The sequence below is a fragment of the Xiphophorus couchianus genome, chromosome 19 (genome assembly GCF_001444195.1).
Source record: "Xiphophorus couchianus chromosome 19, X_couchianus-1.0, whole genome shotgun sequence".
NCBI classification, from domain to species: Eukaryota; Metazoa; Chordata; class Actinopteri; order Cyprinodontiformes; family Poeciliidae; genus Xiphophorus; species Xiphophorus couchianus.
Window position 1 is genome coordinate 19,401,609 of NC_040246.1, and position 284,468 is coordinate 19,686,076.

The following is a 284,468-nucleotide window of genomic DNA, read 5'->3' on the forward strand; positions in this document are numbered from 1 at the left end:
TTTATTTCCAGCTGACCTCAACTTTTTTATGTAAATATGTAAATAATAAGAGCTTGGTTTTATATATTTTATATACTCAAACTGGAACTTTATAGAAAAAATTTTATATTTAATTTTTCTTAAATGTTTACACATTTTACATATGCAAAAGTTTATGTATATAAAAGGCTAATAAAATTAAATAAATTGGAGGATAATAAGTCCATCTATGTGCGATCGAGTGTCACTCATCAATCAATCAATTAATTGAAAAATCTGTTTGATTAATTAGAAAAGAAAATGAAGCTTATTGATATTTTTTATATTGGTGGGAACTATTAGAGGGGAGACTAGAGATGTGGAGTTGTGTATAAAGTTTTGTTGACGCTTGATCAATTTATTTTGTGCCGTTATTCTCTGTTGTGACTGGAAGTCTTTTTCATTGGTTTTTTCTCACTAAATTTACATCAGGAGGTTCTAATATGCTCCATATGTGCTAAAACAGCAGAAGGCGGATTTATTTTAATGAAACTGTTCTTGTGGATGCGTCCCGATCTGAAAACAACAACTTTACTGACGTCCAACTACAGCAGCAAGTTTTAACTCTGCAAGTTGACTGCTAGCTGTTTAAAGCCAAATAATTAGCAATAACTCAAAGCAGATTTTTAAGACAAACCAGTTAAATTCACTCTTGGATTCTGTGATATTTAGCATGTTCAAATCAGAAAGAAATCATATGAGATGTGATAAAAATGATCAGAACTATTTGATAACCGTCAGGCAGACGGCTACAAAACTCACATGAAACATCAGCTGCAGATCTGTCAAAGGTCACATTTCTAAGAGCTACAGCAGCGTTTTTTTTTTTTTTTTTACAGCAGAGTAACTTCCATGTTCTTCAGACAGCTGCTATATCACTACAGGCCGTTCACACCGCCATATAACTCTGATGCATCACGCCAGATGACTGCCGAGCAAAATGCATGGTGTTCAAACATAAACAGTTCAAAGCTATTTAAATTCCCCGTAAGTAGCTGATTAAAACTCATGGAGGATGACAGTAAGGTCACACGATCCGGTCCTGTGCAGAGCCGCGTACTACTGCAGGTTCTTCAGGAGGCGTCCGTAGCGGAAGTCGTAGACGTGTCGACAGAACAGAACCAGCTCTGGGTCGACGTCATCGGGCACACAGTGGTGGGTGGGCATGGCGTTGCTAAGAACGGGCGGCACAACGAGGGAGGCGGCGCTGTCACGGACGCCCTCCTTGCGGCGCTTTACCAAGGCACAAAATCTGCACACAACAAACACGGGAAGGTTTCAGTGCACTGCAAAAACACAAAATGTTACGTATTTTTGTCCAGTTTCTACTTAGTTTAGAAATTAACTAGAAAGTAAGTTTAGTTCCTACTTTAAAAACTAATTTCTAGTTTCTAAATTCGTTTCTAGAATGAAACTTGGTAGGAAATTGTTTCTAGTTAGTGTAAAAGTTAACTAGAAAGTTAGTTTTGTTTCTAGTTTAAAACTGAAACAAGTTTCTAGTTTAAAAGCAAAACTAGTTTCTAAACTAGAAACTAGTCTGGAAACTAATTTCTAGAAACTAGTTTGGAAACTTTTTTATCCACAGTTTCTGTTTTTTATTTTGTGGCAAAACTTTAAACTGTTGCCGCGCAAATTACTCGGCAGGCTGTTGCTAGGTAACCACCAGTTACTCTCCATGTTGTTGCTAGGTAACCAAAGAATGAGTGAGTTAGTTGATTCCACAAACTTTTCTTAACTGGCTGTGAAAGGTTGAGGCTGAAACCTTTCCTCTTCCTAAATCTCCTATATTGTTATTGATTTATTGTCCAGAAAATTTTATTTTTTAATCAGCAGAATGTCTGAAATAGAAAAAATATACTAAAACACACAAAGATGACCTTCTTACCGACAATACTGTGCCAATGTTAGGACATAGCATTTGTCTTCAATACAGGCCACACTGTTGACATCTTGGTGACGGGATGCAAAGATCTCATTCTGCAGAGAGACACCCAGTTAGCACAAAGAAGGAAAGTCCAGCTTTTCCTTTTAGTTGCCACATTCTGCATGTTTCTTGACTGCCAGAGTGTCTTCTTCTGTCATGCAGTCATGCTCATCTTAGCTACTAGGTTTTATTTACTGTAACTGTAAACATGGCAGCCGTTTACCTCACAATGCAAGGCGGGGTTGTGCCCTCCCTGCGTGTGTTCTGGACGATAATACCAAAACAAACTCATCATCAGCTCTCCTGAGGAAACACAGGCGTCCATACTGGTCAGTTCTCCCTCATCAGTTCAGCTTCCTTCACCTGTGTGATCGTGACGTACCTGACTCTGGCTCCTCCCACAGCGCAGACACCTTGGCCACGTAAGGCAGAGACTTCTTTCTGGGCCCAGACTTCAGCAGAACAGTGTCTCTGACGCGAATCTCGTCGCTGTCCCTGCGGATTCCCTCAAAGCATTTCCTCAACACCGGAGCCTCCTCTCCCTGAAAACATGCAGAAAATACCCATGAACAAAAACACAGTGAGAACTTAGAGACAAGCTGCTGGTGATCCATCAAGTGTTTGGGAAATTTATCTTTTAAAGGAACATTCGGATAAACACTCGGTTTATTTAAAGAGGAACTATTTACATTTTGCACATTTTTGTACTTTTATTTGGATCTCAACTGCTTCTCAAAATAGCCCAAGCACTTAGAAAAACCCATCCAGCCATTTTATGGCAATAAAATAATGTTTTTTGGTGCCATTTCAAAAACCTTCTGATTTTTAAGTCACATTCCACAGGCGCTGCATCGTTACCAAGCAACCCAAGAAACCCAGGCCTATTACCTAGCAACCCAACTGGGATCCCAGCATGTTTGTTCAGCTGGTTTTACTGATGCATATGCTGTACAATGGCTGATGGAAAAGACAAAGTATTTTGTTGCTGACTTACTATCCTTAAACCACTTGATTCATTCTTGCTGGTTAAGCAGCAGGTTCCACTTCTGCTTTTCAAAGACGTGCAGTTGTATAATTGCGCATCTGTTTGCAGTCGTTTTCACATGCGAGTGTAAACGTTGAGTTTCGGGGCGGGGTCAGCTGAGCTTGTTTTGATTTAAAGTGACAGAGACTCTAAATCAGCTCAAAACAGGCAGAATTGACTAAACTCTCACTATCTAAGAATAATTAATCCAAAAAAAAAAATTAATGAACATGTTTGTATAGCATGTAAACTTATCCTATATTGTTCAAGGAAGTATAAAAGGTAACCTTTAAAACAATCATGACAAATATTTTGATTGAAAATACCCAGACAAAAATAAAATAATCTCCTCATTCCTTCTTTAAAATATAAGACAGTCCTCTAATCAGAAAGAACTAGAACTTTTTCATAATATTAAAAAAGTATTTACTTAACACAAGCTTGTAAATCTGGCTGAAAACTTACTTATAAGTCAATTTTGTCTTATTTCAAGCATCCTAAGATATTTGCAAGAGAAACTAAACCAAAAATACGTGGTAAGATTTTGTGTTTTTGCAGTGTTCAGGCTAATTTGTGAGTGGACACAAAACTGATCCGATTTATTTTACCAACATTTTTCCTCCAATTCGAAGAAAGAAAGCGAATTTGAATGTAATAGAGAATGTTTGAAAGATGCTAAAAGACTTTTGGCATGACTGTCTCTACTTACAACAACAAAAACCTCCTTCTCAAAGGGCTGGCCCAGCGACCTCCAGCCGTTGGTGGATTTTTGCCGGCTGTTCTTCGGCTGCTTGGGAACCGTTTGCCCTCCAACCGAGGCGGCGCTGAGCCTCTGGTTCTTGTCCCGGTTCAGAGGCGGGACGGCCAGGCCGCCGCGGGCTCCGGACCTCGAACCGCTTCTGGGCGGCCTGGCACTCTGCGGACACTCCTTCGCCACCTGCAGCGGCGGCTGTGGTCGGCTGGGGTTGGAGGGTGGCGTCTGGACGTGGGCCACGGATTGGCCGGCTGGAGGCACAGTGGGAACGGGGCAGCCAGTCAGAACTCTGGGGCTGGGACACATGGGGATGAAGGACGGGCCGTGGTGATCACCGAGACTCGGCGAGTATTCTTCTGCAGGGAGGAGCAGGAAAGGTGAAACGATTAATCGTTGGCAGAATACCCAAAAATGGTACTCAACTAACAGTAGCACTACTTCAACATATTTTTACTCAAAAGTAAAATGTAGCCATCCAAGAAATTACTTGAGTAAAAAAGTATTTGGTAAAAAGTCTATTCAAGTACTCATATTTAAACATTTCATAATCAGATTAACCAAAATATAAAGTTAAGTTGAATTTATTTTAAGGGCGAAAATGACAATAATTCAAATGAAAACAAAATCAGGCAAACGAAAATGTTTCCAAATTAGTTTCTTTCAATATTAAACTTATGAAATTTAACAAAAACTGCAGGTCTGTGTCTGGTGAATTTTTGGTTAAGATATGTTTATTTTTCATTCAGTGGATAGAAAAATTCAGAAATTTTACTCAAGTAAGAGTAGAAATACTTTATTATAAAATTACTCAAGTAAAAGTAAAAAGTACAGCATAGTAAAAATACTCATAAAAGTTTGTTTTTTTTCCAAAAAATGAGCTGTTCAAGAAATTTCTCAAGTAAAAGTGACAAAGTGTTTGGTAAAAGGTCTACTCAAGTACTGTGTAACTGTTCAAAACAATCAATTAATATTTAAAAATTACATTATCATTGTAAAGTTATGTGGAAATTTTGGTATTTTAAAGATCAAATTGAAAATAATTCATATCAATAATTATAAAACAACAAAATCAGGCAAAAGAATCAGTGAATTGAATTGTGTCTGGTGATTTTTTGTTTGTTTTTCCATTCAGTGGGTCGAGAATCCAGAAATTTTACTCAAGTATGAATAGAAATACTTCATAATAAAATGACTGTAGTAAAAGACAAAAGCACAGCATAATAAACATACTCATAAAAGTGTATTTTTTCCAAAAAATTATTCAAGTAAATGTAGTTACTGCTACTCCGTTTCAGATCAGTCGATATTGATAATTATTGATTAGGTGTTGAAATATCTGAAATACTGCCAGACTGGTGTTGTGACCTTTCCTGTTTGAGCCACAGTTTTCACTCCACACCGGTTGTTTTTATTATTACTATTATTATTAATATTATTTTTAAACAGCTATGAGACACAATGGTGGAACTCTGAAACTCCAGCTGTGCAAGTTACTCAACATGTCGTTGCTAGGTAACCATAGAATGAGTGAGTTGCTAGGTAACCAAAGAAAGAGCGAGTTGGCCGATTCCACCAACTTTGCTTAGCTAGTGGTGAGAGGCTAATTCTTTTCCTACATCCCCCAGAATGCCGTGCGGTTCTGGATCGAGGTTCAGTAAAATTATTGGACATTCTAGCAGACATATTGATCACGTCTGTATCGCTTTATATATCATTATTGTTTTATTGCCCAGCCCTAATTAATCATGATGAATGAATTTTTTAAATAATCTTCAACTAATTTAGTAATCGATTAATCGTTAACTGGAGTATGTAGACTCAAAAAAGGGCCATTTGCTGTAAAACAACGGTAATTAAGCCAAAACTGTACAACTCCTGACATTTTCCATTTATTAATAGACAAATAATTATGTTCTACCCAGAAGAAGAGTTGGTTTTTCAGAATAAAATTTTCAACCTTTGCATTCATACAAAGAATTAAAACAAAAAGCTTTTTATTCATGTAAAGAGTCCAGAGGTGCCACTAAACTGACAGGAAAGTTAAAGAAACATCTTCCAGAAAAGTTAGAATAAGAGGCGGTAAAGTGACACCGCAGCGTGGGCGGACCTCCAGCTATTTCCACAGCAGACATGTCAGAATATGAAAAGAAAAGGAATTACTAATGACATTTAAATAATATCTCATTTTCTATTTCTGTGCCCCAGTGTGACAGTAAGCCAACAGCCTCGACAGCGTGAAAATCTGCTGCGTAAAACTCAGGCATCATTACCTTTATTATTGCTCACACCTGTTCTTTCCAGTGTCTAAGCGTCTCATGAGAACAGGGCCAGAGATTTCCACTGAGATTAAAGCCGGGCCCTGCGGTAGACGACAGCGCGAGCGTTCACACACCGAGCCGCACAAAGTGACAAACGACTTCAGAGTTCAGAGGAAATAAGCCTGGTTTTTTTTGGTTTGCTTTTTTTTGAATGGATTTCACGTTCAGGTGCTTTAAAAACACACAAACGTTCACCTAAACATCCACCGTTTCTGTTCTGACTAATTTCTCGACTTGAGCTCATTCAGTCGGTTTCGGTTCAGTCTGCAGCCGCATGTATTCAATCCGAGACAAAAGAGGTCCTGCCCTGTTTCTGATTTTTTATGTTTTTGTTTTTTCTCTCTCTCTCACCAACTTCCCAGTTGACTGACATCCTATAATGGGTCAGATAAAGCTGCTATTCTTAGCGCACTGCACCGCTTTGGCTACCCAAACAGGAAATGCATTCAAAGTAACCTTGCAATTAAAACATGCAACATAAAAACACAATCCAACTGCGATGGGAGTGTTTTCTAAATGACTACTGCTTGCTTTTAAGAGCTTTTAAAGCACTTACACTGACTGTATCGCCTGATTTTTTATCAATTATAAATAACCAGTGAGATTTAAGTTGTCAAATGTGGAATAACTGCACCGAATTAAAGAGATAAATACCCACAAAAACATCATGATATGAGCGGCAGCACCTTTCTACCTCAGAGATGAGTTCAGTTTCACAAATTTTCATTTGCCACCATGAGTCATAATGTCCAACCACAACCAAGGTGCTTAAACAACTTTGTTAAAAGAATATTTCAGAGGCAGATAAGGGAATAAGGAGTTTAATTTGTATTTGTAAAAATGTAATTAGTTTATCCACTCCTAACAATCTGTGGTAAACATAATTTGTCTTAAATGCAAATTATTAGAAAAATCTTTTTCTGCAAGTGTAAAACAATAAAACATGAGGAATGTGCGGAAAAGGAATCAAATTATAACTAACTAATTTTTTTAAAATGTGGAAGACTTCTCTAGTTATAAACATAAAATACATGAAAATGAATCATAAGAAATACTGTAAATAATACTGTAAAGTAAAAGTGTATCTTTTTAGTAGGTGTAGATGGATAAATGGTTTTCTTGTAATTGTAAATAGTTTTTCTACTATTTCTACCAAAACTTTCTCCAGCTGAACAGAAACAAAACTGAAGTTATTATCTTTGGACCTAAAGAGGAACGATCTAGAGTCAATGCACAGCTTCAGTTATTACAACTAAAACCAAACTATCAGGCCCGAAACCTAGGAGTAGTGATGGACTCTGACCTGAACCTCCAGAGCCACATTAAGACAGTTACAAAGTCGGCCTTCTATCACCTGAAGAACATTTCCAGGATTAAAGGACTAATGACTCAGAAAGATCTAGAGAAACTCATCCATGGGTTTATCTTCAGTCGCTTTGATTAATGCAACAGTGTCTTCACAGGTCTGCCTAAAATGTCAGGCAGCTGCAGCCGATCCAGAAAGCTGCTGCTGGTGTTCTGACTAAAACCAGGAAGACAGAAAACATCACCCCAGTCCCTACTCTGGCTCCCTGGAGCTCAGAAAATAGACTTTAAAATACTTTTGTTAGTTTATAAATCACTGAATGGCTTAAAGATCTGCTTTTGTCATAGCAACCTTCCACACCTCTCAGGTCTTCTGGTTCTGGTTCTGCTCTGCATCCCCAGAACCAGAACCAAACATGGAGAAGCAGCATTCAGCTTCTATCTGGAACAAACTTCCAGAAAACTGCAAAACATTGAGTTCCTTTAAATCCAGACCAAAAACCCTCCTGTTCAGAGTTGCTTTTGAAACATAATCAATGAAACGGCAAAATGTAATGTTTACATTTTTAACTGTTTCTATGACTTTGTATTTTGTGTTTTTATGATGTAAAGCACCTTGAACTGCCTTGTTGTTGAAATGTGCTGTACAAATAAAATGTTATCGATTTTGATAGCGCATTATTGACATTCTGACGTCTGCCTACCTCTTTTGATGCCTTGGTTGCATTTGGCGCAGTCTTTGGGGGTGTAAGGGCACCCCCCTCTGGTGATGGCAGGAATTACACTGGGATAGGAGTAGCCATTGATTCTGCAGGGCTCTCCGTAACACGCCTCCACTGAAGTGCAGCAGTAAACCGGGTGTCTGATCCCTGAGGGTTGTGGACCGGCGCTGGGGTGCAGTTTCGGCCTCTTGCTGCTCCTTGGGCATAAAGCCAGGGGCGGCATCGGCGATGGCGGGCTGTCCGGATGGGTGAAGTGGACGTAGTAGCCCGGAAAGCAAGTGTACGTGTGCGGGCTGATGGTAATGGCGGCGGGGTGGGCGACAGAATGGGGCGACTGGAGGTGGTGGTGGTGGTGATGATGGTGATGGTGGTGGTGGTGGTGGTGGAACACGTCGGACATTGAGCCGTCCTCCGGCTCCTTAAAGGTCTTGTCCTCCAGGAAGAGGGCCAGTCTGTGACAGTACTCCACGCATCTCTCTTGGGAGCAGCAAAAGCAGGAAGTGGCTTCTGCCTCCATCTGCTCCTCTTTGATTGTTTTTAACGGGAATCCTAGCGACGAGCCGCGCTGGAAGCCGTGCCCCGCTGTGGTGCCCGGCTGACACTGACCACAGCAGTAGCTCATTTTGGACTGAGCCGGGAACTCTGCATCCGGTTTTCTGTGCTTCACTGGCTCGTTTGATTTGGCGTGCGGTTTTCTCGTTTTGGTCTGCGTTGGTCCTCCACAGACAGGGTCAACGTTTGAGCTGCCCTGATTGGACTCTGTCTTCTTCTGCCGTTTGGTTTTGTACTGGGAACCGGTGAGTTTGAGCAGCGTGGCGGCGGTGAGGCCTGCCTGACGTCGCGGCGTCGGTGCTAGCAAAGTCAGCCAGTCGATGCTCTCCGCCTGATCCTTCTGTTTTTTGGCTCTTTTCCCTCCTGCAGAAATATTTTTGGCTTTTGGATCCCCGTCTGCGTCTTCGCCTGAAGGCTGTGATTTCTTTGTGAGGTCGGCCATCATCGAGCCGTCTCTGTAGAGCAGCAAACTGTTGACGGCCTCGGCGTTCAGGGAGGCCATTCTCCGCCTGCGAGGCTCAACAACCGGGGAAGCTAGCATGAGTAAGGCGTCCTCTTGGTTGGTTTTTGGTTCTGGAGTTTGCTGATTGGCGGTGGAAACTGACATAAGTCCAGATTTGGTCGATCTTGAAACAGAGAGCTCTTTCTTTTTGTCTTTGACGCCCTTTTGCAGATTATATTTTGTATTCTTTTCTTTGTTGACTCGTTTCTCATCCAGACGGGTCAGCAGAACGCAACAGGAGAAGGACTTTCCTTTACCGAATCCTCCAGTCGTCTTCCCGTGATAAAAACCTCTTGGGTCCTTCTTTCGTTTTTTAATAATCTCATTCTTTCCCACATTTCCCTTCTGTTTGAGTTCCCCTTTCTTCTTGCAAGCATTCTTCTTCTGCAGTTTCCCGCGCTGCAACGGCTGGCTCTGTTGCGCTTTCACCATGGTCTCAGCATCAGTGAGCAGATGTGCCGAAATCTCGTCATCCAAAGGTTGTGCAGCAGATGGCGTCAGGTCGGCATTAATCTGTGGAGAGACACAGCACACGTGTAACTGAGAGCAATCAGTCACATGCAGTGAGCTTTTCCAGTTAGAGTAGAACATTAAATTACCAAAATATCACCAGAATTATAAAACCATGTAAAATAGAAAAGTTAGCACAACTGGCTTCTTCCAGGAGTCAGTAGTGTGTGATTTAGTCTCAGGATAAATGCAGCGGTCATGTGAAAACCCCGGAGGATTTTTTTTAGAGATTAATAGAGAGGAAAAAGCAGAGATGTTAACTGTGGAGGAGCTACAGAGAGGCACCGCTCAGATGGGAAAATCTGAGGACAGAGTTTAGTTTTACACTTCATATTGAATGGATGGATTAAAAAAGAGGACAAATGGATGGATGGATGGATTAATAAAAAAGAATGGATGGATGGTTAGATGAAAAAATTGGACAAATCAGATGATGATAAATAAAGGATCAATGATTTAAAAAAGAGGACGGAGGGATAATGGACGAATAAATGGATGGATAAATGATTACCCAAAAGAGGACAAATGGATGGATGGATGGATGGATGTTTCAGAAAGTGGGATTAGAGATAAAATCTGGAAAGACAAATAGTTTCCATGTTTTTTTTTCTACCCTTATTCATATGCAGAAAAAATCTTAAATCAAATTCCAGATTTTTCCAGAAAATGAAATGATCGTTAATCTGAATCATCCTGATGTTCCTGCAGTTCAAATTAAAAATATTTAGCATCTCAGTGTTTAATGAAAAGCGCAGGGTTTAATATTCACACATGAACATATTGAATCAGATTCTGTTCATCACAGATTTGTGGATCTTTTATCTTGAATTCAGCAGATTTCTAGATGATTTTCTGCCATGTTGGAACTTGAGCAGCAAATCTGCACCATTGGAAGCAAAAACAAGCCAGAAGCTCATTTCTACAAAAACTGGTGGCAGAAACGCTCGTCAGCGCAGCGGCCTCCTCGGTTTCCATGTCAACAAGCTGCTGTGGCACATCAAACCGTCTCTGGCAACTCCAGAGCTCCACCAAGCTCTTGATGCAATTCACTCATCTATCTGAGATCACAAAGGAACCCAACGCACCGACCCGAAGGCCTTCGCAGCTCCTGATGTTTCAGCTGATGCTGACCTTTATGTGTGGCAGCAGCAGGAGGAGACGAATTGCTCTTCCTGCCGTGGAGCAACACAATTATCCTGCTTGACCTCCAAGAAGTCAGTCAACATGCTTTTCTTTTAATATGAAGAGGCTCTTTAGCTGGGAAAGCACAGAGATTTCACAATAATGCCTTGAGTCAAGATGGAGAAACCTTAAAGGTGATCTGTTGTGGTTCCTTGAACGGGTTCTGATCGGTCTATGGGAGAAACAGAACTTCAGTTCTCAAAGCTATAGGCACTTCATTATGCCCGTAGTTGTACGGAAGATGATTACTGCCACTGGTAAAAAGGAATTTGGATTTTTTTCTTAGAGAAAAAAAATAAATCAGAAAAAAGATGATTATTAAAAGTCAGAATTCTTATAGAAACAATTTCTGATAAAAAAAAAATTCTGATAAAAAAAAAGTCTAAATTCGGGAAAAAAAGAGTTCTGAGAAAAAAGTCAGAATCCTTAAAGTAAGACTTCTGACAAAAACATAATTCTTAGAAGAAAAAGTCAAAATTCTGAGAAAGAAAATGAAAATTCTGAGAAAATAAGTAAAAATTCGGAGACAAAAATAATTCTTAGAATAACGTCAGAATTTTAGAAAAAGTCTAAACTCTTAGAAAGAATTCTAAAGAAATTAAAGCTGTTTTTCCTAATCCTCTTTCTTTAATCTGATCTCATTCGGCATGAGTTGTTTTAGGGCAGGGGTCTCAAACTCCAGTCCTCGAGGGCCGCAGTCCTGCTGTTTTTAGATGAGCCACAGGTAGAAAACGCTGGAATGAAATGACTTAATGACCTCCTCCTTGTGTAGATCAGTTCTCCAGAGCCTTAATGACCTAATTATTCTGTTCCGGTGGTGCAGCAGAGGCACATCTAAAAGTTGCAGGACTGCGGCCCTCGAGGACTGGTGTTTGAGACCCCTGTTTTAGGGTCTCTTGTCACTTTAAATCCAAATAGGCTGCTTTGCACATAAAAACGTACATCTTAGAAAAGCAGAGGTGGAGCCTTCTGCACAACCAACAAGAATGCAGCAGTTTGTTTCCGGGTTGCAAGTCAACAACAAAACACCTATCTTTTCCAGCGGTGCATACAGCGGTAAACCAGCTGACCAAACTTGCTGGAGCTCTACTTGGGTTGCTAGGTAACGGGATTGAGCTCAGCTGAGGTTGCTAGGTAACAGTTTAATGCCCATGGAATGTGACTTAGCAGTTTGGAGATTTTTGATACAGCTCATTTTCCAGACACCAAAAAACATTAACTTATTGCTGAAAAACGTCTAGGTGTTTCTTTTAAGCAGTTGGACTGTTTATATAAGCAGCTGAGACCCAAACAGAAGTACAAAAACGTGCAAAACGTTAACTTTGTATAAGTTTCTGTTGTCGTCATTGACTTTTTCTGCTTCATCACTTCAACATTTACCTTCAGCACTTAAGCCTTTCCATATTTGCAGCCGAGCACGCCCCATAAAAATGGATAATGTCAGGTTATTGCTGAAAACCTGTTGCTGTGACGCATAAAAACACATCTGACAGCCGACGAGCGGATTGAAGTGTCATACCACTTCATTTACTGACCAACTGAGCAGCAAATTGCTGTATTTTTATGATGACAGCTCGCAGTCGGGCGACACTAAATGAAGGGTTTGAAAACCAAAAACGAGCGTTGGCTTTGCCCTGAGTGTTTTTAAGATTACAGGACAGACAGCAGATATTTTCTCTCCATCACAGTGGAAAATGCTCAGACTTTCTCAAGACGCTTGAAAGCAACGGCCTGTTTCAATAAACATTATTCCCGATCACACAGAGGCACGCATGTAAACGAACGCAACCCCGTTTTAACTGCCTGTGGTGGACATTTCCAAACAATCTCACTGGCCCGTCTTCAGCCCTGACTGCCGAATAACTCGGTGAACCATGAAACACAATCTATGAGGGCGAAATTTAATTTCCACATAATAAGCACACAGAAGGAGCCTCGCATTGAGTTTCTGTCTGAGGATATCAAATCAAGTTGCTCCATTTGAATAGGACAAGCGTGCAGCTGAAGGACAGGAGCTCAGGGAGAGACTCAGCAGAAACAGCAACTACAGATTTTTAATTTTTACAAATTCCACGTTCACATGTTGGGATATTTGCTTTTGTTTTATTCGTATAAAAGAAAATATATTGCACAACAGTAAAACCTGCAGCTTTTTGCACTCAACCACACTTCATAACATTAACCATTAGTGGTGTGGTTAATTAATTAGCCTGTCAAAATTAGCAATAAGTCAATTATTTGCATGATAAATTAAAAAGAGCTCAAGAATGTCCATTTTCATGATTGATTGTTTTTCTCTTTCCCTTATCCTTCTACCACAAACTGGAGACTTAGTAATTACCGTATTTTTCAGACTATAAGCCGTTACTTTTTCCCCACACATTGAGCCGTGCGGCTTGTTGCCCGGTGCGACTTTTCTGTGGATGTTTCTTCAAACACCAGGGGGCTCTTTAGCAGGAAGTGAATCATTGGAAGTCAAAATTGGAAATCAAATAAGAAAGGGGCTGAATTTCATTTAGAACAAGCGCATGCTAGCAGCAGGCACGATGGAGAAAAGTTTTCAAACTCATATGATGCAGCTTTTAAGTTGTACAGGAGGGAAATGGAGCCGCTGCACGTAAGCTCGGCGTGAACAAATCCATGGTTCGGCGTTGGAGACGGAGGGCTGCGCCTTTAATAAATCCAGCCAATTTAAATCTGCTGGACTTATTAAGGACTCAGCCCTCTGCTGTGGAAAACCGAGAGCGGCGGAAATACCGACGGCTTATAGATGGTCCAGTTTTGTTTGTTTTTTATTGTAGGTGCGGTAATTTTATTTGCCTTTATTGTTGTTTTCTTTACTTATTTAATATATATAAAATGTCTTTCAGTACCAGTGTTAAATGTTCATTAAAGTTTGAACTTTATTAATCCTGGAAATGTTCTTCAGGTGAGAGAAGGCCGACTTTGTAACTGTCTTTATGTAGCTCTTAATGTTAAGGTCCATCATTACATCCAGATTTCAGAACTTATGAATAATTTCTAGCTGTACTTTCTAGTGAAGTTCTGTTTTATTGGTGCATATTTGTTTAAGGAATATAATTTAAATCTACTTATTAATATTGCCAGCAATTGACAACAAATGAATCCAGCTGAACAGAAACTAGACCTAAAGAGGAACGATCACACACCGGCATATTAGGGCAATTGTAAATAGAAAAAAAATAAATAAAAAGGAGGAGTAAAATTCATCTCTGAAATTTTCTTTTAAAAAAAAACCTTGAAATTTAGAAGTTTGAAAATTGGGAAAATTAGCTAGAAAAGCTAGAAAATGTTGATATTAATCTCAGAAATGTTCTAAAAAAAAAAAGCATATTTCTGAGTTTGAAAACTAAAAAATTTACTAGAAAAAAAAAAATCTGAAATTTTCCAGAAAGAAAAACTTGGGAGTTTTTTCAGTTTGAATAGTCGAAGAAATTTTACTTCAGAAATTCTGAAGTTTTTCAGGTTTTTCGGATTCTCAAATTCCTACGTTCTTCTATTCAATGTTTCAAGTTTTTTTCTAGAAATTTTTCAACTTTTCAAACTCAGAAATTTCTTTGCTTTTCTAGAAAATTTCTGAGATTAATCTAAAAATTTCTGAATGCTTTCTTGCAAATTTTCCTCCTTTCAAGCTGAGAAAACTCTTTGATTTTTCCAGAAAATTTATGTTGATCACAATTTCTGAATTTCTTTGGCAGAAACTTAGTCCCCCTTTCTTTTCTCATCTAATGGTCCTAATACACCTTTGTCAGCAGAGTCAGCACAAAGCTTCTGTGATTAAAAAAATTATATTTACATGGATTTTTTTAAAATTTAGCTTCACATTTCAGTCATTTGTAACAAAAGCATTCTCTTATTAGGGATGGAAAGTAAAGTAAAACCCCTAAATGCTCATGATTGAGCTCTTCTTTGGGTGATTAACCCTCAAGCTGAGAGCAACTGTAAGTAAATAAAGCCCCAATGACAGATGAATTAGCTCTCTCTCTCGATGGCGTATTAAACTGGCTGTAGCTTCATCTCCAGGAGGAAGAGGAAGGAAGGAAGGACATGGTGTAGAGCTGTCACCATGAGAGCAGGAAGCCCCGAGGCTGCAGCTCTCCTGCAGGAATCCGAGCCGATATCTCCACTTTTCTGGAGCGGATCAGCAGTTCAGCAACACCAATCGCCATCCGCCATCCTCCACGCTCCAGCCAGTCACAAACACACCCACATCCACGCAAGAATCCGAGTCACACCGAGCAAACCGTTTAAATCACAAGCCTGAGACCATAAAGAAATAAAGAGACTCGCCTCGGAAGAGCGCGTAGTTGTCAATCCGACAGCAAGCAGGATGTTACATGAGAAGTATCAGAAAGGCAGAAAGGGGGGTAAAACACCCGAAACATCTCGGTTCCGACGGACTTGAGGGAGTAAACCGCTCGGTACTAGCGGAACAGCAGCAGCTCGGATTACAGCAGAGTTGTTGCAGCAGACCGCGGTCATCTCCAGCTGGAACCGAATTCAAGCCGATTACCTCCTGCGTCCCGCCGGGTGACCCAGCCCGTCTTTAGTTCCGAACCTCGGCTCGGACCCGGAGCGAGGCGGACGGCGATCCACGGAGCGAGCAGCCGGCAGCAGCTGCAGACATGGTGCACGGATCGGCGGAGCGGTGACCTACTTCCGAAGCGGCATGCTGGAGATAGTATTCATGCGCTGTCTGCGTTCGCATGCGTGCGCCGGGACATCCCTCCGAACCCCGCGTACTGGTCCCTCTGGACCGAGCCGTCACCCACGGATTTTACTCTCAGCAGCACATTTTCAGTGTGTGATTTTGCTGATCTACTGGAATGGTCTATTTTAAGCCAGCAGTCAGCAAACTTTCTGCTAGAAAGTGATCACATGAGAAACAAGAAGTCAACAGCTGCGCTTCCAGTAAACATAAAATTTCCCAAATGGAAATTACGAAAATAAATTTGTTAAATTGAGGCACAAAAACTCTAAAGTTTTTTGAGCTTCCATTGCAGTTTTATTTCGAAACACTTTCAGTGTCATAGGAGTCACGTGATCAAAAGCCAGATGTTACTACTGGCGAAAACGCAAAAGAAGACAACAGGAAGTAGTAAGAGGAAAACTTTTTTTATGTTTTTGTTTTTTGAACAATTTATAAAAAGTTCGAAAAACAAACTTTTTATAAATTTGGGAAATTTCTGACTACAATTTCCCAAGTATAAGTGTTTTGTTGGCACGCCTGGATAAAATGCCAACTGATGGCTGCTAGATGATGAGCGCTAGCACCATTGCTAATGATTTATCTATGAACAACTTTATTCACATGTAATTTCATTTCATTTCTTATTTAGCTGAAACGCTGCAGTTGCAAAATGTTTTTTTTTTCCTACATTTGCAGAATATAAACACATATTTGCACACATTTGTAATGGAAAATGTTTGCATTTGTCCCTAAAGCAACAATAAAATGTATGAAAAAAAAAAACACATAAAACAGCAGAAACATAGATCTCAGATTCCATTAAATATTATATAGTTCATGTCCCGGCCCAAGGCTTTTCTGGACCCAAAGCAGATTTTTGTTTGGGCTCCTCCATGCCAACAAGTCAACACCATTTGCTTCATCATTGCTACTTTCATTAGCATCATGTGTAATTAGCATACATTTTATCTTTGTTATTGTGGATATAGATTTTAAACTAAAATTATTTGGATTTTAAAATGCAGAGTGGCGTTTAAGTGCCATATTATTTTAACTATTTGAAAGGAAGACAAACACTGAATTTACAATACACAAGTTTACAAGCCTAACATCTTAGTTATACTGTAGCTTGTATTTATGAAATATAAAAATAAAAAAGCTGAAAACTGAGATGTGATGAACTAGTTTCTGTCTTCTTTAGCAGCTTGTCAATTTCAGGGATGAAAAACAGTTGAAAACTTAAAGAAAACACTTTTATTTGAGTGGGGATTTTGCATTCAGCTTGTCGAAAACGATATTTTGCTAACAGCCGTAAGACATCCACACCCAGGCCTGGCACTAACAGCATCCTGCCATTTCCCTCACTTTAGCTGGAGAACCAACAGATGTTGCAAAAACCGACTTAGCAACGCAGAAAGTGCCAACTCTGCACACACGAGGCAACAAACGGAGCTCTTCAATGAACGTTTTCCTGCCTAAACTTAGGAAGTAAGGAGCTTGTAAAGTTCAAACCGCTTGTGCAGCTGGTCCTCGGTGATTATAGGTGCTGCTCCTGAAGCTTCCCTGGTTAATTAGCAGCTGTTTATTTGCTCCTAACGAGCATTACTAATTAGCAGCTTTGTGTTTCCTTCATTCCTGCCAACAACCTCATCTCTGTCTATTTCACTCCTAGTGAGATAAATATATGTAGACAATCACTAATAATCTCATGTCACTGACAGCAGAACATGGAGAGATGTGTCCCTTTGGATTAGGCTCATTTACTGCATCCTCTGCTCCTAATGACGCATTTAGTCCAATTATGAGCAATTAGTCTTTTATTTTCTGATATTTTTCCACAAAACATAAACCCAGTGCTAATGTGCAACATTGCGTTGATAAAACTCTCAGCTCATTGACTCACTCAAGCTGTTTAAATAGTTTCACCACTTAAAGGTCATTTTTTTCCATTTAAAACACATTGATGTAGTCAGTGGCGCCATGTTGGCGTGCCGTCAGAATTTAGCTTAATTGGTGTAAACGCTGATTGCCCTTATCAATATGAGCTTTACGATGTGTAATTAACAGCAGTAAAGGAGCCGAGTGTGTTGAGTTAATGAGGCGTGAATGCTGGGGGAGCGAGAGGAAAGGACAGGCAGCAGAGGGCTGACCTGTGCTGCAACAAACACAAGGCCACACGCTACTGAAAGCTACTGAAAGCTGCAGAAAGCTCTATAAAGCTGTAGAAAGCTGCAGAACTATACACAAATCTGCAGGAAGCTTATGGAAAGCAACAGGAAGCTGTAGAAAGCTGCAGAAAGTTGTAGGAAGCTGCAGGAATCTGCTGAAAGATTCTAAAAAAACTACAGGAAGCTGTTGAAAACTGCATGAAGCTGCAGAAAGCTGTAAAAGATGTAGAAATCTGCAGAAAGCTTTAGAAAATAAAAAGAAGCTACAGGTTTACCTGCTGGCTGAAGCTCACAATAATGATGCAAATAATCTGCTTAGCATCAGAAAGATCAATAGAAAACTGACTTTACCGGAGAGAGTTTAACATCTTCAATGGGCTGATGGTTTAAAAGAAGATGGATAAAAAGAGGAGTGATAGAAGAACAGATGTATAAATAGATCATGAAATGCTGCAAAGGGCTGGAAATGTGGAAACGCCTACAAAACTTTACTGGTTTCCAATGTTCCCATTAAAGAGACCAGATAGTTTTCTAGCAGCTCTTATTTCAGAGGAAAGACTCAGAAATAAAAAGAGCAAATAAAGAAAAACTGATCCCAGATCTGACCTTTATTTCTGGAAATAACATTTTCCTTTTGAGCGCTGTCTATTTGTTTTCAAGGCTCTGACTCATGTTCAGATGAATTTCCTCTGATTATGAGCTAAACTCCACACAGACTCTTCACCTAAAAGAAAACACAGATGAATTTGCTCACTGAGTTTTGTAAAAACTGACATCAGATATCTCCAGAATGTCCTACATTTATCTTCCGTTTGTATCTGACATGTCCTTTCCCCCAGAAACTCTGATGTGAGGAGATGTTTACTGACGATGATGAATTTTTCATTTCGGAGGAGGAGAGATAACATCAGGCAGAGAGAAATAACGGCGGGTTATTTTATTGATCTTTCTCTCGGCTCGTCGCTGCCTGAAAAGTCAGCGCTTCTGTTCGTTCAGTCCAAACAACTTCAGGTCTCGACTGATCAAAACCAGGGAAAGAATAAAAAGACAAGTAAATAAATGCAGATTTTGGGACTTTTTTTAGCTGAAAAGACAGTTTTAAATGTGAGGTGTCAATGCTTTATTAGAAAATATAGTTGATTGGAGATATGAATAAAAATATACATTTTTTGGTAAATTTTATCAGATTTTAAATGTAAAACTTGCTCTCCTCCTTGTACTTTCAAGTAAAATACTGACTTCTCAAACTAAGAAATGTTCTTGTTTTTTCTAAAGTATTTCTGAGAGTTTTTTGGCAGAAATTTTGCCATTTTTTTCTACATGTATAACGGTCCTAATACTTAGTCGTACATTTATAAACCTGTTTCCCTCCTCACCTGTGGTGGCGCTGCACTAAGAACCACTTAAGGAAATGACACAAAAACCCCAGAAGAAGACATTGAACGCAATTTCCTTCTTCACGAGATGTAAACATCAGATTTTACGATTTCTAGGTTTTTCTTTTGTCTTTGGTAAAAGGCCATGAGCCATTTCTCTTGCTAGCGATAGACTGGCACGTTTGTTCGGGTTGTTTTTACCCAGAATGCCCTGCGCTGTAGTCCACTTCCTGGTTTTGGAGGGGTCTTAACCAAGGTTTTTAGATGAACCAGAGTTTAATTTCACATTCACACCTAACAACCTAGGTGTTAGGTGGCCACCTTTGGCACCTAACACCTTTGGCTAGGTGTTATGATGATTTACTTTATCGAGATATTTGTGGGCTTAAGTTTCAGTTAAATGAAATTTATAACAAAAAAGTGGAATATTCTCTATTCAGGTTAAAAACTTCATTTTATGAGGGAGGGGAGAAAACGGGCAAATTATTAGCAAGACAAGTTAAAAAAGAGGATTTTTTGAACACAATCCCTGCCATTAAACAAGGAGATACTTTAGTAACCTTACCAAAAGACATAAACAATGGCTTCAAACAATATTATGAAACATTGTATACATCTTCAGTGTTTAGCGAGACAAACCAAAGAGAAAGTGATGCTTTTCTCTCCAAACTCAAGCTACCAAGGCTATCTCAAGAGCATGTAGAGTGGTTGGAAGCCCCAATTACAGAAGAGGAGATTAGGAAGGCAATCTCAGCGATGAAGATGGGGAAATCCCCCGGGTATGATGGTATTCCATCAGAATACTACAAGGAGTATATAGATATTCTTGCTCCAGTGTTACAAAAGGTCTATCAAGAGATCTTTGAGAGAGGACAGCTGCCTCCTACTTTTAATGAAGCTCTGATATCCTTGATTCCAAAAAAGGATAGGGATAGCACGGACCCGGCAAATTATAGGCCAATTAGCTTATTAATTGTAGACTGTAAAATATTAACCAAGGCGCTGGCTGTGCGCTTACAACAAGTACTTCCTAGTATTATCCATCAGAATCAGACAGGCTTTATGAAAACCCGCTCCTCCTCTGATAACATTAGAAAATTGTTACATCTGATGTGGTTGAGTCAGTCAAAGGAGGAGCCAGTCGTTGCTATCTCCTTAGATGCGGAGAAGGCGTTTGATAAAGTGGAATGGAGCTTTCTTTTTTCGGCTCTCTCAAATTTTGGATTTGGACCCTCTTTTATTAAATGGGTCAAAATATTGTATAAAGAACCAAAGGCTGCTGTCATAACCAATGGCACCATTTCATCCTTTTTTAACTTATCACGGGGGACCCGTCAGGGTTGTTCTCTCAGCCCATTATTATTCATCATGTTTATTGAAACTTTAGCAGTGAGCATTAGGATAAATAAGGACATCAAAGGAATATTATGGGGACAACAAGAACACAAACTGCTTTTATATGCAGACGATATTTTATCACTTATAACACATCCGCTTACATCTTTGCCGCACCTGATGGACACTATGCAGATGTATTCGACGGTTTCAGGGTACTCAATAAATTGGGCTAAATCTGAAGCCATGCCATTATCCTCTTTATGCAATTCACACATGGTTAAAGATTTTAAATTCAAATGGGTACCTGAAGGTATGAAGTATCTTGGGATTAGGCTCAGTAGGGAGTTGGAAGCGTTACCTTCACTAAATTTTGATCCGGTGCTCTCAAAAATTAAAACAAATTTTGAAAAGTGGGGGAAGATAAAACTAACATTATGGGGTAAGATTAATGTTATAAAAATGATTACCGCCCCTCAGTTTAATTATCTGCTTATGATGCTTCCTATTACAATTCCACTTGATATTTTTAAAAGGTATGAAAATTTAATTAAACATTTTTTGTGGGAAGGTAAAAGAGCGAGAATAAAATTAGAAAACTTATATGCTCCTAAGGAAAAGGGCGGCCTAGAACTTCCAGATCTTAAGCTCTATTGCTTGTCATTTGAAATGGCAAAATTAGTTAAATATTGGGAAGGTGAGAATGGGCAGGAATGGTTACATATTGAAAGGGATATATGTTTGCCGTTTGACCCTAAACACAAATTATCTCAAAAGATCGACACAACAAACCCAGTTTATGTTCATTCTTGTAAAGTTTGGTCAAAGGTACACAAACTGTTAAAGCTCCCACATCAGGTAGAGCAGTATGCATCTCTCTGGAATAATCCTGAGATATGTATTGGTAAAACACCTGTGTTTTGGAGGCAGTGGCATTCACGTGGCATATGCGTCATTGGTGATTTGTACAAAGATGGACAATTCATGTCCTTCAATGAACTTACTCACACATTTAATTTGGAAGGTAAAGCAAATTTTTGGAAATATCTACAGATGAGACATTGTGTTACCTCAAAATTTAAAAAGATTGTAGAAAATGATATATTGAATTATATTAAGATGCCGCGTGAACGACACACTGCCTCTCAATTTTATAGGCTGCTAAGTTGTAATCTGAGTGGTGAATCGTCAAATATTAAACTCCTATGGCAAAAAGATTTGAGAAAAGAGTATACAAAAGAAGGATGGTTGAGGGTAATGTCAGAGTGTGGTAAATATGTGAAAGAGGCCAGAAGCAAATTTATACAGTATAAGGTGCTACATAGATATTATCATACACCTACGAGGTTACATAGAATGAAAATAATGTCAAACAATAGATGTTGGAAATGTAAGAAAGAAGTGGGCACATATTTGCATTGTTTTTGGGACTGCTCTCTGGTTTCACCATTTTGGATTAAAATCTTGGAGGCTCTGAGTGCATGGCTTGGCTCAGAGATCTCTCAGACTCCAGAACTGTGTTTACTGGGAGACCGATCTCAAATGCCAAACACCCCAAAAGGAGCTTTTGCAGTTGTGATGGTCGGTCTGGTGACAGCCTGCAGGATCATCTTAAGACATTGGAAGACCACAAAGTGTCCCGAGCTGAATGAGTGGATTAAATCAATGACGGATACAGCTTCTTATGAAGTCATGCTCAACAACATGGATGGGAACAGGGACATGGAATGGGATAGCTTTTGGGACTCATTGAAAAGAACTATGGCTTCGAGTAATGTATCTGGATGAAGTCTGATTTTCCCAGACAATTACCTTTCTCTCAACGATTGAATGTTTTTGAATTGACACTGTAATATACATATAATATATGACTGTACCCTGGGTATTGGGGGGCGGGGGGTGGTGCACCAGCCTTTTTTGTTTTTGTTTTGTTTTTTGTTCTGTATTTGTGTTTTATGTGAGATAATTTTCAGAAAATCAATAAAAAATTTGAATTACAAAAAAAAAAAAAAGATTTTACGATTTCTAGGTTTTTCTTTTGTCTTTGGTAAAAGGCCATGAGCCATTTCTCTTGCTAGCGATAGACTGGCACGTTTGTTCGGGTTGTTTTTACCCAGAATGCCCTGCGCTGTAGTCCACTTCCTGGTTTTGGAGGGGTCTTAACCAAGGTTTTTAGATGAACCAGAGTTTAATTTCACATTCACACCTCCCCAAACAAACAGTACTGTCTAGGAAGACGAACTAGAGTTTGATTAAAACAAACCGAACAGCACCATTAAGACTTTGTGAGGATTTAAAAATCAAACCGTTTTTATTCTGTGACTGTTCTGCTTGCTGCAGTATAAAACTAATCTTCAGACAGAAGCCAGAGGGGTTTCAACAAAAGGCCATGAACTCATTTTAAGTCATAAAAGCAGCGTGTTTTTAGGTTGATGAATCATGCAGCAGTAAACAACTTAATCCCAGGAAATCGCTGTGTGAGTCTTTATCGCCTTCAGCTGCATGTCATGAAGCTGCAGTGAAGCTGCGTCTTCACATACGTCTCAAGTGACCACTCATGATGAGATATCATTACCCAGCCAAAACTGGATCATCACCCTTTATGCTTTTTACTTAAGTAGAGGGAAAACATGGAATCATAAAGCCAAAAAAAAAAACAACAACAAAACATTACGAGTCCTTTTATATTTGGAGAGGGACTATATGTTTTATTAGGATCGCACCAATTAAACATTCAAGCATCAGATTGAGGAAATTAGACTGTTTATAAAAGTTTTTAACATATCCCAAAGGCGCTCCAAAGTATTTCAAGTTATAAACGCAGATTTAAAAGCTGTGAGGTTTTTATGAACCACAGCACCAAAGAGAAAACAGCCATGGGTTAACGATGAGCTGGTAGAAAACACAAAGCCCCAGTTTGAGTATTTTTAAAGCTGCTAAATGAGATTTGTGAAGATATATCAGCTACATAAATGTTTACGGGATTACTTAGACACTCCATTAACTTTGTGCCTGCGACCTAATAAAATTAATTCAATCCATTTTAATTGGGGCTTGCCATAGCAAAGCATAGAAAACATGCTAGTTGCTCAAAGCCCTCATGCTAACATTAGCCTTAGAGTTAAAATAATTTAGGTAATTTTTTATATATTAGAAACATTTAGCATACTGAATGGAGTAAGTCAACATGCTTGTGAAATCCCACATCCTAATGGTAGTATCAACATGCTAGTCGCTCTACATGCTAGTGATAGCCCTCATGCTAATGTTAGCCTTACAACTAAAATAAGTATTTTAGTTTATTTGTTGTGTATTAGCTTCATGTAGCATGTTAAGTGAAGTAAGTCAATGTTGTGATAACCCACATCCTACTGGTAGGATGTAGCATGTCAACATGCTAGTCACTCAACGTGCTTATAATAGCCATCATGCTAACCTTAGTCTTACAGCTAAAATAAGCATTTTTGTTAACTTTTGTATATTAGCAACATTTAGCATGCTGAATGGAGTAAGTCAATGTACATCAGCATGCTTGTGATAACCCACATCATACTGGTAGTGTCAATATGTTAGTTGCTGTACATACTAGTGACTGCCCTCATGCTAACGTTAGCCTCACAATTAAAATAAGGATTTTGCTAATTTTTATATGTATATATGAGCAACTTTTATCATACTGAATGGAGTAAATCAATGTGCATCAACTAGCTAGTGATACCAAACATGCTACTAGCAGCATTTCAGCTAACCTTCACATTTTAGCTAATTTTAGCTTATACACTAATGTTTACATACTGAGTGAAGTCAATGATAGTCAACATGCTAGTGGAAACCCACATCCTACTGGTAGTGTCAACATGCTAGTTTTTGACACAACATGCTAGCATTAGTCTTGTAGCTAAAATGAGTATTTCAGCTAATATTTAAAATGATTATAGGTTTACCATCCTGAATGGAGTAAGTCAATGTTACGCAACATGCTAGTGATAGCCCACATGCTACTGATTACATTTCAGCTAACCATGCTTAGCATCGCTGCTAATTTTCAGCACCAAAACGCTGAACATGCATACATTTTATGGGTTAGACATTTTATAGTTTATTATTCATTTAATATCTAAATGAATAAAATTTAAAGGAGACGACTCAAATGAAAACTGCAGGTATTAAAATCAAGTCATTAGGAAATGTGGATTTATGGTGTCTATTACATTTTGAATAAATGGTTCTCTTTCCTTTGGAGTTGCACTCATAAATAAACTGACAACTTAAATATTCAGATAATATTTCTACATATTTTCTAAATTCAGAAACATTAATAACTTAATTTTATTTATATTTTTCTGTGTAAAGTGACGTCATCAGTATCTGCTACAACGTTAACTAAATCTGAAGTGAAGTTGATTGATTTTAGCAGCTGGTCTGTTCTCTTAACAGATGCTCTGTTGCAGCACGTTTTTACTGAGAAACGTCACAATCAGCTTTTGATCCAACATCCACCTCTATCTGTTCATTTCTGGTTTAATTACCTGTATGGATGTTAATGTCAGGTGTAAATATGTCTCTATTGGTCTTCACACAGTTTGCTCCTGTATACTGTTTGCAGGATAATTATATTGTGTTTGTTTAAACGACAAGTAGCATTTAAAAAAGAAACAAATCACATTTACTGCACCATTATTGAATCAACACATGCCAATACAACGGCAAATTAGGGGGAAAAAGAAACAGGAGGAGTACATTTACAGTAAAAATCTCAGGAATGTTCTAGAAAATTAATTAAAAATTAAATTAAAAAAATTATAAATAGCTTAATAAATTCATAAAAATTTAATCTAGTTTGAACAATTTAACTTTTGCTAGAAAAACAAATCAGAAAATTTCTAAAATTTTCTAGATATAAAGATGAAAATATTTGAGTTTGAAAAGTTGCAAGTTTGCTCAAAAAATAAGAAAAAACATGGAAATGTTTAAGTCTGAAAAGTTCTACATCTTCTGGAAAAAAACTCAAATTCTGAGATTAATCTCAGAAATTTTCTAGATAAACATTTTTGAATTTGAAAAGTTGCATTTGTGGGAAATGAACTGAGAAATGTTCTAAAAAATAAAAAAAAAATCTAGGAAATTTCTGAGTCCCAAAAGTTGAATTTAATTTTACTCTCAAATTTTCTTTTTTTTCTGACATTAATCTAAAAATTTCAGGGTTTTTTCAATCAGGTTTTGACTTTTGAATCTCAGAAATATTCAAGATTTTGTGGATAATTTCTGACATTAATCTAAAAACTTCTGATGTTTTTGGTTGTAATTCCCTCCTTATTTCTCTATAATGGCTGTAACACACCGTAATATCTAGTTCATTTACTTTGGATCAACATTATTAGCTTTTTCTTCTTTTGCTCTTTCCTTTGGTTTGTTATTTTGTTTGTATTTCCTTTTAATTCCTGTAACGCACTCTGTATTGCCTTGTTACTGAAAATGTGCTTTATAAATAAAATTTTCTTACCTAACTAATATTTTCCGGTGATGATCAACACTAGAGACAGGAGGTCTAATTATCTGCTTACTCTTCCTGATGCCAGACAGCCTGAATAACAACAACAGAAGAGGTAAGAGGAGAAAAGCATCTACAGGTGATGTCTGAAAGCATCTGAATTCAGGAAAATCTAAGAGAGATTTTCTTTTCCACATCCATCCTCCTGTTTTTCCTTCATTACTTCAGAGCACGAATCAGAAAAACAAGAAGGATTTGTGAGAAACGGCAACACAGCGGAGGAAAAGATAGAAGATTTAGCTTCTGCTGAACTGGAGGACACCTGGTGAAGGATGTTTCTCCGTCACACTGAAAGCTTCTGTTCAGTTCAGTCACAGCCAGGAACAACACATAAAACACACACACACACACACACTCCCACACACACACACACACACTGGGGCTCTTCATATCTGCTGCAAGAGAGAGCGAGTGTGTGTGTGTGGGTGTGTGTGTGTGTGTGTGTGTGTGCGTGTGTGTGTGTGTGAAGTGAGAAAGACCCCGGCTCTGAACGCGCTGCTACAGCTGTGGAGCGGCGGACAGCTGACGCCAGTCTGTGGGTCTCCTTGTCTCTCCTGCAGAACAAGCCCTGCCTCCTTTCTTCTCCTGTGATTCCACGAACCAGACCTGCACGTTTCCACAGCTGCGTCGGAAACACAGCAAAGCTTTTCCTGCCCCGATCCACACCGCCTGCCTCCCAATCCCACCAAATGTTGGGAAAACTTTCTCCGGTATCACAAAAGCTGAGAGTAAAATGTTTGTTTGGATGTTTTAGTCTTTACATTTTCATACCTGATAGTCCATAGAGGTGACCACCATTGCTACATTTGTTTCATTTTCAGCTGTTATGGTTCGTTTTCTATGGAAGCCCGTTTCCGACACTCTGTTAAAAAAATAATAAATTATCTCATTATAATGAGATACTAGTAACTCAAAATAATGAGATACTATTATTCATTATTTTGAGTTACTACAGAGTGGCGGAAACGGGCTTCCATAGTTTTCACACCGCACTGAATCAAACAAACCAAACGATTGAAAAACATGTTCCCCTCCTCGCCTGCAGGGGCGCTACACTAACAACACAAGTACCTCTGAAGAAGACATGAACGCAACTTCCTGCTTCACAAAACGGTTTTAAAAAATGAGTAGCGTCAGATTTATCGGTTGTCGAATATTTGTTTTGTCTTTCATTAAAGATCACGAGTCATTTCTCCGAATATTCAGGGCTGGTGTGAATCCAGGCATAATTTTAGCAAATTTCACTATAAAAGAATGCAAAATAAGGAGGGGAAAAAAACCATTCTTAATGTTTCAAAGATTTAAAAAACGAAAATCTGTTAAAATATGAACTGTCTCCATCTGTATCAAACACCTGCAGCCTGTGGGAGTGAATCTGAAATGACTAGCAGGTAACTCAGAACTCCAGTCATCAACAACCACTTTGTTAAAGCCACAAAATTGCTAAATTATGAAGCGTAGCCACTAAGAGTTACTCGCTCTTTCATTATAAATGAATGTATTTGGCTCTATGAGCGTCACAGACACAAAGAGGCATGCAAATCCAGCCTGGGGAGTTAAACTGGAGCTGCTGCATCAACATGCGGCCTGATAAAACAAATTGTTATTAAAAAATAACCAGACAGTAAGAATAACAAAAAACAGTCATGATGAGTTGTTAGTTTCTGTTGGGGAATATTTAAACTCCCTTTTCTGACAGGGAGGTGGCTGCTATTGTTTTATAACCTAGTTATATTTACTCAATTACATTTACTTGAGTAACATTTTTGAAAACATTTTTTTTTGCTATGTTGTACTTTTTACTTCTACTTTAGTAATTTTATTATGAAGTATCTCTACTCTTACTTGAGTAAAATTTCTAGATTTTCTACCCACTGAATTAAGAATAAACAAAAATTCACCAGACAGACACACACCTGCAGTTTTGTTAAAGTTTCATATGTTTTTATTATTATTATTATTATTATTACTATTATTGAAAGAAACTGATTTGGACAAAAACTTATTCAACTTGACTTTGTTATTTATTCGTTACCTTTATGAATGATTGTCATTTATATCCTTAAAATACTAAAATTTCCACATAACTTAATATTTCGGTCCATCTGATGATGTAATTTTTAAATATTAAATGATTGATAATTTGATTAATACATAGTGTACGTTTTTTAAAATTATTCCTCTACTGACACTTTGCACGTGACGTCATTATCTTCAAAACTCGGCCCGCTCCGCCATGACGGACGTCTAAACAACCTTTGCGCTCCTGTAAAATCTGTCAAAAATCGCACGTGTGGTGGCTTTATGTCGCTTTTAGTAAGTTTATTTCGCAGTAAAAATGGTCACAGGGTGCTGCACGGTCGGCTGCACAAACAGACAAGGATACAAACCAAACTTGTCATTTTATTGTATAACTTTTAATGAGGAAAGATACGGCAGCAGCAGCGTTAATCACAATGACTGTCATCCCTCGGTGTAACCGCGGATTTGCAGCGAACACTATTTACAAGGTAAGAAGATTAACGTTCATATACTTTATAAGTAAGTATTATTAGAAACATGTAAAATGTCTTATTATGGCAAATGTACCCGTCAGTAACCATGGAAACAGTGCCACACCGTCATGTAGCCTAGCATAAAAAAAACCTGGCTATGTCAAGCTTCTGTAAATACCGTCGTCTGTGAGCCCCAACCAAGTGAGTTACACTCAAAGACAAAATAGCTTGATTCGAAAAAGTAGAAGCCATGAATAAACTGACAAGAACAACTTTGGAAAAAATTTCTGTCGCTCTTTTCAATACTCCCGATCCTCACTTCCGACGTCCATCTTGGCGCCTCGAATGGTTTAGTGACGTCGTCGCAAACGGTGAGTTAAAGAATATCTCCCAGATTTTTTCCTGAAAACTGGACGTCTCGCTGTGCTGTCCCTTCCTCTGGGGACAGCTGGGAGGTCATTGTGTGTCTCCTTTCCTCTCTGAATGTGTGGCCACAGAGGAGAGCAGTTCATCAGGAATAATGGGATTATGTCCAGGATTGATAACCTGTTTTTTCTCATGTGTGAACCGGTGCGTCTCTGTTTAGCAAGCCGCATTCGGTCTGCTGCTGCGAGTAACTGATGGATTCATTGTCATTATGAGCGAAAAGGTCAACTCGAGTCTTTTATTTATACATTTTAAATCTTAAATGAGGGCTTGGGGTCAGGGTTCCCTCTGAATGTCATGAAGCAGTTTAAAAACTGGCCACTTTTGACACATTCTGCAAGAACAAGAAGATAATATTTACAAATATATTAAAAATAATATACTAGCTGCTGGTTTTCTGAGTCAACTTTTACCATTTTAGGTCATTTTCTATTCTGATGATTAATATTTTTTTGAAGGGCAATTTTGTTTACAGAGACATCACAAACCATTTTACTTATGGTTTCAGTGATTTATTGTTTTTGGTTGCTGGGTTTTATTTTGGATATTTAAAATATCTTCCACTGTAGAGATTCTGTGTAAAATTGAGAGAGTAAACTTGCATTATCAATATGAATATATTACTTAAAAATGGTCTCAAAACAGCAATATCATCATTTATCACAATAATTTCTTGGGTAATTTATCGTACTGCAATATTTGTTATTTAAAACTGCTATAAAACTAAACACAAAACAACGTAACATAATGGTAAGTTATGGAATAAACCATCTTGATTAGTAAAAGACAGCTAAAAGTTAAACTAAAGAGTTTATATTCTCACTTTTTGTTTATATTACTAGCAGATCTAATAAACATAAAAACACTTTAAAAATCAGTTTCAACATGAAGGTAGCCAAAGCCAAAACCGCAACAGAAAAACTGAAAGACGTCAAAAATGTAGATGGGATATTAAAGGTAAAGGAAGTTTGTTGATAAATTTAACTTAATGAACTTCAGCTTTTTTATTTTAAACTAATTTTAGCCGTTTGTTGCTGGACGTCATTCCCTCTGTCACAAGAAGAACATGTACTAAATCGAAAATTTAAGTTTTCAAAAACCACAGTAAGCATTAAATATCTTTGTACTCAGGATCAGAGTGTTTGCTTTAACACCACAATTAACCAAATGTTGACTTGAGTGTGACAGAAAGGGTTTCTGCTTCGAAATTATTATATTTACTTTCTTCTGCTTCTCTTAACTGCAAAAATACAAAATCTTACCACGTATTTTTAGACTAGTTTAAAGTGCAATTACATCAGTACACACTGAACTATGATTTTTGTGTGTGTGTGTGTGTGTGGTCATTCATGTTACTAAATGACTCAATCACAATAAAACTTCTGGTTTACAACACTAAAGCGACTCGGAAGTGCAGAAGAAGAACGGTGACGTCAAACAGCAGCGCATTATTTGCAGAAGTAATAATGAAAGGAGCCGTTTATGGATCGATTTTAAAGTTATTCAGCAATAGGAACCAACAATATTGTCACAAGATCATAAACTAATAAAAATAAAGCACAACTAACAGCAACAACCTTCTGTAGAGAAGTCTGTTTGGATGCGTAGACGGAACCAGAAGTGGAGAGATTGTGATGTGAGGCGCTTTAGTGACGCAGATTTTTTACTTAATTTAATCATTTTCAGCCATTGTTTATGTTCAGATTTATCATATCTGGCTTCTTCTGGTGCAGAATTATGATCCAATTATGATAAAATGCAGCATTACCATTCAGACTGCAGATGATATGAAATCTCAGATTAAGTATGGAGATATGGAAGTACCAAAAATCTGATTTTTTTAGCAGTTGAAAAGCTTGGAATCAGGCCGTTCAGACTGAAATGAAAAGGTTAGATATGGATTAAAAAAGAGGAAAAAACAGATTTTGGTCTTATTTGGCTGCTGTATGAACTGAAAGGAGGCTGTATAAAAATTTCATCCAGCATTACGCTGAAAAGACAAAAGTAATTGGTTTTGCTCCAAAAATAAAGGTTGTAGAGCGCTCAATTATCCTCAATAAAGCTAAAAATAAGAGTATGCAAGAAACAACACTGTGGTTATAAACTCAGATCTAAAGGAATAAATGGTTTCCTTTTGAAACAGGACACAAAGAATAACTCGGGCTCATCCCTAACACTAGAATGGCTTGAGTTAGGCCACTTTGACATATACCTATTTCGGCTTAGATAGTCCAACTGGCCTGAAGGATCTTATCTAGCAGGTGCTTTTGTTCAGTAAATAGGGCCATTACCTTATAATTACCCTGGTAATGGCCTCAACGCATCTCACAGTTGCACAATTGTTCCTTAGACTTAGACTGACTTTATTGTCATTTTCAATGCACAGGGTGTATACAGAACGAAATTTCGTTGCATACGGCTCAGGACAATGTTTGAGGTTCCAATGTTGTGAGGTTACTCCAGAATAAAATAAAATACAGTATAAAATATGAATATAAATCTAAATATAAAATATAAAGTGCAGGACTGACAGTAAAATAGAAGTTATTTAGCTCTGTACATGTGCAAGGTATAAAGTGGAGACCAGTTTTTGAGTGCAGTCCAGTTAAGAGCTCAGCAGTCTGATGGCAAGTGGGAAAAAGCTGTTTCGGAACCAGGTGGACCTGCACCGGATGCTGCAGAACCTCTTTCCAGAGGGCAGCAGGGAGAACAGTCCATGGTGGGGGTGTGAGGGGTCACTGATGATGTTTCGGCCTCAGGACACGCATCCTGCATCGATGGTTGACCTGACACTTCGCCCTTTTGCCTGAGCTGGGTGTGGAAGGTTGTTGCCGAAGCAGTTTCTCCTTGTGTGCCTTCTTCTCACTCACATGAGAGTTACCGAACTCTTTTGCAAGCTCAACCAGGAAGTCCACCCGTCTCTCCTGCACCCCAATGCATGCCTGATAAAGCACATGTGCATTCAGTGCTGCCATGTCAATCATGTTTGCCAGGTTTGCTGACCAGCTGTCACATAGTGATGGAACCTTGGTCACCCCCCCGCAAGATTATGACTGAAATAAATGCCATTAGTTCTTGTGAACTAAATAGGTGAAGCAGTCACCTATTTATCCTCCACAGCACAAAAGGCTGCATGCAAATTTGCATGTGCAAAGTCTCCCAGATTTCTTTTGCTTACACTTTTTGCATGATTTTTTTGAGGTGGATCAACACAATTAATTTGGTTAGTTTATTTCTAAACTGTCATTTTATACCCTCTTAGCTTTATTTCAAAGAGAAACATTACTAATTTCTTTTAGAAAAACCTTTGCATATTTTTTGAAACAGATTGTATGTTTTGCAAACTCTATGTACATTTGACAAAATGACCTGGATAATGCAGCACAACATCATGGATCAGCTGCAAAAGGTCACATCTCTCCAAAAACACTTCATGTATGCTTCAAAACTAAACTGAAGAGCACTACCTACAGGAGATCTGATCTCCTGCAGGTATCATAGATACTCACCCCCAACATGGACAATTCACACTCCCACCTTCTGGCCCGACGGTCAACGGCCACATTTACGATTGAAGAAGGGATGCTAATTTGAGCCATCAGAGTCGTCAGGGTGGACTCCGGCCTTTTGGCCCTGTTGAGCCGATATGGGAAGGACTCAAAAACCGTATCATCCTAGTACTAATGCTGCTGCCAGAGTCCTGACCAACACTTGTGGGTCAGATCAGGTCACAAACACACATTAAATCGCTGCACTGGCTTCTTGTTTGATCAAAAATATATAACGGATGATATAGATATTTCACATTTGAGAGTTTTAACCAAACATTCATCATTAACAAAACTTAGTTTCTATGCTTTTCAGTGCTGAAACCTGAGATGTTCAGAAAGTGTTGACTCCTCCAAATAAAGACAAAAAAAAAACACAATACTGTTTAGCTTTCCAACAATATTTCTGGTCAAAAAGGTTCCATCAAGCATTGCCATCCAAACAAAACACAATTCAAATCCTAAGCAATTATATGGCCACAAAGCATAAAAACCACAAAAACAACACATGTACAGTTTAGCATCTCTGCGAACTTTACCACTTCAAGCTAACAGCATGAGAAAGGTGGAGGCTAGCCTGCTGACTGAACCACAAAAACTGGAACGATAGGAGCCAAAGAACAGCAGGACAAAAACTCTAAGTCATGCAGCATGTTTTAACTTTGCTGTTTTGTGGTTAAGATTCAGAGTCAGACTCTAAATCGAGATCTACAGTATTTCAGCTTTTCCACTATGACTCTGCTGTAGTTTCACAAGGGAATCACAAAAAAGCTGCTTGTTTTCATAAAAAATGAGAGGATTTTAGACATTTTAAGTTTTATTTTTGTGTTTTGATGAGTAATAAATTCTATATAGGTGTACAATAATAAAAATAACAATAGAAAACTTATGTTGTATGGTCTTATTTGAATTAGAAAAAGAACAAACTAAAAATTAGAATAACAATATGTCTACTCAGATTTTATGAACAGATTCTCCATTAAGTGTTAATGGTCAAATGCCATACATAGAGACAAAATGTTTCCACATTGCATGTTTTCTTTTGTTCCTTGTAGAAATAGCTACCATCTCTGCAGACCACACACACCCTGGACACAAACTGTTCAGATTTTTACCTTTGTGTTGGAGCTACAGAGTGAAAACCAGCAGTTACAGAGACAGTTTCTTCCCCCAGGTTGTCTCTCTGATCAACATGATGAACATTACCTGCATACTCTGATACTTAACAGGAAAACTAAATTAAAAGAACAAAAAAAATCTACCTTTTGTTTTTTCTTTATAACTAAAAATACATGCACATACTGGTATCCTTTCATTTAGAAACCAAAGTCACAATCTGAAACTGAAAAGTGCCATTTAGGATGGAAATATAAAGTGTTAGAAATTAACCAAAACTGTTCGAGATCCATGGATATAAACCAATAAATACTAAAAACACTGCAAAAACACAAAATCTTACCCAGTATTTTGGCCTAGCTTATACTGTAAATTTCTTAGTACACTTAAAATAAGATAAAACTCATAAGTGAAATAATCTGCCAATAAAACTAGGACTTTTCCATAAATATTATTGGCTTACAATAAGCTCCCATGTCTTACTTGTAAGATAGTTTTCTTTTATTTCAAGCGTACTAAGGTATTTGCACCAAAAATACTTTGTAAGATCCGAATTAAAACGAATCAAATGTACATTTGGATCATTAATATTCTTGGTTTAGACAGACAGAAGCTCTCGGAGTGAACTTGCTGGAGTGGAGTGACATTTTCAGCGATCATGAGCCGGAGGATCAGCCGAGGCTCTGCCCACCGATCAGGCGACAAACCTGCGGACCTGTCCGAAAGTTTGGACCCGAACTGACAAATACTGACGGATTGTCGTTGTTTATAACAATTCTTATTATTCCAGCTGTCTGGACGCTCGATGGTCGCTCCTGTCCTGCTCGACACTTTCAGTTTTACTGATAAAGAGTTGTTGTTGTTGTTGTTGTTGACTTACCGCTTCGCAGCCCCGGAACACGCAGGAAAAGAGCGGATTGATCCTTTAACAATAAACCCACGATCGGTTCCAGGGGAAGGGGGGACGGAGATGCGTCAGGTGTAAGAGCTCCCCACAAACGAAGGAGGAAAACCGAGCCGAGGGCGACTCATGTTGAGCTGAGCTGAGCTGAAGCAGGCTGTTTTATTCCCTTCACCCGCTCCAAACTCCACGCTGCGAGGAATGGGGGGAAAAAAATACCAATAAATCCACCCGTGACGCTTCAAGCTGCAGCAGATGAGTTTAGAAAGCAGCCGAGGCCCTGAACGCAGATCCCGCAAACTCCGGCTGACTTTGGCATGTTTTACATAACAGCATCATCCGCTTTTTATGTTGACGCATCACGAAGCGACAACATGGAGCTCCTTAAAGGGCCACGCCGCAGCGCACAGGCACACGGCCCCCAGCAGCAGCAGCAGCAGCAGCGGCCCCGCTGGGCTGACAGATGGCTCCTGCACACATTATTACGTCTTTAAGAGCCTTTTATTCTGACACTGGAGGTAAGTGTGACAGCAGAGGCAGCAGGAACCTCTGCAGCGCCCGGGAGGGCTTCAGAAAACTAAACTTTGACTCATCTGGTCATTAAAAAGTTTATTTATTTCAGTAATTTATCTCAAAATGTCACATTTATTGGAAAATGGAAATCCATAATACAGTTTTTCATAACCTTAGAGTGAGATTTATCACAACATTTTATGGTAAAAGTAGGAATACAAACTATTATTATTTACGTAGCTGTATGGTTGTAGTAATTATGTTTCAACAACTTATTTGTGGATATATGTATTGTATTATATTTTAGATTTACTTATTGCGATTTGTATTGGTGTTGCTTATTCTTTTTCTCAAGAGGTTATCCCTGAAACAAATAAATACATATTCCACTAATGTAAAAAATAATAATTTTGCAATTGCAATATTTTCATTAACAAAGAAACGCAATTAAAATAAAACAGGTGTTTCATTTTTTAATCAAGTTATTAAAAAATATGCTTCTTTGCCATCATCCTCCTACTACTTCCTGTTTCGTCTTCTTCGTGGTTTACGCCAGTGGCCCGGTTGTTGATCACGTGACTCCTCTGAAGCATATAAAGTGTTTTCATTGCAGTTTTGAAATAAACCAATTTCAATATGGCCAAAACAACAACAACAAACAGTGGACAGTTTTAGGTTGTTTTTTTAACAGCCTTCAATAAATTGTTGACACATTTATTGTGTCAACAATGATTTAAAATCTTATCATGTGGAAATTATTGAGATAAATGATAAATAGTCAAGATACAATGAAAAATGGAAACCCAGAAACTCTATTTTTCAGAAAGTCTGAATATTAAATAACACAAATATTGGATGATTTCTCAATATTTTCTCGTAACTTTTATGCCCCAAACAATAATAATGCTGTTTTCTTATGACCTAGAACATATGTTTTAAAAAGTTTGTATTATGTGTGGGTAAATAGTTTTTTATTCTTTTTTTAGTCTCTTCATTGCGATAATAGGTTGCATTGTGATCTGTAGATGTTTATCAAGCAGAGAGGAAACAGGAAGTGACATCAGAACTTAAAACCATTTAAATACCTGTTTAGTCAGAGACAACCGTTCCTACAAAGTGCAACATTTAAAGCAACATTTTGACAATATGAGAGGATCAGTGGTTGAAAATGACAAAGTAAATGATGCAGAAATAAAACCAAAGCCAAAATGAACAAAATCAACTTCTTTTTCTATATAGAAATATATTTTAAAATACGTGAACGGATGATTTTGAAACACAACAAGCTGCATCCTTGTCATGACAAGAAAACATTACATTTTAGGAGTTTGGTGATTTTATAGATTTTTTTAGAGGGCTCAGCTGCAACACAACCCCCTCCACACTTACTGAAACCCCTGGTGAAAAGACCCTTAAATCAATAAATCAATACTTTTTTTGGGGGTCTAGCTTTAATGTAAACATCTTATTTCATTTGAAATAAGAAAAACTAACTAACAGCAGTAACAAAGTATTCCTTTAGTGATCATTTGTATGAAAGTTTGCATCTGCAAACTTTCATACAAGTTTGCAGATGCTGCAGCTAAAAACTACTTCTAACATCAATATGTGAAAATCTCAGCTCTTTCTGATTATTTTTGATTAACAGATCAATAATTTGATAGCAAAAAATTCTTAATAAAAGTTTTTTTAAACATAATTTCAATCAGGTGAAGCTAAAACTGCAACTTGAGGAGTTAACAGATTTACAGACATTTTTCTTTTCATCTTAAATCTAAAGGTTTACATTTTTTGCTTAATTACTGCTCTGAATGTGACGTTTCAGAAAATAGGTTTTTCAAGAATCTCTATGCTCCAGTTAATTAAATTAATTGACGATTATTTAAAAAAAATCAATTAATCTGATTAATTGTTTCAGCCGTAGTTTATACTACAGAAGTCCTGAACAAGAAATTCGCACCGAAAGTGACCTAATCCAGATTTTTTTGTCTTAATGCGACCTTTATCTGACCTTCTTTTCGTGAAGGTCTGAACAAGACAGCCCGCATTTCTTCCGAATGCGACCCAGGCCACTTGGATATCCGATATGTACCCGATCGTTTCTAATGGGACCTGAATCCTAACGGTCAGGTCCTGAACGTCATCGATACTCGACACTATTCTGCGTCCCGATACGCGCAAGCGGTAAGGAAAACAACAACGGCTGCGGTCGGACATCAACTTCGAAATCGTAAGCTATGCTCCACCGTTAGCATCCATGTTTACTTTCGCAAACTCAGAGCGCTTCTTTTCTGATGGCAGTTGGCAAAACAGTGACCAGGCTCTCTATGTGTGACGTTATTGCGCCCTCTACTGCGCATGAGAGACGTTTTCATGTCATTTGCAGTTCACATAGAGGTCGCATATAGTTGTAAGTGTGAACTACCGCGGCAAAAAAAATCCCGATTTGACAAAAAAATTAAAGAATCGGAATTGGGTCACTTCAGGCTGCAGTGTAAACGCAGCCCATTATGTCGTGTCTCCATGTTAAAGCTGCTGATGTTACCGTTTGCAGCTTGGAATCGTTTTAAGCTGCATGAAAACACAGCAGAAAAACCGTCAATCATTTTAACTTGCTCTGCCAGCTGCAACTTTTCAGTGATTTTACCATCTGAACCTCATTTGTTGGGTTTCCAGCCTGAAACTGAGTTTCCATGTATTATTCAAATGTGCTGGGATGGTTCCACCATTGTCTGGACTGCTGTCTCCTCTCTTGTCTGCAAACAAGAGGCTGAGTGTTCAGCACTCACTGAGGCGTCATGAGCACATTTTTATTAGTTTTTGTTTCCAATGCAGAGAGGCTTCTGCGTTTCAGAGTCAGCCTTTCCTTTAATCAGAACCAAAACTTCACTCTTTCATTTCTGGGGTTAGGATTAAAGATGAAGGCGGAGTTAAACTTTCAGTTTCCATCACAGAAAACTGAGCGGTGCCAAAAAACAGCTGATGGATAGAAACTACTTTAATGCTTGTTTAAAACTACAGAGTCTTTTAATGTGTTTTATTATTATTACCATTATCGGGTGAATCTCAAGAACAAATATTTTCCTGTTCCACTCCACCACATTCACTTAGCAGTTATGATTGACTTTTATGTGCGTGTAATTTAGGCTTTAGCCCATAAAACAATCCAGTATCAACACTCAGGTCAAAACGTATTTGGAATCAAATAAAACTTGGTAACTGCATTTTACACTGCAAAAACACTAAATCTTACCAAGTACTTAGTACACTTGAAACAAGATAAAACTAAAAAAACTAAATTAAAAGTATATTGTCAGTAAGATATACAAGCTTGTTTTACATGCTATTAGTTCCACTGGCTGATTATTTCACTTATAACAAGACATTTTCCCTAAATTTTAAGTGAAATGATGTAAATAACATCCAAATGGGACGGAAATGGTAACAGATTTTTTTTTTATAGCTTATGATTTTTTCCTTTCAAATTTCATTTTAAACACTATTACTCTGCAAAAACAAACTCTTACCAAGTATTTTCTGGTGCAAATATCTCAGTTAAAACTCAAAACTCCTCAATTAGAGATTATTCTACTCACTAATAAAACAGTGGTTTGGTTAAATAGTAGTTTATCCATCAGATCGAAGATTTTAACCATATGGTGCTACATCTATCAGTTCCTGCAGTTTTTGGTGCTAATGCATAATTGTCACTATTTCCCACAACAGTGACAAACATTGTGTTTATGCAATGCTACCTCCCACCTGCAGGTGGCAGTATGTCTTACTTCTGCTACTCTGCTGCCTCAGACTCGATGTCAAAATTTCACTCTTAGCGTCATATTTAAGCGCAAATATCTTTTCTTACAAAATCAATCATTTTGATTGTTCATAATATCCTGAAGGGACTGATCAATGTTATTTAATTTTAAGAGATGCTTATTGACAGCTATTTGTTAATATTTTAACAGTTTGTAAATGAATCAATATTTTCAGGCACAGACATTCATTATCTTAATTTGTATCTGTGTTGCAGCGTTACACAGACAAATGTTAGAAACTTATTGATTTATTGCAAACCTGGTATAGTTCATACACTTCTACATAATGATGACACCTACAATCAAGAAGAGACAAAATCTTCACAGACAAAAAAGTAAAATATGTTTGACAGTGTTTTGTTTACAGAAAAATATTCAATAACAGAATCAGCTTAGGGAAAACCTTCAATAATCTATTAGAGATGATTTTATCCAAATTGTTTTGAGTAAGAGTTTAAGCTTGAAATGTGGGAATCTGTTCATTACATTATTATCATCTCCCTCCAGCTAACAGGCAGCTAGCATAGCAAAACTTCAAGGCCGCTCGGCGAGGATCAATATGTAATTTGTTCATTTATCAGCTTATCGTCTGAATGGAAACAACAACAACTCATCCAGTAAGGTCCTGGGCGTGAGAAACGATGCAAACAACAAACCGAGCGACTGCTGCGTCTATCTGAACATGGAGTTGAAGGCTCGGCCGATGATGATCCGGCGGACTTCACTGGTTCCCGCCCCGATTTCGTACAGCTTCGCGTCTCGCAGGAATCTCCCCATCGGATAGTCGTTGATGTAGCCGTTCCCGCCTGACGGAACCAAACCAGACAACTTATTCAGAAAAAACACAAAACACTGCAAAAACACAAACTTACCAAGTAGATTTTAGTGAAAATGTCTTTGTTTTATCTAATTTAAAGTCTACCAACTTAAAAATAACTTTTCAGCAAGATATAGGTGCTTAATTTAATTAAATAATTCCTTAATATTGATGAAAAAATACTTGTTAGACACTAAGATTACTCTGCCTTTAAAATATGCGGGAAAACCCAGGTGACAATGCAAAATATGTGCATCAACACTCCAAAAACAAAATCCTACCACGTATTTTTGGTCTAGTTTTTAGTGCAAATTCCTTATTACCCTTGAAATAAGACAAAGTTAACTTACAAGTAACTTTTAACAAAATATAGGAGCTTAATTTAAGTAAATAATTCCTTAATATTGATGAAAAAGTAGCTTATAACACTAGAAAAATGTCCTGCCAATGAAACTAGAACTTTTTCACTCACCTAAACACTGAATGCCATCCAAGGCAACCTGAGTGGCATTCTCGGCACAGTACAGAATCACTCCAGCACAATCCTGGAAAAAAAGACACAAACCACATTTTTACCACATGTTACAGATTAAATTATGTAAAAAACACAAACTCAGCATCACAGAATGGATTATAGGTTGGTTAACAAGGAGAAAATAACACGAGAAATAAACAAAAATCTGACTTAAATGCTGAACAGTTCCTTGTATGCATATGTTTTAAATATATGTAGACAGCCAAAAATATTTTTTAAACAAGAAAACGGATTAAAGAATGCTAAATTTCCGACCTTTGCACTGAAATGCCCTTTGTCACAAGCTCTGGCGACGTTGTAGAGGTACTGCCGACAGGAGCTCAGTCTGGTGTACATGTCGGCCATCTTGCCCTGCATCAGCTGTGGAAAAAGTTTCAATTTTACCAGATTAAGATCTGTTAACTGGCGAGAGCTTTGTTCAAGGGAAAATCAGCAGTCAGACCTGAAAGTGTCCAATCTTCTGCCCAAATGCTTCTCTCACATGTAAGTAGGGGATCGCAGCATCCAGAACGGACTGCATTATGCTGAAAAACAAGATTTAGCACCAACATGTAGCTCCCTTTATGTTTGTTTTTACAACTTCCCAGCAGAGTTTCAACAAGATTTCACAGAATCTCTAACAATCACATTTAATTTTAATCTCAAATCCTTAAAATGAGACCAAGATTAATACACAAGCATATCATGCTAGCTTTCTTTTTGCTAACTTCTTCCCTTCACATTGTTCTTTAAATATCTCCTGACTTTTAATGTAGCTATTGTTAGCTTGAAGAATAAAATCTGTTATTTAAGAACCTTACCCAACAGGTCCAGCAGCCAACACCAGCCTCTCCATGTCTAAGCCGCTCATCATCACATAAACTCCTTTATTCAGCGAACCCAGAATGTTCTTCTCTGCCAAACAGGACAAATTCACAGAAAAACAATCAGTCTGAGTACCAACACTGCCAAAACATAAAATATTAAAGTTGTTTAGGTCTAGTTTATAGTGCAAAGACTTAAAATAAGACAAAAGTATCTTACAAGTAGCTCTTTAGCAACATAACAGAGTTTATTCCTTAATATTAATGAAAAAGTACTGAGATTATTTCACTTATATCCACATTTTCCCCCACATTACAGGTTAAATAATCAGCCAGTGGAGCTACAACTTTTACATCAATATTCAAAAATTGCCTTGCTAAAAATTACTTGTAAATTAGCAGTTTTTGCTCAACATGTACTATAAACTAGAGAAAAATACTTGGTAAGATTTTGTATTTTTGCAGCATAAACAAACAAATTTGATTGTTTTAACTTAGCTAAACACAGAAACAAATTCAGCCTTTTGGAGAAAAATACCATAAATTCAGTTCAAAATGACTTTTTTGTAATATGTTATCAATGGTTCAGCCTTACTTTAAAGGTGAAATAAAATCTTTAAAAACTTTTCATACCTGGGATTTTACAATCTTCAAAGATCAGTTCACAGGTGCTGGATCCCCTCATTCCCAGTTTGTCGAGTTTCTGCGCATTGGAAAATCCTGGCATTCCCTTTAGGAGGGGAAAATAAAAACATTTACTGATATTTTCAGGCTATCTTCCATCAGCAGTGCTGACCCACAGACAGGAAAAGAAGAGTCGGATTCACCTTTTCCACAATAAAAGCTGTGATTCCCTTCTGATGCGCCTCCGGGTCGGTCTTGGCGTACACGATGACGACATCGGCATCCGGCCCGTTGGTGATCCAGAACTTGTTGCCGTTTAGAACGTAATAGTCACCTGGAGAAAAGAAAATGCAGAAAGCAAGAAACGCAGAGGATCAAAAACAGAACCGATACCTCCGATGTTTTGTTTAAAACTGCACAGAAAGGAAGAAATAAAAGCAGCTCAGAGTTTTTTTTACACTTCTGTGAAAACCAAAACATTTAAAGTTTCTGCTTTGATTTCTGACAAACACAAAGAAAACCGATTATATTACTGTCCTCTGCTCAATGCTTCATATTGATCTATAAACTCATTATTCTTTTCCATCGGCTTTCATGAACAGATTCCTTTCTTAAATGGTAAGTTTGGCCTTTTTATGATTTATTTCTGATTTTAGCACCATATATAGACATTTGGAGAATAAATAAAACAAACAATAAATTACAAAACAAACACCAAAAATAAATCAAAGCACACAAAAAAGCCCAGCAATAAGTAGGTGGATAAAAAGTAGATAATTAAAAAATAAACAAACTTTAATCTAATACTAGATCTTTTCCAACAGTTTTTAAAATAAGAATCTTACAACAAATGCAGCTTTTTTAATTTCAATGAAACATAAAATACCAAACAAAGTAATAATTCAGAGCACTTAAATGCATGTCAAATTAATTTTCGTTTAAAATCAATTTCAAGTTTAAACAGTAATAAAAGTGCCATTATTTTGATGAGTGTCTGTAAAAAACCAAAAATAGTGATAGATAAACTTGTAAAATTTATATGTTAAACTAACACGGTATTGTGATAGAGTTAGTTTACAGTCAAAACAAAAAACTAAAAATTAGACACTTTTTTAAAAGAAAATGGTAGAAAAATTAACTTTCGTCATTAATACCGGGACCTGGAAAATGGAAAAAAGTGAATTGTTCTAAACTTTTAGTTTTTCTGTTCATTATTTTTTTCTCACATTTTCTGTCTTTGTAGAAGACAAAATAGCAAAACCTGTACAAATAACCAGAGGAAAGCAGACATGTAGATTCTAGAACAGTGTGGACCAAATAATTCAAAAAGGAAATTTAACAAGAAGATCTGAGAGATTATTTTGAACAAAAAGGTTCAAATGTAAGAAATTTGTCAGAGGACAAATGACTAACTGTGTTCACAACTTGGCCTTCTTTCTCTTGAAAGCTCGTTTCCTTATCAGAGCTCATCAGTGACATGATGAGTATGAAATCGCATCGACGTAAAAACAGACGCCACAGTTTGGTTTTTAAAACTCCTCCTGCTCAGATTTACAACTCTATAAATGTAGCTGGAAACTTTTTCTAAGTTATTTTTAAAAGCTGACACCAGCGGGAACTTTGTCATTAATAATCCATGACTTCCAGTTTCCCAGGGGTTTAAATATGATGCGACACAGAGATTAAAATCATGTTTAAAACAACTAGACTTCTGAAACATACGGGAAAAAATTCTGGAAAAAATAGGGCCAGTGATAAAAACAAAAACATTCTGACTTTTGATGTCAGAAGACAAAAGTCAGAACTCTGAGAAAAGAACAGAATTGTGAAATAAAAGTGAGAATTTGGAGGGGAAAAAAATTCAAAATTCAGACAAGAAAAAAAAATCTGAATGCATTTAATACTTTTTAAAGATGTGCAGATGCGCATCTTTAAAACTAAAAGGACAAATAGAAGCCATACAAGAGTTTTCTGAGAACCGTTTCTGTAGAAAATTGGAAAGGAAAGTGAAGACAATGAAAAAAACAATTAAAAAATAACAGTGTTCTCCATACTTGCCAAGAAGATGTCAATTAGTTTAACTTTGTTATGCATTCACATACATTTTATTTCAAACTTTTGCATTTATAACTACTTTATAGTACCTTTCTTAACAGCTTTGAGTTTCATGGAGACGACGTCGGATCCAGCGTTAGGTTCGCTCATGGCCAGCGCTCCAACGTGTTCACCTGTCAGCAACTACCAAAAACAAAATAAGATGGAAAAAAAAAATCTACTTCATGCTTTAAAATGCTAATTTTCCTATTTCACACAGTGCAGTCCTGACCTTTGGCATGTACTTCTCCTTCTGCTTCGGGTTGGCGTGACGCACCATCTGGTTGACACAGAGATTGGAGTGGGCGCCATAACTGAGAGCGATGGCTGCCGACACCCGAGACATTTCCTCCATGACGATGACGTGGTCCAGGTAACCCAGTCCCGTTCCCCCGTCTTCCACTGGCCGGAGAAAACGCAGGGCGAAGGTCAGAGAGGTCGAGATAAAGATTAAAACTAACACATGGTGATGGGGAACGTATTGTTGATTCTATGTTGCATTGTGTTTCTGTGTTTGATATGATGTAAAGCACTTTGAAATGAATTGCTGCTGAAATGTGCTTTACAAATAAAACTTGATTGATTTATTGATTTGCTCCCTGACAGACTTATTCAGTCACACTTAAATGTTTCAGATTGAGGAATTAATTTGCAATGAATGGTTTATTAGATTAAATTTAGTACCAATTGATTAAAAAAGTCCAATTACTCTTTTAGTGTTTAGTTTGGCTGCCATCCAGCAGAGGGCGCCACTTGCCCTTCCTAAGCAGAGTTGATACAGAAACAAAGATGGCGGGGATGTGCCACAACGGTCCAAACAGAGTTAGGTTTGACTTATTTCAAGTTTACTGAGGTATTTGCACAAGAAATTAGACCAAAAATATGATAGGTAAGATTTTGTGTTTTTGAAGTGTATATTTTATGCTGTTCAACACTGGAACAAGAGCTAATAAAAAAGTTCCACTAGATGTGAGACGGTCTTTGTGTTTTTTTGTGGTTGTGATCTTTTAAATCTAGCATGGAGGCCATCTTTTCCTTAATTTAATCATGAACTTTGACCTTAAATAAGACAAGTGAGGCCTTCAGAGCTTTAAATGTTGGTCTGGATTATTCTGTATATTGGAGTAATGTTGGTAGGTTGGCCAAATCTGAAACGTTTCATCACTGTTCCATGTTTTCTCCATTTGAAATGAAAATACTTACACAGCACAGCATGGTTCAAGCAAGAAAATGTAACTGTAAAAAACAAACAAACAAATAACACTTTTGTTTCATAGTTATACCTGGAGCAGTAATGCCCAGCAGTCCCATCTCCCCCATTGCTTTCCAGTAATCCTGGTTTAAAAACAACAACATTCCTCTCATTACCCAGAGTTAATTTTTACTGGATGTATCCTCAATAAACATACAAATGGTTTGGTATTAACCATGTTTAATTAAACACTAATGCATGAGTAATATATAAGGAAATCATTCAACTCACCCGCATTCCTGGGAACTCATTTTTCTTGTCAATCTCATCAGCATAAGGTGCAAGTTTCTCTGCACAGAATTTACGAACTGTGTGCCTAAGCTGCGGGAAAAAAAATAACAACAAAATAAAAATCAGAGATGCATAATATTAATATCGTCAACATAATATCTACTTGGACAAAATTTTTGGTAGACCATTATAATCAAAATGTTCTAAAAAGTCTAAACTTCTCACTCCTTTTCGAAAGGGTACTGTAGCTAAAATGATTGGTTCTCATGTTGTAAAACATTATTTTTGTATATGTATATATGTACAGAGATGGACAATAAATCAATAACACACATCTCAAAACACGTGATCAATATGAATAGTTATATCTGATAGAATATTCAATAAATTCACTGAATTCAACCCAACAACCTGCTGGGTAACAGTTTTAAGTTTGAGTGTTCTTTACAAAATTCAAGATTATTGGTATTTGAGAGCATGAACTTGCATTATTATTCCATTATCAACATATTACTTGAAAATGTTCTCCAAACAACAACATGACAGATTCCGTCATAACTTCAAGGACACCAAACCTGATGGTTTAAGCTTCCTGATTAAAGACAAAATGCGTCTGGATTCCAGAGGACAATAATCGATTAAAAGTGACCCGAAGAAGGAACTGGGATGAACTGGAGAAAGACTCATGGGAGGTTTCATCTGGTGGATGCAGCCCAATGCAACAGATGATGTGGTGGAGAGGCAACAGGACACAATACATTGTTTTTTATACAAGAAGCATGTTCTGAAAAACACGTCAGATCCATATTATAACTTCTAGTACCTAACAGGATCCAATAGAGTCAGCAAAGAGGAAATTAACCCACTAACAACCAGGTGGTCATAATGTTATGCTGGTACTAAATTACGAGGAAGAACCTTTTGTCCAATCAAATCGCCTCCATGAGACCCACCTCCTCCTCTATTTGTCGGTTCTTATATAAAATATCAGTGAAACTGCTGCAGAAAGCTGAACAATTACATACTAATTTATGAATCTGATAGTTTACAAACCTTTACTGTTGCAGTAAATCAGCTTTGAATCAAAACGTTTAGCCATAAAAAACTGATTGTTGCAGGAATTTTGTGTTTTTATGTTTACGGAAGTGTTTAGACATAACTTACCGGAATCAATAAACATTAATATTTATGTTTTGTTTATGTATTCCCTGCCAGTTAGCTAATGTTATGTCATGACGCCATGTCAGTTACGACCTTTCACCGACATCTTCTGAGTGGAAAACGTCTCTCAAGTTTGGTGCACAATGGAGTTAGTTTCCACATGATTATTGTTGATTTTTCTTTTTTAAACAGTTGTTGTTCCTGTCTGCACCCCAAGTTAACCCGTGATCCTAGCAGCAGCTAGCTAACCTGTATCTGCTCCTCCGTGAGTCCGTTCACCACGTCATCCACCTGGATAGCAGCACCGGAACATCCCCTCCGCGCCGCAGTGGGGACGGATAACCTGGAGCCGAGGCGGAGAGCGTTTCTGACCGCAAACATGACGCTGCTGGCGGGAGAAAACAAAAAGCTGGGCTTCAGGTGTGTTGGTGGGACTGTCCTTTTATCCCAGGACAAAGAAGAGGTCTCACTCCGATATTAATTCGGCGGAAAGACGAGGTCTCACTCTGACAGAATTCCACAGTACCGTTAGCGTCGAAGCATCCACCATTTTGTGTGTGGCAAGCTCCCAGTGAAACCAACAAATTTCTTCTTCTTCTTCTTGTTGAAATTAATTGGCGGTTGGCAAAAAACGTTGGGTGAGCATTACCGCCACCAACTGGTAAAACCAACAAATTTGCTTGGAAGTTTTATTTTTCAATGAAAGTTTACAATCAACTAATATTAATCTTTTTTTTTTTGCATGAATAGATTATATTAATTTTAGTATTCAAAATGACTGGAGGTTTTTTAGATAATGCATTTAGAAATGATAAAACACATGAGATAAGAAAATTAGAAATTGTGTCAAATTAAAGTATTATTTTGAGTTTAATAACAGGATCCTGATTAATATATCAATGTTAATCATTGATACTAACATTGATATGCTAACTATGCTTATAGTTAGCATTATAGTATGCTAACTATGAGATAAAAAAACACTCAAAAATGTGTAGACATAGCATAATCAGAATAATCAATGTACAATTTGTAACATACTAAAATCTAGTTATTTTCCATAAGAACTGCTTAATTTGCTGTAAAACCTATGAAAATGATACAGTTCATAATACAAATATGACATGTCATATGCCACTAACAACATGGCGGTGATATTGACGTACGACTTAGACCACGCGTTTGACGTCTACTCTTTTTCTTCTATGAATTTTCGTCAGTGAAATGTCTATTCTTCTTTGGTAAGTAGGTTGTTAGCGCCATCTGTTGGTGAAAGCTGGTAAAGCAACGCTTTTCAAAACATTAAAATACATTATTTATTCAAATTTCAACGCTAAATTCACATATAGTTCAGCTGAAGCTTAAAATGTGTTTCTATATAGTATTATAGCGTTATATTGTGTGTGTGGCTGCATTTTTTTATTGGAATATTTCCTGCACTGCTGAACCTCTTGGAGCAAACAAGACATGTGAAGCATTTAATTATATCTGGTCATTTGCTTAAATCAGATCAGTGAGCTTTTGGTGTTTTATAATAGCTTGTTTTATTAAATATACAATTTACATTTCTTTTTAGCTTCTATTTGTTTCAGAAGTCATTTGATTATTTAGCTGTTGAGGATTAATAAGGAAATATGGTGTTTAAAAAATTGTTTTAGTGGAGTACAATGTGTTTCCCAGTTTAACTCCAGGTTTTATTGACATGGAAGAAAATAGATTACAAATTTTCCACCTTGACTTAACATAACCATATGTTAACTGTAAAACAGCAACCAAAAATTGTTTTCTATATAAAGCTGTTATACCATGGTTACAAAGATGTCCATTTCTTTAAATATGAATTTTTTTATATATTTTTAATCATTCAGTCGTCCTTGGTAGGCATCCATCTTAGATTATGAGGATGGGACTTGTCTGAAAAGTTACTTGTAAGTTAATTTTGTCTTATTACAAGTGTACTAAGATATTTATACTAGAAACTAGACTAAAATTCCTTGGTAAGAGTTTGTGTGTTTGCAGAGTAGCACTACTTCAACGTGTTTTTACTCAAGTAAAAGTAGAAAAGTATTTGGTAAAAAGGCGATTCAAGTACAGCTGATCAAAACATCACAAATATTCGCTTTTGAAACTGCCACCACCATCTCTTGGTATTTTCTCCATTTTTAGAGAAACACCCAATTTATTTAATATCACTGATGTTTTAAACCCTTTATATCTTCTCTGCAAACTATGGCTTTAGCTAAATGATGCATATATGCAAATTATATGTAAGCTGAACTCTCTGTTTCATCAGTTTGATGTGCAAACAAGAGGACTAAATGTTAAAGCTGGAGCCAACTTCCCCAAAACAATGTAGGTCGACTGTGCTCACAGATTATGCATGCAGAATAAATGTTTCTTGGATTATTTTGGCTGGAAAATGTTTTAAAGTGATTAAAAACTTGACAATTTGACGTCTGAGATCCAGTGCAAAATGTAGCAGACAAGCAGCTGAAGGAGTGGAGTTTTTTGCTGAAGTGAGGCGGCAGAGAGCCTGAAACTATGTCAGCAGCTCTAAACTGTTCAGTCAGGAAGCGAGAGCGGCAATGCGGAAGATAATAAACAGCGGCGGGGTGTGTGAGCGTGTGTGAGAGAGTGTAAAACCGCGCAGAAGGGCGAGCCACGCCACGAAAGAGGGGTTCCCCTTACCAACAGCCAAAGAGCGCACAGGCTGCCAGAGGCGTTTCCCAGCTCAGAGCAACCAGCGGGGGACCCGGGGAGGATCGGCAGGACTCCCAGAGTACCGGGGAGACTCCGTGGGAACTCTCTCACAGTGAAATGACCAGATTTGAAGGCTGAGCCGAAGCGGAGTTTCGCTTCTCGTCGTTGCGCCTCTACGGCCAGATCTCAAATGCCTAAAGAGTGCCGGAGAAAGTCCTCCAAGGACTTCGGGTTTTCTGGGACTGGGATAAGCGATGGAGGCCGTGTAGAGAGAAGGACGGCCGGGAGATCTCCACAGATCTGCACGGAGCACATCCAGAAAGCCGCAATCGTCGCCGCGCCGCCCGCCGCGCCGGCGCTCATGGATGCGCCCTTGGTGCCGCAGGTCACCATCACTTCGGATGCAGGCGGCACCTCCAGGGAGATCCAGGAGGAAGACCTGGACGGGGCTGTGGACGGAACCCTGCGCAGGAAGCTGTCCAACTCGTCCATCTCCTCCACCGGATCCTCCGCGGTGGAGTCTGAGGATGATCTGCTGAGCGACACCGAGACTCAGAGCAAAGGCCTCGTCACTCTGGAGCACCTGGTGTGCGCAGAGGTGAGCGAGGTGAGAAGCTTCTTTGGTTTTTACCCCGCAGTTATCTTCAGAGGTGTAAGGGTACTCCAAAAACTGCACTCAAGTAAGAGTAGCACCGCAAAAATACAAAATCTTACCTAGTTTCTGGTCCAGTTTCTAGTTCAAATATCTTGGTAGACTTGAAATATGACAAAACTAACTTACAGCAAGTAACTTTTCGGCAAGTATGAGCTTTAAGCTCGTTTAAAGGCAGTAATTACTTAATATTGATGAAAAAGTGTTGGATCTGTTGGCAGATTATTTCACTTGCAGTATTGGAAAAACGCTTTGTTCAAAGTGAAATAATCTGCCAGTTTTCAATGAGCAGAGTAAGCATTAAATATCTTTGTACCCAGGATCAGAGTGTTTGGTTTTTGAACAAATGAACCAAATGTTAACTTGAGCGTGAAAACAGAGCAGAAGGTTTCTGCTTCATTTTTAATCTCAAAATTATTACATTTACTTTCTTCTGCTTCTGTTCACTGCAAAAGCACAACATCTTGCAAAGTATTTTTAGTTTAGTTTCTAGTGCAAATATCTTAGTACATTTGAAATAAGACAAAATTAAGATATTTGCACTAGAAACTAAACAAAAATAGTTGATAAGATTTTGTATGTTTGCAGTGTAGCAGTACTTCGACATATTTTTATTAAAGTAAAAGTAAAAAGTAGCCAAATTACTCAAGCAAGAGTGAAAAAGTATTTGATATTAAGACTACTCAAGTAAATAGTCTCACATTTAAGAACTGCATCATCAGACGGACCAAAATATAAAGTTGTGTGGAAACGTTGGTGTTTAAAATAACATAATTAGCAAATAGCAAAAGAAAATCAGGTAAAATAAGCAGTTTTCCAAATCAGTTTCTTTCAATTTACAACAAATAAAATGTCTGAATTTTTGATTAAAACAAGCTCAGCCTAAATTGATGTCAGATTATAGTCCATGATCTATACAGCGAGTAATAAAAAGTCACATTTACTGTCGTAAATAAGTAATATTGCAAATATTTCCAAATTAGTACCACAAACACTTTGATTTTTATTACAAAAAGTATCACAAAATCCCAGAGGAACTGAAAAGATGTTCACTAATATTATTTAATTTTAAAAATTCACTGATATTTTAAGTTTGTGAACAGGTTTTATCAACACATTCTGGCACAACCGGCCCTTTAAGAGCCTTCATGAACTTGATTTGGCCCAAAACGAAAATGAGTTTGACACCCTTGATCTAGAGCTTGGCTTTCCTTTCTTTAGCTGAACTGTATTAAACTTAGTTTAGCCAACAATGATCTAATCTTGTAAGATAAAAAGCATAATTTCCTGACTTTGAAAATGTTTTATTATTGTAGATATGAAACCTTGATGTAACTGATTTGGACTTTCTCATATGCGGTCAAACAAGGTGGAGGTCTCATTTCCTGAATCTTGTGTGTATGTTTCTTATCTGGTTGTAGTTAGGATGAAATAACTTCACAAATCAAGTTTGTGAATCTTTTCACCATCAGAGGAAGAACTCTGTTAACTGGATTATCTTAGAATAATTTTAAAATACTGGCTGAATAATAAGACACAGTTTCTCTCTTTATTGATACGTTAACCACAGCCATTGAACTCAGAACACTGCAAAAACACAAAACCTTACCAAGTTTTATCATAGTACACATGAAATAATACACTACTAACTTAAAAGTAACTTTGCAGCATAGTATAGGAGCTTGTTTTAAGTAAGTATTTCACTAATATTGCTGAAATATTTCTAGTTCCACCAATTATTTCACTTATAATGTGAAAAATGTGTTGTTGATGATGGAACATGTACCTTTTCACCAATACTAAGGAAATTTTTTTTAACTTAAATTAAGCTCCTACATCTTACTGGCAAGTTAGTTTTGTCTTTGTTTCACTAAGACATTTGCACCAGAAACTAGACCAAAACACTTGGTAAGAGTGTTTTTGTTGTGAAAGCTTTCACACTTTGGCGTATTATGACCATTGAGGGGGAAAAAAGGAGGATTCAATTTCCACCAAAAAACTCAGACATTGTCTTTAAAAAATTTGGACAATTCTGAGTTTCAAAATCTGAAGTTTTTTAATTTTTGTGACTCAGAAGTTTCTGAGATTAATCTCAACATTTCTGAGTTTTTTTCTAGCAAATCTTCGACCTTTGAAGTAAATACAAAACCAGTTGGCATGATATTCACCACTGGCTCACCATGCCATGTTACGTGGATTTTGTACAAAAAGCTCACCACTACTACATAAAATATGCTATTTTCTTTAGTACATTTCTGTCTCAAAGTCTTAAATTTTAGTTGATTGAACTAGCAGAAACCCTGAATGATTTTGACGTTTTTAATCAACTTAATTCTCAAAAGAAGAGATTGTTAGTTTTTATCTCCAATAAATTATGTACAGCTGAGACAAAGAAGCAAGTCTGAATTTATTTAGGTTGCTAATTACCAGTTTTCAATAGGGGATTATTATTGAAGGTGATTTTCTAATCTTTCTTTAAAGCTAAAAACAAAAAGAAACTGTTAAAGGAGACATATTATGCAAACTTCATATTTTGTAAGTTTTTGTACTTCCATTTGGGTTTTTACAGTTTCTAAAAATCAGCCCAAGCGCTTAAAGAAACACACCCAGCTGTTTTTCGGCAGTAAATTAATGTTTTTTAATTTGTGGAATAAGAGCTGTTTCAGAAAACTCCGGAATGTGCCGTTACCTAGCAACCCCAGCCAGCCCAGCCCGTTACCTAGCAACACAAGAAGAGCTCCAACACGTTTGGTCAGTTGTTTTACCACTGAATGTACAGCAGCTGCTGGAAAATACATCCAAGAATGATTTGTGTGAAAAATGAAATGAACATAGATCTGTCCTAACCTGTTTAAAGAAGCATAACATGTCACTTTAAAAACTTTCTGGGATGGCGTAAATTCATTCCTTACATTAATGAAATGTTACTGATAAGCTAGTCTTTTGGTAACCACCAGGTTGTTTAGACGATGGACAATAAAGGTCGTTTAAAATTGCCGATATTTGGAGCTTTCCGTCACAGGAAGGAGCTGGTTTTTAGAGCAGAAGCAGCTCTTAAACATCAGCCAGCGACGCGTTTCCTGACTGAAGACCTCTGGGAATTACTGGAGAATTACTGCAGACAAGACGCAACTACACAGCAATAACAGATTTCCTTTAAACAGTTCAGTTTATCTTTCAGTGGCATTAACTGATAAGTTCAGCTCACAGCAAGCATTTCTCATGGGGATGAGTTATTTTGGCAGCTCAGGAGTTATTTTGGGAGCTTTTGAATGAGATGGGCTCTGGAAGATTTCACATGAGATTATGTTCCCGTCACGTGTGAGTGTAAACGTTGAGTTGGGGGGCGTGGCCAGCTGAAGCTGGTTTGGATTTAAAGTGACAGGAGGCCCTTAAACAGCTCAATAGGCAGAACTGAGCAGACTGGAATCTTATTATCCAAGAATAATTTTATGCAAAAAATGTAATTAACATGTTTTGTATTGACCAGAGACCTAACCTAACTTTTTCAACTCTAAAAAAACAAAATAAAATTCCCTGCGTGGCTTAGTGAAAGCAAGAACTTAAACTCAACTGAAATGCCGTGGTGGCGTGACCTCCGAACTAATTATTCATGCTCTAAAACCCTCCAATGTGGGTGAATTAAGACAATTCTGCCAAGAAGAGTGGGTCAAAACTCCTCCGCAGACCCTTTGAAAGCCCAACCAGTCAGTTTTTGGAAGAGCTGGAACATTTAATTGTGACAAGAAAGCAAAAGCAGAAGAAAGATTTAAGGAGCTGACGGTGTTGAGCCTCGTTCTGCGAAAGCTGTAGGGAAGTTGAGCGTAATCACAGTGAGTCACCTGCAGGTTTCTGCCTCCGTCTGCACCATCAGACCGATTCTGCCACAAGGGCCACCACTTCTCCATGCCTGGAGCCAACGCCGTTTAAACTGTCTCAACAGGCACACTGTAAAACATCTGAGATGCATTTAGTTGTGTCTATCATCTTTTACTCTTTAAGTCAAGTAAATTTAGCCAGTTTTAGATTTGGAGCCTAAATGTGAGTTTGTGTAAGATAAACTTACAGCAGTGAGTTGTGCTCACTTTTTATTAATTTAATCAAACCTCCAAGAGTTGAATAAACTAGAGTTTTTAGGTCAGCACTTAAAAAATGAAAGAAGAAAAAGACAGGAGTGGGAACTATTTCCCAGAATGCTTAGCGGCATGTTTTTGTATCCTCAGATGGAAGTGCGCTACATTGATCTGACTCGTGTTTATTTTTTTGTCCTGTTCACACTAAATGTTTCTGAGCTGAATTCATTGCAACGTTTAATAAAATTCATTATCAGATCAGAAATGTTGTTAATGTAATCTGAAACAAGAATTTAAATTATTCTAACGTAAAATAAGTAGTTATTTTAACAACTAAAACTTGCTCATATGTTTTTAAATTCAAATCATTTTTATAGTTATAACATGATAAAAGGTTTAAAGGGTGAGAATTTTAAGCATTATATTTTCAGAGAACATAATTTGAAACTAATAAATAGTAGACCTTGTTTTAACGAGGACATAAGTTGTTTCTTTGTCACATTCAGCCTTTGGTTACGGATTGTGCTCATAAAATCCCTCTGTAACAAACTGTAGCAAATCAAATCAGTGTGAGAGTAAATCATCTGTTAAATCTGCTTGTACGAACTTTGACTTCAACAGACGGCTTTGTGCCCTCTGCTGATTTGCGGATTTTGACGCTGCTTTATTTTAAAGCACGAGACGTGCTGATCTGAGCAGTTACCGTAGCAACCGCACGCAGACTGAAGCCAAATTTTCAGGCTGACGGCGATAATTAATATGCTAGAAAGTCTTTCCTGACGCCGACCTGTTTTCTGCAGGCTTCTCTGTCTGTGTTTCTCTGAAAACGTCTTTGACTTGACTGTTCGACACAGCCGAAGCGTCAATGAGAAGAAGGCTAAAGCGGAGCCTGTCAAGTGTCTGACTTCCTGAAGCAGTTCTTTGTTAAATGTCAAAGGCCAAGACTAAAACTGGAAACCGACCGCAAAAGAAAACATGATTACACAAGAACATGTAAGCATGTGCTGAGCTCTGTGTGGGTTTTTGTTTTTTTGTTTGCTTGTTTTCCGTCAGAGCATCAAGGTGCGCATGTTGACATGATCGTCTTGTTTCCTTTCCAACTTGGAATTGGTTCAATGAGAGTAAAAACCGCTGAAAGATCGGCCTGGGTAGCGTCTGCTAAACGCTGCGCCTGTCAGGAGACATTGTGTCCTGCACTGTAAAACATTTGAAGCTGGTTTAACTTGAAAATGAAAGTTCACCTGCTGCCTGGAAAATGCATTTTAAGTCAACAAGAAAACTGTTTTGGTTTTAACTCAGAAATTAAAGTTCATACAGTTGATTTAACAACAAGAAACAAGTTGTCTAAACATTGTTTGTAAGTTAATTAATCTTGGTTTGACTTTAAACTTAAACCAAATAATTATTTCACATTATGCAAGAAAAAACTGCCTTCACCCAGTTAAAGAGCCACATTTTTCTATTGTTTCGCTCACAATATTAAGTTAAAGTACGGTAACATAATTTGTTTATCGTTGGTGAATAAATGCAAAATAAGTTCACTGAGTGTTTGCTTTGTCAGACTAACACAAAAAATTTAGTTAGTTCAACTGACTTCTCTTTTATCAATCCAAAGTGATTTGAAGTAGTTTTTAGTTAAGTCATTAATCTTTATCTTAGTTAAAAATAAGGTTATAACGTCAGATTACTATATCTTTTTTCCTTTCAAGTAACAAAATACAATCATGTGGAATCTGTTGAAATAAGAAAATTTTATTAAGTCAATGATTCGTTTCTTTGAGGCTTCTAACGTTTATTTTAATATCGATTAATCGGGTTAGAAAATTGGCACATTCTGCTAATTTACATTAAATACATTAAAAGATGCAAATAAACAACTTCATTCCTTTCTAAAATAAGAAAATAAAAATGTTATTTCCTAGAATGCAACAACATAGCATTCCATTAGAGAACGCCTGATCAGTTGGAGCAAAGGATGCATCTGCAGCTAAATAAAAACATCAACATGAGAACAGCTCAGCTCTTATTTATTTACTTTTATTTACTGATTAATAATTGGACAGTAAAAGCTGCCTAATAGCTGCAGAATTTGAACCAAGAGAAGCTAAAATTGACACTTGAGAATTTCTAGGTAGAACATTTTTGCAAACATTTTTATCTTTTATCAAAATTTATATATTTTTGTTCAGATTTGGCTTAATTACTGCTCTGAATGTGTTGTCATTTTTAAAAAAATCCCTTTTTTTGTTACTCCAGGTAACGATTAATTGTTTATTAAATTAGTTCAATAATCGACTAATCACAATTGATGTGATTAATCGTTTCATCCCGTGTTACAATCACAAATGTCAGTGTATATTACTGCAATATAAGTTTATTTGAATATAGGATATTTCACCAACAATGAACAAAAAAAGAAAAGAAGTAATAAAAGTTAGAATCTAGAACTAATCAATGGTCCAGTTATTATTAATCAAAGGCAGCTCTAAATAGGTCAGTTTTCACTTTTGGTTTCAAGGATCTCAGTGTTTCAGCAGTTTTGCAGTTTTCTGGAAGTTTGTAGCAGATTAGAGGAGAATAAAAACTGAAGTCTGCGTTTCTGATTAAAAAGTCGATCAGAAGTCTGACTGAGTTTTTAAACAGATGTGTGAAGACGCTGTTGTAGTAATCAATGTCACTAAAGATCAACACAGTGCCTGAGTTTAAGTTTCACAGATTTGGCTTTCATGGGACGAGATATGGAAAAGTTAAGAGGTGTGAACACTTTTAAAACCAGTAATTTCAAGACTAATATTTAAATATTAGCTCAATAGATATGTCCTGATCATGTTTACTAGTTCCTCTTATTCATATTAGCACTTAAGATCATTTCAATAAAAATTCTTTTTAGGGCTGAAACGATTAATCGGATTAATTATGATGAGTTGAAATAATCATCAACTAATTTGGTAATCGATTAATCGTTAACTGGACTCAAAAATAGATAATTTGGTGAAAACGCAACATATTCAGAGCAGTAATAATGCTAAAATTCAACAACATATACATTTTGCATTTAAAAAAGGCATTTTTTGTTATTTCTTCTATCAAATTGCAGGTTTAGCTTCACCTGGTTCAAATTCTGTGATAAAGCACCTTTTACTATCCAGTTATTAATTGGTTAATTAAAAAAAAAAAACTAAACAGATTATATATTACTGTACTGAAAGGGTTTAGCTTTTCACATGTTGATGTTAAAAGTATTTTTTGTGCTACAAATGCATCTTTTAATGTATTTATAATATTGTATAAAAATCTAGACTAGTCAATAACTAAAGTTATTTATCAACATTAAAGCTGCACCAGACAGAAACAGCAGCAGCAGCTCAGTAAATGTGAAAGTCTGTAGCGTGAAAACATTTGTGAAAGTCTGCCGCCTTTGGCAGAGCGATGCCGTCAGTAAACAAGCAAGTGAAGCGAATCATCTGACATTTAGGAGAAACCCGTTCTGCTCTTACTGATGGCCATGAAGAGTGATGAAGTGTTGCCTCACTGCCATCACAGTCCCCGTTTCATTTCCTGTTTTACTCACAGAAAATGACCACTCTAAAGCCCACGGGGGAGGACAGAAGAAACACTCTCCCATGACACACAATCTAGTTTTCAGATCATCGGCTTTATGGCTGATGAGCTTTTTATCTTTAGCGTAAACACAAAACTTTACCAAATATTTTTGGTCTAGTTTCTAGTGCAAATATTGCACTTGAAGTAAGTCAAAAGTACAAGTACTACTTCCACTGGAAGATTATTTAATTTATAACATGGAAAAATGTCTTGTTATAAATGAGACAATCTGGCAAAACAAGAACTTTTTCATGAATATTAAGGAATTGTTGACTTAAAACAAGCTCCTATATCTGTCTGAAAAGTTACTTGTAAGTTTGTTTTGTCTTATTTCAAATGTGCTAAAATATTTGCGCAAGAAACTAGGAAAAATGTTTTGGTAAGATTTTGTATTTTTGCAGTGCACAACTAAAACAGTACAATAATAGTAATGTATTATTGTACAATAGTATAATTGTACAATAATGATGTTAAAATTTATCAACAGTTCATTGGTTAATAAAAAGTCCAAGTGTTTTAGATCCTAGAATTAGGAGTTATAGCATTTAAAGTTTGTCTAAAAGGGGTAAGACTGTAAAAAGGAAGACAAATTTAATTCTCTGGGCCAACTTTGATCCCTTTTGTAACATCAGAACCAAATTGGACCAAAAATGCTTGGTAAGATTTTGAGTTTTTGCAGTGTATGTGTGCCTGTTCTTCGGTGTTTGCGCTTTATTGGTTCATCTCAGTAAAACAGAAAACCAGTAAATAAATTAAATCCATACTGACTAATATTACAACAGTCTTGACTAGAGACATGATGTGCTTCGCCGTGTAACTGGAATAATGACCATCATCTACAGTATTATGTATATTGCTAGGCCTATCGCAATAATCAGTAAATCACATGATAAATAAAACAAAGCCAATAATTTTCATTCTTTTTCCCTGATTTATTGTTTCCATTTGGTGCTTTGGTCTCAACTATCTCCTTTTGTTGAAGGACAGTTTTATTTGCAGAGACTCCATAATTAATTTTATTTGTTGTTTTGTTTATTTATTGTAGATATTTCCAGTTTTCCAGTTCCTGTGTTAAATGTTAATAAGAAATTAATTGGAGTTTATTGATCTTTGAGAATATGTTCTTGCATTATTATTATTATTATTACTTTAAAATTGTCTCCAAAGAACAATATTATCATTTATCTGGGATAATTTATCATCCAGACACATTTGTTATTATGACAGGCCTATATATTGCTTGATGATTTTGATAATATCTATTAAAATGTAATTTTTAATCGCTTGTTTCACAGTTGGTGACTGTATGATGTTTTTATCATAAGAAGCACTTTGAACTGCCTTTGTTGCTAAAATATACTATACAAATACAAATACACATGCTATCTTTCCTAAAGGCGGAGAACTCTGTGTTTGTGATAATAAAACAGGACGAGCCCAGCAGGCCACACTGGAGATGTTGAGCACAGATAGGAGTTTCCACAGAAATGGCATTTAGCTGACCCAGATTGGAAGCTTCACATCGGGGAAAACAGAAAGCCTGGCATCAGATTGGCTGGCCAGACCTGCCGATGTGATCAGATTTCCATTCAGATGCTGCAAAAAGGGCCTGAAGCTGTTTCCAACTATCGTACACTGCCTGCAAAAACACAAAGTTTATTTGTTGTATATAGTTTTCTAGTGCAGATATCCTACTACATGTGAAATAAGACAAAACTAACTTACAAGTAACTTTTCAGCAAGTTATAAGAGCTGGTTTTATGCAAATAATTCCTAAATATTGATGAAAAAGTTTTAGTTTCACTGGTAGAATATTCCAGTGTGCCGTTACCTAGCAACACCAGCCAAGCCATGCCCGTCGCCTAGCAACCCAGTTCCAATTCCACTGGCAGATAATTTCTCTTAAAAGAAGACATTTTTTTGATGCTATGAGTGAAATAATCTGACAGAGGAACTAGTTTGTTCTTTTTAATAATGGATAAAGGAATTATTGTCTCAAAACAAACTCCTATATCTTGTAAGTTACACTGCAAAACCACAAAATTTTACCAAGTATTTTTGATCTAGTATTTAGTGCAAATATTTTATTACACTTGAAATAAGACAGAACTAACTTATAAGTAACTTTTCTGCAAGTTATAAGAGCTTGTTTTATATAAATAATTCCTAAATATTGATGAAATAAGTACTAACTTCATTGGTAGATTATTTCACTTTTAATATCTATTTATCTTAAGGAATTATTTACATAAAACAGAAAAGTCACTTTTATGTTAGTTTTGTCTTATTTCAAGTGTACTGAGATATTTGGACAAGAAACTAGAGCAAATATACTTGGCAAGGTTTTGTGTGTTTGCAGTGTTTTGCTTGATGTTGAAGAAATAACAATTTATCTTTACAACATTTTAAATTTTGTTTTCTATGTTTTCAACAGAGTAAAGCTTGGAAGAAGCTGAAGACGTACATCCGCTGGCCCTTGCAAGCTTCCCAAAAGAAGAAAGTAAATTGGGTCCAGCTAGCTGGCCATAAGGGTGATTATAATTTATTAAAAATAATTTTTAACATTCCATTGAACAAAATTTGGCAGCTATAATAAGGTGAAAAAAGAGCAGAGAAAAGATCCATTTCATGCATTTCTAATGGAAATCCTCCTCTGTTCACGCTAAGGAACATTTCCAGGATTCCACCTTTATTTACTTTGAATATCTGCCAAGAACAAGAGCAACATTAACCAAGCATTTCTCTTTTCTATTCTTCACAAGTCAAAACAACCTGAAAGATGTTTCTCTAATGAAAAACCTTGAGCATGGAAGCAACACTTTGTTCACATTCCTCAGAATGAACTTGGTGTTTATAAGGAAGCTGAGCTACTGAAAGCAATAAAAAAGCTTTGGTGAAAATGGAGTCATCTGTTATGGGTGACAGAAAGTAAGCCAGTTGCTTTGCTTCATGGTCTACTTGTCTCAGCCTTGCAACATGTTTCAGGAATTCACATTCAGCTCTATTCAGCTATTGCACTTTTCTCCTTCCCTATGCAGGTATGTTCTTTGTCTAACATGAAGAATGAGAAACTGTGTTTATCTCATCTCAGGAAACTTCAAAGCTGCAGAAGAGGGCACCATTCTGAAAAAGCTATCAGAGAACGAGAAGAAGTGTTTTGAGGATCTGCAAAACGACGCGCTGGTCCATTTTGTGCCGCGCTACCAAGGAATTGTGGAAAACGACGGAGAGTTCTTCGTGCAGATGACCGACCTGCTGGCTGGCCTCGACCATCCAAACGTGATGGACTGCAAAATGGGAGTGAGGTAAGAAACCAGGCCTTTCAATCTGCAAACACTGGCTTTTCAGTTTTTAATCATTAATTATTCGTCATTTTGAGGTGTAGATGAACAACAAAAGCAGAGATCGGCGACAGCACAAGCTGCCTGTCTCGGCTTGCCTCTTTAAGGGAACACCTGTTGTAACTGCAGGCTGTATGCTTGGCTTCCTGCCACAGCGGGTGGAGGGCCTCACTGTTAGTCTGCACAACTCTACACATTCATATACGCTTGAATGCATGCATTAATTCATACATGCATGTATTTTTTGCATGCACGGACATGCAGATGCATGTGCAGCGTCTGACCAGACAGGTGAACGCTTATGCACAAAACTGCAGCAAAGCTATAGGCAGGCGAGAGACCAAGTACGTGCAACAGCGTTACAAATGTACATTACCGCATGCATGAACTATTTGTTTTACTTATCTACCTCTGTGAGAGTTTGTACATCTGAGATGTTTATACACACACGTTTGCACGCTCAGGGTGTCCCTGGAGACTCCCTTTGTCAAAACGCTCTCAACCACAAAGTTGCAAAACCACCAACTTGCACGAACACACACCCAGGCTTTCACATAGCGAAGTACTGCACACAGGAGTCTCCTCGTAGCTTCCCTCTTTAGCACAGAGGAAGTGGAGCTAGCAAACTGAAACTGAAATTCACATCTGTGTGCTCAGAACTATTTGCTGTGAATATAAAGACGGCAAGTCATCGACAGTGTGACTCCAAACATTGAAGATCATTTTATACACTGTAGTTTTCTGTCCTGCGTAAAGTAGCATCAACTGCAAAAACCTTTTGACTTTTGTGCAGCAAATGTAGAAATGAGTTCATTAAATGTCTCTGTAGAAATACAGGAAGCGCAGTTTTGGTTGACCTTCTGAATTTATGTCACACTCAAACGTTTCACATCAACAGACAAATTTTAAAATCAGAAAAAAGATAACTTGAGTCACTAAAAGGTGACCAGGTCCAAATTAGGGGACATTTTGATGTCCTCTTTAGCAAAATATCCTGAAGGAGGATGTTCAAGCATCGGTTTGGCACCTTCAGCTCAAACGTTCTTGTGTTACAGAAGTTTTAAACAAAACAAATAAAGGTTTGGAATGGACTTAATTCTGAGATACTGTGGCATGACTTTAGACAGGATATTTGTCACTGAAGCCCCAAAAACATCTAAACAGAAGAGTAGGCCAAAATTCTTCAACTAAGGTGTAAGACACTGATTTCTGTTTATGACAATGTTAGATGAAGTTTATCTGTGAATCCAGAAAAAGTCTTAAATTAAACTAAAACTAAAACGTTTTAAATTCATTACAAGAAATGTAAGGTGGCCTCAAATACTTACATTTTAGCCAATTTTCTGGTATGCGTGGTTTTCTAACAGGCAAAATCTTGAAGACATCTAGCTAGCCACTAGCTAGCCACTGGCTAGCCACTAGCTAGCTAGTTAGCATTTTGAACCTTTTGAAAATACTTGTCTGTTATTGGTTCTCACAAGTGCTGACTATATGAAGTATTTTATGTTTTCACGATCTAAAATACTGAAATGTGCTAAACAGGTTGAATGATTTATTGACATTCAGATGAGAAGCACAAACAGCAAACATTTCACATTTTCTTTGCTCTGCTTGACATCCAGTATCATCTTCCACCCATTTCCTATATCTATTGTTTTTAGGTCTTAAATTTAATTCAAGGTGGCATTAAGAAAGTCTTAAGCTTTACTTGCTGAAACCTGCAGAAACTCTGTGGCTGGGTGTTGTTGCCTGTAAGGCAAGTACAACTGGTTTAAAGGAATGTTGCCTTTTCACAACTGGGCAGACTGGTTTGTATAGTTTTACCCTCCAATTTACCATTTGGAAAATTTGCATGTTATTTTGGTCCATAATTCATTTTTGTGATGATTTCAAGCAACTAAATGCGGAAAGACGGCTGAATAAACTTTTATTTTGTGACTTTTTCACCTTGTGTCGAAGGACATACCTGGAGGAGGAGCTCGTCCGGGCGAGAGAGCGGCCCAAGCTTCGGGAGGACCTGTACAAGAAGATGATGGAGGTGGACAGGGAAGGTCCAACTCCTCAGGAGCATTTCCAGCGTGGCATCACCAAACCTTGCTACATGCAGTGGAGGGACAGCATGAGCTCCACCAACACTCTGGGCTTCAGGATAGAAGGCATCAAGGTGACACGTAATTCACGTCTTTACTGCAACAGACAGGAAAACCAGGCGACTAGCATGGCTGGATTAATTAAACAGGATTAACAGGACGGACATTAGAGATGAGTCAAACGGCCGGGGGCCAAATCCAGATTTTCCAAAAATTTAATCTTCAAAAAGCAAAAAAGTTTATTTATCACACAGCCCTACGTTTACTTTGCAAAAACAAAAACTTACTAAGTAATTTTTTATCTAGTTTCTAGTGCAATTATCTTCGGACACTTGAAATAAGATTAAACAATTAACTTTTCAACAAGATATAAAAGCTTTTTTAAGTCAATGTTTTCTTAATATTGATCAAAAATTACTTGTTACACTGGCAGGTTAGATTTCCCATGTTATAAGACAAATACTCTGCCAGTGGATCACCATCAATATTAAGGAACTATTTACTTAAAAAAGTTATTTGCTGAAAAATATAAGTTAGTTTTGTCTAATTTCAAGTGCACTAGAAACTGGACCAAAAATACTTGGTATGATTTTGTGTTTTTGCAGTGTAACTAATGTTGTTGAGGCCTTAAACGCAGCACATGTATGCAGGATGTTCAGACTAGCACTGATTTAATCCGACCGCTCGGTAATATCGTCCTTCTGCTTCTCTGCCCTCTTCAGAAATCCGACGGCACGTGTCGAACCGACTTCAAGAAAACCAGATCGAAGCAGGACATCATCAAACTGTTCAAGGAATTTGTCGAAGAGGACGTCAGCATCATTGTACGTGGCAGTCATTTAACTTCCTGCTGCTGTGAATTCAGTCATGCGAGGACTCAAGCTAACCTTCTTTACAGTTCTGTGCATATCCAAATAAACACTGCAAATGCCGCAGTAGGCGTCACCTTAATGTCCGTCTTCACCCACGCAAAGCACACAAGCTGTGCAAGCGTTTAGATCCGTGTTCAGAGTTTGAACAGTGCTGGAAAGAATCACTTTGTTGTTTCTGTGCTCACATTTCGGACGAGCTTAAGGATAAAATTGAAAAAGAAAACACATTGAAGGTGTTTAGATTGCAAGAAGAGAATGTAAATATTCACACTGCGAATCTGTTTGAGTTTTGGTTCAGAAACGGTTTCTGCCCCGCCTCGGTGTACAGTAGCTGTTTAAGTGATAAATTCAAACATTGTTTCCTGCTGTTTTCTCGTTGAAATGCAGAAGTCTTACCTGGAGAGGCTGAGGGCGATCCGGGACGCGCTGAAAATATCCGTCTTCTTCAAGAAACATGAGGTGACGACTGATTTTCACTCTGGAAATCAGACACAGTTTGATGGAAACAGAAAAAGTCCTACATAAAAAATTAACCAAAGTCTGTTTAAACTACCAGGTTGCTGAAATGTGCTATACAAATAATAAAAAAAAATAAAATAAAGTGTTATTTGTGCTCGTTTGCACACAATGCAATGCACTTTGTAAAGCTTCATATTACAAATATTGTCGTCTTTAACTTTATATTTCATTTAATTCAACTTTACTTATCCTAAAGTAACTTACAAATATGTTTTCAGCAAGATAAAAGCAGCTTGTTTTAAGTCAATAAGTCAGTAGTATTGATTTTTAAAAAGTATAGTTTCACTAGCAGATTATTTCTCTTATGACTAGTATGTTATCCTCAGTATCAAGGTATTATTTATTTAAACCAAATCCATTTATCTTACTGAAAAGTTATTTGTAAGTTAGTTTTGTCTTATTTCAAGTATGCTAAGATATTTACAGTCGAAACGAGCCCAAAATACTTGGTAAGACTTTGTGTTTTTGCAATACAGGATCCAAATGATCCTTTCTAAACTGCAAAAACACAAAATATCAAGTATTTTAGTCTAGTTTCTACTACAAATATTACTACCATTAAATAGTACTTCATCAAAATTAAAGAATGATTGACTTAAAATAAGCTCTTATATCTTGCTGAAAAGTTCATTGTAAGTCAGTTTTGTCTTATTTCAAGTGTACTAAGATATTTGCACTAAAATACTTGGGAAGACTGTATTTTTGCTGCGAAGAAGAGAAAAATAAAGCCTCATTTCAACTTCTCTGTTGTTTTCCCCACCAGGTCATTGGCAGCTCTCTCCTCTTCATCCATGTCTGCGGCCGTGCCAATGTCTGGATGATTGACTTTGGGAAGACTTCAGCTCTGCCTGAAGGTCAGACTTTAGGCCACGACGTTCCCTGGCAGGAAGGCAACCGAGAGGACGGATACCTGTGGGGTTTGGAAAACCTCATCCTCACGCTGGAGGCTGCTGGCAACGAAGGGAGCGGAGAAGAAACCGAAAACAACAGCCTAACTACAGACAGGGACTTTTAAAGGTGGAGGGAACTTCGGTTATTTTAAATGGACTCCTCAAAACGACTCTTCGGGTGGGGGTTGCGTACCTTGATTTGCTTATATTGTTCTTTTGCACGTGACGTCACGGTCTTCAGAAATCCGCCCGCTCCGCCATGATGAACGTCAAACGACCAATACGCTCCAGTAAACAGACATCTGTGGTCTAATATCGCTTTTATCTAGTTGATTAAACTTTAAAATGGTCGCTGTCGGCTGTACAGACACGCGTGAAAACCTAACTTGTCATTTTATTTATAACTTTTAATGAGGGAGGTCACGGCGGCGATGGATAGCAGCCGTTAATCATAATGACTCGGTGTAGCCGCCTAGCGTTACCTTCATATTCTTTATAAGTAAGTATGATTAGAAAGATGATATACAATGTCGCATTATGGAGAAGGTACTGGTCTAAACATTGGTAACCATGTTAACAGTGCCGCGCCGTAATGTAGCCTAGCATGTATGGGGGAAAAAACTGGTTAGCATCTCGTCTTGTCCGGTTTTCAGGTTTCTTCGGTGAAAGGGAAACGCCGTTCATGACGTAGTGACATAAATCATGTCGTGTGACGTCAGGCAAAGTCGACTTGAATTTGATCAACACGTCAAAGGAAGGAGGTATAAATCGGTTTCTAAGCTAGCTATTAGTTTGGCGTTACGTAAGCAGGCGTTGGTTACGTCTCGTTACGTAAGCAGACACGCCAAACAGACAAATTGGCCTTAGTTGCTTGCCATAAAAAAAAAGAAGACAAATTAGCCTTACTCGAACAAGTAGAAGCCATGAATAAACTGGCAAAAAACAACCTGGGATAACAATTCCAGTCGCTGTGTTCAATACTCCCATCTCTCACTTAAAAAACTCTCACTTCCGACGTCCATCATGGCGGCTCGAATAATTTAGTTACGCAGTTGCAAACGGTCATGTAACGGTTGGGCTCCGACCGCAGCAGAACTCGCTAAGTACCGACACTGACAGAAACGGGCACAATGGACGCAGAACAGAGGGAAGCAGAAATATTCTTACAAAAAGTTAATTATTGCTCCAATGCACTGACACTAATTCATCATCCTGTGAAGTGAAAGCGCGGAGTTCCTGCTTTCATTTCAACGGGATGAAAGGGAGAAAATCCAGACGAGAACCGGAGGAAAACGTTTGCCACCGCAAAAAGCCTTACGTGTAACATGAACTACTGACAGACCTCACAGTTACTACAGCATTACAGCACAGGGAGGCACTGAGCAGCTCATGAGTTGTCTTTTCAAACTCTTTTTGCATTTAATTCAATTTTGTAATAAGACTCCATCACTGGATACATCACCACATGTTGCAGCACATGGTTCATTTAACAAATTAATAATAAAAAAAAAGTATATGACTGTTGTGGAAATAAAATAAATCAGTATATATATTAAAATAAAAATTGACTTTTGGTTTGTTTTCTTGAAAATAAAACCAGCAGGTTGAATCCACTTTTTATTTGATATTATTAGGATCAAACCTACATTTAAGATAATGTTTTAAATAGTTAAATATCTATTTAACAGTTTTTTAAAAGAAGAAAGGGATGTACAAAAGGGATTTACGGGCACGTTTACAGATTCTTAAATACTTTATTTATGAGTCAGCAGCTGTAAATTAAGACACTAATATTAGCAAGCCTGAGCACAATTTATACAAAAGATCCAACAAACCTCAAAATTCAACAAATTATAACATACATGAAACAGTTGAGGCTATAAATGATAAAACTAATTAATTTGCCACATAAAACAAAAAATTCAAAAGGTAAATGGCAGTGATTCACTACAGTGTCAACATTAACAATAAAACGACGTACGAAATGTAAAGGGTTAGTCCAGTGTACAGAGGTGAGTATAAAAATAAAGATTTTCACAGCTGCATTAAGCTAACAAGAGACGCCTACTGGCCAAGACTAGGAAAAAAAACCATTAAAAATATTTTTATTATAAGTAAATTAATCTCTGCTCAGTTGCAGCATTCTTTGTTTTGAGGTTTTTGTTAATAATAATAATTAAAAATTACAATGAGACAATTGAAACAGTTTTGAATATCTTATAATAAAAATAGTCAACAAAAACTACAGCAGTTTACAATTAAAATGTGGTACAAAAAAAAAACAGAAAATAAAAATACTGACGTCATGTTAAAATATGAACACCTGCCGCCCCCTGCTGGATGATCGCAGGTGTTACACCCTCCACATTTCTAACGGCAGGAATTAAAACGTTCACAGCTGCAAAGTCCTAGTCAAAGTCCAGTCATTAATTTGTAAATCACAGAACAGTGAGCCAAGAAGGAGGAGCTCATTAAATATATTTCATTAATGGTTGAATAAATTTGTTATTTCCGGTCAAAGCCAACATTCTAATGTGAAGTTTTAAAAACAATGTTTACATTGTTTGAGTAATTATAAAGTTGACTTGACATTCTTTCAAGGCACCAGTAAAACCAGCAGTGACACAGTCTCACAGAATAATACTACCACTACCATGCTTGACTATTTTTAGGGTGTACTAAGCTTTTAAATATCAACTTTAACTTTTTAATTTTTTTTAAATAATCAGTTTCATGTCAGAAATTAAAAGCTCAGAATTAGCTGGACATCCCTGATGATAACAAGTGGATGTAAACATCTGACTGGAGGTGAAAAAAGGCTTTAACAGGAGGAAAAGCACCAAAATATAAACCCAGGTGCAGGTCTAAGTAGAGTTGCTTTCATAAACTTTATTCTTTCTGATTATAACATTATCTGAAACATTAATGGATCAAAAAATGACAAAAATAATCTTTAGGGAAAGAGTAAAAAGATGTGACTGCAGTCATCAAAAGTTCACATTATGTAAGGGAAAGGAGGCGAGAAGGAAGCTTGTAATTTATATAACGTAAAAATAAGAAATTAAGTTTGTGTTTATGTTGATTAAAATTAAACATAAAAAATAAATTTTCTCAAGTAACTTAAGGTAAAATGAATCAATAGAAAAAATAAAGAAAAGTTGAATTTTTTCTGGAATCTATTTGTTTAAAAAAAATAAAAAATAATTAACTTTTTCCATGATGCTGCTAGTTTTTTTTAGGGTATTTTTATTTGTGTTGAGATTAAAATCAATCAATCAATCAAAGTTGGGGCTAGATTGCATCAATCTCCTTTTTGGCCACTAGATGTCGGTATTTCCTAAAACAAATCTTCTTTAAAAAGTCCTTCGCTTGAGGTTAAACAGATATTAATATGAACACACTTCTTTCAAAGCATTCATGAAACTACAGCAGGATAAAAAGATAACAAGGTAGCAGTGAAAATATCTCTGCATCAGTGTTTGGCTACCTCTGCACCAGAAGCCCAAAAGGGGGCGCTAAGCACACAACGGACTCTGTACGAAAGGCGACCTGTTATGCTAACTTTAGTTTTTGCATGTTTTTACACTTCTGTTTGCTTCGAAGCACTTAAAAAATCCACAGAGCCATTTTTTGGAAATAAATTGTTATTTTTTGGTGTCTGGGAAGTGAGTTGTTTCAAAAAACCTCCCGAATGTCGAGTAGCAATCAACAGGCACTGTGCGGTTACCTAGCAACTGTATGGGCTGTACAATGGCTGCTGGAAAAGACAAGTGTTTTGTCGTTGACTTACCATCCAGAAACCACTTGCTACATTTTTATTGGTTGTGCAGGAGGCTCCACTTCTGCTTTTCAAACATGTACGGTTGTGTAATTGTGCCTCTGTTTGCAGCCTTTTCCATATCATTCTAAGAATCTAAGAATGATTTGGTGCAAAAAATGTAATGAACAAGTTTTGTATAGGCCATAGACCAATCATAACCTGTTCAAGGAAGTATAATAGGTCACCTTTTAGGTACAGAGATGTGTTTGTGTGAATGTCAGCATTTCATTGGGTTTTCCAGCATATCAGGAGCTGCAATCATTTCATCTTTGCAGAGCTCGTCGTCCAGCTGACGTATTTCATCAGATTCAAAGTCTGTTGCCACATGCTGATTTCTAGATGTGAGCGACACTCAGGTCCTCAGACAGAGAAAAGCCAGAGTCTCGGTCACGGCTGAGCTTCTCTGTTTTAGCGTGCCTCCTGACGTCCTCGTGTCCGTAGCTGGCGTGGCGTTTCAGCAGAAGTTTGGGCATACAGGCTGAGGCGGTGCTGAATCCCAGCGCCAGACCCAGGCCGGTTCCCGGTGAGACGCTCGGTGGACTGATGCTGCATGTGATGGCTTCTGAGGCTTTGGGCTTCGCCAGCGGCAGGCTCTCTGCCTCGTAGCTCTGCTCATCATAGGCAAAGTTGACGTTCCCACAGGGGAAGCTGTGGAGTTTAGCCAGGTCCAACCTGGCTTTAGAGCTGCCTCCTGTCAAGATGGTTGGAGCAGCTTGGACCTGACAAGCTGGGCTGAGGTAGGTGCTGCTGGTTCCGTCACAAACAGCTTTGTTGTTCTCCTCAGTCGAATTGCAAGAGAGTGGCATAGACTGAGTTTGAGCCAGCGTTTTCTTCGCCCGAAAGCTTTCGAGGACCCAGGAGCCGTATGTTGGGTTCCAAAGGTTCTTGGTCTTGTTTTTCAGCCTCTGGCTCCCCGAGGAGGAGCTGTTTCTGGAGCAGGGACGGTGATGAGGAGGTTCCGGATGCAGAGAGTTTGCTACGGATGACAAACCAGGAGCAGGAACGGTTTCAGCCCAGGATGGCTCCAGCATTTCACAGCAGGAAGTCACTTCCTGGTGGACCGGTTGGGTTCTCTGTAGCAGAAGGCGAGGTTTGGTGGGCTGCGGTGGAGGGACTGGGGGACTGAAGCCCTTGGGGGAGAAACCGAGCTGGGAGGGTGAGTCCTTGCAAACAGGGCGGGACACCAGTAAAGGAGTGAGACTGGTGGAGTTGGGGGCAGTGGGACGCATCACTGTTCCGCCATCATCGTCTGTGTTGGGGCCATATTCAACAGGCAGAGGGGTATTTATCACATCAGGGTCCTGAGAGAAAAATGATACATGCAGATCTAATTATTTAATCTAAATATCCATCCATCCATCTATTAATGAGTCTAGCTAGCCAGATAGCTGGCTACCTTGATAGATGAAGCAGATCTTCAAATGCATATTTATGCATGGTCTACTGGAACCAACAGTGATAGTTGGAGATAGGTACCTGCCCTCTTCATCGACGTCACTCTAGCTAGCTGGCTAGATAGACAGCTGCATAGCTAAATAGCTAGCTTTGTAGATAGCTAGATAGCTATGTAAGTACATAGTTATCTAGCTAGCTAGAGTGACATATTTCAGCTACATCACTCTAGCTAGATTAATAGAAAGCTACATAGCTATCTAATTAGCTATGTAGCTACACCACTCTATCTATCTATCTATCTATCTATCTATCTATCTATCTATCTATCTATCTATCTATCTATCTATCTATCTATCTATCTATCTATCGTATTTCAGCTACATCACGCTATCTAGCTAGCTATGTAAAGTTATTGATGGATGGTGGAGACTCATAGAACAATCAATAGATTGCTAAAAATATATTCATCATTTAAAATGCACAACTTTGGAAGTTACATTAAAAAGTCTGAGCGGCTTTGCCTTATGACCTCAGAGGAAAAGAAACTAACAAGTAATATGCTTAGAAGAAGAGATGTACCTGAGTGCAGTATTTAATTCTCTCCAGGATTGTGGCGAAATTGGGCCGGTGATCCGGACAATGCTGCCAACACTGGGTCATAAGCCGGTAGCTAAAAAACAAAAGACGCCAACTGATCAACTAAACTCAAAATGTTTCGTTCTTATCATTTTATGATTTTAAACTTCTTGTTCCTCATACTGAAATCTTCAGAATATACAGTGCTTTTGAAAAGTAAAGTATTTCTTCTGTTTTTACCTTTTTTCACATTTAAATGCTTCTATCTATCCCAACCAAACTGGTCCTGTGTGAAAATATAATTGCCCCTAAACCTAATAACTGTTTTTCCACCATAATCTGCCACTAAGTAATGCTCCAGTTGGCTATGAGTGATTTACATTAAAGTGGAGGAATTTTGGCCAACTCTTCTTTAAAGAAATGTTTTTTACTCAGCCATGTTGGAGGATTTTCAAGCACAGCATGTAATTCTGATTTAAGTACAAGCCTTGACCATGAAACAAACACTTTTTTAATAATATTCAACTCTCAGGATTTTACTTGCCCCCTGTGGCCAAAACTGGGAAATTTAAACTACTGGTGTGCCACAAAATTCAATAAATTGATAATAACATATTTATGAAAACAATAAATCCTTAATGATCCAAAACATAAAAAAACCGGTTGCATTATTAAAAGAAAAACAGACTATTTCCAAAGTTTTTGGGGTTATCAAATTTGTACCTTTCTAGACTTGTGATCGGGGGGCCGACCAAAATCGTTTCAAGGACCAGAAAATGGCCCCTGGGCCACACTTTGGACACCGCTGTATTAGAGTAAATTAGATTCTACTTCACACTTTTTTATTTATTTAGACCTAATAAAATTTGACATTTCTTATAAACTAAGGTTAAATTAAAACAAAAACCGTCAAACGTTGTTGAACTTGAGGCTTTTTCAGAGGAAAAATGAACTAAAATTGGAACCAAGAGATTTAATAATCATTTGGAAAGATCTTAAACGTACACAGGGCCTGGACAGCCCTTTGGCGGATCCATTCTGCCTCCGCTGGTGACAAACTCCAGAACCTCCTGGTTGGTTTTACAGGGGTAAGGCATGTAGCCCAGAGACAGGATTTCCCAGAGCAGTACTCCGAATGACCTGCAGGGGGAGACACAGATCATCAAGTGGGAGGATTGTCTTGATCTCAGAAACTTTTCCAGCTTCACTCTTCATTTAGACATTAAAGAAATCAGAAGTAAGTTTGAGTAGCTTATAAAAGTTGTCACTTCTTATGCCAGAATAAAAGGTTCAATCAGGAAATATAATGAGAATCTTTAAAGGGATTAAACCAATTAATCTAAGCCACTTCCTAAATTTAGAAGTGCAGCCAGCACTCATGATGGCAATTAAAAATAATTTTCAGAGCTTAAAGCTGCAGTATGTAACTTTAATTTATTTATTTAAAAAAAAGAAAATTTGTTAAAACTGTTACTGTGTCTGACAGTATGGTAAAAAAAAATTAAGCTCCTCTGCTAACTAAAAACAACCAATCAGAGTCAGGAGGAGGGTCTAGTCGCTGTCAATCAAGCTTGTTTACATGCCGCTCCCCATGCCTTACCCACCTCCTCTCTGCTGTCTGTTATGCTACTGATTCTTCTTGTTAGCAGAGCCTACCATGAATGCTAATCTTAGTTAGCATGGCGGATAAACCGTTTTCCTGGACTGGTAAGTTGTTTCTCCGTTGTTAGTACATTTAGCAGTATCTCCACATGGTTGATTGACAGCGCTAAGACCCTCCTCCTGGCTCTGATTGGTTGTTTTTGCGAGCAAGTGGAAGAGCTTGATCTTTTCACAGATTATAAGTTTCATTTTGTCTTGACTGGTGTCATTTAAATAATCAAAAAAAACATATTTTTAAATAAAAGTTACATACTGCAGCTTCAAGGAATTAAAGGTATTTAAATAATCCTGTTAGATCAATAATATATGTTTGCAAACTCCAGTAACACAATGCAACTCGGTTTAAAATAATTCACATAATTAGTTTTCAGCTTTGCGTAACCTTTTTTTTAAATCAATCTGACATAAAGGTGTGTTGCTCAGTGGATTCCTGCATACCAGGTGTCGGTCTTGCAGGTGAAGATTCCCTCCATGAAGGCCTCTGGTGGCATCCATTTGACTGGCAGCATGGCTCGGCCACCTTTCCTGTAGTAACTCGCCCTGAGAAAAACAGTTTTCTCTGTTTAGCATCAGTTTGAAGCACAAGGTCATGTACTCCACATTTGGCCCAATTGTGGGAAAATTAGATTTAGTTTCCAATTATTCCAACAAGGCCCCCATCAGGCTAATTTTTGCTCCCCGGAAACACATGATGGTGCTTTGCTGCATAATCAGAGTGGATCTTGCAGATTCAAACCTGTAAATGTCTCGGGCCATGCCAAAGTCTCCGATCTTAGCCACTCTGTCTGGCCCGGCGCAGGTAAGCAGGCAATTCCTGGCAGCGATGTCTCTGAAAAAACAACAAATGCAGTCAGAAGTTTAAAAATAAAAATACAATGTAGCAAAGCAATGGGCTCTTTGCACCTCAGCTTCCACGTTCGGGGAAAAGCGGCTCGATCGTTTCCGATCTATTGAAAATGGCTCTTTCCACTGGGTCTTTACAGGGCTTGTCCAAGGTAACAATTAATGATGTACATCGATCCGAAGCCCCAACAAGTAAACTGGAGAAAGGTTTTAAGATGTTTGCCTCGTTATACGTTCACATATACGAAGGTGAGTTTTACTTTCTTTACACTTTGTGGCTAACATTAGCTTTAGCTTATGCTAGTAGGCAATATTCTCTGACATTTTTCTTGTAAAAATGTGCCATTTAAGTATCTAAACATTTTTCATCATTCATTAACGGACAATGTTTTTACATTGTTTTCAAGTATATTACGTGGTTTATTGTCGTTAGTGTCAGAGACCAAGTAACGGTGATTTTACGGTTCAGGCTTTTTGCTTCTGAAGCCTGAGGAACAACAAGCCCATAGCTTAACAGTAGAGCAGCTCTGGTGTCAGAGTTCTAGTTCAGCTGACTGTTCAGGTTCAAAGTTGTTGCTTTTAGAAAAATATGGCCGTGTTCCTTAAGGTCTCCGCGTTATTTCGCTTTATTAGTTTTGCATGCTTCTTGTGAAGCAGGACGGTGTTTACAGCAGTGTATACAGGCGGATCAGTAGCTCGGCTGTCTGGCTCTGGTCTGCTCTCTCGTTCCCATAAACTCTTTCAGGCTGAATACAGAAGTGATTCCATGAAATAACACAGGAAGCTCCTTTACCTTCTGCTTTAGGCTGAAGAAGTTGATCCGGAGTGAAGTGAAGGCTGTAAACTTTGCTGTGCAGCGTTAGCTTTAACTGGTAGCGACGAATATTTACAAGCCACCGTCTTCTTAATTCAGGACTGTTTGGAAATCCATGAAAACTTAAAAGCCCATTATATTAGGAAGACAGCAATGTTCATAGTATTGTTTTATTTGTGGCTGAAATAAGACTTTGTCTTTTCTAGCTGTCATGGTAACTCAAAGCGGGGAAAAAAGAGAGCCGCATTTGCGCATGCGGTTGTGACATCAGCGCGGCAGGTGCAAAGAGCCCATTGAGTGGCAAATCAGTTTTAAAGTTTTGTGGGTCATAAATAAAATTTTCATAAATTACAATAAAAAGATAAATGCTTGATGGGTTTGACCCAAGACATGCAGTTTAAAACAGTTCTACCTGGTACTGACCAAATTGTATGTAAACCTTTGAATTCAAGAAAACTTTGAATTCGACAAAAAATTTCACTAAAAAACGAAAAATTTTCTCACTAAATTTTCTTTTCAAATATACATAATTTTGGTAATTCCAACTGACCTCAAACAAGAAAAGTTTGGTTTAACTTCAGACAGAGAGAAAAATACAACTTCCATTGGCAGATTATTTCACTTATAAAATGTCTTGTTAAAATTAAATAATCTGCCAAAGGAAGTAGTATTTTCTTTTATCAATATTAAGGAATTATCAACTTAAAACATGCTGAAACGTTACTTGCAAGTTAGTTTTGTTTTATTTCAAATGAAGTAAGATATTTGCACTAAAAACTAGACCAAAACTACTTTTTTTGTGAAATTGCTTATAAAAAGAGCGATTCAGATGAATCGATAAAAATTAACCAAATATTTAGGAGTGGATAGAAACTTCTGACAAGACTCATTACTCCTCTGCAACCTTCCTTACCCGTCTGTTTTATCAAAATATGACAGAAAATAATATTTTTTTTTGGTTTGAGTTTTTACTCTAACTGATCGTGAGTCTGGACCTGTGGATGAACTGGTTCTCCTCCAGGTATCGACACCCGCAGGCGATGTCTCTGGCCATCTGCAGCAGATCCCGCATGGTGAGAGAAAAGGTCTGGCCCTGGAAACGGCACAGCTCCGGTCAGCATGGGCCAAACGTACAGATAAAAACCATGCAGAGCTGCTGTACCGCTCGCGGCCTGTTCTGCCTCAGGAAGCTTTTCATGTCTCCGCCGGTCATCAGTTCCAGCAGAATGAAGCGAGGCAGGATGTTTAGACTGACGCCGACGCAGTGCACGATGTTCAGGTGGCTGAACTTACTGTGAGGACAAAAGGTGGAGAAAAAAAGGCGTTTGGTTGAGAAGAGGTACAGTAAGTGTGAGCAGAAGCTTTATTAGGGACTATTTAAATGATTTTGCTCAATACCTGAAATCGAAGCATGAAATGGATGTAAAATATACATTTTCTAATGTAAAAAAAATTAGACTAAAATGAAAAATGTGTTTAACATGTAACCTTTACAACCTTTTTTAAACCTATAAAGGGGAAAAACTAAAATTCTAAAGTTTGCATGAACACATTGGGCTAATTGTGGTGAGATCAAAATGAATCACCACATTCAAGTGGCACCGCTCCGTTTCACAGGAGTTTGGACCAAAGTTGTTCAAACGTTGAACAAAGTTGTTCAAAGTTGTTAATTGAACTTAAAAAAGGTCTGGTTTGATAGTTCTTACTTGCTTGATTGAAAAAAACCCCCCAGAAAACCAGATTGTTGATTGTTTTGTTGATTCTTATCAAAAAAGACAAAATGTTGGTCACTTGAAAACTATGAGGCCTGTTTACGGGGGAGCGGAGTTTGCCAAAAAAAACAAAACAAAACTATACATTTTTAGATTAATCTCAGAATTTTTCTAGAAATAACGTGGAAATGTTGGAAATGTGGGAAGGTTCAAAAGTCAAACATTTCTGAGTTTCTTTCTCACAAACTTTCTTTTGACTTTTGGAGCACAGAAATTTCCACATATTTTTCTTGAAAATTTCTGAGATTAATCAAAAAGATTTCTGAGGTTTTTGGTGGAAATTTCTTCCTTTTTTCTATCTACAATGGCCCTGCCATAGAAAACACTTCTTGTGTTTAGTCAAAGTCTATTAAAGTAAATAAAAGAAGACTTTTGTTAATTTGAGTAAAAGTCATTGGGTAGATGTGGTTCTACTTACTATGAAATTGATTTATTTTTATGTACAAAAATTATAGCATGAAGCATAATGTCAAACTTTTGTTTCACATATTCAAGGGAGGAAAGAGAACGCAAAAACATTTTTTGCTGCAATAATATTTCAATTTGTAAGGCTTTGCCTTAATTAAAAGAAAATCGGTAACTCTGGAAAAGTAAATAATGTCAATGAGTCGGAAAAGAACAGAATCCCTTAATAAAACAGAAAGGTGCTTTCATATTATTTCAATTAGCTGAATTTAATAAAATGTTGATAGTTATTGGTCAGAAACCAACAAATTATCATTGTCTTGATTATATTTTACAAGGATGACTACACTTTGTATTAGAATTATAGCTAGTTGATGATTTCTGGTCATAATATTAATAATACTGAATCAGTGCACTGTAAAAAAAAAACAACAACATTAAAATGCAGCGGCGCAGAGTGAAGTGAGTGATAAAGCTTTAACCTCAGTGGGCAAATGTTCTGCCAGGCTCACCTCATAATCAGAGCCTCCATCAGGAAGTCCATTTCGTCCTGCTCGGAGCAAATCTCTGGAAGCGTCTGTAGCCGACAGAATCAGAGCAGCATTACTGCTATTGTCAAAGGAGTCTGGATAACAGAACCTAATCAGCAGAGCGCAGAAAGGCTGGCAACATCCTGCAGAGACCAACTTCCCCCTTTCATTGCTCTGGACCTGAGTGGATATCTTGACAAATATTCACTCAGTTGGTGCACAACTGGGATTTTGTTTTACAAAATTCTTCCTAAAAACTTGTTGTTTTTTGGAGCATGTCCATGTGGATTTATCAAAGATAAACCTTCGGTTTGAGCTGACCTTTATTGCCACCTGCATGGGGCTGCCATCGGCGCTCATTCCAAGAATTTGTCCCTCGTAGACTTCACCGAAAGCGCCATGACCGAGAGCCCTGAGAGAACAAAACAAAAACTTTTAGAAGAAACTGAAACTAAAAATAATCAGTTGTTTTTAGAAGCAGCAGAGATCTACAGAAACACATGAACATGTGAATTTTGCATAATTAAAGCTAACTTCAAAGCAAAAAGAATGTATTTTCTTGTGAGTGTGTGAGATCAAGTCAATTGTCCAAAAGTAGCAATCAAAAATTTCCCACTTGAGCACCTGTCCCCCAAAATGTTGGTGTGTGGATCAGAACCTGAGCAGGGTGATGTTCTTGCGTGGAACCTCCTTCAGGTCGCTGAGCGACGCGGCCTTGCCTGCAAAGCAGTAGTTGGGGTTGTAGTCGGTCATGATGGTGGAGGAGCGGATCTTGCTCAGCTTGTACTCTGGGCTCTGCAGACGCCGCCTTACAGCATGCAGGTCGTTCTTCCTCCGGTGCCACACTGCGGACAGAAGCAGAACCAGACGATAAACGTCGTTACTTTTACTTCGGAGCTTTTAGAAAAGTCCAAACCCGGACTTTCTCTGGGAGCCCAGAGCTGCAGAGGCAGCCTCTGATCTGCCCGGGTAGGAGCGTTAACGCAAGGAGAAATCAAGCCACGTCGTAGAGACACAGGAGGGTATCAAGCCAATTTAACATCAAATACACTGCAAAAACACAAAATGCTACCAAGTTGTTTTGGTTAGATTTTAGTCCAAATACCTTATTACACTTGAAATAAGAGCAAAACTAACTTACAAGTAACTTTTCAGCAAGATATAGGAGCTTTTTAAGTTAGTTTAGATTAGGGGTGTCAAACTCATTTTCGTTTTGGGTCAAATCCAGATCATGAAGGCTCTTAAACGGCCGGTTGTGCCAGGATGTGTTGATAAAACCTGTTCACAAACTGTTAAAAATATCAATGAATTCTTAAAATGCAATATTATTATTAAACATCTTTTCAGTCCCTCCAGGATTTCATGATTTTTTGTAATAAAAATCAAAGTGTTTGTGGTACTAATTTGGAAATATTTGTGCTTATTTATGACAGTAAATGTGACTTTTTATCACTCGCTGAATAGGCGCCTATAATCTGAGGATGAGGCACCTTTGAGAAAAATCTGCAACAAACTCCCAATTATGTATTAGCGCTAAAAAGTGCAGGGATTTGGTGATACAGTTCCATGATAATTCGCAAGACGCTGGAGGAACTGATTGATATAATTTGGCAGTAAACACATAAAAACTAAGATTTAACTACACTTAGTGTTTAGTCTAGAATCTGTAGGGCCACATGGTTTAGATATTTCCTCTAGAATAAACCAAATATTTTGGTAATATTTTGTGTTTTTGCAGTGTAGAGAGCATTAGAGCTGCTGATGTGGGATGGTTTCTCCTCGGTTAGCGCTCCTACTCGCCTTCGTCCCTGTGAGGTTGGACTCACCCGCCGTGGAGGGGCAGCCCACGTCCCCGTTGCAGGTTGGTAGTCTGCCAGGGAGGGGGAGTGGCGTGCGGGAAAGGAGGAGCCGTCGAGCCATCGCCCGGTGCAGATGCTGGGGACTCGGGAGGAGGGATGGAGGTAAGGACGGGAAGGAGGTGAAATGAGGAGGAAAAGGCAGGAAGGGAGGAAGAGGAAGAGGAGGAGGAGGAGGAGCACCCAGGGCACAGACTACCTCCCTGCATGGGGGAGAGCTCAGGTGGAGAGACACCATAAAGCTTAAGGGAACGTGAGGATTTCCTGCTGCTTTTAACAGCCACTGATTCATAAAACGGCTCAAAACTTTAAAGAAATATCTGTCATTTACTCCCTGCTTTATTTACTTACAGGCGCACAGATTTACCCACAATGCAGCTGGTTAAAAACATCACTCAAACACTCAGTTTTCAATCAAACACCTCTTCCTGAAGCCCTCTTCAACCCATTTTTAATTTTAATTTCCAATTGTTCCAGTTTTAGCTGAACAAAATGAAGGATGGGTTTCTTTTTATTCATAAAATGATTTTTATAAACATATTGGACTAATTAAAAAAAAAACAACCTTGGTCTGGTACTTCTCAGTTTGCCGTGTTACAAACGCAAACTTCTGTGTGTTTTACAGAAAATGTAGTTGTGCATGATGGGTTTTTTTGCAAAATAAAAACAGAAAAGTGTGATGTAATTTTCCCCCTCAAGCCAATTTTAATCCATTAACAGCTGCAAGTTGTTAGGTTAAACTCCATTAAAAATATACATAATCTGGATTAAATTTCACAGTTTTGCTTTGAGATGTCTATGAAGTATTTAATCTGTTGTCTATTTGTTTTAAATGTAACTTTTCTTATAATATTTTATGTGAACACTGCAAAAATACAAAATCTTACCAGGTATTTTCACTCTAGTTTCTACTGCAAATATCTGGTAACTAGATAGAATTTATTTGAGTAAACTATTTTGAAAAAGTTACTTGTAGGAGTATTATTATGCTGTACTTTTTACTTTTACTTTAGTAATTTTATTATGAAATATTTCTACTCTTTCTTGGGTAAAATTTCTGGATTTTCTTCCCACTGAATGAAAAATAAACATGTTTTAACCAAAAATCCACCAGACACACACCTGCAGTTTTTGTTAAAGTTTCATCAGTTTTTTATTGAAAGAAACTGATTTGGAAAAATTTTTTGTTGCCTGATTTTGTTATTTTTTGTTACTTATATGAATTGTTGTCATTTTTGTCTTTAAAATACAACATTTCCACTTAATTTTATAATTTGATCCCTCTGTGTAATTTTTGAATATTAAGTGATTCATTTGATCAGTTACTCAATACTTGAGTAGACTTTTTACCAAGTACTTTTTGACTCTTACGGCTACTTTTTACTTTTACTTGAGTAAAAATATGTTGAAGTAGAGACACTCTTACTTGAGTACAATGTTGGGCTACAAGCAACTTTTCAACAAGCTGCAGGAACTTAAGTCAATAATTCCTTAATATTGATTAAAAATTACTAGTTATATGTGAAAATAATCTGCCAGTGGAACAAGACATTTTAAATTATTATATGGGAAAAATGTGTTGCTTCACTGACAGATTATTTCACTTATAACAAGTACCTTTTTAATCAATAATAAGAAATTATTATAATAAAACAAACCACAAATATCTTGCTGAAAAGTTACTTGTAATTTAGTTTTCTTTTATTTCAAGTGCACTAATGTATTTGCACTAAAAACTAGATCAGAAATACTTTGTGTTTTTGCAGTGTAGGCTGTAAGTTTAAGTAAAAGAGACAGAAAGACGTTCCCCCAGCAGAGCTGCTTAAAATTCACCCAGGTTGTTAGTAGGACAAGAGAGAGAGTCTGCTTTTCATGCAACCTGAAAATCACTCCTCTGAGAATCAGACGAGTCAAACTTCAGGCTCTACCTTCCGAGTTTCATGTTGCAGCTGTCAGAAAGTTGGTCTTATTTTCCCAATAATCCCTCACTGTCCTATTTTACTGCACATGGAGTTCTGTGCACAGCTGAATCTGCACTTAATAAAAGTCTCTACTGCGTAGCAGCTTGTGAAATCAGAGTTTTATAAGTCCGTGTCATGACGAATATTTACAGTGCGATGCAAATGTATTCATATCCTTCGAGCTTTGGCACATTTTGCTACATTCCAGCTGTAAAAAGAATTATATTTTGAATGGATTTTGTGTGATAGACCAACACAAAGTAATGTTTAATTATAAGGCGAAAGAAAAAACAATCTTTTATAAATAAAAATCTGGAACGCATGTCATGCATTTCAGTATTTAAGAACCACCTTTTGCTTCAGCTTTGACAGGTTTTGCTTTTTCATCCACATGATTTTCTCATTTTTCTTTGGAAATGCTCAGATTGGATGGAGAATGTTTATGAACTTTTTATTTCTGGGCTTTGACTAGGACATATGTTGATCCATGTTTCAGGTTGTTGTCCTGTTAGAACAGGAGTCTGCAATTTCTACACTCTAAATAATCATTTTTACTCCCAGGTCGGCCAAATAAAACTCGTTTTGAGCCGCAAAGATCAAACCTTAAAAAAATAAATAAATAAAACAGACAACTTACAATTTTTAAGATATATCTACTATAGGAAATGTGTTATTTTTAAAGATCTATCACTTTTTGTGTTTTTAGGATTTAAAATAAAGACAAACTGAATATTTAGCTAAAACAGGATGCATCTTATTTTACTGTAGAACAGAAAATTATGTAAAAAAGTTTTTAAAAGTACAAGAACAACAAATGTAAAACAAAATTCAATGTAACTTGTGAGTTAGTTTTGTCTTATTTGAAGTGTGCTAAACAGAATTACTTTGTAATATTTTGTGTTTTTGCAGTGTATGATGCTGGATATAGATCCATGTCATATTTTTTGGATTTTATGTACTTCCATTTGTTGGCTTAATCACATAAAATCCCCCCAAAATCTAACAAATTTCTAGTTGTAATATGAAAAAGTTCAAAATACAAGAAAATATTTGCTGAAAGTCAGATTCCTGTTATGGTAAAAACAATTTTATGCAATTTTTTAATATAATATACTGTCTAACCGGACCGGATATAACCCCCAACATAAAAATATATATTTTTAATATTCTGCCACTCCCTCTCCTGAACACTACATCACAATGTGCAATTAGTGCTATTTTGTGACACATTTTCAGGTTTCAGTTTCATTTTCCTTGTTCCAAAACAAGTGAGAAGTCAGCCTTTACTCTTTGGTTCTAATCTTTACGTCCTGATAATCATGATTATTTTTTCCACATATGACATTTACTGCTGTTTATTTTCAGGTTGTACGTAACCAGGAAACTCTTCGCAGTTAAATGTCAAAGCTTTCTGCTTTAAAGACATTTATAGCATGTCATGCTTTCATCAGAACAATCGCTAAACTACAGGCACTAAATAAGACTTTGGTTTTTAATCATCACCCTTTAATCTGCTGTTTACTCCTCCATTCTTTTTGGATTGTATTTACATTGAGTCAACATAAAAGAGAGCATCAGCAGATTGACATGCTGTAATAAAAAGGTTCAGACTGTTGGCATCCTTTAACTCAGAGCAAAAGCTTTCCGCTCCTTTAATCTTCTGGCCACTGAAAGGGTTGTTTTCAAAGTTTCTCAGCCCTTCCAGTTGTTAGTAACGTCTGAAAGCTCACGCGCTCACAGCCGGTGGAAAGAGGAGGGAACCGCCTGAGCGCAGAGCTGCAGGAGTCTCTTACTGAGGATGACGCCGGCGCAGACCAGAGCAACGCCGCTGACGATGATGGAGGCGACGACAGCCAGGATCAGCGACGTGGACAGCTGGCCTGGAGGAACAGGGCTTGGCGGGGCTGGAGAAACTGAAATAAAAAGGTTTTGCTTGTTAGTTTATAAGTTTATTTTCAGCCAAATACAATAAAAAGTAACAAACAAATAATACCGTATTTTCCGCACTATAAGGCGCACCACATTATAAGGCGCATCTTCAATGAATGACCTATTTTAAAACTTTTTTCATATATAAGGCGCACCGCATTATAAGGCACATAGAATAGACGCTACAGTAGAGGCTGGGGTTACGTTATGCATCCATTAGATCAGGGGTCTCAAACTCCAGTTCTCGAGGGCCGCAGACCTACAGTTTTTAGATGTGCCACAGGTACAAAACACTGAAATGAAATGGCTTAATTACCTCCTCCTTGTGTAGATCAGTTCTCCAGAGCCTTAATGACCTAATTATTCTATTCAAGTGTGGTGCAGCAGAGGCACATCTAAAAGTTGCAGGACTGGGGCGTGCCGTGGTGGCGGAGGGGTTAGCGCGACCCACATTCAGAGGCAACGTGGCCTCGACGCGGCTGTCGCGGGATCGACTCCTGGACCCGACGACGTTTACCGCATGTCTTCTCCCCTCTTCTTCCCCCTTTCCTGTCAGCCTACTTTGAAAAAGGGACACTAGAGCCCACAAAAAGACCCCTTGCAGGACGAAAAAAAAAAAAAAAAGTTGCAGGACTGCGGCCCTCGAGGACTGGAGTTTGAGACCCCTGCATTCCACATATCTTGCTAAATCTTGCTCTTATATCTTGCTGGAAACTTACTTGTCTGTTAGTTTTGTTTTATTTTAAGTGTACTAAGATGTTTGCAGTAGAATTATTTTTGTGTGCTTGTGCCGTAAAATCTCACCCGCAGCACTGACACACGTTACGTTGTCATTGGCCAGGAATTCATTGTCGTCGCAGAGGCAGAGGACGAGATGAGTGTCTTCTTCCCGTTTGCAGCTCTGCGTCCGACAGTGGCTGCAGTTCAGCTCCACCTTGATCTCACACTCACCGTGACCCTCCATGGCTGAAAGGAGCAAAAACGGCACAGATTAAATACCTGAGAAAAAACAGCACAGATTAAATACCTGCTTGTGTCCAGAGCGCTGAATAAAACAACCTGAAACAGTCCAGAGCCTACAACGGACTATTAAGGCCGGGATAAGAAAAATAAAATGAAAATATGAGAATAAAGTCATGATATTACCAGAATAAAGTTGTAATATTTTGAGAACGCTTGAGAATGTTGAGCCTCTTATGAAGTTAAACTATGGTATTTGTTTTACAGATAAGTAAATACATAATCTGTAAACACAACAGATTTAAGTATTTACTGATGTGTTTACTACAACTTTATTCTGGTAATATTATATTATTATTCCTGTAATATTATAATTTATTTATCCTATTGTTATGACTTTATACTAGACTTAGTTTGGCTTTATTCTCATACAACCTTTTTCTGGAAATATTACATTATTATTCTTGTAATATGACTTTATTATCATACTATTACAACTTTATTCTCATATTATTTTGACTTTATTCTTGTTTTACTTCTACAACTTAATCTGAAAATATTATGACTTTATTCTTGAAATATTAACTTTGTTCTCATATTATTACAACTTTATTTTCATAATTTTAAAACATTATTTTATTTTTTAAATCTTTTTTTCTTAGCCTGTCCCTAATAGTCCGTCATAAACACCAGACCTGTACCAAAGCAAAAGCAGCTTGGAGAAAGTCTGCTGTGTATTAACAAGCTGTGACGTTATTATGAGCTAAACTGGGTGTAAAGTGAGTAGAAATTAGAGATAAAGATGGATGTTAATTTGTTAATCTTAACTATCCTTGGACAGAAAAACTACTTCTGAAGTCTGATTTAATGGCAGACAGAGAGAAACCATGTTTATGTGTCTCTTTCTCCAGAATATGCTTGGTGGTTTCAGCTGCATGTTGTTTTCATTGTTTCTCTTCTGGTTTTACATTCTTATCTGAGATGTTGCCCGTTTCTCCGATTGTTTCCTTAACATGATGACAGATGCTCTGAGGTCCAGTGGTTTGGAGTTCCTGTATGAGGTTTTTCCACTCCACAGTTAGCTCAAAAAATGAAAACAGTCCAAAAAATAAAAATAATAAAAAAGATAAATAAATGAGTGGTGAACATGGTTTGTGGGAGCTGCAGCGATCAGGTTGCAGAATATTTGAAATCCACCATGACAGCCTGCTTCAAGTGGGGATTAATAGTTATTATATACAAGGATATCAAACAGCTTAGATAACAATTTATTTTGTTTTCTAATTCATTAAAAATTTACTTTGACCCTTTTAATGTGTAAATTGTAGCATTCATAACTTTGCTGTTACCTTTGGGGTTGTTTTGTTTTTAATAAATTCTTAGTACATATTTACAAAATTTCTGAGAAAATCATTTTTGACTTACTTTAAATATAATTCTGTGCACATAAAATAAAAATTATACTTTAATTTGAAGAATATATTGAAATCTTACTGCTTAATGTGGGATTAAAGTTATTTAAGTGGAAATGATTTGTTATTTTATTTTACTGCCCGGTTTATATATAATAATATAGTTGTGTTGTCATATAAAAGCACAGATCTTATTATATTTTATAAACAAATGGTTGCATATTAATGGTTAATATTTTTTACCTCTGCCAACAAAAATTATTTTGCTTAAGTTAGAATGAATTAACTTTTATCTTTTAGATATTTAACTGAACTTATCAGTGAATTTCTTTTCATGTAAGCTATACACTGTAAAAAAAACCTCTCTAATTTACAGTAAAATATGGGCATATACGGTAAAATCCGTATAGATATGATCAAATTCTGGCAATCACAGACGCAGGTATTTTAGTGTAGAAAAGAAACTTTAAAAAAAACATTTTTTTAACCATGTTCTTACTTATTTTAGGGTTTTTGGAGCGTTCATTTAGCATCTTTCGGTCTGCTGTTGGGGTAAATTTGTCTTCAGGGTCATGCCGGGGCATGTTTGCGATGTAAAAAAAATATTTTTTACTTCTAGACTATTTTCTGCACAGTTGTAAACTGCTGCAATCTCCTTTCTGAAGGCTCCAATCAGCTCTCTTATTCTCCAGATGGAAAACTGTAAGATTTGTTTTACAATTCTAATGTGAATAAATGTGGATGTGTCCTAATTTACAAAAAATGTCAAAAAATCTGTCTTAAAATGTTTAAATTTCATTTATTTTTATCTGTTTCAAATAGCCGACACCCTTTGATTGCAATTGCATTGTCTTTTTAAATCTTATTTTGTACCTAATCTTACTATGTATTTTAATTTTATGTTTGTTTTTATGTTAAATTATGTAAAGTGACGTTGAGTGTCGAGAAAGGTGGCTACAAATAAAACTTATTATGTACTGTTATTATTTTATTTAAATGTTTTTGTTCTTTTCTCTAATTTTACATACTTTTGTTTGTTAGTAATGTTTTTTGTATGCACTAATCTGTGAATTAATAATTATAATAATTTCTAAAAGTCTATTACAATTGAAATCAAATACCCATGTGTCCATTTATTTTACAAAATAAATGGACACATAAAATGAATATATGTTATATAAAGATTTAAAGCGTTTCTGAATATATTTCACCTCTTGCAGCATTTTATAACTAGTCATTTCTTTAAAAATAAATTTCCTCTGAAGGTTAAACTACTAATTGTTTGTGTTCCCTTTATTTGCCATTCATCCCAGTGACGTGCATTCATAGACATTTAAATCTAAAATTACAACAAAACAGAGCTTCATTGTTTCTCCACCAACAGAAGGGGAAATAAGCTTGTGTCTTGTGTCGTATTATAAACTTCACCCTAAATTACAGACAAGAGGACAACTGAACCACATGATAGATAAACATATTGGCTTTCAAATTGAATTATCATGATAACGACCCGCTTTTTTTCATATGAGGCGTTTTATGTTGCTGATCCAGTCGTTGTGTTTGGGAGCAGCGCTCAGCAGAACAACAACGTCTTTCAGGAGAGGAAGGACGTCTGTCTGCTGGCGCCGGGGGCAACCGGCTGCACGAGGCCGCGAATTAGCCGACCGTTTTCCTGTTCCTCAGCCGGACTTAATGAGAATCAGATGGCCACCGTTCTCAACATAAAGACATCCGACATACATTCACGCTGCTGCGTGCTTCAGATTTTACTGATAAAATGAGTTTACTTTTACAGGAAAATCTTCTGGAAGGATAAACTTCATATACAAAGTTTATTTTCACATATTGGGACATACAGTGTAAAGCATTTGAGCCGCATTTAGTTGTGTCTGCCATTTTCTACTCAAAGTCAAATAAATTTAGCGAGTTTTAGATTTTGAACCTAAATGAACACAGACGAGCAGGCACACATACACTGCAAAAAGTACTTTGACAAGTACTTCTGGTCTAATTTGGTTCTGATGTTACAGAAGGGATCAAAGTTGGCTCAATTAATTAAATTTGTCTTCCTTTTTCTAGTCTTACCCTAAACCTTAAGTGCTATAACTCCTTATTCTAGGCTCTAAAACGCCTTGGACTTCTTATTAACCAATAAACTGTTGATAAAAATTAAACTTTATTCAGTTTACATAATATTTTTTTATTTTACCCCTCAAACATCAAGTTTAAGCTGCACACTGCAAAAACACAAAATCTAACCAAAACATTTGTCTACACTGTAAAACATTTGAGCCGCATTTAGTTGCGTCTACTATCTTCTACTCTTTAAAGTCAAATAAGTTCAGCAAGTTTTAGATTTTTAATCTGAATGTGTGAGTTTGTGAAAGATAAACTTACAGCAGTAAGTAGTGTTAACTTTTTATTAATTGTAGTTGAATAAATTAGTTTTTAGGTTAGCACTTAAAAAACTGACAGAAGAAAAAGACAGGAGTGGGAACTATTTCCCAGAATGCTTAGCGGCATGTTTTTGTATCCTGAGATGGAAGTCCATTACATTGATCGGACTCTTGCTTGTTATTAAGGCAAATGTTTATTTTAATGTCCTGTTCACTCAAAATGTTTTTGAGCAGAATTCATTGTGACGTTTCAGAAAATTCATTGTCAGATCAGAAATTTTGTTCATGCAATTTGAAACAAGAATTTAAATTATTCTAAAGTAAAATGAGTCGTTATCTTAACTTCATATTGTGAGTAAAAATAATAGAGAAATTTGTGCTCTAACTTGGTGAAGGCAGTTTGTTTTCTCGCATATTGTGAAATAATTATTTGGTTTAAGTTTAAACTCACAATTCAAGATTAACGAACTTAAAAAACAATGTTTAGACAACTTGTTTCTTGTTGTTAAATCAACTTCATGAACTTTAATTTCTGAGTTAAAACCAAAACAATTTTCTTGTTGACTTAAATTTTATTTTCAATTTAAACCACCTTCAAATGTTTTAGTGTAAAAGAATTCCCAATGGTTCAAAGAACTGGTTTTTAATCCTAATTTAACAAGAAAGTTTTTTAAAATATATGCTGGAATAGTCTTTCCATATCCTACAAAGAGTTTTTATTTACAAACCGACAGTATGAATGGAATTTATTTGGGTTTCTCTGAAATATGCACTCAGATTGGTGGTTTTCCAGGAGAGGATATACAACTGTAATTATTTTTTTAAAGAAAAAATGTGAAAAAATATACATAAATATTTTTGTAAAAACTTCCAGTTTTACCCGCTCAATTTCTGTAGTCGTTACACTGCAAAAACACTAAATATTATCAATTTTTTTTTTACTCGTTCTTAATACACTTGATATAAGGCAAAAGTAACTTTTCTGAGAGATAGAAGAACTTGTTTTAAGTCAATAATTCTTGAATATTAAATCAAAATTGCACTAGTTCCATCGGCAGATTTTAACAAGACATTTTTCTTGTTTAAATGAAAAAATCTGCCAGTGGAACTAGTGGAATTATTATTTAATATTCAAGAATTATTGACTTAAAATACGTTCTTCTATCTCTCTGTACAGTTATGAACAATTTTTTATTATCTCCCAGCATTTCGGACTGAACTTATCTGTAGCTCTGCACTTATCAGGGAACGTTGGCATAATTACAGCTGTAATCAGAGAAGACGGGGACCTACGGTCGCCCGCAGTGTCACACAATTTTTTGTTTATTTCCCAGCTTTGTGACATTCTTTAACCTGCTGCCTTTTATGCCAGCTTTGCCTCTGTTTCCACTTACTAATATTTGCAATTTATTCACCAGGAAACTGGTGAATAAATGCACTCAATATCAACTTATCTCTGCAAGGTTTCGTTGTTAATATTTAGATATGCATTGACTTTATCGCTTTTTATGATTCTGACTCTTCAGCTTCATTTTAGGACAGACAAAAAGAACATAATAAAGAAATAAATAAAAATGAATACTAATTATTATTATTATTATTCTTAGAAAGTTGCAGGATGTCAGTTTGTGTCTCACCTGCCAAAGGTTGTAAGAAAATCTCTCCCATCGGATGAATGAAGGAAACGCCATTCTGGCCGTCGGCGGTGATGTCATCTGTCAGCGCAGCGTCGCCTCCTGTGAAGAAGAAAGTTCATATGGTGTGAGACTATTAGATTTAAAATGTAAGCTTCAGTACAGAAGCTGTCGTAATAATTAAACGTCCAGTTTCCATTTCACAACCAGCTTTTGTTTTTTTAATTGTCCCCCTGCCCGTCTCATTTTCTTACAACCGCAAACATTTTCCACCTCTGACCTCTTGGTACATTAATCATTCAGATTAATAATTCTCAGTTCTCCGCTTCCATCTGTTTTATTCCTTTGCTGAATTTTTTTGCACTCCTTAAACTTTTCCAAGTTTTATGACGATGCAATCAGTAACTTTAATGTCTAATTGTGACATGGAAGGACAGTTTAAAGGTGATCTATTATGCTTCTGTGGTCTATGGCCAATGCAAAACATGCTGATTGCATTTTTTTGCTCAAAATCATTCTTAGATCAAATTTTTATCTGCTTTGTTCTGCGTTTTGAGCTGTTTTAGCGCATATTGTTCCTTTTAATCCAAATAAGATGCAGCTGACCACGCCCCCCCAAAATCAATGTTTACACTTTTACATGAAAATAGCTGCCAACAGATGCATTATTATACAACTGTACATCTTTGAAAAGCATTAGTAGAGCCCCCTGCACAACTAACAAAAACGCAGCAAGTGGTTTCTGGATGGTAAGTTAACAACAAAACACTTCTCTTTTCCAGCAGCCATTGTACAGCGTATAGCGAAACCAGCTGACTAAATGTCCTAGTGCTCAGGTTGGGTTGCTACTCTGCTTAGGTTGCTAGGCAACGACAACAACTGGGAGGTTTTTGGAATGACTCATTTATCAGACACCAAAAGCCATCGACTGCCAGTCAATAGCTAGGGATTTGAGATGTTTTTATTCATCCGGATGAAAAACGGACAAAACAAAAAAAAATACTCAAATAGAGGCTCTGCTCACCTCTGTATCCGCCGCCACCACCTCCTGCTGTGCAGGCTCCTCCTCCTCCTCCAAACCCGCCATACGTTGACCAGCTGAGCTTTGACAGAGCCAGCGGACAGGAAGTCCCGCCCACTGCTCCTTCCACCAGTGATCTGCCGGCGCTCTGATGAAGACTGAGGATGTCCTTCCAACCACCTCCTCCACCTTTCAGGAAACAAAAACCCTTCATGACTCAACGAGTATACCCAAAACATTTACTCAAGTAAGAGTAACAGTACTTCAATATATTTTTACTAAACAAAAGTAAAAAGTAGCCAAGAGTAAAAAATAATTTAGTAAAAAGGCAAATCAGGTACTAAATAACTAATCAAAACATGTCAATTAATGGTAAAGGATTACATCAAACAAAGCAAAATGTGAACATTTTGGTATTTTAGAAAAATAATTTACATAAATAACAGCTATGAAATAAATTTTCCAAATCAGTTTCTTTCAATATATGAAACTTTAACAAAAACTGCAGGTGTCTGTCTGGTGAATTTTTGTTTAAAATATCAGATTTATTCATTCAGTGAAGTTACTCACAGTAATTGAACTCAAGTAAGTGTAGCGATAAATCATGGTAAAATTACTCGAGTAAAAAATTTGCAAATACTTTTTCTTTTATACAACAGTAATATTTTTGTTGTTGATCAAACAACAAAAACCCAATATTCAAAAATTAGATTTTTAAATATCTAATACTTAAAAAATCTACAAAACAACAATAAAAAACAAATAAAAAATATTGTTGTTCATCCAGTGAAGTAGAGAATCCAGAAACTTTACTCAAGTAAGAGTAAAAAGTAAAGCAAAGTAAAAAAAAAAAAAATTACAGTTTTTCAAAAAAAAAAAATACTCAAGTAGAAGTAACTGAGTAAATGTAACTAGTTCCAACTCTGAAGGTTTGCAAAATTCGCCTCTTTGTCTGTTTCCACTCCTGGTTAGTGAATCAGCAGTGGAGGCAATCAGAGAGCGAGAGTTTTTTCACTGAGGAATCAGCTTCTTTGTGCTTTGGTTGAATAAATGTGTCATAAGAGAAAATTACATTTTATATTGATATAAAAGAAGCCATCATCTTTTTTGAATATATTTCAGCAAGATGTGACCACAAGTTACAGAGCCGGAGCTTTAATTTTTTTTCTTTTTTTGTTTGTTTGTCTGTGTGATGACAAAAAAGCATCAGTCACTATTTTCTAACAAGAAACCAAAAACTTTATTTAGCCGATATACTTAAGAAAAAGTATTTAACTGTAGCCTTTTTAATAAATTGTAAAAACTCACTGGAGTGCAGCAGTTTTAAGAAATATCCACTAGGTTAGGCAAAAAAAATTTGTTTCCCCTTTTTGTTTTCTGCTAACTACCAGTTTACATCAAGAAAACAAGTTTGTTTAAACTAGTGAAGTGGATTAAAACTGTTTGTTTGGTTTAATAAAACCCTAGAAAGGAAGATTGGAATCAAAACAGCAGGAAACTTGAGATCAGTGAAATATGTCAAAAATCAGCAGGTTCTGAGAGAATGTGAGCAGAGATGGGTGCATGTGGGACCTGTCTGCTCTTTTACTCGTTTTTACTTTTACTACATAGGATAATAGAGCAAGGCTGATGCAAACAGGAGAGGCCTTTTCAGCCCAACTCTGTTTGCTCTTCAGTTGCTTTAGTATTTCCCATGCATGGCTCATCGCTGTGTGTCAGTATTCCTCAGCAGGAGCAATATTTAATCATTTATGTTGGAGCATTCAGTCATGCATGATGCAATGATAGCCCAGGATAAGGAGACTAAACAGCTGCACAGACTTGAGAAAAACACACAACATGAAGATGAATTGATAAAGTTCAGAGATTGTAATAAAACATTTTTATGTTGTGCTGAAAAGAAATGTAGGAAGGAAGTGGTTGCTCTCTTCTTTGTTCAATATAAGATCTTGGTTGTTTACAGTTCAGGTGTGGATCATCAAAAACACTCAGAATAAACGCAGTAAATGGTTGATTTTGACCCAATGCACTGACCCAGGTTTGTTATGACTGTGGCTTTTCCCTTTTTTCATTTTTCATAACGTTAAATATTTTTAAAGGTATAAAATTCAGATTAATTGGCGGTCTACCTGCTGCTCCAGTCTGACCGTTGGTACCGCGGGCTGCGGTGCTGTTCTCAAACTGCTCCGGAGGCATCTGGTCCAGACTGGACTCCGGGTCCTCCAGGTAGGCGTTTCCTCCCCCACCAGCTGCAATCAGCAAAGGAACCAGCTCACCACCCTCCATCTGGAACAACAAACCAGTAAGTCTACACCTATTCTGCACTGCAAAACATTTTAAGGTGGTTTAACTTGAAAATTAAATTCCACCTACTGCCTGTAAAATAAAGTTTTAAGTCAACAAGAAAATTGTTTTGGTTTTAACTCAGAAATGAAAGTTCATGAAGTTGATTTAACAACAAGAAGAAACAACTTGTCTAAAAATAGTTTTTTGAGTTCATTAATCTTGATTTGTGAGTTTTAACTTAGACCAAATAATTATTTCACAATATACAGGAAAGAATCTCATCTATTTAAAGAGCACACATTTCTCCATTGTTTTCACTCATAAAATCAAGTAAAAATAATGACTTATTTTACTTTAAAATAATTAAAACTTATGTTTCAAATTCCATTAACAAAATTTCACGAATTTTATTAAACATCACAGTGAATTCTGCTCAAAAACATTTAGTGAGAACAGGACATTAAAATAGACATTTGCCTTAATAAAACACAAAAGTCAGATCAATGTAACGGACTTCCATTTATTTGAAAGTCTTATATTATTTGTTTTTAAAAGTGGAACCTGTTAGGTTGATTGGTAACACTTTATTTGACGGGTGTGCATAAGACTGACATGACACTGTCATGAACATAAACGAGTCTTTATGAATATCTATGACTGGTGACATGAAGTGTCATTCAGTAAATAATGACACTTTTAATGCAAAGTTGCTCTAAAAGTTGCATTAAAAGTCCACTAAAAGTGCCAACTTTGCATTAAAGTGTCATTATTTACAAAATAATACTTTGACGCAGAAAGTAATTTAGAAGTCCACCACATACAAACAATCACAACAAGAGAGAGTAAAATGATTTGTGCCACCTTGAAGATGTAGGTGGCTCCTCCACCGCCGCCGCCTCCACCTGCACGCTCCGTGCTGGTCTCAGATCTGCGGTTGTCTTCGATCACAGACGACTCTCCCAGACATATTTTCTGTGTAAGTGGATTTCTCTGCCGTAGGAAGATGAGAATTAGACTTAAGGAGAAGGAGAAGGCGTTGTAACTGGGTCAGCCTGCAGTCTTTCCTCTGAACGGACGCATGTCAGCTTTTCCACTCACCCCGGGGCAGGCGTCCTCTCCCTGGTGCCCCACCAAAATGTGAAGTATTTCTCCTTTTTCCAGGGGAAATATGGCGGAGATAAACACCCCGTGGTTGCGTTTGTTGTGGTTTTTGGCTCCTTTTCCGCCTGCAGCGCCGTACGCTGAGATACTGAGGGAGATCGCAGCAACACAAAGGGATTAAACTCAGAAAGAAATTACACTTTGGCTCAAACCTAGCAAACAGCTGTGCAGACAATTTCTGTCACAGACACAAAATAAAGAATATTTTACCCTGAAGATTGTCTTAACCTTTTTACCTACAAATACAGAGCATGGGGATTGTGTAATTTAACCTACAAACCTTTTCTGTTCTCCTTTAATTTTTGTTCTTACCTCATGCTTTCTCTCATGAAGATAAGTCTTGAATGACAAATTAGATTTAGTGGAAAACTAGCTAATTATTTTGAGTATGACTAATAGGATCATAGTTTTTTACCTTTAGGTCATTAAAAACAAATATAAATGGTAACAACAGAGTAGAAATCATACTTTTACCAATATCAGTCTTCCATATGAATGGAGAACAGAAGTTTGTGAACTTTTTGGTAACTAATAGCAGTAAATCTAGGGGTAAAATGTGTAGTATAGTTAGGCCTGACATATATATATTCACTTATTAATACTACCAATTATTTTGTTTGAAAATCTCATGAAAAAATAAAAAGATCATGGGTAAAATGGGTTATAAAATGTACACATAATTAATAGGGATTTAGTTGCAGCACTGATTCTTATTAAAGTATTTTTTTTCTATTTTTTTAGACTGATTGAATGAAAAAAAAGAGTATTCATATTCTCTTTAATTTATATTTTCGAGATTGAATTTCAGGATTTGAGAGCATCCAGTTGGAAAAAAGTGGAAAATCCTCAACACACTCATATATTTACACAACATGAAACCGGTGATGTTTTTTCTTTCTTTTATCTTTCTAAAAGCACAAAAACATGTAAAAAAAAAAAACATAATTATGTCACGTCTTTGGATTTTTTCTTTCCTGGCATCACCTGAAATAAACCCAAAGTGACTCAAACTTAGCCACAAATGATCTCTTAGCCTTAATTTAGGCTAATTTTGTTATGTACATTATTCTAAAAAAGGTAAATGGGTTTGCTGTTGGACCTCAGATTTAAATAACAAAGTATGTGACGTGTTTCCAATAATAGGAACAAAGTGTTTTTGTGTCTAATAAAAAGATAAATGTTCTTCATTTTCACTCACTGGTATCGGTTGGTAGCAGGAACCTTCCACATTTGGACTCCTTTCAGGGGGCCCTCCTTCCCCACAGTGACGCTGACGTTTTTGTTCCTGTAGGTGCTGTCGCACTGGGCTTGGGTCGGGCCGTGAGGGCCGCTGGCACCGCATGAGTTAAACCACCATGTCATCAGAGAGACTTCTGTCAATATGGAGAAAATGAACAGTTGGAATCAGCTGGAATATTAAGGACATAATGTGAAAAAAACTGTGGGAGACTTCGGTAAGGTCTTCAGAGAGAACGCAGTGGCGCCCCCAAAAGGGGGAACAGAGGGGGACATGGCCACCACACAAAAATAAAAATACTAATTATTTATTCTGAACCACCCTGAGTCTAGTCTGGCCAACCCCAAGAAGTTTAAATGTTGACCAAAAATTAAAAAAAATTAAAGTTGCAGCATGTAACTTTTATAAAAAATATAGATTTTTTTTACAAATTTGTCCAAAATGTCATGACAGTATAGATCAGGGGTGGGCAATCCTGGTCCTCGAGGGCCGGTGTCCTGCAACTCTTAGATGTCTCCCTGGTCCAACACACCTGAATCCAACAGCTGAATCACCTCCTAAGTTCAGTCAAGTTCTCCAGAGTCCTGCTAATGACCTCATTATTTGACTCAGGTGTGTTGAAGTAGAGACGCATCTAAAAGTTGCAGGAGACCGGCCCTCCAGGCCTGGAGTTGCCCACCCCTGGTATAGATTGAGGCAGATAATCTATGAAAATAATTCAGCTGATTGCCTTTGCTCCGTGCTATCTAGAAACAACCAATCAGAGCCAGGAGGCCGGTCTTCGCGTTGTCAATCAGGCGGGAATGTGGCGCTGCTCATTCCCTCCTTTTCTCTCTGCTACGCTGCAGCTTCTTCCAGATAGCAGAGCCTGACATGAATGCTCAGGCTATTCAGCTTGGCGAAAAATGATGGCAGATAAATAGTTTTCTTGTAATATTATGTTGTTTCTCCATCACAGCACATTGCTAAATGTGCTGTGATGGAGAGCAAATGTGCTGTGATGCTGTGATGGTTGATTGACAGCGTTAATCAACCTCCTCCTGGATATGATTGGTTGTTTTTGTTTGGGAGCGGTGCATTTCACAGCATGTAAGGGAGGAGGAGGAAGAAATCGATCTTTTCATTTGTCTTGTACTCTTTTAACAAACATGTAGAAAACATATTTTTAATAAAAGTTACATAATGCAGCTTTAAGTCGTATTATCTGAAATGTGAGTTCTGTATATGTTATTCAATATTCAAGCTAAAATGTTAGATTTTGTGAATTCTCTAGATCACATGTGTCAAACTCAAGGCCCAGGGGCCAAATCCGGTTCATCCTAGCTTTTTATGTGGCCCTTTAGAGTCTAGACTAAACACCAAGTGTGATTAAATATCATGTTATCATTCAAATCAATGTAGTTTTTATCTGTTTACTGCCAAATTATATCAATCAATCCCTCCAGTTTCTTGAGAATTATTGTGGAAATCCACGCAAAATCACCAAATGCCTGCATTTTTTTGTGCTAATACATTATTGGGAGTTTATTGCAGACTTTTCACAGAAATTGTGAAAAACTTTCTTACTTGTACTAAAAAGCTGCCTCAGCTTTAATTGATGTCAGATTATAGTCCATGATTTATATGCGAGTAAATAAAAAGTCGCATTTATTATTAGTACCACAAAATCCTGGAGGGACTGAAAAGATGTTCAATAATATTATTTAATTTTAAGAATTCATTGACATATCAACAGTTTGTGAACAGGTTTTATCACCACATTCTGGCATCACTGGCCCTTTAAGACCATTCATGTTCTTGATTTGGCCCAAAACAAAAATGAGTACGACACACCTGACCCAGGTCTTTCCTGTACATACCTGTGACCGACGGCTCAGGAAGCTGACTCAGGAAATCAAAGTCAATTTGCTGCAGCGAGTTGAGATCTGAGGACAGACAGAAGCATCCAATTCTGACTGGACAATAGTCCAAAAGAACATGGCCTTATTAAAACAAATGTCGGATAATAAGAAAAGATGAAAAATAGATATTTTCTGAGTCTTTCTGAGCAGGAAAACAACATGGATGGGTGTTTATTTGTCCTCCGGTCTGCTTTTGCATGCCGGCTTAGAAATCTGCCCACTTAGTAGTGGGAATGTTTGTGTGTTTTTAAATTTGATTAGGAAAACAAGGGCTTCAGATATAAAAGCACAGTGTTGTCAAGCACAGAGCAGCAAAAATGTTCAATTTAGCAATATTCAGATTTACTCAGAGGTGGTAGAGTTCCCAAAATCTGAATTTGAGTAAGAATAGCACTACTTCAACATATTTTTACTCAAGAAAAAGTAAAAAGTCTAATCAAGTAATGAATAACTGATCAAAACAATCATTTAATATTTAAAAATTACATCAGAAAGACCAAAATATAAAGTTAAGTGTAAATTTAGTCATTTTAGAGAAAGTAATTCATATAAATAACAGTTACGAATTAACAAATCTTTCCAAATGAGTTTCTTTCAATATGAAACTTTAACAGATAATGCAGAAATTTTACTCAGGTGAGAGTAGCAAAACTTCAAAAATAAAATTACTCAAGTAAAATAAAAAGTACAGTTTAGTAAAAATAGTAATTTTTCCCCTAAAAAATTACTCAAGTAAATGCAACTAAGTTAGTGTTACTACCCAACTCTGCAAATGCTTACTGAGGAAAATAATGACTCTTATTTTCCGCTGTCATGTGTACAGTTGTCCCTTTTTAAAGGTTTTTATTGGCAGTTCTCTTAAATTATGCATAAGCAACAGCAGCCCCTTCACAGCTGAGCATAAAAAGGTTTTGTAAGTGTGGGAATTTAAACCCAGAGGACAAAAACTCAGAGCGAGGAATGCTGGCACACACTGTTGTCATACTGTGGTGAACGATTCGTAGCAAATCATTTTAGCGCTGGTGTCACAGTCAATCATTAAAACAAGGCATCAAACTGGAGACTTAACACATCACATTGACTTTATGAAGCACATTTATCATTTCTGAAAGTTTATGCTTTGCACAACCCTGTCATGACAACGGCGGCGTGTTTACGCCTACCTGTTTTGAAGCAGGCCGCGCCGATGGCGATGTTATCAAACGCGAGGTCAGCGTTGGAGTTTCGTCCCCACCCAGCTTTGATGTGGATGTGGAACCTGAAGGAAAGCAGAAATCAGAAAACAATTGAAGCTCTTACAAAGGAATAATTGTAACATGAGCAATGACAGACCAGAAAACAGAAACAGATGACATTTTGTCAGATCCGTAGTACTTTGCTTTGTTTTATTATGATTGTGTGACAGTTCAGAACAGTGTCTGCGGCTGACAAGTGGTGGGAAAATGAGACTGTTAGAATGATTATATTGTGTTATCACTCTTACATTGGTAGTTTATATTACTAGGCTGTTTTTAATTGAAAGGTTTAGTGTTCTAATCCTAGAGAAAAGGAACTTGGTAAACTGTGTGTAAGACATAACTAACCTTTCCTTTAACTTCAAGCATGTTTTTGCAGGTGGTGTCTTAATCTTCTTTAGGAGATCTTCCTGAGATACTCCTTACTTGTAAAACTGTCTGTGTGTAGAATTTAGTTTCTGTGTTCCCCCCTCCTTGTTATCAGGATATTCCTCCCCCTGTTAAGATCCCTCTCCCCATTCCATTCACTCCCTTCCCTGCTAATAAAAGACAAGCTCCTGCAGCAGGATGGCAGAACGTACGGTGATCGGTTCGTAGGAGCTGCTTCTCTGTGCCTTCCCTCTTGCAAGAGTTTGGTTGAAAACTAAGTAACGTTGTCTGTGGTTCTTTTTATACAGGTTGAAAAAAAAACTTACCAGAGACGTTGTCTCTACAAGCTTTGAGCATCAAAAGATTAAAGATTTTCTCTGTTTTTTTATGCAAAAAAGCTTAAAGTTGACCTTTAATGCTTCCTTGAACAGGTTAGGATAAGTCTATGGGCGATACGAAACATTTTCTTTACATTTTTTACACAAAATTATTCTTAGATAATGAGACTTTAGTACTTCACAGTTGTTTTAGGGCCTCATGTCACTTTACTTATACAAATAAGCTGCTGGCCACAAGAAAATGGCTGCAAACATATGCGCAATCATACAACCTCACATCTTTGAAAAGCACAAGTGGAGCCTCCTGCACAACAGACAAGAATGAAGAAAGTAGTTTCTGAATGGTAGGTCAACAACAAAACACTTTTTTTCCAGCAGCCATTGTACAGCACATACAGCTGTAAACCAGCTGACCAAACATATTGGAGCTTGGCTTGGGTTGCTAGGTAACGGTTCTGGGCTCAGCTAGATTTGCTGGGTAATGGGCAGTGTCCATCGAATATGACTTAATAATTGGGAGGTTTATGAAACGGCTCATCAAAAAGTAAAAAAAACAAAACAACAAACATCTGGTTGGATGTTTTTAAACACTTTTTTAGAACCGTTATTAGAAGCAGTCGAGACCCAAATGAAAGTATAAAAACGTACAAAATGTGAATTTGGCATAATATGTCCCTTTGATGCTCTGAAAACAGAACAAAACAGAATTCCAGACAGAATTTCAGTCAATAATCCACCAAAAAAATCCAACATTTCTATTAGATGTGATTTATTTCTATTAGCTTTCTTCTTCTTGTTATGATCTTGTGGCGATACAGCAGGCTCTCAATCGACTGAATAAATATTAATTATTAATACCAGGGTCTTCTTCAGTGTATTATAAGCCAGGCTTAGCATTGTTCATTTATCTTAGGTTTTATTAAATTATTGCCTTTTTTAAAGACTTTATAGTTGGTTCTTAGGTATTAAACTTCCAAAAATGCATAACTACCAAGTAATATTTTAACATTTTCTGTCAACTTTAAACATTTTTAACTCAAAAACATGGCAGCCGGTTGGATAACTGTCCTAATGTCCCAAGTACTGGGCTTAGCAAGTTTTCTGGGGGAAACCCTGGATACATAAACGTCTCCATCCATCATTACTTCCATAAACAGTGCGCTGTTAACCTGCTGAAAATGCAGGTTATTTCAGACATAGAACACAAAAAAATGTAAAAATCATAATTGGATTTTAGCAAAAAATAATTAAAATTTAGCATCAAGACGGATGGCAGGACTTGAACACCTGAATTTAATGATTTGGTGAGTGACTAAATACTTTGTTATTTTTCTACATACCCATGATTGAGGTCAGTCACTTCCAGTGCAACTGCTTCCCAGTCGTCCGTCGACTGGCCTTGTCTCTCCCAGATAAGAGGCGTATAACCGGTCCCGTTTTCCTCAATGGCAACTTGCAACGAGCCGTTAAACGATCCGTACAAGTAGAGAGAGAAACGCATCTGCACAACCACAACCAGAAGGTGTTTCAGAAATGACTTACAATAACAAAAGAAACAGAAAATAAATGTCTGTAAATGGATGACTTTACGAGTGTTTGGATGTGCTGACCTGGCATGCAGAAGTAGAGATCGGCGGAGGGAAGAAGGAGCTCTGAAAGGACGCTTCTTTAAAGGAACTACTCTCTCTAACCTGCAGGTACAAGAAGTGTCCTGCAGACATACAACAAAATGTCACAATGTGGAATTGTTACCATTTATTCATTCATTTGCTTAAATTATTTAAAAGCAAAAGGCAACGAAAGTGCTGCACAGTTCAATCAGAAAATACAAACACTGCAAAAACACAACATCTTGCCAAGTATTTTTGGACTAATTTATAGTGCAAATATCTTGAAATAAGACAAACTAACTTAAAAGTAGTTTTAAGCAAGATATAGAGGCTTGTTTTAAGAAAATAATTCCTTATTTTTGATGAAAATGTTGTCAAGAAAATCCGAGCTCATCCCACTTCCCCATGCTGGAGATTTTAGTTTAACAGTAATAATAAATAAAGTTATCTTTAAAATGAATCACTCAAGTGACATCAAGGCCCAGCAGTAGACTTAAGTGTCAATAAAGTTAGTTTAACAGTAATAATAAATAAAGTTATCTTTAAAATGAATCACTCAAGTGACATCAAGGCCCAACATTAGACTTAAGTGTCAATAAAATAAATCTAGTTGTATGTGTTGTTTTTGTCTCATGCAAACTTTGCTTTAATTCTACTTTTTTCTATCTAATCATAAGAAATCATAGTCAGTCAGAGAGAGTCATTAAACAGGAAAAGCAGGTTTCCTGGAAAAAGAGGAAGTTTCCAGCCTGCAGATTTATAAAAATAGCTGAGACTATTTTAAAGCATGAAAGTTTTAAAAAATTAAATCTAAACATTTTGAGTAATTTGATAAGATTCAAAGTAAAATACTTATATTAATATTGATTTACTTGTAATAATACTTACACTTATATTTGTGGGAACTACAAGAAAAACAAGTAACTGTAACTTTAGTAGTAAATAATTAGAATCATGTATTATTCTTGGTTTCTTTTCAGAAAAACATCTGTAATAACTCACATTAAGATCATAATAAGAGTAACTAATAAGTTATGGTTATAAAATCATAAATGAATGATAGATCAGAGAAGCTGAAGAAAATAAATGTGATATAAGTTATGGTTATAAAATTATAAATGAATGCTAAATCAGAGAAGCTAAAGAAAATAAATGTGATATAAATGTGATTTTGACATTGAACTTGAAATGGTGTAAAAGGTTGTAAAACTGCAATTAAACATCACTGATATGTTGGAGGTAGATGGTAGGTGAAAGGTGACAGGAAGGGAAAAAGGGGAACTAACAGGAGAGCCGAGATGATCAGCACCTTATATGGAAACAGGAGGTTGAGCAGCCCTGAGACATTGGCACAGACATCATGACATGATGTCTCTTAAGACAGTGACGGATATGAGATCATCTGTCTAAGCAGACAGATGAACCCTATATAAGGTGGGTGCAAAAGAGGAACCTTTCGTTGGATCCTCCGGGCAGCTTCGAGCCAAGATCGAGATGGACAAAGAACTCTGCAGCTGAAGAAGAGCCGGGGCCACGGAGCCGGAGACTGTCCTGCACATGGAGACCAACCCGTCTGGCCCACAATCTGTGGCTTCGAATCGCACTTCTCTCATCGGCTGGGTTCAGACTCCAAAGACAAAGATGAAGACAAAGACAAGGAAGAAGAACTGGTGCCTTTTTTCCTGCCAGCACCAAGTCCTGTGTGACCTCAGCATCCATGCGGAGAGGAGGCTCATCGGACCTGCGGAGATCCTGGCCTTCATCGATCAACATCTTCCTCCTGTTGCAACACCTTCTTCATCATCAAGCCAGGTCTGGGGTTCGAAACGCCAGGCTCCGTCCGTCTCTCTCAAAGGTTCCCTTTTTTAGTTCTCAGTGTCAGCAGTAGGGAAAGATAGACTAGATGACTGATTTTACTTATTTGATTATTTCTGCTACTGAATTAAGCTGTACTGATCCTTGCAAAAATGCCTTACTAATAAAATATTTAGCATAAAGAAAATCTAAAAGATGTTGTGGACATTCAGTTAATGAGTCACCTTAAAGTTCTTTGATGGTTGTAAAATAGCTATTATGTTTGATTCTGGAGAGGAAGAGGTGGAAAATGTTTTTAGGTTGCTGGTAGCCCATATTTAAAACCTCATCCTTGGGACTCGCCCGAGTCACTAAAACCTACCTGGTTCAATAACAAATGCAAGTTGCAAAATAGAGAACGAGCGACCGTTAACAGGTGTGCTCTGTGAAACTAGTTGGCTGTAGGCTGCTCAGTCTGGCTAATTCACAGGGGGAAGAAGGGTGGGACACCTGGATGTAGGCCGTCAGATAACCAGGCGAATCGTTTCTCGAAACCAGCTTAAACAGAGTTTACTTCAGTTCTGGACAGGGTAAATCCCAGCAGATTTAGGAAACTCAACGGACCCGTTAGACGGAGAGCTGGTAGCACATCTCCCCTCTCAGAAGAGGAAGTATGAGAGTGAGAGAGTAGAGACAGAAAGGAGGGGGGGGGTGTTGCGCAACAACAAGTGGCGCCCAACGTGGGGCCCAGTCCAACGGAGTAGGAGGGCCCTATGGCCAAGTTAGTAAAAACAGATGTGAGGATCTGAATAGCTCACTTGGCTTGTTAACTCTTAAGGAATAGAGTTAATGGTGACTGATAAGGCCGTCAGTCACAACCCTTGCAGTAACTGTATAGCATACAGGTGAGGGAAGGCTCCTACTGAGGATAAATGACCGGATCCAGACAGTGAAGCTAGTAGCCAACATAGTCTAGACCCATCCCTGCTCGAAGGCTAAAGAGAGGCTTTGGGGGATAGACAACTCGAACCGACAGAGAGACGGAGTGATGGATGATCACTTCGAGGAGGAAAATCTGGGGAAGAAACCGGAGGAAGCCGGCCGTCCAGATCGTTTGGAAAAGGAGGAGACCTCAACAGAACTGCATCAGCTTCTACACAGCTACTGTGACTCAGACCTGAAGCAAGTGGGGAAGTTGGTTCCAAGAATGAGGAACTGAAACATCAACCCCTGACAAAGGAAAGTTGGCTCACCCTTGCTGGAGTGGTTCGTGATGTAATGCTGACCAGACCAGCCAGCAAGCATGCACAGGAGACGGAGAAAGGTGTCATCAGCCGACGATGGATGAGGAAGCACACCGCGTCCTCCACTGCAGCCATCGAGAAGACATCCGGCAACAGAGGAACAAACACCAGCAGCTGACATCATCCCACAGACGCAGACATGGTTAAAGTCATCACGCAGACCCGAGAGAAGCAGCTTGAGAGTGCGAGAGAGAAACAAGTAGCTCATCACAACTTATGGAAGAAGAAAGCAGAACTGAGGCTCTGCCCGAAACTTGAGGTGCAGCGACAAGGCGCACACCTGAGAAGAAGCCCTATGGAGGGGCAAAGATGACGACCTTTCGTGCCACTAAGAAAGGTTGTCTCTGCCGGTGTCGAGGTGGGACAGAACACCTAAGGACAGGTGGTCCTAGAGTAGCACGGGGAGCAGGTAGTACGGTGCGTGCATAAGGCCCTCGAATATGCAGGCGTGCTACACCCCCGTGAAGAACTGAGCAAGCAGGACTGCTGGATGTCCCTTCAGCCCATCCGATGCAGCTGTGTGACTTTGAGGTATGTGGTCGATACGCAGGGCACCCAGGGCAGCGGATGGAAGGTTTGTTCATCAAGAGCACAGTCCCATGGGGTTCAGTCTGCATGGACGTAGCAGAGCCAATGGGGACAACAGGAAAGAGAGGTGAGAAGTACCTCTTGGTGCTGATGGACACAGTGACAACTGCTAGAAGAGCAGGTCTTCCCCTGCAGAGGAACTCCGTTCACGTCACAGAAAGCAGGGAGGCGAAGACACTTCTCCTTTTTGCTTAGAGAAGGAAAATGGAAGTTGCAGCTTGAAGTGTCACTGAAAACAGGGCAGAGAGTTTGGATTAAAGCTCAAGATCGGCCTGCAACTACGGTGATCAAGCTGAGATTCAACGCCCGAGATTTTGTAAAGTAAGTACTGAACTTCAACACAGTACTACTGATGAAGAAAGGGGTCCATGAGGAAGCAGTGCTCAAGCCAGTTCTTAGCTACAGTGAACCAGAACATTACAAGAAGATGGCCAGAGAATCAAGCACCATGCCATCCTACATTAGACTGGCCACTATTACAGGAAGGTTGCCGTTCAAAGAACAACTTCAAGGCTTTGGACTGGGAGGGCCGTGAAGAAATTGGACTATGCTAAAGAAGAACTCCTGTCACAACCTGATGGATTAAAATGGAAAAGGACCATGATTACGGATAAAGCGTCATGATGCTTATGCTTTTTGCTTTGCTCTGCTGAACAGCCAGAAAAGTTTTTTTTTTGAGGCCTTCTGTCTCAGCCCATCTTCCCTAAAGAACCATTCCACATCCTGAAGAACCGACAGTTCATCCAGCGAAGGTTCCTGTAGAAGAATCAGAGCGATCCAAGTTTTCTTCGACATTCATCACCTCATGGGGGAAATCAAAACTCCAAAGAGGGGGTGTCAAGAGAAGTGGAGTTTTGATGACTACACTGAGCCCTCTGTGAAAACTGAGGATGAAGAATCTGCATCTTCACATCCCAGACGAACCTCTTCTCTTTCTAGTGGATGAGGACGGCGAACTGCAGGAGGGTGATGGACTCCCAGCATGTGAAAGGTCTGACCTCGTGGAGGGGGTGTCAAGAAAATCCGAGCTCATCCCACTTCCCCATGCTGGAGATTTTAGTTTAACAGTAATAATAAATAAAGTTATCTTTAAAATGAATCACTCAAGTGACATCAAGGCCCAGCAGTAGACTTAAGTGTCAATAAAGTTAGTTTAACAGTAATAATAAATAAAGTTATCTTTAAAATGAATCACTCAAGTGACATCAAGGCCCAACATTAGACTTAAGTGTCAATAAAATAAATCTAGTTGTATGTGTTGTTTTTGTCTCATGCAAACTTTGCTTTAATTCTACTTTTTTCTATCTAATCATAAGAAATCATAGTCAGTCAGAGAGAGTCATTAAACAGGAAAAGCAGGTTTCCTGGAAAAAGAGGAAGTTTCCAGCCTGCAGATTTATAAAAATAGCTGAGACTATTTTAAAGCATGAAAGTTTTAAAGAATGAAATCTAAACATTTTGAGTAATTTGATAAGATTCAAAGTAAAATACTTATATTAATATTGATTTACTTGTAATAATACTTACACTTATATTTGTGGGAACTACAAGAAAAACAAGTAACTGTAACTTTAGTAGTAAATAATTAGAATCATGTATTATTCTTGGTTTCTTTTCAGAAAAACATCTGTAATAACTCACATTAAGATCATAATAAGAGTAACTAATAAGTTATGGTTATAAAATCATAAATGAATGATAGATCAGAGAAGCTGAAGAAAATAAATGTGATATAAGTTATGGTTATAAAATTATAAATGAATGCTAAATCAGAGAAGCTAAAGAAAATAAATGTGATATAAATGTGATTTTGACATTGAACTTGAAATGGTGTAAAAGGTTGTAAAACTGCAATTAAACATCACTGATATGTTGGAGGTAGATGGTAGGTGAAAGGTGACAGGAAGGGAAAAAGGGGAACTAACAGGAGAGCCGAGATGATCAGCACCTTATATGGAAACAGGAGGTTGAGCAGCCCTGAGACATTGGCACAGACATCATGACATGATGTCTCTTAAGACAGTGACGGATATGAGATCATCTGTCTAAGCAGACAGATGAACCCTATATAAGGTGGGTGCAAAAGAGGAACCTTTCGTTGGATCCTCCGGGCAGCTTCGAGCCAAGATCGAGATGGACAAAGAACTCTGCAGCTGAAGAAGAGCCGGGGCCACGGAGCCGGAGACTGTCCTGCACATGGAGACCAACCCGTCTGGCCCACAATCTGTGGCTTCGAATCGCACTTCTCTCATCGGCTGGGTTCAGACTCCAAAGACAAAGATGAAGACAAAGACAAGGAAGAAGAACTGGTGCCTTTTTTCCTGCCAGCACCAAGTCCTGTGTGACCTCAGCATCCATGCGGAGAGGAGGCTCATCGGACCTGCGGAGATCCTGGCCTTCATCGATCAACATCTTCCTCCTGTTGCAACACCTTCTTCATCATCAAGCCAGGTCTGGGGTTCGAAACGCCAGGCTCCGTCCGTCTCTCTCAAAGGTTCCCTTTTTTAGTTCTCAGTGTCAGCAGTAGGGAAAGATAGACTAGATGATTGATTTTACTTATTTGATTATTTCTGCTACTGAATTAAGCTGTACTGACCCTTGCAAAAATGCCTTACTAATAAAATATTTAGCATAAAGAAAATCTAAAAGATGTTGTGGACATTCAGTTAATGAGTCACCTTAAAGTTCTTTGATGGTTGTAAAATAGCTGTGATGTTTGATTCTGGAGAGGAAGAGGTGGAAAATGTTTTTAGGTTGCTGGTAGCCCATATTTAAAACCTCATCCTTGGGACTCGCCCGAGTCACTAAAACCTACCTGGTTCAATAACAAATGCAAGTTGTCATGAAGAGAACGAGCGACCGTTAACAGGTGTGCTCTGTGAAACTAGTTGGCTGTAGGCTGCTCAGTCTGGCTAATTCACAGGGGGAAGAAGGGTGGGACACCTGGATGTAGGCCGTCAGATAACCAGGCGAATCGTTTCTCGAAACCAGCTTAAACAGAGTTTACTTCAGTTCTGGACAGGGTAAATCCCAGCAGATTTAGGAAACTCAACGGACCCGTTAGACGGAGAGCTGGTAGCACATCTCCCCTCTCAGAAGAGGAAGTATGAGAGTGAGAGAGTAGAGACAGAAAGGAGGGGGGGGGTGTTGCGCAACAACAATGTACTTGTTCTATTGGCAGATTATATCACTTACAACTTCCCATGTTATAAGTTAATTTGCCTGCCAGTGGAACAAGCACTTTTTCTTCAATAATAAGGAATTATTTACTTAAGACAAGCCTCTATATCTTGCTGAAAAGTTACTTTTAAGTTAGTTTGTCTTATTTCAAGTGTATTAAGATATTTGCACTAGAAATTAGACCAAAAAAATACTTGGTTAAGATTTTGTGCTTTTGCAGTGTTGACAATAAACAGTCACCAAAAAAGTAAGAGTCAAAGGTTACCCAGAATGAATTACTTATTTAATTATTGCTGTTATTATTTTTAACAGGTATATTAATGCTTCTAAATAGACATGAATCAAAAAAAAAAGTTTGTCCTCTTTTAGTAAACCTGTATCTTGCAGCTTGAGTTAAGCGTCAGATAAATCCTTAAAAATAGTTCAAACTTGTCAAAGAAATGTATTGTCTTCTGACAAAAAGAGGAATGAACGGTGCAGAGAAAATTGGGTCATTTTTGACTGATTTCCTCAGTGCAATGATTCATTTTAATAGCAGAGGCACCAGAGGAGTACTCCTAAAATCAGGCTGTAAATCACATACGCAGAACACACACACACACACACCTGGTGTGCGCTGGAGAGTGACGCCCTGCATGTCTTGTTTCTGCAGAAGTTCATCTCCAGCGACTCTCCTCCATCCCGAGTGCTGACTGGACCTGGACCAACCGCATGAATCCGACTCAAACGAGCAGTACGAGCCAAAGGGAAGAGCGTCTGCCAGGGAAGCAGATTATTATATTTCACCGAGACGCTGAACACATCTGCAAGAACATCTACAGCACAAGATACGGTTTTACTAAAGCAACTAAATCTAAGTAGGACTTTTTGCTAAAAAAGGCAAAACTAAATAATCAAGATGAAGTATTGCAGCAACTAATTAAACACAAAAACATTTTAATATTCTTATTTTTACCTGCTTGACAATAAACCATGGAATATTTTTCTGTAGAAGAGTCATTTATTAATAACTGCAAATCCAAGATATAAAAAAATCTTGAATGTTTGCCTTATTAAAGAAAATAAATAACACATCTCTGGAAAAAACTAAGAGTCCACTGGACTGAACCCTCCTAGTTATTCCATGAAATATTGATTTCTGAACTCTGCCTGAGTTAAAACATTAGTATTGTTGTTTCTAAATGAATACGAACTTGTTTTCTTTGCATTATTTGAGGTCTGTAAACACTGCATATTTTTTGTTATTTTGACCATTTTTCATTTTCTGCAAATAAATACTAAATTTCTCTTTTGAATTTCAGAGACGTGTTGTCAGAAGTTCATAGAATAAAAAAATAATGTTCATTTTACTAAAACATAAACCTATAAAGAGCAAAATCAGAGAAACTGATAATTTTAAGTGGTCTCTTAGTTTTTTCCAGAGCTGTAGTTGCATTTCCATTGACCATATAATTCCTTATATTTGCACAATTTAACATTTTGAAAATACATTTGAAAACAGGGCAAAACGTTTTGGGGCTCGGATAATGGTTTCGAAATTGGTTTATTTTGCAAAACTACAATAGAAATACTTTATTCACATCACACGAGTCACATGATCAACAACCGGATGTTGCCACTGGCAAAACCCACGAAGAAGATGATGACAGGAAGTCGTCTGGTTTTTAATGACTTATCGGGCGAATAAACTGATCCACGTTTGAATTTAATTGCATTTTTTATTTAATGGAAACACCACAATTGTGAAATGTTTTGACGTTAGTAGAATATTGACAAACTTTTATTTTAATGTAAAATGTTCTGAAATGTTATATATCAAATTTTTTTGTCAACAAGAACAGAATGGAAAGACGTTTTTTTTAATGAATGGATGCACTCAAGTCAGCTCTAGAGAAAAAGTTGTTCAATGTTTGTCGTCTTATTAATAAGCAAAAAACACATTTAGTATTTCATTACAGGGCTGTCCAAAGTACAGCCACATGGCCGTTTTCAGCTCCTTTATTGAGTTTTGAGGCTCCTGACAGCAATTAAAGAATCCTACAAATTTTGTGCACTGCTTTTGTTGAGTTAATTAAACTTGGTTAACCACAGCCAGAATTTCTAAAGAAAGAGTAACCTAAATCTTGTAATTAGTGCTGAAAACAAACTTCATTTTTGTAACAAGGCAAAACAGTTTTTATCAAGCCAAAGGCCTTTCTTTCAATAAAAAAAAAAAAAAAAAATCTTTTAAGTTTTGGCTCTATGATGAGTTAAAAAACCCTTTCATACAAAACAGTTTGACTATTTTTGTTTAATTGAAATATGGTAAACTTAGTTTGTTGTTGGGCAGGTGAAATATTTACATGTTTTTGGCTTTATTTTCAACTTACCAGTCATGAAAAAAAAATTAAATATAGGAAACTGCCAGACCTCACATACAGTAATTAAATCTAACAGGCAGCTAAATTAATAAAACGATTATTGATAAATAATGAAACCAGTGATTACATGTAGATTAGCAACTGCTGCATATTCACCATGTGTTTTTAATTTTCTGTCTTGCATGTTTTGTCATTATTTCATTTATTGTTGTTTGCAGAAAAACAACACTGCATTGATGAACGATTTGAATGACACAATTACAGACAAGGCTGGCTGCCATTGTTTGTTTGCCAGATGGTGCAGGCTAAAAAAAAACCCGTAACTGTAATAAAATAAGCATTCAATCTAAAAAACAAACACATACAAAGAAAGAACTTAAATTCACATAAGGGGTACATGACATTGCATTATTTTTCAGGGTTTTGTAACTTAACAATCATGTGATTCATGTTTTAATCTTGTTTTTCAGCAGCAACTTGTCAAGAGCTGCAGCTGAATTTAGTAAAACAGACTAAAGCGCTCATCTTAAACAGCATAGTCCATTTTAAACAAACAAATAACACTTTCCATTTTATAAAAATTTAATTTAATTTGCCCTGAATCTTGTTTGAAAGGAACCCTGTTGCTTGAAATTTCACCTGAAATGAATTCATAGGCACAATCTGTACTTTTCCCAAATTATGGTCACTTAAAATAAAGTTTTATGTGAGACATGTGTGGGTATAACTCTGGGAGAGATAAGGAAGTAGAGGGAGTTTCCATTTTAAATGGAGACCAAAGTATTTGCATCAGCCATCTGGGATCATTATATTATTATCGGTGCACAACCTAAAGGAGTAATGCTGATCTTAGCTCATCAGAAACATCAGGGGCGTTTGGTCCACAATCAAAACAGAGAAGTGAGTCCAGTAATCTTGTAAATATGGGTGGGATTAATATCAGCAGATTAATTACATAGATTTTAATTTTAGAAGTAGTTAATTGTTGTCTTTTCCAAAGCTGGAACCTTTGTTGCGTGTTTCTGGTACGCAAGTAAATCTGACGGACACACTACGTCCGCAAAGCCGTGGATGAAAAAGCCTTTTTTTTGGGCCACTCGGGTTAATTATTGCTTCAAAAACAATCCGAAGGGACGCTGGAAAAGACTATTGTTGTGTTCATGTTTTGCTAAAAGGAGCTAGCATATCAGCGAAACTATTTAAGCCTAAAATAGCATCCCAATGCTAACCATGTTGTAGCAGCGCAAACGTCCAGCGCTAATGACAACAGTTTCACACATTAGTCCACATTTCTAAATAAATAATTTTAAATGAAGTTAAAATGGATTGTCAACATTCAAAAACTGAAAACTTTGCACCAATCTGATGGTTGAATAACAGAAACTATATTTGTTGTTGCGCTCACATGTCTATTCATTCAATAATTTTGCAGTAAAAAGCTTTTTTGATTCAAATATATGGTGTTCTATTAAAATTTTATTAACTTAAACAGGTTAAAAAACAATTATATTTGTTGCTCAGCTCATGTGTCTATTCAGTATTTCAGAAGCAAAAAGGGGTTTTAAATTATAAATGCTTATTTTGTCAAGAAACGGTTTTCAGTTAATGCAATTAATTTCGATTAAGAATTACAAACCCTGTAATTAACTCACTTAAAATTTTAAATCAAGTTTTTATACTCTTAATATTCATGCTCACGCTGTCTATTGTTCTAATGTATTCTCTTCTCGGCTGGACATTTTCTTGAATCTCAGTATGATATTTTTATGAACATCTTATCACAGAGTATTTTTTATATTTTTACATTTGTGTGAATCCACATGCTTTGGCATTTCCTTCACTTTGCTGCTGACACACTTGAATTTCTCCTCAATTACCGTATTTTCCGCACTATAAGGCGCATCACATTATAAGGCGCACCTTCAATGAATGACCTATTTAAAAATAATTTTCATATATAAGGCGCACCGCATTATAAGGCGCATAGAATAGACGCTACAGTAGAAGCTGGGGTTACGTTCTGCATCCATTAAATCAGGGGTCTCAAACTCCAGTCCTCGAGGGCCGCAGACCTACAGTTTTTAGATGTGCCACAGGTACAAAACACTGAAATGAAATGGCTTAATTACCTCCTCCTTGTGTAGATCAGTTCTCCAGAGCCTTAATGACCTAATTATTCTATTCAAGTGTGGTGCAGCAGAGGCACATCTAAAAGTTGCAGGACTGGGGCGTGCCGTGGTGGCGGAGGGGTTAGCGCGACCCACATTCAGAGGCAACGTGGCCTCGACGCGGCTGTCGCGGGATCGACTCCTGGACCCGACGACGTTTACCGCATGTCTTCTCCCCTCGTCTTCCCCCTTTCCTGTCAGCTTACTTTGAAAAAGGGACACTAGAGCCCACAAAAAGACCCCTTGTGGTACGATAAAAAAAAAAGAAAGTTGCAGGACTGCGGCCCTCGAGGACTGGAGTTTGAGACCCCTGCATTAGATGGAGCTGCGCTAAAGGGAATGTCAACAAAATAGTCAGATAGGTCAGTCAAACTTTATTAATAGACTAGAAACCAGCGTACTGAAAACTCCGTTCATTCCCAAAATGAATAAACAGCTGTTTTATTATTTTCCCCGAGGTAAAGTCAGTGACGTGGTATTTTCGTGACACAGTTTATCTTTTAACAACAGCAAGGTATAACATATAGTGGAGGGGAACCTTTCCTTGATTCAATAAACACGTAAAAAACAGTCTGATGCTGTTACAGTAAATCAAACGTTAGTGCAATCACAATATAGATCCACTTCCGCACCATTGATTCGTTCATGTTAAATTCTCTCGCTGCTGCTCTATTCCCGTGTTCTGCTGCGTGACTGATCGCCTTGAGCTTAAACTCTGCGTCGTAAGCGCGTGTCTTAATAGGAGCCATTTTGGGGTCTTTACACAAATCCCAGCTGCACCGCTGGCTGCATCGGCGGCTGCTTTCCCCCGTTTCTTCTTCTACGGGGAAAATGAAGTCGGTGTCTGCTTTCCTCCGTTTCTTCTTCTACGGGGGAAAATGAAGTCGGCATCTGCTTACCGTAGTTGCGAAACCTGTTGTGGCTCAATATTGGTCCATATATAAGGCGCACCGGATTATAAGGCGCACTGTTGGCTTTTGAGAAAATTGAAGGTTTTTAGGTGCGCCTTATAGTGCGGAAAATACGGTAGATGTTTTTTAATGAATGAAGTGTGTACATCTGTCATATTATTGTGTATAGCCAAAATTTAAAAAAAGGATTTTACATGTTTGTCTTATTAAAACATAGGCAACCAATTTGCAGATTTTGTTGGATGCCAACAAAATCTGGGAGAAGAAAACAAAAAGAAAAAGAAATTCAGCCATAAGAGCAGGATTTGGGTCACTTTTTGGATTATGTTTGGTGTATTTAGTCAGATTTAATTAATTAAAAGCAGATTTGGGTGGACCAAAGTTTGCTTTTGAGTAAAAGTCACTAAATAAATTAATTACTACTTGCAATGAATTTATAGGGAAAGGTTATTAAAATATAAATACTTTGTATTTCAACAAAATTTTTCTAACAAAACAAGATTTGAATTTGTTTGCAATAATTTTACACTAATAAAAAACAATTAATTGGTGTCAAACACCTTTGCTTGGCAGGCTGAATCTCTGTAATCTTTGAATTGTAGTTGGCGGCAACAAAAGAATCAGTTCAGGGGCCACATATGGCCCCCGGCCCGCAGTTTGGACACCCCTGATTTAAATGAAAATCTTTGTTTTGTTTGGAAACTCTCAGGATAAGTCTTGCAAAAGCTGTTGAGGCATAGAGAGTCAGAAAGTGGCGCTCACCACAGATCAACCCCTCGTCTTCTCCTAGTGGACAGTCGGTGTGGAAGTTACACACTTGGCTCTGATTGATGCAAACGTCCGAGTTTACGCAGTGGAAAGATTTTCCACACATGAGATTCAGGTCCATGGCCTCATCACCTGCAGTCACACAACAACTCCATGATTACTCAACTTTCAGGACAAACAAGGAAAACTTTCAGTCGGTAAATGTGATCTAAAATACAAGCGCTAAAACTCACCACTAAGATTATATTTGACCACATTTTATTAAATTTTAAGCTGGAAAAGAGCCGATGAGTGTTTGCATAGGTCCAAGGGTTGCATGAGGTGTTAGTTCTTCACACTAGATGAATAGACTTAAAGCTACATCATATAACTTTTATTAAAAAATGTTTTTTATATATATTTATTAAGACTGTCACCATGTTGTGACAGTATGGTATGAGGCAAATAATCCCAGTGCTAATATTGCGGTCTGCAAAAATGCACAACTTCCAGTCAAAAACAACCAATCAGAGCCAGGAGGCGGGACTTAGTGCTGTTAATCAACTTCCTGTATCATGCTCAATGTGCTAAAAGTGGAAAAACAACTTAAATGCTATGCATTAGCCTTTACGGCTGTAGCTTCTATTGCAAATATATTTGCAAAGCAGTTGGTAAGCAGTTGGTAAGATTCTGTTTTTACAGTGTAGAGAGACAAAAAAAGCAAAAGGATTTAGCAAACATTTATGTTGAAGAAGAAATTTCAGAAATCTTGTTTGTAGGGACACAATTATTTGAAAATTTGAGCCAATAACCAATATTTCCAGTTACAGGTCTGGAAAAAATTAAGAGACCACTTAAAATGATTAGTTTCTCTGATTTTACTTTTTATCGGCTTATGTTTGAGTGAAATGAACATTGTTCTTTTATTCTATGAACTACTGACAAAATGTCTCCGAAATTCAAAGCAAAAATTTAGTATTTATTTGCAGAAAATGAGAAATGGTCAAAATAACAAAAAAATGCAGTGCTTTCAGACATCAGTGCAAAGAACACAAGTTTATATTCATTTAGAAACAACAATACGAATGTTTTAACTCAGGAAGAGTTCAGAAATAAATATTTGGTGGAATAACTGAATCAGGTTTTCAATGGGGGCAGTGGGCTCTTCGTTTTTTCTTCCCAGCCTTTAAACAGTGAAAATAATTGATATATAACAATAAATAAATAATTAATTGATGTATAATAATGTATATTTGCTGTTTGAACCATTAAATTAAGCTGCTATAACTGTTTTTAGAGAATGTCGCAAGTATTTTGCCAGATCTAAACTGTGAGTTTAAATAAGCTGGAAAAAGAAAACTGCAATAAAATTATTATACATTTTGAACAAAAAAAAACTGAGCTGCAGAATAAACACAACTCACCTGAGCCACAGTCGATGAAATCCAGAGAGTCCAAAGCCACAGTGACTTCACCTTCACCCACACAGGAAGTGTAGAGCAGGGTCACTTGAATCGGTTCATCCATCTGACCAATCACAGCTTTATAAACCTGCCATTCATTCCTGGTCAAAGGATAACAATGAAAGCTTTTTAGTCATTCATTTCTGGAAACTTCTGTAGTTAAAGTTGAAAACATAAAAATATACCTAAGATTTTTTATTGTCCTGTTTTCAATCAGTTAGGATTACGAACATTTATTATAAATGTTTGTAATTTATAATAAATTAAATTATTATAATAAATAATTCTGTCACATTTATTACGTGACAGAATAATGACAGACAAATGACAGAATAGTAACCTTTCTTAGAGGTTTTCTCAATAGTTTGCTGGAGTCTTTAATAAACAGACATGGAGCAAGAACTGGGAAACTGTCAGAATAATGCTAAAAAAAAAAAAAAACCCATAGAAAACAATGCAAAAAGGAAGCTACACTGCAAAAATACAAATTATTACCAAGTATTGTCTAGTTTCTAGTGCAAATATCTTAAGAAACTTTCAATAAGACAAAATCAACTTACAAGTTACTTCTCAGCAAGATATAGGAGCTTAAATAAGTCTTTAATATTTATAAAAACGTTCTTCTTGAACTGGCAGATTGTTTTCACTTATAACAAGACAATTTTCCCATGTTACAATTGAAATAATCTGCCAATGTAACCAGTACCTTTTCATAAATATTAAAAATAATTCATAAATTATTGACTTAAAACAAGCTTGTGTCTTGTTGAAAAGTTACTTGTAAGTTAGTTTTTTCTTATTTCAAGTGTATTTGCACAAAAACTAGACCAGAAAAAAAACTGTGTTTTAACAGTTAGAGAATGGAAGAAGTGGAGAATGACTTGGGAACCGGAAGAGCTAATCACAGGTGAGTGGAGGCACCTGGAGAAGAGAGCTGGCAGAGGGAAATTAGGAGATGAGCAGCAGCGGAGGAAATATAAACAAAAGGAAAACCCTGAAACTAACAAACAGGAAAAAAAGAAAAGTTACTCAAAGGAAATAATTTTAAAACTCAAAAAATGATAATTACAAATGGTCTAATACAAGGAAAAGATTAAATCAACCAGATCAAAACATCCACAACATGATGTTGTCACCACTGTACCTTGTGTGAAGCTTTTTCCACCAAATGCAACACTGATTACTATGAGCAAAAACTTCAAGATTTTTGACCCTGAGTGCATTTTTAAATTGTAAACTGGTTTTTAATGTTGCTTTTTGAGTGACAGCTTCTTCCTCTTTGAGTGCCATTTCAGCCCATATCAGTGTCTTTTTATTTTGTCCATTTCATTCATGAACAATATGATGTCTGGAAATATTTACCTATTTGAGCAAATGAAAGAGGCACCTTCGGGTTTCTGGAAATTGACATTTTGCCTGATTTCCTTACATTTTTCCATTTACCTCAAATTCTGTGAAATAACGTACGTTTAAAAAGTTTCAGTAAGCGACGTCTGCTCACTTCTGTACGACATGAATGACGAGCTGAATAAATGGAAACGCTGTGTGTGGGGGGGTGTGTGCTTCATAATGAAATTGCAAGGTCCATTACCGCAGAGATATTAATAAAGCTAGCGTACCGACTTACTGTACAAGCCCATCCATCCTCTCTTCTGTCCTCACCAATTACATCTAAATAAATCTCCGGCCCACATCCACAGACATGAATGCTTTTAGCTGGTCTAAAAATGGCTGCACTACAGCATCGCATCAATAGGAAATACCTGCCCATGGTTTCCAAACAATACTCAAGGGTCTGTCTGCTGTTCCACAATATGCAGTTCTGCCTCAAATTAAATCTTCATTTTCTTAGCTCTGCTAGCATCTGTTGACCTTGCTCTCTCTGGAGGAATGTCACCTTTCATTTTCTGAATCTGGGCGTTGTTTACTTTTATTTTACTAGAGAAGCACAAAACAAACTAATGAGCTCAGAACAACATTATTGAGACAAAGACAGACTTGTTCATGGCTACCTGTGGGTGTCTGGTCTCCTCTGGTTGAGAACCTCAGAGTGAACGATCAAATCTGACAGAAGAGGTTTGATCAAGACTGTCAGGTTGCCCAAAGTCGGACCGGATTCATAGAGAGCAACCTGCAGAATGCACTGTCTGTTGCTCCCAGGCAAGACCGGACTTATTATTTGGTGCTCACATGTCTCTGCATCAGATGGACTCAGAAGAAGAAAATGCCCTGAAGGGACAAAACAAAGAAGAAGCACTATTATGAAAAACTTTGCATGTATTTGTACTTCCATTTGGGTTTCTACGTTGCAAAAATACAAACTTTTACCAAGCATTATGGTCTAGTTTCTAGTGCTCTTGAAATAAGACAAAACTACAAAACTTCTCAGCAAGATATGGAAGCTTGTTTTAGATCAATAATTCTTTAATATTTATGAAACACTCAAAGTAAAAAAAGAGATTTTAATTTTGATGTTTGAGTATCAGCTAATTTAGAGTAACTACACTGAAAAAACACAAAATCTTACCAAGTAATTTTGGTCTTGATTAGTGCAAATATATAGGATACTTGAAATAAGACAGAACTTAACTATTCAGCAAGTTATAGGAGCTAATTCTTTAATATTGATGAAAATGTTTTAGCTTCACTGACAAATTATTTCACTTATAACAAGACATTTTTCCTATAACATAAATAATCTGGCAATGGAACTAGCACTTTTTCATCAATGCTAAGGAATTGTTTACTTAAAATAAGACCCTATGTCTTGCTGAAAATGTATTTATAAGTTAGTTTTGTCTTATTTCAAATGTAATAAGATATTTGCTCTAGAAACTAGACCAAAAATATTTGGTAATATTTTGTGTTTTAATCATTAGAAATAAAATTTTACATTTCAATGGCTGTGTTCTGGAGGCTGAACCTTCTGCTGCATGTTTTCTTAGTCTTTTCTGGTTTTACTGAATGGCTTGAAATTGAACACTTGTGTGCTACTTAAATAAACGCACCCAGCTGGTTTTTTGGCATTAATTTCATGCTTTTTTTGGCATCTGGAAAATGCTTCAAAAACCTTCCAAATATAATGGCACAAATCAGCAGACACAGCCCGTTACCTAGCAACCACAGCGGAACTCTGCCCTGTTACCTAGCAACCCAAGATTTAAAGTGACAAGAGGCCCTAAAACAGCTCATTATGAAATGAGCTCAAATTGAGACTAAAATATAATTATCTAAGAATAATTATGTAAACAAATGTAATGAACATGTTAGTCCTATCCTAACCTGTTCAAGGAAGCATAATAGGCCACCTTTAAAATATCTTAGATCTTGCATTTGATTAAACTAAAATGAGTGAAATGCAAATCGATAATTCATCAGTGAGTCTCACCATCAGATCGACCCAGAGAGTGATCAATTTCAGGCGTCGTCCTGGCCCTAGTGCCTTTGAGCTGCTGAGGTGAAACCACTGACCAGTCACTGTGAGTGTTGTTGTATGTGAAAGTCCAGTAGCACAACGACTCAAAATCACAAGAGGTAACTGTAACATAATCAGAGGTTAGTCATTATCAGCATAAAACGCTTTAAACAAGCCTTCTATTTTCAAAGAGGAGTGATTATGCAATGAAAAACTGTGGTAAAAACAGAAAATTTATTATTTTCTCCCTGAAACAGAGGATCTAAACCACATGTGTCAAACTCAAGGCCCGGGGGACAAATCTGGCCCACAGTAGATTCTTATGTGGCCAAATTACATCAATAAGCCCCTCGAGTTTTTCACCAATTTGCAAAATTCACGCAAATTTCACACAAAATGAAAAGAGCCCCACATTTTTTCTGATTTTACTGCAAATTTTTCTCAAAATTGGTTAGAAACATTGGATTTAAATCACTGCTGCCTCAGCTTTACTTGATGTCAAATTATAGTCTGTGATCGATACGGCAGGTGATTAAAAAGTCACATTTAACATCATACATTAACACAAATATCGTAAAAAATTCCTTGCAATTTAATTTCTAAATTAAATTTCTAAATCAGCACCACAAAATCTGTGACTCTAAATGCAAAACTACACAAAAACAATCAAAATCCAGGAGGGACTGATCCCTCCTGGATCTGTGAAAAGATGTTCAATTTTATTTAATTTTAAGAAACACTTATTGAATGATAAAACAAACAGCTATTTATTAATATTTTTAATATTTTAATGGGTTTTATCAATACATTTTGGTACAACTGCACCTTTAAGAACATCCAGATTATTGATATGGCCCAAAATAAAAATGAGTTTGACTCCCATGATCCAAAGTATCTTTGGGTTTGGTCAACAAGTGACAGTATGATAAAGCAGGAGAGGAACAGAATAATTGAGGCAAAGTCTGTAGTGTTATGGGGAATATTTTGGTATGTTATGCTAAAAACAAATAGTTAAAAAGGATTTTAAAAAACACTTTACAACCCCCAACTGCTAGACAAAAATGTGTGTTTATTTGAGCAAATGTATGTATAATTCTGACCCTGATTGGTTTAGAGAAAATCTACAATAAATTCAAACTGAAGCACACAGTTTTTTTTTTGTTGTTGTTTAAAAAGTTTTCTCTCTCTTTCATCATTTAGTTCTGGAAAAAGGAAGATCAAGTTAGTTTGACATTCGTGCCTCTGATGAGTGAATGTAAACCTTTGACCACATCTGTAGCTAAAGTAAAAACAGAGAAAAGCACAAAAAGCAGAAGCAGTATCAAAACAGAGGTAAAATCTATGTTGGCAAAAGCAAAATAACAAATAAAAACAACTTGGTTCAACTCCACGGTGAGTGCAATACTTTAAAACATCAAAACATGTCAAAAACCTCATGATTAACTAATGTTTTACATAAGATGTGCGGTTTCACCCGACTTAAACTCAGTTTATAGCAGCCAGGCAGACAGGTCTGCTGTAAAGCCTGAGTGATTGTGAGTCTGTGGGGGGATGATGAACAGGATCAGAGGGAAGAACTCATTCAAGATGTAATGTGATTAATGAAGAGGAAACAGCCACCATAAAACTAACAACACTAAATCCCTATAGCTCCAAAAAAAACACAGAAATACAAGGCTTATCATTAAACTGTTGCTTCACAGATGCCCTCTGTCAACACTTGAAACGTCCTAAAAATATCCGCTCTGACTGAAAGTGTTTTTTTCTCTGCTGAGCAACTTCTGCGCTGAGTTTTCACTTAAATAAGAACTGAAACATTAACTTTTCATTCAAACCATGCATATTTTATTTGGTTTCTTGTTACTTAATCCCTAGATATGCATTTGGAATATATTTCAATGTTTTATCTCTTCATTTTATTAATTTATTCTTAATATTTCTGGGTCCCTGAATTTCAGGTCCCTTTTGATTGCATAAGGCACAAAAATGCCCTTCTAAAGGTAATATATTACACTTTTTATTTATTTTTTGATCAAATGTATTGTCATGAAAAGCATTCTTGATTTTTCTGAAATTTTTATTTTCAATTAATGCCATTAAAGCCTAAAAAGATTCTGGAGATTTCTCCTTAAATATGCAAAATAGACATTATAAGTATTTGGTTTTTCAGTTTCAAAACTTGATAAAACTTAGATGATCCAAACCCATTTGGTTTTTTACATTTTATTTAGTTTGTAAAAAGTTGCTAGATTATTAAATATACAATATTTATGTTGTAAATAACATTGTAAATTTCACTGTTTGACATTAAATCAGAATAAACTGACAGTAATATCAATAAATTTGAATATATATCACTATAAGTCCTGTTTTTCAGATTAGAAATACCTTAAAATAACAACATTTAAGCAGGTATTAAATACCCTTTTTATCAAGCCCACATTTCTGTAATAAAATGTGATTAAAATGTGACTGTAAGGGAAAAAAATTAAAAATGAACAGAAATAAAGGCTTTCAAACATCTATCGGTGTGTAAATAACCTATATAATATGCTTTATTTATTTAAGTTCTTGAAATAAATGAACTTTTAATAATATTTTAATTCATTGGATGTGTCTGTATGGAATAATCTAGTTTCAACACTATCCAAAATATTATGCATGTTGTGGCAAAAAAACATAAAAGACCAAATAAAAATGTGCATAAAAAATAATAAAAACACATTAATTAGAAACATCAAAAAGTCAATATAACAAAAAAAATGAAAATTACAAATATTGATAAAAAAAAAAGTAAAATCTACTAATATCAACACAACCAAAGTTACACAAAATAAAACGAGAAAAGACTAAAACAGTGCTGGAGCTTGGGGTCAAAACGCTCACATTCACATTCATATAATTATCTCAAATCATCGTCAAAATATTCAGTTCAACTGTCTGAACACATTAATCTTACTTTGGGTGTCATCCTCCAGGTGAGGCAGAAACTCATCTGAGAAGTTCTCATCAAAGGTGTAAGAAAACGTCTGCCAGGCGTTGCTTACTGTGAAAAGAAAAACAGAGAGGAAGAGATATATGCCACTGTTTTGCTTGGGTTAAAAAGACAAACAACATTCTGCCTGGTTGGAGGAGAAAATACTCAAGTCAGATAAGGACTAAAGAGACGGCGCATTGAAAAACATCATTTATTAGCTAAATATATGCACAAACAGACTGAGCGCAGGGTCAATCTTCCTTCTTCACTTCTTCCATTTCCTGCCAGTAAACAAAACCTTTCATAACCTTCATCTTCAATATTTGTGTATCACTTTATTTTCCTTTGTAAAGTTTTATTCAGATTTCCAGTTTAATTGAAGTTCATTTCAGTTCTGCTTTTTGCAACAACAAAAAAAAAGATTTCCAAACACTTTAAAACTACATGGAAGAGTAAAATAATAATCTCACATATACAAGAATAAAAAAATGCTTCAAGAAGTCACATCAAGATTATGAATGTTCTCAAAATGGCCATTAGTGGCTACATATACTGATAAAATTACATATAAAGCTGTTAAAATATGAATAAACAGCTTTCTCTGCATTTTATGAGTAGTTGGGTGTCCAAAGTGCGGTCCGAGGGCCATCTGTGGGCTTTGGAATGTGTTTGTGAGGCCCCTGAAAAATAGTTCAAATTTGGTCTTGGGCATATGGAGCCAAAGCTGATGATATGGACATTTTTTAAAACTGTTTTAGGGTGAGATTTCCATGGCACGTACACATCTTACAAAATGAATAATTTTTCTTTCATTAGCAGATAATAGCATGATGTCACGCCACAAACATCCAACAACTTTTCACTCAGAAACAAAAGTTTTAAAAGAAAATTCTCATTTTTTACTGCTGGAAATGAACCAAAAACAATTTATAGACCAATAAAATAGAGAATAATTGACTCGAAAAGTTAAATAAATGTAAGCATTACTGCTAATTTCACACTAATGTTAGTTTCAGTAAAAAAATTAAAATAAAAAATTACTTTTTCAATTTATTGTTGTGCAGGTAAGGGAGAAAGAATTCACATCAATATGATTTTTGCATGTTTTAATGGAGAGAAAAGACTAATTTTGTCCCCTGAAGATTTTCAACTTGGGGATTTTGGCCCTTGATACAAAAGTTTGGACACCACTTTCTTAAAGTTAAATACTATTAAACAATTTTTCATGTTAATGGAGTTTGGCAGAATGTAAAGAAATAGACACACAACTTTTTCTAAAGGCTCTATTTATGTGTCTCTCTACAGCCTAAAAGGCCAAATAAAAAGTTGAGTTTGAACTAAAATAGACATTTAAATCATTTAATGTGCATAAACAGACATGCAAACTAATCTTGCAGATTCAATCTTTCCTGCTAGACTGGTTAGAATTCCTAAAATTAATATTTTACATGTTGTTTAGCAAATTATACATTATAAACCCTCAAAAATGAGAAAAGCTTTGAGCTGCTGACTGAGAGTGATGGACTGGGCTCTGGACACATGATGTGACTTCGTCATGCTAACTAGCATGACAAATGGACCAAAGAGGACAGAGAGGATTACATCTCCATGCCGCTGCCACTTCAATCTGCCGCTGATCTCTGAATAGTAGCATGACTGTTTCTCTGCAGCCTGTAAGGCGAAGGTCAAACAAGTCAAGCAGAACAAACTGAGGTTTTCAAGAACAGCGGTTTTCCTTTTCATCCTAATCGGTTAGAGACGTAAATGATAAGGAGATAAGAGGCGGCCGAGCTATTTATTGACAAATATGGAATGAAAGCTCTCATACAGACTGCTGAATATCTTCAAAATAAACTGGAAAATTTCAAATATCTAAAAAAAGCGGGATAAACATTGACAGACTTGTATTGCCATAAAACCCTTTAGCAGTGAAGCTGCTCTACAACGTCTTTCTGTCTAACACTTTCAGTAGAAAAAAAACACTTTTATACAAAGATATCATTTACAACACCAACAAATGTGATGAGCACTCAAGACTTTTAAAAAGTGAACAAACATCCAGCTCTTTGTTGCTTTCTAAGACCAGAAACACTGTAAAACATTTGAAGGTGGTTTAACTTGAAAATGAAACTTTACCTGCTGCCTTGGAAATAAAATTTAAGTCAACAAGAATATTGTTTTGGTTTGAACTCAGAAATTAAAGTTCATAAAGTAGATTTAACAATGAGAGACAAATTGTCTAAACATTGTTTTGTAAGTTCATTAATCTTGAATTGTGAGTTTTAACTTAACCATTTAATTATTTCACAATATGCAAGAAAAATCAGCCCTCATCTAGTTAAAGAGCCACATTTCTCTGTTATTTTTACTCACAATATCAAGTTAAAATAACTACGGTACTTATTTTACTTTATAATAATTTAAATTCTTGTTTCGAATTGCGTGAACATTTTTGATCTGATAATGAATTTTATTAAACATCACAGTGAATTCACCTCAGAAACATGGAGTGTGCAAAGGGCATTAAAATAAACACAAGAGTCAGATCAATGTAGCACACTTCCATATCAGGGTACTAAAACATGCTGCTAAGCATTCTGGGAAATAGTTCACACTCCTGTCTTTTTCTTCTTTCAATTTTTTAAGTGTTAGCCTAAAATCTCTAGTTTATTCAACTCTTGGATGTTTGACAAAATTAATAAGAAGTTAACACCACTTACTGCTGTAAGTTTATCTTTTACAAACACACATTTAGGCTCAAAATCTAAAAACTCACTGAATTTATTTGACTTTAAAGAGAAGAAGACAGTAGACAACTAAATGCGGCTCAAATGTTTTACAGTGAAAGAGTAAAGATTGCAATTATTCGTTTAAAGGTAGAGCTAAAACTAAACAACTTCTAATAATATTCCACTTCCTCATTCTGTTTGCCATTTGTTCTTTAAAAGGTAAGAGTCTAAATAGCTTCAACAATTTAATTCAGCTGTGAAAGAACAGATTCACAACCTCTGTGTGTCTCACACATCCAATAATTCATCAAATCCACTTTTTCTACGCACGTAACTGGTAAATAGATACAAACACAAATGTGTTTTCAGCTGAAAGATGCAGAAAGAACAGAAAATCAGAAGATCATGCCATGACTGCTCATGTTCCCAGCTAGCTAGCATGTAGTATCTTTTTTCAGCTAAAACATTCATTCATTCATTCATTCATCACTGCAAAAACACAAAATGTTACTAAGTATTCCTGTTCCAGTTTCTAGTGAAAATATCTTAGTTCACTTGAAATTAGACAAAACCAACCTATAAGTAACTATTCAGCTAGATATAGGAGATTGTTTTCAGTGAATAAATCCTTAAAATTGCAGAAAAAGTACTTGCTTCCTACTAGCTTGTTTAAGCAATCGGCATGTACTACACTGCAAAAACACAAAATCTTACCAAATATTTTTGGATTAGTTTCTAGTTTTAAAATAAGACAAAACTACAAAACATCTCAGCTATAGAGGAGCTTGTTTTAAGTCTATAAATCATTAATATTGATGAAAAAGTACTTGTTTCGTTGGCAGACTATGTCACTTATAAAGTGCAAAAAATGTCTTCTAATAAGTTAAATAATCTGCCAATGGAACAAGTACTTTTTATGAATATTAAGGAACTTAAAAAGTTATTTTTGTCTTATTGTAAGTGTACTAAGATATTTGCACTACAAACTAGACATAAAAATTTAGTAAGACTTTGTTTTGATGGGGTTTTCTCAGCTTCAGTTGTATCTTGTTCTGTTATTCTGCATTTATAATGTATGAAGGAGGATTTAAAACATTGTAGATAAAAAAAAGAATGGTCACAGAGAATACATTTCTACCAAAAAGTTTAGAAAATATAATCTAAACTAGTTCCACTCGTACTTTTTCATAAACACTAAGGAATTATTGACTTAAACAAGCTCTTATTTCTTGCTAAAAAAAGTTAGTTTTGTCTTATTTCAAGTGTACAAAGATATTTGAGATTTTGTGTTTTTGCAGTGCTGTAATTTTATCATTTTTCACTGCCATTGGTAGGGTTTGTTTTTTAAGGTAACCCATGACTCAAGTCTTAAATGTGAAATGCTTGAATTCCTCTGCTGGAGGCATAAACTGGCCCCCTAAAGAGAGCAAACAATGGCCTTAGACTAAAAGGAGCTCACTCTCCACCCAGCATCTTCACGCTCAAAAGGTCAAGAGTAATTTTTTCACCATATAACATCTAAAATCTGTCCCTTTCGCTCATCCTTTTTGCTGACATTTCACGGCCACAGCAGGGCTACTCGCTTTAACTCAGAAAGCAGAGTTTCATCACTCTGATGGAAACCATAAATGATTTCAGACGGCCTACGTTTCAAAGAATTGTTTTTATACTTTCTGCCTGTGGTCCAGATGACTAAAATATTACAGTTTCTGATAGAAAAACAGCAGTTTAGTCCTTAAAGATGAAGAGTTTCAGGATGTTTTGCCCTCGATCCATTATAAGACACAACCTTACACAAGTTCCACAATTGACCATTAACTGTTTTAATGTGAAAAGTAACCAAAAGATGCAAAATAAAGTGTTTCTCAAACTTTTTCAGGCTGTGGACCCCATTTAACCCTAACCCTACCCCATTTAACAAACACCCACGGACCACCTAACTCGAAATTCCCCCCTCAATAACACATGTAAATATATCCAATTTGAAATTTAAATATTAGTCTCTTAACTTACTTATTGTTATTTTCTTTGTTCATCTTAAGAAGGGTGGTGCTGTTTTGTAAATGTGACAAGCCACGACAAAATCACAAATAAGTCTATTTGGGGCGTTTAGTTATTTACAGATTCAGAAAGTGGATTCTATGCTTTTCATTATTGTCCAATAATATATATATTTTTAAAGTTGATCTTTACTACCAAGTGTTGTGTAAATTAATAACATGTTAGGGATATTTGTAATGTAGAAACATAACGAGAAAAAAATAGACTTGAGTTGCTTTACCTGAAACAAAAATCCTCTTTTGCACTATTAAATATAAAAATTATCCACCCATTTATATCAATTATATTTATTTTCCGATTAAATAAAAACAACAATAGCTGTTAGCACGTAAGCAAAGCATTATAAGCAGGCAAAGTAGTACAACAAATAACAGTTCTCACCAACTGAGACTCGGTCATGGCATAGAGCCGTTCAAAAGAATCGAATCGCTCATGAATGACTCACCAATACTCTCAACGAGTATTTCTTGACTTCCTCCAATCATATAATCTTTAAGTTATTTGCTTCCCACCGGTATCTTCAGCTTTACTTTTGAGTGACACGGTTTTAAGCCACTCATCTATTATTTTTTTAAGCTAGCTTTAGCGTCGCTTTTTGAGCTGACGTCACGGCTAATAAACGGTCGTTTACATGCAGTACCTAGCAGACCACTAAGGGGCGCCCACGGACCACAGTTTGAGAAAGACTGCTCTAAGTTTTAGCTTGTGTGAAGTTTAGTTGTTCTTTTTGTATCTGTCCGGAAAAATTGGAACAACTCAAAAAAAATGCTGGAGAATTTATCCAATCAAAATGTTGGATTCGGGCTTTTGGGACAGAAATTGGGCAGTTTTAACCAAATTCGGACCCATTGACCCAGGATATGGTAAAATAAAAAAATTACCTCATTTAAAAATGTTGACTTCAGGCTCAGTATTCACGGATTCACCTATTGGTGGGCTATTTTTATACGTTTGTGTGGAAAATTTGCATATTTGAGAATTTTTCTGTTTAATTCACTGGATTTCATAGTGAATAATGAGTTTGTTCAATAGCCTTGAAACTATAAAAGAGGTAGCAGAAATTTGTGTCAGTTATGTTCAACACCAAGGAGTTTCTCATTTAAAATATTTTAAAACGCTCTTAAACATAAAGTTAGGCTTAAAATTCTTTGTAGTCCTGGCAGATTTAGATTTAAGATAACTTGTAACCCTGACTTAAATCTGGCAGAGAATATGTGGAGGGAGCTAAAGATTAGGGTGAAGGTACAGAGGCTGTCATTGAAAAACCAGTGCAAACATTCAAAACGTTGACTGCTTTAATAAGAAAAAACTTTTTTTAAAAGTATTTTCAAAAATTAAACCCACGTCTACAATGTCTTCTTATTTTTGATCAATGCCTGACTCATTTCCAATCCTAAACAAACATATTTGTTGAATCAAAGTATGTTTTAAAAACATGAGTGTTAAATTATTTGGTGGCTTTGTGTGTAATTTCACCCACCTAGATTTTATTTATTCAAATATAACGTTTAGTAATGCTGGCTAGCATTTCTTTTCTTTTCAACTGATTCTTTTGAAACTTTAACTGCAGGCTTTGGTCACTTTAACCCATTTTATTGAAGTTAATCAAACCCCATCATCACCCATGTTGGGTTAAATGAACCCTGATTCAGCAAACATTTGACCCAAGAATCAGCTAACAAAACAACTTTGTGTTGCTTTTCAACCTGTTGTCTCTTTATATATACAGACATGTAAGAAACAAACTAAAACATTCACAATTTACTCTTTTGTTACATTGATTGCTGATTATAGAAATAATCTGCAATGAAACTTCATTAACGTTTTAGAAAAAGTATGAGTTTCCTCCCCACCACCTTGGACTGGCGATAGCGCACGCTTAGCACTGGTTATGTCTGTTTTTACAGCTGTAGAAACAAATCTAGAATCCTGAGACTGGTTTTGTTTTGACTCCAAATGTTTGATGGACCAGCCAGAGAAAATAACTACGCTTGACTCCTTATCCAGCACTACAGACAAAAAAAACCAGCAAAATCCGTCATTTATGCACCATCACTTTTAATCTAATAACACCTTTTCGACATGATTCCTTCACTCAGATGTTATTCTTCAAGGTCAGGGCATGGAGTGTTCTGATAATGAAAGTAATATTCAAAAATTTAGTTTTTAATCACTTTGCTGTATTACTGTGTTTGTGGCTGCAGAACGGACAAACCAACAAAAAATAGGTACAAACTGAAATAATGGACATGTTTTTCTCTGGATGTATTTCATACAATCTGCTTTGTAGATTCAATGTAAAGATAAAGAAAATGGCGGGTCAGCAGTAAAGAGGTTTTGCAATTATTAATGGTTGTTTAAAATATTATTTGTTTATTAAGCTGCCTGTAGTAAAATATCTGATGTAATGTGTGCGTTTTTGGCTGACAGCTTTTGGACAGAATGTGATCATGCCTGAATGCATCCAAGAAAAAATGCTGGACTGGAACAGAAAATACAGATATGTAAATGCCGTAAGAATTTTAGTACTTTGAAGTATGATTTTTGTCAAAAGCAACCATTTAGAGCGGCGGATTATAGGCAGACATGGCTAACCACAAACTGTATTAAATACATTGCCTGGGTGCCAGTTTGTTAGGTATCCAGGCTGCCATCTCTGGTTGAATTTTATTCTCCTACTTATGAACTCAAATTAAGAATTAGAGAATTTGCTCTTACTACATATATGTTGTGAGGTCATTATGTTTTACATTTACAGCGATGACTCTGCAGTCATTGTGCGTATTATAAAGTTTGTCATTGTCAGAAAAACAACCATTGTATCGTGGATGTGAACAAAACAAAGGAAACTGGACTGGAGATGCAACAGTAAAGCTATGAATAAGAAGGAGAATAGCTAATTTTACAATACATTTTTCTCATGTTATAGGTGAAATAATCTGCCAGAGGAACTAATATTTTTTTCATCAATATTAAGGAATTATTGACTTAAAACAAGCTCAGATATTTCACTGAATGTTACTCATAACTTACTTGTGACGTGGAGTTTCATAAGGAGCTTCTTAAAGAAACAGACGCCCAATTTCAAGGCATTAAATTACAAAGTCAAATTTCCTTTAAGTCATGTAGCACTGAAGATAATATAGTTACTTTATTATGCTATAAAATGGCACTAGGTAATTGGAAAATACACAATACTGTCCCTTTAAGTTGAACTGTACTTATGTTCTGATTTAATCTCCACCGTGTCTTTGCTTCAGGGGGTCGCCCTGACTTCCTGTGTCATCTGTGGTTTATTATTAGCATGACAGCAAACATATTGAACACAACCACGTCTAGACGGTGGTTGGACTTAATCTGTTATAATCTGTGTCTACCAGATTCACCAGCTCTTCCCAGTCTGTGGTTTCCCACATGGAGTGTGTGGGAACTGGTTGTGCTCCACTGTGGCTGCATGTAGACACACCTGGTATGCATATAACAAATCTCTCTGTTCCCTATGGGGCAGGAGAGGAGTCCAGAGCAACATAATTGAATTTACCAGAAATTTTAAAGAAGGCTGCAGGTTTTTAAATCTGCTGCCCTGCCGTGAGTGTCTATATGTTCTCACAGGCAGTGTCTGCATCAGTATGTAAACACAGATGGAAATAATGCTGTTGAACTTCTTTGGGAGATATTTTTATGATTGTGGAATGATACAACAGATGCCATAAATGGTCGATTTAATAAATAAATGTAGGAAATATATGCCAAATTTAATTCAGTTTATGTAATTTTAAAAGGTACGTAGCCCAGAAGGGTTAATTAAGACAAAAAAGCAAAATTTTTCTTCTGTTTCTTTGAATTGTAGCTGAAAGAGATGCAAAAATATGTGCATTTGTCCTTTCTGCTACCTGTTACACAGCTTTACAATTTCATTACCACTCCGAGTAGTGTGTCCTCAATGAGCGGGACATTTCAGCATATAGTGAAGAAAATAACATTCAGTTTTTAGAAATCTTTGTTTTGCCTTGTGACAAAAAGGTCTTACATACCGTTTTGTATAACTAAGAAATTAAAATCCAATGCAAGCAGGAACGAATGCACAACAAGATGCGCTAAATGCACAAGTTGCATTTTCTTCTCAGGTAGAAGATTTACAGCTGTGCTGAGAGCGTGTCGTAACCCTCATCACCTTCATTCAAGCGTGAGTCACTCTGTGGGTCAGTTCATGGTGTTTATTCCCCTGCAGAAAGATGCATGAGTGGACTAGAGCTGTAATTTTGTGTAATCATAAAATCTGTTCCTGTCAGATCTGAAAAGAAAATGCAACAAACCTTGAGAGTAGAAGACGAAGAAAAGTGAATAGTTTGACAGGTAAAACAGAGGTGATGCTCCACACTAATTAATTTTGAATATGAATTTTAAGGAGTATGCTTGGTGAAGTAATTCACCTACAGTACTCACAGCACTTCAGCCCAAATACATTTTCAAATTTGTTTCTTACTATAGACATTATGCAAGATGTTCAGAATATGTGGCGGTGTGCACCACTTTGAAAAAGCATCCGTCTTTGTACCAATTTATTGGCCCGATTACTACCAGACCTATATAATAATAATAGTTAAAAAACATCAAAATAAAACCTGTTTGACACCATAAATATATCTAAAACAAACTCCTTATTTTTCAATCAAAAGTTGCTGATATCTAGCAGTTTTGTGACTTCAGAAAACCACCGTTGAGGCATTTCCATAATTTCCCTATAATTTCACAAATCGGAATTACGAAAATAAATTAGATTAATGAAAAGAGGGCAATTTTGAAAATAAAAACTTATTTTTTCTTTAAACATTTTTGTGCTAGCATGTTTTCAGATGTATTAAAGTGAGTTTAATTTGCAAAACTGCAAATGAAAACCTTTTTTTGCATCACACGAGTCGTAATCAACAACAGGATGTTACTACTGGTGGAAACGACAAAGAAGACAACAGGAAGTGGTAGGATGATGGCACTGCATATTTTTTAATGACTTCATGCATGAACAAACTTATTCCCCTGTGATGTTAATTGCGTTTCTTATTTAATTTATACATTACAATCACAAAACTGTGTTTTTTCAACACAAAGTTTTGCACACATTGGCAAGCAAAATGAATAATCAAATTTTACTGAAGTTCTCAAAATGTTTTTTGCAGGGAAAAAAGAAAAACGTTACTGTTTAGCATCACATATGATTTCATCTCACAGATTCAGCTTAAAAAGGGTGATAAGGCATTGCAGTGATTGGTCAGAAAGGAACAACACTTGCCTCTGGTAAGGTCAAAGTTCAGGATTCGACATCTAGAATTCCTGTCAAAACCACTGCAGACCAAAATCACACAAACTCCATTCCACATATGCCAGCACGGAGGACTAATGAGACAAAAGTGAAAAAGTTCATGTAGATTCATGGATAACAATGTGTCTTTTTGAGTGAGAAAATAAAAGTATGTTATGAATTTTAGGAAATCTAGGACATCTCACTTATCACATAACGGATTTAGGCTCCAAGCCCACAAGCAACTCTGCAGGGAAAAGCAAGTATAGACAGTAGGTGGATGGATGTTGTTAATAAAGGATTATATAAGGGTCTTATAAGTTGAAATTTCTGTGTAGGAGAACTGAAAGCATCTTTTCAGCTTGAAAGGCCTCGACAACACTGATGACATTAAACGGAAAGGTCACTATCAGTAATTATGTTCCTGAGATGGAGAGTCGGTGCGTAATGCCGCCATCTTCATCCACTCCCCAAACGTCTTCCTCAGTGATGTCAGCGTCACCCACACGGGAAAACTAATAGCACCATCACATGACTGGGGAAAATTGACCTTTTCTGAGCTCCATCTGATGCCAAAACTAAAGCTAAACTTAATATTCAATAAAATGCAACTTGCTCTAAATTACATTAAATTACTAAGTTACTGAGAGAAGAAGTCCAGAAATGCATTTTTCATAATGTACTGATGATTGATACAAGAACTCAGCCAATTATATGGCTGAGTCCTTTTAACATTCCTGCTGTGTCTCTAAGCTTGGTGTATTTATTTGTCTTCTGCCCAGGAAAGGCTCTTCTTACTTAGTGTCTCAATAGATTTTTGCATGAGGACTTCCAGATAGTCGCCTTACAGTAAAGCATCATTTGTGTTCATTACTTGAAATAAAATCTTCATTTGTCAGGTTTTATAGGGGGAGTTTATGGGGGAAACCTAAAACTGGTTTGATGCTTATCCAAATAAAAAGTAAAAGCCAGACAAGGTTTTATCAGATGGTCAATTCCCTGTTCATTCTTTTTCCATCACTCAGATATATTTTGAAAGCTTCAACCGTTTGAACTCATCTCGTCTGTTCAACAAATACGAACATACATACCAGCACGCACATGAACCATAAATATACTTTGCATCTTCAATTTTCTGTCAGTCAACTGCAGACTTGTTAGTAATTAGAGGCATTCAAACACAACCACACAAACTGAGAAATCCACAAAATGCTCTTAAGCCGTCCTTAACGAGGTCGCTCACACAACGTGGGAATGATTACTGACAGCTTTTGTTAAGTCGCGAGGACACAAAGTTCTTGGCTTCTGCTCACACTTATTTTATGGACCTGCAGACTTCCAACTTTTACATATTGTTTAGCTGCAGAGGATTATCAGTAAAGTCCCACTTGTAAAACATTTTATTACTAGTTTCGGCTCAGTTTAGCTCTCTTATCTTCACCTCTTTTGCTTTGGTTTTCTACATGCTGCACAGTGAAAATGAACACATCAGATTTGACCTTTAACCTACAAAGTTTTGTTCACCCACATATGAACCGAACTGTCAGTTTTTAAACCATAGGGAATTAAAACTGCCCATCTTTTTATAACAACTTCTGGAACAGCTTTTCATATCGTTTTGTATGGATGTAGGTTAATATATGCTCAAGTTGACTTCTGAAAGTCCTGAACCCATTATTTTATGGTTAGTGGTTGAAAACAAGCTAATAAGGGATTAGCCAACCCACTTAAAAGACATCCAAAACAACTGCCAGCATGCCCACATCTGGCTAACAAAGGCAGTTCACCCTAAAAGCAGACCATAAGATGCTGAAGAAAGTCTAAGGCTCATACAGTGTCATTTTTAGGAGTATATTTACAGAAAACTATATTTATAAGGTTAACTTTCACAACATGTTTGAAAGAAGGAAACTTTTGCTTCACAAAACATAAAGATCAGACTTAAAGGTGTCCTACGATGCTTCATTGAACAGATTAGGATTGGTCTATTGACTATACAAAACATGCTTATCACATGTTTTTTGTCACAAAATCATTCTTAGGCAAAAATTTACTGTACAGTTTTGTCTATTTTGGGCTATTTCAGGGCGACTTGTAACTTTAAATCCAGATAAGCTGCTGTTGGCCACGCCCCCAAATCAATGTTTAAACTTGCACGTGAAAATGGCTGCAAGCAATTATACAACTGTACATGTTTGAACAGCAGAAGTGGAGCCTCCTGCACAAGCAAGAAGAATGCAGCAAGTGGTTTCTGGATGGCAAGTCAGCAACAAAACACGTGTCTTTTCCAGCAGCCATTGTACAGCGGTAAAACCAGCTGACCAAATTTGATGGAGCTCCACTTGGGTTGCTAGGTCACGGCTTTGCTGGGGTTACTAAGCAACAGTGCAGTGTCTGCTGATTTGTGACGTTACATTCTGGAGGTTTTGAAATGGCTCATTTTCCAGACACCAAAAAACATAAATGTTTTGCCAAAAACCAGCTGGGCTTTTTCTACTGCTGTTTTTAGAAGCAGTAGAAACACAAATGGAAGTACAAAAACGTGCAAGATGTTAATTTTGCCAGAAGAAAGACGACAAATACAGCCTTTAGCTTTATCCATATGAAAAACTGGAGGTGAAATCTTCATGGTTTGGGAAGTTTTGGGCGTTACCATCATAAGATCCACCATGTATTTGAGAAAAATGTGAAATCATCTGCAAGAAAATTAAAGCTAAGACTCAACTCTGCAACCTGACAGAGATGGATGACATAAAAGTAGATAAATCAAGAATTTGGTGGGGAAAAAAGAAAGTCCTGGACAAAGATAAAGCCCAGATCTTTATCTCACTAAGATGCTGTGGAGTGACTTGAAACGGGCTGTAAATTCAAGAAACTCCTCAAACATCTTATAGCTAAGAGCAAAGAGAAAAGGGAAACTTTCTGAAGATCAATGTTAAAGCCTGAAAGAAGCATCTTCCTGATGGGTTTTCAAAAAAGCGACAAAACACATTTTTAATCCTCCAGTGCAAAGAGAAATTATTTATCCCTCCGATTGCTTTTAAAACCGAGACTTATTGTTTACAACCTCAAAAAACGTTAGAGCAAAAAACATAAAGATTTTTGAAGTTTATACATGCTTTAGACACTTTTTGAAACTAGAAATTTGCTTTACAGAATCTTCTACAGCCTCAGAAAATAAAATGCATTTAGTTCACATTAATGCAATAAAACCTCAAAAATTCCCCAACAGTTGGTTCCATGAGAAACTACTACAATTCAGTAAGTATTATAGAAATATCCTCTAGTAATTCAATTTAAATATTTATCTCCCAGGTTACAAAAACGCTTCTCTGAAGATTTCAAGATCTGATTGATTCCCGTAACACTTTCAAAATGGAGGCTCACATTTTCCTCAAGTTGGATCTCACATTTTTAGTTGCTACTGCTGATTAAAAGCATGTTAAACTCAGTTTCAACACTAAAAACTTGCTTCTTTTTGGAAGAGTGACCTATTTTCTCACAACATATCAAAAATCAATCACTGACTTTATTAATTAAAAAATAACACATAAACTAAAGCTTTTTTTTTTTGCATTGAATGATCGCTATCAAGATTGGGAAACTCTTGTAGATTTCTCTGTTATTATTATCAATATTATTATTCAGACTAACAGATATTCTCTGATATCAACTGATTCGTTTTATTATAAACAATCACTCATCTGAAGGACTACCCTGACTACAGCGCTTAGTACTCAAAATATTAAATAAAAGGACTAAATTTTAAGATTTACTTAGTTTATTGCTCTCTGAGGACTCTAAGGAAAGAGGTTTGTTTTTAAGTTTTGTCTTTAATCTGAGGTTTGACAATAAAATGAAGAATAAATTCAAAGTCTCCACCTATGATTCGACAGCTAATAAAACCAGAACCACCAGGGACAGAATTGGAAAAAGTACCAGATACTTGTTTACTTCCTCCATGACCTGTTCCTTATTGTGCATTGAAAATTGAAACCAGGTGATATTTAAAGCAAAAATCTCAGGTGTTGAGCAAAACAAAAAAACTACATCAATTGAGCCTTTTAGGATAAGTAAGGAAAGAGTTTTGTGCACAAAAGGAAAGTTTTATAAATCCCATTGCGCTTATAAGACTTTATTTAAAAAGTAGTGTTTTAACTAATCAAGATATTAAGTCATTTTTTGAGTGTATTTAAGAATTGTGTCAACATCAAATATTTGCTCAATTTTGAAGCTAGATTTATATTATCCTATAAACGGTTGGCTAAAAATGCAGTTTTATTATGTTTTCCACTTTTACATAAAAGCTTTACAGCTCTCAAACTCCAGTCCTCGAGGGCCGCAGTCCTGCAGTTTTTAGATGTGCCACAGGTACAAAACACTGGAATGAAATGGCTTAATGACCTCCTCCTTGTGTAGATCAGTTCTCCAGAGCCTTAATGACCTAATTATTCTGTTCCGGTGGTGCAGCAGAGGCACATCTAAAAGTTGCAGGACAGCGGCCCTAGAGGGCTGGAGTTTGAGACCCCTGCTTTACAGTGTACTAAAAATGTGGTGTTTTTGCTCCTCAAAATCCAATATGGCTGCCTTAAAAAGAGCTAAATTAAGTTAAAAAAAAGTTTATTTGTAGTGCCTAACTACAACAGTTTGAAAAGGAATGATTTAGACAAATGTATAGTACATGATGCAAACAAACAAACAAAGAAAAACTGCAACCGGAGTTATTGGGGAAGGAGACATCAGGAGGGGGTGATCAGCCAATCAGAGGCAGAAGTGAGTTAATATTAGAACTGTGTCATTTTGAATGCAGAGTGGAAAGATTTATTCTATTAATTTTAATAATTGTTTTATAACAAGCTTCTTAGACTAGAGAGAGACTAACAAGGTCAGTCTATTACTCTTCAGAGGGCAACTGCATAATTTTCACATTAAAGGTTTCATTCTAATGAATAAAATTCTTTTTTTTTTAAAGTAAACACGCAAAGTTACAACTAATCACTGACTATTTCAATACTTTCTTAGTTGCTGTTGCTGAGCTTGGTAGAACATTTAACAGAACATTAACCTGCAGTGACAGGCAATGAACTAAGCTTATAAAGATTAAGCATAAACGGTAAAATTTATTGTTTGTGTGCACATTTTATATTTGACCAACTGTATTCTCGTTATACATATATAAAAACCTTATTTCCCTTGTATGTTTAAATATCGTCACTGAGCGAAGTGGCGTAAAAATCAAATGTCTTGTTTTTGCACAGAAATGTTGATGATGAAAGCTGATTCTGATTGTTTTCATCTAAAATAAAACCAGCTTCAAAATTATTGTGCCCAACGTTTTATGATTAAAATAGAAAAATGGTATGTGGAAATATTTCTTTTTTCCAATCACTTTCTGGTGAACTAAATCAAATTTAAACTTACTTTTGTTCTTGAACGCCACCTTTTTGGGAGAATAGAGGTTTAAAAGTACAAATGTTTTACACCAAAGTGTAAATGAATTATTAGATATTTTCCACTCCTCTGATTTATTAAATGTAGGATGTTTTTGTACTTTCTAACTGATTCTGGGCTGCCATAAAGTGTGTTGGTGACATAATTGGGTCTTTATTAAGGTTTTCAGTTAATTTCAAAACAATCCATCAAGATTTTTTACTTATTATTTTGCACACAAAAACAGTTTTACTATTGTTTGCAGCCAGATGCACATCTAAAGACGCCTTCATGCGCTGTGAATCAGGCTTCCAGCATTTAACAATTAAGCCCCATGATTCAATTTATAGTTTAATTGGTTGCAGCTTGGCTCCATTTAACTGGTTTACAGTAAAAGACGCACAAACATGTCACCCTTTCACAGAAAAAAGTTTTTTTAAACATACCATTCAGTTTTCTCCGACAAGAAAATATAAAAACAAGGCTTTGAAAGCAATGTCCTTGACATTTATATAACATATAAATTCAATGTTACCACAATTCAGCAGACATAAAGGAAAAAAACATGTGATTTTGATATAATTGGTATTTTGAGCAATTATTAAGGAAAAAAAGGAAAATAACCAAAACCTGCATTCATATATATATATATATATATTATTAAAACTTCATTTGTTTATCATTTTTAGTCAAAGTTTTTAAGAGCCACGTTGCAGGTTGTAGACCCCTGTTATACAATAACTAACAACTTGAGTGACTTATACAAAATGCATTTACCCAATTAGAAATCTCTTGTCACTGGAAATTTCTAAGTAAACTAAATGCGTGTACTAAATTCACATCTAATGCACACATTATCATAAAGCTCAACAGCACTTCTAAACTGTGAACCCATTATTTTGTGGAACAAACAGGAAAATGGAAAATGCACCGGATCAGAAACTTGGTGAATTTTCATCCTCAGTTCATCCTCACCATGACTCACCACTTTACTGCAGTTAAGTGGAATCAGCTGTCCAGCGACTTCAGAGAGATTACTGCTGACAGTGTGCTAATTTAATGCTTCCTGAAATATGGGGAAAATTAGAAACACAAGGATGAGTCGGTAACGGTTGCTTTGAGTGTTGTTTGTTCTCTTCCTCCATCAGAACTGTTCTGACATGTTGTTGTTTTTGCACTCTGACGAGATCTCCACCCTCTTATTTGGAAACGATCTGTGCAGACAGAAAGGACATGTTTCGTATTTCAAACTAATAGTTGGCAAGAGATGTTACTAAGAGATACACTCTACAGCCAAAAGTATTCGCTGACCTGCCTTGACTCACATATGAAGTTAAGTGACATCCCATTCTTAATCCATGGGGTTTATTCAGTATGATATTGGTCCACCCTTTGCAGCTTGAACAGCTTTTACTCTTCTGGGAAGGCTCTCCACAAGGTTTAGGAGTGTTTATAGGGATTTTTGACCATTCTTCCAGAAGTGCATTTGTGAAGTCACACACTGATGTTGGATGAGAAGGTCTGGCTCTCAGTCTCTGCTCTAATTCAACTTAAAGGTGTTGAGGTCAGGACTCTGTGGAGGCCAGTCAAGTTCATCCACACCAGTCTCTACCTTCCATGTCTTTATAAACCTTGCTTTGTGCACTGGTGAACAGCTATGTTGATAAAAGGAAGCGGTTAGCTCCAAACTCTTCCCACAAAGTAGGGAGTTTGGAATCGTCCAAATTGTCCTGGTATGCTGAAGCATTCATAGTTCCTTTCACTTGAACTAAGGAGCAAAGCCCAGCACCTGAAAAACAAGCCCACAGCATAACCCCCCCTCCACCAAACTTTACACTTGGCACAATGCAGTCAGGCAAGCACCACTCTCCTGACTCAAACCCAGACTCATCCATTAGATTGCCAGATGGAGAACGCGCCTCCACTGCTCTAGAATCTAGTGGCGCCGTACTTTACACCACAGCATCTGACGCTCTGCATTGACCTTGGTGATGTCTGGTTGGATGCAGCTGCTCCACCATGGAGCTTCCATTCCACGAAGCTCTCTGCGCTCTGTTCTGGAGCTAATCTGAAGGCCACATTACGTTTGGAGGTCTGTAGTGATCGACAGCAGAACGTTACTGACCTCTTTGCACTATGCACGTCAGCATCCGCTGTCCCCGCTCCATCAGTCTACGTGGGCGACCACTTCGTGGCCGAGTTGCTGTCGTTCCCAAACATTTCCATTTTCTCATACTACAGCTGACAGTTGACTGTGGAATATTTAGGAGCGAGGAAATTTCACGACAGAATTTGCACAGGTGGCATCCTATCACATGGAAGTGATTGGATGCCACCTGATTCCAATAATTTGGATGGGTGAGCAAATACTTTTAGCAATATAGTGAATGTCACATGAGGATAGGAATATATATATGGAATCAGCCTTTAAAACCATTGTTTTCCTAAATTAAGTTTGTCAAAATGTATTTTAAAATATGAAAACTGAACCACAGGTAAGCTGTTTTCTATATAATTTGTCTGAAACAAGTTACTCGCTTTTCATGGGTTATGATAGTTTTTTTTATGTCCAAGGTTGTGATATAGTTGCAGTTGAAGTTCACATTTCTGTGAGTAAAACAAGTGAAATTCAGCTTTTGTCGTAAATTGTACCATAAGTGTTGTGTTATAAAGACAGATGATGTTAAGTACAACAGGTTTTCAGCCAAAAACTAAATTATGATGTCCATTGTGTGAGATTTAGGTGTTTATTCTGGTGTAGGCCGTATTTGTTTTATTTATTGTAACTTGGAGCAGTCTGCACACATTTTTGAAGTTTGTTGCTCTCAAAGAATGGTTGAAATACAAATACAATCAATCAGACTATTTATGTAGCAATTTTTATACAAAAAAAAAATGCAAAGAACATTGCAGCTTAAAGATAAAAGTAAAAAACAACGATAGCCCAACATAGACATCATGTGAGGAAACATTTTAAATCCAATGAAAAACTTTCTAATCCACTAACAGGAGGAAGCACTTCTTACTTTATGAACTGACAGCTCCTCCCCCTTTTTCTACTGCTGTTTGAAACTATTGTATGCATTAGGATTAGCTCTGTGTTTTCTTTACAAATATTATATTTTAGTATATATATTTTAGACATATTTAATAAAATAGTGTTTCATGAGTAATTTTGCTATGTTTTGTATGTGTTTATCATTATTAATTTTACAAATGGTAACTGCTGCCAACTGCTATTAACTGCTCATTGTGAGCTATTGCTCTGTAGTTTGTTTAGGGTTATTTATTATTTTTTAGTTAATGTATAGGGGCAGAAGCTGCAGGGCTGATGTTAACCAACTTGATTTCCTCTCTTGTTAGAATGAATACAATGAACCTGAGTATTTCTGTCGTGAAGTCAGGCTACCGGACCTGAGATGAACAGAAAGGCTACATGTGTAAATATTCAGTGGATAAAACAGATATTGTTCCTTCAACTTATAAATAAGGACCAATAAAATGTCTTGGATAGGTCAGTAAATGCATTTGCTCTCCTACCTCGGTTAAAACATCTATCTATAACTTTCTGCAATTTCAACAGACGTTTTCTCAATCCACCCATATTTCTCAAAACTAAACAGATTTATCCACACTCTGAGTTCTTTGTGACTCGGTTTTATTCGTTTTCTGCAATATTGCTGACCAAAAGACAAACAGTGAAATAAAAAAGCAACAATCCACATGCTGCGCGGAGTAAAAAGCAGATCCTATGGTTATTGTAACGTCCATTTTAATGTACAGACACACAATTCTGCTCTCATCCTGAAAGAAACCACACGCAAATATCTTAAAGATAAATAACACATGCCATCTGTTTTACTTTTAAAAGTTCACCAAGCAGCCTAAATGAATCCAGCTCTGAAGGCCGACATGCTGGAATGGAGCACGGCGGTTTAATTACGGTTTTCCAACGGGAGCCTTCAAGTACAGTTTCATCAGTTATGGTCACTCCTAGAGTTCACAATGTTTATCTAGATAATTATAATGGGGGCTGCCGCTCGGCATGCATGTGCAGCAATAGACAGCGCCAAACATTTAATTAAGAAGCTCCATAGCAACAAGTCGGTTTAAAATAAACACCTGCAGCATTTGAGATGTCTGCGTGATTCAGACGGGAAAAATTTACATACAGCCATTGTGCTGCATAAAAGATGATTCTTCATTACAGATTTTTTTTGTCACATTTAAAATGTTTCAGGTCATCAAACTAATTTAGTACCAGATAGGAATAAGCTGAGTAAGTACACCAAACTTTATTAACAAAGCACTGCAAAAATAGAAAATTGTACCAAGTATTTCTGGTGCAGTTTCTAGTGCAAATATCTTAGCACACTCACGTTAAGATAAAACTAACGTGAAAATAAGTTTTCAGCACAAAATGGGAGCTAGTTTTAAGTCAACAATTCCTTAATATTTACTTTAAACAAGTACTAGTTCCACTGGCAGATTATATTACTCATAATAAAGAAATTTTCCCCACGTTACAAGTTACACAATCTGCCAGGAAAGCTAGCGTTTTATCCTTCTGTTGTCATGTGATCAACAACAGGATGTTATTACAGGCGTAAAAAATGAAGAAGACAAACAGAAAAGGAGGATGAAGTCGTGGCATGTTTTTATTGACTTATTGCGTAAACAAACTTATTCACGCTTGATTTTAATTGTGTTTCTTATTTAATGGGAAAACAGCAATTACTAATTTGTGTGTGTGTGTGTGGGGGGGCTTACATAAGCGGAATATCAATAACGTTTTGTGCACATTTGTACTGGAAAGTTAGCTAATGATATAAAGCACATGAGAAAGTTTGCTTCTTAAATTTGACTGTTTCACAAAATTCATCCAAAATGATTTAAAAGACTAACTACCTATCATAAACATTATTCTAATTCTTTTTGTTTTATTTACTCTGATTATCTAGATCCCGATAATATGGAACGAACATTTCTAACCTAATGCTTTTTCACACAACTGTACATTAGAATATTTTTTATTCTCAAGGCCCAATAGAAAAAAACAAATCAATGCATTTCCAACAGTCGAAACCGTTGAACAATCGTGACATTGTTTACTTCCTCTGTCTATCCTATTTTCCTCAATTATGCTTTTCTTGCCCCCAGTTGCTCACACTTACTAAAAGGCAGAAAACATCTTGAAGTCACACTTGAAAGGAATTTCAGCGCAGCTGGGTTATTATCTCTCTTTGATCCCCCATTCTCGTATTTTTACAAACACTGTGTTAGCATCATTACACTTAACTACGCGTGAGCAGCAGAGGTACTAACCCTCCATCTACTTCTTCTTTGTGTGGCAGATAACCAGCGAAGGGAGACTTCAGGGGAACAAGAGGGACAAATGGAGTCTTTAAATGTTATACCCACCACCAGACAAGTGATTTTATATAATGTGACTGAAAGATATATGGGTCATATTTTCTACAAGTAAAGTTTCATCACTGTAAAAATACAAAATCCGAGCAAGTATTTTGATCCAGTGTCTGCAAATGTACTGATATTTGCACCAGAAAATAGACAAGAAATACGTTGTAAGATTTTGTGTTTATTCAATATCTTTGAGAAAAAAAGTCTCCAGTCTTTGCACTGCAAAAACACAAAATCTTACCAAGTATTTTTAGTCCAGTTTCTAGTGCAAATATGTTAATATACTTGAAATAAGTTAAAAAATAACTTACAAGTAACTTTTTAACAAGACATATGAGGGTGTTTTAAGTCAGCAATTCCTTAATATTGGTATGAAAGAACTATTTCTATTTGCAGATTATTTCACTTTCAACATGAGAAAAATGGAAAGTGAAATAATCTGCCAATGAAACTAGTCCTTTTTAAATCAATATTAAGGAATTATTTACTTAAAGCAAGTTCATACATCACGTTGAAAAGTTACTTGTAAGTAAGTTTGATCATTTTTCAAGGACACTTCTGACCCCGGACATTCTCTGTTCACACTGCTGCCTTCAGGCAGAAGATACAGAGCAACCAGAACAAGAACCAACCGTCTCAGAGACAGTTTCTACCCGACAGCAATAACAAAACTAAATGCAATCAAAAACAACCATTAATCATCATAAATGATGTATGTGAGAATGTGGCTGTTAATACTTTTATTTTTTTTGCCAGTTGTATGTTGATTCTTGCGTTGTGTGTGAATTGTGAGACAGTTATTTTTTGTTTTTGGGCATGTGCACCGACTGATGGCACCCTTTGAATTTCGTTGTCCTTGTGACAATGACAATAAAGATTTATCTTATCTTATCTAATCTATCTTTTCAAGTGTGCTGCAACATTTGCACGAGAAACTACATCAAAAATACTTAGTAAGATTTTGTATTTTTGCAGTGCAGAGATCAAATCCATGTTAAGTCCAACATTTGTGAGTGGAAAACTGATCAAGTCTCAAATATTTGAGGGAAGTCCTGGATAAACCTTAAGTCATTCAATGGAAAGTTTTTTTAAAAAGTTTTTAATATAAAAAATATCCAGTAAATCCAAATCTTGTCTGGTATTTTCACATTAGATAATGCAATCATATCCAACTCTTTCTGCATCTAAAAGGAACAATTCCTATTTTTTACCCCCAAAAATCTAAATTGGGCCACTTCAATATGTAGTACTAAATCAGATATGTAACTTATTATTTTGATAATGTCTGCAGTCTGTACTCTATGTCACATCTTATCAAACTTTTAAGCCATTGATGTGAGACATGCATCATAATTCTGCACCAGAAGAAGCAAATCAGGACGTAAACAATGCCTGAAGACTAGAACTATGAAAAATATTTAAAAGGTCTGTGTCAGTGAATCGAATCAGATCTCAACCCCACAACTCCTGACTCTTCCACACACAAGGACATTTCCCAACCGCCACCAAAGATGCTTCATGCGTAGCATCTGCACCAAGCTGAACATTGATTTCAACGTTTCAACACTTCAAATGTGGTTTTTGTTAAATTTAGCAGAGTCTAGATAATTTCCTCCATCTTCTGTCTTACCGCTGCAGCCCAGACACTTGATCAGTACAAGAGATTGTTCCCACATATACTCCACACCCTTTACCTGCCAGAAATTCCTGCTGCTCATTCTGAATGTTGCTGTAGACCTCTTGGCAGCTTTCCTGGCCCGTTTTCCTGTCTTTTCATTCATTCTGGAGGAACTTTCAGGTCTTTATGTCACAATTTTATGTCTTCTAAAACTTTGGAAATTATTTTGCTAACGTCTCTTGTCCATGAGTTGCTATTGGGAAATAATGCAATGTTTGGAAAAGCAAAGAATAATCAGAAGCACATTTAAATGATGTGGGTGTAATAGATTTTTAAATTAGTTTAAATGAAGTGGTTAGTTATAAACACAGTGACATTATAATTATGGCTATAATGATTAATCGAATTAATTGTGATGAGACGATTATTTCTCTAATTGTTAACTATTTTAGCAAACGATTAATCGCTAACTAGAGTTTACAGACTCAAAATAGTCTATTTGCTGAAAATACAACTTATTCAGAGCAGTAATTAAGTCAAAACTGTACAAAATATTTATACATTTTGCATTTAAAATAAAAACATCTTTTTGTGTAAATATGTTTTATCTTCATCTGGTTCAAATTCACTAAAGGAATGATATTTAATTACATTTTAGGCAATAAAATATTTATTTTGTTATTAAAAATGAATTGAATTATTTGTATATTTTTATGTATTTGTAATATTGTACAAAAATGATTAAGTAATTAAATGAGAAATCTGTAGAATATGTCAAATTGTTTTATCCAATTAATTGTCAGAATAATCAAACAGTATAAAACTGAATAAAACGTGTCTTTCTTCTCATTTAATATGTTTATATATGTTGATGTAGTTATAAAACACTAAGATCTCCACCATCTTTGACCTCATCAGGTCATTCCTGAGTCTTGGTAAATCTCTGACAAATCAGAGGAAATTCCCTCTTTTGCTCGTAATATTGAGAAATATGAACGGATATTGAGGAAATGAGAGATAAATCACAATAACTCAAAGTAAAGCAGAACTTTTAAAGAAACAATATGAGCTAAGGAGCAGAAAGTTCACTCTGTGCGTCTGTAATAATGCAGCATCGAGTTTTTTCATATAAAGGTTTAATAATCGCACTTCATCATGTAGATGTTGCCGTTTTCATAAATGTGTTTATATCGTTCCCTCTTGACTGCTTCCGACTCACAGTTTATATTCTGTTTGTGTTTTTAAATCATAACTTTTACAACTTTATGTTTGATTTAAATGTTTCCTGCCAGAAGAGTGTAAACCCCCCCCAAAAAATCCACTTTCAGTGTTTTTCTGCTTTCAGAAAACAAGTTTCTGATTTTAAAAAGCAGGTGGAGATGAAAATGAAGAGAGTAGATTAAATTATATTTCAAATGTATTAATTTCACAAGGCAGGTCAAAAATTATTACTATTGACTCCTGTCAATACCAGCTGTTAGTTATTTTGACAAGCTGCTCGTCAATGGGAAAACTCTTTAGTGAGTTTCTCATTATAAAGTGGAGAATAAAATGACATGGAATTAGAAAAAAACTATTTAAAAAATTTAATTTTATATATTAAAAAAATTAAATGTAAAAGGAAAAATACAAATTTAACATAATAATAATCAGTGACGTGTGGTCGGGGGAGGCAGGTGAGGCAGTGCCTCACCAGCCATCATGGAAAGAAAGAAAATATATAATCATAAAGTAATTTAAATTGTTATATTCATCCGGTGGTTTGCACTAAAAAATATTTATTTTTCATGTAGCTTCACCAATTTCGATTTTTATTTGTTCAAAATCGCTGAATTTTCTTATTTTCCCATTCAAATGCTTGGAAGCGATGCCGGTGAGGCAGCAGCGAGCTCTGCCTCACCTTGGATTGCGCAACCCCTGGCTCTGCGCTGGCTGCTAAGCGGAGAGAGCATGTAGCTGTACGGCGTCAATAAAATGGTTTAAACAAATTTAATATGTGAACTTATTTCCAATAATTTAGCTTATGTATATAATGTACAGTGCTTTTTGTCACCAACTGTGTTTGTGTAACGTGTTTCGTGTAATGAGCGATTATAAACGGCAGAGAACAGGTTCGAGGTGAGGCAGGCAGTTCTCTTGCCTCATGGCAGGGGGCGCTCAAGATCCCAGACGTTCGTCTTGTTCACTCCTCAACTGCCGAGTAAGTGACAGCGAGCTAGGCTAAACGATTCGGGAAGCAAGTCAAGTGCAGCGATAGATTATAATAGAGATAGTGATTTTTTTCCTCTCGCTCATCCCGACTTTCGACATGAATGACTACATTACAACACTAAAAAAGTTTTCTCAAGTGGACTTTCAATCGAAGCAGGTAAGACAGTAATAACATTTATTTTGTTTTGTTTTTTTAGGAAATGTGTGTTTTGTGAGCTACAGTTTGTATGTGTAAGGATGCAGAAGTGAAACATAACCTGTAAACTGCTGTCAATCTATGCATCTATTTGCAAATCTGATTCTGATGACGTCAGTGCCTCACCAGCTATGAACCTCACCGCACGTCACTGATAATAATATTATTATTAATAATAAATCACAACATTTGGCAACTATTTCTGACTTCATCATCTAGTTTTTAGTACAAATACATTATTACATTTGGAATAAGGCACAACAAGATATAGAAGCTTGTTTTAAGTCAGTAATTTTAATATTGATTTTTAAATAATGGACAGATTATTTATCCTATAGAATGAGAAAAATGTCTTGTTATATAAGAAATAATTTGTCAGTGGAGCCACTACTTTTTATACTCAATATTAAGGAATTATTGACTTAAAACAACCTCCTCTGTCTTTCTGAAAAGATATTTGTAAGTTAGTTTTGCCTTATTTCAAGTCTACTATGATATTTGAACTAGAAACTAGACTAAAAATACTTGCAGTGAAGGATCTTTGTGTTGTTTTGATGTGAATGACGAGCTACGATAACGACGGTACAACAGAAAAATCCAGCAGCAAATGAGTTAGAAACCATGGCGATGTGATTGAACAATCAACATAAAGCAGAGGGAATTATTAACCGTAAAACATGAAAAATCTGAACCAATACACAAATAAACAGCAATAATAAAAAGAAAGATTCACTGAATAACTCCAGAGGAATGCAGGGAAATTAATTAACACAAAGGAAGTTGAACTAAGACTCAAATAGAGATCTGAGTGACATAAATCCAAATGAACACATGAATAATTGGCAGCCTAGATATAAAACACAAGAGTGGACCAAAACACTCAAAGATCGTAAAACATCTCTCCACTTTTCTCATTTTTTCTGTCCTTTTCAGTCTTCATTTATATCTTTCTTTCGATCTCCCTTGAAACATTTCAGTTACCTTGAGAATGAACTGTGATTATTTATTTATATTTTTGTCTTTTTTTTTGTAGACGCATTGAATCGCAAAGTGGCATTTGTGGTAAATGTACTGACTGGTGGGAAGGTTGTTCAGATTGTGAAGCTGAAGTGGAACAGCAGACACGACCCCCACACAGACGCAGCTGAACCCCGGTGGTTTTTCCACTGTGTCTTTCTGTGGCCAGTCAATAAGGAGTGGGTGCCCAAGTAAAATATTTAGATCAAATTATGATGAAAAGTAGTTTGAAAGTGTAAAAACAGTACGCATAACGCTGCGAAATGCATTGTAAAATCTGTTATTTTCAAAAATGCTCTGTAAAAGGTAATGAAAAAGAAATGTTGCCCTTTATTGAGCTTTTGTGTTATTGGTCAAACTTTAAAAAAGTGAATATCAGTAAAAGATAACCTGATTAAACACAAAAAAGGTTTAAAATTATTGTTTCATGTTTAAAGAGAAGAAAAAGCAATCCAAACATTTCAAAAACACAAAATCTTACCAATTATTTTACTCTAGTTTAAGTAAATAATTCCTTAATATTGATGAAAAAGTACTAGCTTCACTGGTAGATTATTTAACGTATAACAAGATACACTGCTCAAAAAAATAAAGTGAACACTTAAACAGGTGTTTAACACTTAAAGTGTTCCCTTTATTTTTTTGAGCAGTATATTTTTTCCCATAAGTGAAATAATCTGACTGACAAAAAAAAACATCACTGCAAAAACACAAAATCTTACCAAGTATTTTTGTCTAGTTTAGTGCTAACATCTTACTGCTCCTGAAATAAGACAGATCTAACTTACAAGTAATTGTTCAGTAAGAAATATGATCTTATTTTACGTGAATAATTTCTTAACGTTGATGATAAAGTACTAGCTTCACTGGCAATTATTTCACCTATAACAAGATATTTTTTCCATGTTATAAGTGAAATAATCTGTATTGGAACTAGAACTTTTTCATCAATATTAAGGAATTACTGACTTAAAACAATATTTTGCAGAAAAATTACTTGTTAGTTAGTTTTGTCTTATTTCAAATGTACTACGACATTTGCAGTAAAAACTAGACAAAAATAAATCTTGGTGAGATTTTGTGTTTTTGCAGTGAATCAATCATTTGTCGGCTCTTTGGGGTCTCTGTTACTTTGGGTTTTCTTGTAAACCACTGTGAGCTCTATTATCTACAAATGGAGAAAATATGGAACGGTGTTGAGCCCAGGGAAACCAAAATCACATCAATCAACTCATCCAGGACGTCAGAAGAGAACAGAAAACAAGATGTGAATGTTCTGCAAGCCTAAACTTATTGATGATCTCTGAGACAAAAATAGAAATGTATTTATTTGTTTTTTGTGGATCCAGTTAAGTCGACTCGTATGTCTTGTTGAAAAGTTACTTGCGAGTTCGTACACTTCGAATAAGACAAAACTAAGATATATGCAGTAGAAACTAGACAGAAATACTTAAGACTTTGAGTTTTTGCGGCATGTTTGTGAACATGAACCTGTAGAGTTTGAATTCAAAAAGATTCGAGTTGAACAGCAACAGTGAACAAATTCCTCTGGTTTTTCCAGTGACGTCGTAGGAAGATGTTTTATTTACAGTCAGCATCAACTCCTTTTGTTTTCCCAACAAACCTTCACAGATGCAGCTCAAGACATCAAGCAGTGCAGCTTTCAGGAAAACAAGTGATGTCATAGTACATTTAGTGAATTGAAAAACATAAACACCCTGGATAAAAATTCCTTAAGCGCTTGTTGGAACTGGAAAAACCAATCTCAGTTTGTGCTGCATGCCGCATTCGCCCCAGGACTTGGACGGAGTGGGAGAACTGACTTAATGCTGTGAAATTTGGCAAACGCTCAGCCTGGGCACTTTTAAGTGACTGACTGCAGTAAGAGCCACTTCCAGAGATCCATGCAGCGACTGTAACTTCCCAAGCTGCAAGGGGGGAGGACTTCCTAATGTGAGCCCTGCTTGTTAAAGAAAACTGGGGGCTTGTTGAAGAAGAAGAAGAAAAAAAAAGTTGACTATATACCAGCCGCCCTAATTAGAATCCATTCGATTGGTTAAACAATTTCTCAGCTAAAGAAATTATAATTTTTAAGTAGTGATTGAGATAACATGATAGCTTAATTGGACAAATGCACTTATATGTGCAGTAAAGCAGGCAAACACAAATGAAAATGATGCTCTTAAATAAAAAGATTCTCACGGAGACGTTATTTATGTCTTCCTGTCTAAGCTGAAGTCAGATTTTCTCCATTTAGTCCAAACAAACCCAACAGCAGTGTGCTTTATGCTGACAGGCAGGGCAGCAGCTTTTCTGCCAAGTCTTGTCCCCCTGCTGCAGTGTAAATGAATGTAAATCAAATTCTTTCAAGTGTTCCTCTTGGGGGAAAATGACAGCTACACAGATGCCAGGACTGTTATTAATATGTTTGTTTGTTTTTTCACAGTGCCTGGAAACTGAGATGGATAGGGATGAAATCACGCCACAACAGGCTCGCAAAACAGAGTACAAATAAAACCCCAAATCCAGGTTACACATTTAAAAACTTCAAAATATAAATAAAAAAAACAACAACTTTGATTCTTTAAAGCTCTAAAAGTTACAAATGAATGAGTACTTACTTAAGAAAATCACGATGTGGAGATGCTTCCTCCTAAAATCCATGACTTTCCTGGTTGCACGGCCACAGCGAGCGGAGCTTCTGGTTCATTTACTCCCGCAACCACGCGTGGGTCTGACCGCCTGGACGCGCCTCGGCAGACGGACACATGCGCGCTGCTCCGGCCGGACTGTGGAGTTATTTCTCCAAGTTGCGCACTGTTGTTGCCTTTACTCATTTCAGTGATGCTGATGATGCTGCTGCTGCAGCTCCCGGTGACGACAGAGCCCCAAACCCTCCCCCTCGGCTTCTGCCTCCGTTAGTCACCGCTCCTGCGGGGCTCTTCAGTCCCGCAGATGTTTCTGGTGCGTTTTAAAGGTTTAATGCCCGGATCTGAGTTCTTGGTCTCTGAAGAAAGCTCAGAGATCATAAAACTAATCTCAGTTAATGAGGTGATAATCTAAGAACAAACCGGAAGGTTGATAATAAAAGCGTCTGCTTCATTTTGACTATAATTAGAGTAGCTTGAAAGCGCAATTGCGTTTTTATGAGGCAAAATATGGCGCTCAGGCAAATCCTTTCCCAGCTTTTAAGGCTGGGGCTTGTTAAAGGGAATCTGATGTAAAGCTGCCGGTCGGCCAGGGGCGGTTCTGGCCTGAATGGTGCCACAGGCAAGAATGAATGGCCCCCACTTCCTTCAAACCACAGTTGGTAGTAACTAGTTACATTTAGTAATTTTTTGGAAAATATTTACTTTTACTATCAAGAATCACTACTTTTACTTGAGGAAAATTTCTTGGTACTCTATCCACTGTAACTCTATTGAATGAAGAAAAAGCTGTTTTAACCACAAATTCACCAGACAGACACCTGCAGTTTTTGTTAAAGTTTCACCAGAAGGAAAAAAATAATAGAAAATATTTTTATTTTCCTTTGGGTCATGACTGAAAGAACGAGATCGTGGATACAAGCAGCCGAAATGGGTTTTCTCCACAGGGTGGCTGGGCTCTCCCTTAGAGATAGGGTGAGAAGCTCAGTCATCCGGGAGATTCAGAGTAGAGCCGCTGCTCCTTCACATCGAGAGGAGCCAGTTGAGGCTCGGGCATCTGGTCATGATGCCTCCTGGACGCCTCCCTGGTGAGGTGTTCCGGGCACGTCCCACCGGGAGGAGGCCCCGGGGAAGACCCAGGACACGCTGGAGGGACTATGTCTCTGGGCTGGCCTGGGAACGCCTTGGGATTCCCCCGGAAGAGCTGGAAGAAGTGGCCGGGGAGAGGGAAGTCTGGGCCTCCCTTCTGAAGCTGCTACCCCCGCGACCCGACCCCGGATAAAACGGAAGAAAATGGATGGATGGATGAAATATTGATTGTCTTGGTTTTGTTTACTGAAAGCAACAGAATGTTGTCGTTGTGTTTGAATTCGCCAGATAATTTAGAGATGTTGTGAGTTTCACAAGCTAGCTCGGCGCTATCAGCGCTGTTTTTGTCTCACCCAAGCCCAGTTTGATGACTTGCTGACCGACATCGGTGCCTGCATCTCCTAGCAGGACATGAACTACGGGCCACTACGTCAGGTAGCAGAGTCTCTCTGATTGGCTGACGCTTCATGTCAACCGCAAAAGTTCAGTTTTCTACTCCACCATCCATGTTAGACAACAGCCCAGCGCTAGACACACAAACTACGCCGCGACGCATTCCTTGTCAAAGGAGAATTTCTGTCACCTTTCGAACAAACAAGAAAGCCAGTTTAGTCTATTTCAGTCTAATCTATTGTCATTTTGTGGAACAGACAATAAAAGTAGAGTGGATGGAAAAAATACTCAGTTTTCAGCATCTTTAAGAGCTAAAAAGCACCAATGCCTCTGCTGGGCTACATATTTGCTGTTTTGGGGCATTTCTCAGCCTGTTGGCGTCGTGATTTATTTTTCTTGCTAGTTCGATTGCACTCCTCTCTGCTTTCCCTATTCAGCTAACTGATGTCATCTAATGTGTTTTCCATCTCAGCGATCACTTGGGATCGCTCCTAATTTGTTCTCAGATGTTGTCAGGTTCTTTAGTTTGGATTTGTCCAAACCTTTAGGGGTTTTTTCCTCATCAAGTTTAGCAACCTCTGACTTATGAACAAAAGAAAAATAAATAATAATGTCATGGAAAAGAGAGCAGGATGGCATTCTGCCTCTTTCAGCTTCCTAATTTATTTCACTATTCTAATATTTTTTTCATTCCCTCCTCTTTTCTTTAGTTTTGTCTTCTCTTTGCTGATTGCTTAATTAAAAAACTTATAATCTATGTAATTAAACTTACACCCAAACAAAACACAAAAAAAGAAAGAACTTTTTGTTAATTTGAAATCCAGTGAGTTGCTTCTTTCTTGTTTTTTTTTTTTTTTTGCAGTGCGTTTTAATTAGCTCTCACAGGTCAGGTTAGGTAATAGCAAAAGAGCAATTACCATGATTTGGATAACCTGTATTTTAAGACAGAAAGGTGTCCTTGGTGTCTTCAGGTATTTTTGTGAATTTAAACAAGAGTGCTGATGATCTGATGACTAAATGACTGAAATTAATCTTTGTGAAATGTCAAATTAATTTCGTTAGGTAGATCATTAGTGAAAATGTTGGCTGGATCGTTGACATTATCAAAGGGTTCAGTGATATATTTGCTTATGTAGTTTAAAAAACTTTATTTGCGCTGGAATGATGGCGGCTCCAGAGTTTACTTTTTTTTTTGCAGGTACTAAAGGCAGTAGATCTTGAACTCCGCTTATCAAAAATTGTAGCTGAGTTGTGTGATTAGTTTTTTTTTATTTCAGTATTCTGCAGTTGTACAACATGTAAATTTAAATGTGAAAATTAATCTGAATGACTTTTGCATTTAGACGTAACTTTAAATACTATATCTGTATTGTTCTAGACAATACAATGTGGAAATTAAGTTTTTGTTGCAAATATTTTCAGATGCGGATATTTCTTATTTGTATTATATTTTGGTTTTGTGTCACTAAGGTCACATTTTCTCTTCCAAACAAAACATTTGTTAAAGAAATTAATAAAAGTTTGTCATATTCTTACAGGTTATTCTTTTTTATAACAATCCTGATACCCCTCAACTCAAGCCCAATTTAACAACATTCCCCAACTGTTTGAAAGAAAATTTATCAATGCATATTTAAAAAAAATAATAAAAAATAATAATATTAAGATTAAATGTGAACATTTTTAGTGACCAAATTGGAAATATGGTCAAGTAGCATGCAGAGACGCCAGAATAAGCTGCATGTTTTGATAATTAAAATACTTTCCAAAGCATTTCGCTATACCTACAGATAAAACTGACTGGTTACAGTCTCGTAACTAAACACTGCTTCATGCTGACCACCAGGACCCCTTCCATTACATTCGTCACATTCTCCATGCTTGTCTTTGTTCGGTTTTCAAAAGCAGTGATTTATGGTTTCCTTTATACTGAACAGAACATCAGCAGAAGTTTTCTGCTCATGATCCTTTGACAGGCGTAATGCCGTTGCTTCTGGTATGTTGATCATCATGTTTTCATCTGCAGCAGTATTTAAATCATCTCAACAGTTGTCTAGGGTAGAAAGCATAAAGAAAATGTCTAACACTTGTTAAGTCCATAACTTTCATAAAACATTTCTCTAGTTGGGCTTTTTGAGGTTATGTATTGTCTTTTTATTGCCAAACCTCATCCACAAAAATTACAGTTTCCAAAAGTAATTGCAACCCCTTATTCTTCTGCAGAGAACACTACTACTTTCCCATAAAAATAAAAAAAGTTAAAAGACTTTTTAATTATTCCTCTTGGCAAACTATACCGGTGAAAGTTCTGTCAGGACTAAATATTCTTAGGAAAGATCGATGACAGTGTGTCCTTGTGTGTCCATCCAAGACAAATATTGCATTACTCAAGTTTAGCATGTGGTTTCAGACTTGGGGTAATCAGCCACGTCTGATTATCCCAAAGAACAATGACGCTCGGTTTTCTTGTTGTTCCATTTAGGACGATTGGAGACGTTACCCAGACACTTGATATGTTTCTTTGGGGAAACATCTGGCTATTCACATAAGGCGCCATCTGCCAAGAACAAAGATCAATTATTTCTTAAACAGATAGTTTTGGCAATTTCATGATTGTCTGTCAAGTGTTACACATGTAATTTAGTTTTGCATTGGCTGCACTGCTGGGATTTTGGAGATCTGGGTAAATAATTTCTTCTTTTATAGGAGCAGAGCGTTGAATATCTTCCTTTAGGAAAATCCACATTTTCCTGAAATGCTAACTGAACTCTGTGGTCTTCTGTTCAAGCAGAGGCAGACCAAGTAGAACAGTGCTGTGGAGCATCTGGTCAATTTTCAAAGTTCAACTTGAATCAAACAGTAGTGAGATTTCTTTCAGCTGATAATAATTATTGTCTGGTTTCTTCAGTCTACTGTTACTCATGAAGTACCGGTTCTGAGTCTGGTTTGGGTTCTTCTTCCAGTGGGATGTGCCCTGTTCCTCCAGAGGGAGAAATCCTGCCCAGAAGCCCCACATGACTTCCTCCGGTCAGTATTTTTTTTAGGTGGAAGAGCAGCTAGAAACTATGGAAGGGGATTGAATCAGATCCAGATGATTTATTTTAACAATTTTCAGCTGTTTGGAGTAGCATGCAGTGGGTTGAGCACATGGCCCAAATATGGAAGCTGTTAGTCTTTGAGTGAGCTGTCCAGAGTTGAACTCCTGACATCAAGACTTTTGCAGAATGTCAGTTTCTTTCATGTTTGATTACCAATAAAGAAACCCATCCATTATCCTCTGCTTATCCGGAGTTGGTTTGTGGGGGCAGCAGACTAAGCAGAGAGGCCCAGACTTCTCCCTAGAGAAACCTCTGGATCACAAGATATCACAACAAGATATCTTGTGAATTTGGGATCTTCTTGGCCCAGGTTAGTGAAGAAACATAGTCCGTCCGGTGTGTCCTGGGTCTCCTCCTGGCGTCAAAGATGCATCTTAGCCAGATCTGAGAGCAGCTCTACTCTGACTCCCTCCTGGATGGTCGAGCTTCTCACTCTTGTCTCTAAAGGAGAGCCCAAACACCCTGCAGAGGAAAATCATTTTGGCTGCCTGTATCTTGTCCTTTCGGTCATGATCCAGAGTTTGTGACCAAAGATGAGAGTAGGAATGTAGATCAACCAGAGGTAAACTGAGAGGTTTGCCTTTTGGCTCAGCTCTCTCTTCACCATAAGAAACTGATACGGAGCCAGTATCACTTTAAAGACAGCACCAATCCACCCATTGATTGCCCACTCCATTTTTTCCTCATTCATGAACAAGACCCCAAGATACTTGTGCCACGTTCACACCAGCCCTGTTTAGTCTATTTTAATCAAACTCTAATCCATTTGAATAGAAAGTCTGGTTTGTTTTGGGAGGTGCGAATGTACAAAAAACCTAGGTCTCAGTTCGAATGCATATGTAGATGAGAACGGACCAGAGGCCCCACAAAAACAAGTGTTAAAATTTGTGTCAAATGGACAGAAAAAATTTAAAAGGTGAAATGGAGCAGTTAATTTGGATCCATGTGTTCCTAATTGTTTTGAGACCCGTCTTCTCTTCAACTCTGCAATAAGTATCACTCATTCCATCACTTTAATACTACCACTGGTCAGACATGTTGACAGATGTCATGCAGCAGCGAACAAGAGGTGAACCTCAAGGTTAGCAGGAAATGACTTGTTCTTGAAGTTGAATCTAATAAAAGTGAAATACGTCCAGTGAAACTTTCAAGATGCAGTTTCACCATCAACCAGGTGTCTACATCTTGTCAGGTCTGATCTAGAAGAGTTCTCAAATTACACATTTTCTGGGCACAGAAGAACCATTTCTAAATAACACAAAGAGGTACTTGAGAAATATCTGCATGGATTCCACACAGCTGTTCTTTGGAAAAACATAAACATTAAATAAATCAATGAGAATATGGGACAAAGAAATGTGGCTTTCCGCCTTTTCCCCTCTGTACATTGGTCGACAAGACAGTAATTACCAAGGAGATCAGATAACAAGTCCATGCAGCGTTTCTAAGGAACCACATGTAAAGTAACATAAATCCCATTCTTTACTTGTTTTGACAACTGTAGCAGATTTAAATTCTTTCGGGAACATGAACATAGCTGTGGGGACAGATCATAGAGAAGGAGCATTTGACATGTCAATGAAAACTTGACAGATAAAAGTTATGTTCCCGTAGCCTTGTCCAGCACAGGAAGCCTAAACCTCTGCAAGTAAATCTTAGACAGGCCTGTTTACTGCCATATGGCAAAACAATTTCTAAAACCGCAAGAACAAGTGATGACCGTGAAATGTATGCAGACTTTGGAGTAGTAGTCACTGTGTCACGTTGACCTACGTGCAAAGCGTTCTTACAGACAGTGGCAGCCCAAGGAAGCAGTACACTGAATAATATTCTGCGTCCAGGGAAGCACCACAAATCACATTTAGCTAAATGTAGCATACTGTTTGAATATGTGGTCTGTCAAACCGATGTTTCACAATCCTTTCATGTGAACAAACCATAACAGCTACAAAATATAAACAACAAATATTACCATTAGTAACTCAAACAGTATGTTGACTTCATCCTTTTGCCTTATTAATTTACCTGAAAAGGATTATTTACCTTTTTATCCTGGACAATCTATACTTCGAGTGCCATTACTACATATTTATTAAACTGTCTGTGACTTTACATAACATATAACATAGCATTTAATCTTTGCTTTACTGACTAAGCATGACTAATTCAACAAAGATCACGAGCACCCTCTAGTGGGCGAAACCATAAATGCTACTAATAATAGCAACTTGTTTGCTCCGTGAAAATATATGTAAACGTAAATTTGCACAACAAAACGCTAACACCAACCTTGTTCTCTCATTAACCAGGTGGCAAAGAACAGCTAAAATTACTCCTGGACACTTCTGTGCACTCCGGCGTTCACGCTGCTGCTGTACATTTTGCGACAGTCGATTTATTTATTTATTTCGAACAGACTTTAAAACAATCAAAAAGAAAATAAAATAAAATGGAATGAAACAACTTAAGAAATAAAATATGAAACAAATTATTATGCCCATGTGACATGCAAAATTTTTCTGTTCGAAAAGGAGCAGGTAGAAGATACATCTTATAATGTCCTGCCCCTTTCCTACTTGTCAATGTATTTACAATGAACTGTCATAACATCAAAAAGAAAATTTTTTCCATTTTTCCATCATGTATAACTATACAAAATTATTTTAAGTACTATTTATATCATCAATTACATTATAGCCTATTGGATATTAAACATCTTATACAGCATATTTTGAAATGAGCTCTGCTTTAATCAGCTTTTTAAATTGGTTTACATTTGTAATTTGTTTTAACTCATCATTCAATCCATTCCAGACATTTACTCCACACACAGATAAACAAAAACTCTTCCTTGTTGTTCTAATATGTTGTTTTTTAAAATATCCTTCACCTCTTAGATAATACCCACCCTCTCTGTCAGCAAACATTTCCTGTATACTGTGTGGAAGTTTTTGATGTCTGACCTTAAACATGAATTGTGTCGTTTTAAATGTTATCAGGTCCCAGAATTTCAGTATATTTGATTTAATAAATAACTGGTTTGTGTGTTCCCAGTATCCCACTTTATGTAATATTCGGATTTACGACGCCTTGTTGTTCTAAGTCTTTCAAAATAAAAGCCTTAGCTGTGTCACTGCTGCAGCAGAATAATAGCACATATGAACATATTTACAATAAAAAAATAATAATAATAGAAATGTAATTTAGACTAAATTCAAGGTAAAGTTTATGCTGTCTTGAAATGAACAAGCTACCATTAGCATCTGGTCTTTTCGTGAAAGGCGAAAATGCTAGTAGTTTTACCTGAGGAGCTCTTTTTTAGCTTAACGTACACTTTGTATGTAAAGGTGAAATACAAAAACCTCTACGTCAAACAACGCGATACATTTGTTAATAAAAAGACAGCTTTTGTTGCTCAGTATAACCTGATTTGCCATACTTAGACTTTTATAGATGTAAACTTTAGCAGCTTATAGAAACATTCACAAAATACTCACAACTATGATTTTATCAACAGGTGCTTTTAAAGATTGTTGATCTTTGTTGATCATAAATCCACCACACTTTTTTGAAAAACGTTTCTCCTTCCTCTTCAAAACCGTGCACTATTTTATGTTGGTGTACAACAAAAAATATCAATAAAAAACATGAAAAATCCTGTCGCTGAATAAATACCTGTGTGATTAAACCTTCTAGTAAAGACATGGAATAATTTTCTGTTAATTGGCGTCATGCCCTTTTTTTGCCGGAGGTAAAGTGTTTACACCAGCAGGAAAGTTTCAATATCCTCAGTGATGATTTTTCTCATTAAAGCCGGCAATTAGGATTATCCTCAGGTTGGTAAAGCAAATTAGATGAAACCTATATGAGTTTCTATGTTCAGGTCAGAGACAGCATGTTCAGAGAAGGATGAGTCCTGCAGTCAGGGAGCTAAATGGCGAATCAATGCACTCAGATAAGTTGTGTTCAACTGTGAATGAAAGATGACATGTTGAGACGGTTTAAACCGCAGCCAACAGAAAGTGGCGTCAGTCCTGCAATAAATCTGTGACAGAATCTTTGGGTATCCCTGCTGAGTTTTGACAGCAAATAACTCAGCTCCATAAATGCTACGCTAATGCAAACAAGTGCTATGCAATGGCTGTGTGCCACATTTCTCCTCTGTAGCCAATGAAGTAATGGAAAAGAAAATAGCGCCCCAGAGGGCAACTCATGACAAATGAGAAACCAGACAAGACAAAAGGTCCCACAATGTCGATCTTCTAAGAAACGGAGAACTGGCAGGGATCTAAGGAGGCATGGCACCAATTAATCTGAACTCTGGAGTTAAAAATCCAAGACATCAGTCAGATTAGAGACAGTTTCTAGGATAATTTGTAACATGTAGGGTCCTCCCCTGTCTCATATAGTCTCATTTGCTGTGCTGCAGTCAGATAAGGTTGAATTACTGTTGAGAAGGTGAAGCAATCAGGGATCCTACACATTAATTATATTGTCAAATTATACTCTCACATTTTCAGAGTTCCCAGTTTCTGGTTGTTTAAAATACAAAAGTTCAACTTGAAACCTGTAATCAGAGAAAAACAAATTATAGAGAGTCATTCAATAAACTAAAGTTATTTTTTATAACTACACAATATTCATGTTGAATTTTTGTCCTTACTGTGTAGTATTTTTATTTTTGTGCCACTTTGTGTGAGTCACTTTTGCTGCTGTTGCACAGAAATTTCCCCAATGTGGGGCAATAAAGGATATTTTTATTCTATTCTATTGATGTCAGTAATGTAACTCCATAAGTGAAACATATTATATATTTAATATCCACAAACTCACATTTTCAAGCCTCTGTCTATGTGAATGATGATAATCTAACATTTACAGCCAATGAAAACATAGCATTTAAGATGGGAATACTACATAAAAAACATTTTTAACATCAAAATTGGCAAAAAGAAAAGCATGTTAAAGACCTGCTTAAAAGTTATATGTAAAAAATGTGATTTCTTCCTCCATTACTTCTATAGTTTTCCAGTTGTGTCAGAAACCTAAAACTCCAATGTTGCAATTCAGGATTCATTCTCTAATAAATTGCATGGAAGCAACATTTGGACTAAAATTAACCCCCAAGATGCAATTTAAAGGGGTGATATCATTCAAAATTGACTTTTTTTGAGCTTGTTATCTGGAGAAACTGAGCAAAACACAGAACAGAAGAGCAACAGCCACATTTCATGCCAGGACCTACAGATTAGGCTTTAAAGCTGCTGGTATCAGTAAATCAATCTGCAATGAAAAACCTTGCAGAACATATTTGATCTGTGGCAGAAGAACTCCACTTCTTTAAGTTTGAACTGTTTTTTGTTTTTTTTTACAGTTGACAGGAACTTTGATTTGGGTATCTACTGCTTCTAAAAGCAGCCAAAGTACTTAAAAACACCTAGTTGTTTGTTTTGTTTTTGCAATAACTTAATATTTTTTGTTGTCTGTCTTTATCAAAAACCTCCCAATTGCTAAGTTACAACTGGCTAGCACTGCCCCGTCACTCGTTTTACTGTTGTATTTGTTGTACAATGGCTGCTGGAAAAAGATAAGTGTTTTGTTGTTGACTTACCATCCAGAAAACACTTGCTGCATTCTTGTTGGTTGTGCAGAAGGCTCTACTTCTGCTTTTCAACTGTATATGTACAGTTGTGTAATTTCACATCTGTTTGCAGCCAATTTAATGAGCGAGTGTAAACTTTGAATTAGGGGCGCGAACAGCAGCAGCTTATTTGGATTTAAAGTTGACATGAAACAGCTCAAAATAGGCAGACGGAAATGTCATTATCTAAGAATGATTTTGTAATTTTTCTTTTGCATTGAACATATTTTGTACAGTTCATTAGTCACCTTTAAACACACCATTACATGTTGGTTGGTGTTTCCATAAGCAGAGGTTGCTGCGCCTCAAAACAAGAGAACGTTTTCAAATAAATTGCATTTAACTATCAAAAATGAAAGATTACTCGCATATTTGTGTGAATATATATTCTTCCCAGACAGCAAATGTCCAGAATGATGTTTTTCTCAGGAGCTCAACGGTAAATCTGTTTCCACTGAAAAAGTTGGCATAAGAATTTCAAAAGCTTGTTGAAAGCTATGTGACGAACTGTTATTGGATCCTTGTGGTCTTAATCTTATTTGAAGTTTTGCAATTTTTACAAGATGCCTTGTGGAGCTCTGAAGAGCCTCGTGTTACTGACTGGAGGCAATGCAGAATTGTAAATGATTAAAATTTAACAAAAAACACTCAAAAAGGAAAACAAAAAAAACAATTACTGACCAGTCTTACTCAACAGATCTGGAGATGGAAGGTAAAAACAAGAGATAAAAAATTAGTTTTTAGCAGGATACACTCAATGCAATCCATTTTTACAACCTTCTACATGATCAGTTTTTAGTTTTTGTACAATCTGAGTATAATAGGACTCAAGGATTTTATTTATTGTCATACCACCGTTTTTTATTTGTGGTACGAAATTCACACTCAGGTCCCAGATTAAGAAGTTTAACACACAAATAGAATAAATAAGTAAATAAGTAATAGGCTGAAATTTTAGCATTTATCTGACTGCCTGCCAGCTTTCTAAAAATTTAATTGACTCGTACCTTGACTCATGAATGTATGCGTCTTTTTTATATAGATTTCTTTTGTTTGTTTTTGGGGTTTTTTCAATTGTGGCTAAATATTTTTATATCCACCACTGTTAATAACAATAAATTATTGCAATTTGTTTGACAACTTTAAACATTTCTGAGCAACAACAAAAAAATCGGTAGGAGGGCAAATACTTTTTTGGGGGGAATAATTTTTATTTGAAGTAAAGTTTATTATTTCTGTAACCAAACGATCGATGGCTATGACAACAGAAACAACTATGACACCCAAAAATACATAATTTCTAATAGGAAGACGTACGGCTCTGGAAAAAGTTAAGAGACACTGAAAAACGATCAGTTTCTGTGATTTTACTCTTTTTATAGGTATATGTTTGAGTAAAATATATACATTCATATATACGTTCATTGTTCTTTTATTCTATGAATGTGTCTCCAAAAATCCAAGCAAAAATGTAGTATTTATTTGTGGTAAATGAGAAATGGACAAAATAACGAAAAAGATGCAATGCTTTCAGACCTCAGATAATGCAAAGATCATATTGATTTAGAAACAACAATACTAATGTTTTAACTCATTCAGAAATGAGTATTTGGTGGAATAACCAGGAGGTTTTCAATGGGGTTCAGTGCAGTGGGCTCTTAGTTTTATTCCAGAGCTGGATTTGTTCTTAAAGAGGAGCAAACACCAGTATTTTGTGGTAAAAATCCCATCATTTCCATCTCTAGTAATGGGGAGGCAGAACAGAACAGTTGATTTTGAACAGACTGGAGTCTGAAAGTCAAATCCAAACTCTGTTGAACTGCGTAAAAAATCCGCTGTAGACAGATTTAGACAGTAACGTGAAACACAGTATGAAATCTCCTTTGATGAATGTGACACATTTAGAGTTTTTTTTCTTTCCTTAGGAGTAAAACTCTCTTTTTGTAATGCTCTTATCCCACCAAGCTTAGATACTGCTCAGGCAGCCACATTTAATCCAGTGTTTCTTAAGTCTTAGACATTCAGAGTCCTAAGTGGGCTAAATGAGTGTCACCAGGTCCTAATGCTGTTAAGGTTTGGAGTAATTTACTGAAACTGATTATATTAGAGAGAAGACATGATGCTCCCATGATACCCCTAACAAAGCCGTCTTTAGGTCCCAGCTCCTCCGACGGCAGATAGAAAAACAAGAAAAGGAGATAAAAAATAAAAAAACTTTTCCTAAAACATTCAACTTTAATGCTCTTTAAATTTAGCTAAATGTGTGTTTTAGCAGGGAGCATCATTCATGCAACATGGTTTTGTTTTAATAGAGGAAAAGATCAGAGTGAATTATTAAAGTCGGGTCCAGCTTTGTTCACATGCTGCAGACGTTTTGAAGGGCAACAGTGTGCTTCCTCCAGCCGTTTGTTAGAAAACTAAACAGACAGAAGGAGGACAACAGATTTCCTTCAACGCCAAAAAATCCACCGCCGTTAAATTACATCATGTGGCTGGTTCACGATAAAAGCTCACTCATCTCGTCTTTGTTTGCCCACGTCTCTCTTCGGCGGACTGCCTCGCTCTTTACTCCTGTACTTTGAGGGGTATTAAATATTTAAGATTTAGAGGGGGCTGTGTTTTTTTAGCTGGGCTGAGACTCGGATCCCACTGTGATAAAGAGAGATTCACTCGTTTGTTCTTTCAAAGGGCCGGTCGGGTGATGAGAAGCTCAATATGAAAGAGGTTTTCTTTTTTTGTTTAGCTGGAAACCGCTGGGAGTTTTTCCGTCTCCTGTTGTTTGTGTGCATGTTTTTAACTTTAGATATGTGCTACAGATCATGTAAAGCAGGAAAAAAAGGCTAAACGGTGGGAAAATACTAACATATGGAAAACCAAAACCAGGTGGGGTTTTTTTCATTTGCCTTGTCAGATGTGAACCAGAATGAAAATTTCCAGACATGGTATTTGAAGAAACACTAATATTTCACAGAATCTGCTTCATGTGCCAAGAAGGCAACTGTAACCACTTGACTTTCTGTTCCCCAATGAATCTTCAAAGACTCAAACAGATTAGATGTTTGATTTAGACAAGTGAACGTCCTTTTACTGCAACCTTCTGCAGACAAGTTTTTGATTATGACATCGTAAAATTCAGACAACTAAATATTTATTGAGACTGTTGAGCTAATGGCTGTTTGCTAATGCAGCTTTGTAAGGTTTATGTTCCTACTAGTGGATGCCACAAGCTTATAGATGTATTTATTTTGTTTTTATATTAGTTATAGCTTATAGTCTGTTTAAGTTAGTTATTCATTTAGACATATATTTTCTAATGGGTGCACACTTTAGTTAATGTCAGTCTGAATGGTTTACTTACACGTGTTCTTTTGTTTGAGGTGCTGCAATTACAAACCAGCTGGAGGAGGAAACCTGGAACAAAAAAATGTTTTTCTGAAAGACTGAAGGGGGGAGACTTGCTTCAAGTTGATCTTAATTAGTTAATTTTGTCACTTAAATATTCACTTATTATTGTTTTTGCTAAGTAAAAGTTAGTTTTGCTTTATTTGTTTCATAGGATGGTTTAGTTAATTTTGTATTTATTTGTTCTTTTGTTCTGTTGTGTCTCCCTCTTGTGGTAGCGTTAGGTTACTCCATTTGTGTTCAGTTCGAGTTCAGTTGAATTGGGCCCAAATTTGTTATTTATCATTTGACTTATTCTTGCATTAAATCTTTGCTTTGTTCACTATTTTTAGAAGAATTGAATTGAACTTTTTCTACTTTGAACACTTTTTTGTCCTCGTTTGAGTCTGGTCCCTCACAAAGCTCTATTTTGTTTTTATTTCAGCCTCAAATACTAAAAAAACTTCCACAAGTCTGTAAAAAGCACAAAATCTTACCAAGTGTTTTGTCTAGTTTGGAGAGCAAATATTGCAGTAAACTTGAAATAAGACAAAACTAACTTACAACTAACTTTCAAGCAAGAAATAGCTAATTCAGTTTATTCCTTTGTTTTCTTTCTTATGCAGCTACACTGCTTTCTCCTGGTTGTTAACCACCTTCCCTGTATTTAAAACCCAGTCAGTCTTTTCACCTCTTTGCCAGATCCTTCTATGCTTAAATGGTTTTACTGTTTCCGTTTACTTTACTTACATCACAGAGGAAAATTTAACAGGTGCTCCAAAAGTTTTACAACCATTTAGCTTCCTTATTAGCGTTAGGAGACCTTATAATAAACGTCTCCTAACGCTCATGTTCCTGACGAAACCGTTTTGCCTGATATGGAGGTTCAGCAGCGTCTGATTAGTCATCCGGCTGTCATGGCGGGAAATCAGCGTTCATTTGGAGATTTGGCTCTGGGCGCCTGGCGCATGCATATCCAACACGCAGTCTCATTTTACCTCTGATTACGCTCAGTAACTCTTCGGGGAAATATCCGACTATTGCTGTTAAGAGCTTCCTTGTGTTTCAGAGAAACTCTCTAATTGTGAAGGGCTGTTGTCTGACACTAACCGGGTTTATTTTTGGTTCGTTTAAGTAAAATCCAGTCCCTGAACGCAACCAAACACCCAATCAGAAGTGACAGCGTTTACATCGGTCTTAGTAATTAGATTTCTTGTTAATGTAAAAGCATAGATGGGCGCAACTGTGGACTGCTCTTAATCAATGAGCGGTGGTGTTTGAAAAATGACTCTCCCTTCAGTTTTGGAAGGAATCCCATTTTATTATTTAGCTGCGTAGCTTCAGCTGTTTTCTTTAATATAAAATGTTTTAGGGCAATTCACATTGTAATAATCTTGTAATCTGGTGCAGAATCTACTTTCTGTTTTTTTCTGAAACACACAAGACTTATGATTTTGCTTATATGAACAAGTCAGTTTAAGGAAGTGTCAGGAATTTAATCTGCATTGAACACAAATGGAAACAACTTTATGTAATCAGATCAGTCGGTTTAATTTAATTGAGTAAAGTGTTTGGTTTTTTTTTGTCTTCAAGGGGCAGCAAGATAAAAACACATTAAAAACAGTCATATTAAAAAACGGAGGATTGGCTAAGAGTTAAGGCGATTTCCTGTTTCTGCTCAGTAAGAATGACTAAAAATTATGCCTGTTGCTTAAAGGAAGGAGTAAAAATAAAAATATTAGGCAGGATTTCCTTTTAAAATGTGTGAGCTGGGTCACATTTGTATGGTTCTCCTCTCACAAACTTCACATAATAGTTTGCAGGAATTTTGTCCATGTCTTTGGAGTTGAGTCAGCCATGCAGGAGCAAACTTTTCCAACTCTGGTTACAAATCTTTAAGGGACTGAGACCAAAACTTTGTGATGGCTGTTTAAGAAAAGACAACAGAGAGCAGTGCTGCGGTACTGTAATTAATTTAATTTATTATTAAGAGTGGTTTATGATTGATAAAACAAAATAGCAACTCAAAGTGGTAAATCAGATTTATGACTGCTTATTTTGGATAATTTTATTCTCTTTGACTGGCTTAGATACGGAGGCATATTGCTGTCACAGAGGAAAAAACATTTTTGAGCACTATAACGTTGTAACATAATAGTTATATTGTAGAAACGCGATAATATATTGTACCAAGGTAATATGTTGAATAAAAATTAAAATTATATTGTTGAAAGAATGTGATCATTATTTTGTAAAAATGTCATAATATATTGCATAAATGTGATAATTATATGGAAATATCATAATAATTTCATGTACAAATATAATATATTGTGAAAACATAATTATACTGCATGAATGTGATGATTGTTTTATAAAAACATATAATTATATTGTAAAAACGTAATAATGATATTGAAAGATTGTGATAATATATTCTACAAACAATTTATTGTAAAAATTTAATAATTATATTGTGAAATAGTGATAGCATATTGTACAAACATAATATCTTGTATAAATGTGAATTATATTGTATTCCATGCTTCCATATTTATTAAGAATGGGTTTAGGTGTAAAAGTCTGGGGATTGTCTGGCAGAGGGACCTTGGCTGCATTTTTGGTGATGAAGAATGGTTGAAAGTACTTTCAAATAATGGGAAATATATTAAAGAATCGAGAGGGAAATTTACGCACTATAAGATAGTACATAGATTTTATTTCACCCCATCCAGGCTCCATAGAATGGGCCTGCTCGCCAATAGCCTATGCTGGAAATGCAAAACGGAACCAGGAACTTTTATACATGCAATGTGGGAATGTAAATGCATCTCCCCATTCTGGAAAGAAGTAGTACAACACATTGGAAAGTGGATAGGTGTGGGGATACCCATGTCACCAAGACTTTGCTTATTGGGAGATCAAATAGTGATGCCTAATATGTCAAAACACCAAAGCACCGTGGTGCAGGTGGGGACGGTCACGGCTGCCAGAACAATCCTCAGACTATGGAAATCTGCAACTGTTCCGAATATTAAAAACTGGTTGGAATTAATGTTGGAAATAGTGTCATATGAACAAATGCTGGCTAAGCTAAATAATGACATAGAAAACTTCACGAAATCCTGGAACGGTTTTCTCTCCTGCAATATTGGGACGAGTAAATTCCTGTGATGAACTGCTGTTTTGGAAAGTACTGACAAGTGATTACTTCTGTTTACTGTGGTTGTTTCTGCTAACATCGAGGATATTTGTATATGCCAATTTCTTTTTTTTTAGTGAAACTTTTATTGATTAGATATGCGCTGACCTGGTGGTTGTGTTTTGTTTTGCTCTGTTCTATTTGTGTTTTTTATTTTTTGGGGGGCTGGGGAAGGTTGGGAGAGGCTGTATACATGTGTGTTCTAAAATAATAATAAAAACTTTAATAACAAGAATGGTTTTAGGTGATTTTTATGCTGACCTTATTGATATATGATGTTTTTTCTCTTTTAAACATCTGATTTCAATTATGCTAAAACAACAAAAACAGTTTAATTTGGTTCACGAGGCGCCGCCGTGTCAAACATCGACAGCTAACCTGTGCATGTGACCCATTAGACCGCTAAAGCACATTAACCTAAACGGAAAAAAGGAATAAATCTAAATGAAGATTTTTCCGCCCATAACGAGGACGTCAGGTTGAGCAGAAGGTTAGACTGGCTGAGTCGGTACACACTTAATTAGAGCAATCCCTGTGAGTGTTTGGATGTGTGTGTGGGTCAGTGAGCTTATGGATGTTCTTATAAACCCATTAAAAACATCAATACTGTAGTGATCACTTGACACAGCCTCTTTATGTTCATCATTACCGCTCACACACACAGACACAGTTCAGACAGATTATTGACCATGTGGACAGGAAAAGCATGTGCAGGACGCTCATTCTTTACAAGTAAAGAGCCAAATGTGGCTTTCTGTGTTTAAGTGAAACAGTTATTGGTTAAAAAACTCACATTTCTCACTTTGTAGTCCTGCACCATGAAAGCAGTTATATTTGTTGATCTATCAGAGCCGTGTGTCGTTAAGAAAAATTCTGCGTATTTTGGTAAAACTTTTTTTGATTTGTATGCATAAGACTGACATCACACCGTCAGGAACATGATGGAGGCTTCATGAATGAAACTTCAGACAAAACAAAAGTTTTTATCTTTGGACGTAAAGAGGAACGATATAGAGTCAATGCACAGCTTCAATTATTACAGCTGGAAACCAGCAATCAGGCCCGAAACCTGGGAGTAGGGATGGACTCTGACCTGAACCTTCAGAGCCACATAAAGACGGTTACAAAGTCGGCCTTCTATCACCTGAAGAACATTTCCAGGATTAGAGGACTTATGTCTCAGCCAGATCTAGAGAAACTCATCCATGTATTTATCATTATTTGCATTCATTATTGCCTAAAAACAAATCAATCCTCAGCTGCAGCTGATCCAGAACGCTGCTGCTGGCGTTCTGACTAAAACCAGGAAGATAGAGCACATCACCCCTGTTACGGTACGACCAGTAAGGCACAAGGACAAAGGCATATATAAAAATATTTTCTATTTATTTTCCCCAAAAATTCTTAACAAAAGGCTTTCAACAAGAAATCTCAAAAATATAGCAAAATGGGCCCGAAAGAAATCAACTAAGGCACACCTAATTCAGAATAACAAACAAAAACTGACCTCACACAATGAACACACAGGGAAATTTATACACAAAGGCTAGCCTACACAAACAAGGAGGGGTGGGAGAAAAGACAAAGACAAACAATGCATAAACTTAAACAACTAATTCAAACCAACACATTTAAACTACAACACAACTGTAAAAAGTAAAACAACCTAACACCAAAACTTTTAGCAGTTATGCCATTAGTACTGTAGAGAATGACAGATTGTTCAACACAAGTCCCCTGCTTCCAGCAGCCTGATGGTTTGTTCCACTTCCTGGTTTGCCTTTCAACCAGTCCTCTCCCCCAGCCAGTCCTTCAAACTCAGAAAAACACAGTAAAGATTCAAATAAACATAAGGTGCTTACTAAATGTGTGCACCCATAATAGAAAACAATCTAATGCAATAACCACCACAAAAATAATGAAATTATAAATGTATTGTGTAAAAAATTCCAAGTATATTATGTGAAAACATTTAAATAAATACCAACACTGAGGAAAAGATGGAGGAACCTCCACAACCCCAGTTCTACTGTACAGCCGCTACACTGAGAGAATAAACTTTAAAATACTGTTAGTTTATAAATCACTGAGCGGCTTGGCATCACATTAAAGATCTGCTGTTGTATCACCCCAGACTGAAGACCCGCCATTTAGGACTTATTTATCGATTCTTTTTGTAAGCAGACAGCAACTTTTAACTATTTCACTTTAGTTTTCTCAGTACCCCTCAGGTCTTCTGGTTCTGGTTCTGCTCTGCAATTTGCTAAATTTCTAAAAAAAAAAAAAAAAAAAGAAGTAGAGAGGAATTTAGAGTTTTTTTTCACACCAGTAAAAAAAAAAAAAACATCCCCTTTTTTTTGGATGAAAAGTTTTGCCACTACGATGAGGTTACTGAACTGAAATTGGTTCATTTCGCAAAACTGCAATGAAAACACTTTCTTAGCATTACATGAGTCACATAATCAGCAACCGGATGTTGCCACTGGCAGAAACCACGAAGAAGCCAAAGACAGGAAGTAGTCATGGTTTTTTAATAACTTACTGCGGGAACAAACTTATTCACATGTGATTTTAAATGTGTTTCTTATTTAATTAATTTAAACACTGCATTTGCAAAATAGGGCTTTTTTTTTTTTTACATTAGCGGAGTGTTGACAAAGTTTTGCAAACAATTTGCAATGGAAGCGCAGATATTATCTCAAATGTTCCGAATAAATAAAACTCATATTCTCCAAGTATTGTGGCAATTAGCAAATAAAAATAATTATTGTCGTTCTAACTGAACTAAAACAAGAACATTTTGGTCTGATTTAACTTCAGATCGTGAAACAAAATGTGTGTGTTTTTATTTTTGTGTTTAAACTTATAGTTTTAACAGTAACATGTTTTAACCATTTCAGCATGGAGTCTTGTGGTCTCCATATTCCCGTTTTTCTGCAATGACTTTGCAAGAAGCAAGAAGTTATTTCAGAATAAGGGCTTCTCCCCCAGAGTTGGCTGCACTATTCTTATCATCAGGTCATTAATAACCCCAGTGGCAGCATTGCTGTCAGGGCCGCGTATTAAATACAGGCAAAGATGTGCTGCTAATGAATCCCACTGAGTGCAGGGTGCTTTCGCTAGCAGAGTCAGATTTTTTTGTTTCCTCTCAGACCAAACTTTTTTTTCCCTCTCTGCTTCTCTGAAGAAGAGTTATAGGTTCCCTGCGCTTCATACTGTATGGATCTTAATGTTTTTCTTACACCTTTAATTGTAAGAAAAACAATTAAAGGTGTAAAAATTTTGACTTTTACATTGAAAGAATAAGAAGAAGTTTGCCAAGGAATATTTACCAACTAATCTGTAAAAACAGATTAAATGCATTTTGTAGATGCTGACCAATAAATAGTCAGTATGTGATGTGAAGGTGCACAAAGAAGATTGCTGCAAGTGCAGAATATCTCCACAAGTGTGAGATTGTTCCTCTATTTGAAAATGCCCAGCAGACAAAAGAAAAGTGCCGTCTTTACATCAAACTCTGCAAAAAAGAAAATACTTTTACCATCTAATCTCACAGATGCCATTTTCAGTATTGATTTGCAGGAGCTTGATGGTAGTATGAAGTTTCAGAAACTATTATAGACCTATTGTATGTTTCTTATTATCTGTGTGTCTGCATTGCACCAGCTGGTTGAAAGAACCAGGTCAGAGCATTGCTCCAACAAAAAGCCTAAAACAAATGTGGTACTTAAATAGCTGTGCTTTTCAAAGAAGTATTTTACATTGCAAAAACTATATTTGAACCGGATTAAGTAATAAGAACAAGTGATCTAACTCTTCAATAACTTTTGACTCCAGCTTTAAAACTCTCCAAAAATAAATCCTGTTAGGTTTGACGTCAAAATCTAGATCCACGGTGATGCTAACAGCAAGATTCATTCACCTCTTTCTTGTCAAAAATGCAAACTTTTCTACACTGAAAGCACAGTTAAGCCTGACATTCCTCATAGTCCTGCCAGGATTAGGCTTACGGTAATCTCTTTAATATTGATCATGATTTTTCTTCTGCAGAGGGAGCTAAAGACTACAGCGATGCCAAAAAGGCCTTTCCAAACTTAATACCTGAAGCTCATAGCAAAAAATAAATCAATAAAATGAGAGTGGAAACATGCAAAAACCTGGAGAGGAGAGAGAGTCAGATGAGGTGAAAGACGAACATGTTCACCATCCTGCCTGCATCTGGTCATTAATGTTCCCATTGTCTCATTACTCAACCAAACAGAAATACTTTTTTTGATATTTTGACAAAACTAAATTAATAAATCTCCTGCATAGTTTACTTTTGGAATATTGTACTTCATTCTTTTAGAAACTACCAATATATTTGATTTAACCGTCCCAAATTCCGCCTATTCCAAGATCTTATGCCTAAAACATGACACTTTTGAATAAATTTATATGTTAAAAGTCACTGCAGTAAAAGCTAAGACAGTAACCTGCAAAAACACAAAATCTTACCAAGTAATTTTGGTCTACTTTCTAGTGAAAATATATTAGTTCACTTGAAATAAGGCAACACTAACCTATAAGCAACTTTTCAGCAAGATAGTTAGTTCTTTTTAATCAACATTAAGCTCCTAACTCTTTCTGAAAAAATATTTGTAAATTATTTTTGTCTTATTTCAAGTGCACTACGATATTTGGTCAAAATTACTTGATAAGGTTTTGTGTTTTTGCAGTGTATTCAGTTAAACTAAATTAAAAAATGCTTTTTAATCCAGAGGGAAATTAAATCTTCTTGTAACTCATATTATTCAGCTTTCTTCAAAGAGTCACAGCCATCAGTAAAAACTGATAGGTATGAGAAAGACGGATCTCCTGTACCAGTCCGTGTTGCAGCGGTTCTTTACAAGCCTCTGACTGAAGACTCATGAAGAAAATGCCTGTAACATTTTTCCCTGCCAAAATGAACATTTTTACTTCTTATACCTCCAGATTCATAGAACCAATATTTAATAAATATCCTAAAATATCAGTTATTCCTTTCCTTTGTCACCATATACATGCTCTGTAGCTGGATGGGATTTTTTGGGATATTCTTACCTAGAATAGCAACTTAAATTGAACTGATTCTGAATCTGTGTTTGTAATAAAATTGACTTGATTAGATATTTCTGTTTGCTGTGAGTTGACTCAATCTAAGGGAACTAAATGCTAAATGCTCCATGTTTCTCTCAGCGAAGCAGCAAGCCGCCTCCACGCCGTCCCATTGATGTATTAATGGAGGTGCTTGTTCTAAAATGCAGAGGTCTTAACAGGTCAAAGGCCTCGCCTGACCTGATTTTAATTACAGCAATTATGTCAGCAGCTCCAAGCGAAAGGGAGAGAAGCTGCTATCGATCGTGAACTGCAGCCTAATAAACATGGAGTCTGCAGGCAACAGAACAACAGATGGTGCAGAAATAACAAATAAAGAGAAACATTTAGAAACTGTTTATTTAAATGTGTGAAACACACTTCTAATCCTGTTATGTCTCTAAATTGGGTTGTATATTCACCTGGCACATCTTCAGGGCAAAGATTGCACCCAGACATAAAACCTTTCCATTATGTCACTGAAGCACACACCTCTGTGAGCATCGATCTGTCTGATTTAGAGAACACAAGGTTCACATCCAGCTGTTTGTAAAACCAGCATCTGCTGAGAGGTTAAGACTTCCTTTAACTTTCAGGTAGTAAAAAGACAAAACCTGAATCTGACGACCGATCAAGATGGTAAATCTACAAAAAAACACTTTTCATTTTAAGCTCCAGTTCATTACATCATGTCAATCTGAACACATTTCTTCCAAACTCAAATGGAAACGATCCAAATTTTGGTGGACGAATACTTTTAATACATTTTTTAGCTATGAAAAAACATAAAATCCTGTTCAAAGTGTAACAGAAATACCAAAATAGAAAACAAACTGTATTGCCAAAAGTCACTTTTTCAGGAAAATACTAATTTGGCCTCCCTCCAAAAGATTGCTGCTGCTTGGAGAGAGCAGCAGCAATCTCTATAACTCAAAAGTTATTGAGTTATTGACCTCAATAACTATCCTTTACCTACTGAAGTTCTCCTAAAAATGTTAAAATTTAAAAAGCAGAAAGCTGTTTCTGTAGAAAAGTACTGGATGCATCAAAAATTAATTTGTGGCCTACTTTTTTGGTTGAATCGAATTCACCATCTTTGATAAAATAATCAAAACATCAGATTATTAAAAAATCTGAAAAATACTATTAGACGCAATGCATTATTATTATTATTAATAAACTTATAATTAGGGCTGCAACTCATTGTTGATTATTTTAGTTTTTGATTAATATATCTATTATTCCTACGACTTATCTGATAAATCTACATTATGTAGATTTTTTATAAAGCCTTTTTTCATACAATATAAGAAATGCAATTAAAGATGCAAATAAATATTTTACTTCATTTTTAAATAGGAAAATAGACATGTTATTAAATGCAATAAAAACATTCCTTTAGCGAATGCTCAATCATTTAAAATATTTCTAACAAATCTAACATTAACATGTGAAAATTAACAACTATGCAGTGTAGTGTTGATTTATTATTCTTATTATTGATCAACCAAATAATAATTGGATATTATTATTCAGGAGAAGCTAAACATAAGTTGTTGTTTTTTTATTTTTCATACAGATCTGTGTCTGCTGCTGTGCTGAATGTGACATTCCTGTGACGAGGCTGTGAGCAGCGCTGCGCCCCACGCTGACTACCTGCATCTTAACACCTAAAATAAAATTATTTAGGTTGGGCTGAAAGAAAATGTTTGTTTTTTTCCAACGCAACTCAAGTCTACTTTTCTTTTATTATGTTTCTAAACTACAGAAAATAACTTTTTTGATTTCCATGTATTTTCTTTATTCTTGGAATCCATCCTCTCAGGATCTGTAAATAATTCAAAATGCCCAGAGTCAACTTGTTCATGGTTTTATTGTGGCCAGTCACATTTACAAACCAGCGCCACCATTCACTGTAGGAGGAACAAAGACAATGAGTTAAGAGACTCACATTTTCATTCCAGGTTGTATATTTTAAGTTATGTTACATTATTGTGGGGGCAATTTCAAGTTTGGTGGTCCGTGAGTGTTTGTTAAATGGCCACTGATGTATAAGAGGGTAAACTTGGACTCATCAGACCATACGACCTTTTTCTGATGCCGCAGAGTCCAATCTTTATGCTCCCTTGCAAATTTAAGTCTTTTTCTCTGGTTAACCTCACTGATTAGTGGTTTTCTTACAGCTGCTCAGTCCAAATGCTGTTTTTTACTTTCACTGTTACACATACCTTTAAGTTCTACCAATTTCAGCATTTTCTTTCCAAGCTCTTCCTCCAAGATAATGTCACTCCACTATCTTTCCAGTTTTAACAAAGCGTTGGACTGTTTTCATTCCTGTGATCTCCTAGGAGCTTTTCTCTGCTTGATGCATGCAAATTATTTGGACTTTTCCATGACCAAAGAATGTAAAACATATCTTTTTTTAATAAGGTATTCATTGGATCAGTCGGGGATAAATAACTTTTAGTCAGCTGAAAGATAGTTACCCTGCAGTAATGATCCAATAAGAGGCTTGTATCTATTTACTTAGTTAAATCCATGCGGTGACTTGTTTTTTTATCCATTATTGATGAGGCCAACAAAGACACAAGTGAGACAAATAACAATTTAGATCAATTAATCTTACAAGGAATGAAAAACTCTATTGTATTTTTGTGGATTTTATATAATAGATCATCAAAAAGTAGTACATAATTAGAGAAATCATTCGTGGAAGTGCATAAAGTGTGGTGTGCTGTTGTTCTTTGAGCCGTTGAGTCAATTTTTAATAAGACCGAGTATTTTTTCTGTTCCATCTGAAAGCACATCTACAGACCAAATATTTACCTTATTATTTTTTTGCAAATAGCTCAAGACATATTGAATTGAATGCTACTAGGAACATCAGGTCCAAATTTTGAAAAGTCTGGACTTGGACAGGATCTTTCTGGGTCATTCTGACACATGAACATGCTTTGATCTAAAAGCATTGTAGCTCAGGCTGCATATTTAGGCTCTTTGACCTGCTGGAAGCTGAATATTCATCCGAGTTTCAAATCTTTTCAAACCCTGAATTAATCTTCTGACTAGCTCTGACGTGCTTTTCTGTTCCTGCTTGTGTTTGAGAGTTTGTTTGTTCCAGGGCTTCGTAGCGAGTCCTGTTGGTCTCTGGGCTGGCCTCCAGGGCTTAGTATTGAGTCCTGTCAGTCTCCCGGCCTGCCTCCAGGGCTTCGTAGCGAGTCCCGTTGGTCTCCGGGCTGACCTCCAGGGCTTCGTAGCAAGTCCCATTGGTCTCCGGGCTGATCTCCAGGGCTTCGTATTGAGACCTGTCGGTCTCCCGTGCAGGCCTCCAGGGCTTCATAGCGAGTCTTGTTTGTCTCCGGGCTGACTTCCAGGGCTTTGTAGTGAGTCTCGTTGGTCTCCGGGTTGACCTCCAGGCCTTTGTAGCGAGTCTTGTTGGTCTCCGGGCTGACTTCCAGGGCTTCGTATTGACTCCTGTTGGTCTCCAGGCCTCCGGGGCTTCTTAGCGAGTCTCGTTGGTCTCCGGACTGACCTCCAGGGCTTCGTAGTGACTCTCGTTGGTCTCCAGGCTGACTTCCAGGGCGTCGTAGCAAGTCCCGTTGGTCTCCGGGCTGACCTCCAGGGCTTAGTATTGAGTCTTGTTGGTCTCCGGACTGACTTCCAGGGCTTCGTAGCGAGTCCTGTCGGTCTCTGGGCTGACCTCCAGGGCTTAGTATTGAGTCCCGTCGGTCTCCGGGCTTACCTCCAGGGCTTCATAGCGAGTGTCGTTGGTCTCCGGGCTGACCTCCAGGGCTTTGTATTGAAACCTGTCGGTCTCCGGGCTGACCTCCAGGGCTTCATATTGAGTCCTGTTGGTCTCCCGTGCAGGCCTCCAGGGCTTCGTAGCGAGTCCCGTTGGTCTCTGGGCTGACCTCCAGGGCTTCGTAGTGACTCTCGTTGGTCTCCGGGTTGACCTCCAGGGCTTTGTAGTGACTCTCGTTGGTCTCTGGGCTGACTTCCAGGGCGTCGTAGCAAGTCCCGTTGGTCTCCCGGCTGACCTCCAGGGCTTCGTAGCGAGTCCCGTTGGTCTCTGGGCTGACTTCCAGGGCCTCGTAGCAAGTCCCGTTGGTCTCCGGGCTGACCTCCAGGGCTTCGTAGTGACTCTCGTTGGTCTCTGGGCTGACTTCCAGGGCGTCGTAGCAAGTCCCGTTGGTCTCCCGGCTGACCTCCAGGGCTTCGTAGTGACGCTCGTTGGTCTCCGGGCTGACCTCCAGGGCTTTATAGTGACTCTCATTGGTCTCTGGGCTGACTTCCAGGGCTTCATAGCGAGTCCCGTTGGTCTCTGGGCTGACTTCCAGGGCCTCGTAGCAAGTCCCGTTGGTCTCCGGGCTGACCTCCAGGGCTTCGTAGTGACTCTCGTTGGTCTCTGGGCTGACTTCCAGGGCGTCGTAGCAAGTCCCGTTGGTCTCCCGGCTGACCTCCAGGGCTTCGTAGTGACGCTCGTTGGTCTCCGGGCTGACCTCCAGGGCTTTATAGTGACTCTCATTGGTCTCCGGGCTAACTTCCAGGCCTTTGTAGCGAGTCCCATTGGCCTCTTGGTTCCCGTTTTGCCGCCAGCGTCCACCAAGGTTTCTACTCTGCTGCCGACATCCTTGTGCTCTTCCTGTGTCTCCAGTTTGTCTTTGGTTTTGCTTTTTTTTGTTCTCCACTGTTTTACCTCCTCCAATCCCTCTGATTGAAGCTGTTTCCTCCCATGGGTTGAATACGCTCACAATACTCATATCTCTGCAGCCACTGGTTTCTCTCCTTTCGAAGTCTCTCTAGGTTACCAGCCACAATAGCTCTCCTCTACTGAGAACAACGTTGCTGTCACATCCATACAACATCACATCGCCGCTGCAAGAACATCTGGAAAACCACCATCAATGCCCTCAATAACACCTCCGGCCAGAACAAGCACCTCGCTGACCGGAAACGGACCCCGGCTCCCACCTACACTCCTGGCCAGAAGGTTTGGTTGTCCTCCCATGATATTCCGTTTAAATCAATGTAAGTTTGCCTTGTTTTCCACATTCTTCATTGTTGTTTCTAATTACATTTATTTCTTGTTTCTAGTTATTTTCCTTTGTTCTAATTAGGTTCCTTTAGTCTACTTACTCCTTTGTGTTTGTATTTTTGTTATTTCTCCTTGTGTAATCTTCCCCCCTTTCCTTTGCCACTTTCTCTATCCCTTCTCAGTCTGCTTTCACTCCCTCCACTCACATCTGCTCATCAGCCCATGTCCTGGACAGTGGTGCATTTGGTAGCACTGTTGCCTTGCATAAAGAAGGTCCTGGGTTTGATTCCCAGGACCTTCTTTATGCAAGGAGTTTGCAAGTTCTACCCATGCATGTGTGGGTTCTCTCCGAGTACTCCGGCTTCCTCCAGAAGTCCAAAAGCATGACTGTTAGGTTAATTGATTTCTCTAAAATCAATTACCGTATTTTCCGCACTATAAGGCGCACCACATTATAAGGCGCACCTTCAATAAATGACCTATTTGAAAACTTTTTTCATATATAAGGCGCACCGCATATATAAGGCGCACCGGTAAATCAAACATTAGTGCAATCACAATATAGATCCACTTCTGCACCATTGATTCGTTCATGTTAAATTCTCTCGCTGCTGCTCTATTCCCGTGTTCTACTGCGTGACTGATCGCCTTGAGCTTAAACTCTGCGTCATAAGCGTGTCTCTTAATAAGAGCCATTTTGGGGTCTTTACACAAAACCCAGCGTGCACCGCGCGCTTCTTCTTCTACGGGGGAAAATGAAGTCGGCGGCTGCTTACCGTAGTTGCGTGACCTGTTGTGGCTCAATGTTGATCCATATATAAGGCGCACCGGTTTTTAGGTGCGCCTTATAGTGCTTAAAATACGGTAAGTTCCTTGGTGGTTCCGGTGCTCAACCAATCCATAATTATGCGGGCAGAGCCATAAGGCGGGTCTTAGTGCTGTCAATCAAGCTCATGTACACTGCTCAATATGTTGGTGGAAAAACAATTTACCGTTAAAGGAAAACTGTGGCTATGCTAACTAGCATTAGCATTTGTGGCAGACTATGTTGTTGTTAACCAGCTCTAGCTTAGTACAGAGCAGCGGGAGGAGGTGACATGTGAGTGACTGACAGCGCTAAGACTCTCCTCCTGCCTCTGATTGGTTGTTTCTGACTGAGTGGTGTATTTCTACATTTCGTAATGGGAACGCTGGGAGAAGGCAAAAGAGTACAATTTTTTTCACAGACTGTCTGTGAAAAATTGTAATATGTAATTTGTAACAACAAATATGTAACTTATTGTTACATATTTGTAACAAATACGCAACAACATATTTGTAACAAATATGTAAACAGCATTTATTTTTATAAAAGTTGCATGCTGCAAATGTACGAACTGAAACATCTTCATGAACTGTCTGGGTCTGCTTTCCCTTTCTAGAAATGAAAATTTACATATTTGGCATCCTCATATGCTCAGAACAGCAACATGTTTATGGGGCCTCCAACTGTCTGGATTGAATTATTTATCTGTGTAAACAATTGAAAATTGCAACAACTAGTCACATCTGTTGGAGTGAAAACTTCCAGCTATCTGTTATTGGCCAAACATTCAAAGTAGGTGTCAGCGTGGGGTCTTGCTGTCTTTTCTTTTGAGGGTAATTATGCGGGCAATGAACAACATGAAAGACCGTCTTTAAAGGTTTATTGCTATGTGTGCATCATGATTACAAACTCGTGTGTTTCCTGCTGTTTTGCAATCATCAAGCCAGCAGAGACAGACTCAATATGTGCTGGAGGATATTTTAATATGACGTAGGGGAAACTCTCAAATGAGTCCTTCAGCGGGCACTAAGAGAAACTTAGACAGAGAGCAATCATAAGCGAGTCTGTGTCATCCATAGGTTGTATTGTTGAACATTTGTTTTAAAGTGGCCGCAGTTTGGAGAAGAAGTAAAATCTAAAAAGCTGCTTTTTTAAGACTAGGTGGCCTTGACATTGGGCTTTTAGATCAGAAACTTTGTTTAATATTTCATGGAGGTCTTAGGCTACCAGCTTTTAAAAACGTGAGTGATATATTTATTCAAATTTCATGAAAAGACCTTAATATCATCACAACACAAATATGGTCAATCCAGGGGAGTCGGTTAATCAACAATGATTGCTAAGTCAGAACCGAGACAACTGCGTTGTTACCAATTATTCTGGTGATTAATTCACCCTGCATGCAGCACACCGGATTCCTGAGGAGGTCTCTGCTTTTTGTCCGCTGTGGGGGAAAAAGGCAGATTAAAATGTGTTTAATGTTATATGTTATTGAGGAAGAATTTACTAAAACTTTGAACAAAACGTTTGACTCGTCTCTTCCTTAACACAGCCGGGTTCTTCTCGGCGAGCAGCGGCCAGCTGTAAAACGAAACTAAACAAGGCGTGTTGACGTCACAGATCACAGAGTTTAATTCATAAACAAAGCAATGAACAACAAAGCTGCAGAGATACAGAGATATGCATTTTCTCATAAAAATAAAATAAAAACACACCAGGGGAAGACAAACGAACACAAAGACAGACAAAGGCGCCCACGTGGAGAGAAAAAGGTGGAAAAAACTCCCTGTATATTAGCGTTACATGTACTTTATAGTGAGTAGGCGTTTCCTCACTTTAATATATGCAAAGAAGGCGTTCTGTTGTTCAACCAATCAGAGACCTGTTTTCGGCCCCAGAGAAACCTGATAAGTCTCCCCCTTTACACCCAAACTCGAACGGGCGTCTGGTCTCCGTCAAGCCAGAAGGGGAAGAACACTTAATCTCAGAGGTACTGGGTACGACTGTCCCCGGCACCGAAGTCCTGAGATAAATCTCGCAGACTCCCCTGGAGTTTTGACGTCCCACATTCCAGCTGCCGTTTTCATGGAGATGCTAATTTATGGCCCTTATGTGCTCTTAAGCAGACAATGGAAGGCGTCTGCTTGTCTCCTTGGGCCATCTCAAAGGGTCACACAAAGCCTGTTTTTCCAATAAAAGTGCTCAATATTCCTCCACACATGTTGTAAGTATTTTAGCACTTAAAAAATCATTTTCCTTAACAATGTGTTCAGTATTATACGTTGATATTCAGCTTGAGTTTTCCTTACCTTTTCATGTATGTTGACTTATAATGCATTGATGGCCATTGGAGGGTGCAGAGATCGACAGCGCTGCTACGGGAGCCAGCCTAGCATCAGTTCTTCTTTTTGGGTCAAGACATCGATCACCAGCCTTTGAGCGAGCAGATCCAGCAGTGTTCGTTTCTCTTTCAGCTTACGGTTTATAAACAGAACTGCAAACATCTCAAGTAAGGAAGTGGCTGACAGCTGGGATTTTAAGAGCTCCGAGAAAAGCCGAAAGTTTGAGGTCAAGTAGCAGAAATTGAAGCTGCTCCGCCAGGTATCTCGGCTAAATTAGCGCTATTGAGATGATAAATTTACAAAGTTTGTCGAGTGGTTATATTTCATAACAGAGCCGCTTAAAAGTGAATTTTACATCTCATAACGGACTCTGTTTGAACCGTTTTACTTTCCTGATCTGGATTAGCCCAGCCGCCATATTTGTTTTTGTATGTCGCTCCGCTTAAGGATGAACCGCAGCGCCCTCTGCTGGATGGCGGCCAAACTACATTAAAACAAGGTCAATGCGGATGATATTAGTTCATCGATTGGATTCATTTTAATCTATTAAACCATTAATTCACAATTAATCAGACGTCGATTAATTGTTTTTATCCCCACTACCTTCTTACATATCAATTTATTTATTTATCATGATCACTGAAGCTCAGTTTTATTTATTAAAGCGTTATTTAAATCTTTATTTTGGTCACCTGTCTGTCTCTACGTGATTGAGGTGGAAAAACAGAAGCAGAGATTTGGACTTAAAATTGAGAATGTTTTCAAAGACAAAAAGCTCAATTCGTACTTCACAATCAAATGATCTGAACAGCTCCCTAAATAAAAAAATATATTTTTAATGCTGAAATTGACATTTCAGAAACTGTTGTGCGGATTTATGAGAAAATGTTTTTCATGTTGTGTTTAAACGTAAATATGTATTTCTGCCATTTAAGGTATTATTAGAAAATATTCATGTTCACAAACTAAACTCTACTTGTATTTCCCATAATTGTAAGTAGTTTTCAGGCTTTAAATGAACATTTAAAACAGTTTAGTATCATATTTGACAGTTTCCACCTTCTGAGTCAAACACACATTTGTGCATTAACCAGTTATACTTTATAAGAAGAGAAAACTTTGCAGTTTCTACATAGAAATGATCTTTTCTGAGTTGCACTGGACCACTTTGGGGGTTAAGTTGGCAGACTCCTCGCTTCTCGTCTGCAGACCAGTTTTACACGTTTCACCCAACTTATGGCGCCGAATTAAGACCAGATGTGGAGCGAAGCTTGTGATCAGCATTAGCATCCACAGGCAGGCTTTGTCTTTAACCAGGTACAAAATAATTACACAGCACAGTCAGGACAAAGCACATATAAATACCAAGAATTTATAGAAATAAGTGCAAACAGACTTGAAAGAGAAGTCACTTTTTAAAAAAGTATTGGTATTGAGTTATGAGACTCATAAATCAATTTATAAGCATGTTTACAGAGCTTTTAATGTTCTACAGTTAAATATGCTCACATACCAACACAGAATATAAACACAAAGCACATCAGTTACCAAATAAGCTTATTATAATGTTGTTTTGCTAATAAATAAAAGTTTGTCAAAATAATGTCAGAAATTTATAAACACATGAACATTTATGTTGCATGAAAAAAGCTCCCGTAACCAAGATAAATAATAATAAGCAGATTAATGAAGTAATTAATTATGGCAACAATGTAAACTAAACACTTAAATCATTTTTGGTCTATAAAATCTGGCATAATGATAGAAAACATTTACTTTATTTCACCCTTATATTCAATTGAATAATTCAATATTTAAATTTGAGCATTTGAATAAAACTGGATTTTGATACATTAGGATTTAAACATTTGAATCTATTAAATGTGAAAATAAAATAATTTTATTATATATTACATGTTGAATGCTGAGTATTTATTTTAGCATTATACAGTTAAAATTATTACAGCACAAAAAATATGAAAGAAATATTAGGAGAATTATATGTGTTTTTCAAAATGCATAAAATGTTAATATGCATATAATTACACATAATTAAAATTAAATGATTATTTAAAACTTTACTTACTTAACCATTTAATACATTGATATATGGAAACATTTACTATACATATATTTTTTAATTATTTAACACAATTATTTTATTTAAATTAACATGTCAACTTAAATTATTTTGGCCCTCAGATTTATTTAAATAAGATGTAAATACAAAACAAAGGAAGGAAAAAGAGAAATGAAAATATATATATATATACATATATGCATATTTTTATTTCAGTATATTTTCACAGTTCCCAATTAAATATATAACGTTTTGGCATATATTAACGCAATTAATATAGAATTTGTGTTTTGTTTATTCTTGCTGGCTTAGTAATTAATTTATTGAGCCATATGTTGATTTAAGGCAGCAATGGGCCTCCATACTTCTATCTGCGATGATATTAATGGCTAAACTGGACATAAAATGGCTTTTAAAGGGTGTTTTCTTCTTTATTATGTGATAAGACATTTAAGCCATGAAATCAAACTGAACTTAGCCGATTTAATCAAAAACACCTGACCAAGCTGGAGCCTGAAGCTGCATTTTAAAACATGAGTCAGTAAAGTTTTAATGAATTTTGTTGAAACAGCTGTTTGCCAGAAGTTGGTGTTTCTTTTTTTGCTAGTTTTCACTTTGGTTTCAATTCAAATAAACATGTTTCATAAGGTTGTAGCACAGCTATCGAATAAAAACAGAAACTCACATTACGGTCGTCGGAGAGGGACGTTTTATTCACTGTTAAGAACATTTCAGGAACTTGCAGAGCAGGATATCAGATGCCAAACTCTTCCTGGGCGGCTTTTCAAGCGCAAGAAACCCTTTGGCAAAAAGCTGAAGTCACAAGGAGACGAGGATTGCAGCACCTCAGCTCTGTCCCATCTGCATTTCATTTCTCAGCGTCTGTATTTGGCCTTTGGCTGTCGCTGAAAGGGGATTTTTGTACTTTGGTGTTCCCTGAATTATTTGCACAGCTGGGCCAAGTCCGGATAGGATTTGATTCTTCTCCTGCTCGGCTGCTGGAACAGAACGCAGAAAAATCTCGCCGATCGTGCCATTTCCAGGGCGATGAGACATCACACAATCTCTCACTGCTACCTTTCCCTCCCAACATGTAATTTCACATGTTTATACCTTCATCATGTCTCTTTTTATTCCAACTCCCCTTATGTTACTGGTGTGCATCCAGTCAGGCTCTGCTGTCATCCTGCAGACCGAGAACGGTCTCTAAACGCTTCGCCCTGACGGCGGGAAGCTGTTCGTACATGTCAAAGCCGAGCTGGAGGTGCTGTTGGGTCAGACGGAAAAGAAGCAAGTGGTTCTTCAACACCTGGAAATGAAAAACAGAGTGAGGAGGATGTGAGGAAAGCAGCAGGTGTTCGTCTTTACCTGCTTTTCAGAAGGAGGACAGAGACTTAAAGTGACCTCCTGAAATTAGCATGGAGAAGAATAACAAACTTCTCCGCACAAATTGGTAAATCCCCCACACTGGGGAAAATACATATTGAACACTGAGATTTTTCTCAGTTAAAGTTGCAGCAACGTTTATAAAGAATTCGCTTTTTACAGTGTAACGTGAGACAAATAATCTGGAAAAAAAATCAATCTCCTCAACTTCCTCCATGAGCTACTATTGCCGTCTGAAGAAATTAACCGCTCCCGACCAAAAACAACTAATCAAAACCAGGAGTCTTAATGCTGCCAATCAACCTCGTGTACATGCTGCTAAACAAATTACCATTACAGGAAAACAGTTTATCTGCTGTCAGTAGTGGCTAAGCTAGCTGCAGAGTAGCAGAAGTCAAATGGGGGAGTAGAATGAGGGGATGTGTAGCGCCACACGAGTGTGATTGGCAGCGTTACGACCCTCCTCCTGGATCTGATTGGTTGTTTAATTAGCTGGGCGAGGCAGAGGAGCTCATTTTTTCACAGATTATCTGTCTCATATTTTACTGTTACGTCACAGTTTCAACAAATACGTTAAAAATATATATTTTTTATAAATGTTACATACTGCAGCTGTAATACGTTCAAAATACGGATGTAAATCAAACATCACAGATTTTAAGGCAGCTTTCTTTTTTAAAGCAATTGAACTCATTTACACACGAGAATACAAAAGCTCCAACCAGAACCGTTGTATCTGCTTGTTGTTTCTGGTACAACCAATAAATCTGACGCACATCTGTAAACAATAGCGATAAATATTAAAGCCACTTTATTACTCTGAATAATAAAGTGGTTCTCTTGGACCACTGGAAATTAATATATAAAAAAACAAACAATCTCGTTGGATGCTGGGGAAGACTCTTGTTGTGTTCAAGTTGCGCTAAGAGCAGCGAAACTATTAAACGCTAAATCAGCATTTCTAAAGAAGTTACATTAATGATGAGACGTTCCTGAAATACTTGAAAGCTGAATGGGCATGCAGGCTGCTGAAGAAAGACCATTTAAACAATTACAAAAAAACTAAACAGGTCAGGATTAATATAATTGCCCCTTTAAAACGAAGCTTTTTATTACTGAGGTGTAGCAGAAACCACTGCTGTAAAACACGTCCACAAGTGTAACCGATAGCACAACACGTCCCACAGAGCATTGTGAGAAATAGTTCGGCCCGGGCCTGGAAATTTTCATCGTGTGGCTCGATCGTTGAAATCTGACTTCAACGCTTCGGATGAAGAATGAGAAAACATTAAGTCAAGACAGGAGTTATAGTGGGGAACTGGCAAAAACTCAACTTCTGTGAAAGAGACACCTTTAATCTAACCTGAAATATGTTAAGGACACCCTGGAGAAATATTCTGTTTACTGGTAGCTTGTCTTCTGGTAACATAAGGGATGTTTCAGAGGGTTTGATTGATACTGGGAATCCTGGCAAGGTGGAAAGAGTTTGTGAAAAAAATATACAGAAGACAGAATCAAAAACAGGTCATACTGGTAAAAAATAATAAATCCTAAATTGTATTTGGGTCAGGTATTAATAATGCATTAAAAGAGGATCATTACTCCCAAAAATACCAAACTAACAGTGACGTTTGAAGGTGGGAACTAGAACTTAAATTACATTTCAATTACGCCCAACAAAACCAGGAAAGACAAAATTATCTATACTGTTGAATAAATGTCTAAATAAATATTTAGAAAATTTAAATTTTCTAAAATAAAAAATAGAAACAAAATGGGTCTTAGTAAATAGAACTGCAAACAAAATAGCAAAATTAACGTTTTGTATATTTGCACTGCAAAAACACAAAGTCTTAAGTATTTTTGGTCCAATTTATGGTGCAAATATTTAGTACACTTGAAATAAGACAAAAACTAACTTAAAAGTAACTTGTTAGCCAGAAATATGAGTTAGTTTTAAGTAAAAAAAATTCCTTTTTTATACTAATAAGGCATTTTTCCCATGGTTTGTATAAAATAATCTGACAGTGGAACTAGTAGTTTTTCATCAATATTAAGGAATTATTGACTAAAAATAAGCTCCTATGTCTTGCTAAAGAGTTACTTGTAAGTTAGTGTTGTCTTATTTCACATGTACTAAGATATTTGCACTATTAACTACACCAAAAATACTTGGTTAGGTTTTGTGTTTTTGCAGTGTAAGTCTGCTTTCAATCCTACTTTTAGTTCATCAACATGGATTCAAACTTTCTGGTTCCCTAAATTCACACTGCGAAACACAAAATCTTACACCAAGTATTATTGGGTCTGGTTTCTGGTGCATTTGAAATAAGACAAAACTAACTTAGAAGTAACTTTTCAGCAAGATATATTAGCTTATTTAAAGTCAATAGTTTCTCAATATTGGTGAAAAAATACTAGTTCCAGTGGCAGAATAATTTCCCTTATAACATGGGGAAAATGTCTGAAATAACCTACTAGTGGAACAAAAGTTTTTCATCAATAATAAGAAATTATTGATTTAAAACAAGCTCTTTTATCTTGCTGAAAAGATACTTCTAAGTTAGTTTGTCTTATTTCAAGTGTACTGAGATATTTGCACTAATATAGATGCTTCTTTTAAACATGATTTTTAAAATCATACTCAGTTGCATATTTCCTTCAATCTGCACGACAAAAACTAAATATTACCAAGTATTTTTGGTCTAGTGCAAGTATCTTTTCCCTTATAACATGAAAGAATTTCTTGTTATAAGTAAAATAATCTGCCAGTGGAACTTTTTAAAATCAATATTAAGGAATTAGTCACTTTAAATGAGCTCTTAAATCTTGCTGAAAAGTTACGTGTAAGTTAGTTTTCTCTTACTTTAAGATATTTGCACTAGAAACCGGACCAAAAATAATCAGTAGGTTTCTGTGTTTTTGCAGTGTAGTGAACATTTCAGGATAAAATCACCATCTTTTCACTCATCCTTAGATCAAAATGTCTGACATCAACCTCTTTCATTTCTCAGACGAGACTTTCATCTCTCTTGTCCTCAGCGTCCTTCTGCACGTCGCTCTCCCCTCTTTGAGCTTCAACTGTTATGTTGCATGTTTTTGTCTGGCTGAAGACTCAAACGCCTTTAAGAAATCACTTCACCCAAACACTCCTTCTACACTCTTCCTGATTCTCACACGAACACTTGAACGCATCAGGAAGACGTGAGCTTCGGTGCTTCAACCAAGGACAACAACACGCGGAACGGATACTCTCCGACTCGAGCCACAGGCGTTTTTTACCCACAATTACAGGGGTGAAGGACAAATATAATCAGCATTATGTCGGCTGAGTTACTGTTTATTTGTAATAATTTGTTTCAATAAGCTTTCCAAATGCGGTTTGAATCTGATTTTCATAAAATACTGAATCAGCTGTGAGGCCAGACGCTTTCTGGGATGAATAAATTCTTTCAGTCAGTCACTAAATGTGATTACAGCGGGACCTAATGAGATGTTATGGAGGAGCTGGTGAACAAGGTTGGGCTGGTGCATAAAATGAGTCAAATTAATTAAATGTTTCTGCATTAAAATAACTATTCTTACATCATAACGTTCTCCAACCACGCACAGGTCCCTCTAAATAAATCAGAATTTAATCACAAAGTTAAATTCTTTCCGCTCAAAAACTGAAAACTCGGATTTTCAAGTGTTTACTTTTGTTAATTTTGATGTTTATGTTCTATAGCTAATTAAAATCTGGAATCTTGTTTCTTTGGCAAGTAATGTATTACATAATACCTATAAAAAATGTATATAGAGATGGAGCTTGGCGGCTAAATAAAAGGCAAAACTTTCACCTCAACAATAAGAGTTTGGACCACTGAGTAACAGTTCAGTTTTTTTTATCTCTTTGCTCTAAATAAGATGCATCACCAGAAATGTGGCAGTTCTGGATCATGACCTGGTTCTCTCTAAGTGCTGTTTATACATATTTCCACTTTTTCCTTCCTCTCAACTTTCCCATAATATGATTGGATGCAGTATTCTGAGAACCTAGCTTCTTTAAAAATGAACTTTTGTGGTTTCAACAAAACATTTCTCTTTTGAAAACCCTTTTTAGGTGCTCTCGTATAATTTCTATAATATTCTTTTCATATGGAAGAAGATCAGGGTAAATCTAGACTTAAATCTCAAATCTACCAAATTAATTTGGGACGAACTTTGAGTGTGCAAGTTTACAAATCCTATAAAAAAGAAGAAACAGTTGTGATTATTTTGCTAACATAATTGACATGAAAATGTTTTGGTTTTGTTTGGATTTTGACATGCATGGATACAGAAAATGTTTTTTATAAATAATTTAATATAAATAAGAGTTTTATAGAAATAATTAGAATTTTTTTTCTTGGAAATTAACAATTTTCAAAATTCAGAAAATTCTGAATTTTTTTCTAGAAAATTTCTGAGATTAATCTAAAAAATTGTGAATTTTTTCTAGCACATTTTCAACTTTCCAAACTCAAAAATCTCCGGGTTTCTTCTACAAAATTTCTGAGATTTTTTGGCAGAAATTTTCTCCACCTTTTATTTCTTTTCTGTCTACAATGGCCTTAATAAGCCGTTGCACAATTCTGATAAAAAAGTCAAAATCCTATTTTTTTTATTGGGCCTAATCCAACCATCAGAATAAATACTTCAACTCTATCATTTAATGTTATAAATCTATACAGAATATTCATTTGGATTGAATTACTAAAATAAACCTTTTGATCGTATCCTAGGTCAGTGTGTGGAGACACTGCAGAACTAAAGAGACCAGCTAACAAACTGTAGGTGCATAATAATAAGAGCACAAATAAGCTGTGATATCAACACACAGCAAGAAAAACAGCTGAGCAAACTGAAAGAAATGAGAAGTGAGGTCAACAAGCTGAGAAACATTAGAAAACAAACTCGTTTTCCACAAATGTGGGGAGAGACTGAAAGGCCAGAGTCGATGAAATCAATGAACACCTAAACGCAGCGGAAAAGCAGAGTGAATAAAAACAAGACAACGAGCAGCGAGTGCAGAAGGTGTAGGAGTACCTCATCAGTCAGGTAGTAGATCTTCCTCAGCATAGTCAGTCGAGTTGCTTCGACCTCCTGAAAACAAAACATTTGAATCCAAGTCATCATAACCTGGAGAAATGTCGGTCAGGAAACAGGAAACAAACCGGTGCAGCAAATCTACATGGAATCCTTAAAAATTAAATTTTTCTATTGATTAATCACAAAAAAGGACATTCTGCTAATTTTTCATTTAACCACGAGCGTGTTTTTTAAACAAGATTGGAAATATATTGAAAGATACAATTAAACAACTAAATAAATTTTTTTAGACAAAAGAATTAACATTTCACTGTCTAAAATGCAATAAAATGCCATTCCTATAGTGAACGCTTGATCATTTGTAGCAAAAGATGCATCTACACTTAAAAAACTACTTCTAACATCAACACGTGAAAAGCTCAGGTCTTTCTGCTTGACTTAAAATCAAGGGCTGATCTATTGATTATTGTTTTCCTTAAACTGCTTAATAATTGGAAAGTAAAAGGTGCTTAATAGGAGATTTTTCTTTGTTAGCAGAATTTCAACCAGGTGAAGATAAAACTGCCGCTTGATCAGTTTTCGGTTAAAAGATACAAGTGTATTTTTTTGTACCTCAAAAGCAAAATATACATATTTGTTGTACAGTTTTGACTTAATTACTGCTTTTGAGTCAAAGTGCTGTATGATGTTTTCCTTCCACTTCACACTCATGCTGTGTCACATACAATTAAAGTTTGTATTCCAGAGGTGTGAATACTTTTTTAAGAAACTGTAGAAACACAGTTGAAAGACCAGAAAATAATTGAATTGAACAACGAGGTCAGCTCCGTCTGAGACAGCCGGGTGCAAGACAAACTATTATCACTTCTAGACAGCAGCTCTCACCCTTCATTTGGTACAGAACAACACCAAAACGCTGCAGAAAAACACATCAGCATGCGTTTTTTCTCAGGTAAACCTATTTGTTTATAGATTTGTTTATATGTATTAATATTAAAACATTTTTTAAATATTTTTAAAAACTTACAGTGTTTGTTAAATTTTTCATCCTGAATGTTTAACCCTGTAGCAGCAAAAGATAATTTATACGTGATGGTTTTTATAACGTCACGTATAAATTCCTATATTTATATTGGTGCCCTCTGGTGGACGACCTTAATACTACAAGTGGCAAAAGATTTTTGTGTGAAATTTGAGTTTTCATGGAGTAAAAAGACACTTTTTTAAAATAGTTACAATCAACAACAATCATGCTATTTTTTTTCAAGAAACAACTGTTTTGATTTATTTTTCTGTTTTTGAAGGAGTTTCTGTCCTTGTCTGATTTGGAAAAAGTTGATCCATGATGGAGCAGCTATGAAAACTGAAGGCAGTAGCCAACAAGCCAGAATTAATGGGAAACGTAAACCCCAATGGAGAAACATTCCAAGAAACGTTTAAAGGCCTGAAGAGCCACCAAATGCCAGGATATGAAGAAGTCAATATCAGCAACAGGAAGAAAACATTAAGAGTCATCTAAATGTTGACTCTGTGAGTTTTTAATTTGGTGACATCATGTAAAATCCCTGAGGTCTGATTCAGCCTGTGATTCACTGCAGCAACAGCACCCACTGGAACGGAAATAATTACACGGTTTGCTTTTTGTTGTTCACCTCACTGTGGTGTGTAAAAATACCCAAATTAAAACCTTGATCATGTGGCGACACGACAAAGACATGTTCCCTTTTAAAGGGAAATAAAGATTTTTAGCCCAGTCTGGGATGCAAATAATTAGATTAAAATTTATTCCAGTCGATTAGCTGATAACGTCTTTCTGTTAGTGTTGCAGTTTGGCCTCCATCCAGCAGATGGCGCCTTAAGGGGATCCAGTTGATACAGAAACAAAGCTGGCGGTCATACCAGAACAGTTCGGGATTAAAAATGCACTTTATGCAGTTTTGTTTTGAAATACAAACACTTAATCTCCTTAAGTTAAGTTTCACTCCAAATAGCGCTGACTTAATATTTTATTATACATATTTCTTACATATATTATATATATTTGCATGAATACTTTTATTATTACTTACAGTATTTGTTTATTATTATTGGAGCCTTGCAACAAAATTTCATTCAATTTGTAAATTTTTTAAACGTACAACTGAATGAAAATAAACTCTGTCTATGTCTATTTAGTCGAGTAGTGCCAACTTCTCATTAAAAAATTACTGATGTGCTACGAAGATAAAGATGTAGAGACAGAAAAGTGGAGGAAATAATACAGAGAAAATTTAACATGATAGAACAAAAACATGATTTTGATGGATGTGGAGAGTTAATGCACTGGAGTGAACAGTATTCAACAGTATGAATATTTCTTATCGTGGGGAATTATGTGTATTTTATTCTTTTTATGTCTTATTTTTCTATTCAGCAAGTTAAGAAGTTCTTGTTTTGTTATATTTTATAAATATGTCTAAGTTTAATAATATGAGAAAACAATTTTCTGCTTATTTAGTCAGTATTTAAGACAACTGAAAATAATGTTATGTTTTTCTTTAATTCAGCATATTATGAAACATGTAGCCCTTCTTGAAACAAGAGAAAACTCAATTAATCATTAGTTGATCAATAAGATCAATCGACTTTAGATTAACTCAATCGATAACTCACAGACATATCCCACATTTCTTCATGTGGAGACTAGACGTGTAGACATAGTAAAGAGTAGACAACACATTGGCTGCTCTGGCGCAGGAAATACAGCGGCCATCTTGGAGTGGTCGACCCTCCTACTTGGCTAAACCAAAACAGCAGAAGAAGCCTGAGCACTGCTGGATATTTTTGTTCAAATCAACAGACTATTGACCTGAGGACTCCGGTGATAACTTTTCATATGTTAGATGAACAAATTATTGTTTGTATTTTGTGAATAGAATATTACTATACTGTATTTATGTCCACCAGCAAAATGCCAGCTAATATTAGCTATAGTGCTTGGTGTAATACCAAGGCTAACTATTTCCTAACATTGAGTTAGATTATCTGACACAAGTCCATGAGGCATCCATTCTTTATTATGTCTATGGACTAAAATGTGCTGTACCTGCACCGCGGCATCCTGGGAGAAGATGAAGGAGTTGATGTGAGACAAGGCAACCACATATAAGACGGGACACCAGGACAACTTCAGGGATCCCAGCACTAAAGCGCGAAAGTACAGACGAAGAAGAGGGAGGGAGTCTTCAGGCGGCGAGGTGAACCGCTCGATGGGGACGGACAGCTTCAGATCAGGAGATAAAACATCGCCTCAGGTTACCAAGCAGGTTGTTTTCACATGGCTGATATTTAAAAAGCAGGTGATAACCAAACCTGGTCCAGAGTGACACCCAGCGATCTCAGCATCCCCACATGTTCTCCAAAAACAGCCAGCCTCATGGAGGCGCTGTACCTCCTCTGCAGAGGCAAGAGAACCCAGCAGCCAAACAGCTGGTCTCCAAACGACACGGCTTCATACTGGGCCAGAAGGGCCGAGTACAGATCCTGGAAGGAGGCCAGACCTGGAGGAGGCACATCCAGGTCCAAAGAGTCCAATCTGGACCCCCTAAAAGCAAAAAGAGAAATGTTTACTCTAAGGCTGCAACTAACGATTATTTTAGAAATCAATTAATCTATCAATTAATGGAGTTGGACATCATATTCTACAGATTTTTCATTTAGCCACTTACACCGTTTTATACATTTGAAATTCATTAAAAAGTGCAAATAAACAAGCAACTTAATTTCTTTTTTAAATACAAAAACAAAGATTTTATTGACTGAAATGCAATAATTTAGGGTTCCTTTAGTAAACATGAGCCAGGTGAAGCTAAAACTGTTTTGGGTAAAACATATTTACATACACAGATGTTTTTTTTTTAGTAAATAAATATTTTTTTAGTTATTGATTAATCTATCATTTATTCTGACGATTAATCAGATTTTTTAAAAAGTCACATTCTACAGATTTTTCATTTAACCACTTAAGCATATTTTATACAACATTAAAGATACATTAGAGATGTAAATCAATAGATAATATAGTTGCTTTCTTAAATAAGAAAATAAAAAAAATTTTGCCTAAAATGCAGCAACATAGCATTCCTTTAGTAAATCTGAACCAGGTGAAGCTAAAACTGCTCTGAATTGTTTTCTCCCACCAAATGGTCTTTTTTGAGTCTATATGCTCCAGTTAACAATCAGTTCATTGCTAAATTAGTTAACACTTATTTCAATAAGTGATTAATCACAATTAATCACGATTAATCCAATTAATCGTTTCGTAGTTTATTCGGAGATCGCAGTGCTATTTCAGGTTCACAGAGTTGCTCTCACCTGGTGAGCAGTCTGAACAGACCCCAGGTCAGCCTCTGAACTGGTCTCTCCAGGAACAGATCACTGGAACAGAGGAAGACGCAGGAAAGGCGGGCGAGTTTGGCGACAGGAAGGACGACCTGAAGAGGAAGAGAAGCACCAGAACTGATCAGTATTGAAGATAACTTTACATAAACTGAACTAATTATTATGCACTTCAAAGAAGGGCTGCATTAGGCTGCATATCGTATCATTAGAAGATACGATATTTATTCGTATCTTCTAATGTATTTTACAAAAAGGCTTAAGTGGTTAAATGTTGAATTTGTAGAACGTGCCAATTTCTTTTATCCTATTAATTAAGGGTGCACTGATTTATTGCCGCCGATTCCCTTAATTTTGGAAGATCGCTGGTCGGCCGAAACTTACATGAGAAGTCGATCTTATCAGCTCTTAATCATCAGAATAATTGATTGCAGCCAATCTAAAGCTTGAAGTTTGACCAAAATATGAAAATCCTTTCAAATCTTTTTTTAGTAAAATTGCTCTTAAGATCCAATTGGTTTGACTTGTACCTTCAGAGCTTCTTCCCTCCAGACTTCCAGCAGTAGCAGCCAGTGCAGACAGTGGGTCACCGTCTGCAGAGATCCATGAGGCAGCTCCTCCACCGCCAGCCCTCCGCCGTCAGACACCCCGGTCCGCTCGTACAGGCCGATCAGCGGGATGAACGGCCAGTCAGACGGGAGCGTGGGGCCGGTGAGCTCCGGGAGCAGATGGGACCCGATCCAAGGGTTGCGCCCCAGGAAAACAACTTGGGATGTGATCACTGATTGCTCCAGGTGGGCCAGCTGGGTGAGGTAGCAGCCTCGTATGGAGGGCAGCTGGGTGCAGGCTTCTCTCAGGAGAGCGCCGACAGTCTGGAGGGAGGGAGACGTCTGATGCTGGGTGTGGAGATTCAGTTCCCCGAGCTCCACAGCCTCTGGTCCGCCGCTGTGGGACTCCCTGCAAACCAACACACAAAAACTAAACACATTAGTACCATCATTACCTAAAAGTGATCATATTTAAATGCTGAAATCAGACGGGTTTGGATCTAATTACTAGAGCTGAAACAATTAATCTGACTAATTGTTTCTGAACTGATTATTGAAATAATCGTCAACTAATTTAGTAATTGATTAATTTTTAACCGGAAAAATCAGACTCTAATTTCACAAATATACCTCCTGAAAATCTTGAAAACTGTTGATTTCGACTTTATAACAAAATAAAGCCGAGCTGCTGGGGTCACTTTAACCGATGGTTTAATTTGGCTTCTAATCCATTGTTGTTCCTCAACTGCTTTAAGCTACATTAATAAGCTGCTGCTTCTGGTCATTATTTCCACCATATTTGAGTCAAACAGATTCAAAGAACTGCTTATTGAAAACATTGGATCTCTAGGTGAAGAAAAGCTCTTTGTTAGATTCTCATAATTATGAGAATCTTAATTTAACAAGGAAAAGATAAATGAATCCAGACTGAACTCTGTAACTCAGCTTTACTTCTCCAAAAGTAATCATGCCTTCTTTTCTAATGACTCTTCTCATTTAAAGACGGTTACACAGAGAACGGATGACGCTTCTTGGAAGCTTTTCAATGATTAAACTGAGAAAATTAAAGGTTTGGTTTACGATATAAAGTCCTTGCTGAAGATAACAGTGGAAAGCAGCTCGTGTGCCAGGTATTCACTGCCTGGAAGTAACCAGGGAAGAAGCACCAGCGCCACCTGGTGGTAAAGCGAGGCATGTTTGGCTACTTCAGGCTCAACTGGAACCTGAAAAACATAAAAATAGAGTGGAAATATGTAAAATATATAAATCTCATGTGCAAACTATTTGTCCTGCAGGTTCAGACTTTGTAAATGGCATTGTTTTTATTCAGCAGTCGAGCAGGAGTCGGGTTTAAATTGAATCCAGACTCACCAGTCTGTGTGCCAGCCGGAGCAGCAGGTAGAGGAAGTGATGTTCGTGGCGAAGCAGCCAGGACCTGCTGTGGGACAGAGTGGGCGTGGCCTGGCTGCAGCTGCGCAGGTAACCAATCACAGGCTCTGACAGCAGGAAGCCTGAGAACTGCAAAGGTGAGGAATGGATCAGAGCTGAAAACATTGTTAAATCTCAGGCCCAAAATGGAGAAAACATAAACCAGAATATGTAGAACTAAAATGATATTTTTCATACTATATGTGATGTTAATTCACTTTTTTCTCTAAAAAAGAGATTAGAAGAAAATAATTTGCAAAAGTGGCTTTCATTTCAATCATCCTCTCTGTGAGTGGAGTATTAGACAGGTTCCGAGAATTTTTAATTACAATTAGGACTTAGCAATTAGCAAAATAAAAAAAGAAGAAAAAAAGATTTTTTTTCTGAGAAAAAAGCTTCAATATAGTTACCAGAATCTGATCTTTCATCGAAATGGACTCAGTTGTTTACACAGTTTTTTAAAAGTCCTACTAGTGATATTATCTTTAAATCTTATACCAAAGTATAACTTCACAAGATGCTAACAAAAAATAGTAATTTTTTGGTATTTTTTGTTCTCATTAATCCATCCATCCATCTTCTTCCACCTATCCGGATTCATTAATTTACCACTTTATTCTAATATTAGAACTTTATTCTAGTCACTTTATTCTTGTAATATTTTATCTTCTGTCTTCTGTTGGGATCAATCAAGTATTTTTGAATTTGAGGAAAATTCATAGAGATTTTCCAAAAGTTAATCTTAAAAAAACAAAATTGAACTCAATTTATGCGTAGATAACATGACATAGATCTACCTTCCTACTGAGACCTTTATGGATCTCTGTGATGGTTTCAAAGACGAGTCCCAGTCCAGTCAGGAGAGGGAAGGGAGAGCTGGGAGCAACCAGTCCTGGATGATCCCTCCATCCTGAACATGCCAAACCAGGGAGGCTGGGCGTGATCTCTGGGCTCTGAGGACTGGACTGAAGGTTACACACAACCGAGGAGGACCTGGAGTAAACATAAGAGTGTGTTAAATAGAAACATTCTTAAAAAAACGTTTCTGTGTGGTCGCTACTAGGGCATTACCTGAGATTCTTCATCAGGTTTTGCACAACATTGTGACACATGAGAGGGTGGAGAACCTCCGACGTCAGGAGCTCCAAGTCCTGAAGAGTCTCCACTGGCTTGAAGCAGGTCTGAGGAACGCCGGGTATAAACAGTCTTAGCAGAAACTGACATTTCATAGTACAAATACAGGCAGTCTATAGTCTGTATAGATCATTCTGATTAGAGAAAAACTCAGAATAACTTAAAACACCCCGTTCTTGTTTCTAAAAATAATTGCAGTTGTATGTTGTGAAATTATGACGGAGTATTAAAGCCATGCGGATATGTTTCTTATTACGAGAAGAAAGTCAACAATAAAGTCATAATAAAGAGAATAAAGTCACATTACCAGAATAAAGTTGTAATATTATGTGAATAAATTCATAATAATACAAGTCAGAATCTTGTCATAATACAATAAGTCATAATTTTACCAGAAAGTCATAATAATAGAAAAAATAAGTTATGATAATATAAACATAAAGTTATTTTACCAGAATAAAGTCACAGTTTTATTAGACTAAAGTTATAATATTACCAGAATGAAGCCTAATAATTCAAGAATAAAATGATGTAAAGTTGTAATATAACCAGAGTGAAGTAGCCGTTTCATAAGAAGTCCTACACAAATAATAATTCCAAAATGACTGAGTTTATTTTGAAGAAAAAAACCTGAACTTGCCAAGCATTTCACATCAGATCTTGATGACGCTACCAAAGCTTTTTTATCATAAAAACAACTCTTTTCTTGTAATATTAGGATGTTTTTTGTGATATTGCATCTTTATTACTATGACATTATTGACATAATTTTAAAAGGTCTTATTCCGGTCCTAATACTTCATACCATGGAAAACAAAAATGTTCAAATAAATAATTAAAAACCCAAATTTCCAACCAGCACACACATTTACACAGCTTCCAGGTAAGCGTACCTGTCTGGAGAGCTGCTGGTAGTGAGCTTGTAGGTAGACTAGATAAGCAGGTATCAGAGTCAGGACGCCGTCTCTCTGAACTGGATTATCGAGGCCTTTGACTACGCCCTTCAAATGTCCCAACAGGAGCGGCTGCAAACCAGTAACGTGTCCCCAGGACACGGGCGGAGGAGGGGGACACTCCTCTCCCTGAGCTCTGTGGAAACGACAGAGACAGCAACATGTAGATGTGAGACTTTCATCAGATAAGGACAATGTTACCACCTTGTCCCTCCTCAGTACCTGACCATGCCGGCCTGTAGCTCCTGATGGCAGCCAGCGGTGTGTGTGACCTGTGTGAGCAGAGACAGCAGAGCGGAGAGACGATGCAGCTGCAGAGGATCTGAGGTTGACAGGATGCTGTTGAAAGCCTGCAGCGTCCGCACCAAGGCTGGGTACAGGTCTCTGGAGAGAAAAAAATGGCCGGCATCTTCAAACAACTTACGATTAATTGTTGACTGATAGTTTGTTGGATTAAGATTAATTCCAATAAAGGCTCTTATTGGCTTAGAGCTTCTTTTAGTATTGTAGTTTGGCCGCCATCCAGAAGATGGCACCACTGGCCACCCTTAACCGGACAAACAAAGAAATATAAACACTCGGAAAGCTCAAGATGTTTTTGTTGTAGTCTGCTGACCTGAATAACTTCCTGTTCGAGAGTTTTATTTTATTTTCGTCTTTTCTTTTTCTATTCAGCTGCCAAAAAGGTTTACATTTTGCTATATTTTCAAAACATGTCCAAGTCAAATAATGTGAAAAACACCCACAATTTTCTATTAATTCCATCAATTCTTAATAGAGTTGACAATTATAAAGAAAAAAATAATAATACTAAAAAAAGAAATATATATATATATAAACATAGATGTGTTTTTTTCTTTTTTTAATTCAGCATAAAATAAAAAATTTGCCCTTCGTGTTACGTAAAGACGGCCTCCTAGAATTCTGCTGGGGTTGCTAGGTAACTGTGGTTGCTAGGTAACGGCGCAGAGCCCATAGAATGTGACTTAAATATCGGGAGGCCTTTTGAAACGGCTCATTTTCCAGACACCAAAACACATTAACTTATTACCAAAAATCATCTGGGCAGTTTTTTAAGCATTTGGGTTGTTTTTAGAAGCGGTTGAGTCCTAAATGCAGAACAAAAACTTGCAAAAAATGAATTTCCTAACTTTTCCTAATTTACTCTGACAGGTCCCACTAGTTAATAATTTCCATTGGACAGTAATTTAGTTAGTTATCTTCCTTGTGGTTACCTTTATGATGACTGAATGATTAAACTGAATTTTCATAAAATACACAGCAAATAAACAATTGTAGCATTTTTGCAAAGATTTGTACCTGAAGCAGCCACTATAAACAGAAAGTAGCTCACATGTACAGTTGGCAGGCTTGTCCGTAGGCGGCTGCTACAGTCCACAGCCTGTAGGCCTCAGTGGCGATCCGGAGGGCCTCGTTTGGCTCCATCAGGAGCTCACTGGGCTCGGCACTCAGGAGGCAGGACAAGCGTTCCCGCACTCCCAGGGAGTTTAACTGGAGAAGAAGAGCAGACGCAATACATTTAAAATCAAAGCAAACTCATCAAAGGTGAAAAATACTAGAATAAGAAACAAATTTAAACTACACATAAGAAGGAAAGTATTTAAAATTCTAACTTTAAAGCAGTAAAAATGTGATAAAAATTAACTGATGAAGCAATCTTTGACATTTATGCAGGGTTTGTAGACTTTTTATGGTAAGTTTTCAAACTTTTCCAGCAGCATACTTTGGAGAGAAAAATAATTTTCAATTCACTATTATATGATATTATTTATTACTGTTACTTAATGCATTTTGATAGTTTTCTACATTCTACAGGGGAAACTAAAATAAAGCAAAATCTTATGTTTTGAAATCTCTCTTGAAGAGACCTGACTGGTCTGTAAAAGTTACCAAAAAAATTTTTTCTGGCATTAAGCAAATAGAAATAATTTAGGTAATTCTAACAAACCCAAAACAAGAGAAATTTGATCAGTTTTAAATTCAAACAGTGAGAAAAATTATCTTTAAATATCTGGTTTTAACTGTAAATAACATTTACGGGGTTTGGAGATTAAGCACTTTCCAAACTTTGAAATCACCTTGAAATCCAAGCATTTTGATTTGATTTACCAATCTGGCGCATGCATGTCTCCCAGATGTCGCCAAAACCCTCAACAGCTTCATGGCGTCGGCCACGGGACATCCGTAAACAGACGGAGGACTGAGGGACGATGGAGACGTCCAGGAAGTGGGAAGAAACTCGGACATCACCGTCTCCATCAGGCGAGGACAGTCCAACACCTGAGTGTGAGAGATGCAGCACAGCGTAATCCAAATGTCCCATGCGTGACTCGCTTTCTGTTGCTCATGTTCGTCTTACCTGGGTGGCAGACCATGAGGAGTGTCGTGTGACGCGTGTCAGGACGTGCAGGACGTCCTGAACCACGCGTGGGGACGGTCGGACCACCTCCAGAATGTAGCGCAGCCTGGGGAGGAGCTTCATCCTCAACAAACCCTGAAACATGGACAGATTTCATCTGCAGAACATAAAAAGGTTACTAAGATTTCAACAGTGAACAAAGCAGAGTGTTACCTTAATAACATCCTGCCTGGCAACATCATAATCACTCTTCCTTTCTTCTTTCTCCTCGGCTGTCTCCCTCATGCTTTCTTCTAGCCCTTCGTCCTCTTCATCTTCCTCCTCCTGTGAGGATGGCAGCAGCGGGAAAGACGCCAGGCCACGAAACCAGGAGAACGTGCAGTCCAAGCACTCCTGAAACAAACCGGAGCTTCGTAAAGTAAAAATAAAATCTCAGATCCTATTTTTCTTATCTAAAAAATTAATTACAAACGATGGAAAATGTTTTCAAAAAAGTGGTTTTCATTTCAATCATCCATTCTGTGAGTTGTGCAACGGAGTTTTAGGCCCTGGTTATGAGAATTTTTATGTAATTATGAGAATTAAGTCTTAATATTATCAGAAAAAAAATCACAATTTTACCAGAAATAATGTCTTAAAATTAAAAGAAGCTCAGAGTTATCAGGAACTGACGCAATGCACAATCATTTCAATGTCCTGCTATTGACAATAATTTGATGCTGATGTGTTAAAAGATTAATTATTTTTATTGTGTTATTGGTAAAACTTATACTACTTATATGACTTAAGATGCTCAACATTCTTCATTTTAATTTCTTATTTTATCTTATTTATCTTTTCATAAAATTACTACGTCATTCTCCTAATGTTATGACTTTATTCTGGTTATATTTGGACTTTATTCTGTTAATATGACAACTTTATTCTTGTAATAATATGACTTACAGCATTTTAAATATTATGTAATATAACATTATAATAAAAAAACGTAGTCCAAGTAAATAAAAGCTGTAAACAAGATGGTGGGCTTAGACATGATAAAATCTCTCTGAACTATGGAGACCCAAGGAGTGAATGGGTGAAAAATAAATCCCAGTTTTCCACAAATGAAACCTTCAAAACCCAAAATTCCATTAACTGATAAAATCAATTTATCACGCTACCCTGAGTATTTAATCTCAAAGAGTAATTATAATTGAGCCAGGACGATGTTTGTAGTAATCATTGTGTATTTGGATCTTACTTCATCTTCTGCACACACAAGCAGTGCTTTGAGTGCATGCACGGCTGCAGACATCACTCCTTCGATGCTGTCGTCCAGCGCAAAGCGAAGCAGGAAGAGCAGACCGGCATCGAGCAGCGTGGACGTCACGCTGCCTTTCAGAACCGACTGGTACGCTCCACCTCGCGCCTGCAGGATAAAAAATAAAACTGGGTCTCTGCAGGTTTCCCTCTAGGTATTAATCACTCCATGTGCTGGTTTTTATACTTTAGTGAGGATGCAGGCGAGAGTGTTGAGAGCCAGACTTCTTTGCTGGATGAGCTGACTGCGAGACAGAAGGAAGAGCTCCTGCAGGGAGTAGCCGGCTCGCTGGGGGAAGAGCCATAAGTCACTGTCAGCGCGACACAGATAAAGATAGTCATTTTATGTTTAATGTCACAGACCTCAGGCTCGTCTCCATGGTGGTGCAGGCCTAAGTGGGTTGGCAGATCTTCTGAGGGAGGAATTAAGGTCCCAGTGAAGTCAAAACGAGCCTGCATGGCCTATAGGACACAGAAAAAGCAAAGATGTTGACTAATACACACCAGGGCTGAAACGATTAATCGGAATAATTGCGATTAATTGATGACTGAAAGAAGAGTCGACTAATTTAGTAATCGAATAATCATTAACTGAAGTATACAGACTCAAAAAATGGAATTTGCTTAAAAAACATTTTCAGAGCAATATTTAACCCAAAACTGTACAAACCTATATATATTTTGCATTTAAGATTATAAAAAAACTTTGTAAATATGTTCAACCAAGTTTTAACTTCTCCTGGTTCAAATTTTGAATTAAGCACTTTTAACTATCCGATTATTAAGTAGTTAAACCAAAACATAATCAACAGATCAGCCCTACGCTGTATTGATGCTCAGTCAAATAGAAAGGCTCGAGCTTTACACATGTTGATGTTCAGTTAGAAGTATTTTTTAACTGCAGATGCATCAAGTATCAAGCTTCCATTAAAATTAATTATATACTATTCTAGTAAAACCTTCTTATGTTTTATTTAGAAAGTCAATAAAATTATTTATTTGCATCTTTGAGTTATAATTTTACGTTAAAATATTATATTATGCTAAAAAGGGTAATTGTTAAGAAATCTGCAGAATGTGCAATTTTTTCAATCCGATTAATTGATTAATCGATAAAATATTCAAATAAATTTTTGATAACTACAATAAAATCATTTATTTCAAGACAGCACTTCCATACCAAAATCTCCTAAGTGAAACAAATAGCAGTAAAAACACTTAACATATGAATGTTCACAGATTTGAATTAAGAAATCAATAAATAAAGAAGTTCAGTCGAGGTTATTGATTACCTTTTTGGTTCCTTTCTTTCTGGGTGAAGGCAAATCTCTCATCCACTCCAACTTCTCCGGTTCTAAGGTGTCCATGTGGATCCATTCCTTCTGGGGTTTCACCGGCAGGTCCTCCCCTGAATTCAAACATATCAACACAAAATGAGCCAAAAAAAAAAACAGACAAAAAAAATTAAATATACAAAAGGAGCTTTTTCTAAATGAAGCAGATACTTTCAAAATGAGCTGATTTGTTGTTTAGCTAATTAGACCTAGCAGCTTAGTTAACGTTTGCTGAAAAATCTATCTGTAATGATTTAATAATAATTAGGGCTGGAATGATTAATCAGATTAATCATGATGAACTAATTTAGTAGTCAATTAATCATTAACTGGAGTATACAGATTCATAAGAAACACAACATATTCAGTGCAATATTTAAGCCAAAACGGTACAAAAAGAAGTACATTTTGCATTTAAGATAAAAAAACACCTTCATGTGTAAATATATCCTACCAATTAATTGTTTTATTGTCAGAATAACCAACATAATGATTATTAAAATAATCATTATAACTAACTATTATTAGTTGCTGCCCTAATAATAATAGTAATAATAATAATAATGTATTAGATGCAAAATAAGATCATTAAAATTATAACATGTATATTATTAATTTTGCAACCTACGCCTTTAATAAATTTTGGTCCTTTTGGACCTTACTAGTGGAAGATTATTAAACTAAAATGTAAAAACTTACCAGTTAAAGGTGGTGATTTCACCTCGTTTTCCTCCTCCATCTCCGCCTCCGCCGGACTCTGAACCGAGCCGGCAGCAGTTCTGCAGGATTCTCCGCTCTCTGGGTGTTCAGCAGGAGGATCATCTTGGCTGCGTGCATCTGCTGCTGCTGCGTGTTCAGACGGGGAACCAGGCAACACGGCACTCTGAGATTTACGAGATCTGATAAACTCCACCAGTCTGGGATCTGGGAAGGACGTTTAACTGTCAATAAAATCTGTTTCATGCAGTTCTGGAAATTAATTCAATGTAGACAATATTTTTATTCCAGGAGAATTTTACTTCTCACCAAGCTGAGATAAAAGCTTCTTTTGCTCCTCTAGAATCTCAGATTTGGACATCGCGTGGAGCTTCGTCTGGTTCTCCTGGTGGATCCTCAGGGTTTCTCCAGAACTGTCCGGACCCTGAAGGCCTTCACCGGACACCAACCTAGAACCTTGACCCAAATGCATTTACACAGGGTTCATACACTATTCTCACAGTAAAATTCAAGCACTTATCAAGCATTTTCAAGGTAAGTTTTCAAACTTTTCCAGCACCAAACTTTGAAGATAAAAAACATTATTGATAATTAGCTTTATCGATAATATTTCGTGGTAGTATTCTACAGTAAAACTAAAACATAACAACATTTTAAGTTTTGAAAAGTCTCTCTCACACACATCCACACATGTACACTAACGAGGTCTGAAAATAAAATAAATTTAACAACAAAAAAATCCCCCAATTTCAATAATGTTGTTTAACATATAAAATATAAGTCAATCTTATTTTCAATTACACAAATCAATTGGGAATAATAAATATTCAAAAATTTAAAAAAACTTTCTCACTAAGTTTTCTTTTCAAATAGAAATAACCTAAAACAAGAAAATTTTAGTCTGATTTAATTTCAGACAGTGAGGTTAAATCAGTCTTTTTATCCAGTGTATGTAAATATCTGGTCTCAAATGTAAATAAACCATGTTCCAAATTATTATGCACGTGATATTTTCTCAGATTTTCTTAAATGGTCAAGGCAAATGATGGTCAGTATAATTTTCAACTATTACACTAACTATTACAGTATAAATCCAATTTTACTGAACAAAGCTCCCCATGAGAACAGTATTTTTTTCAAAAAACAAAAACTCAAAATGCACTGTTCCAACTTATTATGCACAGCAGATTTTAGTGAAAGGAAACATTTTTAAGGCTTTCAGAGGACTTACATTTTAATGCTACTCACCAGCATCGGAACAGAGGATCTGATCTCTGGGTTCAGCTGAAGATGGTTTCAGTGTTTTGTCCTCTTTTAGTCTCTGAGCTGCAATCTGACGAGCAAAGATGCTCCTCCTCCCTTTGGATGATGAAGACGGAACCTGGAGGTCCATTAGAACAGAACCAAATCCGCTTTATTTGTGTAAATATGCTTTGCAAAAAGTACTTAGTCCAAATTAACTTCCACACATTTTCGCAACTCATTTACAGAAGTTATGGTATTTATTTACAAAATATTCATCTCTAGTAAATACTGTACATTTCAATTTTGTTTGGGAATATATTATTCAAGTTTCATTTACCAACCAGTTAAAGTATTTAGAAACTGTTTGAAAAACCAAGAAAAATTACTTCAAGCTGATGTATGCACTGCAAAACCAAGTAGTTTCTACTGCAAATATCTATACTGATAAAAATAAGGCACTGGTTCTACTTGCAGATTATTTCACTTATAACATGGGAAAAAATATCTTGCTATATGTGAAATAATCTGCCAGTGGAACTAGTTTTTTTTAATCAATATTAAAGAGTTACTGACTAAAAACAAAATCCTATATCTTGCTGAAAAGTTACTTATTTGATAGTTTTATCTTACTGCAAGTATATAAAGATATTTGAAAAACTAGACCAAAAATGCTTTGTAAGGTAATGTGTTTTTGCAGAGTGTATTTATGTATTTATGTACCTGAGTGCTGGCTTCTGAGCGGTGCAGAACTTTTGGAAAAGCCAGGCCTGTAAACGCTGGTAGAGATATTGGGGCACAGCTGGTGTCTCTCTCCTTCAAGTAAACAATTTCATGAGGCCCAAAGCAAAAACACTGCTTTTATTTAATTTACTAAACTTGGCTAAATATCTCAAGTGTTGAAAGAAAGAAAGTGTCATTACTGAAATTATATTTATTCAATTGAGCCCTAAAGAATTTAGAACAGAACAGAATAGAATAGAATTACTTTATTCATCCCAGCAGGGAAATTATTTCGCAGTTACGGCAGCATAGAGACAAGACACACAACATCCACCACTGAGTAGCAATGTAGACAAGATAAAATAAGAATAAAAACCACAGTAGATGCCTTTTTTAAATAGAAATATGTGCAAAATCCTTACATTTTTTTATTTTGACCCAACGATTTGGGCCTACATGACAAAATGTTTGGACACTGATGGCTCATGGCTTCCTATTCACACCTTTCATTTGGATGATTTGTCAAAAACACTCACCACAATCCTGGAGAGAACAGCACTAATGTGGGTGTCGTGTCTGTCCAGCCTTTCGCCAGCATCCTCAAAAGTGACACGACTGGCTTTAAATCGAGACTTCTTCGGAGGGGCTGGTGTTAAAGAGGGTAGCTGGTCTGGAAGATCTGCAGCAGTTACATTCAGAGGTTTAATATGTCTACCGATGGAACTTTAAATATCAATAGCAAAGGCTCGTTTTTAACCTTCTATGGTGACCACATCCTTCTGATTTCGTTCATTCTCGCTGCTGTCCGTTCCCTCAGCATCTCCAGCCTCTCCCCTCCTCTTGTCAGGACGGCGGACCATAGAGGCAGCCGACGGCGCTCCAGAGGTCAGGAAGCGCTCCTGCTCCCTCAGGAGGTCCGCCTCAGAGTCGGTCGGTTTGGGGCGTCGCAGCATCCTGCTAAAACACACAGAACATGGCATGAAACAGGTGACATTAAACAGCTTTTTCTGGAAATTATTTCACATTTACTAGGCATACATGTAGTAAAGAGATTCTTAGATATGTATTTAAAAGAATTTAAAATAAAAGTTGGCAGCAAAAAGTAACATACCCTGTCTTAATGCAGCAGAACTCTGTTTTCTACACCCTTTATTCCAATGTATGTGCACTATTCAGTACTGAACCGAAAGCAGCGCAGACATGTCCCGTCATGTATTTTAAATATCTATATTGCCTTTTATATTTCACAGCATCCTTTTTATTTCCTCACTTTTAGGCCATGTACCACATAATATGTGGCAAAAAAGGAAAACAGTGAATTAAATCAGTTTAAAGCAAACGATAAACTACGTGACTACAAAAACTGCTCACTTGTTTCCGTTATAATTATTAAAATAAATAGGTGCCAGTAACATCTCTCTTTGCAAAAAAATCTAATTCATGTCCAAAATATTATTGACTGTCATAAATGCATGTTTTGGACATTAAGCGTTGCGTCTGCTTCTTTAAATGAGCTGAAGCCAGTAAAAACAGTTCCTTGCTTTTTATGAAATGTAAAGGTTTCGGATTATCGTTCCGTTCCAAAATGATGCTACAGTTATTCAGGGTTCACGTACAAAATATTGTAGATAAACCCAGCAGCTCAATCTGATCGGGTTAAAAAAAACAACAACAACAAATTTTCTTAAAATGATGTTGATGATGTTCTGTTTTCACGTGCAGCTTACATCTGAGCGCGAGAGTAAACGTTGGGCGAACGTTAGCCTTAAATCCTAAAACAATTCCGGTCAATGACAAAACACCCCACAACTATACTCCAGTTCATCAAGTAAAAACACTCACTCATAATATTTATAATTAATGTAGTGCCAGCTAACCTTTATTAAGAGTTAAATCCTGGAGGATCCTAACAGAGGTTGCTAGTTTACACGGAAGATTTTTAGTGTAGGACAACAGACGCCTCCTTCAAAATAAAAGCACACGAAGGGGAAGATAAAAAGAGTGAAAAAGAAATAGATAAACCATGGTATTTTCTCTCCCTTTTTTGTTTTTGCTATAATGTGTGGATGTGCTCTAGTTAATTATTCAAACAATTCAATCTTAATCAAAGCAGTTATTATATAGGGTAAATTAACTGAAAATAAAAGGAAAAAGAAGAATTTAACTGGATGATTTGAAAAGTAATTAGGGATAATTCGTGATTATTCGTGAAACACAACTTGGAATACAAATCAAGGGCAGAATTATCAGAGACTAATGTTGGTACCAACAACAAATATGCAAAACGCATGTTTACATAAAAGTAGAGTGGATGGAAATACAATGGTGGTGAAAAAAGAAGAATTTATGTGCCATATTATTAATGTTACAGTACAAATGAAGAAGAAAAGTGATAAAATAAAAGCAATTGTAACAGCAGCTGAAAAGTTTTTAGATATGAAAGAAGTCCAAGCAGACCAGATTCATACCATTTTGAGTGTCACTGAAACAACAGAAAATGCTCAGGATTAGAATCCAAGCTTTTATAATGGTTCTACATATTCTTCAATGGAATGCCAGAAGTTTAATAGCCAATGGACAAGAATTTAAAAAGTTTGTTTACGAATTAGAAATAATCCCAGATATAATATGTGTTCAAGAAACATGGTTAAAACCTAACCTAGATTTTAAGATTCCTGGATATAGCATAGAAAGGCAGGATTGATATAATGGTAGAGGAGGAGGATGTGCCACTTTAATTAAAGATGGAATAGCTTATAAGAAAAACCCAATGAATAAAGAATTAGAATGTGTTATTATAGAATATTTAATTTAAGAAAATATGGAAATATTTAAATGATAAATTATTATAATCCATGTAAAAATCTTGACAGTGAAACGTTTAAGGAAGTAGCAGGGAAACTACATAGAAGTGAAGTATGGTGTGGTGATTTTAATGCCCACAATTGTCTTTGGGGTAGCAGGAAAACAGATCATAATGGTAACATAATTGAAGAAATAATGGATGAAAGGTCATTAGTTTGTCTTAATAATGGAAAAGGTACAAGAGTAAATATACATAAGGATACAGTTTCATGTCTTGATATTACATTAATATCTGATTGTCTTGTTAGTTCATGTGAATGGGGTGTAAACTGGGAGTCTACCCTAGTGATCACTTTCCAGTGAGTACAATAATTAATGACAATATAAACAGGCAAGATGATTTTGTATTAACAAGACGGTGCTTCAATAAAGCTAATTGGCTAAAATTTTAAATAAATTGTGAGAAAACCAGTCATATGGTTACATTAAAACGCAACATTGAAGAATGTACAAGTCAGATAACATATTTTAGCATTATTACATATTTTAAATGCTGCAAATTCTAGCATACCAAAAAAAAAAAGGTAAGAAAAAAGTAGTTCTTTGGTGGAATGATAAATGTAGTAGAACAGTTAAAGATTGTAACAAGGCATTTAAAATATTACAGATAAATTTAACATCCGAAAACCTTATTGAATATAAAAGGAAAAGAGCAATGGCTCGAAAAACTATAAATGAAGCAAAAATGAAAACATGGAGAGAATATTGTTCCTCAATAGGTTCAGAAATAAAATTACAAAATGTTTGGTCAATGTTTAGAAAAATGACTGGAAAAAGGAATGATGTTAAAATACCATCCTTAGGTAGAGGTCAGGAGATATTAGTTTTAAATAAAGATAAGGCAGATTTATTAGGTGAGACATTTGCTGCAGTTCATAGTGGCAAACATCTTACAGACATTCATAGACGGCAGATGATTCAAAACCTTGGAAATCATAAAAAATATATTGGAAAAATGTCAAAAATATATGTCAACATTAGACATGAATATAACCATGAAAGAAATTAAAACAGTATTGAAACGGACAGGATACTCGGCTCCAGGGGAGGATCAATTATGTTACGCTATGTTTCGAGAGATTCCGGAAGTAACATTGAAATTAATATTAAAATTGTTTAATAAAATATGGAAAGAAGGTTTAATACCAAATAGCTGGAAAAGGACAACAATACTACCGTTTAATAAGCCAGGGAAAGATCCTATCAGTCCAAATAATTATAGACCAATAGCTTTAACTTCTCATTTAAGTAAATGGATGGAGAAAATAATGGTCAACAGATTAGGATATGTTCTTGAGCATAAGAAATTAATTAATGGATATTAGCGTGGCTTTAGAACAGGGAGATTAATAATGGATGCACAACTAGAGTCAGTAATGACAGAGAAAGCTTTAAAAATGAAGGAAATAATGATTGTAGTATTTTTTGATATAGAAAAAGCATGATTCATTATGGAGAGAAGGACTACTTATAAAAATTGAGCAGATGGGAATAAGTGGGAAGATGTATAATTGGACAGCAATTTTTTTGCTGGATAGGAAAATAAGAGTGACGATTGGGAATGATTATTCAAAAAAAATTAATGTAGAAAATGGAATACCTCAAGGTAGTGCAATTAGCCCAATTTTATTTAATATCATGATTAATAATATTTTTTCTGATACTGATGAATGTATAAAATCTGCACTATATGCAGACGATGGGGCCATATGGATGAGGGGAAAGAATATAAAACATGTGGTAGGAAATAATAAAGCAATTAGTAAAGTAGAAAAATGGTCTTATGGATGGGGTTTTAAATTATCAGCAAGGAGGTCTTGATTTAAGGTTATTACAAATAAGATAAATATTGATATAGGAAAAATAACATTATATGGACAGCCTTTAGAAAGGGTAACAGAATTTAAATATCTGGGACTATGGTTGGATAGTTCTTATACATGGAAAACACATGTAGATAACTTGGAAACTAAATGTAAGAAAGTTATAAATCTACTAAAGGCTGTGGCTGGAAATAACTGGGGTGCAGGTAGACAGTCATTATTAAACATACAGTATATAGGGCTCTCATGAGATCAATAACAGATTATGGCAGCTTTATATATGGAGCAGCAGCTAAAACAACACTACAAAAGATAGATAGGTTACAGAGTAGGGCTTTACGTAGTGAAAACGACACCTATTAATGCTCTTTTAATAGAGACTGGAGAGACTCCACTGGAAATGAGAAGAATAAAATTAGCTCTAGTATATTGGATAAAAATTTAAAAGTAGTAAGGAAGAAAATGTAACTTCAACAATTAACTGTTGGGAATATTCAAAGTTCCAGAGTAATGGATTTGGATGGATTGTAAGTAAATTGATTAAAATGTATGGATTAGAGGATAAGAAATTAGCTCAGTTTAATCCGATTAGTGTTATTCCTCCATGGTTATTTCCTGAGGTAAATGTAGATATGAGACTTCTTAAAATGAAAAATGATTGGAATTTAAATGAAATAGGGATAAAGACCGGGATATATTTAAGAAACTCATATTATAATTACCTTAAAACATATTCAGATGGTTCTAAGAATTTAAAAAGATGTGTGGGAATAGGAATATATACGTATATACCAGAGTTTAAAAAATATATTTCTAAAAGAATATCAGATCAACTATCAGTTTTCACAGCAGAAGTGGGGGCAGTTATATTAAGCTTACAGTGGGTGGAGGAGGTGCGACCAGACAGGGTGGTGGTATGCACAGATTCCAAAGCAGTTTTCGAAAGTATTCAGGGAGAAGGAAAAAAATAGGAAAGATTTAGTATTAGAAATTCAGCACAGTCTATTTAGATTATGTAGAGGTGGCATTGATATTTGGTTTTGTTGGGTACCAGCACACGAAGGTGTAAAAGGCAATAAAAAGGCAGATAAATTAGCAAAAAGGGCTTCAGAGGGGGCAATAACGATTACAATACCTTTTGGGAAAGGGGAAGGGAAATCACTTAAGAGTTAAGAAATGGAAAAATGGAAGAAAAAGGTGGAATGAAGAAAGTAAGAAGATCATATAAAATACAAGAGTAGGTACTAATTAGAAATATTAATGAGAGAAACAGAAGGGAAGAAATAATAATGATTAGATTAGAAGTAGGTCATACCTATTTAAATGACCTTCTATATTTAATAGGGAGGAAAAATAATGATAAATGTGAAAGATGTGGAGAGAAAGAAAATGTAGAACACGTATTAATGAACTGTAAGACATATGAACCTGAAAGGAAGAAATTGAGAAGAATGGTTGGAAGGACAGGTCAAGAATGGACTTTTAAATTAATATTGGGAAATGAAGGAAACATAATGGATATTTACAGATTAAGGAAAACATTATTTATTTATCTTCCGAATACAAAATTAAAAATAGAATTTGATACATGTAAAGTAATGCTGCTACACACTCGTGTACAGTAGGTGGCGGTATGCACCTTAAAGTTGCTTGCGATCCGCCATAATGGGAAAATAAATTCCCCCGCTGTCAGTTATGTTGAACTTTTGTAACTGTAGAAGCAATTTTCACGTCCGTCACTGCGCTTAAGACAGAGCTTAGTCTTCTCTTTCTGCACTAACCTAGTTTTCACCTCGGATGAGCGCCGATAAGTTGTCTTTTTAGCCGCTTAACCTCACGGCCAGCTTAGCTAGGTTGGTATCGTCAACTTAACAAGCCTTCTTGTGTTGGCTAACGGTCAACCGTCCCCAGGTCTGCTGGTATTGCTCAGCAACCAGAATTATATGACTTACTTTACTGTCCTTCCTTTTCAAATAGCGACACTTCGCTCTTCTCTAATTAATGGCGTTTTGTTGTTCTGCTTTTGACCAAAAAAGGTCTGCGTTAACTCCCGCTCTCCATAAACTCAACCGACGCTCGGACTTCCGGTTATGAAGGAAAGGCGGAGAGACGGGTTTCTGCCGTGTGTGCCGAATATTACAGTGTTTGCAGTGATTATTCTGTTCACTGTAAGAGAAAACTCATCAGAGATCGTCTGACTGTTGCTGTTGGAGAAATATTCAACATCACCCATTAGGAGAAAAAGGAAAAAAGATCGACCAGCAAGCTAAGAAAACCCGAGATCACAGAGCCGTTGGCGGTTGGGAACCGTTGGCTGCTAACGGTCTCACCTTACTGCGAGGAAAAGGACAACTTAGCAGTCAAAATAAGTTGTTTCTGAGTTGGGTGTTTGGACATGGCAATAAGAGACGGCAGGATTCTGGTTTGAAAGCAGTGTCGGATGTTAATTCGGTGATTGTTGCTATAATTGTCAGCGACAAGCGGCTGGGGGGAATTCCGAAAAGAACCAACCATTAAACGTTGTATGAAAGTGAGGACGCTTTAGAGCGGTTACCCAGACAAAGCAAAAATAAAAGAAACAGTAATTTATTGCATGAGATACAGACGAGACGGAGAGAAGTAAAAAACCAATAGTTGAGACTGAAAGAGAGAGAAAAACAGGCGGAGTGAAAGAAAAACCCAGGTGGGGAGCCAGTGAAATGGCTTATTAAAACGTCTCTATTTAAACTGGACTTCAGCCTAGTATGAACAACTTCTGTGAAGCCAAAATATACAGACTTTCACAAACCTTATGCAACTGAGAAGCCATAAAGTTTATAAAACAGCAAACAAACAAAAAAAACAAACCACTTTCAACAGGATACTCTCACTCTGCGGAGTAAACTAGCTTGCAAAGAAAAGATGAGCGAGAAAGGAATAAAAGAAGAAAATAAGTGGAAGACCAAGACACCAGTCACTCCTCAGAACAAGATGCATGAAGCTGAGTGAAGCTGACAACCCACCCACGTCAAAAAAGTCAGCAAATAGTCTGAGTGGTTAGTGCTTTGTTTGTGCCGTTAAAATTCTCGTTTGTGCAGCTTTGGTTTCTGAAATATAAAAAATGATTTTTTAGGTCGTCCAGAGTTCACCATCCCCCCCATCTTGCTCAAAAACAAACCAAAGTGGGCTACTTTGTTAGTGCTTCGTTTGTGCCGTTAAAACTGTCGTTTGTGCAGCTTTCCCTTATGACATATGTAAAGTTATAATTTTGGCTTATGTCACCATCCCCCGATCTTGCTCCAGAACAAACCAAAGTGGGCTACTTCGTTAGTGCTTCGTTAGTGCCTTTAAAACTGTCGTTTGTGCAGCTTTCCCTTATGACATATGTAAAGTTATAATTTTGGCTTATGTCACCATCCCCCAATCTTGCTCCAGAACAAACCAAAGTGGGCTACTGCTCAGTTTGTGCCGCTTTCCCTTATGAGATATTACATCATTTTCTTTCAGACGACAACTGACTTCACCTAAATTGATGACTGTGGCCTGCGCTGGACCTGTGAGCTACATAACCACAAAGTATGTTAATTGTGCAAGTTAAATTCTGCAGATTTTCAGCTGTTGTACAATGTGTACCTTCTTTTGTTTTGAACTTCAATAAAAATTTAGAACAATAAGAAATTTGTCTCATTTCAATAAATGTTTTTAGATAGTAATATTTTCTCACCAATATAACTCTCTCCACAATAATTGAATCCTGTCAATACAGCACATGCGGCCGTAACGTAATGTGTATAAATTATATGACTGTTCAACTGTGCTTTGGTTTCGGACGTGGTTTGAACAATTATATTCACATTGTTGATGGAACTGATGGTGTCCTGTTAAAATAAAACAAATGGATGGGTCTTGTAACTGTTTGAACTACACTGAAATGTTGTGTAGATGTGGCCTCTGTCTCTTCCTCTGCAGGGTGTTCAGGCTAAAAGATTCCCCAGGGGCCTGAGCACCTTATAAAGGTTCCGGAAGAGACCAATGCAGATGGAAGAGGGGAAGTGATAGAACTATGCATTTTAGAAATTTAATGATTGGATTTATATTTATAGAAAGATATTTTTAGAAATGAAATGGCTGCTTAAAAATTAAGAGCATTTGTTAATATCGTGTTGAAGATTTGGTTGTTTTGTCAAGATTGCTTGAGTATATGCATTTTGTCCTACCCCATTTCTTGGTGGGGTTGTTAATTGGAGCAGCCAGGAACTATACAAACCTGCATGTTGGCCACATTGCAGGTTGGTAGGTGTGGTTGCTGCTGAGACCCATGGCCATTGTAAGCAGGATTGTCTAAATGTTAAATGTTGGAGAATAAACACCCGGTTGGTCTGCACCATTTCTCTGCCTCAAGACTCCTCTGTAAACCAGCTGCTAAGGGCCATTCTAACAAACCTCAATTGCATAAAAACACCAAAACCAAGACTTACTGTCATGTTTAGTTCCAGTTTTCTAACCCACATGCAGAACACCACAGGAGAGCAGGAATTAGTTAAGAGGATGTTTATTAATACAATAAGGCAAGAGAGGTCAGGTGAGAATAATCCCTGGGGCAGGTTCAGAAGTCGTCGGTACACTGAAGGACAGTAAAGGGAGATGGTGAGTTTGTGGCTGTTGGAGATGAGAGCAATAAAAAATGTTGAAGACTGATCTTACTTGTAATGATGGAACATTCCTTTGGGGAGAGAGTTGACCGAGGGCTCGGGATTATGAATCCTTTGTGTGGGTCTAGAAGGTGAACCGGGTTCCAGAGAGTGGCTCAATCAGAGAGGTTCCGTGTGGAAATGTAGAGGCTGCGGTGGAGGGCGGACAGGTAAGTTCAGGCGTGGAGGAAGACAGAGGAGCAGTCCAACTGCCAGCTGGAGAGTCCAGGAGCAGTTTGTGATCAAACGGAGGAGGAAAAGGTGGGACTCGGGCAACCAGTGAGTAATAATCCACGGCGTCACGAGGAGGGGAAATCCAGAAAGCCAGAACGAGGTCTTCTCGAGGAGAATACTTGGCATCATGAGGAAAAACCTGAGAACAGGGAAGCATCAAGAGTGATCACAAAGAGTTCTTCTCGGATAAAGCTCAGAGTACACTCAGGCAATGAAGTGCAGACAGTCAGCTCCTCTTAAGCCTCACTATGATTGGATGATGAAACACAGGTGTGCTTGAACCACAGAAAACAGCCTCTGGTGCCATCTGGTGGATGAAGGGAGGAGCCACAGACCAACAGAGAGAACAGAAAAAATCCACAAAAGGGAACAAAAACCCCGGTTCCCAACAGTACCTCCCCAGCCCCCACCCCAACGGTCGCCACCTGGCGGCCGAGACAAACAAGAAGGGAGCGAAGAACGATTATCCTCAATCAGAGAAGCGTCAAGAATAAAAAAACCTGGGACCCATGAGTGATCCTCCGGACCGTGGCCCTCCCAGTCGACGAGATACTGCCAGCCGACAGCAGTCCACGATCCAGCGGACAGTGTAGGCAGGATGCCCATCCACGTCTTGGGCGAACCCAGGACCTTCTTGCTGCAAGGCAACAGTGCTACCAAATGCGCTGCTGTCCAGGACATGGGCTGATGAGCAGATGTGAGTGGAGGGAGTGGAAGCAGACTGAGAAGGGATAGAGAAAGTGGCAAAGGAAAGGGGGGAAGATTACACAAGGAGAAATAACAAAAATACAAACACAAAGGAGTAAGTAGACTAAAGGAACCTAATTAGAACAAAGGAAAATAACTAGAAACAAGAAATAAACATAATTAGAAACACCCATGAAGAATGTGGAAAACAAGGCAAAATTACATTGATTTAAACGGAATATCATGGGAGGACAACCAAACCTTCTGGCCAGGAGTGTAGGTGGGAGCCTGGGTCCGTCTCCGGTCAGGGAGGCGCTTGTTCTGGGTGGAGGTGTTATTGAGGGCATCGATGATGGTTTTCCAGATGTTCTTGCAGCGGCAATGTGATGTTGTACAGATGTGACAGCAATGTTGTTCTCATGAGAGGAGAGCAATTGTGGCTGGTAACCTAGAGAGACTTCGAAAGGAGAGAAACCAGTGGCTGCAGAGATATGACTATTGTGAGCGTATTCAACCCATGGGAGGAAACGGCTTCAATCAGAGGGATTGGAGGAGGTAAAACATTAGAGAACAAAAAAAAGCAAAACAAAGACAAACTGGAGAAACAGGAAGAGCACAAGGATGTCGGCAGCAGAGTAGAAACCTTGGTGGATGCTGGCAGCAGAACGGGAACCAGGAGGCCAATGGGACCCGCAACAAAGCCCTGGAAGTTAGCCCGGAGACCAACGAGACGCACTATGAAGCCCTGGAGGTCAGCCGGGAGACCAACGGGACTCGCTATGAAGCCCCGGAGGTAGGCCTGGAGACCGACAAGACTCGCTACAAAGGCCGGGAGGCCAGAACAGGAGACCGACAGGACTCAATACGAAGCCCTGGAGGTCAGCCCGGAGACCAACAGGACTCGCTGCGAAGCCCTGGAAGTCAGCCCAGGAGACCAACAAGACTCAATACTAAGCCCTGGAGGTCAGCCCGGAGACCGACAGGACTCTCTACGAAGCCCTTGAGGTCACCTGCAGACCAACGGGACTTGCTATGAAGCCCTGGAGGCCACCGATAATCAACCATGAAGCTTGGAGCCGTCATGACACTTCTTTCTTTAGAAGTACCATATTTCAATCCAAAACCTGAGAGTGCCTGTTAGGTACATTTTGAGAAGTATATTCCAGGTGCCTCTGATCAGACGTCTGAATACAGTCAGCTGATTCTGTGGCTGGTCTGAAACCAACTGGTTGTCTTTGTGCTTTTCCTGTTCAGATTGCTGCTGGTTCTGCTCTTCCATTCTGTCCCTCAGCCATTTGTTCAGCTGTTCCACTTCAAGCTGCAGGTTAGTGTTTTCCTGCTCAAAGGTGGTGTTCTTCTGCTCCAGAGCGCTGTTGTCCTGCTTCAGAGCGCTGTTCTCCTGCTTCAGAGAACTGTTCAGCTGCTTCAGAGCGCTGTTTACCTGTTCCAGAGCACTGTTGTCCTGCTTCAGAGCGCTGTTGTCCTGCTTCAGAGCGCTGTTTCCCTGCTCTAGGGTGGCATTTTTCAGCTCCAAAGTTTTGTTTTTCTGCTCCAAGAGGGTTATTCTCTGCTCCAGGACGGTGTTTTCCTCTTCCAGAGTGGTTTTTTCGTTGTCCAGTGCGGCCTTTTCATCCTCCAGGGCAGTATTTTTCACCTCCAGAGTAGTGAGGGCTAGCAGATGGGTGGTTTTTTTCCTGCTCCTGTTGCCTTCTTCTCAAATTCAGGGTGTGATCCAAGTCTCTGTTTTCCTGCTCATGATCAGAGTTTTGCTGTTCCAAACGGTTTATTCGTCGCTCCAGGACGCGATTTACCCGCGCTGAATGAGAGAGTCTCTCCCTCTGAGTGTTGTTTCCCTCTCCTAATGCGGATATTATCTGCCTCTGCTCGTTGTTTTCCTGGTCTATAGAGGAAATTATCCGCTCCAGCGTGTTGATTTGAGTGGCGGTTTCCTCCTCCGAGATGGTTTTTTGCCGTTTTAAAATGCCGTTTTCCTGATGTAGTGCGGTGTTTTTCTGCTCCAGTGCAGTGATTTCCCCTTTCAATGTATCTTTTTCCTCTTCCAAGGCAGAGGAAATCACTGCACTCCAGTGCAGTGTTTTTCTGTTTCAATGTGTTATCATCTTTTAAAGTTCTGTTTACATCAAACAGTTTTTTTAATTCCTCGTCTTTCTCAAGTGCAGCTTTTTCTGCATCCATTACTTTGATCTTCAGCTCCTCATTTGCGTTAATCAGCGACTGTTTCTCAATCGACAGCATGTTGTCTTCATCCAAGATGCTATCGAGGTTCTCTGTCTCTCTAGCCACGGTCTGTGGTATTTCTTCATTCGAAGAATCAGAAGATGAAGAATTGTTGAGCTGATTCACCTTTGATCTTCTTTGTCTGAACAAAGTCTGCCCCATGTTTTCCTTTATTTGCTTGTTAATATTTTCCTTTTAATCTTGAAAAGCTTTAGTTTCCAAACTCTTGTTAGGAGACAATCCTATTTGCTTTCTCTCTCTCTTCTGCAATGGTTCTGACTGAAGAACTCAAGAGTGTGATGCTGCACAAGAAGCACTCTAGCTCTTTGTGACATCAATATGGGTGATGTCCCGCCACAATTTAGCTGACCTTAACAAATCTTGTGTTTGAGTTTCGTAATTATCGTTACACTAAATGTTTATATGTGTGTAATAGGCGTTACTGTCGGACCTACAGAAATACGGATCGCGTCCCGTTACGAAAAGGATGACAATCCTACTGTGCTCTTCGCCCATTAAAATTGTAGACACTATATCAAATACAAGTATATGTACAGTTTGGTAGGTAACTGGTATTTTGGATGATGTTGTGATGACAACAAATTTCTTAATCAATTCATAAATGAAGTCACCTGAACAATACAGTAGCTGAACAGAATGGGGTTGTGGTTATAATTAATGTCGGAAGTGTTCACAGCCCCTCTTTGAAGCATACAAGGCAGCCATATTAGCTTACTACATTAGCGGTAGCATCTCCTGAAAAATTACACTTTACTAAGACTGCCTGTCTCAGTCTCACCTAAGACAACATACAAACAACCCAGAAAGTCGCCACCCATCAGTTCTCTTTAAAGATTCTAGACTTGGCGCAAGTGGTATTTCTTTTTTTAATAAAACAGGGGAAATTGGGTGAGAGGCAGCGGGGAGGGGATGGGGGGGCTAGGAGGTAGCAAGAAGTAATCTGCCAGCACTACATGGTGTAAGATTAACAACGGCCCAAAACCATGTTTTAAATCAAGATTTAAGATAATGTATCAAACTTCATGCGCAAAATAAAATATACTACAGAAATATGAAAGAATTAAACTCTCCGTTGGGTTTGCGTTCGCCTCCATCCATGGTCGCCAAACTGGGTGATGCTGCTATTTCTTCAATATGACGGTTGCGTCACGTGATTAGCTGGGAGCTGGAATCTGACATCCATTGCTAATGTCTGTGACCTGAAGTAACCAGTGACCTCGCCATTTTTACAGAGAATTTTTAGACGATGAATTTGAGACAGTGAATTTGAGCAAGTTGAATTAGAGGACACTGAAAATATTGCATTTGAATGTTGAAAAGTTGAATATTTTTATATGCCGAATTTTTTAACACTGAAAATTTAAACTGAAAAAAATAGTTTAAACTCGGTGGCAGGACAGTACGCTCAGGCGTGTGTTCAGGCGGCTGGTCAGTGTGGGTCGGACGTCCTGGACCTCTGGACGCTCATGCAGAAAGACGGACAAGTGAGTACAATCTTGGACATAATTAACATGCAGTACATATTTCCACATTGTCTCATTAGAGTCACAAACGATTAATGGTTTATTGGATTAAAATGAGCTGCAATCAATTATCTAATAGCCTCAGCATAGACCTTCTTTTAGTGTTTTAGTTTGGCCGCCACCCAGCAGAGGGCAGCACTGGTCATCCCTAAGAGGAGCCAGTTGATACAGAAACAAAGATGGTGGGGCCATACCACAACCGGAAAGAGAAACAGTCCAAATGAAACCTTTACATGGTTCTGATTTGAAATTGATCTCAAATTTTCTACAAAAAAAATATAGAAACTTTTGAGTTTGAAAAGTTTAACATTTTCTAGAAAAAATCAGAAATTATCTAGAAAAGACGTGGACATTTAAGATGCAATTTTTTCCTATCAAATGTATTTGACTTTTAAATTAGAAATGTCCTAGTTTTTCTTTAGAAAATTTTATATTTAATTAAATATAAATTAGTTTTTCTGCAAAAGAAAGAAAAATTAAACATTTCAAACTCAAACATCTAAAAGAAAGTTCCTGAAAATCTATGAGGTTAATCTAAAAATGTCTGAATTCTTTTGGTGAAAAATTACTCTTGTCTACTGTTTGTAATACAAAGTTGTAAAAGTCAATGCTTAACATGTACAATAAAGATTTTTTTTCTTACTAAGATGTCATTCATACAAGCCAAAACGCTCAAATGTAGAAAAGAGACTACACACAGTATTTAATGCAAAATGTTTTATTTATTTTTACACACAATAAAATGTTGTACAGCGTTACGATGCGACACAGCAGGTAACTGTAACGAGTCTGCACCAAACAGATGAATGTGCAGAGCTCACATTGGCACCAGTTTATAAAACCAAACTGAGAAGATCTGAGCACAAGCAGCGCTCAGCAGGAAACTCATGAAGGAATGAGAAAAAAAGGTTATTTTTACCAACTTAAAGCAAAAACGCCACAAGATCAGTGAAAAACTTGCTGTTTCTGATATACATGTAAAAGGCTCAAATACACAACCTCAGAAAAGCGACTGTGTGCAAAACTTAAATTCTCCAGTGTTTAAAAAGTGCTTTTATTAAAGAACAAACCTCAATAAGACCAACAATATAGCATCCCCCATTCAGAGTGACTGATATGTAACATGATACACTGAAATAATGTGATAAAAGAGGATCTAGCCTAAGAATACAAAGAAAAAGTTTGATTTTCTTTGGAGATGTTTAATCGCATCTTTATGCATAAAGATACGTTGGGAAGATTAGGTGAGGGTTTGCAACCAAATGTTAAAAGTATTACCTAAATTTTGTTTAATGCAAAAAAATAACAAATTCACATTTTGTAATATTACAACTACAAACTTTAGTGTATTTTATTGGGATTTTATGTAATCGATAAGTTTTATGAATCTGAAAGGTGTGGCATGCATTTATATTCATAAACATGCCCAACAGCATTTCACATCGGGGGACAGAACTTTCTGCCTGTTCTTTGGAAAGTAGCTAAAGATCAGTCAGGTGTGACAAAGTTTATTTTAAGGACTTTTTTACTAGACTGCTACATTTTCCATCAACTTGTGTCTTCTTGTTTTTATGTTTGTGTTTTTGTGAAGCACTTTGACTGCAAAAAGAAAATCTTACCAAGTATTTTTAGTCTGGTGAAAACATCTTCATACACTTGAAATCAGACAAAACTGAGTGTGACTTTTCCAGAACATACAGCAGCTTGTTTTAGGTTAACTCTTTCACAATTATCACTGGCTGAACACACATGGATACAACACTTTTTCTATTATTCAAATTATTTTTATAAAACTTCACAATGATGCATCCTTTAGTGTTGGTTTGTCATATAAAAACCCAGTAAAACATATCGAAGCTTGTGGTTTTGATGGGACGAAATGTGTAAAGGTTTAGAGACAGGTTGTCCAAAATCTGGTCCTTAATCTACGGAAAAGGAAAAGGGCCACTGAAAAAACATAAAACCAAACAAAAAGAAGAATTCTGACTTTTGATCTCACAATTCCAACTATTTTAGATTAGCATTCTGATTTCACATATTCTGATCTCTTCACATTAAAGTCAGAATTCCTTTTATTCGCCCAGCGGCCATAATGCTCTTCCGTTTTAATCTCTCAAAATACAGCAGATCTTAAAAAGGCACAGAAAAGGAACCCACAGCTTCAAAGAAGTGGTTCCGTTCAAAAAATCTAACCTACATGATTCCATGTGTTTTTTTGAGGTTTTCTAAATCAAGATGGCGGCGGCGCCGTTATTCTCTCAGCACTCTGTCTCCTTACTTTCGAGGCGCTCCTGCCTCTGGAGGCGCCGCCGCTCCTTCGCTGATGGGTTCTGCTCGGTCAGATCCTCGTAGGAGGATTTCATAGCCGACGAGGAGACTCCTGCGGTTGTGAAATCGCGCGGCCGCGCCTCCTCGGCCAGGTGAGAGTCGTTGCTGGTGTCCTCCGGGATGGTGGCCATCCGCAGGTCCGCGGCGCTGCCCTGGCTGGCGGCGCAGCTCGGGCCGGGGCCCTGGGTACTGCTGGCTGCGGCCGGGGCCGGCAGCCGGACCTGGGTCGGCGGCTGCGGGGGCTGGAAGAAGGGGGCGGTCCGGCCGGCAGAGGAGGAGGAGGGAGGCTGGTGATGCTTGACGATGCGCACAGACGTTGACTCGAGGTTGCTCAGCATGTCTTGAGTCTGCAGAGTGAAAACAAAAAGGTGAGGATAAAAGTTCACCAGGAGTCTCTGCTGTAGACTGAGGTGGGGTCCATTCCTTGTTTACTCCATTCTGTTCAGATAACTTTCCTGAACTCCAAACTTTATGGCAAATATGAGTTCATGATCATAATCCTTATGTTTTAACCTCATATTAAGGTTGGAACGAGTAAAGCAAACCTTTCTGCTTATGGACATTTTGAGTTGACAAACGTACGATGATGTGGAAAGTATTTGCTCCATGCACATTATTTCTGATTTAACTACTTGTCACACTTAAAATTTTCAATCTATTTTCAATTAAAAATGTATTTCTCTCCCTTCTTAGGGTGTTTTCACCTATGGACTCGGTTCGATTTGGTACAAAAGTTGCAATATTTGTTACATTTTTAGCTGGTGAGCTTTCACACTGAACTGTATCAAATGATCTCAACTAATTAGAAACCTGTTCCCCTCCTCGCCTGTGGGGGCGCTGCACCATGAACTACATAAGGAAACAACTCAAAAACCTTCGAAGACGACACTTCCTTCTTGAAATGTAAACAAAAATGAAGTGGCGTCAGATTTTAGCTGTTGTAGGATTTCTCTTTTGTCTTAAAAAAAAACGTCACTCCAGCTACTTGTTGTATTTACCCAGAATGCTCTGGGTTGTAGTCCGCTTCCTGCTTTTGGAGCGGTGCCCTTTGAATACAATTTAACAATCGGGAAAGTTTTGAAACCGCCAAAAAAAAGCATAAACTGAATGCCAAAAACCATCTAGGTGTTTTTAGAAGCAGCTGAGACCCAAATGGAAGATTAAAAACAAACAAAAAGTAAATTTTTCATAATAGGTCCCAATTAAAAGCTAATTGAGATGCCATGGCAACAAGCCCATTAAAGCATCCAACATGGTGGAATTAAAATAATCCTACAAAGACACTCAACCAGATTTTAAGTTAGGTTCAGTTTGGGTTGTACTGCACTTTTCCAACATTAGTAAATACAAAAGAAAATTAAAAACTGAATTTGTCTTATTTTCTCTGTTATTAAATCTGAAACATGTAAGTGTGACAGGAAAGTAAAAGCAGAAGAAATCTACAAGGGAGCAAATACTTTGTGTTGCTGTGGGTTCTATTGGGTATTTAGATCCAGAAAACATCTGAACCAAATAGAGTCACTGTAAACATCATGAACTGGTGGGTCAAAATGTCAACAAAAAGAAAGGCTACAGAGGAATGTTGCCTCAGTCTTGACACTGATCTAATCAAGCCTAAAATCAGACAACAAATCCATAAAAATAAAGTCTCAAATAAAAAAAACTGTATGTTTTCTTGTAGCTTTCACAGAACCAGATGCAAACTTAAATTGGTGACACACTCCACCTGATAGCACAAAAAGACAACATGTTTCAGTCTTCTTTGCTCTCAGAATACTCCAAAAACCAGTCTTGCTTCCTTGAAGTAATTCCTGATCAGATCAGCCTTTGCCTACGTGTCGGACGAGTGGGGTTCGATCCGTTAGATCAGTGATTACGTCAAAGAGAACGTGAGTCCAGGAGTATCCCGAACCGGGGCCACTGACCATGCACTCAATGGCAACACATGGCAACACCAGGCAGTGGCACAGAGTCACTCACCTGCAGCAGGAGCTTTATTACAAACCTCCACCATCTGCTGCAGCGGCGGGGCAGAGAGTGATGGACAGGTCATTCAGAAAGCCCGGCATTATCTGACCCAGGTTCCAACTACCTCAGTCACTCTCTTTTTAGACAGCGGGGGGGTTATTTCCAACATTTTGACACTTTAAATGAGCAATAACAAAATAAAAATTTATATTTTTTAATTATCTAAGCTGTTAACCAGTTCTAAGGCGGTTAGTTTGGATTTGTAGTGACAAAAAACAACTTTATTAAGTGTTTAGGCTGACTTTACACCAGATTAAAACCCTCTTTTTTGTTTTTATTTATTTTTCTGTCATTTTCTCTTTTTGGTACCAGTATATAAATTTTTTTCTTATACAGTAGTCTGTTACATAAATTTTATACTCTTGTGTATGATTTCTGTACGTTCTACTTTGCAAAAACGTAATAAACATATATTTTAAAAAAAGTTGAATTATAGAAATGAGATCTAATTCATTTAAATGCTCCTATAATTCTTTATTTAAGTCTTTTTCAGTCAGAGGAACACTGGAACATGTGGGAGGTTTCTGTTAATCTACCATCAGTTTCAGCCTTGCTGTGAATAATTTTATCAACACATCCCCAGCATGCAGACTTGTCCATGCAGGTTTTCTTTACAGCTAAACACACTATCCTGCACTATCATTTTAATTTGTTAACATGCGCAACTGTTAATCATTTCTTATAATTTGTTTTAAATGATATGTCATGTGTATCAACCTGCCCAGGAAGTAAAGATAAAAGTTAACCTTTGCGGCTAAATCTGGCATATTTACCTTGTTTAATGTATTCATGTTTATTAATATGCACTGTCCCTTTAAATATATTCAAATTCAGAATGAATATACTTCTCAATCATAATAAAAAACCACAATAATCTGCCTACATGCAAGAATTGTACAAAAACATTGCAAAAAACCTGGGAAGAGCGTCGTAATTTGGTGTTAATCTGGTGTGAAAGGGGCCCAACTATTAAAAGCTCACAAAATCCACTCATATTTTTTAGCTTCTTCAAATAAACAAATTAAAAGCAAAACTTTAAAGAACTGATTTCTCAACAGGCGCATGCACTCTTTCCTTGCTTAGTAAAGAAGTCGGGGTTTGAAAAGGCATTTTTGACTTTGATTAGTTTAGTTAGTGTGGCAACAAGGCGAGTGCACAAGAATGCAAACAATCATTAAAAAGATAAGGAGCTTACGCTGGGAGCAAAGTAAAGCTTTGTGTTTTCTTCAAACTGCTGATCAAGCCGTTTGTCCTTCAGAGAGAAACAAAAAACAAGGTGAGACAAACGGTGATTTCAATGGCTGGAACAAAGGATTCACATTTAATTCAGATTAAAAGTTTCTTACCACACAGTGAACCAGGATGCTGAGAGGAATCCAGAAAACGAGGGAAAACACGATGACTGACCCCACGATGTTATCAGCCAAGAACTTCCCTGATTGTATGGATAAAAACAAAAGGATAGTTAAAATACTCAACGACGTAAAACTTGATTAACTCGCTAGTGGAAATATTGTCATTGTGATCTTATGACCGGCTTACCAAACGTGTTGATGTCCAGCTTGTCAATGAAATCCCACAATCTCTCTATTACATCCTGCACCTGCTTCATGCATTTGCCCTGATTGATCAAAGAACGAAATCAGTTAAATAAAGATAAAGCTAATCTGATATTAAAATAATTTTTCCTTTAGGACATGTTGGAAAAACAAAAACAAAGAAGATGAAGAGATTTTCAACAAAATCAGTAGGACTAAAACGATTAATCAGATTAATCATGATTAATCATGACAGCTGTATGGACATGATTAATCACAATCACACACAATTAAGCATGATTAATCACGATTAATCAATTATAGAAACAATGTGTCAACTAATTTAGTAATAATTTAATTACGCTTAACCGCGATTAATCATGATTAATCACGATAAAATGATTACTAAATCAGTTGATGAATATTTCAGTAATTGATTAATTGTGCCTGATTATGCAAAAATGATTCATCACAATTAATCATGTATATTTCAATAATGATTAATCAATTATTGAAAAAATCATCAACTAATTTAGTAATAGCTTAATCAAAATAAAACGTGATTAGTCACAATTACTTGTGTGATTATGCAAAAACAATTAATTAAATTATTTTTTGCTTCAGGATATGATAGAAAAACTAAACAAAAAAGTTAATTGATTAATCAATTATTGAAGTAATCGTCAACTAATTTAGTAATGGTTTAATCGCTAACTGGAGCATACAGACTATAAAAAAATCTATTGGCTGAAAGAACAACATAGCCAGAGCAGTACTTAAACCAAAACTGCACAAAAAATATATACGTTTCAAATTTAAGATTTAAAAAAATATATTTATCTGTAAATATATTGTATCCAGAAGTCCTTAAGCAGCAGTTTCAGCTTCACCTGGTTCAAATTCTGTAGAAAAAATCTCCTAAGCGCCTTTTGCTATTCAATTATTAAATGTTTAACTCAAAAAACAATCAATAGATCAGCACTATACAGCTGTTAGAAGTATATTTTATTTTTTTGCTGCACATAAATCTTTGCTGAAAACGATCATGAAATGCAACATTATTGCATATTGTGTAAAACAATTTTATTTTCTTATTTAAAAAGGAATTTCATTATTTGTTTATTTGCTTTTTTCTAATATTGTATAAAAATATTGGCAGCTAATAATCTTTTTTATCTGATTAATTGTAAGAATAATCAGTAAATTAATTTATTACTAAAACAAAAGTTAGTTGCAGCCCTACAGATGAGCATAAGACTTGTCCAAGCAGCTAGCTAACATGCAGATTTTCCCACTCACGTTCCCGTCACAGAAGCCCACAGTGCAGGGTTTGCCTTTGCGAAGGAAAAGGAAAGTGCCATTCTGCTGCGTGAACGGCGAGCAGATCCCGTCTTTCTTGCAGCACACCTTGCAGGAATCACTCGTCTCTGCAAGAGAAAAACATCCAAAAAAGATCATTTAAACAACAACAACAAACACAACAAAAACAATCAGAGTGAAGAGTTTAGCCTCATCAAAGCTTAAAAACTACACAGAGGAGCGACAAATAATTAATATAAATAAGTAAACAAATAAACAAGCAAGCAGATGCAAATATGTTAATCTAAATATAACCTCTAAATGAGAGCAGAGAAAATTGGATTTAAGTTACTCAGACTTGGGTATAATGACTAGTAATGAAGAATTAATTATTAATAATAATAATGGTACAGTAACATGTAACTCACATTTTTAGCCACCGTGTTTTTACTGAACTCAAATCAAACATTTACCGTTGCAGGCGCATGACTGTAGTTTCTGCTCCGCCTCGCAAAACGGGTTGCACTCTCCGTTGCGACAGCGGCCTTTGTCCACACACACCGTGTTGTCAGGAGCATTTTCAGGCGGCGGACAATCGCTGCTGTTACCTGTGAAAAGAAGGGAATGGTTAATAAACATAATTTTACACAAAATATTGTACCACAGCTGGGATGTGAATGCTGCAGTTCCACGGTGAGACCAGCAGGAGGCGATCACCTGTGCAGAAAGACATCCCTTTACAGGTGGCACTGATGGGCTCCTGGCACTTTGTTCTTGCTGCCTCATACCGGCATTTCCTGCAGCAGGGGCTGTTTCTGTCGCTGTGGTGACACAAAGTTTATCCCACTGCCACAGGCTCTTCTGAAGATTAAACTTTTATGATAACTTGCCTGCAAATAGCACCAGGTTTGAACTTGCAATCTGGAGTGCAACAGCTGTCATTGATGAGATGTAGGAGCCCAGGATCACAGTCTTCTCCTTCCTCCACTCTGGAGTTCCCACAAACTTTACTGTTCCTCTCCTTGAAGCATTTCGAAGCCTTCAGGCTCAACGTCTTTGCCACCGAGTCTCTGCTGCATCTGGAGAAACGCTTAGGGGAAGGAAGAGACAACAAGTCAAATTTAAAGCTACAATTTAATGTATTATTTGTGCAAATATAGTAAAGCGGTTATTAAATTGGCAAAAACAATTTATGTTTAAACAATTTTCTGACATTCCCCTGTAATTTTGCTACATTTCCTGTTGATGTTTATGCTCAGGGACTGATTTAAAAAACATTAGGTCTAAACTTAAAGCTGCAGTATGTAACTTTTACAAAAATATGTTTTTTCATATTTATTAAAACTGTCACCATGTTGTGACAGGCTGGAATGAGACAGATAATCTGTGAAAAGAATTACAAATAAATCGAGCTCCTCCACCTCTTCCTGGTGCTACTATTGCAGTCTGGGAAAATGCACAGCTCCCGGTCAAAAACAACCAACCAGAGCCAGGAGGCGGGTCTTAGCGCTCTCAATCAACATTCTGTACTCTTTGTGAACTAATGATTAAAATTTGTTAAATCAAATTGATTTTTGTTGCTCTCTATTAGTATTTTTTTAATTACTGATGTTAATTATGGAGTGGCTCAGATTGTCAAATGCCACAAACTCAACTTATAGAATAATTCTTATCTCCACCCATGGCTTGAACTCTGCTTTGGGTTTGATTCAAAAAGAGGCAGGCCCCACAAAAGAGAGAAGCCGCTCTTAAACTAACAAAAATAGAGAAGGTTGCTCTCGTTCTTCATCATTATGCCACTTTCACCAAAAATCAGCCCATACGTTTAATTAAAACTTCTGAAAAATGTGCCACCCTGCTAAAACGTTTGATAATTTCTACTACTGTTTCCATCCGTCCATTAACGTCTCTGCAACAGTTCAGGCACGTCCTGACTTGAAACTGATACATCAGAGTCTCCACAGGCTAATCCAGTCTTTCGTCTTTCTTGAAACGTTTCAGGAAAAAACACCGAAGAATTCGAAGTCGACACCAAAACCCTCAGCTTGTGCAGGGTTATCAGATAGCAGGCGACCGTAAGGAAACGTGATTCTGCCTGCGAAGTGCTGTGGAGGCCAATAGTGGAGGAGGCTGTTAACATTTCTATGTGTCATATTTCACAGGAACAAACACGACTCAGCAGTCTAGCTTTTTGAAACGTTTTGAAAGAAATTTAAACCAGTGAAATGGACTCGGACACGCAGTGGCTAGCAGAAGTGTTTATACTCCTACAACTTTTTCACAACACAATAGGATTTAAAATAAAAGTGGAGCCCATTTATGAGGATACAGATGTACTCAGTCTCTGAGTTGATAGCTTGTGGGATTACAGAGCTGTGATGTACCTTGTTGTTGTCATGATCTCCGCTGACAGCTATGGGGTACATGACGAACTTGCCGCCTTTCTCGTCGCTGGGAGCGCAGTCGTTGTTGTCGGGGTCGTGTTCTGCTCCGAAGTTATGGCCCAGCTCATGAGTGGTCACCAGGTCCGCTTCCTGCAGAGCAATCAGGCCATCAGTGGAGGAAAACATGTGGTTAAAAATGAAATAAATGAAAATGCTGCTAATATTTTATGATTTGAAAATCTTCACTGCAAAAGCACATTATCTTACTGTGTATTTTTGCTTAGCTTTTAGAGCAAACATCTTAATACACTTGAAATAAGACAAAACTAACTTACAAGTAACTTTTTAGCAATAGAAAAGAGTTTGTTTTAAATAAATAATTCTTTAATTCGGATGAAAAAATTATAGTTTTCCTGGTAGATTATTTAAGTTATTACACTACATTTTTTCGATGTTATAAGTAAAACAATCTACCAGTGGAATAAGTACTTTTTCCGTCAATGTTAAGGAATTACTGACTGAAAACAAGCTCTTATATTTTGCTGAAGTTACTTGTGGGTTAGTTTTGCCTTATTTCAGATGTACGTAGATATTTCCACTAGAACCTAGACGAAAACAAAAAAACTTTCCGCAGCCCAAAACAATTTTAAATTTCAAATGATAGAAGTTTAAAACAAACAAAAAAAAAGTCAGCAGAAAAGCATAACAGACCTTTGTGAGAATAGTTTTGCCATAGTTCTTGGTGCTGGTCAGGCCTGTGTTGAGGTAACTGGGCTTCTTGGTGGTGTGAGATGGGTAGTAAGCTAAAAGCGTAACAAAAACCAAAGAAATGTCTCAGGATCAACACCAACTTTGTCACTCAAGATGTAAATGTGAAACAGAACCGACTTGCCTTCTGAGCAGATGCCACCGAGGGGATGAGCTCTGGGAGGGGCGACGTAGGCCAGGCCCAGCGTCCCCTTGTCGAAATCCTGGTAGGTGAACAGGTGAGCCAGACACACTTTGGAGGCGGCATCGGCGATATCTGAGCTGAATTGCTGTTGGACGCAAGGATAGTGAATCATAAGAAGAAGACATTCCAGTTTTATAATCATTTTTTGAAATGTCCCTCCATAGTCAATTGTTTTCTATCAATTATAGCAATAATCAATTAACTGGATAAATAAAAATGGCCACTTTCTGCAGACTTTTCATTTAGCTACAGCTTATTTCATACAATATTAGAAATACACAAAAAAATGCAAATAAATGATTGAATTTCTTTTTTAAAAATAATAAAATAGGCATTTTGTTGCCTTGCATTTCTTCAGTGTTAGCTTGATCATTTGTAGCAAAAGATGCATCTGCTGCTAAAAAATGCTTCCAATTAAAAATCAACGTGAAAATGTAAGCTCTTTCTGCTCGATTTATCAATACAGCGAATGGCTAATGTGCAGATAATTTTTTTTGATTTACAAAAAATTTACAAAAAATTTGATTTCCTATCTTAAAATGATTTTTTTTGTACCGTTTTGGATTAATTACCGCTCCGACTTTGTTGTTCTTTCAGCAAATAATCTTTTTTGAGTCTGTTTAGTTCAGTTAATGATTAATCACCTACTAAATTAGTTGACAATTATTTCAATAATCGATTAATCGATTAATCTGATTAATTCAATAATCACAATTAAAAATTTTTAGATTTCACATTTTAAATGCGATCCAAAGTTATCTATATATGTTGATGGAGCGCGTTTGGTTCCCACCTCCAGAAGCTTCTTCACGTCCCAGACATCCTGGTCCTTCACAGGGCTGTTCTTCATGTTATAATGGACCCATCCAGAACCGACGTTGTGGGGCGGCTGCGTTGGATCTTTATTAATGATGATCTGGCAACACAAACCAAACAAGTAAGAACAACTTAGAAAATGTAGCGCACAGTTATATTCAGGTAATCTTATTGGAGTTTGTTTAAGTCACCATTATTTAGATGAATTACACACAGTGTTATGCTTTTATTTCTGTTAATTTGGATGATTTTCTTCTTTCAGCAGATGAAAAAAAAACATTTACCATTAGAATATTACATCAGATGCCAAAATAAAAACTGTTCTACATTTATAAATTAATTAATTAATTAATTAATTAAAAATAACTAATTGGCTATAAGGTCTACTGTAATTTAACATTTTTAAATGTAAAATATAACTGGCTGACAAACATTATTTTTGTTACATATTAAATTTCTTTTATCAGGCTTTCGATAGTTAAATTCTCAATTATATTCCTGTTTGTTTTGACTAAGTGTAATTAATTTTGATTGGTGCTAAATAACATCCTGGCTTCATTAAATGTGTAATGAAACTTTAATAAGGAGAAAATAATTTGTGAATCAGAACAATCTTTAAAAGATTAGACTTTTTATGAGGACAGATGCAGTTATAGCTAACAAACACATAATTCAGGATTACTAATCAGAACCGATGCCATAAATCCTTCTCTCTAAAATGTTTCTTCCATCACATCATCCAGTGGATTCCCAGAAATAACCTACCAGAGAACTATGGCAACACAGAAAACAAGATTAAAACGGACAAAGAATCCATTCATTCAGTGACATATTCTGGGTTAGACTGCGGTTCTTTACATCTACGAGTCAGAATACAAAAAAGACAATTCTACTATGAGAACGCGCCAGACTTACAGTAACAAAACAGAGTTTCTATTCATTCACAGAGCAAATTAATCTGCCCCTCAGGGGTGCATTAAAAGCTCAGAGCTCCTCCGGAAATTGCTGTTCACACACTAAACAGCCTTTTAATTCTGAGCCGGGTTTCCGGGAGTGATGCTGCATAAAACGAAGATATTATGCAGCTGAGACAGCAAGCGTTTAAAGCGATAGTGCTGCACGGTGGAAAAAAAAACAAACAACTGAGCTTCATACCTGCTGGATCTGGACTCCGTAGCCTGTAAACTCCTTATTCCAGGTTGTGTTTCTATAAATGTCATCAACTCGATCCATCAGCTCAATCTGGGACACAAAAATAACAAAACGCACTGATCAGGACATAAATCATTCCCTCCAGGATGTTGAAACATGTTTTTTTTTTTTTGGGATTGTTGCCACCTGAAATTACAGATTTTTCAAAAATCTTACAAAAAAGTCAAAATTGCTGCATATATTGTTCCCCCCAAAAGAAGATATTTCAAGTAGAAATTAGTGCGATCAATTGATTAAAAAAGGTAAATCAGATTAATCACGATTAATGCCTAACTTCGTTAGCTTGAAATATAAAAATGCACGAGGTTGTGCAGGTTCTTTCCTTGAGCAACTCCGTCCTTCTGCTGCACTCCAACCAATGAAAATGCAAGCAATTATCAGATTTTCTTTTTTGTAGCAGAAAGCGGGTAATTAGTATAACTGAGGGAAATATAATCCACTAGACATGCTTACAAATAGAAGCAAATTTGTTCAGGATACAACTACCATAAAATCTATTTTTTATTTTCTAGTTCTTGGCTGCCCCGCCCCTTCCTGATGTCGCCCTGGGCAACAGTCCACATCAAAAACCGCCACTATACAATGCACACCTTCGAAAAATGTTTTACTCTCTCAAACCAAACACGTTGGAAGATGACCAGTTTTCCAGGAAGCCATTTTGTTTTTAAACGTTAATTTAAGTTAATAAAGATACAAATTACAAAAAAAAAAAAGAAAATTGAGATTGCAGCTTCCTGGAGGGACTGATAAATACCAAATATAATGTTTTCCTGCAGATTAGGAGAAATAAAAAGCAGAATAATTGAGGATGTCCCACCAGGTAGTTGACGGTGGTGCTTTCTTGGCCGCGGCCCATGTGTTCGAAGAAGCGGTAATCTGCTACCAGCAGCAGCGGGCAGGTGTTCTTCCTGTGGTCGTGATCTTCTCGTTTCACTCTGTGCTGGTGCTCTGCAAGAAAAAGCAGGGAGGATAGTCAGAAGCTTCCATCAGAGTGGCTGTGATACAGACTGCTACAGCCAAAAGCCATCCGCATATACAACAAAGAAGAAGAAAAACTCTGATGAACTGTGATAAATTAGGTATTTTTACTGCAAAAACACAAAATATTACCAAATATTTTTAGTCTAGTTTCTAGTGCAGATATTTTAGTCCACTTGAAATAAGACAAAAATAACTTTAAAAAAAACTTTTGAGCAAATTTAAAGCCTTCCATCCATCCATCCATCCATCCATCTTCTTCCGCTTATCCGAGGTCGGGTCGCGGGGGTAGCAGCTTCAGAAGGAAGGCCCAGACTTCCCTCTCCCCAGCCACTTCTTCCAGCTCCTCCGGGGGAATCCCGAGGCGTTCCCAGGCCAGCCGAGAGACATAGTCCCTCCAGCGTGTCCTGGGTCTTCCCCGGGGCCTCCTCCCGGTGGGACGTGCCCGGAACACCTCACCAGGGAGGCGTCCAGGAGGCATCCTGACCAGATGCCCAAGCCACCTCAACTGGCTCCTCTCGATGTGAAGGAGCAGCGGCTCTACTCTGAGTCCCTCCCGGATGACTGAGCTTCTCACCCTATCTCTAAGGGAGAGCCCAGCCACCCTACGGAGAAAACCCATTTCGGCCGCTTGTATCCGCGATCTCGTTCTTTCGGTCATGACCCAAAGCTCATGACCATAGATGAGGGTGGGAACGTAGATCGACCGGTAAATCGAGAGCTTCGCTTTTTGGCTCAGCTCTCTCTTCACCACGACGGACCGGTACAGCGCCCGCTTGACAGCAGACGCTGCGCCAATCCGCCTGTCGATCTCCCGCTCCCTTCTTCCCCCATTCGTGAACAAGATCCCGAGATACTTAAACTCCTCCACTTGGGGCAGGACACCCCCCCTGACCCGGAGAAGGCACTCTACCCTTTTCCGGCTCAAGACCATGGCCTCGGATTTGGAGGCACTGATCCCCATCCCGGCCGCTTCACACTCGGCTGCGAACCGATCCAGCGAGAGCTGCAGATCACGATCTGATGAAGCCAAAAGGACCACATCGTCTGCGAAAAGCAGAGATGAGATCCTGAGGCCACCAAATCGGATCCCCTCAACACCTTGGCTGCGCCTAGAAATTCTGTCCATGAAAGTGATGAACAGAATCGGTGACAAAGGGCAGCCCTGGCGGAGTCCAACTCTCACCGGAAACGAGCCCGACTTACTGCCGGCAATGCGGACCAGACTCTGACACCGGTCATACAGGGACCTGACAGCCCGTATCAAAGGGCCCGGTACCCCATACTCCCGGAGAACCCCCCACAGGGCTCCCCGAGGGACACGGTCGAACGCCTTCTCCAAGTCCACAAAACACATGTAGACTGGTTGGGCGAACTCCCATGCACCCTCCAGGACCCTGCTGAGGGTGTAGAGCTGGTCCAGTGTTCCACGACCAGGACGAAAACCACACTGCTCTTCCTGAATCCGAGGTTCGACTATCCGACGGACCCTCCTCTCCAGGACCCCTGAATAGACCTTGCCAGGGAGGCTTAAGAGTGTGACCCCTCTATAATTGGAGCACACCCTCCGGTCCCCCTTTTTGAACAGGGGGACCACCACCCCAGTCTGCCAATCCAGGGGAACTGCCCCCGATGTCCATGCGATATTGCAGAGTCGCGTCAACCAACACAACCCTACAACATCCAGAGCCTTAAGGAACTCCGGGCGGATCTCATCCACCCCCGGGGCCTTGCCACCGAGGAGCTTTTTAACCACCTCGGCGACCTCGCCCCCAGAGATTGGAGAGCCCAACCCAGAGTCCCCAGGCTCCGCTTCCTCAGTGGAAGGCATGTTGGTGGGATTGAGGAGGTCTTCGAAGTACTCTGCCCACCGGCCCACAACGTCCCGAGTAGAGGTCAGCAGCACACCATCCCCACTATAAACAGTGTTGGTGCTGCACCGCTTCCCCCCCCTGAGACGCCGGATGGTGGACCAGAATCGCCTCGAAGCCGTGCGGAAGTCTTTCTCCATGGCCTCTCCAAACTCCTCCCACACCCGAGTTTTTGCCTCAGCAACCGCCCGAGCCGCATGCCGCTTCACCCGCCGGTACTCATCAGCTGCTTCCGGAGTCCCACAGGCCAAAAAGGCTCGATAGGACTCCTTCTTCAGCCTGACGGCATCCCTCACCGAAGGTGTCCACCAACGGGTTCGAGGGTTGCCGCCGCGACAGGCACCGACAACCTTGCGGCCACAGCTCCGATCGGCCGCCTCGACAATGGAGGCACGGAACACGGTCCACTCAGACTCCATGTCCCCCACCTCCCCCGGGACGTGTTCGAAGTTTTGCCGGAGATGGGAGTTAAAGCTCCGTCTCACAGGGGATTCCGCCAGACGTTCCCAGCAGACCCTCACAACACGTTTGGGCCTGCCAGGTCTGACCGGCTTTCGCCCCCGCCACCGGAGCCAACTCACCACCAGGTAGTGGTCAGTGGACAGCTCCGCACCTCTCTTCACCCGAGTGTCCAAGACATACGGCCGCAGATCCGATGAAACGATGACAAAGTCGATCATCGAACTGCGGCCTAGGGTGTCCTGGTGCCAAGTGCACATATGGACACCCTTATGCTTGAACATGGTGTTCGTTATGGACAATCCATGGCGAGCACAGAAGTCCAGCAACAGAACACCGCTCGAGTTCAGGTCGGGTGGGCCGTTCCTCCCAACCACGCCCCTCCAGGTCTCACTGTCGTTGCCCACGTGAGCGTTGAAGTCCCCCAGCAGAACAAGGGAGTCCCCAGGAGGAGCACTCTCCAGTACCCCCTCTAAGGACTCCAAAAAGGGTGGGTAATCTGAACTGTCGTTCGGCCCGTAAGCACAAACGACAGTCAGAACCCGTCCCCCCACCCGTAGGCGGAGGGATGCTACCCTCTCGTTCACCGGGGTAAACCCCAACGTACAGGTGCCGAGATGGGGAGCAACAAGTATGCCCACTCCTGCCCGACGTCTCTCTCCCTGGGCAACTCCAGAGTGGAAGTATGTCCAGCCCCTCTCAAGGAGACTGGTTCCAGAACCAGAGCCATGCGTCGAGGTGAGACCGACTATTTCTAGCCGGAACCTCTCGACCTCACGCACTAGCTCCGGCTCCTTCCCCACCAGAGAGGTGACATTCCACGTCCCAAGAGCCAGTTTCTGCAACCGAGGATCGGACCGCCAGGGTCCCCTCCCTTGGCCGCCACCCATCACACAGTGCACCCGACCCCTTTGGCCCCTCCCACGGGTGGTGGGCCCATGGGAGGGGGGGCCCATGTTTCCTCTTCGGGCTGAGCCCGGCCGGGCTCCATGGGTAAAAGCCCGGCCACCAGACGCTCGCCATCGTGCCCCCCCTCCAGGCCTGGCTCCAGAGTGGGGCCCCGGTGACCCGCGTCCGGGCGAGGGAACACCAAGTCCAAGGTTTTCCTTCATCATTGGGGTCTTTAAAGCCTTGTTGTAAGTAATTAATTTCTCAGTATTGATGAAAAAGGAGATAAATTCACTTATAACATAAGAAAAATGTCTTGTTATAAATGAAATTTAACAAATTCTAATTAAATTCAAATTCAAAAATAATTTATTGATCCCCCCAAAAAAATAAACAAGTAGGTCTTTATCAACATTAGGTAATTATTTACTTAAATCAATCCTCTATATCTTGCTAAAAAGTTATTTGTAAGTTAATTTCATTTTATTTCAAGTGCACTAAGATATTTTCACTAGAAACTAGACCAAAATTAGGTAGTAAGATACTGTGTTTTTACAGTGTATGAATTGAATAAATAGGCTCACATAACCATAAAATGACTTTAAATATGTGAAAATAGTGTCAGATTATCATCAAGCAATGTGACAACCAACAGATTTATTAAAATCATCAGATAAAATAACAACTTGGTCACATTTAGCCAACCTTATTCTGCATTGAAGCTTTTGTTTTAAATATAAAAATGCTTTGAGGCGCAACGAAAGCTCCTCGAACAGCAGAGGAACAAAAGGACTCCATTCTGAGCGTTACATCACACACCTGCCTCCACATTATTCAGACGAGTGGGAGCGACCAGCTCCGGCCTCCGCAGCCAGCGAGCTGTGGGAGACCAGAGCTAACTCACTCTGCGGCGTCCTTATGAATCTTAATGCTTCCTCCACACGAACCCTCACCTCAGCTCAGCTCAGCTCCTCTGTGGGCGATTTTCTACCAGATTACAGTGGATTGGTTTACATCTCCTCTGATACATAAACACACCGTCATGTGATCCTTACATAATAACTACTCCTCTGAAGCAGAAGCGTACCACTTCTTACTGGAACCTTTAAACAAAACGTGAATATTTTGTTGGACCACCTTTAGCTGATTCCTTTCAATCAGCTTCTGCAATGTAACAAGATTTATTTCCATCGTCTGCTGCATTAATTTTTCACAAAGATCTTTTGTGATGATGGTGATTTATATCAAGACATTTTTCCATGCTATAAGTGGCACTTTTTATTTATATTTAAGAATTATTGACTTAAAACAAGCTGCAGAATAAGAAATCTTGCAAGACTATAAGCTACTGCGATAAATTATAATATTGTTGCTTTGAGACTATTTTCAAGTAATACATTGGTAATGAAATAATAATACAAGAAAACATTCTCAAAGATCAATAAACTTTAAATTAGGGATGCACTGATTTACTTTTTCACTTCCAATACCAACACCGATAATAAGATTTATTATCGGCCGATACGATCCAATACAGAAAAACATTGCTGAATTGACTTAAAACACTTTTTTTGTAAACACAGACATAAATGTACTGAATTACAAATTTATCTGATAACTCTGCACCAGGACGTCACGCTTAAATCCACCAATAACTTCACAAGCTTGATCAAACTTGTAAAAACAGCTTTCATTTGTTGAGTCAGTGCGATTAGGAGTAAAACAGCCAATGAAAAACAAATAATGAAGAAACTGAAACTGACTAAATGAAACATGTAAAATAAACTGCAACTTCTTTCAAATGGTTCAGAAAGTGTAATTATGAATTTTAAACATAATGTAAAATAAATAATGAAGGACTCAGAAAACAACGTATAGAATTAGACTGAGTAGATCTGCCTTTATGGATTAGGCACGTTGTCACTGATACCCGATCTAGAATTTTGATCAATATCGGGACCGATGCAGATATTAATATTGGATCTCTATGTTAAATCCTAATAAACATTTAACACATGAACTGGAAGGAACTTAAACATGTAAAATAAATAAACAGAAACAAATACAATTTGTTAAAAACAGAAAAGAAATAAAATGAATTATAAAGTCTCTGCAAATAAATTTGTTCTTAAAAAGGGTTTAATTGAGACCAAAGCGCCAGAGAAAAGAGAGAAATGATAAATCATGCAAATGGAAATTATTGATCTCATTTTATTTGATCATGTAATTAATTTATTTGTTGCGTATTGTGACAGGCCTAATCTTGATGAAAGAAATTACCTGTAAGTTACACTTGAAACAAGGCTAAACTAAGATATTTGCACAATAAACTAGTCAAAAATACTTGGTAAGATTTGGTGTTTTTGCAGTGAACTGTCATAATTCTTCAATTTGATTTTACCAAAACTCTAGATGATTCCTGAAGACGGTGGTTCCCCAGTTTCAATCAAAGTTTTTCATAACTGGTTGGACAATTCTTAAAAGTTGGTTTTATTTATTTATTTGAAATGTTTTTATTCATAAGATGTCATCTTCCAGAAATAGAAGAACTTTTTAGAGAATTAGTAAATAGACAGTTTAATACATTTAATTTTAATAATTAAACTCTGAATTCCTAATCGCATAGTACTTTAGACTGCTGCTAAATGAATCTTAATCTGATAAATATACAGTAATCTATTTCCACTTAAAGCTGAAATTAAATCATTTCGTCCTTTAGAAAGATTTTAAACAGATTATTAGGCTGATTTATTTATGGATGTTCTCATAGTTTATCACATTTCATCTCTTTTCACGGATTACTCGCTAACATGAGCAGCTTTAATCCATAATCTGAGCAAACTGGACAGCAGAACTCACCGTTTTCAAGAACCAGACGTTTGTGTTCTCCCTGTCTCCTGGCAGAATGAGGTAAAAGGTCGTCAGCCTCTGCATGGATGTAGCCACAAACTTCAGGAGAAGCAATCCGGCTCAGGTTCTTGATGTCCTGCGATCGGTAGACCAGTAATCTGCCGTCAACTGGGGAATTTGTGAACCTCCAAAGGGGCTGCAAAGGACAAAAAAGGAAAATAAATGAATTAGAGATGTTCTCACTGCTAAAAGAAAAAGTAAATATACCAAATTCTCATCTTGTGTCTTCAAATAAATGTCAACAAATGACTGCAGACTTGAAATAATCAACATATTTATCTAAAAATGTCATTTAAAGCTACTAAGACTATAATGCACCACATTTATAAAATGTAAGGCTATTGTTCAGGCTTATTGCCTTATAGACTTTAAATAAATGTATCTTTAATAATCTCACTGAAAACATATATTAAAAAATCCACTGCTTCTGCAGTTAATGTTTGTAACCAATTTTTAGAAATAGCACAAACCTTTGTTTCTTCATTTCATTTCATAAGGTTGGACCAGACAGAGAAAAGTCTCAAGACCAACATTAAGGTTTCAAATGAAAATTTTTGAATTAACAAATATTTTAAATATTTGTTTTCATGGGTGTGACTTGCTATTTTGTTCTACTATTAATCATTTCCTGTAATTTGCTGTAAATTATATGTTGTTACTTATTTTTCTTTATTTTTTTACCATCAACCTGGCTAGTAGGTTGATGGTGACTACAGATGAAAATTAATTAATAAAAGTTGAAACATTTCATACCTCTACGTTGTATTCTGCTTCATCCATCAGGATATGAGCAGAAAACTCGTCTCCGTCAATGTGTGCCTGCACATGTGAGTTTTCCTCTCCTGGAAAGCAAATCGTGAATCTGAAATACCTCATGGACTATTTTAGTTTTAAATTAACTGTCGGGAATTAATCTGGGCAATTCTGCACGCAGGGAAAGTACGTTTTAATTAACAGCATCTCCATCAACTCACCAACAACATGCCCAATGAAATAGTTCTGAAGAGAGACGTTGTATTTCTGCTCCTCCCCGTTTTTATCAACGAACACGGCTTTAAAGTCGTCAGTAAAGAGGTCAGTGTTTGTGGTCAAGTAAAGCTTGAAATTTCTGAAGATAATAATGAAAAAGACAAAAAAGACTGTAGTAAGTTTAGTGTATGGGAGATTAACGATACAGTCTCAAAATACTGTCCTTAAAACTTAAAAACCTGAAGAGTTTTTCTTTTGCCATTGCCATAGTGAAAGAGAAATAGAACAAAAATAAATATATGAGGCCTCAAATGTTTATTCAAATGCACCATGACTTATGTGACATGTTAACTGTTGTTAAGTTTCCCCTCAAATCTACATGACTTCCTTTAGAAACTGACAAAGTTTCTTCAGGTGGATGAAAAGACACAAAGAAAGTAATCAGAATTTAGTACGGTTTTATATAAAGGAAAAAACTATTTTGCTTTGCTTTGCAAAACAAATTCAGCAGTTGCAAAAATCCCAGGCAGTCAGAATCGGAAAAGGACTGCCACCCACCACTTCCACTAAAACTGTAACTTTAAAATTAAATATTTAAAAGGACATTTAATAGTGAATAACTATAACTATTCATTATAGTTGATTAAACTATAATGATTTTTGTGCAACTTTGATGGAACAGGCCATTTTCTAAAAGAACAACACATTCAGAGCAGTAATTAAGCCAAAACTGCACAAAATATTAAAAAAAAACAAAATATAAAAATTTTTTGCATTTAAGATAAAAAAAGCCCACATTTGTCTGTAAATATGTTCAACCCAAAACCCCTCAAGTTGCAGATTTACCTTTACATAGTTCAAAACCTGATTTAAAAAATCTCTTATTAAGCAGCTATTAATCCAAAAAATAATCAACAGATTATAAAATAGTATTGGTTTTTGCTGCAGATGCATCCTTTGCTACAAATAATCAAGCGTTCACTAAAGTAATGTTGTTATTGCATTTTAGGCAATATAATATTTAGTAAGTGGTTAAATGAAAAAGCTACAGAATGTGCTAATCTTTTTTTATCCGATTGATGTCAGAATAACTAATTACTAAAATAACCTTTAGCTGCAAACCTAATTCAAACTGAGGGACTTAATTCACCCAGAATTTCTCACTTTTTAAACCATTTACTGCAGCTGCATCCTTTGCTACAAATAATCAAACGTTTCAGGTACTTTCTACCAGCAGAAATGAGTTTGGGTTTATTTAGAAATCATTTTAATGCTACTTCATGTGGAATAGCTAGACCCTTAAAAACCAAAGGCACCGATTACAAATAAGAGCGGGACATTTCTGCTGATCTGACAGAGGACAGGTGTTGGTGTGAGGGAGTCCATCCTGTACCTCTGCAGGGCTCTGAAGCTAACCAGGCGCTCCAGGTTGGACTGGGTGTGGACGTCCCTCTTTCTCACAGAGTGCAGCTGGAAGCCTGACACAGACAGCACCTCGTAGTCCGACAGCATGGAGTCCAGAGTTTCTGGAATGTGTTAACAGAAAACAGCTGCTATGAAATAAATAGAGTAGCAGCGAGAGTATCACAGAGCTCCCGGGTCTGACCACAGAAACATTGATTTAATATCTAAAACACATCTCAGAACTCGGCATTAAAGATAGTAAAATTATGTTTTACCCGTGTTTGATAACTGACAAACACAGATACCATTAAAATACCATTAAACCCGTGGTTTGAAATTAGCTAACGGTAGCTAAAGCCACTGCTATATTTACCAAACTCCCGCTCATTTTCGTGATTATCCTCCGAGGTAATCCTTGATGTTACTACACCGTTCACCCAAAAACAAGCAAAAAAGACTACTAACACAACGTTCATCATATTGAAGCAGCTATGTCACATTTACGAGTCGAAATTGGTTCTGTTTGAGTGTGAGGATAGCAGAGGAGCTATCCGGAAGTGCTCTCAGTGGAAAACATCCGCCCGAAAGAAATGGGATCGCTCGTTCACGGTTCGCCGGACAGTGAAGCGGCGGGAGATCACGCGCAGCGGCAGGGAGGAGTTTGGTCACGGAAATAAGATTGACGATTGAGATTGATGGCTAATGAAAACTAAAAAAGAGAGAGAGAATAAACTCTTGTATCATGTTATATAATTAGGTTTTCTATTAAATTTCTTTTTTAAACTGAGCTACTTTGAATAACGTCTAAACAATATCCATATTTATGGAGATACACCTGATATGAACTCAAATCGTCTTTAAATAGTTCTAAATCCAAAATAATATAAAAAACATTCAGACACTCATGGATAACGGCTTTTGGATACCTAACACTGAAACATCAACAGCCACTAAAGCAAGTATAGATATTTTTCTGCCTTTATTTTTTACAATTTTTATTTTTGTTTTTTAAACAAAATACAGGAACCTTTCCTTGGGCTGCCACCTTATCGTGGTGGAGGGGTTTGAGTCCCCCAGTGATTCTAGGAGCTATGCTGTCTGGGGCTTTATGCCACTGGTACGGTCACCCAAGGCAGACAGGTCCTAGGTGAGGGGCCAGACAAAGCGCAGCCCGAAGACCCTGATGATGAGAAACAACTTTGGACTTCGTGTTCCCTCCCCCAAACGTGGGTCACCGGGGCCCCACTCTGGAGCCAGGCCTGGAGGGGGGCACGATGGCAAGCGCCTGGTGGCCGGGCTTTTACCATGGAGCCTGGCCGGGCTCAGCCCGAAGAGGAAACATGGGTCCCCCCTCCCATGGGCCCACCACCTGTGAGAGGGGCCAAAGGGGTCGGGTGCATTGTGAGATGGGTGGCGGCCGAGGAAGGGGGCTTTGGCGGTCCGATCCTCATTTGCAGAAGCTGGCTCTTGGGACGTGAAATGTCACCTCTCTGGTGGGGAAGGAGCCGGAGCTGGTGTGTGAGGTTGAGAGGTTCCGGCTAGAAATAGTCGGTCTTACCTCGACGCATGGCTCTGGTTCTGGAGCCAGTCTCCTTGAGAGGGGCTGGACATACTTCCACTCTGGAATTGCCCACCGTGAGAGGCGTCAGGCAGGAGTGGGCATACTTGTTGCTCCCCATCTCGGCGCCAGGTAGCCTCCCTCCGCCTACGGGAGGGGGGACGGGTCCTGACTGTCGTTTGTGCTTACGGGCCGAACGACAGTTCAGATTACCCAACCTTAGGATCTCGTCTCTGCTTTTTGTGGATGATGTGGTTCTTTTGGCTTCATCAGGCCGTGATCTGCAGCTCTCGCTGGATCGGTTCGCAGCCGAGTGTGAAGCGGCTGGGATGAGGATCAGTGCCTCCAAATCCGAGGCCATGGTCTTGAGCCGGAAAAGGGTAGAGTAGCCTACCTTCTCCAGGTCAGAGGGGGTGTCCTGCCCCAAGTGGAGGAGTTCAAGTATCTCGGGATCTTGCTCACGAATGAGGGAAGAAGGGAGCGGGAGATCGACAGGCGGATTGGCGCAGTCTGCCGTCAAGCGGGCGTTGTATCGGTCCGTCGTGGTGAAGAGAGAGCTGAGCCAAAAAGCGAAGCTCTCGATTTACCGGTCGATCTACGTTCCCACCCTCACCTATGGTCATGAGCTTTGGGTCATGACCGAAAGAACGAGATCGCGGATACAAGCGGCCGAAATGGGTTTTCTCCGTAGGGTGGCTGGGCTCTCCCTTAGAGATAGGGTGAGAAGCTCAGTCATCCGGGAGGGACTCAGAGTAGAGCCGCTGCTCCTTCACGTCGAGAGGAGCCAGTTGAGGCTCGGGCATCTGGTCAGGATGCCTCCTGGACGCCTCCCTGGTCCCACCAGGAGGAGGAACCGGGGAAGACCCAGGACACGCTGGAGGGACTATGTCTCTCAGCTGGCCTGGGAACGCCTTGGGATTCCCCCGGAGGAGCTGGAACACCCCGACCCTGGATAAAACGGAAGAAAATGGATGGATGGATGGATGGAAAATACAGAAATGATGGCTCCTTCAACCGCCTCTTAAATGTCAGTCTGACTGGATGGTTAGAAAGCTGCAGAGACACCGGAGTCAGGGTTTTGATCCTTTCCCCATTATGATTAATGGAAGAAATGGTTTGAATTTCCCCCCTTATTTCTACTCTGTGGTTCAGCTCTGCAGCCATGAAGCATATTTTTCCAACTCCTTGTTGCCATTGTGACACATCATGACAACCATCCAAAAAAAAAAAAAAAAAAAAAAAAGAAAGAGCAAAAATACTTTCAGCTGCACAGCATCTGAAACCAAATGGTAATATTCGACCAAAAAAAAGCAATGTCTTAACTAAAATAAATGAACAAGTCTACAAAAGCTTGTTTTTTAATATATATGTATATAAAATAAAAGAATTAAAAGTGTAGCCCGAATATTCTGTCTCTGCAGTTTATTTAGGACATAAAACCAAAATGAATTCCATCTTAAAAGTCCTTTAATGCTGCAATAAAATATGTAAATAAATAAAAATAAAGCAGTGATGTTTTGTGCTTTTAAATAAAAGACAAATCCTAAATCCAAAAGTATAAATGAAGAACGAACATTGACGTGGCTTATAAAATGTTTTATTCATGTTAACATAGTGGATGCATCAGGATTCAACAGTTCCATGAGGCGTTCAAGGACTACCAACTGAATTCATTAGAAAACAAAAAAGTGGTCCAAATCTCAACAGAAAAAAAACGAAACAAAACAAAACATGGTACATCACCAAACAGACCAACAAATCTCACTTCTGTAGAGTGGCTAAAAATAAATTTGACCCATTACAGTGTAAAATTTCAAGAGAAGTGAAGGAATGGCTTCTCTCCACTGACAAACTAATCGGCATCAATAAGTTCACCCTAAACAGACGACAGTGAACGCATCACTGGGATCAGAACTGGCAGGGAGCGAACGTTCAAACCACTGGGCAGTACTTGGCTGTGTTCAAACATCTTCAGCCAGCAAGTGAAAGTGCACCGGCTTTTCCCTGAAGAATAAAAAATTACATTTAGTTCAAATTAAACCCAGAGCAAAAGTAACAGTACCACGTAATCTGGTAGAAAAACTGCAAAACGATGCAATGAGATGATCAGGTTTCCAACTTTCCAGGGGTCGGGGTCTCGTAAATCAGATTCCTATTTACTTTTTCTACAGCTGAACCTGCACAAGATGGGAAGAAGGCCGAGAGAAAAACTACAGGAATGGAAGGAAGTCTCCAAATCTGATCTGTTGAAAGACTTTATTTTGGTTGTTTAAGATTATTTTTCAGCAATGGAATGTAGCAGTGGAGTGTTATGGAGCATATAATGAGGAAAGTTGATTTATTCATAAACTTTTTTTTAAAATCATTTCTGTCGTTTTCCCAACAGTTGGGGCATGCATGCTCTAGTTCTCCGTCTCGCCGGCTTCTCCTTCTCCAGCGTTGCCCTCCTCCGGAGCGTTATCAGATGTCCATAGCTGTGGAGATACAAAGAATATCTGATCAAAAAACTAAACAGAACAGAAAGTGTTTCATTTTTGAATTTTCAAATGCAATCGTGTGTTTTCAGGATTTCAGGGGTTGTTGAACTGCAAAAACACAAAATCTTACCAGGTATATTAGGTCTAGTTTCTTAGTACACTTGAAATGAGAAAATTAACTTATTTGAAATAGGAAAACTAATTTATAAGTAACTTTTCAGCTTCATAAGAGCTTGTTTAAAGCTAATAATTTCTTAATATTGATGTAAAAGTACAAATTCCACTGGGAAAACAAGTAAAATTGTTAAAATTAAACAAATCTGCCAGTTGAACTATTACTTAAAAAAAAGAAAATCAATATTAAGGAATTATTGACTTAAAACAAGCTCATATATTTCGCTAAAAAGTTACCTGTTGGTAACAAAAGTTAGTTTTGTTGAAATAAGTCAAGTTTTGTCTTAGTATGTAGAGGAAATATAACTGCAGTAGAAACTAGACCAAACATACTTGGTAAGATTTGGTGGTACTGCAGTGTGTTGTTATAGACAACCCACCAAAGGTCTTCCAGTAAACGGTTTTCTAACCAGTGACGACTGACGGATAACAGTGAATTGAAGCACAGGGAAATAAAAAGATGGAAGTGAAACTGGAAGAAAAACTTCACATGTGACTTTAATACAAAGCCGATACTGTTGTATGTTACTTATTTAACCAATAAGTCCCAAATAACTGAAAATAAATTGGAATATCATTAAAAAGTTAATGTCAGTCCATTCAAAATGTGAAACTCCTAATTTAGATTCTCTACTTATTAAAGCGTTATCTTTATTAATTTTTAAAATGATGGCCACAAAATGGTAATTGTTAAATACATTTCTGTATCCAATCATATTGATGGAAGGTTTAGTGGAAGGAAAAAAAAAATCTAGCACACAGACATATCCAGGATATAATACAATTATATTATATATAATATAATTGTATGCCTTGAGTTGAGTATTATTATAATGTTTGGGAAGGCTCATAACCCAAGTTACTTCAGGTGCAGTGTGAAGTTTTCACAATCAGAAAAAAAAAAAGTTTGAAATGTTTATTTATTTATTTTTTCAGTGGAATAATCCTCTTCCGTAGGGTTATCTTGGGATGTCTCCAAATTAACAGATAAAACACTTGAAACATGCCTCTCTAAAATATTATTTTCCATTTTTACTGGAATTATTTATTGAGATGCACCTGGTTAAGACACCTGTGTCGGCATATTGGGGTCACTGCACATAGTCAAATTTGGCTTTTCAAAAACGCAGAAACTTCTGTTTTTTTCTAGAATTTTTTTTAAAATTAATCTCAAAATTTCTACGTTTCAACTAGCAAATATTCAACTTTTCAAACTGAGAAATTTCTGCATTTTTTCTAGAATTTCTTTTTAAAATTAATCTCAAGATTTCTTCTTTTCTACCAGCAAAAGTTTGACTCTCCAAACTCAGAAATTTTCATGTTTTTTCTAGAAATTGTTTTGAGATTAATCTCAAAATTACTAAGTTTCCACAAGCCAATTTCCTACTTTTCAAACTCAGAAATTTTCTTTTCTTTTTCTAAAAATTCTCTACAATTAATCTCAGAATTACTACATTTCCACAAGCAAATTTTCAGCTTTTCAAACTCAGAATTTTCCTTGTTTTATCTAGAAAATGTCTGAGATTAATCTCTAAATTTCTATATATTTTTTGGCCGTTCTAGACACCTCATTGTAATTAAACTGTAGGACAGCAGTTCATTTGAAAGCAGAGCTTACTGTCAGGTTGTCTCTGAGCAGCTGCATGATGAGGGTGCTGTCCTTGTAGGACTCTTCATGAAGCTGGTCCAGCTCTGCAATAGCATCATCAAACGCCTGCAAAAGAAAAGATGGTTGTTCAAGAGTTTCCATTTGACGTAGCGGAGAGACGGCGGCGGCGTTCGGGAAGCGTGCCGACCTTCTTGGCCAGCTCGCAGGCCTTATCTGGGGAGTTCAGGATCTCGTAGAAGAAGACGGAGAAGTTGAGGGCCAGTCCCAGGCGGATGGGGTGTGTGGGCTCCATCTCAGTCTTGCTGATGTCAAACGCAGACTGGTACGCTTGCTGTGAGTTTTCAATAGTTTCTAAAACAAACCAAAAAGATTAAAAGCATTTACTGTTATGTAACTCTGTAAATAACATTTTAGAAGCAGATTAAAATAAAATGGATTACTGAAATTAAAGAAATTTTGTGGTCTTACTCGATTTGTTGTCTCCAGAGGCAACTTCTGCCAGGTATCTGTAGTAGTCTCCCTTCATCTTTAGGTAGAAGACTTTGCTCTCTGGGTTTTTGGAGTTGGTGATTAAATAATTATCCAGCAGTTTCTGCAAGAAAGATAGAAATATTTTAATATCAAATTGTACAGCAGTAATACTGGGAGCCAACTAATTTTAATAAAATTATACAAAAGCTATAAATTAGCATCACTTAATCGTGCTATTTTTGCACATCGTCACTAAAATAGATGACAAAAATGAAGTTATGATGTGGAACAAAGCTTTGCAGTAAAGATTAAACCACTGTCTTGAGCAGACTTATACGATTTATATTCTTTAGAAAACAAAAGGAGGGGAAAAAGGCAAGAAAATAAAAATTATTTTACTGATTTAAACCTAGAAAATGCTCAAATTCAATAATATTTCAGACTGTGTAGGAATACAGAGCAAGTTTTTAGAAAACTGTCAAATTGAGAGTATTTGTGGGAATATTTTATTCCATTTTTACCTGCTCAACAATAAATTAACACATAATATTTCAACAAATCAAGCAATCTGTAAATAATTATCGATGCAAAACATAAAAAGGGTTTTGCAGGTTTGAAATTTAAAAATAAAAAACTGAATAAATAAAATGCCCTAAATGTTGATCAACTTTGTCTAGATTTGGTTTCATTTGCATTTTCAGCAACAAGACCAGGATTTGGTTAATTTCTTATTTATTTAGCTTAACATACAGTTGAACCCAACTGTGTTTTTCAGTAAAGGTCCTATTTAACATTCAATTAAAATAAAAGCAACTTTATGGCACATCTTACATTTTAAGGAGACTCTAATTTGGCTTTATCATGTTTTTAAATTGCGTCATGTTACATCTTTTTGTGTGTGAATCTCATCTGTCAAATCAAATTCATGTCTATGTTGAATTGTGAAACTCAAACTCTAAACTTCCCGGGGAAATCCGACGATTGGGTACTACAGAAAAAATGCTGAATCTGCAAAAACAAAAACTGTACCGCAGCTTTAAGAGACGCCTCAACAGCAGCTAATGTAAATCTAAAGGCTTTAAATAGCAAAATATGCTGTTTTGGTACAAAATCGCAAATCAAATGAGGAGTAAATCACTTCCTGAAAATACATCATTTATGCAAGCGTTTCCTTGAACATGCAGAATCAGCTAATCAGTGAAACTGTATCTAACACAGAGGTTAAATAACCTCAACAACAGAGAAAAATCAGTCGAGCTGGGCAGATCAAACAGCTGAGATACAAAATATAACACAGAGTAAATTTTATCCTTTTTTTTTTTGCAGTTTTAGAAATGTGAAATTATCTAAAAATGAAGCATCAAGCATCGATGAGAACAAAGAGGTAGAGTTTATATAAATCAAGAACATTTCAGTTTAACTATGCAGTTACTAAAAACCTTTTCAACACCAACTGAACAGTGCATTTGTTATTAGGACAGCTGCAGCATGGCGTGAGCGCGACATGCAACACTACACATATAACTCATGTTAATGTCCTGGTATGTTTGGTATGCAGCTGTGCATGTGAAGAAAGCGAGGCTGCATTGCGGAGCAGTTTGATGCTGTTGCTTCACAGCAGGAAGGTCTTTGGTTCAAATCCAAGTCAGAGCGTTTCTGGGAGTTTAGATGTCACGACCAATCAAGTGTAGGGACTCTCCAGGTTTCACAATAATCCAAATTCCCCTCAAACTTTGTTAATTGGCCACTGTGTTGTTTCTATTTATGACTCTACACAGTTCCACCCTGAACATTTGGTCCCTTTATTGGTATGGTTCAATTTTAGAAAGGTTAGGGTCAAATAATACAAAAATAAAAACGCAACATGCTGGTTTTTTATAATATAGTGTGAACATAATTGCCGGTTTCTTGCTTTTGAATGTACAAAACTAAATAGTGCTGCCAAGAAATGAATATAAAGGCCATGCATTTAAATTTTGATGAACTGAAGACTTTTTAAGGATGAGTGGACGCCCTGATTTATCACGCAATCATAAATCTTAATTTTTTGTAAGCATCTTTAACTGAATTAAGGAATTTTAAAACAGAAGATTTTTACATAAAAGCAGAATTACTGTCACTCACCTTTATTTTCTCACTCTCCATGCGTATCAAAATACTAAATAAATCACTTAGAAAATACAACTGTTATAATTAATAGGCTGCATTATGTTAATAGGAAAAATTTAGTTTTGTTGTGCATTTCTTCTGGATCCAGGTGACTTTACAATGACTAGGTTTGAATGTTTACGCTTTATAATAGCACTAATTTACTCATAAAAAATGTAATAGAAATTAAGTTTGAAGCTGATGCAGATAATTCCATAATTAGAGATCAAGTTATAGTTACCTAAAACTAATGAAAACTGAAACAGAGAAAACATTTTTGTTTAATAACTGGAACTATTTTGTGAGTTTGTAAAATTAACGAAAACATTGAGAAAGTTGGGAGAAAACACCAGTCAGTTGGTTGGTTTCGAAAACAGTATTACCAAATCGACACATATATAATCAAAATACTGACATTTTTGAATTATCCACCTAAAAATGAAACAAAAAAACCTTAAAACTACTGCTACAACCAATAAAAACTAAACAATACTAAACAAATACATAAAAACTAGCAAACACACTCTGAAAACTAAATCTAACTGAATTAGTTACAAAAGAAGTCAATAAAACTACATTATAATGAAAAACAAAATTATTATAACCCTGATAGAGACCAAAGCACCTCTGCAACATCTGGCAGCAGGAAATCAACACAGACGGGGGAGAACCAGCAGTTTCTCCAACATATCCTCTTCTTCTCAACACACACACACACACACACACACACACACACACACACACACACACACACACACACACACACACACACACACACACACGATGAGCTGAGTCACAGGCAGCATTCAACATTTTCAGGTGTTGCTTGACGATGGCTGGACCAAACAGCTTTTCTTTGTTTTCCCAAAATCCAGATTATCCTCATCATACAGATACCTTTCCGCGCAGATTTACTCAGACTGAGACTCGGCAGGCAGAGGTGAGTAAAGTACTCAAAAATTGTACTCGAGTAAGAGTAGCACTACTTCAACATATTTTTACTCAGGTAAAAGTAAAAAGTAGCCATCCAAGAAATTACTCAAAGGGAAAAAAGGTATTTGGTAAAAAGTCTAATCATGTGCTGAGTAACTGATCAAATTATCAATCATTTCATATTTATAAATTATATAATCAGACAGACCAAAATATAAACTTAGATGGAAATTTTGGTATTTTAAGGATCAAGCGTTTAAGTAACAAAATCAGGCGAAAGAAAATGTCTCCAAATCAGTTTTCAATGGAAAACTTATAAAACTTTAACCAAAATTGCAGGTGTGTGTCTGTGTCTGGTGAATTTTTCGGTTAAAACATGTTTATTTTTCATTCAGTGGGAAGAAAATCCAGAAATTTTACTCAAGTAAAAGTAAAAAGTAACCAATAAATTACTCAAAGAAAGAGTAAAAGAGTATTTTGTAAAAAAGTCTACTCATGTGCTGAGTAACTGATCAAATTATCAATCATTTCATATTTATAAATTACCTAATCAGATTAACCAAAATATAACGTTAAGTGGAAATTTTGGCATTTTAAGGACCAAAATGATAATTCATACAGGTAACAAATGAGAATAAAAAATTCTTTCAAACAATTTTTATGAAATTTAACAAAAACTGCAGGTGTGTGTCTGGTGAATTTGTAGTTAAAACATGTTTGTTTTTCATTCAGTGGGTAGAAACCCCACAAATTTCAGTCAAGTAAGAGTAGAAATACTTCATAATAAAATTACTCAGATAAAAGTAAAAAGTACAGCGTAGCAAAAATACTCCTAAAAGTTTCCCCCCCCCCAAAAAGTTACTTACTAGAGTAACCCAACTCTGACAGCAGGAATAATATAAAGTTTTAAAATCCAGCCAGAAGTGAAAATGCATCATCTGGTGATCCATTAAAGCTAAATCTTGAAATGAAGGTTTCAGGAGGGCGTTGCATTGGTGCGACGTATAAAACTGCTCTGACTCATTTCTAGATGCGAATTCTTGCAATGGGGCAACCACAGGAGGCTTCTGTCTGCCAGATGGGGCCCCGAGTGTCTTACACTTCCTGTGTCTGTGGGTGTGTGTGTTTGTGTGTGTGTGCTCAATTCACTCTCAGTCTATTCAGACACACCTTGCTGACTCGGTTCCACAACCTATTGTCAGTTCACACCCAAAAAAAAAAAAAAAAAAAAAAAAAAAGGTTCATTGTTCTAAATCCAGATTCCCAACAGGCAGGACTGGGAGAGGGGAGGACTCTGTAGTGCTTCCTTATCCGGCCCGGGTTCACACACTTTATTTATACAACAGGGGAAAGGTCACAGGAAACACACTCAATACTATTTAACTTTAAAAACAGGACTTCATTACTAGGATGGTAATTGTTTATGGTTTTCAGAAGGACACAAAAAATGAGCTACAAGTTAATCGATATAGGTTGCATGTTTAGCCCAACAAAAATAAAGAAATTACAAGATTATGTTTTAAAGCAGATGCTTTTCTAGAGCTGAGTGTAGCTCTGTACTTTCATTGAGATTTTTTTTCTTTTTCAAAACTTTCTGGGGGCAAAACTGCTATTTGTTTTTGGACAACTGTGATTTTTGGCAATATTTTTCATACATTTTTATGATGCGTAACTATAGCAACACAGTGGTTTACAACAGGGAGCAGCTGATTAAGATTGGAGAATTGATTTCATTTTACTTTGGAATAAATACAAGTATTTTTTGAATTTGAAACTTTAAATGATTTTTAATAAAAATCCACCAAAAAAAAGTGGATTAGTTTTGGTTACTGCCTCTTTAAACTGAAAACTTTGGGAGTTTTTAGCAATTAGTCCGATTTCAGCCAATATTTTTACATCTTATGATACAAAGAAGAGTCATATTTTACTGTGAGAATAAGGGAAGTAGATAAACCGGCCTTTTCTGATTCATCTTCATCTGATGAACTTCTGTTCTAAATACGTATAATATTACATATCTGATGACTCTTATAGCGCTCACATGCTTAGTGTACTGATTAAGTTCAGCATTTGTTCAGTAGAGATTAGCATTTCTAAAGTATATTCTTCTCCTTTTTACCATTTTATTCTAATTTATATTCAATCATGTACGCAGGGGTATCTATAATAAACTGTATGTATAAAGTACAAGTTGATCTCAGTTGATTTTAATATAATCAATAGGTTATTTACAAAATTCATAGAACGTTAACTCTGATATACTGTACATATATATTTTATGTTTCAAGTCTATTTATGCTGATTTAGTCTTATGAAAACCCAAAATACAATTTCTAAAAGTTTTGAATATTGTCTAGATCTAGATTTATAGAAGCTCCAGATGCCTGCTCTCTTTTCCATGCTGGTGCAAACATATTATTCAATTCAAATTCAAAACTGGTTTATTGATCTCAAAGGAAAATTGGGTGGTGTAAGTTATTTTATTCTAGATTTTTCAAAAAAATTGGTGATGCTGACAGCTGTATTCAAGAAGGATCTCCTGTAGCAGTCAGTATTACAGTGAATCTGAAGAAGCCTCTGACTTTAGAAACTCTGTTGCCCAGAAAATAATATGGAGAATCACATTTCTTTGTCCATTAGTCTTATTTAAATTTTCTGATATACTTAAAGCTGCAGAATGTAACTTTTACTTAATTTAAATTTTTTTTTTACATTTTTATTAAAACTGTCACCATTTTGTGACGGTTTGAGACAGACAATCTGTGAAAAGATGCATCTCCTCCACCTCATTCCTGCACTGCTAATGCCGTCTGGAGAAATGCACCACTCCCAATCAAAAACAACCAATCACAGCCAGGAGGAGGGTCTTAGCGCTGTCAATCAACTTTAGTGTACTAGCTGTTCAATATACTATGTTTAAAGTTTTGAACATATCTCTATGTTTAATGAAACTCTTTTCTGCCATCATTGGTGGCCATGCTAACTAGCCTAGCATTCACAGCAGGCTCTCCTTTCAGGAAGAAATGAGCCAGTGCACATGAGGTTGATTGACAGCGCTAAGACCCGCCTCCTAGCTCTGACAAGTTTGTTTCTAGTGAGCACTTAGGAGCGCTGGGAGAAAGCAGAGGAGCTTGATTTTTTTTCACAGATCATCTGTCACATACCAGACTGTCAAGACATAGTGAAAGTTTCTATAAATATGCAAAAAAAACAATATATAAATATATATATATTTTTTAAAGTTATACTGTAGCTTTAAGTTTAGACTTCCATTAGCGGAAACTGTAAAATATAAAGGTTTTAGACCTAACTCTGTGTTTAAAGAAAATACAGCTTTTATTCCCCTTACTAAATTACTAATATAAATGTACTTTTGAAATCTAGCAAGACCCTATATAAAGGACTTTCAAGACAGGTGGGTAAGCAGCACATACCAAAACATTGTTGCAAATGTCTTCCAGCTCCTTCTCCACCTTTTCCCGGTACTCCTTGACCATCTGCTGCTTCTTCTCGCTGCCATCGGTCTTCAGGCCGATGCTGGACATCACCCTCCAGGCGGACCGCCGCGCCCCGACCACGTTTTTGTAGGCGACAGAGAGCAGGTTCCTTTCCTCGTTTGACAGCTCCCCTCCCATCTCCGTCACCTCCCTCATGCAGTCTGCCATGTCGTCATAGCGCTCAGCCTGCTCCGCCAGCTTGGCCTTCTGGATCAGATCCGTCCTGTCCATTATTTTATGTTCCGTTGGGTTCTCTGCGATGAAGAAATCCCGGTGTCGCTGACAGTCAGTGGCGGTGGACGAGGGATTATTCTACACAAGCTGTAAATGAAATTTAATCATCTTAAAGAGTGATATTTTTTTTTTTTTCTTTTAAAGAATGATGTTATGTAAAATTAAAACGCATATCTATTATGTAAAGGGCATAAATCAATGATAAATAAACAAATCCATTTGGTTTAGCTTCACTTTAATCATAATCACCACAGTAAAATATTAGACTATTCATCTGTATATAGAGAAGGTGCTTGCTGACAGCATCAGATCTATAAGCAGCAGCTAAATCTGTCTGCGGCGGCGGCGGCTAACGTTAGCTCCATCAGCCACTCCTTTCCTTTTTCAATTTCATGTCAGCTGCTCGTTAATTAAATCTCTGAACAGACCAATACTTTATTAGCTCCACGGTAAGTTAATAAATGTGAATAAAACATATAAAACGCGTTGTTTCTCACCGAATCGAGTCCAAATTCGCTCCCCGAACTGATCCGAGCTGAGGGATTGGTCAAACAAGCACAAAACCGTAGTAGCCGAAAAAAAACAGCCCCGGACTGATTGTGCTAAAAAAGAAGGAGGCTCATCTGGATTCTAATCCTCCAATCAGAAAGCGGGGTTTGGTTCGATTGACAGAGGCAGTTGTTGATTTGAGCCAATCGTGCTTTAGCGCGGGGGAAGTAGGCGGGACTTGGTTTGTAGGCGGAATCATGACCAGAGCATAGATATTGAAGACCAGACAGTGCTTTGGCTTCGTTGGCCCGTAGGAAGCGTCCGCCATGTTGTGAGTGGTAAAGTTCTCAACGCAAACCTTCAAGTCTTCCTGGGAATTTGGGTTTCTGGATACAGTAAACAATGAACTTACTCACCTTTCCGCTAGAGACATGTGGCATGTTTTTGGAGTTTTCTTTTTTGGGGGGTTGCGCTTTAAACATTGATATCTTCATAAAGAAAGTGCAGTAGTGCTTGATAATGGCCAGATGCTGAAAGTTTCATTGATAAAAGCAGTGGGCCATTCACTTTTTGCACTTCCTTTTAAATTAAACCGTTTGTTTATTTGTTGGTCCTTGATACAAGTATATGGACCAAACATTAAAAGAAATTCAAGTTGTCTGCATTATATATTTCTGTCATTAGGGTTCCTTGTGGTTTTCTAGAATTGCAAGATATTAAAGAGCACACAAAAATGAGCTACATGTCTCTTTAAATCATTTTTAATAAACTCAAAACAGTAGACATGGTGGACATGGTGTTGGTTTAAACTGAAAATAGTGGGAATTCTTAGCGATACAAACCAGTCAAGGGAAAATTAGCTCAGTTCCAGTCTCTGGCCAATATTTATACATCTTATGATCTCAAGAAGAGCCATATTTAATTTTACATAGAGAACACTGGAGGTCCATAAACCTTTCCTGGCTCATCTCCTGATGCTTTTTTGAGTGTAAAAAATGTTTAATGTTATATACCTGATTACTCTTATTAAGTGCAGGACATGTTATTTACCGGTAAAGATTGGGCTTTATGAAGCAAATTGTACTCCTCTATACCATTTGGTCCATCTATGAAGGTGACGGCCTGAGACAAATTGAATATCTGCAAATAATAAGACTTCAAACACAAAACCGTGTGTTTAGAGTGAATTTAAATGACCTTTAAAAACATTTAAACATTTAATTCAGTTACAGTTGGTTATTTGTCAAGGTAAGTAAAATAAAATAGTATCCATCCATCCATCCATTTTCTGTTCACCCTTGTCCCTAATGGGGTCGGGAGGGTTGCTGGTGCCTATCTCCAGCTACGTTCCAGGCGGGAGGCGGGGTACACCCTGGACAGGTCGCCAGTCTGTCGCAGGGCAACACAAAGACATACAGGACAAACAACCATTCATAGACCAATTAACCTGACAGTCATGTTTTTGGACTGTGAGAGGAAGCCGGAGTGCCCGGAGAGAACCCACGCATGCACAGGGAGAACATGCAAACTCCATGCAGAAAGACCCCGGCCGGGAATCGAACCCAGGACCTTCTTGCTGCAAGGCAACAGTGCTACCAACTGCGCCACTGTGCAGCCCATAAAATAGTATAATAACAATAAAAATATCAGCGAATTAGACCATGACTTCTGTAGACCATGACTTCTGATGGGAATTGCTTATTAGATCAAAGCTTCTTTTTGAAAACAACCTTTATAACTACAAGTTTTTTATTGGTCTTATGTAATATTCTAATTGTACATGTATTTTATTAGCTGTAAGCACAAAAATAATAATTATTTGAAAATATCAGCATGTATAAAATGAATGCATAGAAAGTGTTTAAGTAGTGAATTGCATTACTGTAATAAATGAACTATGCAAGCAATGTTCTTTCTAATATAGTGAATATGGCTCCACACTGACGGTCATGCGACGTCCCTTACTGCGGCGTCTATTTTCCAAATGTCTATGAACCTCAATTCTGCAGAAAACGAGGACCGCGGGGTTTCTTCCAATCAGAGCGACGTATGGAGACGTCATCGTATTGCCATGGTGAGTCTGGCTATGGCAAGCCGTAAATTTAACATAATTTAACATAAATTCGGTTTATCCTAATTATCCGTAATTACATTCTTGATACCTAAAAATGCATTTTGACTAGACAAAACGACATTTTGACTGTCCGTAATTACAATTTAAGATATCTTGAACGTAATTATGACTAGTCAAAATTACATTTTTAGATATCTGAATAAACAATTGCGTGGAAGCCCCTTTGTGCTGTCCAAACAGTTGCAGAATTTATACTTCCTGCACAAAATTGACAGTAAATGCCACAATGTAGAAAGAGCTCGGCAATGTTTGGAGAACGCAAAACTTCATGGACTTTAAAACTGCTTCAGTAATCTGTAAAGAATTTCCTTTTTTTTCATTTCCGACAAACTGAATGCACTGAAAAACAGCTTTGAAAAGCTAAAATTGCTATTGTCAAACCATTTTCAACATGAAAGTGGCGCATTTTCAAACATCTTTTTTCTAGTTTTCCTTGTTTTATTAAACTTTCAAATTGCCACGTAAGTCAGGGACGTTTTGACTATACAGAATACATGTTCAAGATATCAGTAATGTTATTCTGACTAGTCAGAATGTTAATTTAAGATATCTTAAATGGAAAAGCTGAGTAATTCAATATATCTTAAAAGAAAAAAAGCTTAAAAGAAATTTTAACTAGTCAAAATTACAATTCAAGATATCTTTAATTTAGTTTTGTTTAGTCATTATTTGCTTTTAAGATATCTATAATTTAGTTTTCACCAGTCAAAACATATATCCTATTCAAACATACATTCAAGATATTTTGAATTATGGAGTCATTAGAGATATTTTATTAGAATTGTGACTAGTCAAAACTAAAATCGAGATATCTTGAATTTACTTCATGACTAGTCATAATTTAATTGTAGATATCTGAAATGTGTATTTCAGATAGTGAGTAATTCATTGTAGATATTTTGAACTGAAGTCTCCAACTCAATGGTAAATCTGACGTAATTTCGACTAGTCAGAATGTAATTAGATATATCTCAAATAGGTATTTTGTCTAGTCAAAATATAATTAGAGATATCTTAAATCACTAAAACGTCTAGTCATAAAACAATTCGAGATATCTGGAATGTGGGCGGTAAAACTGAATTTATGTTAAATCGTCTTGCCATACTCTTCCCTGCTCAACCACGCTGCAATAAATGGATGTCAGAGTAAAAAATGACACGTCAACGCCTCCGCCATATTAAGAGTGGAGCGTTGAGAAACCTGTGCCAGAAATAAAGGCTTCCCGCATAAAAGAAACACTGAAGTAACGTACAAAACATTTCAAGTAGCTTAGATGTTTGTTTGTTTGTTTGTTTTTTACTAACACACAAAAATGTTTATAACGCAACTGTACTTAAAATGATCGCTGCAGATGTCTCTGGATCTTCCAGTGGTACTGGTAGCTTTGGCTAAACATGATGAACAACCAACTGTTTTTAAAAATAGATATTTTTACAAATAGTTTAGCTATTCCACAGTAAAATGGCATGACAAGTACCAGTAATACTTGTTGACATCTATTTTTCTTGTAATTATGTTCAAAAATATTATTTTTCTACATAATGTCACACTTATTGAAGTAAAACACATCAACCCCTTTTGGCTAAAGAGAAATAGAAATATTATGGTGCTTCAGTTGAAAATAACACATTTCCTAATACTATAGGTGATATTTTAAATATATGATATACGTTGTCTTTTTTTTAAAATGTCAAATAAATTTTTATTTAGCTGAACTAAGAACAAAAATGGCTCTTTTGACTATAAAAGTTGCAGACCTCTGAGTTAGAACTAGATAGAATAAAACAAAAACAAAAATTTCATTGAAACACATAACTACAACTAGTAAAACCAGAGAAAGTCTTAACCAGTGAACATCCTCCTCCAGTACTGGATGTTTTGTTTTGTCAGTGTCTTGTTGTCAGACATTAAATTTGTATAAATATGTGTACAATATGACATGAATACGTAACATAGTACAGCAGACGTTTTTCCACTTTATTTTGTTCTTTATCTTCTCCTCTTATGCAGTGTGATGTAACAGTATGATGTACAATTCTATATTCTTTTGTTGGTAAAACTAATAAAACTGTGTTTAAAGAAAATCAGAGAAACTGATATTTGGTGTATATGAAAATATTGCTGTTTGTTGGTAACAAACCTATAAGTTCTTGTGTTTACACTGGAACACATCACCTCTGAAGGTAACTGGTTGAACTCTGTTTTGTCTTGGGGTTGTCAGAGTAAATGGGCTTAATTCAAAACCACACCACACTTTTCAGATCTTAATTTGTAAAAAAAAAAAAAAAAGTGTGGAAAGCCAAGCGTTTGCAACGAGAACGCCCTGATGCCTCTCTGCCTCCCTCTTGTGGCGTTCCTGTGTAACGCGCCTGTCCTACGTATTGAACGAGCCTCTCTGACGTCACTTCCCTCGCGCGGGATTATGCTAAAACTGCTGCTATCCAGCTGACAGGCGAGAACAATCCCGAACCCCAAAACAGCTTTTCGGTGCCAGCGGGGAACCCGGAGCTGTTCGGGAGTTTCTGATCGATCTTCTCGATGAAGCTCGGCTCCATTGCTCCTCGAGGAAGGAGGCGGCTACCTGTTGGCATCGCAGCAGATCGGATGTTTGTTGTTAGCAGAGTCCGCGGCTAGACTTTTACTGCTTTTTGTTTGTTTTATTATTTTTTTTCGGGTTTTTTTTTTTGGCGGAGGTTTTCCTCTGGTATGCGCCTAACCCTCCATGCTCGGCCCTCCCTCTGCCTTCAGGAGCCATGAAGCTGCAGTGCGATGTGGAGGTGGTGAACCGGATGCTCCCGTCATTCGGGATGAAAAGTAGGGGAAAGGGCGCGAGAGCGGTGGTCTCCATCGGGAAGCATTTGGACAAGTCGAGTCAGCGCAGTAACATCTACATGATGATCTGCACGGCCAAAGACAGAACTGGGTCAAAATATAAGGTCAGTGAGTTGTTCCTTTCGCAGGGTACAGAGTGTTCTGACTGTCCTCTGATTCCAACTACTAAAACTTTCCAGCATTTTTGTACCCATAAGGGAAAATTTCAAATATTCTTCAGTTGGAATCAGATTGTGTTTATCACAATCTGGCATGAAATGACAAAACATTTCCTGTTTTAAGTCAGTCAGTAAAAAAAAAAAAAAAATCTGTATGTACGTGTTTGCATTTACCGTATCGTTTTATTATCGTGATACATTTCTTATAAGGATTGTGATTTATTATTGTCAGGATAAATTCCAATTGAGGTTCAAGATTCCCCAAAGCTGTCTCTGTTGTCCAGATTATTACATTCACTGTTTTCTCCACTGTTTGTGCAATGAGAGTATCAATAAATATCAATAAATGTGCAGTTACTGTTTTAAAGTCACACTTCTTTTTGCCAAAGTCTGCCAATTACTTTAACTTTAAAGCTTTTTGTATCCGTTGGAAGGTTGTTTTCTTTCCTAAGGGAAAAATGTTGCATATTCTACAATTGAAATCAAATATTTGCATATCTTGCATTTTTAAAAAGGAGTTTATTCACCACAATCTGACGTTAAATACAACAAAACGTACTGTTTTAAGTCAGATAAGACTATCAAACCTATTTGTATATAGTTGTGGGCAGTTGTGGTTTATTACTGTTATCTATTTTGTTGGACACATTTTCACTGTTCTTGACGTGTGCAGATCAAAATCATTTCAAGGTCCACTAATTGTCCCTGAGCCACACGTTTTACAACCTTGATTAATTATCAATATTCCAAATTCTATAACTAGGATTTAAATGTTATAATCTTTATCTATGGCTCCATAAACCCCTGAGCTGATGATTGAAATGGGCGAAACATGTCTTAATTTGTTTGTTGACGTAAGTTCAACACCTGACTGGCCTTGTTCAAGGAGTGATTCACTGTTGATGTAATTATGATGCTTTGCTTTGTTGTCTGTCATACGAATGTTTTGCAATTTCTCTTTCAGCTGAGAGACAACATAGAGAAGTTCTTCACTTGGTTTGTGGAAGAGGGCAAAGCAACTGTGAGGCTAAAGGAACCAGCTGTTGATGTTTGTCTGAGTAAGGTATGACACTAACAGTTTGAGGAAGAAAGTGTTTCTTGTGGCAATCTTTTTTTTTTTTTTACCCTGGAATAAGGCTTTTCTATTTTCTATGCATCATAACGACTGTCCAAAAGTAAAAAAGAAAGGGCAAAACTTCTTTCTATGTGCACAGCATCCAAAAGTAGAGGGAATAATTGTCCAGACATGCAACACCTCAACCCCCAAAACATTATGAACAAAAGTGTCCAGCATAAAAAGTCTTCAAAAAGAACAAATCAGATAAATAATTAGTATTAAAAATTGGCTTCCGGTGAGAGAAAGATGCACCAATCATGGGCCAGAGGAGTGGACCTCCTTTCCCTTAATCGACTCTCAAGCTAAAATGTCTCACTTTTATTCAAACTATTCAAAGTATCAAACTAAAATTTGCTGCCATTTTCGGTCTGTAAGCACATCAACCAACAGCATATGATCCAAACCTTGTTTTTGAGTTTAGCAAATGGGCGTTAATCCTTAATGTTCTGCTAAATTCAGAACTCTTGCAAGGAACCTGACGGATGGACATTTTTCTTTTTGTAAGGATAATAGTGCTGGTAAAGAATAAACTCCAATCGAGGTTAGGCCTCAGAAAAAAATGGAAAACTAACCCATAATATCCAGACCATAGTGCAGTTTTTCCTTCATGTTTTTTTTGGAGGCTTCTGTGCTTAATTACTTTACTATGACAGTGAAATGGGGCCATTTACAGTAGATAGAAAAAAAGGATTGCACATCTGCTAGAAAATCTCTGAAATTTTCTGGAAAAACAAAAACATTTCTGAGTTTAAAAAGTCAAACATTCGTGAGAAAAAACTCTAAATATTCTAGATTATCTCAAATTTTCTAGAATAATTTGTAGAAAATCTTGAAAATTCCAGAGTTTCAAAAGTTACAAAAGATTAATCTTACAATTTTAGTTTTTTCTCACAAAATATAAAGGTTACTTTTCAAACTCAGAAATTTCCTTGTTTTTTTTCCCTAAAACATTTTTGAGATTAATCTAAAAATATCTGAGCTTTTTGGTGAAAATTTAGTCTTTCTTTTTCCTATCTACAATCGCCATCATACTTTACTCAGTAAAAATGTTAAGAACGATCTTCTGCTATATGTTCCCTACTTTATTCCCAGCAGCATGGAGCTAATACGGTTCATTTTAAAAGAATTGTGTCAGGATATTACTGTCCAACAAAATCAGGCCACTTACTTTAAGGAATTCGGTCAAACACAACCAACATCACAAGAATACATCCGTCTGCTATATGCGTCACCTGGCCCATATCCTGACACACCTGTATCTCGTTCATATTTTGTTTCAGGCCGATGCAAACAGTTTGAAGAACTTCCTGTCAGCAGCGCGTTTGGCCGACCGAGGGAGCGACACGAGCAGCCTTCCTCTGTCCACGCTCACTCCGGTTCGAGCCAGAGATGTGGAGCAGCCGAAGAAGAAGCTCTCAGTCATGTCCAAGAAGGATTACCCGCTCACCTCCAACTTCCCATATTCTCTGGAGCAGCTGCAGGTGTCCTACTGCAAACTGTCCCGGGTGGACATGCGCATGCTGTCCCTCAAAGGTGCATCTGTCATTTGTTACTTGAAGCTCATTTTTGTTTTAAATCATTTTCATTGCAGCCCACACCAAGATCACAAATACCCACTAACTTACTGGTTTTGGACAAATTTCTTAATTAAAACTAACTATTAAACTTTTAATATTATAGGTTTCTCTGTATTCAGTGAATACGTCTTAAAATTAAAAAATATTCAACATCTTTTCATATGGATGTTCAATATTATACAAATACCTAAATGCGTAAATTCGGAAAGTATTATTTATGGTTGAAACCAGGTATTTAAAGATAATAAAAAGACATAAATATTTTTTTTCTCACTATCTGAAGTTAGAATTACTAAAATTAATACTATTTGTTAAATGACAGAAAACTTTGCAAGATCATCTTTTATTAAATTTTTTGAATATCTATTTACCCGAATGGCAAAATAACTTATTGATCTGTGTATTGAAATTAAGGTTAATTTACTTTGAATTTTAATGAAATAATTATTTTTTGTTAAATTAGTGTTTTGTTCTCACACCAGTCATCTGTATAGTGTGTGAGAGAAATTTTTCAACACATAAAATTTTGTTATATTTTAGTTTTTCTTGCTGTTGAATGTAGAATACTATCACAAGATGTTACCAATAACACTAATAAATGATGCTGTATAATAGCAAATTGAAGTTGTAATTTTTTAGTACTTTTGTATCTTTTTTTTTTTATCTTCAAGCAGTGGTGTTGGAAAAATTACTGTGAAAATGCTTGAAAAGAGCATGAACTTTACTGTGTGGTCTTAATGAAACGCATATTGAATACCTGCTTAAATGTTGTTTTCAAAAAGTACTTTTAATCTGACAAACAGGCTTCATCTGAACCCATATTCTAATTTACTAAATATGACTTTAGCTCTCCGCAGGCTGGATCTGAGCAACAACCACATCAAGAAGCTCCCGGCCACCATCGGCGACCTCGGCTGCCTCTCTGAACTCATCCTACACAACAACCACCTGGAGGCCTTTAGCGAAGCCCTGTGCTTGTCCACGCTGCAGCAGACCCTCCAGGTGCTGGACCTCAGCCAGAACCGGCTGCAGTCCCTCCCGTCCCGGTTCTGCCAGCTCAGAGAACTGATGAACCTCAAGCTGGACGACAATAAACTCGCGGGTTTGCCGCTCCAAATCGGCCGACTCTCGAAGCTGAGGTTCCTATCTGCTGCTCACAACCAGCTGACGGTTCTGCCCGCAGACTTCTTTAAGCTGAGTCTGGAGAACTTGGATCTGTTTGGGAATCCGTTTGTCCAGCCCAACCCTTTGGACCACACCATGCAACTCGCCTTCCCCCTTCCACTACAGGAGATCGCGTCCAGAGCTGTAGCTGATCTCAGGTTAGGTTATAACTCTGTTACTTTGATAGATCTTCCATCTCTGTTGTTCCTAAGTTGTTGGACCTAAGTGCAGCATTTAACACTGTTGATCATGATATACCATGGTGTTCACTCTCTTAAATTCATGTATCTAAACTTAATGGGGATCTATTATACAAAATTCACATTTTTATACTTCCGCTTGGGTCTCATCTGCTTCTAAAAAAAGCCCCCCAAAAAACACCTTGCTGTTATTTTGGCAATAAGTTTGTTTTTTAGTGTCTAGTAAATTAGCTGTTTCCAAAAAAAGGAATTTAATGTCACAAATGAGCATCACTGCCCATCACCTAGCAACCCCGGCAGAGCCCGGCCCGTTACCTAGCAACCCAAACGGAACTCCAACACAATTAGTCTTCTGGTTTTACCGCCATTTGCGCTCATTACAGGAGCTACTTCTCAGTGCAATTCTGGTAAAAACGTTGTTAAAGGGTTAATAGAGGAGCCATGTTGTGATGGCTTCATGAAGGTGAAGTTTTAGAAAGAGCAGGAGTTTTTAAAGAGACAGAGTTCCAATTTCAAGACATAAAATTTCTTTTAAGTCATATTTTACATTTATAGCATTTTTAAACTAACTGAAGGCAGGGGTGGAAATTAGCACCCGCCACTGGCCAAATGTATGAAGTGGCCTGTAAATTGGAGCAACACACTCGCTATTATGGCGGGTTGACAATTTGAACAGAAAAAAAAAAAGCTGCATTCAGTTTCAACTTCTGTCCAGGGAAGGAGTGGGTGACTGGACTACAGACTGATGCACATACTGTATATGGGACAGACCTAGACTGTCATAATTTAACAAAAAATATATATCAAATCTAATTTTTACTGACTGCGGCAGCCCATTGATTGATTTCACTGACGGACATTGGGCTTATCCAATGAAATCCTTCAGTTCTCTTTGACCCTCCTTGCTGTTAGTAATTACTACAAGTGAACTTATTGCACTACACCTTTGTTAAGGTGTCCATGCTTTATGTTAAATTAGTTTGTGTACGTACATATGTATGGTAAACTTATTGTCAGTAAATTGATTTTCATAGAGTTAAGAATAAATTATGTATTTTATGTCATTTGCTTGTACTGGTGGGATTTGTAATTGAAAGAAAGAGAAACAGTGGCTGGTGAAATGTCTGAGTGGCTGGTGAAATGTTTTCTCCACAAGCCACAGTAGAGGTCCAAACTATTTGTTTTCCACTTGGACCCGCTTCCAGCTGGCACTCACCGAGAGCGTCTGTGAATGACTGTGAATATAATAATAATAATAATAATAATAATAATAATAGAGGAAGTGGGTTGCGGTCTAAGAGAGAACTTCAAATGGTAATGTAGTTACTTTATTTCACTTTAAAATGATACTATGCGGCTGGAAAACACATAATACCACCCCTTAAAATCATGGCTCATCATTATTGTATTATTTTTTTATGGTGTAAAGCACTTTAAACTGCCTTATTGCTGAGATTTGCTATACAAACAAACTTGACTCGACCCGCTCTTTGATTCCTCTCCCAGAATCCCGTACGGTCCTCACCTCATCCCGGCCCACTTGTGTGGAGAACTCGAAGCGGCCAAGATGTGCGAGTGCAGGCGCATCTGCGTCAGCTTCCACATCAAGACGGCAGTGAGCATAAACCTGCACCAAGTGTCTCACACGGTCGTGTTGGTGGACGACATGGGCGGCACGGACGCGCCGGTGCAGCAGCACTTCTGCTCCCTCTCCTGCTACTCCGAGTTTTTAGACGGCTGTCTTCAGCGAGGCCTGAGATGAGAAACGACACCTTAAGTGGTCAAAAACATTACAAAACGCTGCAAAAGACCTTGTTACATTGTTTTAGAGAATATATGGAGGCAGCTGGGCTAGTTAGAACCTAGAATCTTCCTGACGATTTCTTTAGATTACTTTTTTTGTTTGTTTTAACAGCGCTTTATTCAGCTGGTTTTACACCTACATGCTTGGTTTTATTAGAGTCGTGTTGACTATTAAAAACAATGCATTTCTACTGCACTGCTGTGAAAATCTGAAACTTCATCCTTTTCTCCTTCTCATATATCAGACTTCAGGTTCCTCTACTGACCTACATCTACGAGACGGGGGAATAAAGAAATAAGCACAGCACATCAGGGTCCAACAAGGAGGCCATTATTAAAGCTGCACTCGTCAGGCTTTTCCTGATTGATTTTTTAAAAACATTTTTTAGGTCAATTAGACATAAAGGAGGAAAACAAATGTTCTGCAGTTTTTTTTTTTTTTTACCTTTTACTGGTTTTTACCAAACCCAAAAAGTGCCTCAAACTTCATGCTGTTGGTTTATGTTGTGAAGACTGAAAAATGGTTGAATTTCTTCGCTTTGATCCATTTAATAATTAGATGAAAGTTTCATATTTTTCCATATTTGACCTGGCCAACAAGGGGAAATTGGTCACTTCCAGTATTTGGATGATTTGTTGGTGCATCTCTAGTGATTCAGCTTGTAAAGTCCGTGAGTTTTTATAAGTGCATAAATAATAAAAGTATTCATTGTTTAAAGTGTGTGCCTTATTCTATAACATGTTAATTATGTGGGAATAGAAATGTAAAGTTTTATGATAGATAAACCATTTAGTCACTCAGTGGTTTCTAAAGTTTGTCCCATAAAGTTGCATTATATAAATTATTTTCAGCTTTTTATGCTTTTCTCCTGCACTTTTTGTCTAATAGTAGAAGACGAATACATTGGCTAAAAATGTATTCACTCTCTTGGATAATTTTCTGTTTTATTAATTTTATAAATCATTCATGATCAACAAAATCTGGGTTTTAGGTCTCTTTTTTTTTACTGCAAAAATTAATAAATATCCAAACATTTAAGAAATAGACATTTAAATATACATTTATAACAAGATAACATTTTTTTATGTATCCTCTCCGACAGAATTGTTTGAGTGTCAAGGTGCGGTCCAAAAGCATTACAGCTTTTCCCATGATGCTCCACTTGATGCATATGAAACTTTATTAGAAATTGCTTTTGGTTTATTTCAAATGTAATAAACAGATGGACAAAGAAGAATAGATGTTAGGAAAAAAATTGAAAAAAGCATAGAACACAAATCCACACCCTGGAAGACTGACTCTGCACCTGCAGAAAGAGAAAAATCCCAAGAAACCAAAACTAACAATCTACATGTATAACAATTAAGACGTCACTAAAACGTTGCATCTAGTGGTAACTGCATCCCAACTTAGAGTGTATCTGAAAAACATCTGTATCTAAACATCAGTGTGTTCATCTGGTTTATCTTTTTCTTGGGGCAACTTCTGGAACATCTGAAGATTCTTGTGTGACAAACGAATCCTCATAAAATCAGGGACATTGCAGACAACCCTGCGCATCTTCTTCGTGAGACTAACACCAAAGTCAGAAGCTCCTTCAGAACCGCTGAAATACTGACCTCTACAGGAGATCCTGTGTAAAAAAAAAAATTCTTAACATAATTTACATTTAATTTGCCTCTCTCATTCAAAAAGTATTTTTTATTTAAATTAAATATCTAATTTTGATCAAGGATCCTTTCAGGTCTAATTTGATCAGGATCACCTGTTAGGACCGATACAAACAGGAATATGACGTGATGTAAAGTTTTTAAATAACTTTAAAAACTTAAAAGTTTTTAAAGTTCACTTTATCTGCATGGTAGCAGTGACTTGTTCCAAGCTTGAACTTCTTTGGTGAATAAGAAATAATTTTGTACAGAAAAATGTGCAAGTTAGGATTTTTGATACGATATGTTCCAGTTGTTTTTATGATTGTGTAATTATTATTCACAGAATAACAACATTTAGAACTGACATATTCAGACACAGTTTTCTTATGAATATTTATTATTGAATTGGTATTAGTTTATTAACTTTGGGAGAAAACTATTAAAATCTCACAGTACAATTGCATATCTTTGAAAACATCTGCAGTATAATAGGAAATAAAAAACAACGTTAAACATCATCATTCTTTTTAAAAACACAGCTTTAACACAGCTTTACGAGCTGGACTTATCAGTCCAGCTCGTAAATAAGTTTGTTGTGGAAATTGAAACCTGCAGACGTGGAGTGATCAGTGATCAGCGTCTCTTTTCCATCAGCACCGATCTCCCTCAGTGGCCAGGCTGCTGCGTCTGCTGCTGGCTTGTTGTTTTGCTCCAATGTTTGGAGAACTTGATGTGCTGGCAGGTCATCTTCATCTGTTTCTCTTCCTTTCTCTGCTGCGTCTGTGGCAAACACCTGGCAGGACTCCATTTTCTCCCCTGAAATAATGACTCTGCTCTGGCTTTGAGCGGTCTCAGTTGGTGGGAAAGGCACTTCAGGAGAAATCTGGGGCTCCTCAATGGGTGGAAGCTGCTGGAGTGAAGCCTCTTCTCCAGTCTGATGCATAAAAAAGAAGAGGAGAAACAAAGTTGACGTTACTTTTTGTTGCTCCTACTTGACTTTACATAATTGGAGTCCTGATATAATTTTGTAAATATGTCTTTTTTTGAGTTCTTTTGAGTGTGTAAACTTTATAGACTCTCTTGCAAATTAATTGCCCCAAATTATTTAAATTTTATTCAAATAGTGCCAGGTTGTAGCGGATTTCCCTCTTAATAAAGGAAATCGTTATTTGAAAACTACACTTTGTATGATATTTGATGATCAAAAACAATCTGCAAAAGTGCAAGTACATTTTTCACAGTACTACATATGTTTAGTGGCCTGGTTAATTGCTAGCTAATAACAATGTATATTTCTGAATTTTGTAAAAGTGATGAGATAATAATAGCTGCCTGACATGCCTGTACTGTTTTTGTTGCAGTAGTTTTCCTATGCCAGGTGGCCATATTGGTTTTTAAAGACAGAATTGGTGACACTTATTCATGTTTTCCAACTTTATTTAACTTACTTTTTCCAACTTAAACTTCATGCTTCAACCAAAAACGCAGCATCTACTACAAACCAACGGAAAACTTTCTGACAGTGCTTTAAAATGCCAGTGTGGCACAACGTTTGAGAATTGTTGACCAAAGATGGTTCCTACCTGCATATTTTCCTGTGCATTTTTTGCCTCCTGGAGTTCTGAAGTTGCTGTTTTAGATGTAGACTCTAGACTTGAGGTCAGTTTAGCTTCTTTTTCCTCTTCTGAGGAGCTAATCTGTTCATCAGACATTAAAGCATCCTGGTTTTCCGTTACAGGAGAGGCAGCTGAAGTTTCTCGTGAATAAACTTCTGGATAGTCTCCTTTCTGATAGTAATATTTATCCAGAGATGATCCTTCCTCAGAATCTTGGTTCTGGTTTTCATTCATCGTCATTAGTCCACCTTCCTCATCATTCTCTTCCTTGCTCATTTGTAATCTTTGTTGCTGTTTGTCCAAATCCCAGTTTGGGAGCTCTGTTTCTGGCTTCTCTTCCTCTTTTTCATGCTTTCTTTTTATTTCCTGACACTTTTCCTCTTCTCCTCCACTCTTCTGTTCTTCAACACCATTTTCGATCTGATTTCTTTCTTTCTGTTCATCTCTATGAACCTCTTGCTCGGTCTTTTCACAAATCCCTTTCTCTTCTTCAACCTCATCTTCTCCTTGAAGATCGCTCACCAAAGGACAAGATCCAACAGATTGATGAAGAGATTCATCAGGTGGACGGACCGGCAGGGTGATGGAGAGCTGTCCTGTGTATTTATTGAACTTGGCTTCTCCTTGGTCTTCATCCACAGGGTAGGCTAAAGGCAGACGTAGCCTGTAGGCAGGTTGTTTGGACTCAAGCATCAGAGTTTTCTCCATTACTTCAAGGTTTGTGTCTCTAGCTGACTTCAGAAGAGGCAGGTCAATAGTAATCACAATCTCCTTAGGCCTGGGGCTCTGGACGGAGTCTCTAGAACATCTGAAGTCCTGTAAATCAACCTTAGATCGATATTTTACTGTGTATTTTGGCTTTTCTGGCTCCTGGTTGTTCTGTGATTGGATTTGTTGCTGAACATCTCTGCTGTTTGTTAATGTAAGTGACTCTTCAGACTTCATCCGTGGCTCAGGAACCTCTAACAATGGCAGGGGAGAGTTGAGATTCTCGGCACTGAATCCAGGTATGGGTCTTCGGATGATACATGTCTGAGGGGTACCTTTGTATTTCGTCTTCATTTCTCTCACGCTGTTTTTGTCTAGCTTGACTTTATATGCTTTTTGAACTCCACCAATTGCTGTGTCATTCACCATATCCATGAATGGTTTGTTTTTAGAGGCCATGTGCAGCGTGTCAGGGTGGAAAATCACATCATATATCATGAATGTGTTGCCTTTAGGGTCTTTCTCTGTCCTCCCAGGATAAAGACTGTAAGGCAGAGTCCAATACTGCCCCCTGCGGCCATCATCTGACACTCCAATCTTTACTTCAGGTTTTTGGATTTTATCATTGGTACATATGTTGATGAAGCATTTCTGTTTTCCAGCTCCGCTCGTTCTGATCACCCTGAACGGTGTCGGCTGGATGAAATCCACATTGTTTCCTCTCTGCTGCTCCAACTGTCGGATTTCCTCTTCGTACTTTTTCCTGTTTTCAGGTTCGGATAGTTCTTGGACGTATTCGCAGAACATCTCCCTAAATTTACAGTCTTTAAAGGCTTTGGTAAATCTGCCCATCTCCTCCGTCGACAAGTTTAGCTCTTCGAGTTTATCGCTGATGTCCATTTTGAATATTTCGAGAAACAGACCAGTTGGAATAAACTTTAAATGTGCTGAAAAATTACCTCAGTTTAAACACACCAACTGACACAATCTATGAAAGCGGGTTGCTGTCGTTTCAGGCCCAGTAGAAGTCCTTAGAAAACGGGCGTTAGTGTTGTTGATGTCACCATGGTAACACGGAGTCGAAGGGAGGGCAAAGAACGTCCGGGTCGTACGTCAACGTCGCCGCCATATTGTACGAGGCATTTTTAGTTGAAGCAGGTCTTAACAGCTACACTAACCAGTTCTTTAAGTCCGTTTATTCAGCTCAAATAAACAGTTAATCAAAAGTTTAAGCCTTAGAAAAAAATTAAATAAATGTGTCCATTAATTACGGAAGAGGTTTAGGGCCACTGAGGGGGAAAAAGTGTTTTTTTTCTGTTGTTTAATCAAATTAATAACAGTAAATACCAAATTTACTGTAATGGTTGGTTATTTATTCATTTATTTATTTTTTTAAATTAATTTTCATCAATCACGTCTTACATTTTCTTCGATAGTGATGACTGGCTCAGAGCAGCAGGTGTCGCTGTGGATCACACTTCTTGTGGCATTCGGCCAGTAAGTAAGTCGGTCAGTGAGGCAGGTGGGCGGGGTTGCAGGGAAGAGCGCTGATTGGTCGTGCCCCCAGCAGTCCATATTTCCCAGGGTGTGATTGGAGGAAGATGCCGTTAACGTTTGTGGTTCGACTGCTGATAAATGTGCGTTAGAAACACGGAAACAAAGGAAGATCTGACGTTTATCTGAAGCCATCCTAGTTTTGTTGTATCTTATCTCTACTGGGACCCTGGGAACGTTTGTTTGGTGTGTTTTTAACTTTCTTTTTGCATAATTTTAGCTGTGTTTATTCAAACGGAATCAAATTTGACCAGCTTGTGTATTTAGTTTAAATGTATCTATCTTTTTTTTTTTTCAAACTCTTACAATCTGCCTTTTAAAATGAATTGAGTGGTCTGTGTTCCTTACTTTTTGTTCTTTTCATTACAAAAACACTTAAAATGACTTTTTTTGGATCAGAATCAATGCTGAATGTCTAAAGGTCCAGAAAAATAAAATGTTCTTTTCCTTGAAACATCAAACTGGTGTTACGGGGTTAAAAAGTCACACATTACATGATTGTATGTTGCTTATAATAGCATTCATAAAAAATGTGAAAAAAATCTGTCAATACTTAATAATTATAAAGTCTCACGAAAGGATAGTGTTTAAATTCTACCAGTTTGTGTGGCTAAAATGTGAAAAAATGTCTCGATTTAATAAAGCTTGAGTCTTTTAAACTCAAATAGCAGCTTCATCCCCTTCTTTCCTCCAGACTGAACCAAAAAGTCCCAAAAGATTGGTTAATAAAAAGCAAACTTCTCGTCAGTCTGTTCTGACTCAACCATTCTGGCCCGGAGATAATCAGGAGAACACAATGTTCCCGACAGAACTGCTTGCAGAGCTTTTACAACACACTCGCACAGAAATCAGTTTAGGCCAACAGGAAGCTACCCACGGGGTAGTAAGCTCATTTGGAAGAACATGAGTGAGGCTCAGCTGACCAAAAAAGGCCGTGGTAAAGAAGGAGGCAGTGTGACACACAGAGGATGTGGGCTGACACCACTCAGTCTGTTTCTGAATCATTCGGCTGGAAAACGCTGCTGACTACGCCTCGTTTCCACTCAGAAATAACACAAAAATAAAGCTCATTTAAGTGTTTTTTTTTAATTACAAACATGATATTAAATAATATGAAAAGTTAGGTGGGCAGATATATTTGACGTAGAGTCAAAGTATTCGTGATTAGCTTTCAAATGTACACTTTTTGTCATGTTTTACCCCTCAAATAAGACAAAAAAATGCATTTTATACTCAATATATTCACACTGACATCAGTATTACGACAAAGATAATGTCTTGTAGGAGAGGTGGACAAAATGAAACATCAACAACTGAGTCAATACAAAAGCTTTGGCAAGGATGCATACAAATTATCAATAATAAAAAAAAGTAAACTAAGTATCTTTTAGAGAAAATCCATGTACAAAATGAGCAGTAGAGAAGGAAGAGTCCAGTGCATGTTCAGTCTTTTATAGGTAAAACGCAAGCAGCCATGTTTGCTGCTCACTTTGACCCTCTGGTGTCTCAGGAGTGAGAAAGGTCCATGCATATTATTTTAGGTAAATTGATTTTCTTATCAGAAACCAGCAATAATTTTAAAAAGTATTTTAAAATATATTCAATTGAAATAAAGCCATTTTTTCTGATTTTGTAGTCAAAAACTATCTGAAAGAAACATTTTTCTCATATTCTGACACGATTCACCCTGTGACATCACTGCCCATATATGGTAAGGGTTGAGTATTTTAGAGTGTGCCTCATCCTGTGACATCAATGCCCATATATGGTACGGGTCAGCCTGTTGAAGTAGGCTGATATAGGTCTTACACATATGCATGTAATCCTGTTTCTCTGGATTAGCAATTTTGGTGAGATGTGGAACTAAATATCTGTGGGGAGAAATAATGCTAACTTGTAACAAATTTGAGCACAAAAAAAAAACTTAACTCCATGTAGATTACTTTTGCGATTTGGCCTCAAACCACTTCCTATCCCAATAATGCCAGTTGATGCATGTTTCACACATACTGAGGATCTTACTAGAAGCACTTTTCTGCCACCTAGTGGTCAGAGCTATGCCTAATTGGGCCAGTACCTTCTGGACTAGGATATAAAAATGGGTCAAGTGATTTAAAAAAAAATTTTAGACATGAAAGTATATCAAACTAATTGGTCAACTCGCCTGTTTTTGACCTCAAAAAAGGCAGAATGGCTCATGATTCAATTTAATACTTTGAAATCAAAATATTACTTGGTTTTCATTACTTGTTTCCAATGAGAGCATCCACATACCAAAGTATACACAGACTGAAAAAGATCGCATTTGTTCAGTGTCTACTTGGAGCTGGCAGGTACTAGCATGCTCAGCATGCCAATGGCAGCTTTAGAGGGAGGAGTTTTGTCTGCAGCCATTTTGCTCAGATTGCGAACATCCGCCTGCCAGGAGGGGATTTTCTTTGTGGTCATGTGACGGCGAGCATGTTTGGTCAGGTGGTCGCTGCGCATGAATCGCCGATCGCACACCGGACAGACGAATTTCTTCTCGCCGGTGTGCGTGCGCCGATGTCGGGACAGCTCATCGGAGCGGGCAAACCTCTTATCACACCCGTCCCAGCTGCAGCTGAATGGTTTCTCACCTTCGGGAGGGAAACAGAAGGACAGTCGGGAAAAACAAATGAGTCATGATGTTGTCATCAAAACTCAACACGTCGATTCTAATATAGGGCAATGAACTCAATCTTGGTTCTTTATGAAATACCCCGACACACAAGCTATGTTTCCATAACAATAAAGTTGTGCAAATTGGAATTATAAAAACAAACTTGCTTAATGGAAATAAGGCAATTTAAAAAAATAATTCTTGTTTTCAAATAATAAAAAAAAAGTTTTAGCATTAGAGTTTGGTGGTGTTTTAGCTGTATCGAAAACAAAAGGAGACACTTTTTTTCACATGAACATCTGGTTATTGATCATGAGATCAATAACCAGATGTTACTACTGGCAGATAAGATGAAGAAGACAACAGGATGATGGCCTGGTATATTTTTAAACAACTTATAGGGGGAACAAATGTATTCACGTGTTATATCAATTGTGTTTCTTATTTAATGGAAAAATAAAAAAATGGAGAAATTGTGTTTTTTCGACTTTGCTGGAATATCAACAAAGTTTTGCGCACATTTGTAATGGAAACGCAGCTTATGCCAGCCACCAATCAAGAAAGGGCCTCACCTGTGTGCGTCCGTAAATGAGCCTTGAGGTGTGAGCTCTTGAAGTAAGTTTTTCTGCAACCTGTAAAGCTGCAGATATAGTTTCTCCTGCGAGAAAAGTCTATTTTTGTGGCTGCCGTGTTGCTGCAGGGCCCAGCCGGCATGTACAAGGGGGCTGGGGCTAGAGGTAGCAGTTTGGTGTTGCCCAGGGTCATGACAGTCTGTTGGCCCTGAGGGGCCTGGGGGACCGAGGAATGAGGGAGGACCAACATTACCGTGGCCTGTGGCACTGCTGAGCCCACAATAAGGGGCTGCTGGAGGGAGGGGCTGTTGGTCGACGTGGGGTGGGGGAGGATGGGTGTTGTGGCAGTCCGAATTCCAGTACCGGAGGTCTGACCTGGACTGGGGATGAACGCTGAGATTATTCCCGATTGGCTGCAGATGGGAAACATCTGGCAGATGATTTGTGGACTGGTCACTGAAGTAGGAGAGAGGATGGCTGGGGGGCCTGTGGGTGGGTTTTGTGGTTGGGTGTTGACTGTGGAGGTGGAGACAATGTCCAAGGAAGGTTTAGAGAGACTGAGAGGGTGCTGTGTTGTTGCTGCTGCAGGAGGAGACTGAGGTGTGTTTGTGATGCATTCCTGTTGCTGCTGCATGCACACTATTGTTCCTGTTGCAGTCACTGTGCTCGCAGTTTTCTGTGAAATGGAGGTGACTGGAATGTGGCGCTGCTGGCACAGGTCTGTGTCCGCAGTGTGCCTGATGACGCTGGTCGCCATGGCTCTGCAGGGGTGCAGCGGAGCAGGCAGGGACAGGGTCCTTTCAGGAGTGTGGGCCAGGTTGGGTTGATGGAGCGCAGGTCCAGAGAATGCCGTGGACACGGTGGGTGTCGGGGAAGACTGGACCGTGCCGCTTGAAGAGGTCTCAACAAAGCTGGGGCTGTGGGGAGGTGTCATGCACTGGAAAGAAATGAGGAAGGATAATGCTATAAAAACACTTCACAGAAACATAATACAATTGGTTTCGCTGGACTATCAGACAAAGATAGAAAAACTAAAGGTGATTAGAGTTTGAAGACCCTATTTAAGCTAATGCCACACCAATTAAAGGAGACTATTTTGATTTTTATTCTTTTTAACCACTCAGACGTGGACTTGCTGGGTCATTTTCTTGGTGCTTAACCCAAATTCGGATGAGAATTTATAGTTTCACAGTCATGAAGCAACAAAACAGCCCAATACACCGCAATACCATGTGGTGCATCCAGAGTATGCATGATGATTTTCCAAACAACAGATCTAGTTTTCACCTTCCACCTGGCATTGCACAGAATATTTTCCCAAAAAAGAAGTTTTCTGCAAAAACGTAAGAGAGCTTTGTGTTCTTAGAACTCTCCCATGGGTTTAATTTAGTTATTAAATCAGGAGTACTACCCTGGATGAGTCGTAATTTTGGTAGGCCGACCACTTCTGGGAGGGTTCACCACTGCACAGTATTTTTTTCCATCACCATCATTAACTGGAGTCCCAAAATGTGGAAAGAACAGAGATTTTGTAGCCAATTTACTGCTGTCAGGCAGGTCCAATGTAAGTGTTTCTAGAGTTTTTACTTCATGAAAATTTTCCCTGGATGGCTTGAAGATAGGACTGTGCATTTATTGTATTGTTTCTCATTTATTGTGCTACATTTTTATTATGATAAGAATTTAGATTTATGATTTTTGCAATAAATTCCAATTAATGATGTTTAAAAAACCTAAATTATTGTCAGTTTCTCTACTGCTTGTTAAATGCAAAAATCAATGAATACCAATACATTTGAAAAGTACAAATGACACTTTTTTGTCCTAAAGAAGAGTATTACAAATGGGAATGTTTTTCAACAGCAGTAATTGTGTTTGTGGGTCTTTGATTGCCATACAATTACCTCAAAAAGAAGTTATAAATAGTTCTTACTGTCACTTTTATCAATATCAAAATAGTACCACAAAATATTGCAATAAAACTTTAAGTCCATATTGCCCACCCCTATTTTAAGTTTTTTTTCTTGAACTTCATAAATAAAATATGTTTGTAAAGTGTTTCTTGTACTTTTTCAAGTTGCTTAGGCATGACAAAAACCAAAAATCAAGGAGCTTTGTACTTTTTTGCAACACTGTAAGTATCACATAAAATATCCAGGTGCATAACTGATGTAACTGAACTGTGATTTTATGGGTTTGCATCGCACTGTTTGACCAGCTCTTACCAGAGAGGAGAGGGACACAAAGTCCCTTGGGGATTCCTGGAGCTCCAGTGGCAGGAGGGAGTCGCAGGAATCAGAAGCCGGAGTGAGGGGCCGGGGCTTGCAGGTGTTCAGCTTGTTGCCGCCGCCGCCGCCGCCACCGAGGAACACTGGTTGACCCCAGGAGCTCATACACACCAGAGCTTCAGCCGCCTCCAGATCCGTGTACTCCAAAGCAGAAGAACAGCTGCTGGTTCCACTGGAGACAGATTGTTCGCTGTCGTGCCTTCTTCTCTTCAGGCACGGCCCACACTGATCCATATGTACAGCCTAGGAGGAACAAAGAAACAAAGCTGTGTTTTTAACCCACTAATATGCCATGGTGGTTGAGTTATGACTGACTAAAGGAAACTGAGTCTTGTACTATAAAATAGAGCAGCTGTATCTGCTCAGTATGGCTGAATTTCCCGGGGCCAAACTGAATGATGCTACCACTGTGGGAGAGAGGGGGGTTGTTGGTGACTACACCCTAACCCTGCATGCACTCCCTCTGGATTGAAGCCAGGACGCCTCCCCTTCCCAAATATAGACCCAACAGTGACGTGCTGCCAGATCAGCCATGTGAAATCCCCATAAAGCGGTTCGCATCAGGAAGTAGGGTTGGCAGTGAAACAACTTTGTCTTATCATTTATCATAAAACACTAATTATCTTACTGAGTCACCACCCACTTTGATCAGACTGCCTTCTGGTTGTTTTTTTATTTTTATTTTTTGAATTCATGAAATAATACATTTTGTATTAAAGACTGAAAAAAAGTTTCTTAAATAAATACATATTTCAACTATGATCAGTATAAAAATATATAATTAAAAACTTTGACAATGTGTGTAAATTAGCTCCTGACAATGGTTTAATAGCAGGGAGTAAGCAAGAGAACATTATGTGACTGTTTGGAAAACAAAATAAACAAAGATTTTTAAAATGATCTCACCTCCTGTAAGTCCATGTCATTAATATTTCCTGACGCCTCTGAAGCAAACAGAGAAAAAATGTCCCGTTAATTTTGTTGATGCCAGTGTGGAACAAAAGGAGCTTCAGCCTGGTCCAGGATGGACTTCAGATCGTCTCTCTTTTTTCCTCTCAGCTGAGCCGTGTGTGTAAAACATGGGCAGGGACAGAAAAACAAAACTCACAACACGTACTCAAGGGTGGCAACACTCAGCCAATCGCCGCACAGCGAGTGCGGCGCCCTGACCAATGGGAGAGCGGAGGGCGCGTGAGCAGTGCGTGCTCGCTGGACGGTTGGAGGAAATAGGGTGCGTGGCCGTTGGTGGGCGTGGCCACAGAGTCAGCAGTGTCAGGGTGAACCCAGTGAACTGGCAGTCGCTGAAGTGGGCGAAAGGTCGGCCCGGTCCATGCTGCGTTTGAGGACAGTTGGAATAAGTCTGGAAATGAATTAGTTTAATTCTCAGGCGAAGTTTATTAATTTAGCTGAACTATTTTCAGAGCTGTGAACAAGTATTTGCACCCTTAAAGATTTTTCACTCTGTAAAGGTGAAAAACAAATTTTGCTTTCAGTCAAACATTACCTGACTAACTTAGGATATAGGTTTTGAAATAATGATTTTATTTCAAAAGGAAGATATGGATAAGGAATGAGGAAAATAAATGATCCAAACCAACCTAAAGTTTATTTGGCCACTAGCTGCCAATATGTCCTTAGGAATTTTGTCAAAATTGACAACAGATAAATAAATAACTAAATGACAAAATAAACGAGTACATAAATAAATAAGAAAATGTAAAAAATACATGCAATTTGTTTAAATAAATATTTAAAACACATATAACTTGAACATGACTTTCCCTTGTTACCAAAAGATCTATTGAAAGTGTTGTTATGAAAGAGATTCTTAAACTTTCAAATTGCCCTTGAACGCAACACTGACAGCAAGCAAAGCGCGGGTTTCTGTCACGTTTTGATGTTTGTGCAGCTCTGTAACAGCGAAAAGCAGGAAATCAGCTGGTTTGCAGTTAATTGCACCACCACATATGAGATATTGTTGAAGCATGTACGTTACAAACTGTACAATCTTAATATTTTACATTGTTTTTAATTTCTGTTAGAATAAAAATGGGATACATATGTTGAGGGTTTGAGACGACACACATCTTTTGTTTTGTGCAGAAAACATAAAAACATAATTAATGTTTTGTTTCTCGTTTCTGTCATAATTTTAATAATTTCTTGTCATAATTTTTCTTTCTTTTAATAATTTCTTTAGTGTAAATCCTTTGTCTGTCCTGTTCTCATAGTGTAAGTATAGCTCAATCATGGGTACATATACAAATATGGCATCGCATACTATTATTCATATATATGTTTTTCTCTATTGATTATTTCAATACAAAATCCCACAATATTACAATATATGCATGATATATTGATACTAAAGGCGGTATCGGGCAATATTAGTCATTTTTTTTAAACATGCAGGTATCAGTCCAACAAAGAAATAGCAGATAAATATTTAAAATATAATATATACAATATTGGTAAATATCGTTTATCGGCCATAACAGCATCGGATATCGACATCAACCCCAAATTTTCCAAATACAAACAATACTAACTTATTTGAAAATTATGAAGATATTGTAATTTTTTAAGGATGCTCAGGGAACATATTAAACCTGGCTTGTACCTGTTCTTTGAGGACTATTAATGTATTGTAATTTGTATCAGTAGAGTTATTTTTCTGCAGTGGAGAGGGCACCAACACTGGCTCCAGGAGCCAAAAGCCTGTAAATCAGGCCCTGGTCATATGTTCCTTAAAATGCCAAACTGGTGGAAAATGAATCATTGTACATCCAAAATGAACTCTTCATGTGTAACTAAAGAAAATAACGTCTGTATCTGAACGTAACAAAGAGCTCAACAACCCTTGTGTGGACTTTATGAGCGCAGACTTGTGCTGTTTTTGTTATTTTTCAGAGAGAAACCCGATTGCTTCTCGTGTCCGTTTTGTTGTTGACCTGTTGTTTTGTTAGCAGCTTGCCTGCAACAAAAAAGGGGAGTTCAGTGGGTGTGTTTTCCCAGCTCTGGCAGCGCCGGGATACGAAGGAAGGCCATACCCAGGTATGACTCACATAAGCATGACCTCAGTTAGCATTGAGGACGGTTTCAGTGCCAGCTGTTAGTGAGCAGTTGAGGGAGGAGCTACGGAGAAAACCAGCTAGCTCAGAGGAATGACAAGAAGTTGGGACTGAGTACAGCAGTCTGTTTGTCATATAAGTGGGGCAGGCCATTAAGACGAGCCGGGGAATCTGGAGGAAAGGTTACACCGGCCCTAATGTGGGCCTCTGCGTGGACACCTCCCCCATCTGGTCCACACCCCCAGTTCAGGAACTCCAGGACCTAGAAAAGGCTCAGTGGGACGTGAGTGGTTAAATATATCAGAGTCCAGACAGACAAACAGTGACCACAAAGGCACAAATGTCCAGCATCACATTTCACTTGTTCCAACAGGATCTATACATGGACTTTATCTGATACCTTTCTTACAGATTATCAGGCACATTTTAAGATAAAATGTAATGGGTTTACAATTTTAAAATGAAGAGTCATCATGGTCATTATTGTCCATCATATTGTTCTTTTTATTTTGTTCTTACTGCCTAACCTTATTCTATATCAAAGTTTTTTCACAGATATTAAACATAAAGTGTTGAAAGTATATAAGATGATTGAGAAAGCAGCCTCTGTTACAATTAAGGTGAAAGGTCATGAAAAGCTTGTGTACATACTTCTTTTGATTTGGGTTACAGCTCTGGTCAGAAGTTTCCACCCACTTATCATGGTCAGATTTGTAATAATTTTAGCTTTTTAATGGTACATCTGAACTCTTCTGCTTCCAGGATTTAATTATTACCCAACATGAAACTTTATGGATTTTGGAAAGTGAACAAGTTTGGATTTATTTCGGTTTTTTAAATTAACAGGCTCTATATAGAGAACATACACCCATACTGGTATTTGGATCAATCTTTTTCAGCAAGTTGCACCACTGTTTTTGTAGCCATCAACAACCTCCTGGCATCTTTCTGTCTGGATATTTGGCCACTGTTTGTCACAGAATCATTGAAATTGGTTGATTTGCCTTTCACAAATTTAACTTTTATGCACAATCCTTCAATTTTTAACTGCATTTGATGTCTGGACTTTCCAAAGACCTAATATTCACTTTTATTAATATATTTATTCCAACACCAATTTAGATGTGCCTTCTAGGTACAACCATACAGCTGTTAAATTGAGGTAACATTGAAGAATTAGAATTTTTTATTGTTTAATCCACCTGAAATGCACCTTTAAAAACATTTTTGTTCTTCTCTATTTGTGTAATAGCCCCACTGACAAAAAAGCATCCCACCAGCCTGAACCTCCCACCACAACTGGTTCCCTGGGTCACTTTGACTCCTCCTGACATTCTTCTTGTCACTATGAACAAACATCTCAATCTTTGTCTCACCATCAAACCTTTCTATTACACATCTGAACTAGTGTATAATGGATAAAGCAGGCTGACATTAAACTTTCAGTCTACTGTAACAAAAGTAACATTTATGCCAGTAAACAAACCAATAAAAGGAACTGTACCAGTGGTCAAATACTCTGCTGGATTAATACTCATTCCTTTGTAAAGGCTACAAAATGCATGTGGCCAATATTTATTATTTACACCAAAGGTTCCCAAACTTTTCCATACCATGGATAGCATTAGCTTCTGGAATGGGATACCCTTTCCAAACTCACAATATTTAAATAAATGTTTTGTTTTTATCTGCAGCAGGGAGTTTTTTTAAAACCGTTTTTCTGGTCAGAAACTTGTCAAATTGCGCTTCCTACCCTAGCTTGAGAAGCAACGCAGCTTGATAAATTTGCTAATCAGCCAATTAGCAAATTGGCTGATTTGCTAAATGAGCAAAAAACATTTCAGTAAGTTGATGAAATGATAATGATAAAAATTTATTAGATTGTTTTTATTTTTGCATTTTTTACTCATCTTCCCTTAAACTTTCTGAGGCCGCCATCATAGCGCCCCATAGAGACACCCCATTTTAAAAAACACAATACTGTCAGGGAAGTGTGAATGTATATGAGACTTTATGTATAATTAATTGATTGAATCAGAGAAAAACACACAAGAACTTCACACTTCAAATTCTTGCTTTTAAGATTCATTGACCTTGTTTGTTGTATCATTGTAATTTTGCTAAACATCAGTTTAAAAAAAATCATGAAAAATGTCTGAAATTCAAGAGGATGTGACAGCTTAACTGGCAACAGTGCAGTAAAATTACTGATAAAAAGAAAACACAAAAGAGTCGGTTAACTTAAGCTTGATCTAATAATAAGTGCGCTTATCTAGCATGAGCTTTAACAAATTTTTAAAGTTACACTGCTGTCTATGAATTTATCACTGAAATATAGAGACATGACTGAAAACTGCCTTGTTTTCCAAGAGTAAAACTAAATCAGAACTTTAATAACTGGGTCGGATTCTTTAGGTTGTCCTACTTGTGTGCCTCTGCCCCGAAACTTTCTACTGTACTGTGTCCAAGGCTTTGTGCACAGGTTACTGAATTGGTGGTATGTTTAGGGCTTTTGTTCATTAGAGTTCCAGCTTTAACTTCCTGTTTGACTTATTTCTTATCTTGCTTCATTATTTCCTTATGATGCCATTTATTTTGTGAAGTGCACCAGTCCCTCCTGAAGCAAAACACCAAGACAACATGATGCTGCTGCCACTGCACTTTACAGGAATAATGATGTTATCAGGCTTTCAAGCTTCCCCCTATTTCCTCCAAATACAACCAGTTTCATTATGGTTGAAAACTTAAATGTTACACTTGAACTTATGTTTCCCTACTGCATTTGCAAACTGTATAGTTCTTGTGTTGCTTAAGAATTAAAATAATAATCTTGCTTTATTTTCTTACAATTACAAAGAGAAATTCAGTTATGATTTTGGAGGGGAAATGTGTATTAAATATTTCTATTAGTGCCAATCAACAACATTTCTGGAAAAATTAACCTCTTAACATCAGTATTAGTCAAGCTTGACAGCAACCAACATAATGTTCTGCGTATTCAGCATCATGCTTGAGCTGTTTTTTCACTGAAAAGCTATTTTAATTCATAATTTTATAATTTCATATCATGTGCAAGCCTTCTCATAAGTCCAGCACTTTGCTGAAGGATGCTTTGTGCACCACACGTGATTCCACCCCCTCTCCTCCTACACACCCAAATGGAGAGACAACAGGGATTTCTCTTCAAGTATGCAGCTTCTGATTGGTCGGATAGTGAAACCAATCTGTTGCCATGAGAGCGTGGACTGTGAATCTGTTGTCTTGTCAACAGGAGACGCAGGAGGCAGGTTTTGAGCGTGCCCTGCATGAGCTTCCCAGGATGCGGTCTGATGGTGGTTAATAAAATCTACACTTTGAATCGCATCTTGTCTGGTCACCTAAATCTGTGGAGAAATGGAAATGGCTCGTCAATATGTAGTGAACTAATAAACCTCGTTAACGGTGGGTCAATAGCTGTGGGAAATTATTGGCTTTTTAATTATAACAACATTATATCAGTCCAATTGGGGCTGAATTTACAAGGATGGAAAATGTTCTGATGCCCTGTTCACTAAAGAAAACAATATTTCACTAATGCAAATGACAGTACATTAATAGGTAGTTCTTCACATAAAGAACTAATAGTGTTAGTTTTAACACATCCATTGGTCAATAATTCCTTGTTGTTAAACCCAAAATTATTATAATGTCATAATTTTCAAATACTTGACTGTGCATATATTAATAAAAATCCCAAAATCTTACTGCAACTCACCTGACGTGGGGTAATTAAAGTACAATATCTGTAAACATGCATTCATAAAAAAGATAAAAATCTTTGGGGCACCTCCCAAAATTTATATAAAAATTATTATTTTAATCCCCTCAAATCTTACCATATTTTTTTCTTACTATAATCATTATACTAACTCTTCAAATGTAAATTGAATAACTCCAATGTACCTAATCACTAAAAATAATCAATATCAAACCTAGTAGTTATCAAATTAAAAATATTTAATGACTGATTAAGTTAGTACAAATAAACACAAAAACACATTATTTCTGGTAACTGAACTTGATCGGTTAGATTATCTTTAACTGATCAAAGCTTTAACTTCATCAAATTGTTTTTCTATCTCTGGAAAGAGAAACTCGGGGACCTTTTGGCGCATAATGGAGATTCTGTAAATGCTTGACTTATCTTTAAAGAAAGATTGCAAAATAAACACAGAGGAATTCAGAGGAATTGGTCTGGCACATCCTGGTCCCTAAAAACGTGGAACAGGAAGGCATCTCTCCAGTTGGGTCCGGTCCAGACTTTCAGGCTGGGCTCACGCAGCGGGTGTCTGTGTGGGGAGGTGACTGAGGTTCAAAGGTCGCTGGACGTTTGGCGCAATCTGGATGTCCACATGGTTGACCTCTCTGGATTCAGAACCAACTCGCTAGCAGTTTGAAAAACTTTGGCGAATAGATAAAAAACAGTGTCTTTCTCTGTGAATTAAGCTAGTCTCATAATGGTTACCTGTGTTGATGTACAGCAATTCAACCTGGAAGTTTATTGGACTTTCTTATAACAGACAAAGCAAAACATTAATTATTTTTAATAAAGAATATTGCATATTAGCTTTAGTGTTTAACATTTTGTGTGTGAAACTACTTTAATTACATATTTTTACTCAGAAACTGGCTAAAATATAACCTTCATGTCAGAAAAAATATGTTTTTGTGTTATTTTTGTCATTTTGTTTAAAGATAAACATTTTATAACACTTTTGACATTTGAAACAGTAAGATTTTATCATGTTAAATAGTTTCAAGTTTTTAAAGTATCTTTAATGTGTAAAGCAACTCATACAAGTTAGAAAGGAAAACATTTTATTTGTGACCTTTCAGATGCCACAGAGAAACCTTTTTATCAGTGCATTTGTTATGCTAAGCTAATTGACCTTCAAGTGTTAATTTTTTTATTTTATGCTCAGTTTAGACCCGTGTTTAAGCCTTCATGTTGGTCTGCAGACATCTAAGACCTCTGGATGTCACTAGGATGAAAAAAAGAGTTTGTTTTGGCCCAACCTGTGGTTCTACAAGGTTATTTTGAGTTAAAAGATAACAGCAGGTCTTGTAGGTGAAAGGTTGACTTCACCTACCTGTTGGAGAGCAACGAATACATCTGAGGAATCAAAAATACTCAGATAAACAAAAAAACAAGACAATAAAATAAAGCAGATGCCACACTGCTTTATGCACAC

At 37.3% G+C, this 284,468-nt stretch overlaps 10 protein-coding genes and 1 long non-coding RNA gene across 17 annotated transcripts; 2 read left to right on the forward strand and 9 right to left on the reverse strand.

The window, feature by feature from the left end:
- Positions 1-343: 343 nt before the first annotated feature.
- On the reverse strand, positions 344-34,895 carry bahd1 (bromo adjacent homology domain containing 1). Of its 2 annotated transcripts, none has more exons than XM_028000707.1 (7): positions 34,418-34,895; positions 8,048-9,632; positions 3,676-4,076; positions 2,325-2,484; positions 2,166-2,245; positions 1,904-1,995; positions 344-1,270 (listed from the first exon to the last, which is right to left on the reverse strand). In XM_028000707.1, the coding sequence occupies exons 2-7, from the start codon at positions 9,549-9,551 to the stop codon at positions 1,078-1,080; spliced, it is 2,430 nt and encodes an 809-aa protein (XP_027856508.1). In that variant the 5' UTR covers positions 9,552-9,632; positions 34,418-34,895; the 3' UTR covers positions 344-1,077. The 2 variants fall into 2 exon arrangements, with proteins under 2 accessions (XP_027856508.1, XP_027856509.1); XM_028000708.1 differs by lacking the exon at positions 34,418-34,895 and adding an exon at positions 15,346-15,911.
- A 4,102-nt stretch (positions 34,896-38,997) lies between these two features.
- Positions 38,998-46,848, reverse strand: ivd (isovaleryl-CoA dehydrogenase). The gene is made up of 12 exons (XM_028000880.1): positions 46,536-46,848; positions 45,126-45,215; positions 44,926-44,977; positions 43,875-44,044; positions 43,693-43,786; positions 41,752-41,882; positions 41,558-41,654; positions 40,922-41,015; positions 40,564-40,645; positions 40,377-40,481; positions 40,059-40,131; positions 38,998-39,575 (listed from the first exon to the last, which is right to left on the reverse strand). Exons 1-12 carry the CDS (start codon positions 46,665-46,667, stop codon positions 39,442-39,444), a joined length of 1,254 nt encoding a protein of 417 aa, XP_027856681.1. The 5' UTR covers positions 46,668-46,848; the 3' UTR covers positions 38,998-39,441.
- Positions 46,849-48,866: 2,018 nt separating this feature from the next.
- itpka (inositol-trisphosphate 3-kinase A) lies at positions 48,867-66,584 on the forward strand. 2 transcript variants are annotated; one of them, XM_028000168.1, is made up of 7 exons: positions 48,867-49,593; positions 59,749-59,845; positions 60,406-60,619; positions 62,615-62,819; positions 63,468-63,569; positions 64,005-64,076; positions 64,900-66,584. In XM_028000168.1, exons 1-7 carry the CDS (start codon positions 49,177-49,179, stop codon positions 65,149-65,151), a joined length of 1,359 nt encoding a protein of 452 aa, XP_027855969.1. In that variant the 5' UTR covers positions 48,867-49,176; the 3' UTR covers positions 65,152-66,584. The 2 variants fall into 2 exon arrangements, with proteins under 2 accessions (XP_027855969.1, XP_027855970.1); XM_028000169.1 differs by having other exon boundaries at positions 48,867-49,584.
- A 176-nt stretch (positions 66,585-66,760) lies between these two features.
- ltk (leukocyte receptor tyrosine kinase) lies at positions 66,761-149,955 on the reverse strand. Of its 2 annotated transcripts, none has more exons than XM_028000166.1 (29): positions 149,660-149,955; positions 121,039-121,125; positions 118,053-118,202; positions 116,677-116,893; positions 114,626-114,765; positions 113,217-113,354; positions 107,622-107,771; positions 100,150-100,250; positions 99,880-100,040; positions 97,761-97,855; positions 96,556-96,621; positions 94,658-94,832; positions 93,397-93,547; positions 93,160-93,288; positions 92,142-92,298; positions 90,016-90,201; positions 88,995-89,093; positions 83,394-83,555; positions 82,454-82,573; positions 77,502-77,688; positions 77,165-77,255; positions 76,826-76,890; positions 75,299-75,428; positions 75,132-75,229; positions 73,216-73,308; positions 72,918-73,019; positions 71,823-71,957; positions 70,821-70,911; positions 66,761-70,147 (listed from the first exon to the last, which is right to left on the reverse strand). In XM_028000166.1, the coding sequence occupies exons 1-29, from the start codon at positions 149,700-149,702 to the stop codon at positions 69,182-69,184; spliced, it is 4,485 nt and encodes a 1,494-aa protein (XP_027855967.1). In that variant the 5' UTR covers positions 149,703-149,955; the 3' UTR covers positions 66,761-69,181. The 2 variants fall into 2 exon arrangements, with proteins under 2 accessions (XP_027855967.1, XP_027855968.1); XM_028000167.1 differs by lacking the exon at positions 149,660-149,955 and adding an exon at positions 126,292-126,346.
- A 32,598-nt stretch (positions 149,956-182,553) lies between these two features.
- On the reverse strand, positions 182,554-206,416 carry rpap1 (RNA polymerase II associated protein 1). 2 transcript variants are annotated; one of them, XM_028001220.1, is made up of 27 exons: positions 206,339-206,416; positions 205,219-205,418; positions 204,998-205,140; positions 204,462-204,554; positions 203,745-203,877; positions 202,806-202,952; positions 202,479-202,703; positions 201,738-201,853; positions 200,809-200,907; positions 200,633-200,734; positions 200,387-200,554; positions 199,357-199,536; positions 199,144-199,278; positions 198,894-199,064; positions 198,118-198,275; positions 196,986-197,147; positions 196,704-196,899; positions 195,748-195,857; positions 195,474-195,669; positions 194,620-194,766; positions 194,329-194,471; positions 193,231-193,657; positions 192,677-192,795; positions 191,675-191,906; positions 191,409-191,585; positions 188,321-188,377; positions 182,554-183,176 (listed from the first exon to the last, which is right to left on the reverse strand). In XM_028001220.1, the coding sequence occupies exons 2-27, from the start codon at positions 205,412-205,414 to the stop codon at positions 183,036-183,038; spliced, it is 4,173 nt and encodes a 1,390-aa protein (XP_027857021.1). In that variant the 5' UTR covers positions 205,415-205,418; positions 206,339-206,416; the 3' UTR covers positions 182,554-183,035. The 2 variants fall into 2 exon arrangements, with proteins under 2 accessions (XP_027857021.1, XP_027857022.1); XM_028001221.1 differs by having other exon boundaries at positions 205,219-205,415; positions 206,339-206,412.
- A 7,247-nt stretch (positions 206,417-213,663) lies between these two features.
- LOC114133829 (uncharacterized) lies at positions 213,664-217,918 on the reverse strand. Its single transcript, XR_003593285.1, has 3 exons — positions 215,002-217,918; positions 213,833-214,774; positions 213,664-213,752 (listed from the first exon to the last, which is right to left on the reverse strand). It is a non-coding gene; the product is annotated as an uncharacterized LOC114133829 (long non-coding RNA).
- A 1,306-nt stretch (positions 217,919-219,224) lies between these two features.
- On the reverse strand, positions 219,225-241,155 carry LOC114134256 (disintegrin and metalloproteinase domain-containing protein 17-like). 2 transcript variants are annotated; one of them, XM_028000730.1, is made up of 20 exons: positions 240,932-241,155; positions 240,548-240,680; positions 239,160-239,293; positions 238,939-239,027; positions 238,135-238,321; positions 231,897-232,027; positions 231,023-231,109; positions 229,845-229,967; positions 228,992-229,136; positions 228,811-228,902; positions 228,100-228,249; positions 226,606-226,805; positions 226,433-226,536; positions 226,189-226,323; positions 225,716-225,843; positions 224,421-224,499; positions 224,225-224,313; positions 224,074-224,130; positions 222,831-222,867; positions 219,225-221,197 (listed from the first exon to the last, which is right to left on the reverse strand). In XM_028000730.1, exons 1-20 carry the CDS (start codon positions 241,035-241,037, stop codon positions 220,797-220,799), a joined length of 2,607 nt encoding a protein of 868 aa, XP_027856531.1. In that variant the 5' UTR covers positions 241,038-241,155; the 3' UTR covers positions 219,225-220,796. The 2 variants fall into 2 exon arrangements, with proteins under 2 accessions (XP_027856531.1, XP_027856532.1); XM_028000731.1 differs by lacking the exon at positions 222,831-222,867.
- A 2,536-nt stretch (positions 241,156-243,691) lies between these two features.
- ywhaqb (tyrosine 3-monooxygenase/tryptophan 5-monooxygenase activation protein, theta polypeptide b) lies at positions 243,692-254,302 on the reverse strand. Of its 2 annotated transcripts, XM_028000710.1 has the most exons (7): positions 254,157-254,302; positions 253,363-253,746; positions 249,621-249,695; positions 246,845-246,968; positions 246,564-246,727; positions 246,386-246,481; positions 243,692-244,590 (listed from the first exon to the last, which is right to left on the reverse strand). In XM_028000710.1, exons 2-7 carry the CDS (start codon positions 253,654-253,656, stop codon positions 244,519-244,521), a joined length of 825 nt encoding a protein of 274 aa, XP_027856511.1. In that variant the 5' UTR covers positions 253,657-253,746; positions 254,157-254,302; the 3' UTR covers positions 243,692-244,518. The 2 variants fall into 2 exon arrangements, with proteins under 2 accessions (XP_027856511.1, XP_027856512.1); XM_028000711.1 differs by lacking the exon at positions 249,621-249,695 and having other exon boundaries at positions 254,157-254,301.
- A 4,734-nt stretch (positions 254,303-259,036) lies between these two features.
- lrr1 (leucine rich repeat protein 1) lies at positions 259,037-265,852 on the forward strand. Its single transcript, XM_028001183.1, has 5 exons — positions 259,037-259,219; positions 260,238-260,336; positions 261,671-261,923; positions 262,815-263,289; positions 264,838-265,852. Exons 1-5 carry the CDS (start codon positions 259,037-259,039, stop codon positions 265,091-265,093), a joined length of 1,266 nt encoding a protein of 421 aa, XP_027856984.1. The 3' UTR covers positions 265,094-265,852.
- Positions 265,853-267,163: 1,311 nt separating this feature from the next.
- dnaaf2 (dynein axonemal assembly factor 2) lies at positions 267,164-271,647 on the reverse strand. Its single transcript, XM_028000767.1, has 2 exons — positions 268,371-271,647; positions 267,164-267,721 (listed from the first exon to the last, which is right to left on the reverse strand). The coding sequence occupies exons 1-2, from the start codon at positions 270,009-270,011 to the stop codon at positions 267,356-267,358; spliced, it is 2,007 nt and encodes a 668-aa protein (XP_027856568.1). The 5' UTR covers positions 270,012-271,647; the 3' UTR covers positions 267,164-267,355.
- A 1,138-nt stretch (positions 271,648-272,785) lies between these two features.
- LOC114134280 (Krueppel-like factor 11) lies at positions 272,786-277,249 on the reverse strand. Its single transcript, XM_028000768.1, has 4 exons — positions 277,073-277,249; positions 276,104-276,409; positions 273,879-274,815; positions 272,786-273,283 (listed from the first exon to the last, which is right to left on the reverse strand). Exons 1-4 carry the CDS (start codon positions 277,085-277,087, stop codon positions 272,982-272,984), a joined length of 1,560 nt encoding a protein of 519 aa, XP_027856569.1. The 5' UTR covers positions 277,088-277,249; the 3' UTR covers positions 272,786-272,981.
- Between the last annotated feature and the right edge of the window lie 7,219 nt (positions 277,250-284,468).

What these genes read in the sequence shown, in the direction of transcription:
- ywhaqb (XM_028000710.1), bottom strand. Translation starts at nt 253,656, where the DNA reads ATGGACAGGACGGATCTGATCCAGAAGGCCAAGCTGGCGGAGCAGGCT. An exon ending in CTCTGGAGACAACAAATCGA is followed by an intron (nt 246,728 to 246,844) that starts GTAAGACCACAA and finishes GGTTTGTTTTAG; the next exon opens with AAACTATTGAAAACTCACAG. An exon ending in TGCTCAGAGACAACCTGACA is followed by an intron (nt 244,591 to 246,385) that starts GTAAGCTCTGCT and finishes GTATCTCCACAG; the next exon opens with CTATGGACATCTGATAACGC.
- LOC114134280 (XM_028000768.1), bottom strand. An exon ending in TTGTGTCCCTCTCCTCTCTG is followed by an intron (nt 274,816 to 276,103) that starts GTAAGAGCTGGT and finishes ATTTCTTTCCAG; the next exon opens with TGCATGACACCTCCCCACAG. An exon ending in TCATTTACGGACGCACACAG is followed by an intron (nt 273,284 to 273,878) that starts GTGAGGCCCTTT and finishes TCCCTCCCGAAG; the next exon opens with GTGAGAAACCATTCAGCTGC.
- ltk (XM_028000166.1), bottom strand. Translation starts at nt 149,702, where the DNA reads ATGGATTTTAGGAGGAAGCATCTCCACATCGTGATTTTCTTAA. An exon ending in AGACGAGGGGTTGATCTGTG is followed by an intron (nt 107,772 to 113,216) that starts GTGAGCGCCACT and finishes CTTCCCTGGCAG; the next exon opens with ACGCTCTTCCCTTTGGCTCG. An exon ending in CGGTCAGACTGGAGCAGCAG is followed by an intron (nt 90,202 to 92,141) that starts GTAGACCGCCAA and finishes GTTTCCTGAAAG; the next exon opens with GTGGAGGAGGTGGTTGGAAG.
- LOC114134256 (XM_028000730.1), bottom strand. Translation starts at nt 241,037, where the DNA reads ATGATGAACGTTGTGTTAGTAGTCTTTTTTGCTTGTTTTTGGGTGAAC. An exon ending in CGGTGGCATCTGCTCAGAAG is followed by an intron (nt 228,903 to 228,991) that starts GCAAGTCGGTTC and finishes TTACGCTTTTAG; the next exon opens with CTTACTACCCATCTCACACC. An exon ending in AGCTTTACTTTGCTCCCAGC is followed by an intron (nt 222,868 to 224,073) that starts GTAAGCTCCTTA and finishes CCGCCGCTGCAG; the next exon opens with CAGATGGTGGAGGTTTGTAA.
- ivd (XM_028000880.1), bottom strand. Translation starts at nt 46,667, where the DNA reads ATGTTTGCGGTCAGAAACGCTCTCCGCCTCGGCTCCAGGTTATCCGTC. An exon ending in ATGAGTTCCCAGGAATGCGG is followed by an intron (nt 44,978 to 45,125) that starts GTGAGTTGAATG and finishes TTTTTAAACCAG; the next exon opens with GATTACTGGAAAGCAATGGG. An exon ending in TGAAGATTGTAAAATCCCAG is followed by an intron (nt 41,016 to 41,557) that starts GTATGAAAAGTT and finishes CCTGTTTGGCAG; the next exon opens with AGAAGAACATTCTGGGTTCG.
- dnaaf2 (XM_028000767.1), bottom strand. Translation starts at nt 270,011, where the DNA reads ATGGACATCAGCGATAAACTCGAAGAGCTAAACTTGTCGACGGAGGAG. An exon ending in ATGCACAGGAAAATATGCAG is followed by an intron (nt 267,722 to 268,370) that starts GTAGGAACCATC and finishes TTTATGCATCAG; the next exon opens with ACTGGAGAAGAGGCTTCACT.
- bahd1 (XM_028000707.1), bottom strand. Translation starts at nt 9,551, where the DNA reads ATGGTGAAAGCGCAACAGAGCCAGCCGTTGCAGCGCGGGAAACTGCAG. An exon ending in GTGGGAGGAGCCAGAGTCAG is followed by an intron (nt 2,246 to 2,324) that starts GTACGTCACGAT and finishes GTGTTTCCTCAG; the next exon opens with GAGAGCTGATGATGAGTTTG. An exon ending in ACATTGGCACAGTATTGTCG is followed by an intron (nt 1,271 to 1,903) that starts GTAAGAAGGTCA and finishes TGTTGTGTGCAG; the next exon opens with ATTTTGTGCCTTGGTAAAGC.
- rpap1 (XM_028001220.1), bottom strand. Translation starts at nt 205,414, where the DNA reads ATGCTGCGACGCCCCAAACCGACCGACTCTGAGGCGGACCTCCTGAGG. An exon ending in GATCCTCTGTTCCGATGCTG is followed by an intron (nt 202,953 to 203,744) that starts GTGAGTAGCATT and finishes ATTTGGGTCAAG; the next exon opens with GTTCTAGGTTGGTGTCCGGT. An exon ending in CCTCATGGTCTGCCACCCAG is followed by an intron (nt 199,065 to 199,143) that starts GTAAGACGAACA and finishes TCTCACACTCAG; the next exon opens with GTGTTGGACTGTCCTCGCCT.
- lrr1 (XM_028001183.1), top strand. Translation starts at nt 259,037, where the DNA reads ATGAAGCTGCAGTGCGATGTGGAGGTGGTGAACCGGATGCTCCCGTCA. An exon ending in GAACTGGGTCAAAATATAAG is followed by an intron (nt 259,220 to 260,237) that starts GTCAGTGAGTTG and finishes TTTCTCTTTCAG; the next exon opens with CTGAGAGACAACATAGAGAA. An exon ending in TTGATGTTTGTCTGAGTAAG is followed by an intron (nt 260,337 to 261,670) that starts GTATGACACTAA and finishes ATTTTGTTTCAG; the next exon opens with GCCGATGCAAACAGTTTGAA.
- itpka (XM_028000168.1), top strand. Translation starts at nt 49,177, where the DNA reads ATGCCTAAAGAGTGCCGGAGAAAGTCCTCCAAGGACTTCGGGTTTTCT. An exon ending in CCAGCTAGCTGGCCATAAGG is followed by an intron (nt 59,846 to 60,405) that starts GTGATTATAATT and finishes ATCTCATCTCAG; the next exon opens with GAAACTTCAAAGCTGCAGAA. An exon ending in AAGAGGACGTCAGCATCATT is followed by an intron (nt 63,570 to 64,004) that starts GTACGTGGCAGT and finishes GTTGAAATGCAG; the next exon opens with AAGTCTTACCTGGAGAGGCT.